The sequence below is a fragment of the Ranitomeya imitator genome, chromosome 10 (genome assembly GCF_032444005.1).
Source record: "Ranitomeya imitator isolate aRanImi1 chromosome 10, aRanImi1.pri, whole genome shotgun sequence".
NCBI classification, from domain to species: domain Eukaryota; kingdom Metazoa; phylum Chordata; class Amphibia; order Anura; family Dendrobatidae; genus Ranitomeya; species Ranitomeya imitator.
The window spans coordinates 20,762,635-21,050,992 of record NC_091291.1 but is presented as its reverse complement, the minus strand read 5'-3'; the positions used below and the strand labels follow the sequence as shown (position 1 = coordinate 21,050,992).

Sequence of the window (288,358 nt, the reverse complement as noted above, 5' to 3'; positions counted from 1 at the left end):
TGTCCTGTATGCACGCTCACCACTAAACCTCCATGGCCTGTATGCACGCTCACCCCTAAACCTCCATGGCCTGTATGCACGCTCACCCCTAAACCTCCATGGCCTGTATGCACGCTCACCACTATACCTCCATGTCCTGTATGCACGCTCACCACTAAACCTCCATGACCTGTATGCACGCTCACCACTAAACCTCCATGACCTGTATGCACACTCACCCCTAAACCTCCATGACCTGTATGCACGCTCACCCATAAACCTCCATGTCCTGAATGCACGCTCACCACTAAACCTCCATGTCCTGAATGCACGCTCACCACTAAACCTCCATGACCTGTATGCACGCTCACCACTAAACCTCCATGTCCTGAATGCACGCTCACCACTAATCCTCCATGTCCTGAATGCACGCTCACCACTAAACCTCCATGACCTGTACGCACACTCACCACTAAACCTCCATGACCTGTATGCACGCTCACCACTAAGCCTCCATGAGCTGTATGCACGCTCACCACTAAACCTCCATGACCTGTATGCACGTTCACCACTAAACCTCCATGACCTGTATGCACGCTCACCACTAAACCTCCATGACCTGTATGCACGCTCACCACTAAACCTCCATGGCCTGTATGCACGCTCACCACTAAACCTCCATGGCCTGTATGCACGCTGACCACTAAACCTCCATGTCCTGTATGCACGCTCACCACTAAACCTCCATGACCTGTATGCACGCTCACCACTAAACCTCCATGTCCTGTATGCACGCTCACCACTAAACCTCCATGGCCTGTATGCACGCTTACCACTAAACCTCCAGGGCCTGTATGCACGCTCACCACTAAACCTCCATGACCTGTATGCACGCTCACCACTAAACCTCCATGACCAGTATGCACGATAACCACTAAACCTCCATGACCTGTATGTACGCTTACCACTAAACCTCCAGGGCCTGTATGCACGCTCACCACTAAACCTCCATGACCTGTATGCACGATCACCACTAAACCTCCATGACCTGTATGCACGCTCACCACTAAACCTCCATGACCTGTATGCACGGTCACCACTAAACCTCCATGACCTGTATGCACGCTCACCCCTAAACCTCCATGGCCTGTATGCACACTCACCACTAAACCTCCATGGCCTGTATGCACGCTCACCCCTAAACCTCCATGGCCTGTATGCACGCTCACCCCTAAACCTCCATGGCCTGTATGCACGCTCACCCCTAAACCTCCATGTCCTGTATGCACGCTCACCACTATACCTCCATGTCCTGTATGCACGCTCACCACTAAACCTCCATGACCTGTATGCACGCTGACCACTAAACCTCCATGACCTGTATGCACACTCACCCCTAAACCTCCATGACCTGTATGCATACTCACCACTATATCTCCATGACCTGTATGCACGCTCACCACTAAACCTCCATGGCCTGTATGCACGCTCACCACTAAACCTCCATGGCCTGTATGCACGCTCACCCATAAACCTCCATGTCCTGAATGCACGCTCACCACTAAACCTCCATGTCCTGAATGCACGCTCACCAATATACCTCCATGACCTGTATGCACGCTCACCACTAAACCTCCATGACCTGTATGCACGCTCACCACTAAACCTCCATGGCCTGTATGCACGCTCACCACTAAACCTCCATGACCTGTATGCACACTCACCACTAAACCTCCATGGCCTGTATGCACGCTCACCACTAAACCTCCATGGCCTGTATGCACGCTCACCACTAAACCTCCATGGCCTCTATGCACGCTCACCACTAAACCTCCATGTCCTGAATGCATGCTCACCACTAAACCTCCATGACCTGTATGCACGCTCACCACTAAGCCTCCATAAGCTGTATGCACGCTCACCACTAAACCTCCATGAACTGTATGCACGTTCACCACTAAACCTCCATGACCTGTATGCACGCTCACCACTAAACCTCCATGGCCTGTATGCACGCTGACCACTAAACCTCCATGTCCTGTATGCACGCTCACCACTAAACCTCCGTGACCTGTATGCACGCTCACCACTAAACCTCCGTGACCTGTATGCACGCTCACCACTAAACCTCCATGGCCTGTATGCACGCTTACCACTAAACCTCCAGGGCCTGTATGCACGCTCACCACTAAACCTCCATGTCCTGTATGTACGCTCACCACTAAACCTCCATGACCTGTATGCACGCTCACCACTAAACCTCCATGACCTGTATGTACGCTCACCTCTAAACCTCCATGGCCTGTATGCACGCTCACCCCTAAACCTCCATGGCCTGTATGCACGCTCACCACTATACCTCCATGTCCTGTATGCACGCTCACCACTAAACCTCCATGACCTGTATACACGCTCACCACTAAACCTCCATGACCTGTATGCACGCTCACCACTAAACCTCCATGACCTGTATGCACGCTCACCCATAAACCTCCATGTCCTGAATGCACGCTCACCACTAAACCTCCATGTCCTGAATGCACGCTCACCACTAAACCTCCATGACCTGTATGCACGCTCACCACTAAACCTCCATGTCCTGAATGCACGCTCACCACTAATCCTCCATGTCCTGAATGCACGCTCACCACTAAACCTCCATGACCTGTACGCACACTCACCACTAAACCTCCATGTCCTGTATGCACACTCACCCCTAAACCTCCATGACCTGTATGCACACTCACCCCGAAACCTCCGTGACCTGTATGCACACTCACCACTAAACCTCCAAGTCCTGTATGCACGCTCACCACTAAACCTCCATGTCCTGTATGCACGCTCACCCCTAAACCTCCATGACCTGTATGCACGCTCACCACTAAACCTCCATGACCTGTATGCACGCTCACAACTAAACCTCCATGACCTGCATGCACACTCACCCCTAAACCTCCGTGACCTGTATGCACACTCACCACTAAACCTCCATGTCCTGTATGCACGCTCACCACTAAACCTCCATGACCTGTATGCACGCTTACCACTAAACCTCCATAACCTGTATGCACGATCACCCCTAAACCTCCATGACCTGTATGCACGCTCACCACTATACCTCCATGACCTGTATGCACACTCACCACTAAACCTCCATGGCCTGTATGCACGCTCACCACTATACCTCCATGTCCTGTATGCACGATCACCACTAAACCTCCATGTCCTGTATGCACGCTCACCACTAAACCTCCATGTCCTGTATGCACGCTCACCACTATACCTCCATGACCTGTATGCACACTCACCACTAAACCTCCATGTCCTGTATGCACGCTCACCACTAAGCCTCCATGACCTGTATGCACGCTTACCACTAAACCTCCATAACCTGTATGCACGATCACCCCTAAACCTCCATGACCTGTATGCACGCTCACCACTAAACCTCCATGGCCTGTATGCACGCTCACCACTATACCTCCATGACCTGTATGCACACTCACCACTAAACCTCCATGACCTGTATGCACACTCACCACTATACCTCCATAACCTGTATGCACGCTCACCACTAAACCTCCATGACCTGTATGCACGCTCACCACTATACCTCCATGTCCTGTATGCACGCTCACCACTATACCTCCATGACCTCTATGCACACTCACCCCTAAACCTCCATGACCTGTATGCACACTCACCACTATACCTCCATGACCTGTATGCACACTCACCCGTAAACCTCCATGTCCTGAATGCACGCTCACCACTAAACCTCCATGGCCTGTATGCACACTCACCACTAAACCTCCATGACCTGTATGCACGCTCACCACTAAACCTCCATGACCTGTATGCACGCTCACCCATAAACCTCCATGTCCTGAATGCACGCTCACCACTAAACCTCCATGGCCTGTATGCACGGTGACCACTAAACCTCCATGTCCTGAATGCACGCTCACCACTAAACCTCCATGTCCTGAATGCACGCTCACCACTAAACCTCCATAACCTGTATGCACGCTCACCACTAAACCTCCATGTCCTGTATGCACGCTCACCACTAAACCTCCATGTCCTGAATGCACGCTCACCACTAAACCTCCATGACCTGTATGCACGCTCACCCATAAACCTCCATGTCCTGAATGCACGCTCACCACTAAACCTCCATGGCCTGTATGCACGCTCACCACTAAACCTCCATGGCCTGTATGCACGCTCACCAGTAAACCTCCATGTGCTGAATGCACGCTCACCACTAAACCTCCATGACCTGTATGCACGCTCACCCCTAAACCTCCATGTCCTGAATGCACGCTCACCACTAAACCTCCATGGCCTGTATGCACACTCACCACTAAACCTCCATGACCTGTATGCACGCTCACCACTAAACCTCCATGACCTATATGCACGCTCACCACATAACCTCCATGGCCTGTATGCACGCTCACCACTAAACCTCCATGGCCTGTATGCACGCTCACCAGTAAACCTCCATGTGCTGAATGCACGCTCACCACTAAACCTCCATGACCTGTATGCACGCTCACCCCTAAACCTCCATGTCCTGAATGCACGCTCACCACTAAACCTCCATGGCCTGTATGCACACTCACCACTAAACCTCCATGACCTGTATGCACGCTCACCAGTAAACCTCCATGTCCTGAATGCACGCTCACCACTAAACCTCCATGACCTGTATGCACGCTCACCCATAAACCTCCATGTCCTGAATGCACGCTCACCACTAAACCTCCATGGCCTGTATGCACATTCACCACTAAACCTCCATGACCTGTATGCACGCTCACCAGTAAACCTCCATGGCCTGTATGCACGCTCACCACTAAACCTCCATGGCCTGTATGCACGCTCACCACTAAACCTCCATGACCTGTATGCACACTCACCACTAAACCTCCATGGCCTGTATGCACGCTCACCACTAAACCTCCATGACCTGTATGCACGCTCACCAGTAAACCTCCATGGCCTGTATGCACGCTCACCACTAAACCTCCATGTCCTGTATGCACGCTCACCAGTAAACCTCCATGGCCTGTATGCACGCTCACCACTAAACCTCCATGTCCTGTATGCACGCTCACCACTAAACTTCCATGACCTGTATGCACGCTCACCACTAAACCTACATGTCCTGTATGCACGCTCACCACTAAACCTCCATGGCCTGTATGCACATTCACCACTAAACCTCCATGACCTGTATGCACGCTCACCACTAAACCTCCATGGCCTGTATGCACACTCACCCCTAAACCTCCATGGCCTGTATGCACGCTCACCACTAAACCTCCATGACCTGTATGCACGCTCACCAGTAAACCTCCATGGCCTGTATGCACGCTCACCACTAAACCTCCATGTCCTGTATGCACGCTCACCACTAAACTTCCATGACCTGTATGCACGCTCACCACTAAACCTACATGTCCTGTATGCACGCTCACCACTAAACCTCCATGGCCTGTATGCACATTCACCACTAAACCTCCATGACCTGTATGCACACTCACCCCTAAACCTCCATGTCCTGTATGCACGCTCACCACTAAACCTCCATGACCTGTATGCACGCTCACCACTAAACCTACATGTCCTGTATGCACGCTCACCACTAAACCTCCATGGCCTGTATGCACGCTCACCAGTAAACCTCCATGGCCTGTATGTACGCTCACCACTAAACCTCCATGACCTGTATGCACGCTCACCACTAAACCTACATGTCCTGTATGCACGCTCACCACTAAACCTCCATGGCCTGTATGCACGCTCACCAGTAAACCTCCATGGCCTGTATGTACGCTCACCACTAAACCTCCATGACCTGTATGCACGCTCACCACTAAACCTCCATGTCCTGTATGCACGCTCACCACTAAACCTCCATGACCTGTATGCACGCTCACCACTAAACCTCCATGGCCTGTATGCACGCTCACCAGTAAACCTCCATGGCCTGTATGTACGCTCACCACTAAACCTCCATGACCTGTATGCACGCTCACCACTAAACCTCCATGTCCTGTATGCACATTCACCACTAAACCTCCATGACCTGTATGCACGCTCACCACTAAATCTCCATGGCCTGTATGCACACTCACCACTAAACCTCCATGGCCTGTATGCACGCTCACCAGTAAACCTCCATGGCCTGTATGCACACTCACCACTAAACCTCCATGGCCTGTATGCACACTCACCACTAAACCTCCATGACCTGTATGCACGCTCACCACTAAACCTCCATGTCCTGTATGCACGCTCACCCCTAAACCTCCATGACCTGTATGCACGCTCACCAGTAAACCTCCATGGCCTGTATGTACGCTCACCACTAAACCTCCATGACCTGTATGCACGCTCACCACTAAACCTCCATGTCCTGTATGCACGCTCACCACTAAACCTCCATGACCTGTATGCACGCTCACCCCCAAACCTCCATGACCTGTATGCACGCTCACCACTAAACCTCCATGGCCTGTATGCACATTCACCACTAAACCTCCATGACCTGTATGCACGCTCACCACTAAACCTCCATGTCCTGTATGCACGCTCACCACTAAACCTCCATGACCTGTATGCACGCTCACCACTAAACCTCCATGGCCTGTATGCACGCTCACCACTAAACCTCCATGACCTGTATGCACGCTCACCACTAAACCTCCATGTCCTGTATGCACGCTCACCACTAAACCTCCATGACCTGTATGCACGCTCACCACTAAACCTCCATGACCTGTATGCACGCTCACCACTAAACCTCCATGGCCTGTATGCACATTCACCACTAAACCTCCATGACCTGTATGCACGCTCACCACTAAACCTCCATGTCCTGTATGCACGCTCACCACTAAACCTCCATGACCTGTATGCACGCTCACCACTAAACCTCCATGGCCTGTATGCACGCTCACCACTAAACCTCCATGACCTGTATGCACGCTCACCACTAAACCTCCATGGCCTGTATGTACGCTCACCACTAAACCTCCATGACCTGTATGCACGCTCACCACTAAACCTCCATGACCTGTATGCACGCTCACCACTAAACCTCCATGACCTGTATGCACGCTCACCCCTAAACCTCCATGTCCTGTATGCACGCTTACCACTAAACCTCCATGACCTGTATGCACACACACCACTAAACCTCCATGACCTGTATGCACGCTCACCACTAAACCTCCATGAACTGTTTGCACGCTCACCACTAAACCTCCAGGGCCTATATGCACGCTCACCACTAAACCTCCAGGGCCTATATGCACACTGACATGCTAGACTTCATTGCTTATCACAAGTCATTTTCATGTGTGTTATACATTGGCTCAGTGACATTTAGACAAGCCTGTGATATACGGGGAGAATATATCATTGAAACTTCCTCTTGTCGGCCACAGGAGCAGCTCTGAAGCACAAACTGCTGCCCTGGTAAGTGGAGTTCTGGGCTGAGTACAGGAACATTAATCACCATCAACTTAATACAATGTTTATTATTTTGAAGGAAATAATGAGTCCTTGTCCTTGGCAATGATTGTAGGCTGCTGGCAGCGCTTGCATTATAGTCTTGGCTATGCTGTGTTGTTTAGCCTGTTTTGTTTCTTTTCCTTTTTTTAGCTGTTTACAAGTGGAAAATACCCAAATAGATGGAGGAAGATGCCACGACTGACACCGTCCGCAGAAGTCCAATGTAATACATAATATACACTGCTCAAAAACATAAAGGGAACACTTATACAACAGAATATAACTCCAAGTAAATCAAACTTCTGTGAAATCAAACTGTCCACTTAGGAAGCAACACTGATTGACAATCAATCTCACATGCTGTTGTGCAAATGGAATAGACAACAGATGGAAATTATTGGCAATTATCAAGTCACCCTCAATAAAGGACCGGTTCTGCAGGTGGGGACCACAGACCACATCTCAGTACTAATGCTTTCTGGCTGATGTTTTGGTCACTTTTGAATGTTGGTTGTGCTTTCACACTCGTGGTAGCATGAGACGGACTCTACAACCCACACAAGTGGCTCAGGTAGTGCAGCTCATCCGGGATGGCACATCAATGCGAGCTGCGGCAAGAAGGTTTGCTGTGTTTGTCAGCGCAGTGTCCAGAGGCTGGAGGCGCTACCAGGAGACAGGCCAGTACACCAGGAGACGTGGAGGGGGCTGTAGGAGGGTAACAACCCAGCAGCAGGACTGCTACCTCAGCTTTTGTGCAAGGAGGAACAGGCGGTGCACTGCCAGAACCCTGCAAAATGACCTCCAGCAGGCCCCAAATGTGCATGTGTCTGCACAAACGGTTAGAAACCGACTGCATGAGGATGGTCTGAGTGCCCGACATCCACAGATGGGGGTTGTGCTCACAGCCCAACACCGTGCAGGACGCTTGGCATTTGCCACAGAACACCGGGATTGGCAAATTCGACACTGGCGCCCTGTGCTCTTCAGAGATGAAAGCAGGTTCACACTGAGCACATGTGACAGACGTGACAGAGTCTGGAGACGCCATGGAGAGCGATCTGCTGCCTGCAACATCCTTCAGCATGACCGGTTTGGCAGTGGGTCAGTAATGGTGTGGGGTGGCATTTCTTTGGAGAGCCGCACAGCCCTCCATGTGCTCGCCAGAGGTAGCCTGACTGCCATTAGGTACCGAGATGAGATCCTCAGACCCCTTGTGATTCCATATGCTGGTGCGGTTGGCCCTGGGTTCCTCCTAATTCAGGACAATGCCAGACCTCATGTGGCTGGAGTGTGTCAGCAGTTCCTGCAAGATGAAGGCATTGAAGCTATGGACTGGCCCGCCCGCTCCCCAGACCTGAATCCGATTGAACACATCTGAGACATCATGTCTCGCTCCATCCACCAACGTCACATTGCACCACAGACTGTCCAGGTCTGGGAGGAGATCACTCAGGAGACCATCCGCCACCTCATCAAGAGCATGCCCCATTATTGTATGGAGGTCATACAGGCACATGGAGGCCACACTCACTACTGAGCATCATATCCTTGTCTTGAGGCATTTCCACTGAAGTTGGATCAGCTTGCAATTTGATTTTCCACTTTGATTTTGAGCGTCATTCCAACTCCAGACCTCCGCGGAATATTGGTTGTGATTTACATTGATAATTTTTAGGTTTTATTGTTATGAACACATTCCACTATGTAATGAATAAAGATTTACAACTGGAATATTTCATTCAGTGATATCTAGGATGTGGGATTGTAGTGTTCCCTTTATTTTTTTTAGCAGTGTGTTATTACATGAATTATCAGATAATACCATGAAATTATTCATTTCTCCATCATTACTATTACTATTGTGCTCAGTGCAATAACAGAGTTTCTGTGCAGCTTATAACATTGTTTATGTGTTGTAATTATTATTGCTACATTTTATTAAATATGATACAGTATTATAGTAGTTATATTCTTGTACATAGCAGCAGTATTATAGTAGTTATATTCTTGTACATAGGAGCAGTATAATAGTAGTTATATTCTTGTACATAGGAGCAGTATTATAGTAGTTATATTCTAGTACATAGGAGCAGTATAATAGTAGTTATATTCTTGTACATAGGAGCAGTATTATAGCGTTATATTCTTGTACATAGGGGCAGTATTATAGTAGTTATATTCTAGTACATAGGAGCAGTATAATAGTAGTTATATTCTTGTACATAGGAGCAGTATTATAGCGTTATATTCTTGTACATAGGAGCAGTATAATAGTAGTTATATTCTTGTACATAGGAGCAGTATTATAGTAGTTATATTCTAGTACATAGGAGCAGTATAATAGTAGTTATATTCTTGTACATAGGAGCAGTATTATAGCGTTATATTCTTGTACATAGGAGCAGTATTATAGTAGTTATATTCTAGTACATAGGAGCAGTATAATAGTAGTTATATTCTTGTACATAGCAGCAGTATTATAGCGTTATATTCTTGTACATAGGGGCAGTATTATAGTAGTTATATTCTTGTACATAGGAGCAGTATTATAGTAGTTATATTACTGTACATAGGAGCAGTATTATAGTAGTTATATTCTTGTACATAGGAGCAGTATTATAGTAGTTATATTACTGTACATAGGAGCAGTATTATAGTAGTTGTATTCTTGTATATAGGGACAGTATTATAGTAGTTATATTCTTGTACATAGGGGCAGTATAATAGTAGTTATATTCTTGTACATAGGAGCAGTATTATAGCAGTAATATTCTTGTACATAGGGGCAGTATTATAGTAGTTATATTCTTGTACATAGGAGCAGTATTATAGTAGTTATATTCTTGTACGTAGGGGCAGTATTATAGCAGTTATATTCTTGTACATAGGGGCAGTATTATAGTAGTTATATTCTTGTACATAGGAGCAGTATTATAGTAGTTATATTCTTGTACATAGGGGGCAGTATTATAGTAGATATATTCTTGTATATAGGAGCAGTATTATAGTAGTTATATTCTTGTACATAGGAGCAGTATTATAGTAGTTATATTCTTGTACATAGGAGCAGTATTATAGTAGTTATATTCTTGTACATAGGGGCAGTATTATAGTAGTTATATTCTTGTACATAGGAGCAGTATTATAGTAGTTATATTCTTGTACATAGGGGCAGTATTATAGTAGTTATATTCTTGTACATAGGAGCAGTATTATAATAGTTATATTCTTATACATAGGGGCAGTATTATAGTAGTTATATTCTTGTACGTAAGAGCAGTATTATAGTAGTTATATTCTTGTACGTAGGGGCAGTATTATAGTAGTTGTATTCTTGTACATAGGGGGCAGTATTATAGTAGTTGTATTCTTGTACATAGGGGGCAGTATTATAGTAGTTGTATTCTTGTACATAGGAGCAGTATTATAGTAGTTGTATTCTTGTACATAGGGGGCAGTATTATAGTAGTTGTATTCTTGTACATAGGAGCAGTATTATAGTAGTTATATTCTTGTACATAGGAGCAGTATTATAGTAGTTATATTCTTGTACATAGGGGCAGTATAATAGTAGTTATATTCTTGTACATAGGTGCAGTATTATAGCAGTTATATTCTTGTATATAGAGGCAGTATTATAGTAGTTATATTCTTGTACATAGGGGCAGTATTATAGTAGTTATATTCTTGTATATAGAGGCAGTATTATAGTAGTTATATTCTTGTACATAGGGGCCGTATTATAGTAGTTATATTCTTGTATATAGAGGCAGTATTATAGTAGTTATATTTCTGTACATAGGGGCAGTATAATAGTAGTTATATTCTTGTACATAGGAGCAGTATTATAGTAGTTATATTCTTGTACATAGGGGCAGTATTATAGTAGTTATATTCTTGTACGTAGGAGCAGTATTATAGTAGTTATATTCTTGTACGTAGGGGCAGTATTATAGTAGTTATATTCTTGTACATAGGAGCAGTATTATAGTAGTTATATTCTTGTACATAGGGGGCAGTATTATAGTAGTTATATTCTTGTATATAGGAGCAGTATTATAGTAGTTATATTCTTGTACATAGGAGCAGTATTATAGTAGTTATATTCTTGTACATAGGAGCAGTATTATAGTAGTTATATTCTTGTACATAGGAGCAGTATTATAGTAGTTATATTCTTGTACATAGGAGCAGTATTATAGTAGTTATATTCTTGTACATAGGGGGCAGTAATATAGTAGTTGTATTCTTGTATACAGGAGCAGTATTATAGTAGTTATATTCTTGTACATAGGAGCAGTATTATAGTAGTTATATTCTTGTACATAGGAGCAGTATTATAGTAGTTATATTCTTGTACATAGGAGCAGTATTATAGTAGTTATATTCTTGTACATAGGAGCAGTATTATAATAGTTATATTCTTGTACATAGGAGCAGTATTATAGTAGTTATAGTCTTGTACATAGGAGCAGTATTATAGTAGTTATATTCTTGTACATAGGAGCAGTATTATAGTAGTTATATTCTTGTACATAGGAGCAGTATTATAATAGTTATATTCTTGTACATAGGAGCAGTATTATAGTAGTTATATTCTTGTACATAGGAGCAGTATTATAGTAGTTATATTCTTGTACATAGGAGCAGTATTATAGTAGTTATATTTTTGTTCATAGGAGCAGTATTATAGTAGTTATATTCTTGTATATAGGGGGCAGTATTATAGTAGATATATTCTTGTACATAGGAGCAGTATTATAGTAGTTATATTCTTCTACATAGGAGCAGTATTATAGTAGTTATATTCTTGTACATAGGAGCAGTATTATAGTAGTTATATTCTTGTACATAGGGGCAGTATAATAGTAGTTATATTCTTGTACATAGGTGCAGTATTATAGCAGTTATATTCTTGTATATAGAGGCAGTATTATAGTAGTTATATTCTTGTACATAGGGGCAGTATTATAGTAGTTATATTCTTGTATATAGAGGCAGTATTATAGTAGTTATATTCTTGTACATAGGGGCCGTATTATAGTAGTTATATTCTTGTATATAGAGGCAGTATTATAGTAGTTATATTTCTGTACATAGGGGCAGTATAATAGTAGTTATATTCTTGTACATAGGAGCAGTATTATAGTAGTTATATTCTTGTACATAGGGGCAGTATTATAGTAGTTATATTCTTGTACGTAGGAGCAGTATTATAGTAGTTATATTCTTGTACGTAGGGGCAGTATTATAGTAGTTATATTCTTGTACATAGGAGCAGTATTATAGTAGTTATATTCTTGTACATAGGGGGCAGTATTATAGTAGTTATATTCTTGTATATAGGAGCAGTATTATAGTAGTTATATTCTTGTACATAGGAGCAGTATTATAGTAGTTATATTCTTGTACATAGGAGCAGTATTATAGTAGGTATATTCTTGTACATAGGGGCAGTATTATAGTAGTTATATTCTTGTACATAGGAGCAGTATTATAGTAGTAATATTCTTGTACATAGGGGCAGTATTATAGTAGTTATATTCTTGTACATAGGAGCAGTATTATAGTAGTTATATTCTTGTACATAGGGGCAGTATTATAGTAGTTATATTCTTGTACGTAAGAGCAGTATTATAGTAGTTATATTCTTGTACATAGGGGCAGTATTATAGTAGTTATATTCTTGTACATAGGAGCAGTATTATAGTAGTTATATTCTTGTACATAGGGGCAGTATTATAGTAGTTATATTCTTGTACATAGGAGCAGTATTATAGTAGTTATATTCTTGTACATAGGGGCAGTATTATAGTAGTTATATTCTTGTACATAGGAGCAGTATTATAGTAGTTATATTCTTGTACATAGGAGCAGTATTATAGTAGTTATATTCTTGTACATAGGGGGCAGTAATATAGTAGTTGTATTCTTGTATACAGGAGCAGTATTATAGTAGTTATATTCTTGTACATAGGAGCAGTATTATAGTAGTTATATTCTTGTACATAGGAGCAGTATTATAGTAGTTATATTCTTGTACATAGGAGCAGTATTATAGTAGTTATATTCTTGTACATAGGGGCAGTATTATAGTAGTTATATTCTTGTACATAGGAGCAGTATTATAATAGTTATATTCTTGTACATAGGAGCAGTATTATAGTAGTTATAGTCTTGTACATAGGAGCAGTATTATAGTAGTTATATTCTTGTACATAGGGGCAGTATTATAGTAGTTATATTCTTGTACATAGGAGAAGTATTATAGTAGTTATATTCTTGTACATAGGAGCAGTATTATAATAGTTATATTCTTGTACATAGGAGCAGTATTATAATAGTTATATTCTTGTACATAGGAGCAGTATTATAGTAGTTATATTCTTGTACATAGGAGCAGTATTATAGTAGTTATATTCTTGTACATAGGAGCAGTATTATAGTAGTTATATTCTTGTACATAGGAGCAGTATTATAGTAGTTATATTCTTGTACATAGGAGCAGTATTATAGTAGTTATAGTCTTGTACATAGGAGCAGTATTATAGTAGTTATATTCTTGTACATAGGAGCAGTATTATAGTAGTTATATTCTTGTATATAGGGGGCAGTATTATAGTAGTTATATTCTTGTACATAGGAGCAGTATTATAGTAGTTATATTCTTGTACAGAGGGGCAGTATTATAGTAGTTATATTCTTGTACATAGGAGCAGTATTATAGTAGTTATATTCTTGTACATAGGAGCAGTATTATAGTAGTTATATTCTTGTACATAGGGGCAGTATTATAGTAGTTATATTCTTGTACATAGGAGCAGTATTATAGTAGTTATATTCTTGTATATAGGGGCAGTTTTATAGTAGTTATATTCTTGTACATAGGGGCAGTATTATAGTAGTTATATTCCTGTACATAGGGGCAGTATTATAGTAGTTATATTCTTGTACATAGGAGCAGTATTATAGTAATTATTTTTCTAAAATGTATTAATATTACCTCGTCATTTATCCTCACTTCTATTAACTTTGCCAATAACTTTCCTCGGCTGACGCCAGGCACACTGCAGACATTACACAATATGCCGGTGTCTGAGCTGCGTTTAATAATTATTTTATATGTGATTATGACCCGTTCGGCAGTAATGAATGCTTCCATGCTTTCCCTTTCCTGTGCTCTGTAATGGTTCCATTATGTAGAATATGTGTTGACAGATTTCATTTAGACTTTATGTTTTTCATTAGATATTAGATGAAGCTTTTTCCTCTTTCTCTTATTGTTACGCCGCAGATAACCTGCAGATAAATAAACAAGTCATGCAATGCGTCCTATTATCTTTAATGATCTTCCATCTGATTCTTATATTTGCATATATCAGCTTAGATAGATATTAATGTAAGTGATTCATGCATACATGTCCCGTTTATTACCATGTCACTAGTGGAAACAAGCACAGAAGAAATCAAGGATGATAAATATTCAGTATTAAACCTACACATGTTTTATCTGTTGCAAAATGTATCAAATGTGGTTTTCTATGGAATGCAAAACGGTAAGATGAGAAATCGAACTTTGCTTGAAGTTCAGCTTTTGTTTGGAACCTGTGAATGTTCTGGGACTTCCCGCTGCGAAGGGGAGAAAGAAAGAACTTCTGTTGCACAATGGAATCTGAGCAAGGCTAAATTATAGGGAAAGGAAAATGGACAAATGCTACGTGGTGGGTCTTCACTTTTCAGCAAAAAAAAGGGAGGATGAAATGTTTTCAAGTATATAACAATCAGTACAAAAGTTTTCATGCGGCAGAAAGTTAAAAGAGTTGATGTAAACAGGAGATACATTTTTAAATGGACATTTTTTTCTGATATGAAATGATTAAATTCTTGATGCACACTGCGACCACTAGGGGGAGCTCACTGCCTTTAGACGTGTACAACCTGTTGGTGTTGTTTTTCTTTTGTTCCTGAACCTTTCCTTTCCTCTTCTCTCTTTGTAAATTATTCCTTTTATCCAAGTAGGTGGGGCAATCAAGCTTTCTCTGTGGACGTATTCTTTGATGACCCCATCCACTTGGCAAACAGGACAATATTTATATACAAGCAGGACAAGTCCATATGTCAGGAACAGAGACGGCACAGTGTAACGGTTTCATTACTGACTATGGCAGAGAGACGCTGTGAGTGACAGCTCAGCCGCCCTATGGGATTGGGAGCGTGTTGGACTGTCATTTTTGTGAATGACAGCCCAGTTGTCCAATCTGATGCTGGGGCATCCTGGGCTGTCAGCATCTCAGCCCTACTGCTCAATCTCGTCTTCCTCGGGCGTCTCCCATTCTCAAATGTTCAGCAAGGTATTTAGCTGATTGCTGTGAGCGGCAGACTGTCAGTTGTAGCTGTGTTTAGTTAGCTGTGTTTCCTCACTTTCGATCTTGTTGCTAGACCTGGGATTTTTTGTGACAATTTGTTTGGATTATCCCTTCTGCTTTTGACGCTCTCTTACTTCAGGTATCTTACCCCGGACTTGGCCTTTGACTATCCGTTTGCTGTCCTCTGTTGTCTTGATGTAGGTAACCTCCAGGTGTTTGACCCTGGACTGTTATCTGACCACCCCTTTGTTTTACCCCTATGCTCGACGAGCCTTCTTGTATCTGTCCCCAGACCTCCTGACTACCCTGAACCATGGCTTGCCCGTGAATAGTGTCACACACAGGAAACTCACAGAAAAAAAAAATCGACCAATTAATGAGATCTGTGGTATTTACACTACATATTTAGGGCAATTGATATTTTTTGTGAATTTCTGGAACTTTATTACTGGTGATCTATCCTTAGTATAAGTCATCATTATTACATCAGTGGATATTCAGAATCTCCACCATTAAGGTCCAGGGTGCGCTGCTAATGGCACAGCTCTACAGACTGCGTAGTGGTCATAAATGGTACTGCAAGCGGTCTTCTATACAAGTTACAGAACCACTCCTCCTCTTTCTCCTCCTCTTCCTCCTCCTCTTTCTCCTCCTCTTCCCACCATCAAAGTTTTGAGCCTCTTAATATATTTTAGTCATCATATTATACGGCACTGTGCACTTACAATTGCTCATTTTGCCTTTCTACCCAGTTATTTATCTGCCGTATGTAGAAACAGGAAGTCTCATGTCCCTGCATTTATCATTCCCCTCTTCAACTCCTGACCCAGCTTCTCCCTCCTCCCCCCTACCAGGGACTTTTGCAATGACTCTTGACTCCTACAAGGAAAATTGACCTCCTGTTTCTACATAGTGCTTAGAAGGATTCAGCTTGTCAGTGTATAATCATGTGATATTATAGAACTAATGGAAAAGAGAAGAATTATCTGGGTAGAAAGGCAAAATGAGCAATTGTATAAACTATGATGATTGCAAAATATTAAGAGGATAAAAACTTTGATGGAGGGAGGAGGAAGACAAGGAGGAGGAGGAAAAAGGAGGAAGAGGAGGAGGAAAAGGAGGAAGAGGAGGAGGAGTGCTTCTTTAATTGCAAAAAGCATAAATACATTAGAGTATATCAGAGAAAGGGCTTGTGCGGACGGCCATATAACTTGGAGGAATGCTATATTAAAAGGATAAAAATTCTGATGGGCGTTCTTTTTTAATGGGCGACAACTTGCAGTACCATTTATGGCCACTACTCTAGGAGCTTTGCCTCCCTTTATATCTGAATAGTCCTTAATGGTCTGCAATGAGCTCCCCAGCTCCCCCTAGTGGTGGTGCAGGAACTAACATTTTTATCGATTTACAGTGTTCCTCTAGTTATAAATATATCTCGAAAGACAAAATCAGACCATTTTTGAGGGTTTTTCGACACTGTAATCCAACTTATTAGAAAAGGGTGCATACCCAAAAACATTCATTTTAATGACTTACTCCCAAGTCCCTTCCTTTTTGTATATTTTTTCCATTACCCAAAAATTCTCGAAAGTGATTATGTAATGTATTTTTCTCCCCAAAAATTATCATATTTGATATTAAAGTTACTTTTAAAGGGACAGTACATGGTTAATTCTATGGCTTATAGTCTGCGGTAAGTAGGAGAATTGTGGGCAGCTGTGATGTTACCATTTATTACATTGCATGGACCTTGGCAGGGCGAGCTGGCAGCGAAAAATCAGATTAGTTTATTTTGGGATGAGACCTGGCAAGAGCACGGCGGCTGCATACAATCACTGCTGCCCATGTAATTGTTTTTATCTGCAGCCCCATGTAAAAATGCACTGTTATATCGCCATCAGTGACCAATGACAAATTTGGATCAGCTACGCCTCTTTGTGCATAAAATACCCAGAGGGAATGGATCTAATCGCAGTAAAAACAAACAGTAAGGCTGATTATAATTACATGGCCGCGCCAACCGTGACGGATTTTGATGGTGGTCCCAGTGGATCAAGTGGAGGATGACATTTTGAGGCGGACACAAGTTTTAGCAGAAAAAAAAAAAAGTTAGAATAACTTTGTAGAAAGTAAATTACTGTTCAACTCCGCCCCCTGCTGGACAGATTAAAAATTGCAGTAACTGAATAGGAAGGAAAAACTTCAGAACTACAAGAGCGTCTTCCAATAGGGCGTGAGGAGGAGGAAGATGCACTTAGGATCCTACCATTCCAATAATATTCGGCCAGGTCAGTAATCTGTGACCGGTCAGGCTCCTGGTCTGATATCAGAACTGTGTCTTCTTCTCCTGCAGCTCCCTCTCCCCTCTCACAGCATACCATATCACACAAACACAGCGGAGAAGATACTGCAGCTGCATCCCCCTCCTCTCCTCAATTTTTTGTTGTTGGGGGGAAATTTATTTCTAGTGACTGAGGAAGTTGCTAAACAAGCTAAGAAAAGAGAAATTACATCCTGCTAGAAGGTGAGGGAAAATTTTATTTTTATTTAATAAACTATGTCGCAATATTCACTTGTAGTACTGTGTTATTTCACTATTTTTATTCTTTATTCATTTGCTACTGTGCTATTTTACTATACTTATTCATTTCTTTACTTATATATTTATTAATTCGGTACTGTTATTTTACTGTTTATTTTTAGCTATGCTTATGATTTTTATTTTACTATTTATTTATATATATTTTTTCTTTATTATTTTGCCTGAGCGGTATTTTATTATTTATTTATATATTAATTTGCACTGTTATTTTACTATTTTTTATTTTTGGCTATGTTATTTATTTATTATTTTTCTATTTATTTATTTATATATTGATTTATTCTTTGGCATTTGTTAGTGTGGTATTTTATTATTTATTCTGTTTATTCATTAATTCATTTATTTATTTATATATTGATTTATTCTTTAGCATTTTGTTAATGTGGTATTTTATTTGCTCATTCATTTAATTATATATTTATTAATTTGGCACTGTCATTTGACTATTTTTTATTTTTAGATATGGTATTTATTTATTTATTATTTTTCTATTTATTTATTTATTTATATATTTATTTATTCTTTAGCATTTGTTAGTGTGGTTTTTTAATTTATTCATTTATTTATTTAATTATTCTTTAGCATTTTGTTAGTGTGGTATTTTATTATTTAACCTGCTTTCATCTGTGAAGAGCACAGGGCGTCAGTGACGAATTTTCCAATCCCGGTGTTCTGTGGCAAATGCCAATCGTCCAGCACGGTGATGGGCTGTGAGCCCAACCCCCATCTGTGGACGTCGGGCCCTCAGACCATCCTCATTGAGTCAGTTTCTAACCGTTTGTGCAGACACATGCACATTTGTGGCCTGCTGGAGGTCATTTTGCAGGGCTCTGGCACTGCTCCTTCTGTTCTTCCTTGCACAAAGGTGGAGATAATGGTCCTGCTGCTGGGTTGTTGCCCTCCTACATCCCCCTCCACATCTCCTGGTGTACTGGCTTGCCTCCTGGTAGCGCCTCCAGCCTCTGGACACTACGCTGACAGACACAGCAAACCTTCTTGCCACAGCTCGCATTGATGTGCCATCCTGGATGAGCTGCACTACCTGAGCCACTTGTGTGGGTTGTAGAGTCCGTCTCATGTTACCACGAGTGTGAAAGCACAACCAACATTCAAGAGTGACCAAAACATCAGCCAGAAAGCATTGGTACTGAGATGTGGTCTGTGGTCCCCACCTGCAGAACCACTCCTTTATTGAGGGTGTCTTGATAATTGCCAATAATTTCCATCTGTTGTCTATTCCATTTGCACAACAGCATGTGAAATTGATTGTTAATCAGTGTTGCTTCCTAAGTGGACAGTTTGATTTCACAGGAGTTTGATTTACTTGGAGTTATATTCTGTTGTTTAAGTGTTCGCTTTATTTTTTTGAGCAGTGTATTATTACATCATGGCAGTGAAAACGCTGTCTATCTTATGGCTGATCAAGACTCTGTGTATTAAAGACAGGTAACCAGATCCAGGATTAGCAGGATATGGAGAGCTGAGGCTCATTTATTCCAATTATACAGATCCCTTCTAGAGCTTAAAGCCGAATCTGAACGTCCTTGTTCCCTTCTTTTCTTAATCCGTGGTATTAGAACCCAGATCAGGTAGATGGACGGTTATTGGCAATACAGCGGGTAACACAATCACCGGTAAGATCTAATATGTGAGAAGGGGACAGGTGCCAGGAGCCGGCGTCCTCCTCCCGCACTTTGGGGCTACCGGTAGAGGTACAGTACATTGTGCTCGCGGCTCGTGTTTTGAGTACACCGCTCACAGGCTTCTCTTTGCTGGCTAAACATATAGAGATAAATATTCTCTTCTTCCATTTATTTTGGGAGATAATTAATTGCTCCCTCCACGGAGGAATGTTTAATTAAAACCAGCTAACAAAAACACATCAAGCAATGTAAACTCTGGACCATGGCGTTACAAAAAAATAGGCTCTGCAGAAATAATGTGATGAAAGCGAATTTAGGGCTCTAATGACAGAGACTGAATAACCGGTGGAGAAAGGTTGAACTTGATGGACATTTACCGTATGTATCTATGTAACAAGTTCAGTCGTCACAGTCTCAATGTTATTGCAGCGCCCCAGAGATCTGGTCGTTGCAGTATGACACTCTGCCACTAAGGGGAGTGATGGTATGTCTGATGGCACTGAAGGAATTCTCCTGACCAGGTATCACCAGCACACATTACACTTCACACTCCGGCCACTAGGGGGAGCAAAAGGCTTTATTTATTGGGCCACTCCTCACACTGGTAAAACTAGGGGTTGGATAGGAAGTTAGTCAGAAGCTGACTGGGTTGGATTCAGGCAACATCCCGTGGCAGGGGGTGTTGCAGGGAGAAGACACAGGGGGGTCCCTGTCAGGCGTGGGAACCTGGCAGGTACCTAGCGACCAGAATAGAACGTTACGGAACCGCGCCTGCACACCCCGCAGCGGTATCCTAAGAAAGAGACACGAAGCGAAGGATATTGTGAGACAGTGAGAAACGAGATCAAGCACAAAGGAGAACCAGTAGGAGTCGTGCCGTGAGACCGAGGCAACATCCTACTGAGGCGTGTAGCCGGTGGCCGGAACACCGAGGGAGTAACTGACTCTACGCCTTACTTCAAACTCTGCAGGACAGTTAATTATAAGTTGGCTGTCTAACCTAAACACCTACGAAGACATAGGGGGCAACAGTGGGAGAGGGGCGTCTCTAGGGTCCCGGAAGACCTCCAGGCCTTCCCGTCATACGGGTGCGTCCTAGCCATAACATACCTGGGGGACGTTGAACTAGAAACATCTGGAACATATTAGAAAGAACGAACGAACGAGAACAGAAGTTGTGAGGACTATTCCGAATGCTCAGCAGGGTAGGACTACAACACACAGGCGCTAGTGGTAGGCAACGATTTCCACCTGCAAAAGGAACTCTGGAAGTGCCCATCGGACCGGCCGGTCTCTGAGAGCCCTGTTAAGCGTGCTCTGGATTGAGGATCCTGAAGTCTTCAGTAAAGAGGTAAAGAGACTGCAACCTTGTGTCCTCGTTATTGACTGCACCTCACACCGTCACCATCCACCTTACTGGGAAGCCCTGGGGACATACTTCACCTGTGGGAAGGTATACCATCCAGCTGCCATTCCATCACCCCAGCGGACCCCACAGCAGCGTCGGTCACCCTGACCGAACACCACAGGTGGAGTCATGAACCGCAGACAGACTGTACCACCTTTATTGGACGCCCCTTAGCAGGGTCGCGGACCGGGTCTAGCCACCGTGACATCCCCAGAACCGAACCAGAGAGGCCCGGTACCGAGAACGCGTGGCCCTGTGTCTGGGGGCGCTCCATTATCACGTCAGGACAAATTAAAAATATTGAAAATCCTCAAATTGCTCTAAAAAGACATTTTGCAACCCGCAGAGGGCTCTTAGGATTGTCGATGATGCAATGCTGTGATTCATATTATAATTTATTTATATAGCACCATTGATTCCATGGTGCTGTACAAGAGAAGGGGTTACATACAAATATCACTTACAGTAAGGAAACTATCAATTATAGACTGATACAGAGGGGTGAGGACCCTGCCCTTGTGGGCTTACATTCTACAGGATTATGGGGAGGAGACAGTAGGTCGAGGGTTGCAGTAGCTCCGATGGTATTGAGGTGGCCGTGTGGTCATTACAGGTTGTAGGCTTTCCTGAAGAGATGGGTTTTCAGGTTTCTTTTGAAGGATCCAAATGTGGTGGATAATCGGACGTGTTGGGACACAGAATTCCAGAGGACGGGGGATATTCGGGAGAAGTCTTGGAGGCGATTGGGTGTGGAGCAAATAAGCGTGGAGGAGAGAAGGAGGTCTTGGGAGGACCAGAGATTACGTAAGGGAAGATATTGAGAGATTAGTTCAGAGATATATGGAGGAGACAGGTTATGGATGGCTTTGTAGGTCAGTGTTAGTAGTTTAAACTGGATACACTGGGAAATTGGGAGCCAGTGAAGGGATTTGCAAAGAGGGGAAGCAGGAGTGTAGCGAGGAGAGAGAATAATTAGTCGGGCAGCAGAGTTAAGGATGGACTGGAGGGGTGCGAGAGTGTTAGAAGGTAGGCCACAGAGGAGGATGTTGCAGTAGTCGAGGCGGGAGATGATGAGGGCATGCACAAGCATTTTGGTAGAGTGAGGGATGAGGAAAGGACGGATTCTGGAGATATTTTTGAGCTGGAGGCGACAGGAGGTGGCGAGAGCTTGGATGTGCGGTTTGAAGGACAGGGCAGAGTCAAGGGTTACTCCGAGGCAGTGGATTTGGGGGACAGGGGACAGTGTGATGTCATTTATTTTGATAGATAAGGTAGGGAAGATATGCGAGATGGAGAAAAGATGATGAGTTCAGATTTGTCCACATTGAGCTTGAGGAAGCGAGAGGAGAAGAAGGAGGATATGGCTGATAGGCACTCTGGGATTCTGGATAGCAGAGAGGTGACGTCTGGGCCAGAGATGTAGATCTGAGTGTCGTCAGCATAGAGGTGGTACTGGAAGCCATAGGACCTTATGAGCTGTCCCAGGCCGAGTGTATAGATTGAGAAGAGTAAGGGTCCTAGGACAGAGCCTTGGGGGACACCAACAGAGAGGGGGCGAGATAAAGAGGTAGTGTGGGAGTAGGAAACGCTAAATGTGCAGTTGATAAGGTATGAGGAGATCCAGGATAGGGCAACGTCTTTGACACCATAGGAAGAGAGGATCTGTAGTAGGAGGCAGTGGTCAACTGTGTCGAAGGCAGAGGACAGGTCTAGAAGGAGAAGTGTAGAGAATTGTCTGTTAACTTTGGCTGTAACTAAGTCGTTAGTAATTTTGGTCAGGGCAGTCTCAGTGGAATGGTGGGGACAGAAGCCAGATTGTAGGTTGTCGAAGAGAGAGTTAGATGCAAAGTGAGAGGAAAGTTCAGCATGGACATGCTGCTCAAGGAGTTTGGAAGCAAATGGGAGCAAAGATATGGGGCGAAAGCTGGACATAGCGCTTGGGTCAAGAGATGGCTTTTTGAGGATAGGTGTGATTTTAGCATGTTTGAAGGCAGAAGGGAAGGTACCAGAAGTTAGTGAAAGGTTGAAGAGATGGGTTAGGGATGGGATTAGTGTGGTGGTGAGGTTGGGGAGGAGGTGGGATGGGCGGGTCAAGCGTACGAGTGGTGAGGTGTGTTTTGGAGAGAAGATGAGCAAGCTCCCCTTCAGTGATTTTGGAAAGGGAAGTTCATATGGTGCAAGGCTGAAGATGGTGCAGAGATGACTATGGTGCCAGGCTGTAGATAGAGCAGTGATATATATGGTGCCAGGCTATAGATGGTACAGTGATGTATGTGGTGCAAGGATATAGATGGTGCAGTGATGTATATGGTGCCAGGCTATAGGTGGTACAGTGATGGATATGGTGCCATGCTGTAGATGGTGAAGTGATGTATGTGGTGCAAGGATATAGATGGTGCAGTGATATATATGGTGCAAGGATATAGATGGTGCAGTGATGTATATGGTGCCAGGCTATAGATGGTAAAGTGATGTATATGGTGCCAGGCTATAGATGGTACAGTGATGGATATGGTGCCAGGCTGTAGATGGTGAAGTGATGTATGTGATGCAAGAATATAGATGGTGCAGTGATATATATGGTGCCAGGCTGTAGATGGTGCCAGGCTGTAGATGGTGCCAGGCTGTAGATGGAGAAGTGATGTATGTGGTGCAAGAATATAGATGATGCAGTGATGTATATGGTGCCAGGCTATAGATGGTACAGTGATGTATATGGTGCCAGGCTGCAGATGGTAAAGTTATGTATATGGTGCCAGGCTATAGATGGCACAGTAATGTATATGGTGCCAGGATGCAGATGGTGCAGTGATGTATGTGGTGACAGGCTGTAGATGGTGCAGTGATGTATATGGTGCCAGGGTGTAGAAGGTAAAGTGATGTATGTGGTGGAAGGATATAGTTGATGCAGTGATGTATATAGTGCCTGACTGTAGATGGTGCAGTGATGTATATGGTGCCATGCTGTAGATGGTGCAGTGATGTATATGGTGCCAGGCTGTAGATGGTACAGTGATGGGAGAAGGGGAGACATTATACCAGAACGGGGGATATCATTCCAGACCGGGGCACATTGTACCAGGAGGGAGGACATTATACCAGGACAGTGGACATTATACCAGGACGGAGGACATTATACCAGGACGGAAAACATTATACCAGGATGGGGAATATTATACCATGACAGAGGACACTATACTAGAACGGGGGGACATTATACTAGGATGGAGGACATTATGCCGGGACGGGGGATATCATACCAAGATGAGGGACAATATACCAGGATGGGGAACATTATACCAGGATGGGAGACATTGTACCAGGAAGGAGGACTTTATAACAAGACGGAGGACATTATACCAGGATGGGGGACATTATACCAGGATGGGGGACATTATACAAGAACAGAGGACATTATACAAGAACGGAGGACATTATACCAGGTTGGGGGACATTATACCAGGATGGAGAATATTATACCGGGACGGAGGACACTATACCAGAATGGGGGATATCATTCCAGAACAGGGGACATTATACCAGGACGGGAGACATTATGCCAGGAAGAAGGACATTATACCAGGATGGGGAACACTATATCAGGACGGAGGCCATTATACCAGGACAGGGGACATTATACCCGATTGGGGACATTTACCAGGCTGGGGGACATTATACCAGGATGGGGGATATTATACCAGGATGGGGGACATTATATCAGAATGGAGGACACTATACCACAATGGGAGACATTATACCAGGACGGAGGACATTGTACCAGTACGGGGGACATTATACCAGGACGAGGTACATTGTATCAGGATGAGGGACATTGTTCCAGGACGGGGGACAATATACCATGATGGGGAATAATATACCTGGACGGAGGACACTATACCAGAATGGGAGACATTATACGAGAATGGGGGATATCATACCAGAACTGGGGACATTATACCAAGATGGGGGACAATGTGCCAAGATGGGGGACATTATACCAGGATGGGGGACATTATACCAGGACAGAGGACATTATACCTGGATGAAGGACATTATACCAGGAAGGGGGACATTATACCAGGATGGAGGACATTATATCAGGACGGGTGACATTGTACCAGGACGGGGGACACTATACCAGGATGGGGGACATTGTATCAAGATGGGGGACATTGTACCACGATGGGGAATAATATACCTGGATGGAGGACACTATACCAGAATGGGAGACATTATTCCAGAACGGGTGATATCATACCAGAACGGGGGACATTATACCAAGATGGGGGACATTATACCAGGATGGAGAATAATATACCAGGACAGAGGACACTATACCAGAATGGGAGACATTATACCAGAATCGGGGATATCATTCCAGAATGGGGGGCATTATTCCAGGATGGAGGACATTATACCAGGATGGGGGACATTATACCAGGACGGAAGACATTATACCAGGACGGTGGACATTATACCATTATGGGGGACATTATACCAGGATGGAGGACATTATACCAGGATGAAGGACATTATACCAGGATGGGGGACATTATACCAGGATGGAGGACATTATACCAGGAAGGAGGACATTATACCAGGATGGAGGACATTATACCAGGACGGAGGACATTATACCAGGACGGGGATATTATACCATGATGGAGGACATTATACCAGGATGGAGGACATTATACCAGGACGGGGAATATCATTCCAGAACGGGGGACATTATTCCAGGATGGAGGACATTATACCAGGATGGGGGACATTATACCAGGATGGGGGACATTATACCAAGATGGGGAATAATATACCAGGACAGAGGACACTATACCAGAGTGGGAGACATTATACCAGAATGGGGGATATCATTCCAGAACGGGGGGCATTATTCCAGGATTGAGGACATTATACCAGGATGGGGGACATTATACCAGGATGGAGGACATTATACCAGGATGGGGGACATTATACCAGGATGGGGACATTATACCAGGATGGAGGACATTATACCAGGACGGAGGACATTATACCAGGACGGAGGACATTATACCAGGACGGAGGACATTATACCAGGACGGGGACATTATACCAGGATGGAGGACATTATACCAGGATGGAGACAATGTTCCAGGATGGGGGACATTATACCAGGATGGGGGACATTATACCAGGATGGGGAATAATATACCAGGACAGAGGACACTACACCAGAATGGGAGACATTGTACCAGAATGGGGGATATCATTCCAGAACGGGGGACATTATACCAGGATGGAAGACATTATACCAGGATGGGGGACATTATACCAGGATGGAAGACATTATACCAGGATGGAGGACATTATACCATTATGGGGGACATTATACCATTATGGGGGACATTATACCAGGATGGGGGACATTATACCATTATGGGGGACATTATACCAGGACGGAAGACATTATACCAGGATGGAGGACATTATACCAGGATGGAGGACATTATACCATTATGGGGGACATTATACCAGGATGGGGGACATTATACCATTATGGGGGACATTATACCAGGATGGGGGACATTATACCATTATGGGGGACATTATACCAGGATGGGGGACATTATACCATTATGGGGGACATTATACCAGGATGGGGGACATTATACCATTATGGGGGACATTATACCAGGATGGGGGACATTATACCATTATGGGGGACATTATACCAGGATGGGGGACATTATACCATTATGGGGGACATTATACCAGGATGGGGGACATTATACCATTATGGGGGACATTATACCAGGACGGGGACATTATACCAGGATGGGGGACATTATACTAGGACGGGTACATTATACCAGGATGGGGGGCATTATTCCAGGACGGGGACATTATACCAGGATGGGGGACATTATACCAGGATGGGGACAATGTTCCAGGATGGCGGACATATATACCAGAATGGGGGATATCATTCCAGAACGGGTGATATCATACCAGAACGGGGGACATTATACCAAGATGGGGGACATTATACCAGGATGGAGAATAATATACCAGGACAGAGGACACTATACCAGAATGGGAGACATTATACCAGAATCGGGGATATCATTCCAGAATGGGGGGCATTATTCCAGGATGGAGGACATTATACCAGGATGGGGGACATTATACCAGGACGGAAGACATTATACCAGGACGGTGGACATTTTACCATTATGGGGGACATTATACCAGGATGGAGGACATTATACCAGGATGAAGGACATTATACCAGGATGGGGGACATTATACCAGGATGGAGGACATTATACCAGGAAGGAGGACATTATACCAGGATGGAGGACATTATACCAGGACGGAGGACATTATACCAGGACGGGGATATTATACCATGATGGAGGACATTATACCAGGATGGAGGACATTATACCAGGACGGGGAATATCATTCCAGAACGGGGGACATTATTCCAGGATGGAGGACATTATACCAGGATGGGGGACATTATACCAGGATGGGGGACATTATACCAAGATGGGGAATAATATACCAGGACAGAGGACACTATACCAGAGTGGGAGACATTATACCAGAATGGGGGATATCATTCCAGAACGGGGGGCATTATTCCAGGATTGAGGACATTATACCAGGATGGGGGACATTATACCAGGATGGAGGACATTATACCAGGATGGGGGACATTATACCAGGATGGGGACATTATACCAGGATGGAGGACATTATACCAGGACGGAGGACATTATACCAGGACGGAGGACATTATACCAGGACGGGGACATTATACCAGGATGGAGGACATTATACCAGGATGGAGACAATGTTCCAGGATGGGGGACATTATACCAGGATGGGGGACATTATACCAGGATGGGGAATAATATACCAGGACAGAGGACACTACACCAGAATGGGAGACATTGTACCAGAATGGGGGATATCATTCCAGAACGGGGGACATTATACCAGGATGGAAGACATTATACCAGGATGGGGGACATTATACCAGGATGGAAGACATTATACCAGGATGGAGGACATTATACCATTATGGGGGACATTATACCATTATGGGGGACATTATACCAGGATGGGGGACATTATACCATTATGGGGGACATTATACCAGGACGGAAGACATTATACCAGGATGGAGGACATTATACCAGGATGGAGGACATTATACCATTATGGGGGACATTATACCAGGATGGGGGACATTATACCATTATGGGGGACATTATACCAGGATGGGGGACATTATACCATTATGGGGGACATTATACCAGGATGGGGGACATTATACCATTATGGGGGACATTATACCAGGATGGGGGACATTATACCATTATGGGGGACATTATACCAGGATGGGGGACATTATACCATTATGGGGGACATTATACCAGGATGGGGGACATTATACCATTATGGGGGACATTATACCAGGATGGGGGACATTATACCATTATGGGGGACATTATACCAGGATGGGGGACATTATACCATTATGGGGGACATTATACCAGGACGGGGACATTATACCAGGATGGGGGACATTATACTAGGACGGGTACATTATACCAGGATGGGGGGCATTATTCCAGGACGGGGACATTATACCAGGATGGGGGACATTATACCAGGATGGGGACAATGTTCCAGGATGGCGGACATATATACCAGAATGGGGGATATCATTCCAGAACGGGGGGCATTATACCAGGATGGGGACATTATACCAGGATGGGGGACATTATACCATTATGGGGGACATTATACCAGGATGGAGGACATTATACCAGGACGGGGACATTATGCAAAGGTGGGAGACATTAACATCAAACTTGAAAGATACAGTAAATGATGAATCCATCTCTGCTTCATCTGTGCAAAGGATGATGATGTCTGTAAATCACAGACTGTGGAATTAATGGCGTTATGTTAATAAGTAAAACCAATAAAGAAACTTCTCCTGTGGATCACAACCACACACAGAGACCAACCATCTGCTCGGAAGTGACCAGAGGGAAATTTACTGAGTTATTTGGGGTTTCTGTTGCAAGCTGAGAATCTGAAGTGTTTATTATCTTTCTTTTTTTTTCTGAAGAAAAGCCCAATTGTAAATGTAATTACGGAAGAAGAAAAAGGGAAATACTCTGCACTTGTCCAGCATTCTTCCCAGCAGGTCATATTGAGTTTCTCCCGATAGATGGACACCGTTGGCTTTAATGCTTGGTCCATTATAATAATTGCAAACCTTTTGCATTGCTATCAGCCCAGGATACATGTCGGCTGTCATGTGGCAGCTGCTGTTAATAGCATTTCTCCCTTGCAATAATCCAAGTATCTATGCTGCCTTCAAAATGATATCTGTCCCAACGTTTTTGTTTCTGCTCAATGGTTGTGGACTGTTCTATGGATGTTTCTAAAGCTTTGTCCATTCATAGTAATGAAGATCATGATGAAATATTCACTTTTCAAGATTGCTTTTATCTTATCTACAGGTAACTTTGACATAGTGGGAATAACCGAGACATGGTTAGATGAAAGCTATGACTGGGCAGTTAACTTACAGGGTTACAGTCTGTTTAGAAAGGATCGTAAAAATCGGAGAGGAGGAGGGGTTTGTCTCTATGTAAAGTCTTGTCTAAAGTCCACTTTAAGGGAGGATATTAGCGAAGGAAATGAGGATGTCGAGTCCATATGGGTCGAAATTCATGGAGGGAAAAATGGTAACAAAATTCTCATTGGGGTCTGTTACAAACCCCCAAATATAACAGAAAGCATGGAAAGTCTACTTCTAAAGCAGATAGATGAAGCTGCAACCCATAATGAGGTCCTGGTTATGGGGGACTTTAACTACCCGGATATTAACTGGGAAACAGAAACCTGTGAAACCCATAAAGGCAACAGGTTTCTGCTAATAACCAAGAAAAATTATCTTTCACAATTGGTGCAGAATCCAACCAGAGGAGCAGCACTTTTAGACCTAATACTATCTAATAGACCTGACAGAATAACAAATCTGCAGGTGGTTGGGCATTTAGGAAATAGCGACCACAATATTGTGCAGTTTCACCTGTCTTTCACTAGGGGGACTTGTCAGGGAGTCACAAAAACATTGAACTTTAGGAAGGCAAAGTTTGAACAGCTTAGAGATGCCCTTAATCTGGTAGACTGGGACAATATCCTCAGAAATAAGAATACAGATAATAAATGGGAAATGTTTAAGAACATCCTAAATAGGCAGTGTAAGCGGTTTATACCTTGTGGGAATAAAAGGACTAGAAATAGGAAAAACCCAATGTGGCTAAACAAAGAAGTAAGACAGGCAATTAACAGTAAAAAGAAAGCATTTGCACTACTAAAGCAGGATGGCACCATTGAAGCTCTAAAAAACTATAGGGAGAAAAATACTTTATCTAAAAAACTAATTAAAGCTGCCAAAAAGGAAACAGAGAAGCACATTGCTAAGGAGAGTAAAACTAATCCCAAACTGTTCTTCAACTATATCAATAGTAAAAGAATAAAAACTGAAAATGTAGGCCCCTTAAAAAATAGTGAGGAAAGAATGGTTGTAGATGACGAGGAAAAAGCTAACATATTAAACACCTTCTTCTCCACGGTATTCACGGTGGAAAATGAAATGCTAGGTGAAATCCCAAGAAACAATGAAAACCCTATATTAAGGGTCACCAATCTAACCGAAGAAGAGGTGCGAAACCGGCTAAATAAGATTAAAATAGATAAATCTCCGGGTCCGGATGGCATACACCCACGAGTACTAAGAGAACTAAGTAATGTAATAGATAAACCATTATTTCTTATTTTTAGGGACTCTATAGCGACAGGGTCTGTTCCGCAGGACTGGCGCATAGCAAATGTGGTGCCAATATTCAAAAAGGGCTCTAAAAGTGAACCTGGAAATTATAGGCCAGTAAGTCTAACCTCTATTGTTGGTAAAATATTTGAAGGGTTTCTGAGGGATGTTATTCTGGATTATCTCAATGAGAATAACTGTTTAACTCCATATCAGCATGGGTTTATGAGAAATCGCTCCTGTCAAACCAATCTAATCAGTTTTTATGAAGAGGTAAGCTATAGACTGGACCACGGTGAGTCATTGGACGTGGTATATCTCGATTTTTCCAAAGCGTTTGATACCGTGCCGCACAAGAGGTTGGTACACAAAATGAGAATGCTTGGTCTGGGGGAAAATGTGTGTAAATGGGTTAGTAACTGGCTTAGTGATAGAAAGCAGAGGGTGGTTATAAATGGTATAGTCTCTAACTGGGTCGCTGTGACCAGTGGGGTACCGCAGGGGTCGGTATTGGGACCTGTTCTCTTCAACATATTCATTAATGATCTGGTAGAAGGTTTACACAGTAAAATATCGATATTTGCAGATGATACAAAACTATGTAAAGCAGTTAATACAAGAGAAGATAGTATTCTGCTACAGATGGATCTGGATAAGTTGGAAACTTGGGCTGAAAGGTGGCAGATGAGGTTTAACAATGATAAATGTAAGGTTATACACATGGGAAGAGGGAATCAATATCACCATTACACACTGAACGGGAAACCACTGGGTAAATCTGACAGGGAGAAGGACTTGGGGATCCTAGTTAATGATAAACTTACCTGGAGCAGCCAGTGCCAGGCAGCAGCTGCCAAGGCAAACAGGATCATGGGGTGCATTAAAAGAGGTCTGGATACACATGATGAGAGCATTATACTGCCTCTGTACAAATCCCTAGTTAGACCGCACATGGAGTACTGTGTCCAGTTTTGGGCACCGGTGCTCAGGAAGGATATAATGGAACTAGAGAGAGTACAAAGGAGGGCAACAAAATTAATAAAGGGGATGGGAGAACTACAATACCCAGATAGATTAGCGAAATTAGGATTATTTAGTCTAGAAAAAAGACGACTGAGGGGCGATCTAATAACCATGTATAAGTATATAAGGGGACAATACAAATATCTCGCTGAGGATCTGTTTATACCAAGGAAGGTGACGGGCACAAGGGGGCATTCTTTGCATCTGGAGGAGAGAAGGTTTTTCCACCAACATAGAAGAGGATTCTTTACTGTTAGGGCAGTGAGAATCTGGAATTGCTTGCCTGAGGAGGTGGTGATGGCGAACTCAGTCGAGGGGTTCAAGAGAGGCCTGGATGTCTTCCTGGAGCAGAACAATATTGTATCATACAATTATTAGGTTCTGTAGAAGGACGTAGATCTGGGTATTTATTATGATGGAATATAGGCTGAACTGGATGGACAAATGTCTTTTTTCGGCCTTACTAACTATGTTACTATGTTACTATGTTAGAAAAATTTATTGTGATATACTGCCATCTTGTGGTGATAGAGAGTATAGCAGATTTAAATTCTATAGTGGAATCTAAAATAAATCGTAAACTGAAGTCCATACATATCTGGATCAATCAATAAATCAATCAACCAATCAAATGACCGTTACTTATGCAATAATATTAATATCCTAATCAGTAGGGTTGAGCGACCTTGACCTTTTTAGAGTCGAGCCGTGTTTCGCGAAACCCGACTATCTTAGAAGTCGAGTCGAGTGAAATCGGCCGATTATCGCGAAAAGTCGGGATCGACCGAAACACGAAACCCAATGCAAGTCAATGGGGGAGCATAGTCGGCAGTGAGTGGGGGCCAGGAAAACACCTACACTGCCCATTTTAATGGCAAAACCATCCATTCATGTTAAAGAAGCTTGTCAATCGTAATTTAGCTTATAATAATTGGAAGGCATTTGAAATTGGGGGTCATTTGGCTAAAGTTGTGGGGGGTAGGGCTGGTTCAAGTAATTAGTGGGCCCAGGAAATCTGGACCACGTCACGGCAGTGGAGCAGGGAGAGGTAAGTATTTCAACTTTGCAAGTGCTGTGAACCTGAGCAAGCAGGGGGGGCCCACTCGTTGGCATTGGCACTGGCACAGGGCCCCTCAAAGTACAGCGGTGTGTTTGCACGGCGGGGGGCGCCTCCCACCGGCAGCAACACTTTTGCGTACTATGAGAGGCCCTGTGCCAGTGACGTCGCCAACTAGTATTCCTCCCCCCACCTGATGAAGGAACCTGCACTTTCATCTGCACCTTCCTCTTTGTCCCCGTGTAAGGTGGTATGGTATGCGGGAAGAGCAACCTGACTTTCAGCAGGGTCACAATGTTGTTGTGTAGCGTGCACGGGGAATGTTGCGTTATGGGTCAATGTACCAGCAGACTCATCTATCACTGGCTGGGCAATGGGCAGGATGAGGAGGAAACACAGATATAGGCCCAAAGAATAAAGTGGGCTAAATGCAGTTCAAAATTGGTAACACAGGACTAATCAGGGGGCATTGCAGTGGAGGACAACTGGAATGAGAGGCTGACACAGAGAGTAGGCCCAAATCAGTAAGTAGTCGACATGCAGTTCAAAATTGGCAACCGTAGTAAACAGGCGGCCCAGCTTTGTTCCGTTTTAATGAGAACAGCAAGGAGTGGCAGACACCGATAGTAGGCCCCAACCCAACTAGTAGGCCAAATGCAGTCTAACATTAACAACTACTTAACAAGAGCCTGAAAATGGAATTTCAGGACAGGAAACCAGGAGAACAGCAAGGAGCGGCAGACACCGATAGTAGGCCCCAAACCAACTAGTACGCCAAATGCAGTTGTTCCATTTAACCACAATTTAATGAGAGCCTGAAGATAGAAGTTCAGGAAAGGCAACCTGGAGAACACCTTGGAGTGGAACACACCATCTCTCTACACCCCATACCCAATTTGTAGGCCTAATGCAGTGTAGTTTCCAACAACTACTAAACGAGAGCCGGAATATCGAAGCAATGGCGAGGAAACCTGGGGAACACCTTGGGGAGGCAGACACCGTTAGTAGGCCCTACCAAAGTTGTACCCCCAATGCAGTTTTAAAATTCCTAGAGGCTGAAAACAAGACTATTGACGCTCAGCTTTTTTCAAAGGAACACAGCTGAATTGAGTGGCGCAGACAGACACAGGTAGTAGGACTTAACCCAAAAATGTGGCTCACTGCAGCTTAAAAAAGTTACAGGGGTACACAAGCTGCAGTGCTCTGGGCAGTGGAGGACAATTTCAATAGTGAACCGCAGACAGACTTTGTACGCCTACTATTAAAAAAAGGATGCTCTATGCAATTAAAAATAGGTTCCAGGGGTACACGGGCAGCAGTGGTGTGGTCAGTGGAGGCCTAGTGGAAGGAGGGACCGCAGACAGGCATCGAAGGCCTAAAATAATAACACATGGCTGTAGGCAATTTTAAATTGGTTCCAGGGGTCCACGGGCAGCAGTGGTGTGGTCAGTGGAGGCCTAGTGGAAGGAGTGACCGCAGACAGGCATCGAAGGCCTAAAATAATAACACATGGCTGTAGGCAATTTTAAATTGGTTCCAGGGATACACGGGCAGCAGTGGTGTGGTCAGTGGGGGCCTAGTGGAAGGAGTGACCGCAGACAGGCATCGAAGGCCTAAAATAATAACACATGGCTGTAGGCAATTTTAAATTGGTTCCAGGGGTACACGGGCAGCAGTGGTGTGGTCAGTGGAGGCCTAGTGGAAGGAGTGACCGCAGACAGGCATCGAAGGCCTAAAATAATAACACATGGCTGTAGGCAATTTTAGATTGGTTCCAGGGGTACACGGGCAGCAGTGGTGTGGTCAGTGGAGGCCTAGTGGAAGGAGTGACCACAGACAGGCATCGAAGGCCTAACATAACAAAAATGTCAATACAATGGTATTGTCAGTGGCAGGCATTGAAGGATGTCAGCGCATAGACTAAACATTGGTGGAGCTGTGAGATAATTTTGCAAGTGGTAGAGCACTGTTTGAGCTGGGGGGGGGGGAACTGTCTTGTGGCCGGCGGTACAGGCCCAGGGCCCCTCATATTACAACGGTGTGTCTGACGTTGGGTGCGCACCACCACCGCCAGAGACACTTTATTGTACTAGGAGGGACCCAGTGGCAGTGCCGTCGACCAAAAGCGGGCACACCCACCTCTTCAGACAAACAGCACTCTCACGGGTGCTGGCGCAAAGTGACGATACCACGGCCCCGTGTGGGGAGTTTGGCCATTTAGTGAGGTGTAAACATGTCGTATGCTGGACAATCAGGTGCAGAAAATTACGAGATTGGAAAAGGCATTCAGAATAGTCCACAGGCAAGAGCTTTTCATAGGAAAGCTAGGTGTCAGCCGGGCAAGGTGGGGCAAAAGATTTCGAAATCCAGTTGTGGTTCATTTTAATGAAGGTTAGATCATCTACATTTTGGGTAGCCAGACGAGTCCTTTTTTCTGTTAGTATTGAACCTGCAGCACTGAATACTCTTTCTGATAGGACACTAGCTGCCGGGCAAGCAAGCTCCTGCAATGCATATTCTGCCAATTCTGGCCAGGTGTCTAATTTTGATGCCCAGTAATCAAATGGGAATGACGGTTGAGGGAGAACATCGATAAGGGATGAAAAATAGTTAGTAACCATACTGGACAAATGTTGTCTCCTGTCACTTTGAATTGATGCTGCAGTACCTGTCCTGTCTGCGGTCATAGAAAAATCACTCCACAACCTGGTCAGAAAACCCCTCTGGCCAACGCCACTTCTGATTTCTGCCCCTCTAACACCTCTGGTCTGCTGGCCCCTGGAGCTCGTGTGAGAACGATCACGGGCGCTGTGTGCAGGGAATGCCAGAAGCAAACGGTCAACAAGAGTTGATTGTTTGGTTGCTAATATTAGTTCCAAGTTCTCATGTGGCATTATAATTTGCAATTTGCCTTTATAGCGAGGATCAAGGAGGCAGGCCAACCAGTAATCGTCATCGTTCATCATTTTAGTTATGCGTGTGTCCCTTTTGAGGATACGTAAGGCATAATCCGCCATGTGGGCCAAAGTTCCAGTTCTCAAATCTGCGGTTGTGCTTGGTTGAGGGGCAGTTTCAGGCAAATCCACGTCACTTGTGTCCCTCCAAAAACCAGAACCCGGCCTTGCCGCGCCACCAATTTTTAGTGGCCCCAGAAAAGCTTCCTCATTAAAAATATAATCATCCCCATCATCCTCCTCGTCCTCCTCCTCCTCTTCGCCCGCTACCTCGTCCTGTACACTGCCCTGGCCAGACAATGGCTGACTGTCATCAAGGCTTTCCTCTTCCTCAGCTGCAGACGCCTGATCATTTATGTGCGTCAAACTTTGCATCAGCAGACGCATTAGGGGGATGCTCATGCTTATTATGGCGTTGTCTGCACTAACCAGCCGTGTGCATTCCTCAAAACACTGAAGGACTTGACACATGTCTTGAATCTTCGACCACTGCACACCTGACAACTCCATGTCTGCCATCCTACTGCCTGCCCGTGTATGTGTATCCTCCCACAAAAACATAACAGCCCGCCTCTGTTCGCACAGTCTCTGAAGCATGTGCAGTGTTGAGTTCCACCTTGTTGCAACGTCTATGATTAGGCGATGCTGGGGAAGGTTCAAAGAACGCTGATAGGTCTGCATACGGCTGGAGTGTACGGGCGAACGGCAGATATGTGAGCAAAGTCCACGCACTTTGAGGAGCAGGTCGGATAACCCCGGATAACTTTTCAGGAAGCACTGCACCACCAGGTTTAAGGTGTGAGCCAGGCAAGGAATGTGTTTCAGTTGGGAAATGGAGATGGCAGCCATGAAATTCCTTCCGTTATCACTCACTACCTTGCCTGCCTCAAGATCTACAGTGCCCAGCCACGACTGCGTTTCTTTCTGCAAGAACTCGGACAGAACTTCCGCGGTGTGTCTGTTGTCGCCCAAACACTTCATAGCCAATACAGCCTGCTGACGTTTGCCAGTAGCTGCCCCATAATGGGAGACCTGGTGTGCAACAGTGGCAGCTGCGGATGGAGTGGTTGTGCGACTGCGGTCTGTGGACGAGCTCTCGCTTCTGCAGGAGGACGAAGAGGAGGAGGAGGGGGTGCGAACGGCTACAGCCAACTGTTGCCTAGACCATGGGCTAGGCAGAACTGTCCCAAACTTGCTGTCCCCTGTGGACCCTGCATCCACAACATTCACCCAGTGTGCCGTGATGGACACGTAACGTCCCTGGCCATGCCTACTGGTCCATGCATCTGTTGTCAGGTGCACCTTTGTGCTCACAGATTGCCTGAGTGCATGGACGATGCGCTCTTTAACATGCTGGAGGAGGGCTGGGATGGCTTTTCTGGAAAAAAAGTGTCGACTGGGTAGCTCGTAGCGTGGTACAGCGTAGTCCATCAGGGCTTTGAAAGCTTCGCTTTCAACTAACCGGTAGGGCATCATCTCTAACGAGATTAGTCTAGCTATGTGTGCGTTCAAACCCTGTGTACGCGGATGCGAGGCTAAGTACTTCCTTTTTCTAACCATAGTCTCATGTAGGGTGAGCTGGACTGGAGAGCTGGAGATCGTGGAACTAGCGAGGGTGCCGGTGGACATGGCAGACTGAGAGACGGTGGGAGATGGTATTGTTGCCGCCGGTGCCCTAGATGCAGTGTTTCCTACTACGAAACTGGTGATTCCCTGACCCTGACTGCTTTGGCCTGGCAAAGAAACCTGCACAGATACTGCAGGTGGTGCGGAAAATGGTGGCCCTACACTGCCGGAAGGGATGTTGCGTTGATGACTAGCTTCATTGGCCGAGGGTGCTACAACCTTAAGGGACGTTTGGTAGTTAGTCCAGGCTTGCAAATGCATGGTGGTTAAATGTCTATGCATGCAACTTGTATTGAGACTTTTCAGATTCTGCCCTCTGCTTAAGGTAGTTGAACATTTTTGACAGATGACTTTGCGCTGATAAATTGGATGTTGTTTAAAAAAAATACCAGACTGCACTCTTTCTAGCATCGGATACCTTTTCAGGCATTGCAGACTGAGCTTTAACCGGATGGCCACGCTGTCCTCCAACAGGTTTTGGCTTTGCCATGCGTTTTGGGCAAGATACGGGCCCGGCAGATGGAACCTGTTGCGATGTTGATGCCTGCTGCGGCCCCATCTCCTCCGCTTCAGAACTGCTGCCGCCTGCACCCTGTTCCCCCAATGGCTGCCAATCGGGGTCAAGAACTGGGTCATCTATTACCTCTTCTTGTAGCTCGTGTGCAACTTCGTCTGTGTCACCGTGTCGGTCGGTGGTATAGCGTTCGTGATGGGGCAACATAGTCTCATCAGGGTCTGATTCTTGATCAGCACCCTGCGAGGGCAATGTTGTGGTCTGAGTCAAAGGACCAGCATAGTAGTCTGGCTGTGGCTGTGCATCAGTGCACTCCATGTCAGATTCAACTTGTAATGGGCATGGACTGTTAACTGCTTCACTTTCTAAGCCAGGGACGGTATGTGTAAAGAGCTCCATGGAGTAACCCGTTGTGTCGCCTGCTGCATTCTTCTCTGTTGTTGTTTTTGCTGAAGAGGACAAGGAAGCGACTTGTCCCTGACCGTGAACATCCACTAACGACGCGCTGCTTTGACATTTACCAGTTTCACGAGAGGAGGCAAAAGAGCTAGAGGCTGAGTCAGCAAGATAAGCCAAAACTTGCTCTTGCTGCTCCGGCTTTAAAAGCGGTTTTCCTACTCCCAGAAAAGGGAGCGTTCGAGGCCTTGTGTAGCCAGACGACGAACCTGGCTCCACAGCTCCAGACTTAGGTGCAATATTTTTTTTCCCACGACCACCTGATGCTCCACCACTACCACTACCCTCATTACCAGCTGACAATGAACGCCCCCGGCCACGACCTCTTCCACCATACTTCCTCATTGTTTTAAAAACGTAACCAAACTAACGTTATTTGTTGCAGTCACACAACTTACACGGTGAGCTATAACTTCAGTATGATTTAGCTACCCCTTTACAGGTTGGTGAGACCACAACGAAAATCAGGCCCAATGTTACACACTCTGTTGTTGGTGGCAACAAATGAGAGAGATGCCCCACACGCAGGACTGTCACTGAAGCACAAATGTAAATATTTATCTCCCACTGATTTGTTTTTTTTTTTTTTTTTCAGGGAGACTTTAGGAAAAAAAAATAATAGAATAAAATGATTTTTTCAGGAAGAATTTAGAAACCAAATAAAATAAAATGATTTTTTCAGGGAGAATTTAGAAAACAAATAAAACAAAAAAAGGCTTTCTATGGCCCACTGAGTGAGAGATGACGCACACAGGAGTCAGGAGTGGCACACAAGCCCAGAGGCCAATATTTTTCTCCCACTGATTGATGTAGTGATTTTTTCAGGTAGATTTTGGAACCCAAATCAAGCTAAAAAAATAAATAGGCTTTCTATGGCCCACTGACTGAGAGATGACACAGACAGGGATGGCACTCTAGCAGAAATGTCAATCTTAATCTCCCACAAAAAAAAAAAAAAAAAAACAGGGAATGTCCTACAATTACTATCTCCCTGCCTGCAGTAATCTCAGCCAGGTATGGCAGGCAGCAATAAGGAGTGGACTGATGCACAAATTAAATAAAAAGTGTGGACAAACAAACAAGATAGCTGTGCAGAAAGGAAGGAACAAGAGGATTTGTGCTTTGAAAAAAGCAGTTGGTTTGCACAGCGGCGTACACACAGCAATGCAGCTATCAGGGAGCCTTCTAGGGCAGCCCAATGAGCTACAGCGCTGAGGAGAAAAAAAAAATGTAGCTTCCACTGTCCCTGCACACCGAGGGTGGTGTTGGGCTGTGGAAATCGCTGCAGCACAAGCGGTTTGGTGGTTAATGGACCCTGCCTAACGCTATCCCTGCTTCTGATGAAGCTGCAGCAACCTCTCCCTAAGCTCAGATCAGCAGCAGTAACATGGCGGTCGGCGGGAACTCCCCTTTATAGCCCCTGTGACGCCGCAGACAGCAAGCCAATCACTGCAATGCCCTTCTCTAAGATGGTGGGGACCAGGACCTATGTCATCACGCTGCCCACACTCTGCGTTTACCTTCATTGGCTGAGAAATGGCGCTTTTCGCGTCATTGAAACGCGACTTTGGCGCGAAAGTCGCGTACCGCATGGCCGACCCCGCACAGGGGTCGGATCGGGTTTCATGAAACCAGACTTTGCCAAAAGTCGGCGACTTTTGAAAATGAACGACCCGTTTCGCTCAACCCTACTAATCAGAGGTTTCCATATTTTCACATTGGTTGGTCTATTTCCTCTGTAAAGTACAACTTGAAAGTATCAACTTGGCAAAACTAGTAGCTTAATGAAGCAGAGTGGACCTTTTTGCCCAGGACATGTTAGGTTAGGTATGTTAGGTGCTGCATCCACAGGGCAAGGACTTTTTTTTCACTTGCTAGGAAGAAATTGTGACTATGATATTGCCACCTAGTGGTGGGTAGAGTGTATTGCTGGAAGGACTACAAAAAGTCAAGTTCATAGGGTAAAAAAAAAAAAAGTGAAAAGTAATAAATGTGACATTAAAAGGGTGAGTATATGGTTTCTTTTCAGGCAGGGTTGTCTTTGTTTTTATTAATGAGAAAAGATTTCAGTTTCGGTTATAGATATGTTGGAGCTTATCTGTCATGGGAAAGGAGCCGTTATGTCACCAATCAGATACGTATGTGTACAGCATGTAATTCTTGGATATGTTCATTGTTTCGTCTCGTCAAAGTGAAATAATGAGAATGTTACACTACAAGAGTGATACGTCATCTTCTTAAAGGGATATTCCAGCCGTTGCAGTGAGGATATCGCTAGACTGCGGCATTTATTACTGATTGGTTCTGAACGCTAAAATAAGGGGATTGGGGTGGAAACTCAGTGAGACGTGTACCCTTAAAATGTGGCAAGTGATCAGTTTTAGCTGTTATTTTTTTCCTACTCCTCTTAATATTGTGGAATTTTTATTTCTTTATGTATTTATTTGTTTATTTTATTTTTAGAATTTCCCATAAAGTTCCTTTTTATTTAGTGTACATTTTAATAGTCTTTATCAATGAAGAGTGTCTCACTGGATCCTCTGGGGCGTGTCTTTAGGCTCCTCTGCATAATTACCCTGTAAACCACGCCCTATTGTAAAGACCTTAAAAAATCACTACTAAATCAAAAGGTCTGTGTCTCAAGAACCATTCTCCTTTATGAGTCACCACCCGGTATCATGTCTTTCCGAAATATGATATTTTTCCAACAGAGGGCGCCATACCAGGGGTCTGCAGCTGACATCCCGACAATCAGCTGATGTTGTTGAGAGGTTAAACTGAACGATCCCTGGTGACCGTCAGGTCCTCATATGGGTGCAATACGAAAAGGGTGGAAGTAGCTAACTTCTCCTCCTATTCGAGTTTTCATACAAAAAAGTAACAAGAATAAAACACAAAGTCTGAAATAAACATATAACAGGTGATTCGTGACCAGGAACATTTATTTGAATACACTAGGTATAGAAGCCTTCAAATAAAATGAAGACATACATTTAAGGCTGAGATGTTTTAGTCATCTGTTTTTTCTGTTAGTACTTGTGGCATTACATATCATGTTGTGTTACCCAAATATCAACACTTCTGCCCTAGCGACAGGACAGGATATGCTTCTTGTTGCAGAGCATCAGATGGTGCATTTACACTGCATGATTATTGTGAACGAACAATCCTAGGAACGCGGCTGATCATAAAGCTCAGTCGTCAGCTGGCTGAAAAATCATTGTTCTCGGCAGCACATTAGCTGACTGCCTGCATGCAAAAGCGATCTATTATTGACGTTCTGTGCACATTGGAAGCTCAGTAGGCTTGTATAAACAGGCGAATAAGTGACAAACATAGATATTGCAGAAAAATAAGATGAAAGATAAGTACATATAGTATAAAAAAAAAAGCTGTCTTTAAACTTTATCGAAAGTTAAACAATTGAAAGTACATATAATGTCAACAGAGAAATGCAATGGAGGACCACATATTGTATTTGCATAGTTATATCCAAGCAGCATAGAATTGCACACATGACAAGCCCCTGATGAAGCAAAGGGTGAAACGTACGTCGGGGCACAAGGACCACATGCCACATTAGTCTGCAAAAATATGTACGTTATTATTTAATGCAATTAATACAATCACCGTGAATAAGACAGTAACTGCACACTATACAAATCACGTGACATTTATATCTATCTAGAAAATGGTATTTTTATTATATACTTTGTGCAATTCTATGTTGTTTGGATTGGCCATCAGTAAAAAAGTAGTGGACATCTTTGTCCATTCACTTCTTCTAATCAGGTGGCAGCCGTTAGGACAGGTGATGAATTATGGCTTTTCGCTTGGCGGGTTCTCCCAACACATAAGATGTTCATTGTCAAATAAATGGCACAATTCTAAAAGTGCACAACATAGCAAGTACAACAATATAGTCCAAAGTTGGAAAATAAAACCATCCTACCTGTCCCAAAGTTTGTTCTGCCTGACTAACATGTATCACCTTGACTTTTCAGTGGAGCATGACCTTGAAAAATGAAAGGTGTCGACCCGTGTGGACACCACTTCCAAAAGAACATGACTAGGTCTAGCATTCAAGCGTTAAAACAATGAATCTTATTTTGTTTAAGTAAAATCCGCTACGTACAATGTAAGAGCACATAAGTGGGCACATAAGTGGGCATCCAACAAATTTTTGATTGACATCACGTTCTTGGTCATAGCATCTAGAAGTCTTATAATGAAGACTTCCTGACTGATACGACAAGGGAAGCTGTGGGCGCCTGCACTAGAAGAAAGTATTATAGTAGGGTCTATATATCCCTGTGTGGCATATTGCCAGAGGTGTCCTCTTAGGAGAACCCATTTAAGAATTTTTTCTTACTTCACTAGTGATAACTTCCATTTCAGTCTCCGTCAGATTTGATCGGAGCTCTGTTTCGGAACCATCTTTCTCCTTGAACGTGTTCTCCAGAAGGAATGGAATGGACTTGAATAAACTTTTCTTGAAGTCCCTTCCGACAAAGACGTAAATCATGGGATTCACACAACTATTAAAGAAGCCGATGCTGTATACGAGATTGCTCACGAACGCATCCACGTCAGGGTCCATTTGAACCTTCATGACTTCTAGGAGAGGCCATATATGAAATGGAAACCATAAGCAGAAAAAGCTAAGTACAATAGTGACAATGACCTTCAATGGTCTGTTTGATTTGGACAGACTTCTGCTTTTACTCAAGCGACATGCAATAAGGCTATAACAGATTACTATGATCGAAAACGGGATAAGGAACATGGAGACGAATCTGACGATTACCATAGTGTGATCCATCATTGTGTAGGTGTCGTCGTCATCCGCATACATGGGGATACAATATAAGGTGTCATTTTCGTAGGCTTGAGCAATGTTGAAGAAGGCAAGATATGGGGAGCTGAGCATGAGACATGTTGACCATATTATTCCCGAGATAGTCATGGCCAACCGGGGAGTCTTGTGGTTTTTTGACCACACGGGGCACATGATGGATGTGCAACGGTCAACACTGATAATCATTAGGAAAGAGGTGCTGACGGACATGTTAAGGAAGAGAACAGTGAAAACGACCTTGCACATGGTGACACCAAAGGGCCAATGTCCTTCCATAATTATCTCAGTCATCTGGAGAGGGAACATAATATCAAATATAAAGTCAGCTATGGCCAAATTGAGAAACCATAAAATGCTGATTGTCTTCTTCATCTTGAATCCAGCAATCCAGATGACCAGGCCGTTCCCGGTCACTCCCAGGATGAAAGTTATGCTGTAAAAAATGAAGTTACAAATGTGGATCAGTCGCAAAATAGTTGGGCTTATTTCTTCTGTATCTTCTTCGTAGACAAACATTGTGACTTCAAGTCCATAAGGAGGAAAAGATGCAGTCTCCATATTTATGATATCCTGCGACCAAATAATAGAAACATAAGAGAACTGTATGACATTTTACTGCTTTCAATTAGTTTTCCAGATTCATCTTCATGGCATTTAGATTAATTATAGAGTATTGAGAAAGGGCTTAGAAAAAAATGATACTTACCTCACCACTCACCAATCCTGATACTGCTGCAGCCACCCAGAATCTGGTCCTCCGATCCATCCAGCCTTTTCTTTCCCCCAATGTACAATATCCTATTTGTGCATTTTCATTTTGCACTTCTCGAATTCCGAAAATGTGTATTCTATATCACAACGAGTGCTTTGGGCGACCACATGGTGACATTGTCACTTCAGAGGCCAATTTGATGTCTACAGCCCTGGGACATCATCATGATCCCCAAAGAGGATGGTACACACCAGGAGAAAGAAGAAGTTGGACAGAATGGAGGAACAGAGGGTGGCCGTGAGCGGAAAGTTGAATCATAGAATGGTAGAGTTGGAAGGGACCTCCTGGGTCATCAGGTCCAACCCCCTGCTCAAAACAGGATTCACTAAATCATGTCTGTCCGGCCTCTGTTTGAAAGCTTCCATGGAAGGAGAACTCACCACCTTTCGTGGCCGCCTGTTCCACTCATGGATCACCTTAACTGTCAAAAAATTTTTTGTAATATCTAATTTGTGTTTCCTCCCATTCAGTTGAGTATCATTTGTTTTCCTTTCTTTTACTCCCAACATTTATTATGTTTTGGGTTCATTTGATTGTTATTGGAACTTCAATAAAAATTTATATTTCCTTGGCAAATTTGAGCAAATTGACTAATTGTAATTTCGGGAAAATTATGACTAAAGATTCTATATTTCTATTTTTACTTTTCTGAATTTTTCATTTTGAATAGTCAAAGTCAATGAAGAAGAAAGAATAACTTTATAAAAAGTGTTATTGACACTAGGATTTCTCTTGTCTCGTTGAAGTCTACTAGACACAACCCAATGGACGTCTATCCTCACCCAGATACCATGAAGATTGCCTCCGTCCATTATTTCTCCTTCATTGACTGGTCATATAGACATCAAAGAGACACAATCATGAAACCTGTTGGCTGAGTAACTGCTAGCAGTACCTGGCTTGTGGACCACTGTGAGCTCATTGCGGCACAATCTTAAAGGGGTTTTCCAGTCTTGAGATACAAGTCTACAGTCACTCAATGTGACTGAAGACTTGTGAATCCCCACATTGCATGCACTGCATGCTGTGAAGATTCTCCAGTGCCGTAAGTGGGCGTTCATGTGAAAGCAAGTATGCGATTTGACTATATCTGTCTACATTCTGACTAGAATGTATCCGGTCTTGCCGAATACACTTGCATTGACCGAGGCCGTGCCTGTCTAATCAGTATGTGACTGCATTTATGCAAATCACAAACTTGTGGTCAATGCCCGCTGCTCCCGTTGGCGGCACTGGAATATCCTCTTATTACACGGTCACGGCTCAATGTAAAGATTATCGAGTGATGGCACCGGGAGCAGTAATTCATGTGACACTTGCATTGAGTGAGGCCATGCCCATCTAGTTGACTTGTGTCCGCATGTATGCAAATCACATACTTGTGGTCATGTGCGCTGCCACCAGAGAATCCTTATAGTGGGCGCAATGTGAGGATTCACAAGTCTGCAGTCACATATAGTGACTACAGAGTTGTAGACTAAGGTCAGACACCCCCTTTAAGAGGTGAGTAGACCCTCACAATCAGTTAGCCAATGGTTCCGACATCCACATTTGTCATGGTTAATAATATATTCCAGAGAGCCTCTTTTTTTCACAAAGAATTTTAAAAACATAAAGTGATCAAAATATCTATATATATAATCGTCTAAGGGGTACTTCCGTCTGTTTGTTTGTTTGTCTGTCATGGAAATCTCGCGTCGCTGATTGGTCACGGCCGGCCGCGACTAATCAGAGGCGGGCACAGTCCGGCTGCGAATTCCTCTTCCCTACTCCCCTCCAGTCAGTGCCCCCATTGTGGTTTAGCAGTTCGTTAAATGGACTGAGTTACACTGTGGCATAACGTGGTGTAACACAGTCCGTTAACGCTGCTATTAACCCTGTGTGACCAACTTTTTACTATTGATGCTGCCTATGCAGCATCAGTAGTAAAAAGATCTAATGTTAAAAATAATTTAAAAAAAATAGAAAATCATTATATTCTCACCTTCCGGCACCTTCTCGTGACGCTCCGGTCCTTAGAATCCATTGCGGCAATGACCGGTGATGATGTAGCGGTCTCACCAGACGCTACATCATCACGTGTTATTGCCAAAATGCATTACTGGGAACAGAGCATCGCCTAAAGGCCTCGGCTGGATCCGGGGGCCGACGGAAGGTGAGTATATAACTATTTTTTTATTTTAATTATTTTTTTTAACAGGGATATGGTGCCCACATTGCTATATACTATGTGGGCTGTGCTATATACTATGTGGCCTGTGTTATATACTGCGTGGCCTGTGTCATATACTATGTGGGCTGTGTTATATACTGCGTGGGCTGTTTTATATACTATGTGGGCTGTGTTAGATACTATGTGGGCTGTGTTATATACTGCGTTGGCTGTGTTAGATACTGCATGGCCTGTCTTATATACTGCGTGGGCTGTGTTATATACTACGTCTCTGTGCTATATACTACGTGGCTGTGCAATATACTACGTGGCTGTGTTATATACTGGGTGGGCTGTTATATACTATGTGGAAGGTGTTATATACTATGTGGCCTGTGTTATATACTATGTGGCGTGTGTTATATATTACGTGAGCTGTGTAATATACTACATGGGTGGTGCTATATACTACATCTCTGTGATATATACTATGTGGCCTGTGTTATATAAAACATGGGCTGTGTTATATGCTATGTGGGCTTTGTTATATACTGTATCGGCTGTGTTATATACTGCATGGCCTGTGTTATATACTGCTTGGGCTTTGTTATATACTGCGTTGCCTGTGTTATATACTGCATGGGCTGTGTTATATACTGTGTGGGCTGGGCTTTGTACTACGGCTCTGTGCTATATACTACATGGGCTGTGTTATATACTGCATGGGCAGTGTTATATACTGCATGGGCTGTGTTATACACTATGTCTCTGTGCTATATACTATGCGGGCTGTGCAATATACTATGTGTCTGTGTTATATACTACTTGTCCTGTGTTATATACTACGTGGCCTGTATTATATACTATGTGGCTGTTATATGCTACGTGGCCTGTGCTATATGCTACGTGGCCTGTGCTATATACTACGTGGGCTGTGTTATATACTGCATGGGCTGTGTTATATATTGTGTGGGCTGTGTTATATACTACGTCTCTGTGCTATATACTATGTGGGCTGTGTAATATACTATGTGGCCGGGCTATATACTACGTGGCTGTGCTATATACTACATGGCTGTGTTATATGCTACGTGTCCTGTGCTATATACTACGTGGCCTGTGTTATATACTGCATGGGCTGTGCTGTATATTGCGTGGGCTGTGTTATATACTATGTCTCTGTGCTATATACTACGTGGGCTGTGCAATATACTATGTGGCTGGGCAATATACTATGTGGCTGTGCTATATACTACGTTGCTGGGTTATATACTACTTTGCCTGTGTTATATACTACGTGGCCTGTGTTATATGCTACTTGGCCTGTGCTATATACTATGTGGCCTGTGTTATATACTATGTAGGCTGTTATATACTGCGTGGGCTGTGCTATATACTACTATACATATTCTAGAATACCCGATGCGTTAGAATCGGGCCATCATCTAGTATTCTGTGTAATTAATGACCTCATACTATATGCTAGAGATGAGCGAACTTATTCGGAAAATGGTCGACGAATCAGAATGTGCCATATTTGTGCCGATTTTATGTTTGGAGATCGTTTCCTAATATATCCGCTCATCTCTATTTCTATGAGCGAATATGTTTGGAAATTCATTGCCGAACATAAATTTGGCACAAAATATGACACATTCGGATTTGTCAACCGTTTTCTGAATAGAGGAAGGAACACACCATTTCGATATCTTCCATTTTATATACCAGAAGAGAAAAGATTATAATCCCCATATCTGAAAAATATTTAGTTGAATTGTGACAAAACGGCTTAAGTTACTTAGAAATAGTAATCCTATATTATCCTTTTTGAAAAAAAAAATACCATTGCTCTAAACTATTACTAATGAGAGAAGAATCATTAACAAGGTTTTTTTTTTTTCAATATCACGTAAGCTAAAGCCCCCATACTCCCCCTAAGGTCCCCTGTTCAATACATATCTGTAATGCAGCCATACACATGAGTAATTAATCCAATGGTCAATTAAGAAAATTGATATCAACCTTAATTACTTCTGAGATCAGTTCAGATGGAATCTACCTGACTACAACCTTGGTGGTGCCTACAACTAAATCGGTAAGTTGCCGAATTCCTCTTCCTTGGGAAAAAAAATTGTTGGGATTATTGGTTCCCATGAAAAAGATTCAACTGGAATATACAGGCGTCCATATTGAAATAATATGTAAATTAACTTTTTTCCCAGAATCAAGAAAATTAATTCTTTAATGGAAAGTATTGGAGGTAGCCACCTTATAAGTCAATGCTAGATTCATTAGCGAGCTTTGCAACGTAACAAATAGTCAACCAAACCATCGATTTCTGGTTTGGATGATATCTTTAGTCATGATGCGATGCTGATGATTGAGTCGGACATTGGCTTACAGGGTAGATTTTCAGAGAAGCTGGTTTTCTTCTTTCTAGAAGAGGTGTATACATAGAAGGAGCCTTTCTGAAAGTGACAAAGACATCAAGATTCATGTTGACTCTACTTCATCTGGAAAGTCTACATACGTACGGCAAATGGACTTGGCATAGAGAGGAACAATTGACCACATGCCCTCCACAAAAAGTTAGATCTCAGGTTAGATAAAAGGCGAAAGCTTAGCTTTTTCTAAGATTTGGTATAATCTATTGTTTGTGCCATCTATTGTCCACAGAACTCCAAAACCAGAGTGAAGTCATCTCGGGGACCCATATTATGCATTTTGTTGCCTACAAACTTGAAGATTCCTTCAAAGTGTCATCTTAAATCTGTGGAGATGCTACTAAACTACAAATCTAATTTCTTAACAGCTGGAGAACCACAGGATGGTGGACCCTACTTTACAAATATCCAAATCTTAGGCATAAAATGAATGAATTTCAATGGAAATGATTTGTTCCTTACCTAAGCGCTTTGGTGCAATCTTCAATTTTGCCTCTCGACGGTCAGTGTCAAGGGAAATATAATATTATCTGCTTTTGTTTCCTTCTATCATTGGCACGAAATCAGATTCGAAACGGCTGTACCCAAACAAGGAAACGATAAGGAATCACACAGCGATCTTCGAAGATATCTTCTTTTTACGATAAGAGTCATTGACTTTGGTGACAGCAGCTCAAGTGAATGAAGCTTAGATCACTTTTTTTTTTATTTTTGGTCAAGTGGAACAAGTCTATGTTTGATCATTGCTTAACCCTCATCTGAGTTATTTGATAAATTGGCAATTTAATAGTTTCACACAATTCAATTACTTAACTCCTGTCTCGAATAATCCGGAAAGTCTCATAATTTTGGACGAGTCTCAATTACGGAACTGCATACTGGTCATCTTAGGAGCAGAAGCGGAAACGGAGCTAAGAAAATGAATTTTATTTGTATCTGTTGTATCTGAAGCAAAAGGAATTCATTTACTTTGTGATTTCACACCTAACATAGCATTTTTGACACTTTTAATAATGTATCAACCAGAGAAGACTCACATGATCTCGGGTGCAGCCTGGTTGTCTTCTCTGTAATGTCTCACAGCTAGCCTGCCATATTGTATAGCACAGCCAATCAGGAAAGACTGTCATAGCCAGTATAAAAGCCAAGACAGGAAATGCAGTAGTATATCAGAACTCACAGTTTAGCTATAGAAACACTTAAATAACTGTTAGTGTGTGACAGCATAGCAGTGAAAAAGATTAGTGTGTGAGAAAAATGAGAATAACACAGGATTAATTTATGTCTAAGTTAGCTATTCCAATTATGGTAGTTATGTGCCGCAAAATAGCCAAGCTAACTGTTGTCCCTAGAGCACCAAATTAGGAAAAAGGGTTGCCTTTCTCAGTACTGTACCCTGACTGCTATGTACTATGATACACTTCAGGTGTTAAAAAGACCAAGGAACTGAAGAGCACTTGAGAAACTTAGATTTACTTCTACTTGAGGAAATATTGTCTATTTCTGTTTAGTTTAGGCACATGACTGTACATACCTAAAGTTCATAGTGTATTACCCAATTATTATGTGTCTGTGGGCCTACCTTATCCTCATATCTGGAGAATATATATATATATATATATATATATATATATATATATATATATATACACTGCTCAAAAAATAAAGGGAGCACTAAAATACCACATCATAGATATCTTTGAATAAAATATTCCAGTCGCAAATTTGTATTCATGGCATGGTGAAATGTGTTCAGAACAATAAAACATAACAATTATCAAGGTAAATCAAAATGAATATCCCATGGAGGTCTTTGAATTGGAATGATACTCAAAATCAAAGTGAAAAAAAAAATTACAGGCTGACCCAACTTCAGTGAAAATGCCTCATGACAAGGAAAAGATGCTCAGTAGTGTGTGTGGCCTCCACGTGCCTGTATCACCTCCCTACTGTACAACGACTGGGCATGCTCCTGATGAGGCGGCGGACGGTCTCCTGAGGGATCTCCTCCCAGACCTGGACTAAAGTATCTGCCAACTCCTGGACAATCTGTGGTGCAATGTGACGTTGGTGGATGGAGCGAGACATGGTGTCCGAGATGTGCTCAATCGGATTCAGGTCTTAGGTCTCGGTACCTAATGGCAGTCAGGCTACCTCTGGTGAGCACATGGAGGGCTGTTCGGCCCTCCAAAGAAATGCCACCCCATACCATTACTGACCCACTGCCAAACCGGTCATGCTGAAGGATGTTGCAGGCAGCAGATCGCTCTCCATGGTGTCTCCATACTCTGTCACATCTGTCACATGTGCTCAGTGTGAACCTGCTTTCATTTGTGAAGAGCACAGGGCACCAGTGGCGAATTTGCCAATCCCGGTGTTCTGTGGCAAATGCCAAGCGTCCTGCACGGTGTTGGGCTGCGAGCACAACCCCCATCTGTGGACGTCGGGCCCTCAGACCATCCTCATGGAGTCGGTTTCTAACCATTTGTACAGACACATGCACATTTGTGGCCTGCTGGAGGTCATTTTGCAGGGCTCTGTCAGTGCTCCTCCTGTTCCTTCTTGCATAAATGCAGAGGTAGCGGTCCTGCTGTTGGGTTGTTGCCCTCCTACGGTCCCCTCCACGTCTCCTGATGTACTGGCCTGTCTCCTGGTAGTGCCTCCAGCCTCTGGACACTATACTGACAGACACAGCAAACCTTCTTGCCACAGCTCGCATTGATGTGCCATCCTGGATGAGCTGCACTATCTGAGCCACTTGTGTGGGTTGTAGAGTCCGTCTCATGTTACCATGAGTGTGAAAGCACAACCAACATTCAAAAGTGACCAAAACATCAGCCAGAAAGCATTGGTACTGAGATGTGGTCTGTGGTCCCCACCTGCAGAACCACTCCTTTATTGAGTGTGTATTGATAATTGCCAATAATTTCCATCTGTTGTCTATTCCATTTGCACAACAGCAGGAGAAATTGATTGTCAATCAGTGTTGCTTCCTAAGTGGACAGTTTGATTTCAAAGAAGTTTGATTTACTTGAGTTAAATTCTGTTGTTTAAGTGTTCCCTTTACTTTTTTGAGATATATATATATATATATATATATATATATATATAGATATATATCTATATCTATCTATATATATATCTATATATATAATTGTCTAAGGGTTTTTCCGTCTGTCTGTCTGTCTGTCCTGGAAATCTGGCGTCTCTGATTGGTCGAGGCCGCCAGGCCTCGACCAATCAGCGACGGGCACAGCATGGCGACGATGATGTCATAAAGGTTGCCTCAACCAATCAGCGACGGGCACAGTCTGCCGCGAATTCGCCTCGACCAATCAGCGACGGGCACAGTATCGACGTAGATGTCATAATGGTTGCCATGGCGACGATGATGTCATAAAGGTTGCCTCGACCAATCAACGACGGGCACAGTCTGCCGCGAATTCTGGAATTATCATTGTCCATATACTACGGGGACATGCATATTCTAGAATACCCGATGCGTTAGAATCGGGCCACAATCTAGTATATATATATATATATATATATATATATATATATATATATATATATATATATATATATATATATATATACAGTACAGACCAAAAGTTTGGACACACCTTCTCATTACATACATAAATATACATACATACATGCATAAATACATAGACACATGCAAACATATATACCGTATTTTTCGGACTATAAGACGCCCCGGACCATAAGACGCACCCCAAATTTGGGGTGAAAATTGCAGAAAAAAAGATTTTTTATAAGATGGGGGTCAGTCTTATTGTCCGAATTTACAGTATCTTACCTGAGGGCTGGCGGTGGCAGAGCAGGGTCACAGGAGGCAAGGTGTCGGCAGAGGTGGGGTGATGCTGGGATGAGGAGGTGCTGGGATGAGAAGGTGCTGGGATCAGGAGGTGCTGGGATCAGGAGGTGCTGGGATTAGGAGGTGCTGGGATCAGGAGGTGCTGGGATGAGAAGGTGCTGGGATCAGGAGGTGCTGGGATCAGGAGGTGCTGGGATTAGGAGGTGCTGGGATCAGGAGGTGCTGGGATGAGAAGGTGCTGGGATGAGGAGGTGCTGGGATGAGGAGGTGCTGGGATGAGGAGGTGCTGGGATCAGAAGGTGCTGGGGTCAGAAGGTGCTGGGGTCAGGAGGTGCTGGGATCAGGAGGTGCTGGGATCAGGAGGTGCTGGAATGAGAAGGTGCTGGGATCAGGAGGTGCTGGGATCAGGAGGTGCAGTGAGAGGTATGGCGTGAGAGGGGTCCCAGGCTTACCGTGCAGGCAATGCAGGCTTACCGTGGCGGCAGAGGTCCGGTGGCAGAGGTGCAGCGGCAGAGGTGCGGTGGCAGAGGTGCAGCGGCAGAGGAGGCGCAGTAAGCGGGGTCCCTTTCCCCGGTATGGTGATGCAGCAGCCCGGTATGCAGCAGAGCCGGGTGAATCCTGTTATCAGTGGGCGCGGCCATCTTCCTAAGGCCGCGCGTGCGCAGATGGAGCGCTCTGCTTCCCGGGGCTTCTGGAAAATGGCCACCGCGATCTCCATCTGCGCACGCGCGGCCTCCCGCGGCCATTTTCCTGAAGCCCCGGGAAGCAGAGCGCTTCATACATTCATACATACTTCCATACATGCATATGTACATATATACATACATGCAAACATACATACATGCATACAGACATAAATCTATATATATATATACAGTACAGACCAAAAGTTTGGACACACCTTCTCATGTAAAGATTTTTCTGTATTTTCATGACTATGAAAATTGTACATTCACACTGAAGGCATCAAAACTATGAATTAACACATGTGGAATTATATACTTAACAAAAAAGTGTGATACAACTGAAAATATGTCTTATATTCTAGGTTCTTCAAAGTAGCCACCTTTTGCTTTGATGACTGCTTTGCACACTCTTTGCACACCCAAAAAATGTTTGCTCTTGCGTTACTGCTACATTCACTATATTTGATATTTTCTTTGTTTTCCTTCCATGACTGAGCAGTAACGCAGCCACTAAATAAAAAGCTTAGAAGAAATTGGTTTTATATATACCCAAATTTATTAGATAGGAGGAAACCAATATGGCTAAATAGAGCTGTAAGGGGCGCAATAAGTGACAAAAAGAAAGCATTTAGAGAATTAAAGGAAGTAGGTAGTGAGGAGGCATTAAATAAATACAGAAAATTAAATAAATTCTGTAAAAAGCAAATCAAGGCAGCAAAGATTGAGACAGAGAGACTCATTGCCAGAGAGAGTAAAAATAATCCTAAAATATTCTTTAACTGCGTAAATAGTAAGAAACTAAAAACTGATAGTGTTGGCCCCCTTAAAAATAGTCTGGGTGAGATGGTGGATGAGGATGAGGAAAAAGCCAATATGCTAAATGACTTTTTTTCATCAGTATTTACACAAGAAAATCCCATGGCAGACAAAATGATTAGTGATAAAAATTCCCCATTAAATGTCACCTGCTTAACCCAGCAGAAAGTGCGGCGGCGTCTAAAAATCACTAAAATTGACAAATCTCCGGGCCCGGATGGGATACACCCTCGAGTACTGCAGGAATTAAGTACAGTCATTGATAGACCATTATTTTTAATCTTTAGAGACTCCATAATAACAGGGTCTGTACCACAGGACTGGCGTACAGCAAATGTGGTGCCAATATTCAAAAAGGGGACAAAAACTGAACTCGGAAATTATAGGCCAGTAAGTCTAACCTCTACTGTGGGTAAAATCCTGGAGGGCATTCTAAGGGATGCTATACTGGAGTATCTGAAGAGGAATAACCTCATGACCCAGTATCAGCACGGGTTTACTAGGGACCATTCATGTCAGACAAATTTGATCAGTTTCTATGAAGAGGTAAGTTCCGGATTGGACCAAGGGAACCCAGTGGACGTAGTGTATATGGACTTTTCAAAAGCTTTTGATACGGTGCCACACAAAAGGTTGATACATAAAATGAGAATAATGGGGATAGGGGAAAATATGTGTAAGTGGGTTGAGAGCTGGCTCAGGGATAGGAAACAAAGGGTGGTTATTAATGGAGCACACTCGGACTGGGTCGCGGTTAGCAGTTGGGTACCACAGGGGTCAGTATTGGGCCCTCTTCTTTTTAACATATTTATTAATGACCTTGTAGGGGGCATTCAGAGCAGAATTTCAATATTTGCAGATGACACTAAACTCTGCAGGGTAATCAATACAGAGGAGGACAATTTTATATTACAGGATGATTTATGTAAACTAGAAGCTTGGGCTGATAAATGGCAAATGAGCTTTAATGGGGATAAATGTACGGTCATGCACTTGGGTAGAAGTAATAAGATGTACAATTATGTGCTTAATTCTGAAACTTTGGGCAAAACCGTCAATGAAAAAGACCTGGGTGTATGGGTGGATGACAAACTCATATTCAGTGGCCAGTGTCAGGCAGCTGCTACAAAGGCAAATAAAATAATGGGATGCATTAAAAGAGGCATAGATGCTCATGAGGAGAACATAATTTTACCTCTATACAAGTCACTAGTTTGACCACACTTAGAATACTGTGCACAGTTCTGGTCTCCGGTGTTTAAGAAAGACATAGCTGAACTGGAGCGGGTGCAGAGAAGAGCGACCAAGGTTATTAGAGGACTGGGGGGTCTGCAATACCAAGATAGGTTATTACACTTGGGGCTATTTAGTTTGGAAAAACGAAGGCTAAGGGGTGATCTTATGTTAATGTATAAATATATGAGGGGACAGTACAAAGACCTTTCTGATGATCTTTTTAATCATAGACCTGAGACAGTGACAAGGGGGCATCCTCTACGTCTGGAGGAAATAAGGTTTAAGCATAATAACAGACGCGGATTCTTTACTGTAAGAGCAGTGAGACTATGGAACTCTCTGCCGTATGATGTTGTAATGAGTGATTCATTACTTAAATTTAAGAGGGGACTGGATGCCTTTCTGGAAAAGCATAATGTTACAGGGTATATACACTAGATTCCTTGATAGGGCGTTGATCCAGGGAACTAGTCTGATTGCCGTATGTGGAGTCGTGAAGGAATTTTTTCCCCAATGTGGAGCTTACTCTTTGCCACATGTTTTTTTTGCCTTCCTATGGATCAACATGTTAGGGCATGTTAGGTTAGGCTATGGGTTGAACTAGTTGGACTTAAAGTCTTCCTTCAACCTTAATAACTATGTTACTTGCGTATTGTGCACCAGTCTTAAGAAAGGAAGAGGTGGCGTAAGGTGCGCTGAATTCACGAGGAGTCACACACTATTTAATGAATTTGGCGCATGTTTCAACTTATATGTGCTGTCGTACATTTCTGGTTTAATTTATACAACCATTGAGACGTTAAGTAGTTTATGAAGGATTCGTCTGTCAAGCATTTTTTTCGACACATGCCATCCTGCCTAAGCTCAACCAAACACCAACAGTTACAACATTTTTGGAAACTTTCAGTTGTACAAAATTTTTGACAATTTCAAGCAGTTTTACAGCAGAATTCTCACAGTCTTATTATTAACAATGCATGCAATAAGATTTTACTGTCATCATCTTATGTATGCATATATCATCTGGCGACATAATTTTCAAGGTCAGAATGATTACGTTGGATTGACGCGAAATGGCGTCATCCTGTTTTGTCTTACCGCATTCCTCTGCTTTCCTGCATACCCTTGTCCATGTCCTGAAGTAAGGAATAAAGGACTTTTTATCTTTTTCATCGATTTGGTGAGTGCGGCTTTTCTTTTATACTAATGCTAGACTCTATTTTCTTTAGGTACTGAGCAAAACTGTGGCGCTTTCCCTCGAGAAACCAGCATGGCCTTTTTCTCTGATGGCAAACAACCATATTAGGACAGGTATCACACTACGATGCTCCATTCCCTTATCAAACCATGGGGGGGAAATATGACGCCAAATACAATACTAGAAGCTAATTATTTTTTTTTACCCAACTTCCAAAAACTCACCAAATAGGTTACTCTTTTTACAAAAGTGAAGAACCAAGGTTCACTGTATTATTAATGGTGGCAGTTCTACTGACCTCACAGTCGAGGTCTAACTTTTCATTAAAAACTTTCTCCAACATGGTCGGTAAGGACTTCAAAAAGTTTTTTTTGAAATCTTGAAAAAAGAAAATGTACAGAATGGGGTTCAGACAACTGCTGAAATAAGCCAGGCAGGAAAATATTTCTGCAAGGAACATGTCTAGTTTTCTGTATTCGTCGCCGATTTTTACTAAAGGCCAAGTGTTATATGGAAACCAGCATATGAAGAAACATACGATGACAGTGGTGGTGACATGAAAAGGCCGTCGAGACTTACAAAATCTTTTGAGTTTTCTCAACCTAAGGAAAATCAGTATACATGAAAGGAGAATAATGGCAAAAGGGAAAGCAAACATGCAGATATTTTTGATGAGGAACATAGCATCTCTTTTCTCTTGCGTGTAAGATCCAAGCACTCTAACATATTTTGGGAAACACTCCGAGACAAAATCAAAGGCATGATTAAACACTATGTAAGGGATACTTATCAGAATACTCAACATCCAAATTAGTAGAGAAATAATGGTGGCCAGCCTAGGAGTCCTATGAAGTTTGGTCCATATTGGGCAAAAGATGGAGACACATCGATCAATGCTGATGACGGTCATAAAGTACACGCTACAGATCATATTTATGAACAAAATGGTAATGCCAGTTTTACACAAGAAATGATCGTAGTAAATTTCATGGTACAAAACCCATTCTGAAATACGCAAAGGTAGAGAGATACATGTGATGAAATCAGCGATGGCCAGGTTGAGGAACCACACAGCGTTGACGGTCTTCTTCCTGAAGCCAATGATCCAGATGACTGAACCATTTCCGATGACCCCCAAAACTAAAGTAATGCTGTACCAAATGATGCACATTTTGGGTATGCGGTAATCGATAGCATCGTCCTGAGAATAGTCACTGTCAGGTTCATAAATGGGCTCAAAATTCTGGACATTCACCCGGAAACTATAATTGGAAATCCTGTAATATAGTTTGTATAAAAAATATAGAAAAAGTAGAAAATATAAGTACAATCCAGCTATTAAATCATAAATTTCAAAAATACATCTATGTTTCAAAATCTAAAATGTAAGACATCATTTCGGCTTTAAATTTGTTTTCTTAACAGACATTTCATAAAGTCTTTTTGGCAGTTATTAATTACCTTGAATCTATTACGTTTTTTTTATCTAAAAGCAGCTTAAAGTGAATCTGTCACTAGGATCAACCCACTGACGTTATCTATATGGGCCTTTTGCTTCATAGGAAGCTGAATGAGGTGATGCCTTGATATCTGCAATATGATATATTATTTCAGAGAAATCCTTGTTTCTCTTCATATGTAAATGAGCTGCTAAGATCTTTGGGCCGGACATAGATCTTCCTGAGAATGTGCCTCCAGAGCTTATTTTACATTAGGAACATTACTAGTGTGAGACATGTAATGACTGACAGTCTGGTCTTCTGCGCTACATGTCTCACACTGGCAACACTCCCTTTCATTTGCAAGAATCTTTGGAGGCCGATTTTCAGGGAGATCTATATATGACCTGTAGATCTTAACAGCTTATTTAAGTATTAAGAAAAGCATGGATTTCACATTTTATTCAACTTTTTATAATCTGCATGTCCATAAAGACTGGCTTAAGAAGATTGATCCTACTAACATATTCCGTTTAACAGCTCTGTTCCCATGTTTACTCATAGAGAACGTTTATGAGTCATGTTCCTTCACCATTCATAGAGAAAGCCTGTGAGTCTTGGCTTCCTCGACCATTGGTAGAGGAAGTGTGTGAGTCCTTCTTCCCATGCCCACTCATGCAAAATCCTTCCACCGTTGCCTACCTCTGACCACTCCGAGAGAAAGTCTGAAAACTTTCATAGAGAACCCATAGAGAAAACCTTTTTCAAGGTTGACTTCTTCCCACCCTACTCCAAATGATTGACAGGTCCCTCCCTTTGTACACACATGAGAGAGACCAATCAATGAATTGGCAGATGGAGTAAGAAGCCAGCTCGCGACCACACTGGACTAGTCACGCCTTTTCCTGTGGTCATTGGCTGGCTTATCGAATTTTGTGTTCTCTGAATTGTTGCAGAATTTCTGGGTAAAACGTTGCTGGCTCCAATATTGCATCGAAGTATGGGCTTGAAGTGTCCCATCTAAATTGTGAGGGTCCCAGTAATGATCAGGCCAATACCTATCCTGTAGATGCTAATGTACTAGGACGGATGTTACATAATAAGAATAAAATTATTACTTGTAGTGGTCATCGTTGTAATAATCATCGTAATCATCGGTGGTGTTTTGTAGCTCCATATTATCTTCTTTCCATCTTTTTCAAATAAATGGCTGTACTTAATAGATAGGGAAGCCTAAAAAAAAAAAAAAAAAACAGGTTAGGTGATCCCTGTCAAATATTTCTTTATGGACTTTCCGAATAATTTATTTTGAACTTACGAGGACATGCCATACCTATGAGCCAGAAGAGATTCAATGCAAAAGATCTGGTAATCTTTGTGTTTACTGGATTAGAAATCAAAGGGTTGACTCAACTACCTAAATAGTTAAATTGCATTGTTCTCTTAACAAAATTTCTCTCCGTTCTCAAGAAAGAAAGGATTTTTAATTTTATAATTTACTTTTTATTTTCAAGCAGTGATGAGCGGATCCATGGATGTCTGGGTGCGGCCGGACATTTTTTAAAAAATCAGAAATGCCCACAGGCTTAAAGCTTGTTGATTGGCTGCCCTGCCCTTCTGGACCCAAATCGTAACATGGACATATAGTAAGAAGTCAGTGCTCGGGATATGGCACCGGATACTAGATGTCCTGTACAAACCCCGAACTTTGCAGTTTTTGTTCGGTCTTCCCTATTTCCAAGGTTTCTGGTCTCTTCTGCAGTCTATTCGAGGAGTCCAGTTTCTTAGACACGGAGCCGATTGCTATATCTTGCAATCACTGCTCAAGAAGATGGTTGGATCATCAAATAAATTTTGTGCAAACTGAATCAGTCTATAGGAGGTTAAAAAAATAGTAAACTACAATGTTCACCTAAACTAGACCCCTCCCATACCAATCCTGCCAGTGCCATTTTTCTCCTTTTCCCCCCAGGTCTTCCAGCTGATGCCACCACTTACTGAACCCTGCACAGCTATGTGGAGCACAACACACATCTTTGGCATTATTATTTTTGGCATTATTGTTATTGCACCCCACACAGTCACGCGGGATGTATGTTTTGCTCCACATAGGGCTTAGTTAATGGCAAATTACTCCAGAAAACCTTGAAAGATTAGGCGTTTGGAAGACAGGTGAGGAGCAGTTGTGACAGGAATGGTTTTTAGAGGGCCAAGGTGAGTATATGGGAATACAAGTCTATTGTTTTTTTTTATTATTCCTTTGTGGCTCTTATAATCCTGAAAATTGGCAGGTGGTTGGCCACAACTTTTCTGGATCAATCCTAATTGAAAATCCCAAAATTTTGATTCAGAAGAATCCAGAATTTTGGGGGACATTTTGTGCAAAAATCAATTACCGTCTATACTCGAGTATAAGCTGACCCGAGTATAAGCCGACCCCCCTAATTTTGCCACAAAAAACTGGGAAAACTTACTGACTCGAGTATAAGCCTAGGGGGTAAGTTTATGATGGCCCCATACGATGCTCCATATTAAAATATGCCCTATATAATCCTGCATAAAGGTTAATAATGGCCCCATAAGATGCTCCATACAGACACTTGCCCCATATAATGCTCCACAAACATTATTAATTATGGCCCCATAAGATGCTCCATAAAGATATTTGCCCCATATAGTGCTGCACAAACGTTAATGCCCCATAAGATGCTCCATACAGACACTTGCCCCATATAATGCTGCACAAACGTTAATTATGGCCCCATAAGATGCTCCATACAGACACTTGCCCCATATAGTGCTGCACAAATGTTGATTATGGCCCCATACAGACACTTGCCCCATATAGTGCTGCACAAACGTTATGGCCCCATAGATTCTCCATACAGACACTTGCACCCATTTTCTGTTGTTGCGATAAAAAAAAAAATCACATACTCGCCTCTCTGTCTCTCAGGCCCCCGGCACTTTCAATATTCACCTGACTCCATTCCATCTTCAGCATCTTCTGCACGTACGTTCAGGCAGAGGGCGCGCACTACCCACGTCACCACGCCCTCTGACCTGAGCGTCACTGCAGAAGACGCTGAAGATGATGGAGTGGCGCCGGAACGAGGAGCAGGTGAATATCGCGCACCGCAGCGCTCCCCTCCCCGTTATACTCACCTGCTCCTGGCGCTGTGCAGTCCCTGCTTCCCCCAGCGCCCGCAGCTTCTCCCTGTACTGAGCGGTCACCGTTACCACTCATTACAGTAATGAATATGCGGCTCCAGCCCTATGGGAGGTGGAGCTGCATATTCATTACTGTAATGAGCAGTACCATGTGACCGCTCAGTACAGGAAGAAGCTACCGGTGCAGGGGAAGCAGGGACTGCACAGCGCCAGGAGCAGGTGAGTATAATTAGACATCCCCCGCTTCCCCTCCTCTGCCGACCCCTGGGTATGACTCAAGTATAAGCCGAGAGGGGGACTTTCAGCCCAAAAAAAAGGGCTGAAAATCTGGGCTTATACTCGAGTATATACGGTAGTTTAGATTGGACTTATATATCTTTAGCCATGGGATTTCAAGTCATGTTTCAGAATAATGTGATTGTAAGCAGGGACTTTTATACAAGATACGGTTCCTAATATTAGAAACGCCTGGAAAATATTGCCCCATGTCACTTCTTCTGGGCCAACTTGTCATTTCTGAGATCTAAATGGACAGTACCTCCATCAAATTCAGTTTAACCCAAATTTCAAATCGATCTAAAGTTTGTACATCAAAGCTGCTCTCTTCCGAAAACAGTGCCCCATCTGTCCACAGGTTGTTTGGGGTATTGCATCTCTGCCTTCTTATCATTGATAACGCCGTGCTGCATTACCAGAAACAATCCATGGACAGAGGTGCTCTACTGGGAAAGAAACGGCCATGTTCCTGGATGACCCCGTTCTTAATTGTCCAACTTAGAAAATGAGTAATCCCTTACCTGCTACTTTTGAAGAGATGGTGTAGAAAGTTCTCTGTCTGTACAGTTGAAGATTTCACTGAGTTACTGAGAATACTTGCTGTATAATATTGGTTTGATGGGAGTGAATCACATGGCAGTGCATCGTTATCTGAGTTGGCGTGACTTATTCTGAGAATAGATGATCAGATACTGAAAGGCGGAAACCCTTGACATACTCAAATAACTTCGATATTCAAAGGGACTAGAAACAAAGTGAAACAAGAAGAAACAAGAACAATAAGAAATGCCAACGCTCTATATATATAGTCTATGGATGTTGTCTGTCAACCACAAAGCATTGGTCACAGGGGCGCTAATGTTATCTCCGCAGTGCCCAATCATGGTGATCAGCCAGTGCATGCCGAGTTGACTTCACCGTGGATGATGCATCACTTTGACGGGCAACATTTGGATGTCGAAGTCATTTGTTGTGGACATTACATTCCACAAACCAGTGGAAAAACACAAGACGAAAGATGTGTAAAGAAGAAGAGTGAAATTGGTCATGTAAAGTTATCTTGGAGACTTTTTGGGATTTCATTACTAGAAAAGGGGCTTTATGCCAATAATGCGCTCCTATTTCTTGGTAAAATGATCACTTCGCTGTCAATGTTTAGCTCCAGTGGTGAGAATAAAAATTAAAAGATTAACTGTTGTTTATTTTTTGTTTTTAATAAATTAATAACACACTTAAAAATAAGAAATGTTGTAATATAGTGTATCAGAGAAATCTCCGTCATTCTCCGACCGGACTGAAAATGTATTCTCAATTCACAGTTAAAATGTGCCTTCAGTGAACACAGACTTTCCTATTATTGAGATATGAGATGACGGTTGGTGATGGAACAGCTTTAGTGCAGATGACCCATAAGGAGTGGTGGACTCCACATGGGTATTCCTTCTCTGAACCCTGCTTATACAGGTACTATACAGATGATCAGGTTTTTAAATACATCAGATAGGGATTATATACATTAGATAGGACTGCTCTATAAGGGTATACCTTGACGATTGGTGAAGCAGCTTAGTATACATTTTTTTTGCAAAAAAACGTATCAACTAAATAGCCTGGTTTTTTTTTAAATCTTTTGACTAGCACTTGCTTACTACTGTGATTTTTTTTATAACAGAATATTTTTGGCCTCATTGTGCTCTTTTGTGTCCTCTATAACACACTAGATGCTACAAACTATGTTAAAGTCAGGTCCCCTGCTATATGACATTTAGCAACAGAAAAAAATGCTGGAAGGTAAATTTAACAGCCACACTGGACACTAGCTAGCTACACTATCTGACTGATATACAACCGCCTAGCTAACCGGCTAATATCTTGCTGCTAACAGTGCCTGCATCAGGAACAGTATCTCTACCCTGTTACAGTGTCAAAATGGCACTAAAGGTGGTTTCACATTTGCGGGGTTTTTTTTTGCGTTTTTGCGGTAAAAAACGCAAAAAAGCATGCGTTTTTTCCCCTATATTTAACATTAAAAACGCATGCATTTTTTGTATGCGTTTTGACGCATTTTTGCAACGCATGCGTTTTTTCTGCATGCGTTGTGTTGCAGAAATGCAACATGTAGTATTTTTAGCGGCGTTTTTTTTTGCCACAAAAAAACGCATGCGTTTTATTGCGGCAAAAAATTGCATTGCTGTCTATGTAAATGCATGTGTTTTTAACCACATGCGTTTGCATGCGTTAAAAACGCATGCGTTTAAAAAAAAAAAACACTGATAAACCACCCCACACCATAAAATTGATAAAGGGATCCTACCCCTAACCCTAACCCTAACCCTACCCCTAACCCTAATCCTACCCCTAACCCTACCCATAATCCCTTTAAGGGTAGGGTTAGAGTCAGGGGTAGGGTTAGGGGTAGGGTTAGGGTTAGGGGTAGGGGTAGGGTTAGGGTTAGGATCCCTTTAGGGTTAGGGGTAGGGTTAGGATTCCTACCCCTAACCCTAATCCTAGCTCTTTCTGTTTATAGTGGGTTTTTTTACTTTATTTTGATGATTGGCAGCTGTCACACATTTATCTGCATGCGTTTAAAAAACGCAAACGCATGAAAAAACGCATGTAAACGCATCAAAACGCCACGTTTTTTTCACCACATGCAAAAATGCATGCGTAAAAAAAAAGCGTTTGCACGCGTTAACATGCGTTTTTTCACCATGCGTTTTTTTAAAAAAACGCATGCATTTTGAAACGCAAGTGTGAAACCAGCCTAAAACAAGATGTCCGCTATTTATATGGAGATGTGACTTCAGCAGCCAATGACACAAGCCGTGGTGTCAGGACATTGTCGATGTTTCCTGCGCCCTGATTGGCTAGCCTCAGAGTGCACACATAAAGTTAAGGAAAAAAAAAACGTTTACAAGAACACTGCGCCTTTGAGCTCTGCAAACCTTTTCCCCTCATCAAACACTTGCACATTGCTCATGATACACAACCATTATCTTTGCAAAAGTGATGAAAATGCTTTTGTGGCAACGCAAATATTTTCCCGCACTTTTTAACCAAATTACCGTTTTTTTCCCGATTTTATACAATTTTGCTCGTGCTTCCGATCATGAATCCGAATGTGCCAGATTAGTGCCGAATTTATGTTTTGCGATCATTTTCCAAACAAATTTGCTCGTCACTAATCTTTAGCTATCATTATTCCCACTTGTTCTGTAATTGGAGGAACATCACTCATCACAACAGAAACCTGGAGAATCTGCTGGATAGTGAATATGACACATGGTAACTGGTGACCAGTGTTGAGCATTCCGATACCGCAAGTATCGGGTATCGGCCGATATTTGCGGTATCGGAATTCCGATACCGAATTCCGATACTTCCCGCGTATCGGATACCGGAATCGGAAGTTCCCAGAATTCAAACTGAACGCAGCAGCCAATGAGGAATGATTGGAAGTGTGGGCACATCCTGTTTAGCATGGTGGGCATGTAAGTACTGGCAAGGTTGTGATTGGCTGCTGAAATGATGTCACTCTGCACTATAAAAAACGCTGCCGCCATTTTGCGCTCACTCTGCTGTGATTTCAGTTAGGGACAGGACGCTGTGTTCTAACTGAGGGCCAGTTGAGCTAGCTAATTGCTTTATTTTCCTTTACAAAGGCTAATTTAGCAAAACGCTGTGTGTTCTTCACTGTTCACCTTGCTCTTGCCTTGCAGCGCTGTTTTAACAGCGTTCTGCAAGGTCTCTGTGTGTGTGTGTGTGTGCAGCTCACTCTGTAGTCTGTGTGCAGCCATATACCCGGTTGTATTCAGCTCAGGGGGGGTTCACACTGCCTCACACAGTTGTCCTTTTTTGCTCATAGTGCAGCCTGCTGCACATTTTTTCTCAAATTTCCTATCAGTGTTTTTCCACCCGTCTCCAGCTAAATTGTGGAAAAACACTACATAGGATAACCTAGAGGGGGGTTTTTGGGCCTTGCAGCGCCGTTTACGGCTGTCTGCACGGTCTCCGTGTGAGCGCAGCTCGCCCTGTAGTCTGTGTGCAGCCATAGCCGGTTGGATTCAGCTCAGGGTTCGTTACTGCCTCATACCTTGAAAAACAATTTCCTTTTTTTCAAATAGTGCAGCCTGTTTAAAATTAAAAAAAAAAAATTCCTATTAGTGTCTTTCCACCCGTCTCCAGCTAAATAGTGGAAAAACACTACATAGGATAACCTAGAGGAGGGTTTTTTGGCCTTGCAGCGCCGTTTACGGCTGTCTGCACGGTCTCCGTGTGATTTAAACTAGCTCTGTAGCCCGATCTGCACAAAAAAAAAAGTAAACTTCACCAAACACAACTTAACACTTGTGTAGGCCACATTTGCAAAATAATAAAGTTTAGTCCACACTTTACAACATTAGTGTTTCTTACACCTGTTAGGAGGAGCATTTCAGGAATAAGCACACTAAGGCCTTAGTACTTTTCTGCTTATCTTTATCTGTCAACCAAGATGAAGAGGGCAGGGAGTAAGGCACGTGGGCGTGGGCGCGGAGCAGGGAGAGGAGCAGGGAGAGGACGTGGTGATTCTGTGCCTGCTGCGGGCGCCGGTGACTCGTCGTCACTCAGTTTCAGCAGGGAACAGTCCTTCATGCGCAGCTTTGTCGGAGAGCGCCGTGCACCGCTGCTGCGTGAAGACCAAATTGAAGCCGTTGTCGGGTGGATGGCAGCTAACGCCTCGGCATCGACTTCAGTTAGTGCCACATCCTCTCAGGCACAGAGCACTGGAGAGCAGCCATCTGTCTCTTCACCACCTGCTAAATTTGCCAGGCAGCCAGAGAGCCCAGGACAGGAGCCGTCTCTACTTCTGTTCTCTGAATCTCTTGGCTTGGAAACAGGGGGCCAGCCAAGCAGCATTGGAGAAATGGAAGAAGAGGCAGTGTGCAGTGATGCCCAACACCTTTTTCTCTCTGACTCTGAAGAGGCAGGTGGGCCAGTGCCTCCGGTGACCACAGCGCAGTACGCATCTGATGATGAAACTCAGGTGCCGCTTTCTGATGTGTACTGTGCTGCCGAGACTACCCAGGAGGAGCAGTTGGTGGCAGAGGGTAGTGGAGATGATGAGGTCCTTGACCCATCGTGGCGTGAGGAACAGGAAGGTGGTGGGAGCAGCTCTGAGGAAGAGCTTCCCCTTACGGGCCAAAGAGGGAGAGGGAGGGGGAAGACTGCGGAGCCTGTAGCCTCCACTTTGGCACCCGTTAGGAGCCTGTCTCTTTCCAAAGCCAAAAAGGGCGCTCCCAAGACTTGCAGTGCCTGGTCCTTTTTTGACACAGTTGCAGATGACATTTGTTTTGTCAAATGCAAGCTGTGTCATCAGAAAGTAAAAAGAGGGAAAAATGTCAGCAACCTCAATACCACAAATATGTGGAAACATGTGCGGACCAGGCACGCGGTGGAGTTACAGAAACACAGTGAAGACGTAGGCCAACCAACAGCGGCAGCTACCACCTCTTCATCTCGTGTTGCCTCTTCCTCCACTGTTGTCCAGAGACCTAGTGTAATTCCACCCACAGCACCACCTTCCCAGTCATCCTCACACTCCCAGTCTACTCTACAGCCATCGGTAGTACAGGCATGGGAGAAAAGGCGGGCATTCTCGGCCAACCACCCCCGAGCACAGGCTCTGAATGCAGGCATTGCCAAACTGTTGTCCCTGGAAATGCTCTCGTTCAGGCTGGTGGAGACTGACAGCTTCCGTGACTTGATGGCATTGGCAGTCCCACAGTACAAGGTGCCCAGCCGCTTTTACTTCAGCAGGCAGGCCCTGCACAGGCATGTTGAGGCAAACATAAAACATGCGCTACTGAACGCCGTCAGTAGCAAGGTCCACCTCACCACCGATGCGTGGACCAGTCAGCATGGACAGGGGCGATATGTTTCCCTCACTGCCCATTGGGTTAATGTTGTTGAGCCAGGTACAGATCGTGCGAGTGGCGCAGGACGTGTCCTGCCCACTCCAAGGATTGCAGGAATCCAGTCTGTGCGCATCGACTCCTCCTCTTACACCAGTTCCTCAGATTCCTCTCTGCAGGATCCGTCACAGTCCACCTCCACATGGACCCGTGAACGTTTACCTGTTACGACTGACATGAGCACAGCCGTGGCCAAACGTCAGCAGGCCGTCTTGAAACTAGTTTCATTGGGGCATCGAAGCCACACAGCGCAGGAGCTCTGGAATGCCATCAAGCAGGAGAGCGATGTGTGGTTACTGCCAGCGAATCTCCAGCCAGGCATGGTAGTGTGTGACAATGGCCGAAATCTGGTGGCAGCTTTGGCCCTTGGCAACCTCACTCACATCCCATGTCTGGCACATGTGCTCAATTTGGTTGTGCAGAGTTTTCTGAGGGACTATCCGGATCTTGATGCCCTGCTGCACAAGGTCCGCCTAGAGTGTGCTCACTTGCGGCGTTCCAGCTTGGCCAGATCCCGCATTGCTGCTCTGCAGCGCCGATTCCGCCTTCCGGAACACCGCATCATATGTGACCTACCTACCCAGTGGAATTCCACGTTACATATGTTGGAGCGGTTGTGTGAGCAGCAGCAAGCAGTTATGGAGTACCAGCTGCATCAGGCGCAAAGAAGTCGCAGTCAGCGCTGATCAGACTTCACAACCACAGAGTGGGCCACTAATGCACTAGTCAGCATGACTGTCCCCCTTATCTGCCTGCTTCAGCAAACTTTGCAAGGGTTAAGGGATGATGTTGTGGAAGAGGTGGAGGATGAGGAGTCACCTTTTCCATCAGCTTCTGGAGAGTCAGCGCCACGTGGTTCCTCACAAAGGGGTACGCAGGGGCCAATTTGTGAGGAGGATGAGGAGGAGTCAATGGAGGAGGAAGAGCTCCGTCCAGAGGAGGGAGCGACACAATTGTCCAGTGGTCAGTGTGTATAGCGAGGGTGGGGTGATGACGAGTGGGCAGAGATCATGTCTCAAGCAGGGGACAGCGTTTCTGGGCCAGTTGGCACTCTGCAGCACATGGTGGATTTCATGCTGCAGTGCCTGAGAAACGACCGCCGCATCGACCACATTCTCAACATGCCTGATTATTGGGTGGTCACCCTCCTCGATCCTCGCTACCGGGACAACGTCCAAAACCTCATCCCTGCGTTGACCCGGGAGTGTAAATTGCGGGAGTACCACGACACACTGGTGAATTCCATCATCTTCTCCTGTCCAACTGAGAGGAGTGCTGCTAGTGCTTTACAAAGCAGCTCAGTGCGTCGAGGCAGTGGGGGAGGCTCTGCCCAAAGAGGGAGCAGAAGCAGTGCCTCTGCCCAAGGCAAGCCCAGTATGGCACAACTCTGGCACACTTTTGTGTGCCCGCCCCAAATGTCTACACCATCACCGGCGGCTCCAGTCAGCAGGAGGCAACGGTTCCGTCAGATGGTGACAGACTACATGGCTTGCCCTCTTACTGTACTCCCTGACGGCTCTTCCCCGTTCAAGTTTTGGGTCTCTAAGCTGGATACATGGCCAGAGCTAAGCCAGTATGCATTGGAGGTGCTGGCTTGCCCTGCGGCTAGTGTCTTATCGGAACGTGTCTTTAGTGCCGCAGGTGGTGTACTAACAGACCGTCGCATGCGACTATCCTCCGATAACGTTGACCGGCTTACTTTCCTGAAAATGAATCAGGCCTGGATCTCGCAGGAATTTGCCACTCCTCTGCCTGATTAAGTAATTGGGTGTCATCCAGGTCTCCTGCTGTGTTCATCTTTCTATCACCTGAACTGCTATTCCTGGGCTCCAACACCGCCAGTTGCGGCTCAGAAGTGCAGGCTGCACAGTAAAAACATACGACCCAGTGTTATTGGGTTTCAGTAACGTCAGCTGATCCCCAGCTGTGTAGCCGGCAATGTGTCCTGCGACCGCCACGATGGCACAACAACCTAAATGTAAGGGAACCTGTCCCCCCCCCCGTCGTTTGTTACTGAAAGAGCCATCTTGTGCAGCAGTAATGCTGCACAAGGAAAAGGTAGCTCTTTTTTTTTAGCTCCTTGCACACGCAGAACTTAACACTTATAAAATGTGTTCACTGATGCCGTTATACTGTCCCGGAGCTGGGACTTTCCTTCGTAATGTGACGCAGCACAGCCGTCATTCCTACCCCCTTGGTGCCATGCGCTGCCTCCTCAGCGTTGTTTTAAGCTGTCACGGAGCCTGCGCTGTTCTGTTATCCCTTGGGCATGCCCTATTTGCGCTGCCTGTCTTCTGACATAATTTGGTGTCAGGCTGGCTGCGCCTGTGCGGCCGCGCTGCCCAAGATCCCGCCTCGCAGTGTCTTCTGATTGAGTCACACTGCGGGCCTGGGATCCATGGGCATGCACAGTGCATATCTTCCCCTCGGGGTCTCGCTCATTTCCCTCCGCCTTCTTTAGACTGTGCGCCGTCAGCTGATCCCTAATAGCATGCCACGGCCGTGACACCGCACAGTCTGAAGAAGAGGGAAGGAGGGGAGTGAGAGTCGAGGATATGCACTATGCATGCCCATGGTTCCAAGGCCCGCAGTGGGATTACGTTAGACGAGACTGCGAGGTGGGATCTGGAGCAGCGTGGAGGCACAGTCACTGACAGCCTGACACCAAATTATGTCAGAAGACAGGCAGCGCTAATTGGGCATGGCCAAGGGATAACAGAACAGCGCAGGCTCCGTGACAGCTTAAAACAACGCTGAGGAGGCAGCGCACGGCACCAAGGGGATAGGAATGACAGCTGTGCTGTGTCCCATTACGAAGGAAATTCGCACCTCCGGGACGGTTTAACGGTATAAGGGGACACATTTTTAGTGTTTACTTCGGTGTTTGCAAGGAGCATAATTAAAAGAACCACCTTTTCCTTTTGCATCCTTAGTGCTGCACAAGATGGCTCTTTCAGCTACAAACGTCTTGGGGGGGGGGGGTTAAAGGTTCCCTTTCAACTTGCTCCAATCAGGCTTCGGCCTACACTCTGTTCCTCTGCTCCTCCTGCCGTCCCTGGGCTCTAACACCGCCAGTTGGTGCCTGGAAGTGCTGTGTGCACAGTCAACAGTCGCTCCTCTGTTATTGGGGTTCAGTAACGTCAGCTGATCCCCAGCTGTGTGTGCGGCAATACCTCCAATCTGCTCCTCCTGCCGTCCCTGGGCTCTAACACCGCCAGTTGGTGCCTGGAAGTGCTGTGTTCACAGTCAACAGTCGCTCCTCTGTTATTGGGGTTCAGTAACGTCAGCTGATCCCCAGCTGTGTATCCGGCAACGTGTCATGCGACCGCCACGCTGGCACAACTAAAATGTAAGGGGACCTGTCCCCCCCCCCTAGGCGTTTGTTACTGAAAGAGCCACCATGTGCAGCACTAATACTGCACAAGGGAAAGGTCGCTCTTGAAATTATGCTCCTTGCAAACGCTGAACTACACACTCATGTAATGTGTCCCCTCACACCGTCCAACCGTCCCGGAGGTGGGACTTTCCTTTGTAATGTGACGCAGCACAGCCGTCATTGCTACCCCCTTGGCACCGTGCGCTGCCTCCTTAGCGTTGTTTGATTCCGTCATGGACCCTGCGCTGTTATGTTATCCCTTGGCCATGCACAGTTTGCGCTGCCCGTCCTCTGACATCATTTGTTGTCGTCCTGGCTGCGCCTGTGCGTCCACGCTGCCCGAAATCACACCTCGCAGTGTCGTCTAATGTGATCCCACAGTGGGCCTGGTATCCATGGCCATGCGCAGTGCATATACTAGCCTCTCACTCCCCTTCTTCACGCTTCTTCAGACTAGGCGGCGTCAGCTGATCCCTAATAGCATGCCACGGCCGTGACGCCGCACAGTCTGAAGAAGCAGGAAGGAGGTGAGTGAGAGGCGATGATATGCACTGCGCATGCCCATGGATCCCTGGCCCGCAGTGGGACTACATTAGATTACACTGCAAGGTTGGATCTCGGGCAGCTTGGACGCACAGGCACTGCCAGCCTGACACCTACATGATGTCAGAAGACGGGCACCGCTAACTGTGCATGGCCAAGGGATAACATTACAGCGCGGGCTCCGTGACAGAACCAAACAACGTTGAGGAGGTGGCGCCCGGCACCAAGGGGGTTGGAATGACGGCTGTGCTGTGTCACATTACAAAGGAAAGTCCCACTTCCGGGATGGTTGGACGGTGTGAGGGGACACATTATATGAGTGTGTACTTCAGCGTTTGCAAGGAGCATAATTTTCGGAGCCACCATTTTCCATGAGCAGTATTACTGCTGTACAAGATGGCTCTTTCAGCAACAAATGCCTGGGGGGGGGGGTTAAAGGTTCCCTTTCAACTTGCTCCACTGCAGGCTTCGGCCTACACTCTGCTCCTCTTTGATTCCCTGGGTTTCAACACTGTCAGTTGCCACCTGGAAGTGTTGTCTACACAGAAAAAACACTAGGTGATGTGTCAGTGGGGTTCAGCACCGCCAGCTGTTCCCCTGCTGTGTAGTCGGCAACGTGTCCAGCACAAGCCACGCTGGCACAACAGAACAAAAGCTGCCACCAGTGCAGGCTTCGGCCTAGACTCTGCTCCTCTCCTCCTCCTGCTGACCCTGGGCTCAAACACCGCTAGTTTTTGCCCGGAAGTGCTAGCTGCACAGAGAAAAACACCAGCCAATGTGTTAGTGGGGTTCAGCACCGCCAGCTGTATCCCTGCTGTGTAGCCGGCAACGTGACCTGCAAACGCCACGCAGGCACATGAACTGAAATTAAAGGGAACCTGGCCCCACCCCCCCAGGTGTTTCTATGTATAACAGCCACCTAGTACAGCAGTACTGCTGCATTTGTACAAGGTGGCTGTTTTTTATCCTTGCCCACGTAGAATTAAACACGTAAAATATGTGTCTCATTACAGACCATTACAATGTCCCTGAGGTGTGACTTTACTTTTTAATGAAACGCACCACCCCCCTTGGTAGCGCTGCCCGTCTTCTGACATCATTGGTTGGCTGCCTGTGCCTGTGCGTCCGCCCTGCCCGACACAACCCCCCTCGTTTCATATATTTTGGCTGCGAAGGTGTGATTGATGGGCATGTGCAGTGCATATGTTCGCCTGTCTTCACTCCCCTCCTTCTGCCTTCTTCAGACTGTGCGGCCTCATGGCCGTGGCAGGCAATAAGGGATCAGCTGAGGCCGCCCAGTCTGAAGCAGGTGTAAGGACATGTGTGAGCGGCGAACATATTTACTGCACAAGGCCACGAATCCCAGCACCGCAGTGTGACTTTATGGAAAGGCACTGTGGGTCTGGGATTTATGGCCATCGTTAACCGCACCGGCCAACATGAAATGAGGTCATAAGACGGCCTGCACTAACAGGGTATTGCCAAGGGATAACACAAGAGCGCAGACTCCTGTACAGCAAAGAACAACGGTAAGGAGTCTGTAAATTTTGACACCTGTGCTGCGTCTTCTTCAAAAGAAAAGTCACGCCTCCACTACTGTTTGACAGTATAATGGGCTAAATAGTGTACGTGTTTTATTCAGCGTGTGCAAGGAGCAAACTAAATAGAGCAACCTTTTACTTGTGCAGCATTAATGCTGCACAAGGTGTGGCTCTTGTACCTTGCAACACCTGAGGGGGGGTTAAAGGTTACCTTTGAAATTGGTTCAACTAGGCTTCGGCCTACACTTTGCTCCTCTCCTCCTCCTGCTGACCCTGGGCTCTAACACCGCTAGTTTTTGCCCTGAAGTGCTAGCTGCACAGAGAAAAACACCAGCCAATGTGTTAGTGGGGTTCAGCACCGCCAGCTGTTCCCCTGCTGTGTAGCCGGCATCGTGTCCAGCACAAGCCACGCTGGCACAACCGACCAAAAGCTGCCACCAGTGGAGGCTTCGGCCTACACTCTGCTCATCTCCTCCTCCTGCTGACCCTGGGCTCTAACACCGCTAGTTTTTGCCCGGAATTGCTAGCTGCACAGAGAAAAACACCAGCCAATGTGTTAGTGGGGTTCAGCACCGCCAGCTGTTCCCCTGCTGTGTAGCTGGCAACGTGTCCTGCAAACGCCACGCAGGCACATGAACTGAAATTGAAGGAAGCCTGCCCCCCACCCCCAGGTGTTTCTATGTAAAACAGCCACCTTGTACAGCAGTACTGCTGCATTTGTACAAGGTGGCAGACTTTTTCTCCTTGCCCACATGGAACTCAACACGTACAAAATGTGTCTCATTGAGACCATTCAACTGTCCCTGAGGTGTGACTTTCCTTTCTAATGATACGCAGCACCACCCTTGGTAGCGCTGCCCGTCTTCTGACATCATTGGTTGGCTGCCTGTGCCTGTGCGTCCGCCCTGCCCAACACAACGCCCCTCGTTGTCTCATATATTTTGGCTGCGAGGGTGTTATTGATGGGCATGTGCAGTGCATATGTTCGCCTGTCTTAACTCATCTCCTTCCGCCTTCTTCAGACTATGCGGCCTCATGGCCGCGGCATGCGATAAGGGATCAGATGAGGCCGCCCAGTCTGAAGCAGGTGTAAGGACATGTGTGAGCGGCAAACATATTTACTGCACAAGGCCACGAATCCCAGCCACGCAGTGTGATTTTTTGAAAACACACTGTGGGTCTGGGATTCATTTCCATCGCTAACCGCAATGGCCGACATGAAATGAGGTCAGAAGACAGGAAGCGCTCACAGCGCATGGCCAAGGGATAACAAGAGCGCAGACTCCTGTACAGCAAATAACAACGCTCAGGAAGCTGCGCCCATACACCAAGGTGTTATTTTCGACACCTGGGCTGCTTTTCTTTGAAAAGACAAGTCACGCCTCCACTACTGTTTTACAGTAGAATGGGCTAAATAGTGTACGTGTTTTATTCAGCGTGTGCAAGGAGAAAAATTAAGAGAGCAACCTTTTACTTGTGCAGCATTAATGCTGCACGAGGTGTGGCTCTTGTACCTTGCAACACCTGAGGGGGGTTAAAGGTTACCTTTGAAATTGGTTCAACTAGGCTTCGGCCTACACTCTGCTCCTCTCCTCCTCCTGCTGACCCTGGGCTCTAACACCGCCAGTTTTTGCCCGGACATGCGAGCTGCACAGAGAAAAACACCAGCCAATGTGTAAGTGGGGTTCAGCACCGCCAGTTGTTCCCCTGCTGTGTAGCCGGCATCGTGTCCAGCACAAGCCACGCTGGCACAACTGATCAAAAGCTGCCACCAGTGCAGGCTTCGGCCTACACTCTACTCCTTTACTCCTCCTGCTGACCCTGGGTTCTAACAACGCTAGTTTTTGCCCGGAATTGCTAGCTGCACAGAGAAAAACACCAGCCAATGTGTCAGTGGGGTTCAGCACCGCCAGCTGTTCCCCAGCTGTGTAGCCGGCAACGTGACCTGCAAACGCCATGCAGGCACATGAACTGAAATTGAAGGGAGCCTGCCCCCCACCCCCAGGTGTTTCTATGTATAACAGCCACCTTGTTCAGCAGTACTGCTGCATTTTTACAAGGTGGCTGACTTTTTCTCCTTGCCCAAGTGGAACTCAACACGTACAAAATGTGTCTCATTGAGACCATTCCACTGTCCCTGAGGTGTGACTTTCCTTTCTAATGATACGCAGCACCCCCCTTGGTAGCGCTTCCCGTCTTTTGACATCATGGTTAGCTGGCTGCGCCTGTGCATCCGCCCTGCGTGAAACAACGCCCCTCGTTGTCTTATTTATTTTGTCAGCGAGGGTGTGGTTTATGGGCACGAGCAGTGCATATGTTCGCCTGTCGTCACTCATCTCCTTCCGCCTTCTTCAGACTGTGCGGCCTCCTGGCCGCGGCATGCGAAAAGGGATCAGCAGAGGCCGCCCAGTCTGAAGCAGGTGTAAGGACGTGTGTGAGCGTCGAAAATATTTACTGCTCAAGGCCACGAATCCCAGCACCGCAGTGTGACTTTATGAAAAGGCAGTGTGGGTCTGGGATTTAAGGCCATCGTTAACCGCAGCGGCCAACATGAAATGAGGTCATAAGACGGGCAGCGCTAACAGGGCATTGCTGTTATAGCCGGCAATCAGGCAACACAGTGTGCAGTAATCAGCGCACATACAGAGATCTGGCAATAACCAAAAACAATAGGACGAGCTCTGAGACGTGGAATCTCTGTAGACTGCAGTACCTGATCTATCCTCACACAACTATAAGCAGCAGTGGATTGCGCCTATCACTACCTATGCAACTCGGCACTGCCTGAGGAGCTGACTAGCCTGAAGATAGAAATACAAGCCTGACTTACCTCAGAGAAATACCCCAAAGGAATAGGCAGCCCCCCACATATAATGACTGTTAGCAAGATGAAAAGACAAACGTAGGAATGAAATAGATTCAGCAAAGTGAGGCCCGATATTCTAGACAGAGCGAGGATAGCAAAGAGAACTATGCAGTCTACAAAAAACCCTAAAACGAAAACCACGCAAAGGGGCAAAAAGACCCACCGTGCCGAACTAACAGCACGGCGGTGGACCCCTTTGCTTCTCAGAGCTTCCAGCAAAAGATAATAGCAAGCTGGACAGAAAAAACAGAAAACAAACTAGAAGCACTTATCTAGCAGAGCAGCAGGCCCAAGGAAAGATGCAGTAGCTCAGATCCAACACTGGAACATTGACAAGGAGCAAGGAAGACAGACTCAGGTGGAGCCAAATAGCAAGGCAGCCAACGAGCTCACCAAAACACCTGAGGGAAGAAGCCCAGAGACTGCAATACCACTTGTGACCACAGAAGTGAATTCAGCCACAGAATTCACAACAGTACCCCCCCCTTGAGGAGGGGTCACCGAACCCTCACCAGAACCCCCAGGCCGACCAGGATGAGCCACATGAAAGGCACGAACAAGATCTGGGGCATGGACATCAGAGGCAAAAACCCTGGAATTATCTTCCTGAGCATAACCCTTCCATTTGACCAGATACTGGAGTTTCCGTCTAGAGACACGAGAATCCAAAATCTTCTCCACAATATACTCCAATTCCCCCTCCACCAAAACAGGGGCAGGAGGCTCCACAGATGGAACCATAGGTGCCACGTATCTCTTCAACAACGACCTATGGAATACATTATGTATGGAAAAGGAGTCTGGGAGGATCAGACGAAAAGACACTGGATTGAGAATCTCAGAAATCCTATACGGACCAATAAAACGAGGTTTAAATTTAGGAGAGGAAACCTTCATAGGAATATGACGAGAAGATAACCAAACCAGATCCCCAACACGAAGTCGGGGTCCCACACGGCGTCTGCGATTAGCGAAAAGCTGAGCCTTCTCCTGGGACAAGGTCAAATTGTCCACTACCTGAGTCCAGATCTGCTGCAACCTGTCCACCACAGAATCCACACCAGGACAGTCCGAAGACTCAACCTGTCCTGAAGAGAAACGAGGATGGAACCCAGAATTGCAGAAAAATGGAGAGACCAAGGTAGCCGAGCTGGCCCGATTATTAAGGGCGAACTCAGCCAACGGCAAAAATGACACCCAATCATCCTGGTCAGCGGAAACAAAACATCTCAGATATGTTTCCAAGGTCTGATTGGTTCGTTCGGTCTGGCCATTAGTCTGAGGATGGAAGGCCGAGGAGAAAGATAGGTCAATGCCCATCCTACCACAAAAGGCTCGCCAGAACCTCGAGACAAACTGGGAACCTCTGTCAGAAACAATATTCTCAGGAATGCCATGTAAACGAACCACATGCTGGAAGAACAAAGGCACCAAATCAGAGGAGGAAGGCAATTTAACCAAGGGCACCAGATGGACCATTTTAGAAAAGCGATCACAGACCACCCAAATGACCGACATTTTTTGAGAAACGGGAAGGTCAGAAATGAAATCCATCGAAATATGTGTCCAAGGCCTCTTCGGGACCGGCAAGGGCAAAAGCAACCCACTGGCACGTGAACAGCAGGGCTTAGCCCTAGCACAAATTCCACAGGACTGCACAAAAGCACGCACATCCCGCGACAGAGATGGCCACCAGAAGGATCTAGCAACCAACTCCCTGGTACCAAAGATTCCTGGATGACCGGCCAGCACCGAACAATGAAGTTCAGAGATAACTTTACTAGTCCACCTATCAGGGACGAACAGTTTCTCGGCCGGACAACGATCAGGTTTATTAGCCTGAAATTTCTGCAACACTCTCCGCAAATCAGGGGAGATGGCAGACACAATGACTCCTTCCTTGAGGATACTCGCCGGCTCAGATAACCCCGGAGAGTCAGGCACAAAACTCCTAGACAGAGCATCCGCCTTCACATTTTTAGAGCCCGGAAGGTATGAAATCACAAAATCAAAACGAGGAAAAAATAACGACCAACGGGCCTGTCTAGGATTCAAGCGCTTGGCAGACTCAAGATAAGTAAGGTTCTTATGATCAGTCAAAACCACCACGCGATGCTTAGCACCCTCAAGCCAATGACGCCACTCCTCGAATGCCCACTTCATGGCCAGCAACTCTCGGTTGCCCACATCATAATTACGCTCAGCAGCAGAAAATTTCCTGGAAAAGAAAGCACATGGTTTGAACACTGAGCAACCAGAACCTCTCTGTGACAAAACCGCCCCTGCACCAATCTCAGAAGCATCAACCTCGACCTGGAACGGAAGAGAAACATCAGGTTGACACAACACAGGGGCACAGCAAAAACGACGCTTCAACTCCTGAAAAGCTTCCACGGCAGCAGAAGACCAATTAACCAAATCAGCACCCTTCTTGGTCAAATCGGTCAATGGTCTGGCAATGCTAGAAAAATTACAGATGAAGCGACGATAAAAATTAGCAAAGCCCAGGAATTTCTGCAGACTTTTTAGAGATGTCGGCTGAGTCCAATCCTGGATGGCCTGAACCTTAACCGGATCCATCTCGATAGTAGAAGGGGAAAAGATGAACCCCAAAAATGAAACCTTCTGCACACCAAAGAGACACTTTGATCCCTTCACGAACAAGGAATTAGCACGCAGTACCTGGAAAACCATTCTGACTTGCTTCACATGAGACTCCCAATCATCTGAGAAGATCAAAATGTCATCCAAGTAAACAATCAAGAATTTATCCAGATACTCACGGAAAATGTCATGCATAAAAGACTGAAAAACAGATGGAGCATTGGCAAGTCCGAACGGCATCACCAAATACTCAAAATGACCCTCGGGCGTATTAAATGCCGTTTTCCATTCATCTCCCTGCCTGATTCTCACCAGATTACACGCACCACGAAGATCAATCTTAGTAAACCAACTAGCCCCCTTAATCCGAGCAAACAAGTCAGAAATCAATGGCAAGGGATACTGAAACTTAACAGTGATCTTATTAAGAAGGCGGTAATCAATACACGGTCTTAGCGAACCATCCTTCTTGGCTACAAAAAAGAACCCTGCTCCCAATGGTGACGACGATGGGCGAATATGTCCCTTCTCCAGGGACTCCTTCACATAACTGCGCATAGCGGTGTGTTCAGGTACGGACAAATTAAATAAACGACCCTTAGGGAATTTACTACCAGGAATCAAATCGATAGCACAATCACAATTCCTATGCGGAGGTAGGGCATCAGACTTGGACTCTTCAAATACATCCTGAAAGTCCGACAAGAACTCTGGGATGTCAGAAGGAATGGATGACGAAATAGACAAAAATGGAACATCACCATGTACTCCCTGACAACCCCAGCTGGTTACCGACATAGAGTTCCAATCCAATACTGGATTATGGGTTTGTAGCCATGGCAACCCCAACACGACCACATCATGCAAATTATGCAGTACCAGAAAGCGAATAACTTCCTGATGTGCAGGAGCAATGCACATGGTCAGCTGGGCCCAGTACTGAGGCTTATTCTTGGCCAAAGGTGTAGCATCAATTCCTCTCAACGGAATAGGACACCGCAAAGGCTCCAAGAAAAATCCACAACGTTTAGCATAATCCAAATCCATCAGATTCAGGGCAGCGCCTGAATCCACAAACGCCATGACAGAATACGATGACAAAGAGCACATTAAGGTAATGGACAAAAGGAATTTGGACTGTACAGTACCAATAACGGCAGAGCTATCGAACCGCCTAGTGCGTTTAGGACAATTAGAAATAGCATGAGTAGAATCACCACAATAGAAACACAGTCTGTTCAGACGTCTGTGTTCTTGCCGTTCTACTTTAGTCATAGTCCTGTCGCACTGCATAGGCTCAGGTTTACTCTCAGACAATACCGCCAGATGGTGCACAGATTTACGCTCGCGCAAGCGACGACCGATCTGAATGGCCAAGGACATAGACTCATTCAAACCAGCAGGCATAGGAAATCCCACCATTACATCCTTAAGAGCTTCAGAGAGACCCTTTCTGAACAAAGCCGCTAGTGCAGATTCATTCCACAGAGTGAGTACTGACCACTTCCTAAATTTCTGACAATATACTTCTACATCATCCTGACTCTGGCATAAAGCCAGCAGATTTTTCTCAGCCTGATCCACTGAATTAGGCTCATCGTAAAGCAATCCCAGCGCCTGGAAAAATGCATCAACATTACTCAATGCAGAATCTCCTGGTGCAAGAGAAAACGCCCAGTCCTGTGGGTCGCCGCGCAAAAAAGAAATAATAATCAAAACCTGTTGAATAGGATTACCAGAAGAATGAGGTTTCAAGGCCAAAAATAGCTTACAATTATTTCTGAAGCTCAGGAACTTAGTTCTGTCACCAAAAAACAAATCAGGAATCGGAATTCTTGGTTCTAGCATCGATTTCTGATCAATAGTATCTTGAATCTTTTGTACATTTACAACAAGATTATCCATTGAGGAGCACAGAGCCTGAATATCCATGTCCACAGCTGTGTCCTGAAGCACTCTAATGTCTAGGGGAAAAAAAAGACTGAAGACAGAGCTAAGAAAAGAAAATGATGTCAGGATTTCTTTTTTCCCTCTATTGGGAATCATTGGGTGGCTCCTTGTACTGTTATAGCCGGCAATCAGGCAACACAGTGTGCAGTAATCAGCGCACATACAGAGATCTGGCAATAACCAAAAACAATAGGACGAGCTCTGAGACGTGGAATCTCTGTAGACTGCAGTACCTGATCTATCCTCACACAACTATAAGCAGCAGTGGATTGCGCCTATCACTACCTATGCAACTCGGCACTGCCTGAGGAGCTGACTAGCCTGAAGAGAGAAATACAAGCCTGACTTACCTCAGAGAAATACCCCAAAGGAATAGGCAGCCCCCCACATATAATGACTGTTAGCAAGATGAAAAGACAAACGTAGGAATGAAATAGATTCAGCAAAGTGAGGCCCGATATTCTAGACAGAGCGAGGATAGCAAAGAGAACTATGCAGTCTACAAAAAACCCTAAAACGAAAACCACGCAAAGGGGCAAAAAGACCCACCGTGCCGAACTAACAGCACGGCGGTGCACCCCTTTGCTTCTCAGAGCTTCCAGCAAAAGATAATTGCAAGCTGGACAGAAAAAACAGAAAACAAACTAGAAGCACTTATCTAGCAGAGCAGCAGGCCACAGGAAAGATGCAGTAGCTCAGATCCAACACTGGAACATTGACAAGGAGCAAGGAAGACAGACTCAGGTGGAGCCAAATAGCAAGGCAGCCAACGAGCTCACCAAAACACCTGAGGGAGGAAGCCCAGAGACTGCAATACCACTTGTGACCACAGGAGTGAATTCAGCCACAGAATTCACAACACATTGCCAAGGGATAACACAAGAGCGCAGACTCCTGTACAGCAAAAAACAACGCTCAGGAAGCAGCGCCTAGCACAAAGGCGTTATTTGGGACACCTATGCTGCGTCTCCTTAAAAATACAAGTCACGCCTCAACTACAGTTTGACTGTAGAATGGGCTAAATTGTGTACGTGTTGCATTCAGCGTGTGCAAGTAGACAAATTAATAGAGCAACCTTTTCTTGTGCAGCATTAATGCTGCACAAGGTGTGGCTCTTGTACTTTGTAACACCTGAGGGGGGGTTAAAGGTTACCTTTGAAATTGGTTCAACTAGGCTTCGGCCTACACTCTGCTCCCCCTGCTTACCCTTTGCTCCAACACCGCTAGTTGGGGCTGTAGGAAGACAATGTTTGATAGGCAAAGCATCCGGGTTCCAGCACCGCCAGCTGGTTCTCGGCAGTGTTCTTGTCACAGGTACTCCCTCGTGCCAAGCCTGGTTTCAGCACCGTCAGCTGTTTCCGGGTTGTGTCAAGTTCACTGAGACGCCTATGCTTGCCCCGTCGTGGTGCGGTCGGGTTAGCCAACTCCAGGGTGCCTCCAGTTTAGGAGCTTCCTATGTGGGCTGCGTGAACTGGTAGTCAAGGCTGGTTCTGTAGTGCCAGTAGGCCCAGCTCCCCCTGTAGGACTGTTGGGGTTTGGTGACTGCGGCTGCCTCGTGGCCTAGCTGTTCTCTCCTCTCCTGTGGGCCTTCGGGTCCACCTCCTGGTTCCAGCACCGTCAGCTGGTTCCGGGCCGAGCCTTTGGCTTAGGTGCCTCCTCCTGGGTATCCGAGTTCCGCCAACGTCAGGTGGTCCTTGGTAGTGCTTTTAAGCGCGGGCACCTACAGCTTAGTAACCGGGTTCCAGCACCGTCAGCTGGTCCTCGGTCGTGCCATTGGCTCTTGCACACTGGGGCAACGCATCTGGGTTCCAGCACCGCCAGCTGGTTCTCGGCAGTGTTCTTGTCACAGGTACTCCCTCGTGCCAAGCCTGGTTTCAGCACCGTCAGCTGTTTCCGGGTTGTGTCAAGTTCACTGAGACGCCTATGCTTGCCCCGTCGTGGTGCGGTCGGGTTAGCCAACTCCAGGGTGCCTCCAGTTTAGGAGCTTCCTATGTGGGCTGCGTGAACTGGTAGTCAAGGCTGGTTCTGTAGTGCCAGTAGGCCCAGCTCCCCCTGTAGGACTGTTGGGGTTCGGTAACTGCGGCTGCCTCGCGGCCTAGCTGTTCTCTCCTCTCCTGTGGGCCTTCGGGTCCACCTCCTGGTTCCAGCACCGTCAGCTGGTTCCAGGCCGAGCCTTTGGCTTAGGTGCCTCTTCCTGGGTATCCGAGTTCCGCCAACGCCAGGCGGTCCTTGGTAGTGCTTTTAAGCGCGGGCACCTACAGCTTAGTAACCGGGTTCCAGCACCGCCAGCTGGTCCTCGGTGCCATTGGCTCTTGCACACTGGGGCAACGCATCTGGGTTCCAGCACCGCCAGCTGGTTCTCGGCAGTGTTCTTGTCACAGGTACTCCCTCGTGCCAAGCCTGGTTTCAGCACCGTCAGCTGTTTCCGGGATGTGTCAAGTTCACTGAGACGCCTATGCTTGCCCCGTCGTGGTGCAGTCGGGTTAGCCAACTCCAAGGTGCCTCCAGTTTAGGAGCTTCCTATGTGGGCTGCGTGAACTGGTAGTCAAGGCTGGTTCTGTAGTGCCAGTAGGCCCAGCTCCCCCTGTAGGACTGTTGGGGTTCGGTAACTGCGGCTGCCTCGCGGCCTAGCTGTTCTCTCCTCTCCTGTGGGCCTTCAGGTCCACCACCTGGTTCCAGCACCGTCAGCTGGTTCTCGGCAGTGTCTTTTGCTCTTGTACCTTCTGCTCCCCATCCTGGTTCCAGTACCGTCAGCTGGTTCCGGGCAGAGCCTTTGGCTTAGGTGCCTCCTTCTGGGTATCCAAGTTCCACCAACGTCAGGTGGTCCTTGGTAGTGCTTTCAGGCACGGGTACCTCCTGCTTAGTAACCGGGTTTCAGTAACGTCAGCTGGTCCTCGGTAGTTCCATTGGCTCTTGGACCTTCGGCTACCCATCCGGGTTCCAGTACCGTCAGCTGGTTCTCGGCAGTGTCTTTTGCTCTTGTACCTTCTGCTCCCCATCCTGGTTCCAGTACCGTCAGCTGGTTCCGGGCAGAGCCTTTGGCTTAGGTGCCTCCTTCTGGGTATCCGAGTTCCGCCAACGTCAGGCGGTCCTTGGTAGTGCTTTTTAGCACGGGTACCTCCTGCTTAGTAACCGGGTTCCAGTAACGTCAGCTGGTCCTCGGTAGTTCCATAGGCTCTTGAACCTTCGGGTAGCCATCCGAGTTCCAGTTCCATCAGCTGGTTCTTGGCATTTTCTCAGCCTTCTTGTACCTTCTGCTACATTTCCAAGTTGAAGACCCTAAAGTCGACGACCCGGAAGACCACCCCGATGACGACGACGACGACCCAGAAGACCACCCCGATGACGACGACGACGGAGACAACGACGGCTGAGACGACGACGGCGGAGATGACGACACTGGAGACGACGACCCTGGAGACGACAACATGGAAGACCGAGAAGCAGAAGAACAAGAGGCTGCAGAACAAAGAGCAGAAGAACATTAAGCATAAGACTTAATATCAGAGCAAAAGATATTATCTAAATTATATGCAGAAGAAGACTAAGCAGTGTATGGGGGTGAGTCCGTTCCTCCTCGTGGTGCCCCTGGATAAAGCCTGATGCTGCAGGCCAAACTGAACGCGGACAAATGTAACTTTTGTGACTGGCAACTTTTATAGATAACAACTACGGGAATGCCTGTCACAAATGAGAATATGATGAAGAAGTAGAATAGGAAGAATAATAACAGTGGAATAAAAAGAATATGTAGAATAGGAAGAATAATAATAGTTGAATAAAATGAATATGAAGAATGTAATAAAAAAAAAAAAAGGTAAAGGATGAAGAAGAAGATGAATAAGGTGAAGAAGAAGTTGATGTCAAAGATGCTGATGATGATGAAGATGAAAGTGTGGGAAAAGAAAAAAAAAAAGAAAAAAAAGAAGGGGAAGGGCGTGGAATAGTGAAACATCAATATCTGACAAAATAAAAAAAAAAATTTACATAGTCAATATCTTTGTCACTCCGAACGTCTTAAAAAAAAACAAAAAACATGCTATTCTATTTGATTGGGATAAACCTCTATGACTTTAATGTCTCCGCCACCTCCCCAAATACATCCGGCATTATTCTTAGTTGTTTTCCTTCATGTAGAATGAACCTACAAGGCAAGAAAGGGTTTATTTTAATTCCGATATTTTGGTCCCATTGACTTGCATTGGGATCGGGTATCGGTATCGGCGATATCCGATATTTTTTGAATATCGGCCGATCCTATCCGATACCGATAGTTTCCGATATCGGAAGGTATCGCTCAACACTACTGGTGAGTGGTGACATAAAAAATATTGTGGTGGTGCAACATTTGGAAAAAGTCAAATATATTGATTGTATAGGTCACCATAGGTAACACTCCGTACAAAATATATTGACTGGATAGGACACCATAGGTCACACTCCGTACATAACTACTTTCTTTAGAACCAGTAAAGGCACATGAAGTGTATGCAAAGCAATCAATATAGTTTATTTCAAATAAATATCCATAAAATCATGTTAATAGTATATAATGGATGCCTTAGAAAATGACTAAAGACCATCAGCAGGATGACACAGTAATTCACATAATAATACCGGTGCGGTGTGCCAATGTTGCTATGTCTCACCCCGACGCGCGTTTCGCCTATTTTTCTTCCAGGGGTGAAAGAAGAATAGGCGAAACGCGCGTCGGGGTGAGACGCAGCAATATTGGCACACCACACAGGTATTATGTGAGTCCATGCACCTTATTTTTGAGAATAGAGTGGCACTATGCACATAGACACTTTATTGAATGGATGGTGATTATTGTAAACAGACTTTCAATGGGTTGAACCATTTAATTTGTATAAATGGCACCTTGAACCACACTAGGCTAGGTTGTTATATTCTGTTTCCTGTAGTTACCAAAATATCACAATACCTGTTATGGTATACATTTTTATGTGAATTAGTGTGTCATCCTGCTGATGGTCTTTAGTCGTTTTGAGGCATCCATTATATACTGTTAACAAGATTTTATGGATATTTGTTTGATATAAACTTTATTGATTGTTATGCATACACTTCATGTGCTCTTATTGGTTCTAAGGAAAGTGCAAAGTTCTCATAGTATATTGCTTCTGTAGTAATAATAATTATTAATATTATTTTTACATTACCGTTATAATAGACTAGATAATAATATATAATAGATAGATAATAAATAGTAGTGATGAGCGAGTATGCTCGTTACTCGAGATTTCCGAACATGCTAGGGTGATCTTCGGTTATTTTGACTTGCTCGGAGATTTAGTTTCTGTTGCCGTAGCTGCATGATTTACAGCTGCTAGACAGCCTGAATACATATGGGGATTGCCTGTTAGGGAATCCCCACATGTGTTCAGGCTGTCTAGCAGCCGTAAATCATGAAGCTGTGGTGACAGTAACTAAATCTCAGAGCAGGTCCAAAATATTCTGCGATCACCCGAGCATGCTCGGAAAACTCAAGTAACGAGCATACTCGCTCATCACTAATAGATAGATAATAGATAGATATATAATAGATAGAGAGATAATAGATAATAGATAGATAGATAGATAGATAGATAGATAGATAGATAGATAGCTATCATTACCTTCATTCTTCTTCAACAGGATTCCTCCTCTGTGGTCAGCGACTGTAGCTGCCGTAGACATATATTCACTTCTCTTCCCCCATTCCATCAGACATTTTTGCTAAGTGCATGCAATTATCAAAATACAGAATACTTGTATTTTATATTACTTAATAATCCATTTTTAAAACCTTCAAATTATAATGATGTCTAAAATATTTATTTGTTTTATATGTAAAAAAAAAACCTTTTCTTGTCTCCTAATTAATGATAAATGCATGCAAGCATTAAAGGGATAGTCAGGGATATTTATCTAATTTGACAGGGCTTGTCATTTGCAAAATAATAATAGTGTGTATTCTGCTCACTGTTAGGATTAGCCCGTTTAATGACAAAATCATGAAGTAACCATTCCATATGTGACATGCCCACAGCCAGGGCTGACACTAGGAATTTCGGGGCCACATACTGGCATCATTTTAGAGGCCCCTTTGAAACTCCACCCAGGCTCCACCTTAACCTGCCTCCACCCCTTGAACCTTCCACAGACCCACCACCCTCTCTTTGAAAAACTTCACTTCTGCACCACATCCTCACAAATCACACATTTACTGTTCCCATCACCACATACATAGCCAGCAGCTTTTTGTTTTGGCCAAAAGATTTTTTAATCTGCCACCACGACTAAGTAGACACTTTTGGCCGGGCCCTACTTTACTGTAACTTACTAAACATTTGTTAAAATATCCAATACAATTTAGGTATATTGTTATTTATTTTTCAATTTTTAAAATGACCAATAATATCACAAGGGTTGTACCACTGCACCATGACCAGACCACATATTACCACCATATTATAGTGATCAAATAATACCACATAAAAGTAACAAAAACCACCACAAAATGACCAGACCACATATTACCACCACATGGTGAACGATAACATCACATACAAGGAACAAATACCATCACACCATGACCTGATCACATATTACAACCACATAGTGACTGAATAATAGCAGATACAAGGAACAAATATTGCCGCTCCATGACCAGATCACATATCACCACCACATAGTAACCGAATAATACCACATACAAGGAACAAATACCGCCACACTGTGAACAGATCACATATTACTCCCACATAGTGACCGAATACTATAATACTGATCATTAATGAAAAAAACACAATACTGATTCCATTATGCACAGGATTTCTGTACTTAGTATACAGTGTCCGTGTGCAGGTAATATAGTGACACTGGTGACATTATACACAGGAGCCCTGCATATACAGTAGTGTCAGTGCACAGGTCATACAGGGATCACCAGTGACATTATACACACGAATGCTGTATATAGTGTACACATAATACAGTGATCACCAGTGACATTATGCACAGGAGCTCTGTATCCAGTATATATTGTTAGGATATAGGTAACACACTGACTCACCGGTGACTTCTCTAGTTGAAGTCTTTCATCTTCGCTTTTCTTCTTCGTCTAGTTGATACCGCCATCACTTCCTCAAGCCAGGACTCGTCTCTGCAGAAAAGAACACAGTTATCTAGAGCACATTCCCCAACTCCTTGAGCAGCACGTCCATGCTTGCATCTAACTCTCTCTTCGACAACCTACAATCTGGTTTCTGCCCCCACTATTCCACTGAGACTGCCCTGACCAAAATTACTAATGACTTACTTAAAGCCAAAGCTAACAGACAATTCTCTATACTCCTCATTCTAGTCCTGTCCTCTGGCTTCGACACAGTTGACCACTGCCTCCTACTACAGATCTTCTCTTCCTTTGGTGACAAAGATCTTGCCCTATCTTGGATCTCCTCATACCTTACCAACTGCACATTAAGCGTTTCCTAATCCCATACTACCTCTTCATCTCGCCCCCTCTTTGTTGGTGTCCCTCAAGGCGGCTCTGTCCTAGGGCCCTTACTATTCTCAATCTATACACTCAGCCTGGGACAACTCATAAGGTCCTATGGCTTTCAGTACCACCTCTATGCCGACGACACTCAGATCTACCTCTCTGGCCCAGATATCACCTCTCTGCTCTCCAAAATCCCAGAGTGTCTATCAGCCATATTCTCCTTCTCCTCTCGCTTCCTCAAGCTCAATGTGAACAAATCTGAACTAATTATCTTTCCTCCATCTCGAATATCTTCCCTACCTGATCTATCTATCTATCAAAATAAATGAAATCACACTTTCCCCTGTTCCGGTATTCCGCTGCCTCAGAGTAACCCTTGACTCTGCCCTGACCTTCAAACCGCACATCCTCCTCTGTGGCCTACCTTCTAACACTCTCGCACCCCTCCAGTCTATCCTTAACTCTGCTGCTCGACTAATTAATCTCTCTACTTGCTACACTCCTGCTTCCCCTCTTTGCACATACCTTCACTGGCTCCCAATTTCCCAGTATATCCAATTTAAACTACTAACACTAACCTACAAAGCCATCCATAACCTTTCTCCTTCGTATATTTCCACACTAATCTCTCAATATCTTCCCTCACATAATCTCCGGTCCTCCCAAGACCTCCTTCTCTCCTCCACGCTTATTTGCTCCTCACCCAATCGCCTCCAAGACTTCTCCCGAATATCCGACATCCTCTGGAATTCAGTTCTCCAACACGTTCGGTTATCCACCACATTTGGATCCTTCAAAACTAACCTGAAAACCCATCTCTTCAAAGAAGCTTACAGCCTGTAAAGAAAACACGGCCACCTCAACACCATTGGAGCTACTGCAACCCCCGACCTACTGTCTCCTTCCCTATAATCCTGTATTCCCTCTGTATTAGTCTTTCATTGTTAGTTTTGTTTACTGTAACTGATATTTTTATTTTGATGTAACCCCTTCTCATGTAAAGCACCATGGAATTAATGGTGCTATGTAAATAAATAATAATAATAATTTTTCCACAACCTGTATACTTGTAAGGACTTGGACTGTACATCTGTTTCTGTCTGCTGTTGCCCTCAGTTCTGTTACTTTTGCCCTTACCTAAGATGGAGTCACTGGCCTCACGGGGGCCATCTTGTTTCCTGTCAGATTTTCCTTGTTCCTGTCTGTGGTGTATATAAGGGAGCTCTGTATATTACTCATTGCTTGAGTATCTTGTTCCTGACTTGTGATCAAGATGGAAGAACTGCTATCTTGCTGGTTTCTTCGTTACTTTGGGATACCCCATCTGTTTCTGGATCTACGTCTCTTCGCCGTAAGACTTGTTTCTCTGGATATGTGCTGCACTCGTCTCTGCTGCTGGACTGCTCCTTGCTAGGAGGCCTGCTCTGGTCTCCAGGTCTCTGACCTGACATACTTGGACTTCCACGGTCTGTACACGTGCTTACTGCCTATTCAGCTCTGTCTGCTACTAACCTGCTGTGTCATAGCTGTTTACCTGCATACCATCATAAATATTCTTGAACTCTTAACCTGTTGTCTCTCGGCTTCTTTTCTGACCCATGATACTGATCTCCACTGCATTTAGCACTACATTTATTACAATACTATGCCAGATGAAGAAAAAAACGGCCGTGTCGCCCTGCACAGTAGCAGGACCTCTCTTCCCCACACTGAAAACAGTATCCTCAAAAATAATAACCTTTAATTAGCCCCTACAGTAAAAATATCCCACATTCTGGACCCCATGTGTCCACCCATTCTGCCTCATGTCTCTCCATATTTCCCCCATTGTCATCCATAATAGTATAATGCAGAACCATAGCGGCATAATGCAGCCCCATAGCATTTTAATGCACCCCCATAATATAATGCACCCCCGTAGTAGTATAATGCAGCCCCATAGTAGTATATTGCACTCACATAGTATAATGCACCCTTATAGCAGTATAATGCAGTCCCATAGCAGTATAATGCAGCTCCATAGCAGTATAATGCACCCCATAATATAATGCACCCCCATAGTATAATGCAGCCTTATAGTATTATAATGTACCACCATAGTATAATGCAGCCCCATAGTATTATAATACAGCTCCATAGTATAATGCACCCCATAGCAGTATAATGCACCCCATAATATAATGCAGACCCTTAATACACTGCTCAAAATATAAAGCGAACACTTAAACAATAGAATATAACTTCAAGTAAATCAAACTTCTGTAAAATCAAACTGTCCACTTAGGAAGCAACACTGATTGACAATCAATTTCACGTGCTGTTGTGCAAATGGAATAGACAACAGATAGAAATTATTGGCAATTATCAAGACACCATCAATAAAGGAGCGGTTCTGCAGGAGGGCACCACAGACCACATCTCAGCACCAATGCTTTCTGGCTGATGTTTTGGTCACTTTTGAATGTTGGTTGTGCTTTCACACTCGTGGTAGCATGAGACGGACTCTACAACCCACACAAGTGGCTCAGGTAGTGCAGCTCATCCAGGATGGCACATCAATGCGAGCTGTGACAAGTAGGTTTGCTGTGTCTGTTAGAGTAGTGTCCAGAGGCTGGAGGCACTGCCAGGAGACAGGCCAGTACACCAGGAGATGTGGAGGGGGCTGTAGGAGGGTAACAACCCCGCAGCAGGAGCGCTACCTCAGCCTTTGTGCAAGGAGGAACAGGAGGAGCACTGCCAGAGCCCTGCAAAATGACCTCGAGCAGGCCACAAATGTGCATGTGTCTGCACAAACGATTAGAAACCGACTCCATGAGGATGGTCTGAGTGCCCGACGTCCACAGATGGGGGTTGTGCTCACAGCCCAACACCGTGCAGGATGCTTGGCACCACACCAGGATTGGCAAATTTGCCACTGGCGCCCTGTGCTCTTCACAGATGAAAGCAGGTTCACACAGAGTCTGGAGGTACCGTGGAGAGCATTCTGCTGCCTGCAACATCCTTCAGCATGACTGGTTTGGCAGTGGGTCAGTAATGGTGTGGGGTGGCATTTCTTTGGAAGGCCACACAGCCCTCCATGTGCTCGCCAGAGGTAGCCTGACTGCCATTAGGTACCGAGATGACATCCTTAGACCCCTTGTGAGACCATATGCTGGTGCGGTTGGCCCTGGGTTCCTCCTAATACAGGACAATGCCAGACCTCATGTGGCTGGAGTGTGTCAGCAGTTCCTGCAAGATGAAGGCATTGAAGCTATGGACTGGCTCGCCCGTTCCCCAGACCTGAATCCGATTGAACACATCTGGGACATCATGTCTCGCTCCATCCACCAATGTCACGTTGCACCACAGACTATCCAGGAGTTGGTGAATGCTTTAGTCCAGGTCTGGGAGGAGATTCCTCAGGAGACCATCCACCGCCTCATCAGGAGCATGTTCAGGCCTTGTAAAGAGGTCATACAGGCACATGGAGGCCACGCACACTACTGAGCATCATTTCCTTTACTTGAGGCATTTCCACTGAATTTGGATCAGCCTACAATTTGATTTTCCACTCTGATTTTGAGCATCATTCCAACTCCAGACCTCCAAGGGATATTAGTTGTGATTTACATTGATCATTTTTATTTTTAACTGTTCTCAACACATTCCACTATATAATGAATAAAGATTTACAGCTGGAATATTTCATTCATTCATTCCTGTAGAATGTAAGCCCGCAAGGGCAGGGTCCTCGCCCCTCTGTATCAGTCCGTCATTGTTAGTTTGTTTACTGTATGTGATATTTGTAACTTGTATGTAACCCCTTCTCATGTACAGCACCATGGAATCAATGGTGCTATATAAATAAATAATAATAATAAATAATAATAATTCAGTGATATCTAGGATGTGGGATTTTAGTGTTCCCTTTATTTTTTTGAGCAGTGTATAATGCACCCCCATGTCGATATAATGCACCCCATACCGCGGCTTTAGAAAAAAAAAAAGTTTCTCCTCACCTGGCTGAGCACCAGTGGTGCCCTCCGGTCAATGCATCTGAGGTGCGCAGCATCGTTCCGGCATATGACAGTGACATCATACGCCGGCAAAGTGCCCGCTGACGTCAGCTGCCAGCCTGTGATTGGCCAGCGGCTGTTAACTGTTGCCGTGCGAGAGCACAGCAACAAATTTTAACTGCCCGACAGGCAGCTGAGTTGGTAGAATCCTGCTGCTGTGGCACGATGAGCAGAACAGAGGAGGCCCATTGCGGGCTCCCTCTGCTCATCGAACCCTATACGCCAATAGTGGCAGCAATGCCCTGTTGGCGGCCCTGCCCACAGCATCCTCTTCCTCTTCGCTTGATGGTTTCAGGCTTCAATATCAACACCATCAAATCAAATCTATTATGTTTTTCTACGAATGCTTTCTATGAATGTTGGTTTCAACTCAACTTCTCATTTAATAGGAATCTGGCAGCAGATTTTTGCTACGAGGACAGTCATGAGGTAGGCGTGAGAGAGAGTGATTAGAAACATAAATCCTACATCCTTCATAAGTACCTGTAGACAGAAGAAGACAGGAATATGGCTCACAGTGAAGACAGCAGACACATATTTTGCATCTTCTTCAGGAGTACACCACCTGACAAGGCTGGAAGACCTCGAAACATGTATAGTATTTAAGAACTGTTACAGTCCAGGGCCCGGTGCTTGGTTATTCATCGTCAAATAATCGAATAAACAATACTTGCTTTGTTTCTACCACTATTGTTGCTATGTTCTGAAGCACTGATGTGAAATCATTTATTACTATATTTGGTATATACATTTTTTTCTATTCTCCCCTTCTTTTTGGTGTATTTTGCTATTAATGCTGCTGGGATAAGACATTGTAATTGTGATCCTTTTTTTTGTTTTGTTTTTCCTGCTTAACTGTAAGAATATCTACTATATAATTGTCTAAGGGGTACTTCCGTCTGTCTGTCTGTCCTTCTGTAACGGTTATTCGTTCGCTGATTGGTCTCGGCAGCTGCCTGTCATGGCTGCCGCGACCAATTAGCGATGCGCACAGTCCGGAAGAAAATGCCCGCTCCTTACTCCCCGCACTCACTGCCCGGCGCCTGCATACACCCCTCCAGTCTGCCCTCACACAGGGTTAATGGCAGCAGTAACGGACCGCGTTATGCCGCGGTGTAATGCAATCTGTTATCGCTGCTATTAACCCTGTGTGACCAAGTTTTTTACTATTGACGCAGCCTATGCAGCGCCAAATAGTAAAAACATCTCATGCTAAAAATAATTTAAAAAATAAAAAATTATTATATACTCACCTACGCCGCCTTTCCCACTCTTCGCAATGCAACCGGCACGTTCCGGTCGCACGAATGGTCTGGCAGAAGGACCTGCCATGACGTCACGGTCATGTGACCGCTACACAGTCATGTGACCGCGACGTCATGACAGGTCCTGCACGACAAGGACCTGCCGTGACGTCACGGTCATGTGACCGCGACACGGTCACGTGACCGCGACGTCATCACACCCTGGGACCCGAAGATGCCGCCTGCACCCCACACAGGCGACAGTGCTACAACGCGCCTGCGGAAGGTGAGTATATGTTTATTTTTTGGATTTTTTAACCTGTGTCATACGTGGATGGGCAATATACTACATAGCTGGACAATATACTACATGGGCTGTGCAATATACTATGTGGCTCTGTGCTGTATACTACGTCACTGGGCAATATACTACGTGACTGGACAATATACTACGTGGGCTGTGCAATATACTACGTGACTGGGCAATACACTACGTGGCTGGGCAATATACTACGTGGCTGCGCAATATACTACGTCGCTGGGCAATATACTACGTGACTGGACAATATACTACGTGGGCTGTGCAATATACTACGTGACTGGGCAATATACTACGTGACTGGGCAATATACTACGTGGCTGGGCAATATACTACGTGGCTGGCAATATACTACGTGGGCTGGGCAATATACTACGTGGGCTGGGCAATATACTACGTGGGCTGGGCAATCTGGGCAATATACTACGTGGCTGGGCAATATACTACGTGACTGGGCAATATACTACGTGGCTGGGCAATATACTACGTGGCTGGGCAATATACTACGTGACTGGGCAATATACTACGTGGCTGGCAATATACTACGTGACTGGGCAATGTACTACGTGACTGGGCAATATACTACGTGACTGGGCAATATACTACGTGACTGGGCAATATACTACGTGACTGGGCAATATACTACGTGACTGGGCAATATACTACGTGGCTGGGCAATATACTACGTGGCTGGACAATATACTACGTGGCTGGACAATATACTACGTGACTGGGCAATATACTACATGACTGGGCAATATACTACGTGGCTGGCAATATACTACATGGCTGGGCAATATACTACGTGGCTGGCAATATACTACATGGCTGGGCAATATACTATGTGACTGGGCAATATACTACGTGGCTGGGCAATATACTACGTGGACATGCATATTCTAGAATACCCGATGCGTTAGAATCGGGCCACCATCTAGTAGATAGATAATAGATAAATGATAGATAATAGACAACAGACATATCATAGATTAATAGACAGATGATAGATAGATAGATGATAGCTAGATAATAGATAATAGAATGATAGTTAATAGACAACAGACATATAATATAATAATAATAATAATTTTTATTTATATAGCGCCAACATATTCCGCAGCGCTTTACAAATTATAGAGGGGACTTGTACAGACAATAGACATTACAGCATAACAGAAATACAGTTCAAAACAGATACCAGGAGGAGTGAGGGCCCTGCTGCTCGCAAGCTTACAAACTATGAGGAAAAGGGGAGACACGAGAGGTGGATGGTAACAATTGCTTTAGTTATTCGGACCAGCTATAGTGTAAGGCTCGGGTGTTCATGTAAAGCTGCATGAACCAGTTACCTGCCTAAGTATGTAGCAGTACAGACACAGAGGGCTAATACTGCATAAAGTGTATGAGAACATGATGCGAGGAACCTTTTTTTTTTTTTATTATAAATAGGCCACACAGGGATCGTTAGGTTAATGCATTGAGGCGGTAGGCCAGTCTGAACAAATGAGTTTTTAGGGCACGCTTAAAACTGTGGGGATTGGGGATTAATCGTATTAACCTAGGTAGTGCATTCCAAAGAATCGGCGCAGCACGTGTAAAGTCTTGGAGACGGGAGTGGGAGGTTCTGATTATAGAGGATGCTAACCTGAGGTCATTAGCGGAGCGGAGGGCACGGGTAGGGTGGTAGACTGAGACCAGGGAGGAGATGTAGGGTGGTGCTGAGCCATGGAGTGCTTTGTGGATGAGGGTAGTAGTTTTGTACTGGATTCTGGAGTGGATGGGTAGCCAGTGTAATGACTGGCACAGGGTAGAGGCATCGGTGTAACGGTTGGTGAGGAATATGATCCTGGCTGCAGCATTCAGGACAGATTGGAGCGGGGAGAGTTTTGCAAGAGGGAGACCGATTAGTAGAGAGTTACAATAGTCCAGACGAGAATGAATAAGTGAAACAGTAAGAGTTTTTGCAGAGTCGAAAGTAAGAAAAGGGCGAACATATCATAGATAGATAGATAGATAGATAAAAGAAAAAATGGAACAGCATAGATGAATTCAGGGTGCAGGACCCTCCAAACAAACATCCATGAGTTTGGAAAGGCTCATTTATTGGAGTGCTGCCTTTTTTTTTTTTTTTAAAGATAGATAGATAAAAGACACATAGATCGCTATCATTACCTTCATTCTTCTTCACCAGGATTCCTTCTCTGTGGTCAGCGACTGCAGCTGCCGTAGACATATATTCACTTCTCTTCCCCCATTCCATCAGACACTTTTGCTAAGTGCATGCAATTATCAAAATACAGAATACTTGTATTTTATATTTAATAATTCATTTTTAAAACCTCCAAATTATCTTGATGTCTAAAATATTTATTTGTTTTATAAAAAAACAAACCTTTTCTTGACTCTTGTAATTAAGAAATAATCCATGCAAGCAGGTACGGACTGGGGATGAAATTCAGTCCTGGCATTTGAGATCACACAGGCCCATGTTGTCCCCGTCCCCAATAACTAGATGGGATATATTACTAATATTACCCTGGATGGAGGAAAGGAAGAATTACTACAAGACCAATATTTCTAATTATACCCACGGCATGCTGAGGTTAGTGACGGAGTGACCGGCTTTGTGCTCCGTCACAACTGTGAACAGTACGGGTGTCTTGAGAACATTGATTCTGTTAACAAAGTAGCAGACAAGGCAGCCCATGACCAGACCGGCCCTTCTGGCATTTTCCAGAATTGCCAAATGGCCAGTCCGGCCCTGCATGCAAGTCAGGGATATTTATATAATTTGGCAGGGCTTGCAATTTACAAAATAAGAATCGTGTGTATTGTGCTCACTGTTAGGATTAGCCGGTTTCTGAACACAATCATAAAGTAACCATTCCATAGCATACAGCTAGTCATCCGCTGACAGCGTCCTCTTCCTCTTCTCTTAATGGTTTCAGGCTTTAATATCAACACCATCAAAACTTATGTTTTCTTACAAATACTTTCTACGAACGTTGGTCTCACCTCTTCAACTCAACTTCTCATTTAAAGGGAATCTGTCCGCAGGTTTTTGCTATGAGAACAGCATAAGGTAGGGGTGAGAGAGATTAGAAACATAAGTCCTACACCCTTCATAAGTACCTGTAGATACAACAATGCAGGAATATGGCTGACAGTGAAAACACCATAGACACGTTTCGCTTCTTCTTCAGGAGGTCACCCCCTGATAAGGCTGCAAGACAGCGAAACATGTTTAGTATTTTAGAACTGCTACAGTCCAGCAAGAAAAAACAGCACCACTGTTGCACCTGGAGCCAAAAAGTGAATACGTGTGGAGAAAATTAATAATACCACCCTTGGGATCTGGGGTGCCCACCAAATGAAAGAAACAAGGTGGCACTCACCATCCCATATATCCTTGATTCTACTTCTAGGTTAGTGAAGTTTTCATAAAATCAGTTTTATCAACAGAATATTATCACTAGAGGACTAGTAAACCTTGTACGTAGTCCGACCACACCCCCATCACTAATTGGCACTGTATGTACAGAAAGCAGCCAATCAATGGTGTGGGCAAGGTTATACAGAGTTTGATCGATCTCTGTAACAGTTAAAACAGTTATTTTATCAAAACTGCAGAAAGCAGCAGAGTAAGTTTTACATCACTGGAATCACAGTTTCTTCCCCTTCATCATGCTGCTCTCAAACGGGGTAGTAAAAACGCGGTGACAAATTCCCTTTAAATAATTTTATGGAAAATGGGGGATGATTTACATGTAACCTTTTCCTAAAATTAGCTAGGTTTTACACATATTTTTGGTTTCCTTGGGTGTATAAAACTTAACTCACTTCAGACCCTCAGAAATAAAATAATCTGTTCATAGCCCTTTGAAATGTTCTATTTGCAAAAAATTCAGACAAAGTCAAAATCCAATTTCTAGTGCCAGAAGCCTATGTATTGTGAGTTCCTGGGCATGGATATCTAATTATATACTTATCTTGTAAGGTCTTGACATCCTGTTCCGTCCAAATGTGTCCAGAACCCAGAATTCCAGGCAGCGGAAGTTCACCGACCTCCATATTGGGACACCCAAGTGATGGGTGTCTCAATATGGAAACTGCTGGTGGTACCAGCCTCTTGTACGGTACTACCAGCGGAACACCGTCCACCACACATACACTGTATACGCCGTACGCACCACACACACACAAACACACTGTATATGCCGTACACACCACACACACCGTATACGCCGTACGCAGCCTCTTGCGCGGTACCACCAGCAGAACACAGTCACGAACACGCTGCAGCTGGGATAAGCCGAAAGATTCACTGACCGCCGCCATCTTTGTACAAGAGGAGCGCATGCGCAGTTTTAATGTGACCACCGCTATCTGTCTGCACAAAGATGGCGGCGGTCTGATTTACTCAGGCACAGTGAATCATTCGTCTGATCCCAGCAGCAGATGCACAACGTGTCTACAGGCAGAGGAAGCCGGTTACATTAAGGCTATGCGCACACGTTGCAAATTTTTTGCTTTTTTTCACGCTATAAAAACGTGATAAAAACACATTTTAAAAAATGCATACATATGCATCCCATCATTTAGAATGCATTCTGCAATTAGTGTGCATTTTTCTGCAAAAAAAAAAAAAAAAACGCATTGCAGTAAAAACTGCAGCTTGTTCATTAATTTTGCGATTTTTTTGCAGATTTCCCACTATATTATTGCATTGGGAAATCTCCGGAAAAAACGCAAAAAATCCACAAAAAAAAGCAAGAAAAACGCGTGCGGAATTCTTGCAGAAAAGGTCACGTTTTGCTCAGGAAATTTCTGCAAGAAAACCTGACGTGTGCACATAGCCTAAAGGGGTTTTCCGACGAATGAAAGTTCATGTTAAAAATTGTCTGTGTCTGACCATGTATGGAGCATGCTGCATCTCCTGGGCAGGGGAGGATGCAAAAGACAAAGCTGACATTACAGAGGATTCATTTTGTGATGTAAAATATTTCCCTGACTGCTTTTAAACAATATTTTACATCACAAAATGTATCCTCTCTCTGTGATCTCCTGCTGTAATGTCAGTATTGTCTTTTGCTTCCTCCCCTGCCCAGGAGCTGTGGTATGTTCTGTACACGGTTGGTCAGACACAGACAATTTTTAACATAGGAAAGAGGACACACAGGGGGGAGACAGCTCAAACGAGAGAACACGTGAGGGAATAAGACAGCACAGTGGTGGAGAGAGAGCAGACAAGGGGAAGAAAACATGGGGTAGACAGGTGAAAGAAGAGAGCACAGACGGGAGAAGTCAGCACATGGGGAAAGAGAGAGTAGATAGGTGAGTGAGCACATAAGGGGACAGATTCTCAATTCGCAAAGCCTGCCCCCATCGTGACATTACCGCCCTTCCGATGCGATAGCATCCGGCCTCCATCTAGTATTAATTATATTTGACTTTCGTTGGAAGGATCATCCAAGTAAACCAGAATGTGATTTTGAAACCACCTTTGTTTCTAGCTTAAACTTTTTTTAAATTGAAATAATTAAGAAAATTCTTCATTGTATTTGCAATATGTTTTATTACATTTATGTACATTAATATTGTGAAACTGAAGTTACACACAAAGTTCACAAAGTTTACATTTTGAAAAGATTTTTAAAATTTACATACTGAAATTGTACAAACTTAAAATACATAATGAAAACAGGCACTAAAATAGACTGAATTATCGTATTTTTTTAAAATGAAAAGTAAAGCGGTTTCTACTGTATCTTTTAGAAAAGATCATTACTAAATATAAATGGACGGTAATATATTGTCTCACATAGATCGATAGATAGATAGATAGATAGATAGATAGATAGATAGATAGATAGATAGATAGATAATAAATGATAGATAATAGATTAATAAAAACCTCTCATGGTGCTAGTGGGTATCTCACTGAGGTCACCGCAGTTCAGCCCTGCTGGGAAGGCAGCCTCAGTGACTGGAGGTAACATCTATGAGGTCACCGCTAGACACTGAGGCTGCGCTCACAGCTGTTCATTCACCAATGGTTCTCAGCCTGGAGGATCAAATCTTGCCATTGTCCAGGTTCAAAATGAATTATCCCCCTGGGACAAAATGATGGACAGGTATGGTATATTGTTGTTTTTTCATTTTTGGTTTATTACAGGAGAACAAGGGCTTCGGTGGAATTCAGTAATTATGGTTTACTTGAGATTATTAAAGAGGTCAGTGTCATTCTTACAATTAAAGATCTTATTTTTGGCATTTGTTTTCTTACAATGTGACTATGGGGTTAGTAATGGAGAGGTGTCTTATTGACACCTCTCCATTACTAACCTCAGGGCTTGATGTCACCTGACGGTGACATAAACCCTCCTTCAACTATCACCCCACTTGCCGCCGCTACCGGGCGAAAGGGAAGAGCAGGGCAAAGCACCAGAATTGGTTGGCAGTTGCGTGCTGCTATTTATAGGCTGGGGGGGTCAATATCCATGGCCCCTTGCCAGCCTGGGAATATCAGTCCCCCAGTCGCCTGCTTTAGCAAGGTTGGCTGTCAAAAATGGGGGGTCCCATGCTTTTTAAAAATTATTTAATTGACAGCGCGATGAACACCGAGTGAGCCCCCGGAAGAAGCCCACGCGAAACGCGCGTTGGGGCTGCTGTGGAGCGCACACTGACAGATACTATCATGGGTGAGTTGCAGCATCCTGTTTAGGGGTCCTCTCAATAGTTGTTTTTCACTTGGCCCCATAGAGGATTTATTATCAACTTCCGATATGTGGATAGGGTGGCCAGGGTATTCTCACTAGTTCCCAGCTCTATTTTTGTGGCTTACATTGATTATAAGGGACACTTGTGAATCTGGATTATATCCCTGCCAGGTATGCTCACTTACCCGGTCTGTTACCTCAGTTTTGTTGCTCCTTCCCCTCATGAGTTATTGTCTTTCACCTTTCATGTTTGTTGTACATTGTTTTAAATATTGAATATATTTATAAAATATTTATATTGGATAAATAATGAGTAGGACATTTACTCCCTTGTGGTCTCGTGTAGGATTTATGCTTTTCTGGAGTGTCCTGTGTTATCGATCAGTAGTCTATCATTGTGGCAGTTTGCCCTCTGGAGATATTTCTGTATATTTCAGTGGTTTCCCTTTCTATAGTGTGTACCTTGTAATAATATATCAAGATAAGACTCCTTATGAATGCATTGTGCTATGTCAAATGCAGAACTAATACATCTAACAAACGCACAAGAGATAAATTCTAAGAAAATAGATAAAGCTTATTGAAGACCGCAGCTCAAAAAAAACTTTTTACATGTTAAGTAATTAACAGTGGAGTCTGATAATGGTAAATAGATGGCTTTGCAGTTTTAAAGCAATGAGATGACTCTGAAGACCTTGACTCAGTCTACACAGCAAAGATTGAAAGTGAGCTGTAGAAAACTGGAAATAGTGATTTATGTGTGATCTCTTTACTAATTTAGACAAAAATTTGAATTACAAGAATCATAATCAAAGAAAAAAGTTATTAACTTCAAAATATACTGCTAATGCAGACCTAGTTTAAAATACATGTCAGATTATAATGTATCAAATAATTCTAAAAATGTGGGTTAAACATTTTCCAAAAATTTAAGAGGAATATATATATATTAAACCTTTGTAGATTGAGTATCCTCAACACCCTCTTGCTCACTAGAATGGTTAGCATGTTCATTTAGAGCTCTTCGAATTCTGGAGGGGATGGATCTCAAAAAACCTTGTTGAAAATCTTGGCCTACAAAAACATAAATGATTGGATTGATGCAACTGTTGAAGCAAGCCAGGTTGGTAATGATAATATTTATTGTAAAGTACTCAGTGTCTCGTCCATCATATGGGGATGCTAGTGGCCAGGTGTAATATGGAGACCAGCAGATAAAGAAACACAAGATAACAGCGATGATGATCCTGTAGGACCTCCGAGACCTCTGGGATCTCTTACTTTTTCTGAGTCTCAAGAATATGGTAACATAACTGGTGAAGATGATGAGAAATGGGATCACAAATATTATTACTAATCTAATCAGTCTAATGATGTATGTAATCTTTTTGAATGTATCCGCCTTAGTTGAATGCAATTGACACCATTCAGATATATCGCAAAAATAAAATCTAAATAGGTAAAACACTAAACCGGTCAACAGGAAACTCAAGGAACAAATGATCGCTACAGTGATTCTCACCAGTTTTCTAGTCTTATGAACTTTTACCCAAATTGGCCAAATGACTGATGCACAGCGGTCAATGCTCATGGCCATCAGGAGAAGAACACTGGCGTTCACGTTTAGATTGAACTGAATAATGTTCACTGAACAAAAAGCCAATTTTGATTTCATGCCAAGATGAATCCATTCTGTAATTCGCAGAGGAAGAAATGCACAGCACAGGAAATCAGCAATGGCCAGGTTGAGGAACCACACTGCATTGATTGTCCTCTTACTCCGGAATCCTGTAATCCAGATGACTGTTATGTTTGCTAATGACAGGTGTTATGAAGGCAATCCAGAAACACAGTGTGCTTAGCGATCAGAGCGCACACAGTGATCTGACAAATACCCAAAAATACAAGAACGAGCTCTGAGACGTGGAAACTCTGTAGACTGCACACCTGATCCTATCCTAAACACAACTAAAAGCGGCTGTGGATTGCGCCTAACAACTACCTAGACAACTCGGCACAGCCTAAGAAACTAGCTAGCCTGAAGATAGAAAAATAGGCCTGACTTGCCCCAGAGAAATTCCCCAAAGGAAAAGGCAGCCCCCCACATATAATGACTGTGAGTAAGATGAAAAGACAAAACGTAGGGATGAAATAGATTCAGCAAAGTGGGGCCCGATATTCTAGGACAGAGCGAGGACAGTAAAGCGAACTTTGCAGTCTACAAAAAACCCTAAAGCAGAACCACGCAAAGGGGGCAAAAAAAACCCACCGTGCCGAACTAACGGCACGGCGGTACACCCTTTGCGTCTCAGAGCTTCCAGCAAAACAAAAGACAAGCTGGACAGAAAAAAAGCAACAAAAAAGCAAAAAGCACTTAGCTATACAGAGCAGCAGGTCATAGGAACAATCAGGAGAAGCTCAGATCCAACACTGAAACATTGACAAGGAGCAAGGATAGCAGCATCAGGCGGAGTTAAGTAATGAAGCAGTTAACGAGCTCACCAGAACACCTGAGGGAGGAAGCTCAGAAGCTGCAGTACCACTTGTGACCACAGGAGTGAATTCAGCCACAGAATTCACAACAGTACCCCCCCCTTGAGGAGGGGTCACCGAACCCTCACCAGAGCCCCCAGGCCGACCAGGATGAGCCGCATGAAAGGCACGAACAAGATCGGAAGCATGAACATCAGAGGCAAAAACCCAGGAATTATCTTCCTGAGCATAACCCTTCCATTTAACCAGATACTGGAGTTTCCGTCTAGAAACACGAGAATCCAAAATCTTCTCCACAATATACTCCAATTCCCCCTCCACCAAAACCGGGGCAGGAGGCTCAACAGATGGAACCATAGGTGCCACGTATCTCCGCAACAACGACCTATGGAATACATTATGTATGGAAAAGGAGTCTGGGAGGGTCAAACGAAAAGACACAGGATTGAGAACCTCAGAAATCCTATACGGACCAATAAAACGAGGTTTAAATTTAGGAGAGGAAACCTTCATAGGAATATGACAAGAAGATAACCAAACCAGATCCCCAACACGAAGTCGGGGACCCACACGGCGTCTGCGATTAGCGAAAAGTTGAGCTTTCTCCTGGGACAAGATCAAATTGTCCACTACCTGAGTCCAAATCTGCTGCAACCTATCCACCACAGAATCCACACCAGGACAGTCCGAAGACTCAACCTGTCCTGAAGAGAAATGAGGATGGAACCCAGAATTGCAAAAAAATGGAGAAACCAAGGTAGCCGAGCTGGCCCGATTATTAAGGGCGAACTCAGCCAACGGCAAAAAGGACACCCAATCATCCTGGTCTGCAGAAACAAAACATCTCAGATATGTTTCCAAGGTCTGATTGGTTCGTTCGGTCTGGCCATTAGTCTGAGGATGGAAAGCCGAGGAAAAGGATAGGTCAATGCCCATCCTACCACAAAAGGCTCGCCAAAACCTTGAAACAAACTGGGAACCTCTGTCAGAAACAATATTCTCAGGAATGCCATGTAACCGAACCACATGCTGAAAGAACAAAGGTACCAAATCAGAGGAGGAAGGCAATTTAGCCAAGGGCACCAGATGGACCATTTTAGAAAAGCGATCACAGACCACCCAAATGACTGACATCTTTTGAGAAACGGGAAGGTCAGAAATGAAATCCATCGAAATATGTGTCCAAGGCCTCTTTGGGACCGGCAAGGGCAAAAGCAACCCACTGGCACGAGAACAGCAGGGCTTAGCCCTAGCACAAATCCCACAGGACTGCACAAAAGTACGTACATCCCGTGACAGAGATGGCCACCAGAAGGATCTAGCCACTAACTCTCTGGTACCAAAGATTCCAGGATGACCAGCCAACACCGAACAATGAAGTTCAGAGATAAGTTTATTAGTCCACCTATCAGGGACGAACAGTTTCTCTGCTGGACAACGATCAGGATTATTCGCCTGAAATTTTTGCAGCACCCGCCGCAAATCAGGGGAGATGGCAGACACAATGACTCCTTCCTTGAGGATACCCGCTGGCTCAGATAAACCCGGAGAGTCGGGCACAAAACTCCTAGACAGAGCATCCGCCTTCACATTTTTAGAGCCCGGAAGGTACGAAATCACAAAGTCAAAGCGGGCAAAAAATAACGACCAACGGGCCTGTCTAGGATTCAAGCGCTTGGCAGACTCGAGATAAGTCAAGTTCTTATGATCAGTCAATACCACCACGCGATGCTTAGCTCCTTCAAGCCAATGACGCCACTCCTCGAATGCCCACTTCATGGCCAGCAACTCTCGATTGCCCACATCATAATTACGCTCAGCGGGCAAAAACTTCCTGGAAAAGAAAGCACATGGTTTCATCACTGAGCAATCAGAACCTCTCTGTGACAAAACCGCCCCTGCTCCAATCTCAGAAGCATCAACCTCGACCTGGAACGGAAGAGAAACATCTGGCTGACACAACACAGGGGCAGAACAAAAACGACGCTTCAACTCCTGAAAAGCTTCCACAGCAGCAGAAGACCAATTAACCAAATCAGCACCCTTCTTGGTCAAATCGGTCAATGGTTTGGCAATGCTAGAAAAATTACAGATGAAGCGACGATAAAAATTAGCAAAGCCCAGGAACTTTTGCAGACTTTTCAGAGATGTCGGCTGAATCCAATCCTGGATGGCTTGGACCTTAACTGGATCCATCTCGATAGTAGAAGGGGTAAAGATGAACCCCAAAAATGAAACTTTCTGCACACCGAAGAGACACTTTGATCCCTTCACAAACAAAGAGTTAGCACGCAGGACCTGAAAAACCATTCTGACCTGCTTCACATGAGACTCCCAATCATCTGAGAAGATCAAAATGTCATCCAAGTAAACAATCAGGAATTTATCCAGATACTCACGGAAGATGTCATGCATAAAAGACTGAAACACAGATGGAGCATTGGCAAGTCCGAACGGCATCACTAGATACTCAAAATGACCCTCGGGCGTATTGAATGCAGTTTTCCATTCATCTCCTTGCCTGATTCTCACCAGATTATACGCACCACGAAGATCTCTCTTAGTGAACCAACTAGCCCCCTTAATCCGAGCAAACAAGTCAGATAACAATGGCAAGGGATACTGAAATTTAACAGTGATCTTATTAAGAAGGCGGTAATCAATACACGGTCTCAGCGAACCATCCTTCTTGGCTACAAAGAAGAACCCTGCTCCCAGTGGTGATGACGATGGGCGAATATGTCCCTTCTCCAGGGATTCCTTCACATAACTGCACATAGCGGCGTGTTCGGGCACGGATAAATTAAATAATCGACCTTTAGGGAATTTACTACCAGGAATCAAATTGATAGCACAATCACAATCCCTATGCGGAGGTAGAGCATCGGACTTGGGCTCTTCAAATACATCCTGATAATCAGACAAGAACTCTGGGACCTCAGAAGGGGTGGATGACGAAATCGACAAAAATGGAACATCACCATGTACCCCCTGACAACCCCAGCTGGATACCGACATGGAATTCCAATCCAATACTGGATTATGGGTTTGTAGCCATGGCAACCCCAACACGACCACATCATGCAGATTATGCAACACCAGAAAGCGAATAACTTCCTGATGTGCAGGAGCCATGCACATGGTCAGCTGGGCCCAGTATTGAGGTTTATTCTTGGCCAAAGGTGTAGCATCAATTCCTCTCAATGGAATAGGACACCGCAAAGGCTCCAAGAAAAACCCACAACGTTTAGCATAATCCAAATCCATCAGATTCAGGGCAGCGCCCGAATCCACAAACGCCATGACAGAAAACGACGACAAAGAGCATATCAAGGTAATGGACAGAAGGAATTTGGACTGTACAGTACCAATGACGGCAGACCTAGCGGACCGCTTAGTGCGCTTAGGACAATCAGAAATAGCATGAGTGGAATCACCACAGTAGAAACACAGACCATTCAGACGTCTGTATTCCTGCCGTTCAACTCTAGTCATAGTCCTATCGCACTGCATAGGCTCAGGTTTAACCTCAGGCAGTACCGCCAAATGGTGCACAGATTTACGCTCGCGCAAGCGTCGACCGATCTGAATGGCCAAAGACAAAGACTCATTCAAACCAGCAGGCATAGGAAATCCCACCATGACATCCTTAAGAGCCTCAGAGAGACCCTTTCTGAACAAAGCTGCCAGCGCACATTCATTCCACTGAGTGAGTACTGACCATTTCCTAAATTTCTGACAATATACTTCTATATCATCCTGACCCTGGCACAAAGCCAGCAAATTTTTCTCAGCCTGATCCACTGAATTAGGCTCATCGTACAGCAATCCGAGCGCCAGGAAAAACGAATCGACACTACTCAATGCAGGGTCTCCTGGCGCAAGAGAAAATGCCCAGTCTTGAGGATCGCCGCGCAACAAAGAAATAATAATCAAAACCTGTTGAATAGGATTACCAGAAGAATGAGGTTTCAAGGCCAGAAATAGCTTACAATTATTTTTGAAACTTAGAAACTTAGTTCTATCTCCAAAAAACAAATCAGGAATAGGAATTCTTGGTACTAACATAGATTTCTGATCAATGGTATCTTGAATTTTTTGTACATTTATAACGAGATTATCCATTGAAGAGCACAGACCCTGAATATCCATGTCCACACCTGTGTCCAGAATCACCCAAATGTCTAGGGGAGAAAAAAAAAAAAAGTGAACACAGCAGAAAAAAAAAAAAAAAATGATGTCAGAACTTTTTCTTTCCCTCTATTGAGAATCATTAGTTAGGCTCCTTGTACTGTTATGTTTGCTAATGACAGGTGTTATGAAGGCAATCCAGAAACACAGTGTGCTTAGCGATCAGAGCGCACACAGTGATCTGACAAATACCCAAAAATACAAGAACGAGCTCTGAGACGTGGAAACTCTGTAGACTGCACACCTGATCCTATCCTAAACACAACTAAAAGCGGCTGTAGATTGCGCCTAACAACTACCTAGGCAACTCGGCACAGCCTAAGAAACTAGCTAGCCTGAAGATAGAAAAATAGGCCTGACTTGCCCCAGAGAAATTCCCCAAAGGAAAAGGCAGCCCCCCACATATAATGACTGTGAGTAAGATGAAAAGACAAAACGTAGGAATGAAATAGATTCAGCAAAGTGGGGCCCGATATTCTAGGACAGAGCGAGGACAGTAAAGCGAACTTTGCAGTCTACAAAAAACCCTAAAGCAGAACCACGCAAAGGGGGCAAAAAAACCCCACCGTGCCGAACTAACGGCACGGCGGTACACCCTTTGCGTCTCAGAGCTTCCAGCAAAACAAAAGACAAGCTGGACAGAAAAAAAGCAACAAAAAAGCAAAAAGCACTTAGCTATACAGAGCAGCAGGTCACAGGAACAATCAGGAGAAGCTCAGATCCAACACTGAAACATTGACAAGGAGCAAGGATAGCAGCATCAGGCGGAGTTAAGTAATGAAGCAGTTAACGAGCTCACCAGAACACCTGAGGGAGGAAGCTCAGAAGCTGCAGTACCACTTGTGACCACAGGAGTGAATTCAGCCACAGAATTCACAACAGATGACCAATCCATTGCCAATTGTCCCAAGAACAAAAATGGCGCAGTATAAAGTAATTGACGTCTTCTTTGAAATACTTGCAGAATAAGGATTATATCTTAAGTATTTTGTTCTGTTATGTTTGAAATATGACCTTAGAAGACGAGATAAGGTAGATGTTAGGTTCACGAAAAATGTATAGCTTCATACTTAAAACATCTGCTCCGTATACATGAGCAAACTATGAAGGCAAAAGATCAAGAAACAACGTAAGACCATAATGTGGTACTAGTGAACTGCTTTATATTTCCCCATCTCAAAACAAAAGGTCCCAGATCTTTTGACTTTCTTTTTTACATATAGTACTTTAGCCTTTTTTTGCAATTCAAATCAAGAGGTGAAACCTTGTACAGTTTGACAATATGAATCGAATAGGGTAATGGGGGGCAACCTTCAATTCATTTGACCTAACAGCCATGAGTCTTGAGTAGTGATGAGCGAGTATACTCGTTGCTCGGGTTTTCCCGAGCACACTTGGGTGATCCCCAAGTATTTCTGACTGCTCGGAGATTTAGTTTTCATTGCCGTAGCTGCATGATTTATGGCTGCTAGCCAGCCTGAGTACATGTGGGAATTCCCTAGCAACCAGGCAACCCCCACATGTACTCAGCCTGGCTGGCAGCCGTAAATAATGCAGCTGAGTCAACAAAAACAAAATCACTGAGCAGTCAAAAACACTCGGAGACCACCCGAGCAACGAGTATACTCGCTCATCACTAGTCTTGAGTCATCTGTAATATATCATACTTCGAAAGCCTTTTAACACTCGATCCTATTAAAGATGATCTTTTACAAACTTTTACATGTTGTACTGAACACACAATGTAATAATGGCTGCAGAGCGGAATAAAACAATTTTTGTAAAATAAGATGGCAGAGTCTGATTTGTTCTACTCCTGCATTAATTAGAAGCTCTTCACCTTTATATCAAATGGTGCAAGTTTCTTTTAGCAGTGCAGGTGTTAATTTAAAAGCAGATGTTAAAAGCATTCTTGCATTAACGCTCTCACGTGTGCACTGTTAGCCACTCCCATCTCCTACATAATGTGGGCCGTGGCTAGCACTCATGGTCAGTAGTGTCAACTCTGTTTTGGGTATCCTGGGACCAGGGGTTCTCTCCCTGCCCCTAATGCTATGGGTGCCCTAGCTCTCTCTGTTCCCTGGATTACTTCTGATGGTGAAGATGCCTGGCCACATACCTTGCCTTAGCTCCTGAATATACTATCAGTCTACACCCTTTCTCCACCCAGGGAAGAAGGGAGTAGTAGTGTACCGTAATACACTAACCAGATTAACAAGGTAGTGCGAACAAGGGTAGCAAAAAATACCAAAGATACAAATATCTACACACATACAACAGAGGAATGCACCAGGGAGTGGAAGATGGGGTTAAACCAAAGTAGGAGAAGAAAGAATTATCACACACTCAAAACCTTGCAACAGTCCCAGATAAATCTAGCAACTGCCTTCTCCAATAACCACCACCAACAACCTCCAGCCATGCAGCATAAGCTAGCTCTGACAATGAGTGCTAGCCAGGGCCAAGATTATATAGTAGATGGGAGTGGCTAACAGTGCACAGCTGAGAGCCTTAATGCAGGAAAACTCCCAGGAGCTCTCAACTAAGATTAACCCCTGCACTGCTAAAAGAAACTTGTACCATTTAATAGGAAGGTAAAGCGCTTCTAATCAGTGCAGGAGAAGGAGAAATCAGACACTGAGGTCTTCTCGCTCCTCTCTGTCTCAGTAAATCCCGTGATTTTTTTTATTCTGCTTTGCAGCTGCTATTGCATTCTGTGCCCAGTTCAAAATGAAAAGTTTGGTGATAAGTCCTCTTTAAATGCTTACATTTTTTTTTTCATTAGATGAAAAAATAAAACAGACTTAATAAAAATGTAAGCTTCACATACATATATTGATCATTAATATTCTTATTTATGGCATTAAACATGTGCAGGAATTATGGATTTTAATCATATTTGTTTTTTGCGTCTATTTGGCATCTGAAGAAAAAAAAGCATTGCGCAATTTCTGTTAAGCAGGCATATTAGTGTTGGTCTAATTAGGCTTCGTTCACAGGTTCAGTATTTGGTCAGTATTTTACATCAGTATTTGTAAGCAAAAACCAGGAGTGGAACAATTAGAGGAAAAGTCTAATACAAACATATGCACCACTTCTGCATTTATCACGTCTTCTGGTTTTGGCTTACAAATACTGACGTAAAATACTGACCAAATACTGATGTAAAATAATATTGACAGTGTGAACATGGTTTGGAGAGGATCAGGAGCTGACGAGCTGGTCACATATGTTTCCTATACTTCTGATGTATAAAAGCTGTCCTCTTCAAATTACGTATTAAACAATTCAATGATATGAAACAATTTAATGATGACGAGTGAAATACTAATTGTTAGAAATTTTCGAACTTTTTGAAACTCAAATTGATCAGGTTTGGTAAAAAAAATTTCCAAAAATTTTATTGGCGGCCAATTTATTTGCAACAAATCTCAAGTAGTCCAATTGCCTTGGAATGGTCTGGAGAACATTTTTTCCATCCCCAAATATTATTTTCAATCTGAGTTATTGATAACGTAGCACTGGAGGAGATGGAAAGAGTGAAATTCCAAATCTCCATCTCTTTCCAACTGATGCAATTAAATGGTCTTCGACGCTGAGCTGTGCACTCCGACTTCTATCCCTACATCGGAAAAGCATATGATGGTGCCGCTTGGTCAGCCACCATTTTTTATACCGGCTATGATTGTCCCTCATGATTGGCGGCACTAGGCCATGTAATGGGATAGCTGTTGGGCATCATGGAAAAGCCTGCATGACCAAGACTGTCGAAATTAGTTCTATTTGTGACTCTTTAGTAGAGCATGAAATGGTACCGGTCATTATTTTGTCGTAGTCATTATTTTGTCGTAAATAATTCCACATATGTCCTAACCAGTATCCTGGGCACTTCACGATACTATACACAACTAATCCCACATCATTTCATGTGAGAAGCAAGAAGAGATCCCATATAAATTAAAACCAATGTTTATTAATATTAGTTAAAATAACAAAATAAAAAAGCAAAATTAACCGTAGGGGACACTATCATACAAGGCTATTCATAAACAATCAATACTAAATAGCAGCTTAACTACACAGGTGGATACCCACCCCGATACAGCAGGTTGATTCAACAATAAATTGTAATATAACACGATAAACCAATGGGTGGTCTGCCAATACAGGACCTCCTAATGCATATACTGCCTCAGACAAGATAATAATTATTCCCAGCACAATGGCCTTATATCGTAGCAGTACTACTAACCGAGATACCTAGGACCAGCACCACCTATCGGCAGTGAAACAGCGTGAATACCCACATAGTATCAAACAAAGAATGTATTTTACCTTGTAATAATGGCGTCCCCTCACCCCGACGCGCGTTTCGCCTCCTGCTTCTTCCGGGGGCGTCTGTAATGGTACCGGTCATTATTTTGTCATAGTCATTATTTTGCCGTAGTCAAGTTGAATGAATTGAACCGCAAACTGTATTAATTTGTGGGGACCTGGGACCTGTACGTTTCAAGAAATTCAACTCACAATGTATTTGCAGTGGATTAACCCAATCAAGTCAAAAAAATTGTCATTGTTCTTCAGTAATAAACTAAAGTCAAGAACACGAATGAGCCCTCTTAACGCCAAGTAATGTATTTGAATCTGTCTGTTATCAATCATCATAAGTGTATGTTCAGACAAGACAACGCTTTTTTGCTGAGTGTTTAGTGGATTTGGTCATCTCGGCTGCTCCTTGTAAGGACCTTTTTCTAAAACAGATCTAAGAGACTCCACAAAATTGAGGCAAATATTATAAAGACGAAATAGATATAAATTGAGCATAACCCTATTTTTCACTACAGAAACCAAAAAAATTAGGAATGTAAACTTACTGGTTGATGTAATCCAGAGTTAGAAATGGTCAAGTTAAAATCAGCAGTGTCCATTCTGACGTTTTACCTAGAAGCTAAATAAAAAATAAATTAATTGAAAAATAAATAAATAAGTAAATAAATTATAAAAAAGCAGATTATTAGGTCGATCCGAGGCGAAAGCAAAGGCTCAGCATATCTAAAAAAATTATATAAAACTCCAGCAACAAGGATAAAAAAATTAAATGCTTTATTCAATCATAATCACTAACACTTACATGCATGTGGTAATAAGTAGAGATGAGCGAGCCTGAACTAAAAAGTTTGGGGTTCATACAGAGTTCTGGTGCAAAACTTTGAACATGTCGACTTCTCCTGGAAGTTGTTTTTAAAGTTCGGAGCTTCGGTGGCAGTCCGGTCCAGAGAGAGATATTTTTCCAGTTCCAAAGTTCAAGTCCCCATTGTTTTCAATGGGGTTCTGGTTATGGTTCAAGTTCGGGAACAGTTATGGTGCCCAAAACCGTACTTTGGGCTAAAGTTCGGGTCCGGTACCAGAACCCAAACTTCCATGGCTCCACTCTTCTCTAGTAATAAGCAGATTCTCTGGTATGTTCATCCTTAGTCATAGCTACGACTGGACACACCCAATATGTCCAGTCCATCTGGCTATGGTCACTGGTATTGTGCAATTTTCACACTGGTCCAGTATTCATCGCTGGATGAGAACATGCTGCAATGCAATACCAATAAAACCAATGCATCCAATAAGACATCTGATGTACGAAATGACTATTGGTCAGTTCTTAATTCAATTAACCCCTTGGCATTTCCATTTCACAGTGAAGGGAGAAACAATGGATTACCTGATAAATGGAAATAAGGCTTAAAGGAAGAGGTTTGTGTCTCAACTACATGATGTACAGTATTAGAACCAAACAACCCAGTCGCATGTTACATATCAGACCCTACACCTAATGTTGGTGCAATAAATCTCAGGTGAAAAAAAAATAAAAAATCAGGAGCATGCGGAGCATAGAAGGTTTAAATAGAGATTTTTAGTTAACAAATTTCTTTTGGATAAACAGTTTATTAAAAGTGTACGAAAAAGACAAACAAATAGCCATGAGTACAAAGAAGCGAGATCCTACAGCACGAAACGCGCGTGTGAAGTCTCAACAATCAGTGATGGTTTGGGGAGCCATGTCATCTGCTGGTGTAGGTCCACTGGGTTTTATCAAGACCAAAGTCAGCGCAGCCGTCTACCAGGAAATTTTAGAACACTTCATGCTTCCCTCTGCTGACAAGCTTTTTGGGGATGGAAATGTCATTCTCCAGCAGGACTTGGCCCCTGTCCACACTGCCAAATGTACCAATACCTGGTGTAAAAACAACAGTATCACTGGGCTTGATTGCCCAGCAAACTCGCCTGACCTTAACCCCATAGAGAATCTATGGAGTATTGTCAAGAGAAAGATGAGAGACACCAGACCCAACAATGCAGACGAGCTGAAGGCTGCTATCAAAGCAACCTGGGCTTCCATAACCCCTCAGCAGCGCCACAGGCTGATCGCCTCCATGCCACGCCGCATTGATGCAGTAATTGATGCAAAAGGAGCCGCAACCAAGTATTGAGGGCATTTACTGAATATACATTTCAGTAGGCCAACATTTCGGATTTTAAAATCATTTTTCAAGCTGGTGTTATAAAGTATTCTAATTTACTGAGATAATGACTTTTGAGTTCTCATTGGCTGTAAGCCATAATCATCAACATTAACAGAAATAAACACTTGAAATAGATCACTCTGTAATGACTATATAATATATGGGTTTTAATTTTTGTATTGAAGAACTGAAATAAATTAACTTATTCTAATTTTGTGAGAAGCCCCTGTATATAAAGATATATAGATAATAGATAGATATATAATAGATAGTTACCTTCCTTTCATCTCCACCAGGATCCCTTCTCCTTGGTCAGTGAGTGCAGCATGTCTTTTGTCTATCACCTGCTGTATATATATTCACTTATCTGCCTAACTCCATTACACAATTACGCTAAGTGCAACCAATTACCAAAATGCTGAATTGCTCTTTATATAAAATTTAGTTGTTCTTGTAACATCTTTCTCATTATATCTAATTACTCCTGATAATGTTTTTTTTTTTCATTCATAAATTATACATATTTAAAAGCAGCATTTTTCTTAACTTCTATGCAACTTTTTAAAGGGGTTTTGTCGTTATCAGAACACCCACGTATCATGTCATAGTTTATTATAAGAAAAAAAAGATCATATATTTGCGAAATGTAATAAGATCGCCCCTAAACCTTCGTTTTCCAAAGCGACTCGCCCCATGTTTTATAACCAGTCTTTGTTCTGCAGTCACTCATTCCCTTGATAACCTTGGTTGCTCTTCTCTGCACCTGCTCCATTTCAGGCAGGTCCTTTTCATACACCGAAGACCAAAACTGTACACAGTGTCTAAGTGTGGCTGCACTACTGATTTTTTTAGAGGCATATACACTGCTCAAAAAAATAAAGGGAACACTAAAATACCACATCCTAGATATCACTGAATGAAATATTCCAGTTGCAGATTTGTATTCATTGCATAGTGGAACGTGTTCAGAACAATACAACATAACAATTATCAATGTAAATCAAAATGAATTTCCCATGGAGGTCTGGAATTGGAATGATGCTCAAAATCAAAGTGGAAAATGAAGTGGCAGGCTGATACAACTTCAGTGAAAATATGTCAAGATAAGGATATGATGCTCAGCAGTGTGTGTGGCCTCCATGTGCCTGTATGATATGATCTCCCTACAAAGCCTGGGCATGCTCCTGATGAGGCAGGTCCCCTCCCAGACATGGAATAAAGCATCCGCCAACTCCTGGACAGTCTGTGGTGCAATGTGACGTTGGTGGATGGTGCGAGACATGATGTCCCAGATGTGCTCAATCAGATTCAGTTCTGGGGAACGGGCGGCCAGTCCAAAGCTTCAATGCCTTCATCTTACAGGAACTGCTGACACACTCCAGCCACATGAGGTCTTTCATTGTCCTGCATTAGGAGGAACCCAGGGCCAACCACATCATATGGTCTCACAAAGGGTCTGAGGATCTCATCTCGGTACCTAATGGCAGTCAGGCTACCTCTGGCGAGCACATGGAGGGCTGTGCGGCCCGCCAAAGAAATGCCACCCCACACCATTACTGACCCACTGCCAAACCGGTCATGCTGAAGGATGCTGCAGGCAGCAGATCGCTCTCCTTGGTATCTCCAGACTCTGTCACCTGTGCTAAGTTTGAACCTGCTTTCATCTGTGAAGACCACAGGGCACCAGTACCGAATTTGCCAATCCTGGTTCTCTGTGGCAAATGCCAAGCATCCTGCAGGGTGTTAGGCTGTGAGCACAACCCCCATCTGTGAACTTCGGGCCACTCAGACCATCCTCATGGAGTAGTTTTCTAACCATTTGTGCAGTCACATGCACATTTATGGCCTGCTGGAGGTCTTTTTGCAGGACTTTGGCAGTGCTCCTCATGTTCCACCTTGCACAAAGGCGGAGGTAGCAGTCCTGCTGCTGGGTTGTTGCCCTCCTACAGCCCCCTCCACATCTCCTGGTGTACTGGCCTGACTCCTGGTAGCGCCTCCAGCCTCTGGACACTACACTGACAGACACAGCAAACCTTCTTGCCACCGCTCTCATTGATGTGCCATCCTGGATGAGCTGCACTATCTGAGCCACTTGTGTGGGTTGTAGAGTCCGTCTCATGCTACCACGAGCGTGAAAGCGCAACCAACATTCAAAAGTGAAATGTGGTCTGTGGTCCCCACCTGCAGAACCACTCCTTTATTGAGGGTGTCTTGATAATTGCCAATAATTTCCATCTGTTGTCTATTCCATTTGCACAACAGCATGTGAAATTGATTGTCAATCAGTGCTGCTTCCTAAGTGGACAGTTTGATTTCACAGAAGTTTGATTTACCCTGAGTTAGATTCTGTTTAAGCGTTCCCTTCATTTTATTGAGCAGTGAACTTGTGTAATGTCAAAAGCATAATGTATGCCTTTATTAATACCTTAACGACCAGGGGTATTTTTGGTTTTGCATTTTCATTTTTTGCTCCTCTTCTTCCCAAAGCCATAACTTTTTATTTTTTTGGTCAATATGGCCATGTGAGTGCTTCTTTTTTGCAGGACATGATGTACTATTGAAAGATACCATTGGTTTTAACATATTCTGTACTGGAAAACCGGAAAAAAATTCCAAATGCGGTGCAATTGCAAAAAAAAGTGCAATCCTACACTTTGTTTGGCTTTTTTAGTAGGTTCACTAAATGATAAAACTGTGATTCTCCAGGTCATTACGAGTTCTTAGACACCAAACATGTCTAGGTTCTTTTTTTTATCCAAGTGGTGAAAAAAATTCTGAACTGTTAGAAAAAAAAAAAAAATGGTGCCATTTTACGATAGTCGTAGCATCTCCATTTTTCGTCATCTGGGGTTGGGTGAGGGCTTATTTTTTGCGCGCTGAGCTGACATTTTTAATTATGCCATTTTGGTGCAGATATACTCTTTTGATCGTTATTGCATTTTAATGCCATGTCGCAGCGACCCAAAAAATATAATTCTGTAGTTTTTACTTTTTCCCCCTCGCTACTCCATTCAGTGATCAGGTTAATAATTGTTATTGATAGATCAGGTGATTCTCAATGCAGCGTTCTCAAATATGTGTATGTTTGATTTTTTTCATGGTTTTATTTTGAATGAGGCAAAAGAGGGGTGTTTTGTACTTTTATTTTTTAATTTGTAATTTTTTTTTCTTACTTTTGGCATGCCTAAATAGTCTCCATGGAAGGCTAGAAGCTGCTAGAATCTGATCGGCTCTGCTACATAAAGGCGATGATCAGATCGCCGTCATGTAGTAGAATTACTCACTTGCTAGGAGCGCCGACCACTGGGTGGCGCTCACATTAAGCCAGCACTGAACCAGAGAGTTCTCCAGGAGACCTCCGGTTGTTATTCCAAACACACCAGTGACCCGCGATCACATGACAGGGATCACCGGTGTGCATATTTCCTGCACGATTTCTGGAAGCGCTGGTTAAATGCCGCTGTCAGTTTGACAGCGTCATTTAACTGGTTAATAGCCGTGGGTGGATCGCGATTCCACCGGCAGCAATTGCGGGTGTACGTCAGCTGTTCAAAACAGCTGACATGTCCAAGGAAAGATGTGAGGTCACCGCTGGAGCCCACATGTAGGGGAGGGAGTGCGACATCGGTGTAAATGTTGGAAAGGGGTTAATATATAATACGAGCAGAAAAATTTCATATAAACACATTCATTGGAAAGCAGAACGTTCATATGCACCCTTACGAAATGGTTAAACCCATGAACCCATAGATGCAGAAAAAACATGCTTAATATGAAGACAGTAAAAGGCTAAAGAACCCCATTCACAACACCACGTCAGTATTTAAGGGACAACAGTTGGTACAAAATGCAAAAAAGCAGATGTAAAATTCCTATTTAGAGCCATTTTTGCCAGTAGAAAATTTGTGGAGGAGCAGACCCCATGCGTATCACTAGCTACATCTGTGACTTCTTCAGGGGGTAATGTCCTGCACAGTGGTCCTTATCAGTGGTAACGCTACCGCCAGTAAGACAGTGAGAGCACTGCAGGGTCAAACTGTCAGATATCAGCATGACCCCGCAGGTGTGACCGTCACCTGTGATAATGTTACCGCTGGTACTGTCAGTGAGAGCATTGCAGGATCATGCTGTCAGATGTCAACGTGACCCCACAGTTGTGACTGACCCGCAGGCATGTGCCTCAAAAAAACCTCACCTAACACCAAATCCCCGATGACCTCTTTTCCTAGAAATAATGTAAAACAAACCAACATATATTCACCTGTCCACCGTAGTCCAAGTAATCCAAGTGTCACACCAAGATCTCATGTGTAGAACAGTCACATCGAAGATATGACGGCTGTAACTGTCCGCCAGCGATACACTGCGGTAGCGCTTAACTCCTGTCGGAGTATCACTGAGCTGCCATGAGTTCACCAGCGTTCATCAGCTCCGGTGCTCTCACTTACGGCACTGCTGCATGAGAACTTTCCCATGCAGCAGTGGTGCCATAAGGGAGATCACCGAGGCTGATCAGCTGATGAACTCTGGGTGAACTCAAGGCAGCTCAGTGATACACTGACAGGAAGTAATCGCTCCTGCAGTGTATCACCCGCTGTCTTTGAGAGCAGTCACACCACTGATGTGACTGCTCTCGAAGTGATCAAGATCATCATGGGTCATTATGGATTATCTTCTCGGTGGATGGGTGAGAAATATTGTGGTTTCTTTTATTTTTCTTGCAGGAGATGTTGGCATCAGTGGATTAGACGTTCGGTAAATACAGTTAGGGCCAGAAATATTTGGACAGTGACACAATTTTCGCGAGTTGGGCTCTGCATGCCACCACATTGGATTTGAAATGAAACCTCTACAACAGAATTCAAGTGCAGATTGTAACGTTTAATTTGAAGGGTTGAACAAAAATATCTGATAGAAAATGTAGGAATTGTACACATTTCTTTACAAACACTCCACATTTTAGGAGGTCAAAAGTAATTGGACAAATAAACATAACCCAAACAAAATATTTTTATTTTCAATATTTTGTTGCAAATCCTTTGGAGGCAATCACTGCCTTAAGTCTGGAACCCATGGACATCACCAAACGCTGGGTTTCCTCCTTCTTAATGCTTTGCCAGGCCTTTACAGCCGTAGCCTTCAGGTCTTGCTTGTTTGTGGGTCTTTCCGTCTTAAGTCTGGATTTGAGCAAGTGAAATGCATGCTCAATTGGGTTTAGATCTGGAGATTGACTTGGCCATTGCAGAATGTTCCACTTTTTGGCACTCATGAACTCCTGGGTAGCTTTGGCTGTATGCTTGGGGTCATTGTCCATCTGTACTATGAAGCGCCGTCCAATCAACTTTGCAGCATTTGGCTGAATCTGGGCTGAAAGTATATCCCGGTACACTTCAGAATTCATCCGGCTACTCTTGTCGGCTCTTATGTCATCAATAAACACAAGTGACCCAGTGCCATTGAAAGCCATGCATGCCCATGCCATCACGTTGCCTCCACCATGTTTTACAGAGGATGTGGTGTGCCTTGGATCATGTGCCGTTCCCTTTCTTCTCCAAACTTTTTTCTTCCCATCATTCTGGTACAGGTTGATCTTTGTCTCATCTGTCCATAGAATACTTTTCCAGAACTGAGCTGGCTTCTTGAGGTGTTTTTCTACAAATTTAACTCTGGCCTGTCTATTTTTGGTATTGATGAATGGTTTGCATCTAGATGTGAACCCTTTGTATTTACTGTCATGGAGTCTTCTCTTTACTGTTGACTTAGAGACAGATACACCTACTTCACTGAGAGTGTTCTGGACTTCAGTTGATGTTGTGAACGGGTTCTTCTTCACCAAATTAAGTATGCGGCGATCATCCACCATTGTTGTCATCCGTGGACGCCCAGGTCTTTTTGAGTTCCCAAGCTCACCAGTCAATTCCTTTTTTCTCAGAATGTACCCAACTGTTGATTTTGCTACTCCAAGCATGTCTGCTATCTCTCTGATGGATTTTTTCTTTTTTTTCAGCCTCAGGATGTTCTGCGTCACCTCAATTGAGAGTTCCTTTGACCGCATGTTGTCTGCTCACAGCAACAGCTTCCAAATGCAAAACCACACACCTGGAATCCACCCCTGACCTTTTAACTACTTCATTGATTACAGGTTAACGAGGGAGACGCCTTCAGAGTTAATTGCAGCCCTTAGAGTCCATTGTCCAATTACTTTTGGTCCCTTGAAAAAGAGGACGCTATGCATTACAGAGCTATGATTCCTAAACCCTTTCTCCGATTTGGATGTGGAAACTATCATATTGCAGCTGGGAGTGTGCACTTTCAGCCCATATCTAATATATGATTGCCTAGAATACTACTTCCTGCAATTTGTGCCAACTTCCGTGGCTTTGTCCGGAGCTAATGTCCGGAGCTAATGTCCGGAGCTAATGTCCGGAGCTAAGTGACGTCAACAGTGTCCAGTGTCTGATTGGTTGCCGCCTGTTGCGAGCGACCAATCAGAAACGTGCCGTACTGTGACACACTCCGCCCGCCATTTTGGTGTGATTTTTGAATTTTTACCTCACAGCAAGTTTCTACTGCGTGGAGGCGGGCCCAGTGACATTGCTCTTCAAGCTCCTGCCGAATTTCGTCAAAAAATGATAATACCATTTACCAAAACTATATATATTTAGTTGTGAAGTGGTTCAGTGACATTTTCACACCAATTTTGAACTTTTGTTTGGTGTTTTCTCCATATACTGCCTATTATTTTTGTTCTTTCTTACTATTATTTATTAATTGTATTATTCTTACATTTGAATAAATAAAGTATATATGGATTCTAGACTCCCGATTCTTTAGAATCGGGCTGCCATCTAGTTATATATATATAATTGTATTTCTGAACATGTTTTTGTAAACAGCTAAAATAACAAAACTTGTGTCACTGTCCAAATATTTCTGGCCCTAACTGTATGGTTCAATTAAGATTATTAAAAGGAGTCTCATTATTTCAAATAAAGCACTTTATTCTGGGTGTCTGTTTTTATACAATATCAATATATCAATATCAGATAGATGAAGCTGCAACCCATAATGAGGTCCTGGTTATGGGGGACTTTAACTACCCGGATATTAACTGGGAAACAGAAACCTGTGAAACCCATAAAGGCAACAGGTTTCTGCTAATAACCAAGAAAAATTATCTTTCACAATTGGTGCAGAATCCAACCAGAGGAGCAGCACTTTTAGACCTAATACTATCTAATAGACCTGACAGAATAACAAATCTGCAGGTGGTTGGGCATCTAGGAAATAGCGACCACAATATTGTGCAGTTTCACCTGTCTTTCACTAGGGGGACTTGTCAGGGAGTCACAAAAACACTGAACTTTAGGAAGGCAAAGTTTGAACAGCTTAGAGATGCCCTTAATCTGGTAGACTGGGACAATATCCTCAGAAATGAGAATACAGATAATAAATGGGAAATGTTTAAGAACATCCTAAATAGGCAGTGTAAGCGGTTTATACCTTGTGGGAATAAAAGGACTAGAAATAGGAAAAACCCAATGTGGCTAAACAAAGAAGTAAGACAGGCAATTAACAGTAAAAAGAAAGCATTTGCACTACTAAAGCAGGATGGCACCATTGAAGCTCTAAAAAACTATAGGGAGAAAAATACTTTATCTAAAAAACTAATTAAAGCTGCCAAAAAGGAAACAGAGAAGCACATTGCTAAGGAGAGTAAAACTAATCCCAAACTGTTCTTCAACTATATCAATAGTAAAAGAATAAAAACTGAAAATGTAGGCCCCTTAAAAAATAGTGAGGAAAGAATGGTTGTAGATGACGAGGAAAAAGCTAACATATTAAACACCTTCTTCTCCACGGTATTCACGGTGGAAAATGAAATGCTAGGTGAAATCCCAAGAAACAATGAAAACCCTATATTAAGGGTCACCAATCTAACCCAAGAAGAGGTGCGAAACCGGCTAAATAAGATTAAAATAGATAAATCTCCGGGTCCGGATGGCATACACCCACGAGTACTAAGAGAACTAAGTAATGTAATAGATAAACCATTATTTCTTATTTTTAGTGACTCTATAGCGACAGGGTCTGTTCCGCAGGACTGGCGCATAGCAAATGTGGTGCCAATATTCAAAAAGGGCTCTAAAAGTGAACCTGGAAATTATAGGCCAGTAAGTCTAACCTCTATTGTTGGTAAAATATTTGAAGGGTTTCTGAGGGATGTTATTCTGGATTATCTCAATGAGAATAACTGTTTAACTCCATATCAGCATGGGTTTATGAGAAATCGCTCCTGTCAAACCAATCTAATCAGTTTTTATGAAGAGGTAAGCTATAGACTGGACCACGGTGAGTCATTGGACGTGGTATATCTCGATTTTTCCAAAGCGTTTGATACCGTGCCGCACAAGAGGTTGGTACACAAAATGAGAATGCTTGGTCTGGGGGAAAATGTGTGTAAATGGGTTAGTAACTGGCTTAGTGATAGAAAGCAGAGGGTGGTTATAAATGGTATAGTCTCTAACTGGGTCGCTGTGACCAGTGGGGACCGCAGGGGTCAGTATTGGGACCTGTTCTCTTCAACATATTCATTAATGATCTGGTAGAAGGTTTACACAGTAAAATATCGATATTTGCAGATGATACAAAACTATGTAAAGCAGTTAATACAAGAGAAGATAGTATTCTGCTACAGATGGATCTGGATAAGTTGGAAACTTGGGCTGAAAGGTGGCAGATGAGGTTTAACAATGATAAATGTAAGGTTATACACATGGGAAGAGGGAATCAATATCACCATTACACACTGAACGGGAAACCACTGGGTAAATCTGACAGGGAGAAGGACTTGGGGATCCTAGTTAATGATAAACTTACCTGGAGCAGCCAGTGCCAGGCAGCAGCTGCCAAGGCAAACAGGATCATGGGGTGCATTAAAAGAGGTCTGGATACACATGATGAGAGCATTATACTGCCTCTGTACAAATCCCTAGTTAGACCGCACATGGAGTACTGTGTCCAGTTTTGGGCACCGGTGCTCAGGAAGGATATAATGGAACTAGAGAGAGTACAAAGGAGGGCAACAAAATTAATAAAGGGGATGGGAGAACTACAATACCCAGATAGATTAGCGAAATTAGGATTATTTAGTCTAGAAAAAAGACGACTGAGGGGCGATCTAATAACCATGTATAAGTATATAAGGGGACAATACAAATATCTCGCTGAGGATCTGTTTATACCAAGGAAGGTGACGGGCACAAGGGGGCATTCTTTGCGTCTGGAGGAGAGAAGGTTTTTCCACCAACATAGAAGAGGATTCTTTACTGTTAGGGCAGTGAGAATCTGGAATTGCTTGCCTGAGGAGGTGGTGATGGCGAACTCAGTCGAGGGGTTCAAGAGAGGCCTGGATGTCCTCCTGGAGCAGAACAATATTGTATCATACAATTATTAGGTTCTGTAGAAGGACGTAGATCTGGGTATTTATTATGATGGAATATAGGCTGAACTGGATGGACAAATGTCTTTTTTCGGCCTTACTAACTGTTACTATGTTACTATGTAATATAGGGTTAGTAATGGATAGGTGTCCTATAGACGCCTGTCTATTACTAACCTGTGGGCTTGATGTCACCTGACAATACAAAGGTTTCAACACCACAAATATGAACCCCACTTGCCACCGCTACAGGGCAAGTGGGAGGCACCAGATTTGGTGCATCTTATAGATCCACCTTTTCTCGGATGGCTGAGAGCTCATTTTTTTGTCTGGGAGGGGCCAATTTCCAGGCCCCTTCCCAGGTTATTAAATCAGCCCGCTGCTGTCTGCCTAATCTTTGCTAGTTAGATTTTATTAGGTGGACCCTATGTCAATTTTTTTCTAAGGTCCCCCTGTAAACTAGCCAATAAAGTCTAAGTAAACCACTGTGAGCTGATATTAATAACCTAGGAACCTTTATGGCTATTGTCTCCTTTCCAGAATATTAACTTCAGCCTTCAGCTGTCCCTCTGCTGGTTATTAAAATTATGCCGGAACCCACACAATTTTCTCTTCATTTTTTTCCTTAAAATTAACAGTTGCTGTCTGGTTACAGCCTGTGTTCGTTCTGTTAACAGTCCTACATAGGCTGATGACAATGTGTGTGTTTGGGTTTACTTATCAGCTTAGTAAGAGGGTGTCAGGCTAAAGGTACCTTCACACTGAGCGACTTTAGAACGATAACGATAGCGATCCGTGACGTTGCAGCGTCCTGGATAGCGATATCGTTGTGTTTGACACGCAGCAGCGATCTGGATCCTGCGGTGACATCGCTGGTCGGAGCAGAAAGGCCAGAACTTTATTTCGTCACTGGATCACCCGCTAACATTGCTGAATCGGCGTGTGTGACGCCGATCCAGCGATGTCTGCACTGGTAACCAGGGTAAACATTGGGTTACTAAGCGCAGTGCCTAGTAACCCGATGGTTACCATTGTAAATGTAAAACAAAACACTACATACTTACATTCCGGTGTCTGTCGCATCCCTCGCAGTCAGCTTCCCGCACTGACTGAGCACCGGCTGTAAAGTACAGCGGTGACGTCACCGCTGTGCTCTGCTTTACGGCCGGCGCTCACAGTCAGTGCGGGAAGCTGACAGAGGGATGCGACAGACACCGGAAGGTAAGTATGTAGTTTTTTTTTTTTTTTTTTTTTTTAAGGTAACCAGGGTAAATATCGGTTTACTAGGCGTGGCCCTGCACTTAGTAACCCGATGTTTACCCTGGTTACCCGGGGACCTCGGCATCGTCGGTCGCTGGAGAGCGGTCTGTGTGACAGCTCTCCAGCGACCACACAGCGACCCTGCAGTGATCGGCATCGTTGTCTATATCGCTGCAGTGTCGCTTAATGTGACGGTACCTTAACTCCTTTTCATTACTAAGCTAGGTAATTGACGCTTAGCTCTAAGTGTCAATGACAGATGCTGACCCATAGCCCTACTACTGCATCAGCATGTACAAAGTAGTGTTGAACCCAAAAATTACATCATAAATCTTTTTAAAATATCTTTATTAAAAAAGGTAAAAAAAAAGCATTCATTCCTGAACAAAAACCACCTACAAAAACGCACGGTTTATCTCTAGCGTTTTTTCCTGCCAAAAGATGCAGAAACCTTGCAGAAATTTCTTTAAGCAAATACTCAACGTGCGCACATAGCCTTACACAAAAACAATGTGGGAGTCTTGCATTTTTGGAGATGTTCCCAGGTACACTATATATAATTATCATAATAATCAGAGTTCAAGATTCATCTCCAGATCTTTATTACAATAAAAAAACACTAAAAAAATTAAAAATAAGAATAAGGATAATTTTCTCTATACAATTTGCAGTCCCTATATTCTGTAGCCATCAGCATCTACATCCAATGCAGTGGGTCGTTGGTGGGGTTGTTAAAATAATAGAGGTATCCATAGCGAAGACCAGGTCCTAAAACAGTAGTAGAGACCTGAAAATACCAGAACAGAGAAGATAAATTTAAGAAAATGTAATTATCCTCTGCTCAAGTGTCAAAGTCATTATCCCAAACTCCAAGTGTCAGTCTTATTGTCCTATACCATCCCAAACTTCAGTTTCAGTTTTATTGTTTTATACCCCAAATGTCAGTCAATATTAAGGATTTCTTACCTAATCTGGTCCTGCATTAGTCTGCATTTGCTCCACTGGAGGATGGGGAGCTTCATCAATACCACTATCCCCATTTTCACTGATTGCTGGAGATGATGGTGATAAGCTCCTTGTGTCTTCCATGTCTTCAGGAACCTGTATAGTGCAGTCAATCATACGGGAAGAGGAAGGTTCTTGTAGATCCTCTTCTGTTCTTCTAGAAACATCTTCACCTTGAGGGGATCTCAGATCGAAGTTTGCCACAGTGTAGGGGGAATTCTCTTCCCCCAACCTATCCAAAGATTAATCAGTAAGAAATTATTATCAGTCATGGGAATAATTGGCACCAAATCTACTGAATATTACATACAGAGCGACTATACACTTGCAAGATACTTCAAAGGGATCAATCCACAATTCCTTGGGCAGGGCAAAGTCTTGAAATCTTATACGAGTAAGAGCACAAGCCTCTAGAATGCTGTCATCTCTTTATTGACCGTTTACTCTGATACACCTAAAAGACAAAAATGAGACATTAGTTGAGATGCCATCAGGATTTGGGGGAGAAAACCCAAGACATGGACCCTCTGTCGCGGCTTCAGAGCCTCCGAGGACGAGGGGAACAGATGAAGCCACCCCCTGTACAGGAAGTGTTTGGAACACGCCCAAGGAGGATGGAACTGTAACTGCCGGAGCCAAAAGAAGTGACTAAGGGCTAGGCCAAAGGAGAAGAGAGGATGAGGTAAAGACAGGGCCACCGAGGTGGCAGAGACAGCAGAGACACAGGGCAGATAGGAACGGCAGAGACAAGACTGGCTGGAATGGCAGAGACACAGGCCTGGCAGGGACGGCTGTGAAACAGGACTGGAAGGAACGGCAGAGAACACAGGGCAGGCAGGAATGGCAAAGAACACAGGGCTGTCAGGAATGTCAGTGACATTCCAAAAGAAAGAACCTGGCACTCAACTTAATGCTTGTGAGATTTTAATCATAGTAGCCAACTACTACGATTAAAATCTCACAAGCATTAAGTTGAGTGCCAGGTTCTTTCTTTTAGTGTCACATGGTGTGGGAACCTACCTGGGCACCACTAGTAGTAGTGCACACGGCTTTATCTTTGAAGTGACACATTCCAGGCAGGAATGGTAGTGACACAAGCCAGGCAGGAATGGCAGAGACACAGGGCTGGCAGGAATGGTAGGAAACATGGAGCTGAAAAGAATGGCAGAGACAATAAGAATGGAACAAGGCAGAGTCACAGCGAAGGAAACAGACAGGGAGCCAGAGAACCTAAAGAAGCGCCAGCAAGAAAGCCAGCGACACCAATCGATAAAAAGGCGTCTTACCTGAGTAGACGCAGTGAAGAAATTCCCGATGGGCGCTGCCAATTTGGGGGTGGAGCCACCGGGTCACAAACTTTCAGAAGCCCCAGCGGTGAAAACAGCACATCTGCGCATGTGCGGACCGCTGAAGCGACGAACGCCAGTGAACCTGGACGGAGGAGAGCGAGGAGCAGCGTCGGGATCGTGGCGGCCGGAGAGGTAAGTATTAGGCGGCCTGACAGTACCCCTCTTACGCCCCTTCCCTTTAATACTGGAAAGGAACCTCCTTAAGATAAGAGGAGCATTGATATTCTCGGGGGGTTCCCAAGATCTCTCCTCAGGACCAAAACCTTTCCAATCAATTAAATAAAATGTCCTTGCCCCAACAGATTTTCGGGCGAGAAAATCCTTATCTTCTAAAAAACCATCAGAAGTACTGGGTTGGGGAAAGTGAGACGGAGCAGAATGAAAATGATTAAAAATTGCAGGTTTGAGGAGTGACACATGAAAGCATTGGGAATGTGCAACAAAGCAGGTAACTTCAACTTGCAGGCTACATCATTGATACGGCTAGAAATCTTAAAGGGACCGATGTAACGTGGACCTAACTTTTGAAAGGGAATCTTCAGCCTGATTTAGCGTGAGGATAGCCAGACTTTATTGCCAGGAGGATACGGAGGAGCATCTAAACGCTTCTTGTCAGTGTACTTTTTCATTCTGCTACTAGCCTTCTCAAGCTCCCCTTTAGTCTCCTGCCAAATTTTAGAAAATTCCAAGGATAAGGAATCCGCCGCTGGTACACCCGAGGTGGGGGACTACAGGGAGAGGAATGCTGGGATGTTGCCCAAAAACTACGAAAAAAAGGAGGAGATTTAGACAAGGATTCACTAGAGTGATTATTGTAGGTGAATTCTGCCCATGGAAGAAGAGAAACCAAGTCATTTTAGTGAGCATTGGTGAAATGCCGAAGGTAACACATGAGAACTTCATTTACACGCTCCACTTGACCGTTGGACTGAGGATGATATGCGGAGGAGAAATCCAGCGATACATTCATTAATCCACAAAGGGCTCTCCAGAAAAGTAAACTGGACTCCTCGGTCGGACACAATATGCTGAGGAAATCCGTGATGTCAAAAGACTTTATGTAAAAAGATCTTTACCAAGTCAGGAACGGAAGGCAAACCAGGCAAGGAGATGAAGTGGGCCATCTTGGAAAATCTATCCACAACCACCAAAATAACGGTGCAATTTGAGGAGCGCGGTAAATCAGTGACAAAGTTCATTGCAATATGACTCCAAGAAACAGAAGGCACAGGAAGTGGATGCAGGAATACCGAAGGTAACTGCTGAGGAACTTTGTTTCTGGCACAAGAAGAACAGGAAGCGATAAAATCCAGGACATCTTGGCGAAGTGATGGCCACCAATAATGGCGAGAAATCTGGGAAAGGGTCTTCATACCCCCAACTTGTCCATCAAACCGGGAGGAACGCAAGACTTTCATCTTGTCATGATTTGACACGAAGGTCTTTCCCGGAGGAGGAGTGATCACGTTCAAGGGAGTTACGGAAATGATCTTAGCAGGATCAGCAATATGCTCAGGTCTCTCCTCTTCATCCAGTGGTTGAAGAGACCTAGATAAAAACATCAAGGCCGATGCTCTATTACCAGGTCAAAAATGCAGCTCGAAGTCAAAACGTCCAAAGAACAAGGACCATCTGGCTTGCCGAGGATTCAGCCTTTGGGCGGACTGAACGTAGGCCAGATTTTTGTGATCCGTAAAAATGATGAAAGGATGAACAGCCCCTTCAAGAAGGTACCGCCATTCCTCCAAGGCCAATTTATTGGCCAACAGTTCCTTGTCTCTAATGGAATAATTACGTTCAGAAGGAGAGGATGCTTTAGAGAAAAAAACCACAGGAGACTAAACGACCAGAGTTAGACCTCTGTAAAAGAACGGCTCCAGCTCCAATATAGGATGCATCTACTTCAAGAATAAATGGTCTATTGGTTTCCGGTCGATGAAGCACTGGAGCTGTAGCAAATTCTTGTTTCAAGGTCTGGAAGGCAACCTCAGCCTCCGGATGCCAGTGATTAGGGTCGACCCCCTTAAGAACAAGAGCTGAAATTGGTCTAGTCAAAGAGGAAAAATGAGGGATAAATTGCCTATAATAATTGGCAAAGCCAAGAAATTGCTGGATAGCCTTCACTCCTAGAGGACATGGCCAATTTAAAATGGCAGACACCTCAGGATTCATCTTCAGGCCATCCTTAGAGACAACATAACCCAGGAAGGGTACAGAAAACTGTTCAAAGACACATTTCTCAATCTTTGAGAAGAGAGGATTCTCTCTTAAACGTAGTAAGACTCGACGAACGTCTCGTGGGTGAGTAGATAAATCTGGAGAGAAGACGAGGATGTGACAAGGCAGGCAGGAACGGCAGAAACACAAGGCAGGCAGGAACGGCAGAGAACATGGAGCTGGAAAGAATGGCAGAGACAATAAGACTGAAACAAGGCAGAGTCACAGCGAAGAAAACAGAGACAGGGAGCCAGAGAACCTAAAGAAGCGCCAGCAAGTAAGCCAGCGACACCAATAGATACAAAGGCGTCTTACCTGAATAGACGCAGGGAACAAATACCCGATGGGCGCTGTCATATTTGGGTGGAGCCACCGTGTCACAAACTCCCAGAAGCCCCAGCGGTGAAAGCAGCGCATCTGCCCATGTGCAGCCTGCTGAAGAGACGAGCGCCAGTGAACCCGGACGAAGGAGAGCCAGGAGCAGCGTTGAAATCGCGCCGGCCGGAGAGGTAAGCATTAGGCGGCGTGACAGATGCCATTTGTACAACATCAGAAACGTCTCGAGCGTCGGCAAGACCAATATGGAAATTATCTAGAAATACCAATGGACATAATTGGTGATGACACCAATTACTTACCTGTAGGCTTGACCTTTGAGAGGGTTCTCTGGATACCAATTTTTGCCAAATTTTCCCCAAATATGTCAATTATGGTGGAATCCAATTTTTGGATTCTGTTGGCCACAGTTTTGACATACTCCATTCCGGCCAATAGTTTCTGCCTAATCGCAACGGGGATAACATTCACTGCAGCCATTTTATCTGAGAAGAAAAAAAAACAGAAATATTTCCTTTATAGACATGATGTGTAAAATGCACCATTTTTTTCAACACTCCTGATCGATAGAAGTATTAGAGGTAGAACTGCAGCCATAATACATTTAAAAGGGCAAGTACAACAACAATAGCAGAAGATTACAAAACACCCTCCAACCACCTTATTGATGCGGAGATCTAATAGCTGAAGTTGGCCATTTTAATTTTATTGTGTATCCGTGACAGTAGTAAATTTGGTGATTTCATTGGTGAAACCATAGTAGCCAAGTGTCCACATAAAATGAAGAGGGGAAGCAGACGGAGTGCCAATGCAGCCATGAGGGTCTCCAGTAGCCCCTCTACCTGCAGTCTCCACTGAAATTCAGCCACAATCTTTATTACATAAGACATTTTAGCAATATAAAACAATACAATTGCTTTGCAGTATATTGAATAAGTGTTCAAACAATAACATTACAGTTTTAATAAAATATACAATTTTGTTTCATAACAAGAAATGTTTTAAACAATGTAGAAAAGTAAAAAAATAAAAAACAACATAGCAGCACTCCCTTTACCTATTCACAAAGACATTGAAAAAAAAAATTGGTATGTCCATGTACACAAAAGTCTGATTCTGCAAAGTGTAACATTATTTAACCCATAAGGTAAATGGACTCTTCTTGTTGTAATGTTAATTTTTTTAATTTCAAGCACTAACTAAAACAAACCTTTTCTCTTGGTGATGTCCAGAAACCAGTCCGGTTTTGTTGCCCTGGCTTGGGCTAAAGTTCCCTCTATTATTATTTAATTGATATTATAGAATTATTCATGAGACAACAGACTCCATAGATGTCCCAACTATCTTGAGCCTTGTTAACCCATTATGTGGAATCTGTAGCCAGAGAATCTTCCACCACTGCCAACAAATCCACATAAAAAGAGCAGAGCATAAACATGGGAACTACCCAACACACCGGGCACTTTGTATGTAAATGACAGGGAGCTTTCACCTGAAAAACCATCATATGAAAGTGCGATAGATACAAAGATCTGTGCATTAAGGAAATGCAGGAGAAGTTGTGGAAGTGAAGATGCAAAGATCTGCAAAGTGAGAGTATACAAGGAAGGAGTGTGACCGTCTAGGTATAAAGATGTGCTGGATATGTATGTAGGATATATACAAGAAAATGATAAAAATAAAAAAAACAAACACAAGATTATGGAATATACCAACAAGAAACATACAAATTTGTACATAGAATATATACTGTCCAACAGCAAAACCCATTAAGGTCCCCATTCTGAAATGGATCACCAACCAGGTCACACATCTAGAGAGCAGTTACCGCCCCTGGAAATTACAGGGATACTTTGCTCCTACTAAAGCCACTCATTATACCTGGATTAAGCGACCTTAGACTAAGACCCGGGAGGGTCGAAACGTCCGATTGTTGTGTCGCATCTACACATTGTACCAAGTCACCTTGGTTTTGATCCGATGTATATGACTGATTCTAATTTCTACGTGTATTTGAATAAATTAGCATTTCAAAATCTATAGTTTCTGTATGAGATATTCCACTTAGGGAGTGCGGTAGATTTATCATATTCTCTTGGGGAGATATTCACTAATACAAAAAGTAAAGTAGTCACCCGTCTGAGCTGAGCTTGTCCAGTAAATGCCAAAAAAAAAAATCCCCTATTAACTAATTACTAAATATTGAGACAATTATGCTTCGCTGAAAATAAATGAATGCACATAGTGCCCAAGACTGTATGAGAGAAGAACCCTGGACCAAGTTGTCCTCAATTCAGAGGGATGGTGAGATGTCAAACCATGGCAGCGATGATTGTAGCACTAAAGAAAACAATATTAATCCTGTGATCTGGTGTCCACAAAAAAAAAAAAAAAAATGGTGAAAGGTTAGTAAACCAAATAAACAGCCATACGTAAAGGTAAGCTTCATCAGGGATCAGTAGTGACTAGTGAGGAGCAAGTGTGCTTACGCGGGTTTCTCCGAGCATGCTCTGGTGGTCTCCGAGGATTTTGGCGTGCTTGGAGATTTAGTTTATGCATAATTTGCAGCTTCTAGACAACCTGAACACATGCAGGGATTACCTATTTGTTAGGCAATCCCAACATGTATTCAAGCTGTCTAGCAGCCACAAATCATGCAGCTGCGGTCCGCAAACTTTCAGAGCACGCCGAAATACAGGAGACCACCTGAGCATGCTCGGAGTAACCCGAGTAACGAGTATACACTCTCATCACTAGAAGTGACTACATGTAGATGCTCCACACATAAATCCCCTATTAACGCTAAATATTAAGGCAAATAATTACATTTCGCTGAAAATAAATGAATGCACGTAACGATGACCAAGACTATCGTAAATGATGCGAGATATAAATGAGAAGAAGCCTCAACCACGTTGTCCTCAGTCCAGAGGGATGGTCAGATGTCAAACCATGGCAGCGATGAAACAATATTACACCTGTGGCCTGACATCCACGAAAAAAAAATGGTGTAAGGTTAATAAACCAAATAAACAGCCATACATAAAGGTAAGAGAGGAAACGCTTCATCAGTGATCGGTGGTGATTCTACACATAGATGTTCCAGACAAATACCTCATATGATCGCCAGGGTGCAGACAGCTGAACGGTCACATTATCAAGTCCTGTTCAACAGGCACGCACATGAACCGACACCCTTTATATCTTCAGAAAGGTGAAGATTAGGCTTGGAACACAAGCTGGATATGTTCAGGTCATTAACGATCTTAAAAAATTAACCCCTTAGTCTACGTTCACACTGAGTACGTGGTCAGAATTTTACATCAGTATTTGTAACCACAACCAGGAGTGGTTGAAAAATGCAAAAATAGTGACGTGTTTAAAAAAAATATATAAAAAAAAAAAAAATTCCAAATCACTCTCCTATTCCAACAATAAAAATAAGAAATAAAAATAAAAATACATCACTGGACTGGACGCATCCAGAAAAGTGCGATCTATCAAAATAAAATAATAATAATTAACCAGATTGGTAAACTCTATAAACAAAACAAAAATCAAAACTCCAAAATGGAGGGTTTTTTGCTCTCTGAAAAACCACAAAAAAAAGCTGTAAGAAGCGATCAAAAAGTTAATTCCAAAATGGTATAAAAAACGATATCTCGCAGCACAAAAAATAAGCCATTACCCAACTGGATTGACTAAAAATCAAATTGTTATGATTCGAGAAACGGCAACAATATATATATGTTTTTTTTTAAAATTAAGATTTTTTTTCACCACTAAAATTTAATAAATATTGGACAAGTTTGCTATTGATAAAATCGTACTGGTGAGGAGAATCATAGTACTGAGTCATTTTTATCACACAATGCAGGCTATAAAAGCGATTCCCAAAAACAATATCACGCTCAGAAATGCCCGATCTATCAAAATATAAAAATAATTAATTGGTAAACGTAAGGAGAAAAAAAAAAATCAGAATGACAAAATTATGTTTTTTTGGTTGACACAACATCACAGTAACATGCAATAACAGACAATGAAAGCATCATATCCACCGAAAATTGGTGGCAATAAAAACATCAGCTTGACGCACAAAAATAACGCCTCACCAAGCCCCCGAGCCAATTTATGTATTTGTCACAAATTTGGGATTTTTTTCACAATTTACATAAATAACCTATACATGTTTAGTATCTACGAACTCGTATTGAATTGGAGAATCAGCACGGCGGGTCAGTTTAAGCATTTAGCGAACGTGATAAAATTCTAATGAAACGTGCGTTGGGGCAGTGGGGATACTACCACAAACAGCGCTTCACACATGTAAGTATTATCAGTCCCCAGGGTAACCCCTTCATGATGAGGCCAATTTCCATTTTTGCATTTTTGTTTTGTCCTAACCTTTTTCCTAGAGCCATAACTTATTGTTCTCTCCACATAGACATATGAAGACTTGTTTTTTGAGGAGCGAGTTATACCAAACATACAATTTTTTCTTTACTATTTTATGACATTTATTTATAACATTGCAGGTAATTATGACGTTTTGATCGCTTGTTACAACATTTTTTGTGGAACTGTAATATAGAAAAAAACAATTTAGGTGTTCTTGTTTTCTTTTGCTTATGGTGAAAACTGATTGGGTTAATTGTTTTTATATTTTAACCCCTTTCCGACATCGAGAATAGTACTATGCCTTTGATGTGGGCTCTAGCGGTGAGCCCACATCTTTTCCTGGCACATGTCAGCTGTTTTAAACAGCTGACATGTGCCCAAAACAGTCGTGGGTGGTATCGCGATCCACGCTCGGCTATTAACTCGTTAAATGCCACTGTCAGTCTGACAGCGGCATTTAACATTTTCTTCTGGCAATCATGCCAGAAATCCGCCCATTGATGACCCCCGTCACATGATCGCGGGTCACCAATTGTTTGGCATGACAACCAGAGGTCTCCTGCAGACCTCTATGGTTGTCACTGCCGGATTGCTATAAGAGCCGCCAGTGGTCGGCGCTCATAACAAGTGAGCATTTCTGCTGCACACAGGTGATCTGATAATCGCCTGTATATAGCAGAGCTGATAGGGTGATGGCAGCTTCTAGTCTCCTATGGAGACTATTGAAGTATGCAAAGAGTGAAAAGTTTTTAAAAATATAAAAATGTTGCCCTATTCAAAACAAAACAATAAAAAAACCAAACATACATATTTGGTATCGACGCATTCAGAATTGCCCGATTTATCAATAAAAAAAAAATTAGCACGATTGGTAAACGGCGTAGCGATAAAAAAGTCAAAATACTAAAATTACTTTTTTTTGGTCGTTGTGACATTGCATTGAAATGCAGTAAAGGGCGATCGAAAGATCGTATCTGCACCAAAATGGTTTTATTAAAAACGTCAGCTTGGCATGCAAAACATAAGACCTCACCCAACCCCAGATCATGCAAAATTGTAGACGCTAGTATCTTCAAATAGCGCAATTTTTTTTTTTTTTTTTTTGAGAAAGTTTGAAATTTTTTTTTTTTTTTCACCATTTACACAAAAAAGAATCTAGACATGTTTGGTGTCTATGAACTCGTAATGACCTGGGGAATCATAATGGCAGGTCAGTTTTGGCTGTAAGTGAACAAACAGAAAAATCAAAATCGAAAACCACTGTGAGATTGCACTTTTTTTTGCAACTTCACCACACTTGGAACAACTTGTCCTGCAAAAAACAAGCCCTCACGTGGCCATTTTGAAAAAAAAAATTATGGCTCTGGGAAGAAGGGGACCAAAAAAATAAAACTGCAAAACCAAAAATACCTTTGGTAATTAAGGGGTTAAAGCATCAGACTTTTGTGAATGTAGTAATACTATATACACTGCTCAAAAAAATAAAGGGATCACTTAAACAACAGAATATAACTCCAAGTAATTCAAACTTCTGTGAGATCAAACTGTCCACTTAGGAAGCAACACTGATTGACAATCAATTTCACATACTGTTGTGCAAATGGAATAGACAACAGATGGAAATTATTGGCAATTATCAAGACCCCCTCAATAAAGGACCGGTTCTGCAGGTGGGGACCATAGACCACATCTCAATACCAATGCTTTCTGGCTGATGTTTTGGTCACTCTTGAATGTTGGTTGAGCTTTCACACTCGTGGTAGCATGAGACGGACTCTACAAATCACACAAGTGGCTCAGTTATTGCAGCTCATTCAGGATGGCACATCAGTGCGAGCTGTGGCAAGAAGGTGTTTGCTGTGTCTGTCAGTGTAATGTCGAGAGGCTGGAGGTGCTACCAAGAGACAAGCCAGTACACCGGGAGACGTGGAGGGGGCCGTAGGAGGGCAACAACCCAGCAGCAGGACCGCTACCTCAGCCTTTGTGCAAACAGCAACAGATGGAGCACTGCCAGAGCCCTGCAAAATTACCTCCAGCAGGCCACAAATGTGCATGTGTCTGCACAAATGGTTAAAAACCGATTCCATGAGGATGGTCTGAGTGCCCGACGTCCAAAGATGGAGGTTCTGCTCACAGCCCAACACTGTGCAGGACGCTTGGCATTTGCCGCAGAACACCAGGATTGGCAAATTCACCACTGGCGCCCTGTGCTCTTCACAGATGAAAGCAGGTTCACATTGAGCACATGTGACAGATGTGACAGTCTGGAGATGCCGAGGAGAGCGATCTGCTTCCTGCAACATCCTTCAGCATGACCGGTTTGACAGTGGGTCAGTAATGTTGTGGGGTGGCATTTCTTTAGAGGGCCGCACAGCCCTCCATGTGCTCACCAGAGGTAGCCTGACTGCCAATAAATCCCGAGATGAGATCTTCAGACCCCTTGTGAGACCATATGCTGGTGCGGTTGGCCCTGGGTTCCTCCTAATGCAGGACAATGCCAGACCTCATGTGGCTGCAGTGTGTCAGCAGTTCCTGCAAGATGAAGGCATTGAAGGTATAGACTTGCCCGCCCATTCTCCAGACCTGAATCCGATTGAACACATCTGGGACATCATGTCTCGCACCATCCAGCAATGTCACGTTGCCCCACAGACTGTCCAGGAGTTGGTGGATGCTTTAGTCCAGGTCTGGGAGGAGATCCCTCAGGAGACCATCCGCCGACACATCAGGAGCATGCCCAGGCGTTGTAGGGAGGCCATACAGGCACATGGAGGCCACACACACTACTGAGCATCACTTTCTTGTCTTGAGGCATTTCCACTGAAGTTGGATCAGCCTGTAACTTCATTTCCACCATGATTTTGAGCATCATTTTAACTCCAGACCTCCGTGGGATATTAGTTGTGATTTATTTTGATGATTTTTAGATTTTATTGTTCTCAACACATTCCACTATGTAATGAATAGAGATTTACAACTGGAATATTTCTTTCAGTGATATCTAGGATGTGGGATTTTAGTGTTCGCTTTATTTTTTTTGAGCAGTGTATATATTTATTTAATACCATAAATGGCGGGAAAGGAGGGTGATTTGAACTTTTAGATTTTTATTTTTTTCATATTTTGTAAAACATTTTCTTTTCCTTTTCACTGTTGGTGAACATGAAAAAAGCCCTCATAAATAACTATTAATAATCCATTAAAATAGGGATATACCCAGAGACACAAACATTAATGAAAAGCATTAAGCTACTTACTGGTAGCGGCATTTTTCGGAGGCCCATGACAGCACTACGAGAGAGGGGATCCGCCCTTCAGGAACAGGAAACCTACAGATACAAAAGGGCGGTACCTCTCCCCATGCATCAGTTGTATATTAGAGCCTGAGAGGACTACCGCGGTTAGTAGCACACAAACATACATTATATACAGTTTATGTCCAAAAATAATCAATCATAATGAACTATATACCACACGTGAGATCTATCTATCTCATTATATACATTATGGGAAGTGCAACCCCCACGTGAAATAGGGAGGGAATTAAGGGTGCTGTCATGGGCCTCCGAAAAATGCCGCTACCAGTAAGTAGCTTAATGCTTTATTCGGACTCCCATGACAGCACTACGAGAGAATTACAGAGATGTAAACTACCTTAGGGAGGGACTATAGCCTGTAGCACCCTTAACCCGAAGGTGAGATCAGAAGAGAACCCCAAGTCCAACCTATAGTGCTTGAAAAAGGTGGAAGGGGATGACCACGTAGCTGCCTTACATATCTGGTCGATGGAAACTCCAGATCTCTCAGCCCAGGATGCAGCCATGGCCCGAGTGGAATGTGCCCTCAGATTCTGCGGAGCTGGACCTCCACCTGCAGTATAAGCCAGAGAGATAGCCTCCCTAATCCACTTCGCTAGCGTGTACTTCGACACTCTAAGACCTTTCCTGGGACCTTGGAAAGATAGAAACAACGCCTCCTCTCTCTTCCAAGCATCAGTGACTGATATATATTCTAAGAGACATCTCCTAACATCTAACGTATGGAGTAACTCCTCTTTGGAATTAGAAGGATTAGGGAGAAATGATGGTAGAACTATCTCCTGAGATCTATGAAATTCTGAGGCCACTTTTGGTAAGTAAGCTGGATCTGGTCTGAGGACTACTCTGTCCTGTAGAAACTCTGTATAGGGGGACAGCCTAGAAAGAGCCTGTATGTCTCCTACCCTACGAGCAGATGTAATTGCCACCAAAAATGCTGTTTTGAGGGATAGTAATTTAAGTGAGGCTGAATGTAAAGGCTCAAACGGTTCTTTAGTCAAGGCTGAGAGGACTAGGTTAAGATCCCAAGGCATTGACCTATTCCTGTGTATAGGTCTGGATCTACTAGCTGCTTTGATGAACCTTGATACCCAATAATTACCAGCAATGTTGCAAGAAAATAAGGCCCCTAGGGCTGAGACTTGTACTTTTAGCGTACTCGTGGATAGATTTAGCTCTAGCCCTCTCTGCAGGAATTCTAGAATCTGGTTAATTGGTAAACCCTCTTCGATATTAAAATTTGAAGAGGCCAGAAACTTCCTCCAAGTTCTAGAGTAGATCTTAGTTGTTATGAGTTTTCTACTCTTCATAAGGGTATCAATGAGATTTGGAGAAAATCCTCTGTTTTTTAACAGTGACCTTTCAAAGACCAAGCCGTCAAATGTAGACCCTTCACTTGTGGATGGTTGATCGGACCTTGATGAAGTAGGTCCGGGATGTCTGGCAGTACCCAGGGGTCTTCCACCGACATGGTCCTGAGCCAGGAGAACCAAGCCCTTCGGGGCCAGAACGGAGCGATCAGTATGATTCTCGCTTGATCCTCCCTTATCTTTCTGACCACCAGAGGCAACAGGTTTAGCGGGGGAAACGCATAAGCCAACCGGAAATCCCATCTGATCAGGAAGGCATCCACTACCAGCGGATATTCCCTGGGATTCAAGGAACAGAATTTTTTCGTTTTTCTGTTGTCCTTGTTGGCAAATAGGTCCACCTCTGGATGACCCCACCTGCGGACAATCTGGTTGAAGATTTTTGTGTTCAGAGACCACTCTCCTTGTCTTAAGGTGTTTCGACTTAGAAAGTCCGCCTTTATATTTTCCTTCCCTTTTATATGTACTGCGGATAAAGATAGAAAATGGTTTTCCGCTATCTGGAGCAGGCGGTCCGCTATTTCCATCAGGGACTCGGAGCGTGTTCCACCTTGGTGATTCACGTAGGCCACTGCCACCTGATTGTCGGAGAGGATTTTGACATGGTGACCCTGTAGATACACGAGGAGTTCCTTAATTGATAATTCAATCGCCAACAACTCCTTTTGATTAGAAGAGGCTGATGTTTGGGGGTCCCATAGACCCTGGACTACCACGTCACCCATGTGTGCCCCCCACCCTGTGGGGCTGGCGTCCGTCGTAACTACCCGAGTCACTTGAGTCACCCAGGGAACTCCTGCTGACAGATTGTCTTCCCTTAGCCACCATCTAAGAGATGTCAGAACCTCTGGACTCAATGTCATCTGACCCTGCAAGGAACCCTGTAAGACTGTCATAATTCAGTACGTCAAACTGTAAAGGTCTGGAGTGGAACTGGGCCCAACGGACGGCGGGAATACAGGAAGTTAGGGAACCTAACAAGGACATAGCATGTCTAAGAGTCATGGTTGGTTCTTTAATTGCTTTTAATACCTGTTGTTGGATATGGCGCAGTTTATCAGTTGGAAGACAGCATTGTTGAGACTCGGAATCTAACAGCAGACCTAGGAATCTCTGGTTTTTTTAGGGGTTGTAATCGGGATTTTTCATAATTCACGATCCAGCCCAGATTCTCTAGCTTAGATATAGCTGTTTTTACCTGAGCAAGGCAATGGTCTGCTGAGTTCCCAACTATCAGGAAATCATCCAGATAAGGGATTATGAGGATATCAGATTCACGTAAATGCGCCATGACCTCCGCAACTACTTTAGTGAATACTCGGGGAGACGTTGAGAGGCCGAAGGGAAGGGCTCTAAATTGAAAATGTCGAACAATACCCCCCATAGACACCGCCACACGTAGAAACCTCTGAAAGTTTTCATGGATAGGAACATGATAATACGCATCTTTTAAGTCCACAACTACCATGAAGCAGTGTTTGAACAACATTTTAATTGCAGAGCTGATTGACTCCATTTTAAATGTGGCTTTAACCAGGTATTCATTCAGGGATTTAAGGTTAATAATAGTCCTAAATGATCTGTCTGGTTTCTGGATCAGAAAAAGGGGAGAGTAGAATCCACTCCCTCTTTCTGACTCTGGAACTTCAATCAGCACGTTTTTGAGGCATAAACTCACAACTTCCGCCTCCAAAGCCGTCTGTTCAATAGTGGAGGAACGTAAGGGGGTTAACATAAATTTATCCCGAGGCCAGTGAATAAATTCTAATTTCAGACCTTCTGAAATAATACCTCGGACCCAGTCACTATTTGAGATGTTAGACCATGCGGAAGAGAAGGCTGACAATCTCCCTCCCACAGGGATCGCTAGTCATTGGTCCGGTTTCTTACGTTCTTTTGAGGAACGGCGGAACATGTAACCCGTACCTCTCCTGCGTCTATCCTCCCATCTAAAATTCTCTCTAGCGGGTGAGGATGCGCGCTTCCTTCCGCGACCAAATCTCCTCCTGTTGAATGGACGCCGATAAGAAGATGATGACAAACTCGGGAATTTTTTCTTGTCATCTCCAGCCTTTTCAAGCAGGTCATCCAAGGTTGGTCCGAAGAGGTATTCCCCTTTGCATGGGATAGCGCATAATTTGGACCTTGATTGAATGTCACCCGACCAACATTTCAACCACAGGGCTCTACGAGCCGCGTTGGAGAGTCCTGCTGCTCTGGCCGCCATCCTGACCGAATCGACCGACGCGTCCGACAGGAAAGCCGCAGCATCTTGAATCACCGGAAGCGCACTTAGAATGGAACTTCTGGAAGCACCTTCCTTAAGCTGGGATTCCAACTGTTCCAGCCAGACCATTAGGGATCTGGCTGTACAAGTCGCAGCCACCGCTGGCCTCAACGATCCGGCTGCCATCTCCCAGGTACCTTTAAGGAAGGTATCCGCCTTCCTGTCAAGGGGGTCTTTAAGGGATCCCATATCTTCGAAAGGTAATGCGGCCTTTTTTGATGCCTTTGCTACCGCAGCATCTAATTTAGGGGCCTTGTCCCAGGAATCCACAGTCGTATCCTCAAAGGGATATCTGCGTTTTAAGGCTGGTGGTAATGAGCCTTTCTTCTCCGGTTTCTTCCATTCCCGGAGAATCAGGTCTTGAATTTTATCATTCACTGGGAAGGACCTACGCTTCTTGTGTTCCAAACCACTGAACATTAGTTGATGACGGGAAAGCGGAGTCTTAGGTTCTTCTAGGCCCATCGTACCTCTGACCGACTTAACTAATTTATCTACCCGGTCCAGAGGCAGACAGAATCGGCCAGATTCCTCTTCTGATGACGAGGAAGAGAGATTTGAGCCATAGGAACCTTCATCCTTATCTTCCTCTGATGAATCAGAGATCACCGAGGTTCTCTGTTTTGAACTCCCCGCCTGGGACATAGACCGCAGGGATTCCCTTACTTCTGTACGGATCATCTCTCGCAGATTAGCCGTAGAAGCAGATTCTTCCGCTACCTAGGGGAGGACAATAAGGGTGATACCATCTATCTAGCCTGATGTCACTCAACCCCTCCACTCCTGTAGACCTCACCGTCTGTTGTATACAGGAGGCGCATAATTTTTTAATATAAGAATCTGGTAACGGGACTTCACACAGGGCACACTCCTTATGTTTCGACTTTGCACTTTTCTTTCCCTAAAATGACAAAGTATAAGGGGCCCGCGTCACTGAGTGAGCATTCACGTAGATCTCTTACCAGTGTACGCCATAAAAGGTACCGGAACACGAGGGGGTTCTTTGCCAGTCGATGCTCTGGATCCCTGCTTGGACGAGCTTTTACGACTGGACTGGTCACTTCTGGCATGCTCCTTCTCCGTGGGCTTTTGTCGCACGTCCTCCGGCAACTGAAGCTGCCGCTCACCATCACTCTCCATGATGTGGATGTGACCAAAGGCAGAGCTCTATTCCCAGCTCCTGCTTAAATCCCCCTCAGATCCGGTCAGCAAGCTGCCTGGCGCCACTCCTATTGGTTCCGGCTGATGAGACTACATCTGGGGGGTCAGCGCAGTGTGTGAGGAGACCGGCGTTCAGGATCGATGGGCGCCGCCATCTTGGATGAACTGCGCATGCGCAGTCACCCAGAGACCGGAAACGCCTGCTGACTCCGCCCCCTCGACGTCACTGCACCGGAAACGCTCCAGCTAACGCTGAGAGCGATGCAGGACGCCGAAGAGCACGCAGCAGCGTTCCGGATAGCGTTCCCCTCCTGGCACCGCTACATCACCACCGTGCTGCACCACCACATGGACCGAAGGAGCGATATACTTACCGGCGCCGGCGCTAACGGAGATCAGGAATCCTCTGGACTCTGCTCCCTGCTGTCTATATCACTGACGTGCAGTCCAGCCAGGACCACCGTGATGTCTTCCAGGAGCTTCCGCACCGGTTGAGGTAGGAGACCCCCCCGCTACCTGATTCGACCGGCCGGCCTGGGATCCATTCTACGAGATTCATCTGTAGGATCCTGCCCCTCCAGGAACAGGAAACCAACTGATGCATGGGGAGAGGTACCGCCCTTTTGTATCTGTAGGTTTCCTGTTCCTGAAGGGCGGATCCCCTCTCTCGTAGTGCTGTCATGGGAGTCCGAATAAATATAGAAAATACTGATAACACCCTAGTGATGTACCTAATCTATATCATTGCCTATCAGCGGAGGTTGGCAACCTACTTCCTATACCAGTGGCGCCCCCGCTCCTCGGCGGCTGTCCCTAGTGTATCTATTCCACGATAGGTACAAAGAAAAAAGGTAAATAAAACAGATGAATAGATAGGTACTAACATTCCCATACCACAGAAAATAGGTGTCCTCCTCCCACCTCTTACATATCAACCTTGTGGGAATCTTATAGTTTGAGATGTTCCCAGGTCCATTGCTTATAAAATTTAAAATATAATCACAGAGTTGCAGATTCATCTCCAGCTCTTTATTGCATGGAAAAGATTTACATTTTTTACAAAAAAATAAATTAAAAAGTGCAAATATATTTTTTGAATACATTTTACAGTCTCTGCATTCTGTATCCACCAGCTTCTGTCAGGATCTAAAACCACGGCCGATGATTCGAGGTGGGGTCGTTAAAAAGACGAACCCTCCATGCTGGATACCAGAGCGGAGCCCATGTTCTAAAAAGAACAGGAGAGGCCTGAAAATACAAGGAGACAGAGGGTTAATTCAAGAAAATTGTAATTATCTTGCGCCTAAGTGTGAAAGTAATTATCCCAAACTCCATGTCTAATCATGTACCCTTAGTGTGTCGATGTCCTAAAACCAAAGTATCATTGAATGTTAAGGATTTCTTACTTGATCTGGACCTGTGTTCCTCTGTATTTGCTCCACCGGAGGACTGGGATCTTCATCAATTCCACTATCATCATCTTCACTGAATGTTGGAGATGATGATGATGATAAGGTCCATGCTTCTCCAATGTCCTCAGGGACTTGTATGGCGCAGTCAACCATAGACGAAGAGGAAGGTTGTTCTTGATCCTCTTCTGGTCCTATGGAAACATCTTCACCTCGAGGGGCTCTTTGATCGAAGCTGGCCACAGTGTAGGGGGAATTTTCTTCCCCTAACCTATCCAAAGATGAATCAATAAGAAATCATTATTAGTCATGGGAATTATTGGCACCAAATCTACTGAATATCACATACAGTGCGACTACTCACCGGCAAGATACCTCAAAGGGATCAATCCACAACGTGAATTCCTTGGGCAGGGCAAGGTCTCGAAATCCTATATGTGTAAGGGCACAAGCCTCTAGAATGCTGTCATCTCGGTATTGAGTGTTGACTCTGATACATCTAAAAGACAAAAATGAGACATTAGAGATGAGATGCCATTAGTACAACATCGGAAACTTCTCGAGTGTCTGCAAGACCAATATGGAAATGATCTAGAAATGTACCTATAGGCTTGTCCTTTGATTGGGTTCTCCGGATACCAGTGGCCAGTGAATCTCCTACACAGAACTGTGGTCAAGTTTTCCCCAAATGTTTTATATGTGGTGGAATCCAATATTTGGAATCTGTTGCCCACAGTTTTCACATGGTCCACTCCAGCCAACAGTTCTGGTCTCATGGACACTGGAATGAAATTATTTGCAGCCATTTTATCTGAGAAGAAAAAAGAGAAAAGTTACTTTTATAGATTTGTGTAAAATATCCGTATTTTTCATGTTCCTAAAAGGTGGAGGTGTCCGACATAGAACTGGAATAAAACTGTTATTCAATAGATTAAAAAAGAAATCAGATATTCAGATATAATTTCTGTAAAGATACAAGAGATAAAAGTTAAAAAGTAAGAAACATGACTGTTGTAAGAAAAAGACAAAAACCTAAAAAATTAAAAGATTATAAAATTGCATTTCTACATCGCCAGGTCACCACAACTGGAATTTTTTCCCATATTTCTGTATATGGTTTGGTAAATTGAATGAGGCTCTAAAAATAAAACAATTCAGCCCATATAAAAAAAAACAAAAAAAAAAACAATAACCCGTACTGCAAAAATCGAAAGGGCAAAACTGAAATCTGACCTTAACGGGAAGGGTTATAATAAAAATGTAAAAAAGAAGGCAAAAGACTACAAGGGGCATAAAAAATAGTGGGAGGCCGACCCTGGACTTGTATCAAAGGCTTCAACTTCTCTATTCTAATATGATTATAAAAGCGATAAAGTTGTAGAAAAAGTGCAAAAATGAAGAGTGAAGGAAGAATCTGAGTGGAAGAGAGTTTACAAGAGTTATTAGAGGTGAGGGGCGTCTGACTCCATGAGCCTCATATAGAAAAAGGGTCTCAGGAAAAACCATTGATGCCCCCAGCAACCGATCTACTCCTGTAACACAATACACCGGTAGGATCAGTTCTCGGGGCCGTCCGTCCAGGAGACATTTCTATATCTGAGGCATTTACAGAACTATTGTTCATATGGTCACTGGGCACTTACCTCACAGGTGATGGAGGAGAAGGAGCTGAGGGAAAGCAGAAGAGTCCAGAAGGGTCTTCACCGGAGAGTGTGTGAGGGCAGAGAGGAGGCCCTGCTTTATACCAGGGTAGACTGGGAGGGGTCACCTGGTTCCCACCATTGTCTCCAACATTACAGGGGTCAGGGGTGGGAATCTGATTACAGAGCACAAGGAATTAGTTACCAAACATCAGAGAAGAAATAATATATATATATATCTTCCTTGTTATTCAATCTATAGTATTATTTTATCAAAATTTCAATAGTTTATTGTATTTCTATTTGCCTATGTAACTGACTGTAATATATCTCATATTCATCATTCTATGGGGCTTCATAGAAGTTTTCTATATTTTTTTAATATTTGACAACTTATCTATATGTTAATATAATTATATCATGTTTATCTTCATCAGATTACAAAGATGATTATCCATCTATTTCCTATTAATCTATCTACAGTATAATCTATGATTTTATCTATTTTCTATCTATTAACTATTTCCATCTATTTATCCATCATCTATCGATTATTCTATCACCGATCAATTATCTATTTATTATCCATGTATCGTGTATTTTCTACCGAGTATCTATGTATTATCCATCTATTTATCTATCTATTATCCATTTGTTTGTTTATTGTCAGGTAATAAAAAAAAAATCCAAAGGTACTTTCTAATTTATTGCGGTGATCCGTTAATGTAGCATATATGTTTCCTGCTCTCTATGATGTGTTTGCTCCGGCTGTGGAGACCATTACAGTCACATTCTCCGTCCCCTCTGCTCTCACGTATCTTACTATTAGTATATATGATGTGCACTGTATGACGGTGTGCTTGGGACCATATAGCGATATTCTTCTGTTTCCGCCATCCTGTGTGATCTCCGTATATATTGTGTGACTGTCTATACACTAGGTAAATATAGACAGATCTAGTAGAGGGGTATATAGTATTTGTGGCTTCTGCTTCATGTCCATTATTATCTGTGGACTCCTCCTGTGGTCACATTCAGGGTCACTGCTGTAGGAAGGATTATCTGTGAATACAGTGTGATGTCGGTTCTGTAATCCTGGATCCCGTTGGGTCTCTTTGGACCCAGTAGGTTATAAGTGTCAGTATCTGTGTTCTATTCCTCTGTGGAATATCAGACGGTCACCACTTGTTCGCTCTTATTTTATCTATATGTAAATTATACAGTTTTATGATAGATAGAATTCACTGAATAGACAGAATTTTGCCCATTTTGCCCCTGTGGACTCTTCATGTTGTAATGTGAATTATTTTTAATTTCAAGCACTAACTAAAACAAACCTTTGGATCTCCAGAAACCAGTCCGGTATTGTTGCCCTGGCTTGGGCTGAAGGTCCCTCTATTATTATTTAATTGATGTTATAGAATTATTCATGAGACAACAGACTCCATAGATGTCCCAACTATCTTGAGCCTTGTTAACCCATTATGTGGAATCTGTAGCCAGAGAATCTCCCACCACTGCCAACAAATCCGCATAAAAAGAGAGGAGCATAAACATGGGAACTACCCAACACACCGGGCACTTTGTATGTAAATGACAGGGAGCTTTCACCTGAAAAACCATCATATGAAAGTGTGATAGATACAAAGATCTGTGCAGTAAGGAAATGCAGGAGAAGTTGTGGAAGTGAAGATGCAAAGATCTGGAAAGTGAGAGTATACAAGGAAGGAGTGTGACCGTCTAGGTATAAAGATGTGCTGGATAAGCATGTGTGATATATACAAGAAAATGATTAAAAAAGACACTAACACAAGATTATGGAATATACCAACAAGTAACATATGAATTTGTACATAGAATATATACTGTCCAACAGCAAAAATGAAACACCCCAAAAGAAACGTTGGAGATTTTTGGAAATTGCAAAAAAAGTGCAATCCCACACTTGTCCTTTTGGATTTTTTTTTACCATGTTCACTGAATGCTAAAACTGACCTGCCGCTCTGATTCTCTAGGTCATTATGAGTTCACAGACACCAAACATGTCAATTTTTTTTTTTTATTTAAGTGGTGAAAAAAATTCCAAAGTTTGTAAAAAAACAATTACTATTTTCCGAGACCCATGACGTCTCCATTTTTTGGGATATGGGGCTGGGTGAGGGCTTATATTTTGCATGGCGATCGATAATTTTTATTTATGCCATTTTGGTGTGTATACAATCTTTTTATTACCAGTTATTGCATATTATTGCAATGTTGAGGTGACCAAAAAAATTGGGATGAAACCTCCAAGGGATCCATTCACTAATGAGGGAGCAGAGTTGCTCTGGACTCCTTCTGGCTTCTGCTTGGCAGTGCCCAAATATTCAGAGGAGCGCAGAACTGTGGTTGGCTGCATTTTTATGCGCGCCTAAAATGACACAGTCAGATCATAGGCTAGATGGCAGCCATAATGCCAGTTGGGGGTTCTGTCTGAATCACATATTTCAGAGATCTACATGGAAATCCTGAAGTCAGAGCTCAGCCCAGGATAAATGTGAGCTGAGCCTTAGGGCCCCTTTCCACTTGCGAGGAGAACGGACGAGTGCAATCTGATAAAAAAAAAAAAAAAGATATTGGATTGCACTCAGACCAATGTTGTTCAATAGGTGACATTCCATTTGCGATTTTTTTCTCAGCCGAAATCGGAGTGAGAAAAAAAATCGCAGCATGCTGCGTATTGCTGCGATTCTCGGTCGAGACTCGCCAATGCAACTCAATGGGTGCGAGAAAAAAAACGCACAGCACTTGCACCATGCGAGTGCTGTCCAATTTTTACGTACCGGTGTCCTTTGAAAAGCCGGCAATTCAGCGCAGAGTACAGTAAAATCACACCGTCAGGTTAGATTAGAGTAGATATATACACATAGAAAAGATATATATATATATATATATCATACAGCGCTAGATAGCTTTAAAACCGGTATTTCAATTGCCGGCTTTTGCTATCTCCTTCCTAAACCCGACATGACATGACACCTGGTTTACATACAGTAAACCATCTCATATCCCCATTTTTTTGCATATTCCACACTACTAATGTTAGTAGTGTGTATGTGCAAAATTTGGGTGCTCTACCTATTAAATTAAAGGTTTTAATGGCAGAAAAAATTGGCGTGGGCTCCCGCGCAATTTTCTCTGCCAGAATGGTAAAGCCAGTGACTGAGGGCAGATATTAATAGCCTGGAGAGGGTCCACAGTTATTGCCCCCCCCCCCTTGGCTAAAAACATTTGCCCCAGCCACCCCAGAAAAGGCACATCTGGAAGATGTATATAATTTTCAGTAGATTTTATTCACTGTGTGACTGTTCACCAGCAGGAAACATCGAAGGGTCAATCCACCAGGTGAATTCCTTGGGTAGCGCCAGGTCACGGTATGTTAGATCACAAGCCTCTAAAATACCCTCATCTTTGTTTTGCCCGTTTACTCGGATACACCTAAAAGGCAAAAATCAGCCATTAGAGATGACACGCTAATAGTCAACATAAGGACATTCCGGAGTGTGGGCTGGATTCGGTGAATATATGATGTGTTTTATTTTAACTAAAACTTCTGGTGTGACTGTGGGTGCATCATAAAGTATGGGGGCCCCTCATCCAATGGATAGGGTGAACCTCATACACTAGTGGAATCAAAGTATGAGAACCGTCATAGTGGGTAGAAGGTCATCCTATGTTGTAGGGACTACGATAAAGGCCATCATGTAGTGTGGGGACTACTGAGGGGTCAGTCATACAATCTGGGGGCTATTATGAGGCCCCTCATACAACATATGGGGCTAGTATATAGAGCGAATATACTTTGCTGTAGAGAGCTGTGGGCCCTCCATACTGTTAATAGGGAAGCTGTACATGAGGGGAGGGGGACATTATTAAAATGTAAAATGGGCACACAAACTTCTATATTATAGGGTCACTTAACAGAATTGTGACCATCAAAGGTGCACATGATGATTTTTAGGGCACTAATATTTTCTAGCGTACAATTTTACCATCTTAAGGGCACAGAGGAGACATTTTACATTGTAAGAGGCACAGTACAATGTGGAAAAGTGAGAGGAGTGCTGTTTTTGTACCACAGAGTAAGTGAAGTAATAGGGACACATACAGAATCAGCGGCTTAGTGTTCGGGTATCAGCAGGATGAGGAGGTTCTGGAGGAGGTTGGGAATAGATGGTGATGGGGCTGGAATTGTGAAAAGTGAAATGTGTCTTTGTTGTAATCTCTGCAGATGAGTCCTGGCTGCCACACGGATCTGGTCCAGATAGAAGAGTAAATGACTGGCAGAAAGAACGTCATCTGGAAGTCAATATCTAGAACTGTTCTGTAGCCTCATATGTTCAGCAGGACTGGTATCTACCTCTAAGGCCGGAGTCACACTACAGCAAGATACGGCCGAGTCTCGCAGGTTAAAACCAATCTCTGGCACCGGCACTCCGGAGCGGAGCGTGCGGCCGCACAGCAATACATGGAGGTGCACGCTCCGCTCCGGAGTGCCGGTGCCAGAGCTTGGTTTTAACCTGCGAGACTCGGCCGTATCTCACTGTAGTGTGACTCCGGCCTAAAGGCGGTAATATCAGCGTTCGGCTTGGTATAAAAATGCATTTTCAGTAACACCATGGTCACCTGGCGAGGTTTCTCTATACCCACAATTAGGGTGCACCACCATAGCTGTAGTCAGGGTTACCTGGAAGAGACCCCTCAGATGTTTCACCTTCCCCCTGAGCTGAACCCCTAGTTACACCTTCGGCTACTTTCACACTAGCGTTAACTGCAATACGTCGCAATGCGTCGTTTATGGGAAAAGACGCATCCTGCAAAGTTGTTTGCAGGATGCGTTTTTGCCCCATAGATTAACATTAGCGATGCATTGCCACACGTCGCAACCGTCGTGCGACAGTTGCACAGTGTTGTGGCGGACCGTCGGGAGCAAAAAACGCTACATGTAACGTTTTTTGCTGCCGACGGACCGCTTTTTCCGACCGCGCATGCGCGGCCGGAACTCCTCCCCCACCTCACAATGGGGCAGCGGATGCTATGAAAATCTGCATCCGTTGCACCCGTTGTGCGGCGCAAACAACGCTAGCGTCGGTAACCTCGGCCCGACGTGCCGAACCCGACGCTAGTGTGAAAGTAGCCTTAGGGAGACAGTATTCCATTTCAATAGACCTTTTGTACACTTTATTTTCACTGGATGAATTATCACAGAAGACAAAAGTCATAAAACACAAAAGCCCCGGCTTTGGCCAATCGCCAACTAAACAGAATCAGTCTCTATTTGATTAGACAAGACGGAGTAAATCCCACCCAAGTCCATAAAGAAAAAAAAATAGTTATAGAAAGCATACGACAGGTTAGGAGTGGTGTCCTCTTGGAGCGATATTCACCAATGTGTCTGTACAAAAAGTAACGTAGTCACCGGTCTGAGCTGAGCACGTCCAGGAAACGCCAAAAATAATAAATCCCCTATTAACACACTAAATATTAAAGCGAATAAAAAAAAAATAAAATATGAAAAAATAAAAATGAAAATAAATGAATGCATGTAACAATGTCCAGGACTGTATCATAAATGATGTGAGATATAAGAGAGAAGAAGCCCGAGCCACGTTGTCCTCAGTCCAGAGGGATGGTCAGATGTCAAATAAACCATGAAACAATATTACACCTGTGGCCTGGCGAATACACACACAAAAATGGTGAAAGGTTAATAAACCAAATAAACAGCCATACCTAATGGTAAGAGAGGAAAAGCTTCATCAGTGATTGGCAGTGACTCTACACATAGATGTTCCAGACATAAATACCTCATATGATCGCCAGGGTGCAGACAGCTGAACGGTCACATTAGTAAGTCCAGCTCAACAGGCACGCACATGAACCGACACCCCTTTATAGCTTCAGAAAGGTGAAGATTAGGCTTGGAGCACAAGCTGGATATGTTCAAGTCATTAACGTTCTTAAAAAATTAACCCCTTAGTCTACGTTCACACTATGAGTATGTGGTCAGAATTTAACATCAGCATTTGTAACCACAACCAGGAGTGGTTGAAAAATGCAAAAATAATGACGTGTTTCTGTTATAGTTTTTCTCTAATTTTTCCTCTTCTGACAAAAAATACATTTAACAGTAAAGGCAAAAAACACAACTCTGAGATTGTTTTTTTGGGAAACGCTTTTATAACCTGCAGTGTGCGGTAAAAATGACTCAGTACTAGGATTCTCTTCGTCAGTACGATTTAGTCAATAGCAAACTTGTCCAATATTTTTAAAACTTTAATAGTGAAAAAAAAAATCAGATTTTTTTCTTAAATATATATATTTGATTGTGTCGCCGTTTCTCGAGCCTCGTAACGTTTTGATTTTTAGTCAATGCGGCAGGGTAAGGGTTATTTTTTGTGCTGCGAGATGTCGTTTTTTTATACCATTTTGGAATTAACTTGGCATTTTGATCGCTTCTTACAACTTTTTTGTGGTTTTGCAGAGAGCAAAAAAAACTATTTTGGAGTTTTGAATTTTGTTCTGTTTGCAGTGTTTACCAATCTGGGTAATTATTATTATATTTTGATAGATCGCACTTTTCTGGATGCGTCTATTTCACTGACGTATTTTTTTTTTATTTTCTTACTTTCATTTTTATTGTTGGAATAGTAGAGTGATATGAAATGTTTTTTTAGATATTTTCTAAAACTTTTTTCACAATTTTATCCCACTTGGATCATTTTCCAGTTTTTTCAGTACACCATGTGGTAAATGGTGTCACTCAAAAGTACAACTTGTCTCACCAAAAAAAGAAGTCGCCATGGTTCCATGTGGACAGAAAAATAGCAAAAATGTTGTGACTCTTGGAAGACGTAGACAAAAAACTGAAAATGATAAAATGAAAATTTGCTGTGTCGGTAAGGGGGGAAATAACCTCTGTGATAGCATCCGAGGATGTAAATGTGGGGATTTATGCCCGGGTTCATAATGCAGACTAAATAAATCTGGATATTTTGAAAATCATCATTTCCATAATTCCAGAACTTTTTTTTTTTGGTGTTACAATGTCGAGGTTTGACCAACACTTCCTATCGGAATGGAGCAAATGTGAACAGGTGCAAACTGCTGGGACCAAAGAATACAGCAACTCAATGGGTCGGATTCATCAAGACTGGCGGTGTTCATGCCCGTCTTGATGGAGGGGTGTGCTGGACTCAGAAGCTTCCGTTTCATGAAGAGGTGCACAGCTCTTCTTGAATCTGCAGTGTCTGACAAATGGCGAGCACCTTCATGAGTTCTGCCAAAATTTTCACTCTAGTAAAGGACTGCAAAAGGTGGCTACTTTGAAGAACCTAGAATATAAGACATAATTTCAGTTGTTTCACACTTTTTTGTTAAGTATATAATTCCACATGTGTTAATTCATAGTTTTGATGCCTTCAGTGTGAATGAACAATTTTCATAGTCCTGAAAATACAAAAAAATCTTTAAATGAGAAGGTGTGTCCAAACTTTTGGTCTGTACAATATAAATATAAATATATATATATATATATATATATACATATATATACACACATATACATACATACACTGCTCAAAAAAATAAAGTGAACACTTAAACAACAGAATATAAACTCCAAGTAAATCAAACTTCTGTGAAATCAAACTGTCCATTTAGGAAGCGACACTGATTGACAATCAATTTCACATGCTGGAATAGACAACATATGGAAATTATTGTCAATTATACTCAATAAAGGAGAGGTTCTGCCTGTGAGGACCACAGACCACATCTCAGTACCAATGCTTTCTGGCTGATGTTTTGGTCACTTGAATGTTGGTTGTGCTTTCACACTCATGGTAGCATGAGACGGACTCTACAACCCACACAAGTGGCTCAGGTAGTGAAGCTCATCCAGGATGGCACATCAATGCGAGCTGGGGCAAGAAGGTTTGCCGTGTCTGTCAGCGTAGTGATGAGAGGCTGGAAGTGCTACCAGGAGTTAGGCCAGTACACCAGGAGATGTGGAGGAGGCCGTAGGAGGGCAACCACCCAGCAGCAGGACCGCTACCTCAGCCTTTGTGCAAGCAGCAACAGATGAAGCACTGCCAGAGCCCTGCACAATGACCTCCAGCAGGCCACAAATGTGCATATGTCTGCACAAATGGTTAGAAATCGACTCCATGAGGATGGTCTGAGTGCCCGACGTCCAAAGATGGGGTTAGTGCTCACAGCCCAACACCGTGCAGGACGCTTGGCATTTGCCTCAGAACACCAGGATTGGCAAATTCGCCACTGGCACCCTGTGCTCTTCACAGATGAAAGCAGGTTCACACTGAGCACATGTGACAGACGTGACAGAATCTGGAGACGTCATGGAGAGCGATCTGCTGCCTGCAACATCCTTCAGCATGACCGGTTTGGCAGTGGGTCAGTAATGGTGTGGGGTGGCATTTCTTGAAGGGCTGCACAGCCCTCCATGTGCTCACCAGAGGTAGCCTGACTGCCATTAGGTACAGAGAAGAGATCCTCAGGCCCCTTGTGAGACCATATGCTGGTGCGGTTGGCCCTGGGTTCCTCCTTATGTGGGACAATGCCAGACCTCAAGGGACTGGACTGTGTCAGCAGTTCCTGCAAGATGAAGGCATTGAAGATATGGACAGGCCCGCCCGTTGCCCAGAACTGAATCCCGTTGAATACATCTGGGACATCAAATCTCGCACCATCCACCAACGTCACCATGCACCACAAGGCCAGGACTTAGCAGATGCTTTAGTCCAGGTCTGAGAAGAGATCCCTCAGGATACCATCCGCCGCCTCATCAAGAGCATGCCCAGGCGTTGTATAGAGATCAGGTACGTGGAGGCCACATACACTACTGAGCATCATATCCTTGTCTTGAGACATTTACACTAAAGTTGGATCAGCCTGTAACTTCATTTTCCACCATGATTTTGAGCATCATTCCAACTCCAGACCTCGGTGGGATATTAGTTGCGATTTATTTTGATCATTTTTAGATTTTATTGTTCTCAACACATTCCACTATGTAATGAATAGAGATTTACAACTGGAATATTTCTTTGTGATATCTAGGATGTGGGATTTTAGTGTTCGCTTTATTTTTTTGAGCAGTGTATATATTTATTTAATACCTTAAATGGTGGGAAAGGAGGGTGATTTGAACTTTTATATTTTTATTTTTTTCATATTTTGTAAAACATTTTCTTTTCCTTTTCACTGTTGGTGAACATGAAAAAAAGCCCAAAAAATCCCTTTAATAATAACCCATTAAAATAGGGATATACCCAACAGAGACACAAACATTAAAGAAAATATAGGAAATACTAACAACACCCTAGTGATGTACCTAATCTATATCATTGCCTATCAGCGGAGGTTGGTACCCTACTTCCTATACCAGTGGCGCCCCCGCTCCTCGGCGGCTGTCCCTAGTGTATCTATTCCACGATAGGTACAAAGAAAAAAGGTAAATAAAACAGATGAATAGATAGGTACTAACATTCCCATACCACAGAAAATAGGTGTCCTCCTCCCACCTCTTACATATCAACCTTGTGGGAATCTTATAGTTTGAGATGTTCCCAGGTCCATTGCTTATAAAATTTAAAATATAATCACAGAGTTGCAGATTCATCTCCAGCTCTTTATTGCATGGAAAAGATTTACATTTTTACAAAAAATAAATTTAAAAAAGTGCAAATATATTTTTTTAATACATTTTACAGTCTCTGCATTCTGCATCCACCAGCTTCTGTCAGGATCTAAAACCACGGCCGATGATTCGAGGTGGGGTCGTTAAAAAGACGAACCCTCCATGCTGGATACCAGAGCGGAGCCCATGTTCTAAAAAGAACAGGAGAGGCCTGAAAATACAAGGAGACAGAGGGTTAATTCAAGAAAATTGTAATTATCCTGCGCCTAAGTGCCAAAGTAATTATCCCAAACTCCATGTTTTATCATCATGTACCTTTACTGTGTTGATGTCCTAAAACCCAAGTATCATTGAATGTTAAGGATTTCTTACTTGATCTGGTCCTGTGTTCCTCTGTATTTGCTCCACCGGAGGACTGGGATCTTCATCAATTCCACTATCATCATCTTCACTGAATGTTGGAGATGATGATGATGATGATGATGATGATAAGGTCCATGCTTCTCCAATGTCCTCAGGGACTTGTATGGCGAAGTCAACCATAGACGAAGAGGAAGGTTGTTCTTGATCCTCTTCTATGGAAACCTCTTCACCTCGAGGGGCTCTTGGATCGAAGCTGGCCACAGTGTAGGGGGAATTTTCTTCCCCTAACCTATCCAAAGATGAATCAATAAGAAATCATTATTAGTCATGGGAATTATTGGCACCAAATCTACTGAATATCATATACAGTGCGACTACTCACCGGCAAGATACCTCAAAGGGATCAATCCACAAGGTAAATTCCTTGGGCAGGGCAAGGTCTCGAAATCCTATATGTGTAAGGGCACAAGCCTCTAGAATGCTGTCATCTCGGTATTGAGTGTTGACTCTGATACATCTAAAAGACAAAAATGAGACATTAGAGATGAGATGCCGTTAGTACAACATTGGAAACTTCGAGTGTCTGCAAGACCAATATGGAAATGATCTAGAAACGTACCTATAGGCTTGTCCTTTGATTGGGTTCTCCGGATACCAGTGCCCAGTGAATCTCCTACACAGAACTGTGGCCAAGGTTTCCCCAAATGTTTTATATGTGGTGGAATCCAATATTTCTAATCTGTTGCCCACAGATTTCACATAGTCCACTCCGGCCAACAGTTCTGGTCTCATGGACACTGGAATTAAATTATTTGCAGCCATTTTATCTGAGAATAAAAAAAGAGAAAAGTTACTTTTATAGATTTGTGTAAAATATCCGTATTTTTCATATTCTTAAAAGGTGGAGGTGTCAGACATAGAACTGGAATAAAACTGTTATTCAATAGATTAAATAAGAAATCAGACAAACAGATTTAATTTCTATAAAGACACAAGAAATAAAAGTTAAAAAGTAAGAAACATGACTGTTGTAAGAAAAAAACGAAAACCTAAAAAATATATAAAATTGCATTTCTACATCGCCAGGTCACCACAACTGGATTTTTTTCCCATTTTTCTGTATATTGTTTGGTAAATTGAATGGTGCTCTAAAATAAAACAATTCAGCCCATATAAAAAAAAACAATAACCCGTACTGCAAAAATCAAAAGGGCAAAACTGAAAATTGAACTTAACAGGAAGGGTTATAATAAAAATGTAAAAAAGAAGTCAAAAGGCTACAAGGGGCATAAAAAATAGTGGGAGGCCGACCCTGGACTTGTATCAAAGGCTTCAAGTTCTTTATTCTAATATGATTATAAAAGAGATAAAGTTGTAGAAAAAGTGCAAAAATGAAGAGTGAAGGAAGAATCTGAGTGGAAGAGAGTTTACAAGAGTTATTAGAGGTGAGGGGCGTCTGACTCCATGAGCCTCATATAGAAAAAGGGTCTCAGGAAAAACCATTGATGCCCCCAGCAACCGATCTACTCCTGTAACACAATACACCGGTGAGATCAGTTCTCGGGGCCGTCCGTCCAGGAGACATTTCTATATCTGAGGCATTTACAGAACTATTGTCCATATGGTCACTGGGCACTTACCTCACAGGTGATGGAGGAGAAGGAGCTGAGGGAAAGCAGAAGAGTCCAGAAGGGTCTTCACCGGAGAGTGTGTGAGGGCAGAGAGGAGGCCCTGCTTTATACCAGGGTAGACTGGGAGGGGTCACCTGGTTCCCACCATTGTCTCCAACATTACAGGGGTCAGGGGTGGGAATCTGATTACAGAGCACAAGGAATTAGTTACCAAACATCAGAGAAGAAAAGGAACAAAACAATCACTTCCCTCCGCCAAATTTTTTTTATCTATATATGATATATATTTATACATATCTCGTATCTACCTCTTTATTTAATCTATAGTATTATGTAATTCATATTTCAATAGTTTATTGTATTTCTATTTGCCTGTAACTGACTGTAATATATCTCATATTCATCATTCTATGTCGCTTCAAAAATGTTTTAAAATATCTTTTAATATTTTCCAACTTATCTATATGTTAATGTATTTATATCATATTTATCTTTATCAGCTTACAAAGATGATTATCTATCTATTATCTATTATCTATCTCTATCTATCTATCCATCTATCTATCTATCTATTATCTGTGTATTATCTATCTATCATCTATCTATTATCTATCTATCTATTATCTATCTATTATCTATCTATCTATCTATTATCTATCTATCTATCATCTATCTATTATCTATCTATCTATCTATCTATCTATCTATCTATCATCTATCTATCTATTATCTATCTATCTATTATCTATCTATCTATTATCTATCTATTATCTATCTATCTATTATCTATCTATTATCTATCTATCATCTATCTATTATCTATCTATTATCTATCTATCTATTATCTATCTATCTATCTATCTATCTATCTATCTATTATCTATCTATTTATCTATTATCTATCTATCTATTATCTATCTATCTATTATCTATCTATCTATCTATCTATCTAGCCATCTATTATCTATCTATCTATCTATCTATCTATCTATCTATCTATCTATCTATCTATCTATCTATTATCTATCTATCTATTATCTATCTATTATCTATCTATCTATCTATTATCTATCTATCTATCTATTATCTATCTATTATCTATCTATCTATCTATTATCTATCTATTATCTATCTATCTATCTATCTATCTATTTTCTATCTATCATCTATCTATTATTTATGGCTTGAGAAAGGCAGAGAAATCTGCCAAAACTTTGCTGTTAATGGATCAGTAAAGCCATGGTTTTTTTACTTTTATTTTTTGGAGTTCTGCCAGTTTTTTTTATCATTTTCAATTTTGTAGATTTGGACGTTACCTTAACAGGTCTTATTGCACCCGACTTCTTTTGGTAGTTCTGCCAAATTTTCTTTAATTATCTATTATCTATTGATCTACCTAACTATTATCTATCTATTATCTATCTATTTTCTATTTATTTTATGTTCATATATTACCTATTATCTATTTATCTATTTTCTATGTATTATCTATCTATTATCTATATATTATCTGTGTGTTATCCATGTATCTATTATATATCTTTCGATTATCTATTATCTATTTTCTGTTATCTATTATTTTTTAACTACTATCTATCATCTATCTCATATCTATCTGCCTATTAGCTATATATATATACATTATCTATCTATTATCTATCTATTATCTGTCTATCTATCATCTATTTGTCTATCTTTTATCTATTTGTTTATCTGCTTATATCAGGTAGTAATAAAAACTAAAATACTTTCTAATTTACACACAATAGACTCTACTGAGGTCTCACCCCTCCTTGTAATCCCATTACTTGCTGGTCCAGACTCATTATCATCTCCATAGGGGATGATGGCAGAGAATCTCCCACCACTGCCAACAGCTCAGCATGAAAACATGGGGTCCCACCAAGACCACTGTGCACCGGGCTCTTCATATGTAGATGGCATTCACCCGAAGAACAATCACATGGAAAGTGTGATAGATACAGAGATGTGTAAGGAGAATGGCGCAATATTGTCACCACTGCTCCTGCACAAAGACTTGCAAAGTGACAGTATACAAGGAGGAGTGCGACCGTCTAGGTATAAAATGTGCTGGATATGGATGTAGTGTATAAAAATCACATTATGGAATATATTCTATGTATCAACAAGTATCATGTGAATTTTCACAAAAATAAAATGTCCAACAGTGAAAAGGCAACACCCCCAAAAGAAAAGTTGTGGATTTTTCTAAATGACAAGACGGAGACATGTTACTTATCTGCAAATGATGGAAAAATAATAAACAACATGTTCAAAACTTCTCTATTTATTCTATACAGAATATCAGTGACGAGTGCAGAAACCCGGCACTTGCAGCCTCTTCTTCTATGAATGGGGCCATTAATGATCTGAATGTTCTTCTCCGAACGCTCTTGGGCAAATCTTTAAGATCTATTACTGACAGCTCTTGTGAAATTGCCGACCAATGGGAGACAAGTCCGGAGACACTGCAGCCATGGCAGCACGTTTAGGCCACGCGTGATGCTCACAGTAACATGTGGCCTTGCGTTATGGTAGAAAAAGGCTTCTTGAACACTTTGGAGAAATGGTCATAGCACTTGATCCATCAATTACACAATCTTACGCTGACCTGATGGTTTATTTTGAATAACGACCAACCACACATTATCCCGCCCTGATCCATCATCCTGAGAGTGGGACCAGTGAGGAGAGATAAATTCACATCAATAGTATCTTGCCTGTAGGAGAATGTTCCCTGCTCAATCTCACTTTTAATAATTGAACATGTGTGGAGACAGAGGCCGAACTAAAGAAGATCTGTCACCATATTGTACAATGCTAGAGATGACCAAATGTGTTGCAGTGGATTTGGACTCTACTGGAATTATACTAACGTCGGCCTTCACCAAAATGCAGATTCTTTAGTAATTATCTTCTGTGCAGATTCAGCAAATTGGCGGCACCAGGATGTAAATTTTCTTAACCGTAAAGGTGAATATCAAAATAAAAAAATAAAAGAATATCCATGGAAAATACGCCCGTTTCGAAAAAAAACAAATCTTGCCTGAGTCGGAGATTTCTAGACAAGAATATTTTAGACATTTCGGTGATGTTATACTTATTAAGAAAATTCATGTAAGTAAGAATGTTTAATTCTATCTTAGTTCTTACATTAAAATAAGCATTCTGTAAGTCATGTGACACCGAGAATATTTCAGGTGATCCAAATTCGTCACAAAATTATTGGCAAAATACAAACACAGTAAAATCACAGTAAGAGGCGCTGTCGTTAAAGTTGATTTTTTTCCAATTTTTTTTAATAAACTCTGTGATTATCATAAAATGTTTATTCTCAGAGGAATTGTCTAATAATATTACTGCTCCAGAATTCCAGGCCAAAAGTTATCTCCTCTTTATTTTGTTTCACATATGTGTATACTGCGAGAATATAAAAAAGTTGTAAAAGTCAAGAACGTTTCTAAATTGACAAATTTGAAAATGTTCGGAAAAGCTGGTCCAGTCTCGAAAGTGATTTTTAAAAGTAGTGAAAATATTGGTGTAAATTTCTGAGGACTTGATCTCCTTTATTTAAAGTATGGAAAAGAAAAACTTGGAAAAAAGTAAAAGCGAAAGACTCACTTACAGATCAGATATAAAACAAGATGGGGCTGCCTTTCTTGCCCTCTCGACCATTAGTTTTATTTGCCATTTCCTATTAATCAGGATGGGCACCGATCTGTTATGGTCCAAGTCCTGACCACCACTGTACAAGGTGAGATAATCGGTAAGATGCTGTAGCTCAGTGTTCCCCAATTCCGATCCTCAAGAGCCACCAAAAGGTCGTGTTTTTAGGATTTCCTTAGTATGGCCCAGGTGATGGAATTGTTGCCTGTCTAGATTGTGGAGTTCTCACCTGGGCATTACTAAGGAAATCCTGAAAACATGACCCGTTGGTGGCTCTTGAGGACCGAACTTGGGGAACACTCCATAGCTGTTGTGCATAATGAGAAATCCCATGTGGCCATAGAAAAAAAAAATAGCTTGTTCTTTGATGCTTCGGCAGTGTGGAAAATGGGACGGGAAAAGTTGGCCTTTTTCTATTTTATTTTATTTTGTAAACAGTGAATCTAATCTTAAAGTGTTTGGCAAACTGCAAATTTGAGGAAATTTTACTCAAACTTGATCCTCTACAGATCGATCCGTTCATCTCTAATCACCACAATTGTAAAGACTTGCAGAATCATACGGCCAAGGCAGTTTTATTCCTCAGTGAATGACGTACAAGGCCCCCAAAAACAGTCGGAATTGCAATTTTTGGGCGTTTTTTAAAAAAAATCAGTCTCTTATTAGTTTGTGTGTAAAGGAACATAAAATGTTATTGCTCCAAGAATAAGGCGAGAAAGAAAAGAGAGTGGAAAAAATAAAAAATGGACAAGTCTGCAAGGGCTAAGAGCTTTCAGATACAGTAGATAACACGAATATATTTTACACATCGGTTGAGCAAGTATTTCATATATTATTTTGTTGCCTGTCTGGAATATTAGGATGGTCACCTAAGGCTCTTTCGAGTCTGGAGGGGATGGATCTGAAGAAACCTTGTTGGAAATCTCGTACCATGAAAGCATAAATGATTGGATTGATGCAACTATTGAGGTAAGCCAGCATGGTAATAATAGTGTGTACAATATTGACTAGAAGGCTATATTCATAATATCTAGATATTAGTGGCCACATGTAATATGGAAACCAGCAGACGAAGAAACACAATATAACAGCAGTGATGATCCTGGAGGATCTCTGAGATCTTTGTGATCTCTTACTTTTTCTAAGTTTGTAGAAAATGGTGACATAAGTGGTGATGATGATCACAAAAGGGATGGAAAACATAATAACTAATCTGATCAGCTGAATGTTCAGATATATCTCAGGGTTGTAAGGATGTGCATAATAATAATTTACGCACCATTCTCCTACATCACCTACATGGTATCTATATACGTTATATACTAAACCTGATAATATTAAGCTCAAGACCCAAATGATGGCTGCAATGATTCTCACCAGTTTAGAAGTTCTGTGAACTTTAGCCCATAATGGCCACATGACGGAGACCCAGCGGTCAATACTCATGGCCGTCAGGAGGAGAACACTGGCGCTCATGTTTACAGTAAACAGAAACATGTTCAATATGCAATATGCAAAATCTAAGTCATATGAGAAAACTGCAGCCCACTCAGCAATTCGCAGAGGAAGAGAGGCACAGCACAGGAAGTCCGCGATGGCCAGGTTGAGGAACCACACGGCACTGATTGTGTTCTTCATCCTGAATCCAGCAATCCAGATGACTAATCCATTACCGATGATCCCGAGAGCAAAAACAATACTGTATAATGTAATTGCAATTGTCTGTAAAACGTACACATGATAATGAAGCTCCTTTAAGTATTCGTCCAATGACCTGAGAAGACAGGGTAAGGTAGACATGGGAAATTAAGAATTTGTAGTTCCTTAAAGGGAATCTGTCACCCCAAAATTCGCCTATAAGCTAAGGCCACCGGCATCAGGGGCTTATCTACAGTATTCTGTAATGCTGTAGATAAGCCCACGATGTAACCTGAAAGAGTAGAAAAACAAGTTAGATTATACTCATGCAGGGACAGTCCCGATGCAGTCCGATGGGCGTCATGGTCTGGGTCCAGCTCCCATCTTCATACGATGATGTCCTCTTTTCTTCCTGCCACGGCTCCTGTGCAGGTGTACTTTATCTACCCTGTTGAGGGCAGAGCAAAGTACTGCAGTATGCAGGTGCCGGGAAAAGGTCAGAGAGGCCCGGCGCCTGCGCACTGCAGTACTTTGCTCTGCCCTCAACAGGGCACATAAAGTACACCTGAGCAGGAGCCAGGGCAAGAAGCAAAGAAGAGGACATCATCCTATGAAGATTGGAGGCGCCAGACCCGGACCGTGATGCCCATCGGACCGGACCGCATCGAGACCGCCCCTGGGTGACTATAATCTAACTTGTTTTTCTTCTCTTTCAGGTTACATCGGGGGCTTATCTACAGCATTACAGAATGATGTAGATAAGCACCTGATGCCGGTGGCCTTAGCTTATAGGCGAATTTTGGGGTGACAGATTCCCTTTAAATGTCTACCTAGTTTACAGGGGCTAACATCCACGTGTGGTCACACTATGGAGCTATAAGTTATACCACCATATACCTCACATTCTAGAACAGGACACATTGATCATTTTGGCTTTATTTGCCCCGAAAGACCCTAGGAACCTTAGGGTGTTACCGCACCCTTCTAGTGTCCAAGCTACACCCTACCAATTCCAAGTGATGGCCGAACACAAGCTGTTGCCACCAGAACTGCAGTAATGTGAATAAGCTCATAGAAAGGTATTGTACTTGTATATGTGGCTCGGCCCAGTAGTGTTTTTTTTTAAAATTATTTTAGGATATCCTTTTCCTTTTGAAAACTTTAGTTTATTTCATGGACTTCAGGCTATGATGAGCAATTATGCTACGGGGGATTATTTAGAAATTTTTGTTTTTTTTCAAGGGGTTTTTTATTGGTAGAAATATAGGTCAAGCTCACCATAGTAGACAGCCTTAGGTGTTTGGAGCATAGGAAATGTTGTATCAAGGGGTAGAGCAATCACAAAACAGGAGAAAATCCAGCTCAACCAACTTGAGAACAAACTTCTTTCTTTATTCACTAAAAGTGCTCAGTGGAGGATAAAAAAGAATCAGCGATCTAAGTTACATGAAATGCGACATCGACGCGTTTCAGGTGACTGCGCACCATTAATCATGATGAAGAAAGAAGTTTGGTCTCAAGTTCGTTGAGCTCATTTTTCTTCTGTTTTTTATTGGTGCCAAGGGCAGCATTACTATGAACAGAACCCTGTTTATGGGGTGAAACTGCTGTTCATATGAGCTTATAACCAGAAACACAAAACTTATACTTAGAGATATGTCCAACTTCCGCCAAATTTAAAGTACTCTAACTTCTTTTAAGAGAACCTGTCAGTTGATTCATGTGACACAAACAGCGGGCAGCATAAATCATAGCCTGGCTTTATGATGGAAGCTAAGTATAATGTTTCTTTAAAACTCCCTGGCATTTCAGAGAAAGTATAGTTACAAGATTAGAGGCAGAGACAAGACTAGTCCGGTGCTTACCCCGGTCGTATTTTCCCAGTGCAGCTCACTTACAGGACTTTCCCATTGGTTTTAGTTAGAGTTGAACAAATGTTTAAAAATTCGCTTCCGATTACAATAGGCAGCAAATATTGTTTTTGCTGTATTTGCCGAACACAGCCGAACATCATTGGAGTCAATGGGAGTAGAAATGATCGAATATGTTCGGAATCGATCATCAAAGATAAATTCGGTACAGATAGCATACCAATATGGCAAATTCAGATTTGGCGTCCGATTCTGAACATATTCACTCAACTCTAGTTTTAACCAGACAAGTCCTGGAAAAGAGAACATCTAAAGCACCTTAGTAAGGACTAGTGATGAGCGAGTGTGCTCGTTACTCGAGTTTTCCGAGCATGCTTGGCTGTTCTCCGAGAATCTTGGGTGTGCACGTAGATTATGTTTGTGTCCCAAAGCTGCATGATTTGCGGCTGTTAGACAACCTGAACACATGCGGGGATTGCCTGTTTGTTAGGGAATCCCCACATGTATTCAGGTTGTCTAGCAGCAGCAAAACATGCAGCTGCGGGGACTCAAACATAATCTATGAGCACGCCCAAGATACTCGGAGGACACCTGAGCATACTCAGAAAACTCGAGTAACGAGCACACTCGCTCATCACTAGTAAGGACATATCCAGATGTGACAGACTATTTGGCTGTGGATCTTGCAGATCTGGGCATGTCTGCTGGTCTCTATAGAATCTTTAACTAAAATAAATACCAATAAATATAAAATACCCGGTGCGTTGTGGCTCTGTTTTCTTTATAAATTAATGAATGCAGTGAGAAAGTCTCTGTCCGGCTCTGGTCAAATCTATGTTATTATACAGGAGCCACAATGCAGAGCCGAACGCTCTGCACCACGGACACCACTGACACCTGATGGGCCACTGATATGTTGTGAGGCTTGATGAAATAAAGAATTAGGAATTTAAACTTACCAGCCATAATTCAGAGTTATATTAGATGTTGTCAGATTATCATCCTCATTGTCCATTGTGAGTATTCACCTACAAACTAAATAAATAATAATTAAATTAATAACATTTTTATTGGTAATAACACACCAGACTTTTATGTAACTATAGTTTCTGTACAGAAGCCATGTCATTTTATTAAAAAAATTATCTCAACCATTTTTTATTTTCCAGACTCCTCTCTTATCAACAGTAATGTGTGTAGAGAGAGTATTATAAATCTTACCAGTCTCCGCCTTTTGCTGGTTCCATCCTTCCTAGTCTTGTTCTGAGTCTTAAGTAGTAGTGACACTGAAAAAGTGGCCTCTAGATCACACAGGAGACGCCGAGTGAGTCGGCAGGTCATAACTGATTACAGTAGACTGGAGCAGCGCTGGAAACGGCAGAAGATTGTAAATTGGTAAATATTGTAATACAGTCTCTATACACATTACTGATCACTCACACTATATAGTTCTGGGTAACTTACTGTATCCAGAAAAATTGGTGCTGGCTAGGGTTGAGCGAGTATGCTCGTTACTCGAGATGTCCGAGCATGCTCGGGTGTTCTCCGAGTATTTTGGGCATGCTCGGAGATTTAGTTTGTGTCGACGCAACTGCATGGTTTACGGCTGCTAGACAGCCTGAATACATGTGGGGATTTCCTAACAAGCAGACAATTCCCACATGTATTCAGGCTGTCTAGCAGCCACAAATCAGGCTGTGTTAACACAAACTAAAGGTACCGTCACACATAACGATTTCTTTAACGATATCGTTGCTTTTTGTGACGTAACTGACTGTGAGCACCGGCTGTAAAGCACAGCGGTGACGTCACCGCTGTGCTCTGCTTTACGGCCGGCCCTCACAGTCAGTGCGGGAAGCTGATGGCAGGGGACTTGACAGACACCGGAATGTGAGTACTGTTTTTTTTTTTTTAATTTACAATGGTAACCAGGGTAAACATCGGGTTACTAAGCGTGGCCCTGCGCTTAGTAACCCGATGTTTACCCTGGTTACCTGAGGACTTCGGCATCGTTGGTCGCTGGAGAGCTGTCCGTGTGACAGCTCTCCAGCGACCACACAACGACTTACCAATGATCACGGCCAGGTCGTATCGCTGGTCGTGATCGTTGGTAAATCGTTAAGTGTAACGGTACCTTAAATCTCCGAGCACGCTGAAATACTTGGAGAACACCCGAGCATACTCGGAAAACCCGAGTAACGAGCATACTCGCTCATCACTATTGCTGGTCAAAGTATGTATAATGTATAAAATAGTTATCTAATATATAATTGCCTAGAATACTACTTCCTGCAATTTGTGCCAACTTCCGTGGCTTTGTCCGGAGCTAATGTCCGGAGCTAATGTCCGGAGCTAATGTCCGGAGCTAATGTCCGGAGATTAATTGCCTAGAATACTACTTCCTGCAATTTGTGCCAACTTCCGTGGCTTTGTCCGGAGCTAATGTCTGGAGCTAATGTCTGGAGCTAATGTGCGGAGATAATGTCCGGAGCTAATGTCCGGAGCTAATGTCCGGAGCTAATGTCCGGAGATAAGTGACGTCAACAGTGTCCAGTGTCTGATTGGTTGCCGCCTGCTGCGAGCGACCAATCAGAAACGTGCCGTACTGTGACACACTCCGCCCGCCATTTTGGTGTGATTTTTGAATTTTTACCTCACAGCAAGTTTCTACTGCGTGGAGGCGGGCCCAGTGACGTTGCTCTTCAAGCTCCTGCCGAATTTCATCAAAAAAATGATAATACCATTTACCAAAACTATATATATTTAGTTGTGAAGTGGTTCAGTGACATTTTCACACCAATTTTGAACTTTTGTTTGGTGTTTTCTCCATATACTGCCTATTATTTTTGTTCTTTCTTACTATTATTTATTAATTGTATTATTCTTACATTTGAATAAATAAAGTATATATGGATTCTAGACTCCCGATTCTTTAGAATCGGGCTGCCATCTAGTATTTTATAATTTCATATGGCAGTGTAGGGACAATTTGCCATAAATATATCTCCAAGGACAGTTGGATCTCACCGCTGATAAGAACATCATTATCTGTTTTGAATGACTTATTACAGTTATATCATCATTATCGCTCATCATAAAAGACATAACACCCAAACCCATCGGGTCAATAACATTTTGGAGATGCCTTAAGTAAAATCCGTCAGCACAATCCTTTCCCCAAACCATTTATATGGTCAGGTTCCTCTCCGAAAATAATGAAAAGACTATATACCCCGTGAGTGAGGGTATGGGCGAGGGGGGGATGATTCTTACCGATAACTTATAAAAAAAATCCCATAAGAAGGGAATTGCTGGCATAATATATTGCTGCTCTGTAAAAAACATAGTAAAATAATAAACAGTCATGAGCGCAAGTGCTCGTTATTTGAGTTTGCCTATGGTGCTCGAGTACGCACCGAGTATCACGTGTTCCCGAGTGACATGTTCGCATCCTCATGGCCTCATATGGCTGCTTTACAGCCACAAAACATGCTGGGATTGCCTGATGCACACAGACAATCCCTCATGTTTTGTGGATTTCTATCATGTGATGCATTGGAAAGCAGGAAAACATTTCAAGCGTCACGTTTTGATCCCATCAGCTTTGATAAAGATCACTGATGTGTTCGAAATGCACCGTTTGTTGATGCCTGCTGTTCTACTTTTCCCGGAGCACTTTATATGCTTTTTTTAACAAGATTCCAATTAAGAATATATAGAATTTTTATCAAAGGAACATTATCCCTTTTTTTCCCATTGATTATGTCTAACCAGGACCGGGTTCCGAGCACCTTCTTTCAATTTTGGTCAGCTGGCTTTTTCGATTTGTTTTCACCAGTTAAGGATGCACAAGAATAGTAACTGGCGCATGAGAGCTGTTGGGATTTTGGTTTTGGTTTGTACTGGAACCCAAGGGGGAGTTGAGCAAAACTCCTAAAATTTGTATCCAGTTGAATTGGCTCAATCCAGGGGGGAAGGGATTCGATTTGCATTGAATACATTTGGTGTGAATCAAATTTGCCTGTAAGTGGGTTAAGAAAAATTGATAAAATATTCTCACCTCTCCTACGTCCTTCTAATATCTGTAATTCCTGAAATTCTAATACTTAAAGAGGTTGATCACGATAAGAAAAAATTACTCTCTTCCTAAAACAGTGCCCCATCTGTCCACAGGTTTGTTTGTTGTGTTGCACCTCTGCCCTGTCAACATTGATAACGCTGTGCTACATGGACAACCCATGGACAGATGTGCTCTATCGGGAAGGAAACAGCCATGTTTACGGACAATCCCTTTCATAATCCAAATTTTAAGAAGAGTGATATCTTACCTGTTACTTCTGAAGAGATGGTGTAGAGTGTTCTCCGTCTCCTCCACGGCTGAGAATATTTGCAGTATAATATTGGTTGCTCGGTTATAAGTCTCTGATCGGAGTGTGTCACATGGCGGTGCATCGTTATCTGAGTTGGCATGACATTGTGTGATTAGATTATCAGATACTGAAGCGGTTTTAGCCCTTGATATAATAAAACTAGATTGTGGCCCGATTCTAACGCATCGGGTATTCTAGAATATGCATGTCCCCGTAGTATATGGACAATGATGATTCCAGAATTCACGGCAGACTGTGCCCGTCGCTGATTGGTCAAGGCCTGGCGGCCTCGACCAATCAGAGAGGCGGGATTTCCAGGACAGACAGACAGACAGACAGATAGAAAGACAGACTGACGGAAAAACCCTTAGACAATTATATATATAGATAAAAGCAAAACTTAAAGGGAATGGAGACAAAGTGAAACAAGAACAAGGAACGCCATCCTTCCATTGATAGTCAGTTTGTCCATGACCTATGTCAACCACCAACCACCTGGTTACAGAGGGACCTAATGTTACCTCCAGAGCAGCACAAGACAAAACACACAGGTTTTGGAAACAAGTGCAGAATCAGTTGTGCAAAGTATTTTAGAGACTTTTTGGCAATTCAAAATTAGAAAAGGAAGGAGCGTATTGCACTTTACGACCTGCTCCTATTCGTTGACATGCACACTTTGTAGGGAAGACGAATGCAGTCACATGTCTGCTTTTTATAAAATAAAAAGAAAAAGAAATATTGTGGCTGCCATTTTGTTAGGAATAACCATTACATCATCGATGTCGTCCGCTCTTATTTATAGTAAAAAAAAATTCTCAAAAAGATGCAACATTGCATGGAATAATAGCAACGTAAAAACTTATCCTGCTACTTTTCTTTTGGTCTGTTGGTTCCAATAGCCTTTTTATGGGCCATGATGTATGGCCTACCACTGCTGTTTCACACCAGAAGACTTCATCCACCACAAATTTATGCTATGGAACTAGTACCCACAGACCACTACAACAAAAACAATATAAAATCAATAAAGTTTATTGAAAATTATTCTAAAAAGTACATATCATACCATGTGAGGATCTCAAAGAGAATCCATCAATGCTCCATATAAAACAGTGGTAGCATATCAAGCCATATCACTTAGCATTGAAGCATAATATAATCAATACTAGTCCCATATGAGGCTCCCAGAAACACCCTTTAAGGTTGCCTTTAATATAATATTACCCGGATGATGAGAACTCAACATAGAGAACATTTTAAAGGTTGTAAAAGTAGATCAATGCTTACCCATTCTGTGTACCACTGCAAGGATCGCCCCTTGCAAATATTGCAAATACGGCAATCGTAATCCGAGCCGGATACTGAAAAATTCACGCATCTCTACTAAGAACGTTATACATCTATGGAGATATGCTTGAATACAATTCACAGTGCAAAATATGATGTAACAAGTTTTGTTACGGCAGGGAAGTGGGCAAAAAATGTAGGTTGGGCACATGCCAGACAACAGGCAGATAGTTGCTAACTACCTGCCGGTTGTGATCAGTGCCGATCTCTGCCGGCGCAAAGCAGTAATAGACCGCTGCTGCCGTCGACTCTGTGGCTTCCGCCAATGTCATGTCTACAGAGCATCATCTTCTTGTTTTTTATTACAATACTTTGGTGGCATTATAGTGCCTAATAGAAGACAATCATAAAAATTCAATTTTATTAATTCTTAAGGCTTTTACAGTATGGGTCAGTATGTTTTAGATTTAATTATTTACAGACACGATAGGAAATATGGTAATTAAAAAAAAAAAAGAATTTTGATTTTATTGAGGGAAAAGTGTGGCTAATTCAAAATTTTTAAAAACTTTTTTTTTCCTTTAATTTTTAGCCCCTTTGGTGGACTTGAACCTGTGATTATCTTATCACTTAATAATGTGAAAATGCCACCTGTAGCTTCAGAGTATTCTCCAAGTGGGCAATGGGGGCATTCAATGGGCACACGACTGCCATTGCAATCTACCTGCACCCCACAGCATGTTTCATTTTAGAAAGCAGTTAAAGTCTGATTTATGAATAAATAAAAATGTTTAACCTGTAAAGTAAAAGACAAAAAATAAAAAAATAAATGCAAATGGCAATATTCCAATTTTTGGGTCACTACACGTCCCATAAATAATGTGATAAAAAAATGATCAAAACGTTTTATGTGCCCCAAAAATAGTACCATTATAAATTTCAGACTGGAATTAAAAAAAAATTAGTTCCTCTTTAGACTATGTTCACACGTTGCATTTTTGCTGTGTTTTTTTCAAAAAGGCAAAAAGACACTGCTTACAAAAAGTAAGTTTTACTGTGTTTTATTGCTGCGTTTTTGTTGTCTCTTGTGTATGTTGGTAAAAGTTTACTGGCCCCAAAAATACATGATTTGACTTTACGTTTTTGCAGCAAAAACTGATACTTGCCTTTTTCGTTGCATTTTTGCACTTACCCATTGTTTCCTATGGATCAAAAAATGCTCCAATAAAGTGCTACAGTTTGCAAAAATGCATCAACTTTGGAAAAAAAAAATGTGTGGGCAAGAGATTTCTGAAATCTCATACACTTTGCTGTTATTGTAAAAGACAACTTAAAATTTGCATTAAAAAAGCTACAAAAACGCAACGTAAGAACGTAACCTTAAGCAGAAAAAGGGATGGGTCTACAAAAATTAGAACAGAATTCAAACTTACAAGAAGTTATTAAAAAAAACAATAGAATGACTAAACATAAAAAATTAAAAAATAACAGGAAAATTTGGCACTCACCAAACTGTGCTGAAAAATCTTTTATTGAGAAAAAATGTAATTCTATTAGAAAGAATAACACGGTCACTGTTACCGTTCCCCTTGGGAATCCCACAGTTGATAAATATGATTTTTCACCACGGTTTGGTGAGCGCCGTATTTCTGCTTTACTGTTAATTCCTAACCCCTCGCAACATTTCTGTCAAATTGAGGGGAGAGCGAAAACCCTGTTGACCATAAGGGCTAAGATTTACTCAGTGACTTTCGAAGTAGAAAACGACTTTACTGTACAAACTGTGTTCCATTGGGTATTGTTGATCTGTGATGGCCCCGGTACCAACCACATCTGTCCAAGCTATACAAATCAGCTAGATGTCACAGCTCCAGGGCGTTACGGTAAGGTCCACATGTCCACGTTAAAATACATTATCCAACTCTCTGATGCTTAAGTAGTGTGGGAAATGGGGCTAAACAAGTTTCTTTTTTTGTGATTCGCTAATAGTATTTCAAATTCACGTGAAAACTTGAGTTTCAGACAATTGGATTCACATTCGATCCTCCGCAGATCAATCCGCTCATCTCTACTTGCCATAATTGCAATGACCAGGGAGATCATGCTTGGTTGTTGAGATCAGTTTTACTCCTCAAAGAATGAATGAGAAATATGGTGGAATCGCATTTTTATTTTCACCATTCGCCTCTACTTTTCCACCCATTCTTCAGCACATTAGATGGTAAAATGAAGAGCGTCTTTCAAACATAAAACTCTTCGTGCAAAAATCACTCAACGGGCTGTGTTGATGGAAAATTAAAATGTTCTGGCTCGGAATGAGAGTAAAAAGGAACGAAAGCAAAAAATAAATAAATAAAATCAAGTCTCCAAGGAGTTAAGAGGTTTCACATACAATAGATAACAGGAATATATTACAGAGAAGTAGAGCGAGTATTTCCGGTATCTTCTCGTTCTCGGCACAGGTCATTGGGATGGTCACCGAAGGCTCTTTCTAGTCGTGAGGGAATGGATCTGAAGAAACCTTGTTGGATATCCGGTACCATAAATACATAAATGATTGGATTGATGCAACTGTTAAGACAAGCCAGAATTATAGCAACAGTGTGTACTATATAATATTGAAAGTCATGCAGTTTATCCCGGGCTGTTAATGGCCAGATGTAATATGGAAACCAGCAGATGAAGAAACACAATATAACAGCGGTGATGATCCTGGAGGATCTCTGAGATCTCTTACCTTTTCTAAGTTTGCAGAAAATGGTGACATAACTGGTGAAGATGATGAGAAAAGGGAACACAAACATTATGACTAATCTGATCAACTGAATTGGCTGATAAAGCTGAAAGCTATAATGATTTATAAACAATGGAAAAAAACACCATTCATCGATACCACCTACATACATTCCATACACGTAAAACACTAAACAAGCCACAATTAAGCTCAGACCCCAAATGATGGCTGCACTGATTCTCACCAGTTTACAAGTTCTGTGAACTTTGGCCCAAAATGGCCACATGACGGAGACCCAGCGGTCAATACTCATGGCCGTCAGGAGAAGAACGCTGGCGCTCATGTTTAGATTAAACAGAAACATGTTCAAAACGCAATATGCAAAACTTATGGAAAATATATCCCAGTTAGCAATTCTCAAAGGCAGAGTCGCGCAGCACAGGAAGTCCGCGATGGCCAGGTTCAGGAACCACACGGCACTGATTGTCTTCTTCATCCTGAATCCGGCAATCCAGATGACTAATCCATTACCGATAATCCCGAGAGCAAAAACAATACTGTATAAGGTCATAACCGTCTTCTGTGTAATTTTATTATACAGATTGTAATAATCATCATCAGGAGACCTGAGAAGACAAGATAGGGTATACGTTCTATAAATGAGGGATTTGTTTCATATATTTCCACCATGTCTGGAGGGAGTACATGGCTGACATAAAAGTTGGATCACACTGTAGTACTAGAGATCACACCATAATATCTCTCCATTTGAGAACAGGAGGTCATTGAACTCTATTGTCGTTTTGACTTTATTTGCCCTGAAAAACCCTAGGAACCTTTTGAAATTCCTGTAAGAAAAGGTGGGTATTGTAATAAGACTAATCTGCAATACATATGACCATTAGTGTTGAGCATTCCGATACTACAAATATCGGGTATCGGACGATATTCGCTGTATCGGAATTCTGATACCGAGTTCCGATATTTTTGCGATATCGGAAATCGGAATCGGAAGTTCCTATAGTGCAATTATGGACTATAATGGAGTGTGGGCGGTGCGTGGGTGGTGCATGGGTGGTACATGGGCGGAGACTGCTTGTGTGTGTGTGCAGGCGGTGTCTGTGCGGGCGGTGTCTGTGCATGACCGAGGGACTCTGTGCGTGTGTGTCGGGGCTCTGTGCTTGTGTGGCGGGGCTCTGTGCGGGCTGCGGGGCTCTCTGCGGGCTGCCGTGGCTCTGTGCGGGCTGCCGTGGCTCTGTGCGGGCTGCCGTGGCTCTGTGCGGGCTGCCGTGCCTCTGTGTGGGCTGCCGTGCCTCTGTGCGGGCTGTCGTGCCTTTGTGCGTGTGTGCTGGGGCTCTCTGCGTGTGTGCAGGCATCGTCCGATGGGACTACAAGTCCCATTGGACAATGCCTGCTACACTGACAGTGATTGACACATTAGCCAATGATGGGACAGTCCCATCATCCGTCTAATGTGTTGAATGAAAAAAAAAAACTCCATACATACTACATACATACTACATATATACATACTACATACATACTACATACAAATTACATACATACTATATACATACTACATACATACTACATACATACTACATACATACTACATACATACTACGTACATACTGCATACAACATACATACTACATACATACTACATACATACATTGTTATGATCAGGCTGCCTTGGAACAACATGAAAAGACCTTCGCTGGAGTAGTGGTAACTATACAGGCCGCTAACCCTGAACTTATCACAGACACTAGAAGTAGCCGTGAGGTGTACCTATCAGACCTAGACACCTCGACACAGCCGGAGGACTAAATTTCCCTAAAGATGGAAAATAGGAAAACTGACTTGCCTCAGAGTAGACCCCCAAAGTATAGGCAGCCCCCCACAAATAATGACGGTGAGTAGGAGAGGAAAAGACACACGCAGGCAGAAAACAGATTTAGCAAAGGAGGCCACTTCTACCTAGATAGGAAAGTATAGTACAGGATACTGAGCGGTCAGCACAAAATCTACAAAATATCCACCGCAGAAAAATACAAAAACTCCATCACCTAACTAAAGGTGTGGAGAGTATATCTGCAACTCCAGCAAATCCAACCAGACTGAAAAAACAACAGGACAGTCGAAGCTGGAACAAAATAGAAACTATGAACAGCACTGAAAAATAGACACACAGCCTGTGAGCCTAAGAAAAAGAATAAGACACTTATCTTTAGCTGAAATGGCAGCAGGCAGGAGAGACCAGGCAGAGAACCATTACTGGCAATAGAACATTGACAACTGGCAGGGACTAATAAGTCCTGCAAAGCTAAATACCCCAGTCAGCTCTGCAATTAGCAGATACACCTGTCCAATCCTGCAGTCCAGGCACAACTGCATTACCATCTACAACCACCGGATGGAGCCCAAAAGCAGAATTCACAACACATACATACTATATACATACTACATACATACATACTACATACATACTACATACATACATACTACACACATACTACGTACATAATGCATACAACATACATAATACATACATACTACATACATACTACTTACATACATACTGCATACATACTGCATACATACATACATACTACATACTACATGCATACTACATACATGCTACATACATACACACAAGGTTCAGTCCGTGGGCCCCTGCTCTTCTCCATTTACACCTTTGGCCTGGGACAGCTCATAGAATCTCATGGCTTTCAGTATCACCTCTATGCTGATGACACACAGATCTACATCTCTGGACCAGATATCACCTCCCTACTAACCAGAATCCCTCAGTGACTGTCCACTATTTCATCCTTCTTCTCCGCTAGATTTCTAAAATTTAACATGGACAAAACAGAATTCATCATCTTTCCCCCATCTCACGCGACCCCCCGAACTAACCTATCCATTACAGTAAATGGCTGCCCACTCTCCCCAGTCCCACAAGCTCGCTGCCTCCGGGTAATCCTTGATGCTGATCTCTCCTTCAAACCACATATCCAAGCCCTTTCCACTTCCTGCTGACTTCAACTCAAAAATATTTCACAAATCCGTACATTCCTCAACCAAGAATCTGCAAAAACCCTAGTCCATGCCCTCATTATCTCTCGCCTTGACTACTGCAACCTCCTGCTCTGTGGCCTCCCCTCTAACACTCTCGCACCCCTCCAATCTATTCTAAACTCTGCTGCCCGACTAATCCACCTGTCCCCCCGCTATTCCCCGGCCTCTCCCCTCTGTCAATCCCTTCACTGGTTCCCCATTGCCTAGAGACTCCACTACAAAACCCTAACCATAACATACAAAGCCATCCACAACCTGTCTCCTCCATACATCTGTGACCTTGTCTCCCGGTACTTACCTACATGCAACTTCCGATCCTCACAAGATCTGCTTCTCTACTCCCCTCTTATCGCCTCTTCCCACAATCGTATACAAGATTTCTCTCACGTATCACCCCTACTCTGGAACCTTCTACCACAACACATCAGACTCTCGCCTACCATCGAAACCTTCAAAAAGAACCTGAAGACCCACCTCTTCCGACAAGCCTACAACTTGCAGTAACCACCGATCGACCAAACCACTGCATGACCAGCTCTACCCTCACCTACTGTATTCTCACCCATCCCTTGTAGATTGTGAGCCCTCGCGGGCAGGGTCCTCTCTCCTCCTGTATCAGTTATGAATTGTATTGTTCAAGATTATTGTACTTGTTTTTATTATGTATACCCCTCCTTACATGTAAAGCGCCATGGAACAAATGGCGCTATAACAATAAATAGTAATAATACTACATACATACATACTACATACATACATACATACATACTACATACATACTACATACATACATACATACTACATACATACTACATACATACTACATACAGTACATTCATACATTACATACATGACATACATATAGACATACAGTACATTAAACATAGATTACATACTCACCATTACTTGTCATTTTGATCCCCGAAGCCAGTGTCATCTGTAAAAAATAAGAAAAAAACAAACAACCAATATACTCCCTGTCCGCAGAAATCCACGAGGGTCCCACGACGATCTCCCGTGGAGAACAGCAGCATCAGATAATGCAACCGCTCTCCAGGGGCCCCAGAAACACAATGATGGGAGGAAGGTATTCCTCCGCCACTGTAAAAAAAAAGTCCCTAGTCTGACTTATGGCATGGTATTTCTAGCCGGGGGGGCCAATATCCATGGCCCCTCTCTAGGCTATGAATATCAGCCTGCAGCTGTCTGCGCAGCGTTTCTGGCTATAAAATATAGGGGGACCCCACGTCATTTTTTTTTCGGTCCCCTTATTTTAATAGCCAGTAAAGGCTACGCAGACAACTGCGGGCTGATATTCATTGCAGGCTACAAATATTAGCCCCCGGCGGTCGGCTTTCCCCCTCTGGCACAGAAAATTGTGCGGGAGCCCACACTGTTTTTTTCTTGTTTTTTTAAATTCAACGCTCATTAAGGCCTCTTGTACACTTGCGTTGGTACGGGTCCGTCGCTATGCGTCTGGCCGACGTTCTGACGCATGTTATGAAATTTGTGCACGACTTGGGCAGCGGATGCAGTTTTTAAATGCATCTGCTGCCATTCTGAAGTCCGAAGAGGAGAGGGCGGAGTTTCGGCCACGCATGCGCGGTAGAAAATGGCGGACGCGACGGACAAAAAAGTTCACTTCAATGTTTTTTCGTGCCAATGATCCGCCAAAACACGACGGATCCGTTGCACGACGGACGTGACGTGTGACCATCCATCACGATCCGTCGCTAATACAAGTTTAAAGGTAACAAACGCTTCCTGCGAGCACATTTGCAGGATCCATTTTTTCCCAAAACGACAGATTGCGACGGATTGCTAAAAATGCAATTGTGAAAGTAACCTTAGAAACATCGGCCTTTCTATTATATATCTATGGATATATCTATCTACAGATATATTTATAAATAGATATATCTAAAGATGCATAGATGTATCTATCCATATATCTAGCTGCTTTCACACATCAGGTTTTTGCAGTCAGGCACAATCCGGCGAGTTTTGGAAAAAACGGATCCTTTTTTTCTGCCGGATCTGTTTTTTTCCACCGGATCCGGTTTTTTCCACCGGATCGTTCTTATCCGCCGGATCTGTTTTTTTCCGCCGGATCCAGGTTTTTTTTCCGCCGGATCCGTTTTTTTTCCGCCGGATCCGTTTTTTTTCCACCGGATCCGTTTTTTACGCCGGATCTGATTTTTTCCGACAGATATGTTTTTTCTCATAGAGTTGTATTAGCACCGGATTGCGCCTGATGGCCACACGTTTCATCTGTTTTTTTCCACTGGATCTGGTTTTTTTCCGCCGGATCTGTTATTTTCCGCCGGATCCGTTTTTTCTCATAGAGTGGTATTAGCGCCGGATGGCGCCTGATGGCCACACGTTTCATCCGTTTTTTTCCGCCGGTTCCGTTTTTTTTCCACCGGATCCGTTTTTCCACCAGATCCATTTTTTAACCGCCAGATCTGTTCTTTTCCGCCGGATCAGTTTTTTTCTGCCGGATCCGTTTTTTTTCACCGGATCTGTTTTCCCCCCAGATCCGTTTTTTTTCGCCGGCACCGTTTTTTCCCTCAGATCTGTTTTTTTCTCATAGAGTTGCATTAGCACCGGATTGCGCCTGATGGCCACAAGTTTTGTCCGTTTTTTGCAATAAAGCTGTTTCCGCCGGACGGAAAACACATACAGAGGAATGGTTTTTCTGTCCGGCGAAAAAACGCACAGCGACGGATCAAGCAAAAAACGGATGAAACTGAGATGTGAAATGATGAATCCGGCCTCTGAATCCGTTTTTTCATGCATGCTTCCATTCAAATCATGCACATTTTCCATTTATTTATTTATTTCCAAAAACTGCATCAAAACCGCGCAAAAAATGGAACGAAAACTGCATCAAAAACTGCATCAAAACTGCATCAAAAATAGCATCAAAAACTGCAACAAAAACTGCATAAAAAACCGCACCAAACACCAGCATCAAAACCTGCACCAAAAACTACATGTCGTGTTTTGGCGGACCATTGGCACGAAAAAACGTTCAAGTGAATGTTTTTTTGTCCGTCGTGTCCGCCATTTTCTACCGCGCATGCGCGGCTGAAACTCTGCCCCCTCCTCCTCAGACTTTAGAATGGGCAGCGGATGCGTTGAAAAACTCATCCGCTGCCCACGTCGTGCACAAATTTCACAACGTGCGTCGGTATGTCGGCCCGATGCATAGCGGCGGACCCGTACCGACGCAAGTGTGAAAGCCTTTATGAGTGTTGAATTTAAAAAAACAACAAGAAAACGGAAAAAAACGGTGTGGGCTCCCGCGCAATTTTCTGCGCCAGAGGGGGAAAGCCGACGGTCGGGGGCCAATATTTGTAGCCTGCTATGAATATCAGCCCGCAGCTGTCTGCATAGCCTTTACTGGCTATTAAAATATGACGTGGGGTCCCCCTATGTTGGCTGATATTCATAGCCTAGAGAGGGGCCATGGATATTGGCGCCCCCCCCCCCCCCGGCTACAAATACCAGTCCGCAGCCGCCCCAGAAATGGCGCATCTGTAAGATGTGCCAATTCCAGCACTTAGCCCCTCTCTTCCCACTCCCGTGTAGCGGTGGGATATGGGGTAATAAGGGGTTAATGTCACCTTGCTATTGTAAAGTGACATTAAGCCGGGTTAATAACGGAGAGGCGTCAATAAGACACCTATCCATTATTGATCGAATAGTAATAAAGGGTTAATAAAACACGCACACATTACAAAAAAGTATTTTAATATTCTTCATTTAACGATACTTACCGTACTTCAGCGCCTGCAAAAATGTAAAATAATAAACCGTATGCTACCTGTCCGCCGTAGTCCAATTAATAATGAGTGTCCCACGACGATCTCCCCTATAGAACAGTGACATCGGGTGATGTCACTGCTCTATAGGACCCTCAGTGACACACTGACAGGAGACAATGTCCACCAGCAGCAGGCATTTTGCCACTCATTTTAGTGCTTAACTAATTGGCAACTCTGTATCTGTAGTTGTTGGCACAACAACCGATGGATGAAAACCGAGCAGTACTGAGTGGCCAAACTGTGGTACTAGGCCCAAAAGGATTTACTGGGTTAGATGCAGAAAAAATTTAGATACACAGGCGGTGTAGTTAGCTTCACAGGCGGGCTACTCCGCTGACGTGCAGACACTGCTCCTAGGCACAAAACTATTTACTGGGTTAGATGCAGTAAAAATTTAGATACACAGGCGGGGTAGCTAGCTTTACAGGCGGGCTACTCAGATGACTACCAGACAATGACCACGCGGGCCCCCCGAGGAAGCCGAGGGCGAAACGCGCGTTGGGGCGTGTTTTATTATCTATGGAGACGGAGAAGGGTAAGACTGTTACATGTGGAGGAGTTTAGCTGCATATATGGGGACGATAGGTCACTAGATCATGGGAGTTTTTTCCTGATACTTATATGCAGCATTAATAGAAGTCTGTAATGCCCTGAGGGATATTGAGCACTGGCACCTTAGATCCCAATAAGTATTTACAGGGACTGACTAGCACCCTCCTTTGGATTTATTTCCTTCATCCCTCCTTTGTGATGTGATAGTGGGTGTTGTGGTGCACCCTTTCCTTGTATTCAGATATCTCTGTATTTATATCTTTATTGTTTGTACTATAGTGTTTTCTTTTTAAAACATTTGAAATAAAATGATGCTTTTATGGATTAATCTGCGGTAGTATACTTCAATTTTCTGTGGTTGTTTAGCCCAAAAGGATTGGCTGAGCTAGATTACATCAAATGCTGTGACAAACACTTGCACAGCACTGGCACAGACCTGCCTGGCAAACAGTGCTATGAACTGCTGTAACCTACCCTGAAAAAGGCTGATATTACAACTAGTCCCGAATCCCTAAACCTATCTCTCTGAAAATTCACTCCAAAAAAACACTCTTAGGCCGGGATCACACATAGCGAGATACGGCCGAGTCTCGCAGGTTAAAACCAAGCTCTAGAATCGGCACTCTGTAGTGGAGCGTGCGGCCGCACAGCAATACATGGAGCCGCACGCTCCGCTCCGGAGTGCCGATGCCAGAGCTTGGTTTTAACCTGCGAGACTCGGCCGTATCTCGCTGTAGTGTGACTCCGGCCTTAGACTGTATAGCGCTCACAGCAGCAGCGGTGCCATCAAACACTAAGCTGCAGCAGTGAGAAAATGGTGGCGACTTGGCAAATGGCTGGTTCTTATAGGGCAAGGACATGTGACATACCCAGCCAATGACACATGCCCTTGCTTGTGTGCATCACATGCACATTTCTGTGTGTGTGCTCACTGCTGATAGGCTGAGAGACTGCACTGCCCCACTGTAAATGCGGGAAAGAAAAAAAAATGGGGATCGGCATAATTTCAGCACAGATCTATCCCCCGCCCACTATACACTGAAACAGTCTATTAACAATGATAAACAGTTTTAATGTGCAAATCAAGTAAGGCTTTTGGTGAACGAACAGTTATCGAACAGGAACTCGAACAGACGAATTTTAAGCAAATTGTTCGAGTTCGTCGAACGACTCGAACACCGCCCAAAGCAGCTCGAATTTGAAATAGGCGAACAGTTCAACTCGAAAACCGCTCATCTCTAGTAACATCTCTCTGATTTAAAGTCATAAGTAGGGTTGAGCGACTTTTGCTTTTTTAGGGTCGGGTCGGGTTTCACGAAACCCGACTTTCTCAAAAGTCGGGCCGAGTGAAATCGGCCGATCCTATTAAAAAGTCGGGGTCGGACGAAACACGAAACCCAATGCAGTGCAATGGGATACTAATGGTTCCCAGCGTCTGAAGGAGAGGAAACTCTCCTTCAGGCACTGGGATCCATATTTATGTGTAAAATAAAGAATAAAAATAAAAAATAGGGATATACTCACCCTCGGACGCGCCCTGGTACTAAACGGCAGCCTTCCTTCCTAAGAATGAGCGCGTGAAGGACCTTCGATGACATCGCGGCTTGTGATTGGTCGCGTGACCGCTCATGTGAACGCTCACGCGACCAATCACAAGCCGCGACGTCATTGAAGGTCCTTCACGCGCTCATTCTTAGGAATGGAAGCTGCCGGTTACAGCGGTTAGTACCAGGGCGCGTCCGAGGGTGAGTATATCCCTATTTTTTATTTTTATTCTTTATTTTACACATAAATATGGATTCCGATAACGCAAATATCGGCCGATATCCGATACTTGCGGTATCGGAATGAAACGCGACTTTTGCGCGAAGATCGCCGACCTCATGGCCGACCCCACACAGGGATCGGGTCGGGCTTCATGAAACCCGACTTTGCCAAAGGTCGGCGACTTCTGAAAATGGCCGACCCGTTTCGCTCAACCCTAGTCATAAGAATTCAAAGATTGAAAATTTCAACAATTTTTCTAAATTTCGCTTTTTTCCACAAATATACGCAAGTCAAATCAATGAAATTTTACCACTATCATGAAGTGATAACAAAAAACGGTGTCAGAATCAGTGGGACCCATTGAAGCATTCCAGAGTTATTACATCATAAAGTGACAGTGGTCAGAATTGTCAAATTTGGGCTGGCCATTAACGTGCAAATAGTCTTGGGTCATAAAAAGGTTAATGCACTTTTTGTTCAGTGGTGTGCTGAAAATTCATAATTTTTTGCCCTTTTTTAATGTATTTTATTCAAGATGTTTACAAAAGGTGTTAACTAGTCTGACAGTCTGTAAGAAATAAAAAAAATTGTGCCATTTTCTGATACCTGTAATGTCTCAATTTTTCGGGATCTGGGGCTGGATGAGTGTTCTTTTTTTGCTGACATTTTTATTTATACCATTTTGAGCTAGGTATGATGGTTTGATAGCTTGTTATTACAATTTATTGCAATATTGCGGTGACCAAAATACGTAGTTTTGTTGTTTTAATTTTTTTTTCTCTTTACGCCATTTACCAATCTGATAAATTCTTCTTATATTTTGATAGATCGGGTATTTCTGGATGCGGCGATACCAGAAGGCAAAAGGGGGGTGATTTGGGGATTTGAACTTATGTTTCTTTATTTATTTTTATATTTGTAAAAATATAATTTTTTAATTTTTCCAAGCTTCAATAGTTTCCATAGGAGACATGAAGCTGCGTTTATCTAGTCGCCAGTGATGCACATATCATTGCTTCAGTCCTGCTATGTGTAGCAGAAATGCTCATCTGCTATCAACGTGAGAAAATTCTCACGGTGAACTGTGGGGACATCATTGAGCTCAGCGCAAGCTCCTTGATAATTTTCTCATGGTGAACTGAGGGGATCTCAGAGTTCTTGGAGTTGAGGAACCTGCTAACATTAGCTCATTGTCTCCTGGTCTTCAATCTGAACGGTCGTATCATGCCACCATTCATTTTGAAGACCACAAATCGCACAGATGGATTATGACATGGGACAGTATGGGTTATCTTCACTTTGGACAGGTGAGAGATATAGTTTATTATTTTTAAATTTTTACGGGGGACATTGGCTTCAATGGATTAGGTGTAAAGGTGAGTATAAGTGTGTGTGTGTTTTTTTTTTTAGTAAATGTGTAAAACAGGGTGTTGAGTTTTATTTAAAAAAAAAAAAGATTTTATTCTTTATGTGTGTTTATTTCGAAACTTACTATGAAGTTAGCAATGGGCCTAATAAAATATTATCAGTAAACCCCTGACAGGCTGCAATCCACAGCACAGCCACAACCTATTTTTTTGTTCCACCTACCTGGAAATTTACCTGGTGCTCTAGCGGTGCCATCACTTTGTTGCTCTGTTTGGGGTATTAAGTACTTGTCATGCAATGATGACACGCTGCAATCTACATGTGCACATGACCTTTACAGCCAATCAGGGACCTCAGAAGCCTCGTGCCTGAATGTAGACAGCACTACTGAGGCCACTGATTGGCTGCAGCGGTCATGTGCACATGTACAGTACAGCTCATCATCACTGCAGGACAAGTTGATAACACCTTAACAGGAGAAGCAAAATAATGGTACTAGAACAATTGAGTTAACTTTTTGATGAAATTCTAATTTTGTGAGAGCTCTCAATTTCGTGAGAGCAAAAGCACGATTACAGACAGGTATATTTTTTTTGTTCAAAACTATCCCGAGATAGTCCGAGAACGTAAAGTTACAAGATCATAGTCAGATACAAGACTAGTCTGGTGCTGCCCCGGATGGATTTTCTCTGTGCAACTGCAGGTGATTGACAGGTCTCTGCCGCTTTTATTTTGACCAGACAACCCTTAAAAAGAGAACATCTAAAGAACTTTAGTAAGGAAGGACATATCCAGATGTGTCAGACTTGTTTTTCTGTGTGTTCTGTTCATATCTGCTGTATTTTATAGGATCTTTAGCTTGAAAAAAAAATCCTGCCCTGTGCCATTGTATGTTCCTAATAAATAAATGCATTGACGCCTGACGGAGGACACTGACTAGTTTGATGGGTTTTCAAAATTTTGGTGTGAGTAATCATGCTACAGGTAAAGATGATTTATCCCCATGAATATTGATGTAATTGGGGTTGGAGGATCAGATATTGATGTGTATGAAGTCTGCACTGATGTCTCATGAGAAATAAAGAAATAGGAAAATAAACCTACCGGTTATTGTAGTTCAGAGTTGTATTAGATAAAGTCAGATTATCATCCTCAGTGTCCATTCTGGGGATTCACCTACAAAAAAATAACGTAATAGTACAACAGAATATTACCGTATATACTCGAGTATAAGCCGACCCGAGTATAAGCCGACCCCCCTAATTTTGCCACAAAAAACTGGGAAAACTTATTGGCTCGAGTATAAGCCTAGGGTGGAAAATGCAGCAGCTACTGGTAAATGTCAAAAGTAAAAATAGATGCTCCATACCGTGCCATATAGTGCTCTGCACCGTTCATTATGGCCCCATAGCTGTGCCATATAGAGCTCTGCACCGTTCATTATGGCCCCATAGCTGTGCCATATAGTGCTCTGCACCGTTCATTATGGCCCCATAGCTGTGCCATATAGTGCTCTGCACCGATCATTATTGCCCCATATCTGTGCCATATAGTGCTCTGCACCGTTCATTATTGCCCCATATATGCTCCTTATAAAGCTGTGCACCGTTCATTATTGCCCCATATATGCTCCTTATAAAGCTGTGCACCGTTCATTCTTGCCCCATATATGCTCCTTATAAAGCTGTGCACCGTTCATTATGGCCCCATAGCTGTGCCATATAGTGCTCTGCACCGTTCATTATTGCCCCATAGCTGTGCCATATAGTGCTCTGCACTGTTCATTATTGCCCAATAGCTGTGCCATATAGTGCTCTGCACAGTTCATTATTGCCCCATAGCTGTGCCATATAGTGCTCTGCACAGTTCATTATTGCCCCATAGCTGTGCCATATAGTGCTCTGCACCGTTCATTATTGCCCCATATCTGTGCCGTATAGTGCTCTGCACCGTTCATTATTGCCCCATATATGCTCCTTATAAAGCTGTGCACCGTTCATTCTTGCCCCATATATGCTCCTTATAAAGCTCTGCCATTGCTGTTGCTGCTGCAATAATAAAAAAAAAAAAAAGCCATACTCACCTCTCTTGATTGCAGCTCCCGGCGTCTCGTTCCGGCGTCCGGTCCCGGCGTCTCTCCGCACTGACTGATCAGGCAGAGGGCGGCGCGCACACTATATGCGTCATCGCGCCCTCTGACCTGCACAGTCAGAGCGCAGAGACGCCGGGAAGACAGAGCGGCGCCAGGAAGATGGAGCGGCGCCCGGCGTGTGGAACGCGGACAGGTGAATATAAAATACTCACCTAGTCCTGGCGCTCCTGACGCTGCCCCTGCCTGTCACACTGTCTCCGGGTGCCGCAGCTCTTCCTGTCAGCGGTCACTGGCACCGCTCAGAGGAATGAATATGTGGCCCCACCCCTATGGGAGTGGAGTCCATATTCATTTCTCTAATGAGCGGTCCCACGTGACCGCTGACAGGAAGAGCTGCGGCACCCGGAGACAGTGTGACAGGCAGGGGCAGCGTCAGGAGCGCCAGGACTAGGTGAGTATGCCTCAGCGCCCTCTCCCCCTCACCCGCCGACCCTGCCGCCCACTATGACTCTAGTATAAGCTGAGAGGGGCACTTTCAGCCCAAAAATTTGGGCTGAAAATCTCGGCTTATACTCGAGTATATACGGTATGTAATCATTGTGTCGCTTTATTAATCGACCAGTCCAGCATTTTTGTTTTTATGTCTATTGTTCCCTTTGTTAGCAATCAATAATGTGTGTATAGAAAGCTATTTTAGCTCTTACCATAAGTGATGGGCGAACCCAAACACTAAAGTTTGGGGTCCATAACAAAAACCCAATGTTTGGGCACAGACGTCAAACACAGACTTCTCCAAGAAGTCTGTGTTACTGATCGGGTTAAGCATCCCGAATATCAGCTGTTTCCCATGATGTCATCTGTGTCACAGCATGTGAGCCAGCAGCTCTGACAGACGTCGCCTGGGGAGAATTCTACTCTCATCACAATATACCCGCTGTTATTGATGGCAGTATTAATCAGCCGGCACCTGTGCTATAAATAGATAAATAAAAAAATATAACGTGGGGTCTCTTGTATTTTTGATAACCAGTACAAGCAAAACAGACAGCAGTGGGCTGCAGTTCCCAGCTGTCCGCTTTATCGTGGTTGGTTATCAGGAATACAGGTGTCCACACATTTTTTTAAAATTTTTTAAATAAATAGTTTTAAAAAAACAGCATAAGGTCTTCCCCATTTTTGACAACCAGCCAAACTAAAGCAAATAGCTCGGGCTGGTATTCTCAGATTGAGAAGAGGCCATGGATATTGGATCCCCAGCCTAAAAATAGCAGCCCGCAGCTGCCCCAGAAAACGCGCATCCATCAGATGCACGAATTCTGGTGCTTTGCCCAGCTCTTTGCACATACCCTGATGTGGTGGCAAGTGGGGTAATAGGTTTGGGGGTTGACGTCAGCCTTGTTATTTGCAATCAAGTCCAGGGATTTGTAATGCAGAGGCATCTATAAGACAACCCCATTTCTAATCCCACAGTAAGTTTGTGAAAAAAAATCACCCAGAATAAAGTACTATAATTGAAATAATGACACTGACATTTTTCTTTGAAATACAAATAAAAAGTCATTATACTCACCTTTATGACTAATCCATTGAAGCCCATGTCACCTGTAAAAGACAAAAAAAAACATACCTCACCTATCTAATGATAATCCATACATGTCCCATGACAATCCAGGTGATTTGGAAAGCACTCCATGGTTACCTCACTTATGGCATCACTGGCTGCTTGAGAAAATAATATTATGTAAAAGGGGAGAACTAATTCTCTCTAAAATATAGCTATTAAAGAAGGGACTTACTTGCACCTTTTATTGAGGTCTAATATTAATCATTAATGTCGATTTTAACTGCTAACAATTAATATCTACTTAGTGATTCCTTAATGTTATCTGCTCCTTATGTTATTGTCACTATGTGACACGACCCAACGGGGGGGCGGTCAACGGACAGCACAACAAACATACAATGGGATGGAAAAGGGGGAGGAAGGCCCTCTCAAGAGGGAAAATGAAGGAATGGTCACCTCCTGCTCAAACCTAAGCCTGACCCTGCTCTCCCCTAACACCCTAAGTGGGTCCTTCCCCCCACCGACGTCAGGAACCTCATCCCTCACTGTCACCTCACACTGCCCTTGCTAGTGCACTGGCTGGCAAGGGGCATCAGCCTTACCAATGCAGATGGTACCACACTGGGGATAGTGACAAACACAAAAGGGACAAGGAGTAAATAATAATAATAAACTCAGCACTTAGCTTCCATACACCACTGCCAAGCTCCACACCACAGAAAGCACAGCAACAGGACTCCAAACACCAGAATTGGCTGCCACCTGCAAGGCTGGTCTCCGTAGAGAAACTCTATCACCAACAGTCAGCTGATGCACCAGTTCATCTGAGTTCCGGAGATATCCATGCGTAACCCAGGTCTGCACCAGTCTAGGAAGTAAGTGAACGAATCTGTCCTTGATAACCCGCTTAACCATCTGGGCTGGAGTGGAGGATTTTGCTGCAACCATTTTGTACAAGATGCAGTAAGTCAAACATTTGGGATAGAGGCGGTCTGCCACCATAATATGCCCAGTGGAACCCTTTGTGCCCTGACCGACATAATCACATTCGCGAGTGTCAAAATTTCAGTTTTTAATTTGACATACTCCTGAGCATCCTGTAATGCCAGATTATAATAAGCATTTTGGAGTTCGCCAGTTAGATAGGGGGCTCTGCTACTCACTCAAACACAGTCAGAAATGCTTCCACATCATCACCTGGGGTTATTTTTTGCATCGCTCATCTTAAAGCCTTCTGGACGTATTTCTTGTCATCTGGACTTGGGGGAGGTTCTGCCGGCCTTCCACAAACCGCCTCTGCGAGCAACTTCATCTGCTACTGGTGCTGCTTTTGCAGTTGTTGTATAAGATGGTCTCTTGTTGCGCCATCTGTTGCTGCTGTAATTGCGCTGATTCTGTTGGTGCTTTTGCTGCTCCGCTTGTACCAGATGTTTAAGCAGGTCCTCCATTTTGCCTGATGCCGTACGCTGGCTTGTAGCCTCCTTCACAAGGTTGTACCCCTTGTAACCGTCACACGTGTTTTCTGAGAGCGCTTCCTGCACTTCTAACACCACCTGTGGTAATTTGACTCACTTGGCTGTACATGGAGGTAGACACGGGAACACTGTCTCTTTAATAATTTTCTTTGGTTTATTATAGGCCGCATAAACCAAGGTGTACTAAAACAAACACAGCCCTCTGGGCAAAAAAGTAAAAAAAAAAAAATGGTACAACAAAGCACAGTACTTCTGAGGACTGTTAGTAGAACACACATGGTTTAGTCTGGTTCCAGCACAACCAATTCTCAGGAGTGTTTCTTCTCCAGACACTGAACATCTACTGCCTCTGTAAGCCAGCTAATTAAGCCCCAGACCACACTTTGGGGTCGAGATAAGGTAGACATCCCCCACCCGCTCTTCTGGATGTCCACATAAAGCTCAGCACATTATACAAATTAGCTGTTAGCCCCTCACTGCACTTAGAGTGCTAGAGGAAAATCTCTGGGATTTATATCACTGATGCCATTAAACGTAGTGAATCATATCTCCCCTCCAGCACTTTCCCAGTCAGGCTGGTTTCACATTTGCGTTTTTGTCTGCTGCGTTTTTTTTCAAAAAAACGCATGCGTTTTTTTCCCCTATATTTAACATTGAAAACGCATGCGTTTTTTTGTGTATGCGTTTGGTCGCGTTTTGCAACGCATGTGTTTTTTTACTGCATGCTTTTTTTTTCTAAAATGCTACTTGTAGTATTTTTAGAAGCGTTTTTTGGACCAAAAAAAAACGCATGCGTTTTCATGCGTTTTTTTTTGTGTCAAAAAATGCATTGGAGTCAATGGGGACGCATGTGTTTTTTGGTGCATGCGTTTTTTGCGTTAAAAAACGCATGCGTTTTTTTATTAAAAACACTGAAAACACACTAATATGCCACCACCCAACGTAAAGGTGATAAAGGGATCCTAACCCTACCCCTAACCCTAACCCTAACCCTACCCCTAACCCTAACCCTAAGGGATCCTAACCCTACCCCTAACCCTAACCCTACCCCTACCCCTAACCCTAAGGGATCCTAACCCTACCCCTAACCCTAACCCTACCCCTAACCCTAACCCTACCCCTAACCCTAACCCTAAGGGATCCTAACCATACCCCTAACCCTACCCCTAACCCTAACCCTAACCCCTTTATGGTTAGGGGTAGGGTTAGGGTTAGGGTTAGGGGTAGGGTTAGGATCCCTTAGGGTTAGGGGTAGGGTTAGGGTTAGGGGTAGGGTTAGGGTTAGGATCTCTTTAGGGTTAGGGTTATGATCCCTACCCCTAACCCTACCCCTACTCCTAACCCTAACTATTTCTGTTTATAGTGGGTTTTTTACTTTTTTTAATGATTGGCAGCTGTCACACATTTCTCAGCATGCGTTTAAAAAACGCAAACGCATGAAAAAACGCATGTAAACGCGGTAAAACGCTGCGTTTTTTACACCACATGCAAAAACGCATGCGTCAAAAAAACGCAGCGTTTGCATGCGTTTACATGCGTTTTTTCGCGTTTTTTACCGCAAAAACGCACCCAAAAAAACGCAAATGTGAAACCAGCCTCACTCTGTCACAATACATATTATATATATATATATATATATATATATATATACTGTACTGTATATATGTATATGTATACAGTGTGTGCATTTTTGGGCACTTCCCTTCTACAATTATTACTAAATATGTGTACAGATTAGAATTAGCCAATAATTTGGCTGCGGTTTTTTTCAGTAAAATTTGTCATTTTCGGCCTTTTACCTTTAGAAAGTTGACAAGACCAAGGCGTGCAAGCCTCCTTCTAGGCAACTTTTTGCAATTTTGAAGAGCCTGGCATGAACATTTGCATAAAATATTTTCTCATCAACAATTTGTACCAATTTATTTGTCCCAATCTAGCAAAATTAAATGACAGATTACCTCTGGGTGTGTTTCTTAATCTTCAATAAAAAATACACCAATTTTGTATTCTGGAAGACAAAATATCTTCTAATTTTGCAGAAAGTTTGTTTAGCTGGAAGAGGCAGATAATTATGGGAAGCCTGTTAAGGAGGGCGGAACTCACTAATTAAATTATAATAATGAAGTGCGTTCGCCACCCGGGATTCACTGTGCAGAGATGGTACACTGCAGCTAAGAAGACAATGGCGAGACTTGCAGCTAGCGTAACAGGCTCGCACTGAGTTACCGTCACTCAGTGGAGTAGCACGAGGCTGTGCCAATCGTACACAGCAACGGAAAAGGAACTGCTATGAAACCGTGTTTATCGGCACATGGCCGCAGAGAGAATATGGCGCTAAACACGTACCCTGTTAGCGTCACAGGAGTACGCAAGCCCCACCGGGGCATGGGAACCGGTAGTGGACTCCAAGCACTCACAGAACTCCTCACCGGAGGTGCCGGAATTCTAAAGGCACTGGGACCTGCCCTGAATTCAACCACACAAGCTCCTCTCCGGAGAAGCCGGAATTCTAAAGGCACTGAGCCTGCCCTGAGCACATACAACTGAGTCCACATTACCGTTAGGTTCCTCAAACACATCAAACATAAATGAACTTAGTGCACCGACTAGCGCGCCAAAGATCCTATTATAGTTTCTGTCAGTCTGACAGGACCTTGCTCACTGGCCAATCTGGAGCCAGACCAGGACCTGAACATGGGACAGGTGACCACGAACGAGAAGTCAACCCAACAGCATGCTCAGTAGATTGAAACCTGGACTTAGTCTCAGGAGTGACTGCACGCCGCTGAGTATTGCGAGTTGCTATAGCTGAACCTGGAGAGACAGCAGTAACCAAGCGTACACCCTATGTAAAGTCTTGTCTAAAGTTCACTTTAAGGGAGGATATTAGCGAAGGAAATGAGGATGTCGAGTCCATATGGGTCGAAATTCATGGAGGGAAAAATGGTAACAAAATTCTCATTGGGGTCTGTTACAAACCCCCAAATATAACAGAAACCATGGAAAGTCTACTTCTAAAGCAGATAGATGAAGCTGCAACCCATAATGAGGTCCTGGTTATGGGGGACTTTAACTACCCGGATATTAACTGGGAAACAGAAACCTGTGAAACCCATAAAGGCAACAGGTTTCTGCTAATAACCAAGAAAAATTATCTTTCACAATTGGTGCAGAATCCAACCAGAGGAGCAGCACTTTTAGACCTAATACTATCGAATAGACCTGACAGAATAACAAATCTGCAGGTGGTCGGGCATCTAGGAAATAGCGACCACAATATTGTGCAGTTTCACCTGTCTTTCACTAGGGGGACTTGTCAGGGAGTCACAAAAACATTGAACTTTAGGAAGGCAAAGTTTGACCAGCTTAGAGATGCCCTTAATCTGGTAGACTGGGACAATATCCTCAGAAATAAGAATACAGATAATAAATGGGAAATGTTTAAGAACATCCTAAATAGGCAGTGTAAGCGGTTTATACCTTGTGGGAATAAAAGGACTAGAAATAGGAAAAACCCAATGTGGCTAAACAAAGAAGTAAGACAGGCAATTAACAGTAAAAAGAAAGCATTTGCACTACTAAAGCAGGATGGCACCATTGAAGCTCTAAAAAACTATAGGGAGAAAAATACTTTATCTAAAAAACTAATTAAAGCTGCCAAAAAGGAAACAGAGAAGCACATTGCTAAGGAGTGTAAAACTAATCCCAAACTGTTCTTCAACTATATCAATAGTAAAAGAATAAAAACTGAAAATGTAGGCCCCTTAAAAAATAGTGAGGAAAGAATGGTCGTAGATGACGAGGAAAAAGCTAACATATTAAACACCTTCTTCTCCACGGTATTCACGGTGGAAAATGAAATGCTAGGTGAAATCCCAAGAAACAATGAAAACCCTATATTAAGGGTCACCAATCTAACCCAAGAAGAGGTGCGAAACCGGCTAAATAAGATTAAAATAGATAAATCTCCGGGTCCGGATGGCATACACCCACGAGTACTAAGAGAACTAAGTAATTTAATAGATAAACCATTATTTCTTATTTTTAGGGACTCTATAGCGACAGGGTCTGTTCCGCAGGATTGGCGCATAGCAAATGTGGTGCTAATATTCAAAAAGGGCTCTAAAAGTGAACCTGGAAATTATAGGCCAGTAAGTCTAACCTCTATTGTTGGTAAAATATTTGAAGGGTTTCTGAGGGATGTTATTCTGGATTATCTCAATGAGAATAACTGTTTAACTCCATATCAGCATGGGTTTATGAGAAATCGCTCCTGTCAAACCAATCTAATCAGTTTTTATGAAGAGGTAAGCTATAGGCTGGACCACGGTGAGTCATTGGACGTGGTATATCTCGATTTTTCCAAAGCGTTTGATACCGTGCCGCACAAGAGGTTGGTACACAAAATGAGAATGCTTGGTCTGGGGGAAAATGTGTGTAAATGGGTTAGTAACTGGCTTAGTGATAGAAAGCAGAGGGTGGTTATAAATGGTATAGTCTCTAACTGGGTCGCTGTGACCAGTGGGGACCGCAGGGGTCAGTATTGGGACCTGTTCTCTTCAACATATTCATTAATGATCTGGTAGAAGGTTTACACAGTAAAATATCGATATTTGCAGATGATACAAAACTATGTAAAGCAGTTAATACAAGAGAAGATAGTATTCTGCTACAGATGGATCTGGATAAGTTGGAAACTTGGGCTGAAAGGTGGCAGATGAGGTTTAACAATGATAAATGTAAGGTTATACACATGGGAAGAAGGGATCAATGTCACCATTACACACTGAATGGGAAACCACTGGGTAAATCTGACAGGGAGAAGGACTTGGGGATCCTAGTTAATGATAAACTTACCTGGAGCAGCCAGTGCCAGGCAGCAGCTGCCAAGGCAAACAGGATCATGGGGTGCATTAAAAGAGGTCTGGATACACATGATGAGAGCATTATACTGCCTCTGTACAAATCCCTAGTTAGACCGCACATGGAGTACTGTGTCCAGTTTTGGGCACCGGTGCTCAGGAAGGATATAATGGAACTAGAGAGAGTACAAAGGAGGGCAACAAAATTAATAAAGGGGATGGGAGAACTACAATATCCAGATAGATTAGCGAAATTAGGATTATTTAGTCTAGAAAAAAGACGACTGAGGGGCGATCTAATAACCATGTATAAGTATATAAGGGGACAATACAAATATCTCGCTGAGGATCTGTTTATACCAAGGAAGGTGACGGGCACAAGGGGGCATTCTTTGCGTCTGGAGGAGAGAAGGTTTTTCCACCAACATAGAAGAGGATTCTTTACTGTTAGGGCAGTGAGAATCTGGAATTGCTTGCCTGAGGAGGTGGTGATGGCGAACTCAGTCGAGGGGTTCAAGAGAGGCCTGGATGTCTTCCTGGAGCAGAACAATATTGTATCATACAATTATTAGGTTCTGTAGAAGGACGTAGATCTGGGGATTTATTATGATGGAATATAGGCTGAACTGGATGGACAAATGTCTTTTTTCGGCCTTACTAACTATGTTACTATGTATGTTACTATGTTACCCTGGATCTGAGCTAGATGCTGAGACTGATGTCTTTGCTCAGCAGCATTCACTGTGGTTGAGGCTGAATGGGGGACCACGGGAGAAGACATGGCTTGGGATTCTTCATGTCCAAAGAAAGAATCACTGTGCTTTACAAAGCCATTGGAGCATGTTTGATTGATGTTAATTGGTTAAAAAAAATATATGTATTTTTTCTCTTCTAGGCCCTGCTAATATCTTTACTTCCTGAAATTCTAACAAATTAAAGGGATTGTTTACCATAAGAAAAACAAATTTGCTGTCTTCATAAAGCATTGCCTCATTTGTCCACCGATTGCGGTATTGCTGCTCTGCCTTGTTGAACAAAAAAACTATGGGAGAGAAGATCGCACATAGGGTTTTATCAATTTAAGAATCTGTTATTCAGAAAACTGCTCACCTGGTGCCCCTTTGGTAGAGCATATAAATATCAGCTGCCGCAGATCCATGGTTCAAGGATTTACCATATAAAGGATTTTTGTGGATATTGTCCGCGCTGCTGAAAAATTTGTAAGTCCGGACGTATTGATGAAAAGGAATGGTGGTTTCATTCAACACGTTTCGAAGCCTGTATGTTAGGCGCCGGGATTCTCCTACTGCACAAGGTGGATCTCAAGCCTTGTCTCCCTCTGCGGTCTCCCATTCTTCTTCGACCGCAATGGAGCCTGCTCAGCAGAGACATCGATCTCAGCGTCTGGCTCAGACTCGTGCTGTTCGTCTATACAGCTATAGTAACTAGCAATAGGCAGCAGCGAGCAGACGTTCCTGGGTCTAAGTCCAGAAATCACTCCACTGAGCATGATCGTGAGGCGACCTCTCATTTGTGGTTGTCCGTCAGCTGCTCAGGTCCTGTACTGGCTCAAGATTGGCCTGTGAGCAAGGTCCTGTCTGATTGGCACAATCTATAAAAGGATCTTTGGAGCGCCCGTCGGTGCACTAAGATCATTTATGTTACTTGCATGTGTGGAACACTATGGTACAGTAGTGTGGAATTGTTTGCGTGTGCTCAGGGCGGGCATATAGCCTTTAGAATTCCAGCACCTCTGTAGAAGAGTTCGTGTGAGTGCATACACTGTGACTGTGTCCACTACCTGTTCCCTTGCCCCCGAGAGGGTAGCACTCACCTGTGAAGTAACAGGGGATTTCACATAGCGCCATTTCCACTAGCGTGGCATCTAGATGCGCCTTACTGTTTCTACCCCTCTTTGAAGCTAACAGAGCTGGGTAATTACTTTCTGTTTCACACAGTGTGACATTTAACCCCGCACGCTTCCACCATTGTTCATTAGCTGCGGTTTTACATCTTCACATGGTGGACACCGGGATGCGATCGCATTTATATTTAGTGCGATCCGCCAACTCTAACACTGTATATGACTTCTTCCTCAGTAAATACCTGTTCGGGTTGGCGGAACGCACCAAACAAAATATAATAGAAAGGTGAGTTTGCAACCCGGGGTCCACCGTGCAGAGATGGAAACTGCTGCTAAGCAATGGCGGACACTATATGGTGGTATAGCACCAAATACACGTGGGTTAAATGTCACCCGGTGTGAACAGCGGTGAAATCTGGTGCTCGACAGAGTCACAGCACACTAAATACAATAATGCTGTTCCCTGTTAGCTATCACAGGGCACAGCAGATTTGGAGCGAGTGCGGTCGCTAACTCAGCCCCTAGGACGTGGGGGTTAGAGTCTGAGTAGACCCACTATGCGCACGACATCGCACTGGCGATGCCACAATTCGGTGCTGTCTCTACAGATTCGGTGCGAGTGCAGTCACTAACTCAGCCCCTAGGACACGGGGGTAGAGTTTGACTGGACCCACTGTGTGCACGGCGTCACACTGGCAATGCCACAACTCGGTGCTGTCACTAACTCAAATCACACTATTCACATACACAACCAGAGGGTAGGGGATCATTAGGAGCTTGCACTGGAGACATCCACACATACACCCACATCACATGTTTTGACTATACAAGTGCACGGCCTTGAGATCCTTTCATAGATGCCAGTCTGCAAGAACTTTGCTAGTGAGCCGATCCGGACTCACTTGAGAGCCTGAGCAGGTGACCTCCGACCACCAATGAGTGATTGCCTCACGGGCATGCTCAGAATGGCAAAAGCTGGACTTAGTCCCAGGAACGTCTGCTCGCCCCTGTCTAATGCTGGCTGCTATAGCAGAACCTGTAGAGGGAGCAGTAACCAGATGCACAGCTCGAGTCTGAGCAAGGAGCTGGGGCTGACATCTCTGCTGAGTAGGATCTTCTGTGGCTGAGATTGAAAGGGAGACCGAAGAAGACATGGCTTGGGATTCCTCCTGTGCAGCGGGAGAATCCTGACGCCTAACAATGCCACACACATATCATTTTATGTGTGTGGTATTTCCTGAGGAAGAAGTCATATACAGACTTTGAAACACGTTGACTAAAAGCACCATTCCCTTTCATCAATATGTCTGGATTTCCATTTGTTCAGCAGCGCCAACAATATCCACAAAAATCCTTGATATGAGCTCTGCCTTGTTAACATTGATAACTCTGTGCTACACTACCAGACTCAACCCATGGACAGATGCGCTGTATCTGGAAGGAATCCCTATAATAACCCAAATTAGTATGAGTGATCTCTTACCTACTCCTTCTGAAGAGAAGATGTAGAACGTGCTCCTCAATGGCTGAAGTCCTCACAGTGTTACTGAGAATATTTGTAGTATAATATTGGTTGCTTCGTTATGAGTCTCTGGTGGGAGTGTTTCACATGGCGGTACATCGTTATCTGAGTTAACGTGACTTATTGTGAGATTAGATGATCAGATACTGAAACTGCTGAAGCCTTAATGTGATGGAATAACTGCAAATTTTAGAGGGAATGGAGACAAAGTAAAACAAGGAACGTCATTGTTCTATCGATAGTCAGTCCATGACCTCTGTCAACCACCAACCGTTGGTTACAGGGGGCCTAATGTTACCTCCTCAGTGTCCAATCATCATGGTCAGCCACTGACTGCTGGGAAGGCATCACCATGGATGACGCATCACTTTGACGGCAACATTTGGATGTTTGGATGAGGACATTTGTTGTGGACATTACATCACACACACCAGGGGGACAGCAGAAAGCAAAAAGAAGTGGAAAGAAAAAAGAAAGTAATCGGTTGTTCAAAGTATTTTGGAGATTTTTGAAGAATTCAATATTGGTAAGAGAAGGAGAATAATGCATTATATTCCGATAATACTACCACTTAGTACAGTGCAGATTTATAACACACAGGGCGAAAGTAGGTGAGACTCCAGTAAAGGAACTTACGTGAAGTCTACAATGTCCACACTCTGAGAACTTCTATGATTTGTGATGATGATATATATTTGCAGGAAAACAGCCATGGATATTTTTGACGACAGTGAGTTGTGGTTTACAGTTTCTGCCCAGACTGGTCATCAACTTCGCCCAAGCTAAGTAAAGTCAATGCTACAAAGGTAAATAGTAAAAACATTATAAGAATAAATATACCCACATAATTTGTTGTGTAGAATCTCGTGCTCAAGCACAAATTAGCAACAGCCAAGTATAGAACACTAAGTTGCATGCAAGCAAAACTAGTATAGATAAGTGTTTACAGGAAGAACACCGCAGGAAACAAATATATAAATATTGTGGTAGGTCGGCTCACTCAGCTGCACATGGAGGCAGACACAGGAACACTGCAGAGTTATTGCATTAGTGGGAATCAGCCCACTCAGGGTTAGCAAAGACACAGTTCAGGCATGAACAATGGCACAAACCACTTATCCGTAGTGTTTCTCTCCAGCCACTAACACCCACTTGCCTTCGGAAGCCAATCACTTAAGCCCCTGACCATGTGACTCCTCCCTCATGTGATTGATCACATGACTGTCAGCACAAGGCGGTGCCGTCTCTGCAGGTGGAGATAAGGTGGACACCCTCCCACCCACTCTATGGATGTCCAGATAAAAGCCAGCCCATAATTCAAATGAGCTTAACCCGCACAGCACTTCAGTGTGCTGGAGGAAAAACTATGGGTTTTATATCACTGACACTATTAGGCGTAGTGAAACATATCTCCTCTCCAGCACTTTACCAGTGACTTTGTCACAATGTATATCATATACACCTCACGGCCAAATAATGTTAATGATACAAATTCATTGACATGTTATATTAATTAAGAAGGGATCAAATACTTGAGAGATGACAAAACACCACAATGTGTGTCCAAAAATGCTTAGAAAGTCCTGACAAAGATCTTGCGATTTAAGTATGGAATTTAATCCCTCTAATATAGAGTTGGTCATATTGAACATGCTTACTAATGACACAATCAGCTAAATCTCCTGTGGCTGCATGTTTTGTTTATATATATATATACTAGCTGAAGAGCCCGGCGTTGCCTGGGCATAGTAAATATCTGTGGTTAGTTATAGCACCTCACTTCTCTTATTTTCCCATCACACCTCTCATTTTCCCAATCACATCTTTCATTTTCCCCCTCACATCTCTCATTTTCTCCCTCACACCTCTCATTTTCTCCCTCACTCCTCTCATTCCCCCCTAACACTTGTCATTTTGACCTCACATCTGTCATTTTCCGATCACTCCACTATTTTCCCTCGCTCCTCTCATTTTGCACTCACACCTTTTCATTTTCACCTCACACCCCTCATTTTCACCTCAGTATATACATGTTTGCATCTCCCTTATATATAGTATACACCTGTATGCCATCTCCTGTATATAGTATATACCTGTATGTCATCTCCCCTGTATATAGTATATACCTGCTGTGTGTCATCTCCCCTGAATATAGTATATACCTGTATGTCATCTTCTATATATAGTATATACCTGTATGTCATCTCCTTCTATATATAGTATATACCTGTATGTCATCTCCTGCTGTATATAGTATATATCTGTGTCATCTCCTCCTGTATATAGTATATACCTGTATGTCATCTTCTATATATAGCATATACCTGTATGTCATCTCCTCCTGTACATAGGCCGAAAAAATACATTTGTCCATCCAGTTCAGCCTATATTCCATCATAATAAATCCCCAGATCTACGTCCTTCTACAGAACCTAATTGTATGATACCATATTGTTCTGCTCCAGGAAGACATCCAGGCCTCTCTTGAACCCCTCAACTGAGTTCGCCATCACCACCTCCTCAGGCAAGCAATTCCAGATTCTCACTGCCCTAACAGTAAAGAATCCTCTTCTATGTTGGTGGAAAAACCTTCTCTCCTCCAGACGCAAAGAATGCCCCCTTGTGCCCATCACCTTCCTTGGTATAAACAGATCCTCAGCAAGATATTTGTATTGTCCCCTTATATACTTATACATGGTTATTAGATCGCCCCTCAGTCGTCTTTTTTCTAGACTAAATAATCCTAATTTCGCTAATCTATCTGGGTATTGTAGTTCTCCCATCCCCTTTATTAATTTTGTTGCCCTCCTTTGTACTCTCTCTAGTTCCATTATATCCTTCCTGAGCACCGGTGCCCAAAACTGGACACAGTACTCCATGTGCGGTCTAACTAGGGATTTGTACAGAGGCAGTATAATGCTCTCATCATGTGTATCCAGACCTCTTTTAATGCACCCCATGATCCTGTTTGCCTTGGCAGCTGCTGCCTGGCACTGGCTGCTCCAGGTAAGTTTATCATTAACTAGGATCCCCAAGTCCTTCTCCCTGTCAGATTTACCCAGTGGTTTCCCATTCAGTGTGTAATGGTGACATTGATTCCTTCTTCCCATGTGTATAACCTTACATTTAGGTTAGACTTACTGGCCTATAATTTCCAGGTTCACTTTTAGAGCCCTTTTTGAATATTGGCACCACGTTTGCTATGCGCCAGTCCTGCGGAACAGACCCTGTCGCTATAGAGTCCCTAAAAATAAGAAATAATGGTTTATCTATTACATTACTTAGTTCTCTTAGTACTCGTGGGTGTATGCCATCCGGACCCGGAGATTTATCTATTTTAATCTTATTTAGCCGGTTTCGCACCTCTTCTTGGGTTAGATTGGTGACCCTTAATATAGGGTTTTCATTGTTTCTTGGGATTTCACCTAGCATTTCATTTTCCACCGTGAATACCGTGGAGAAGAAGGTGTTTAATATGTTAGCTTTTTCCTCGTCATCTACAACCATTCTTTCCTCACTATTTTTTAAGGGGCCTACATTTTCAGTTTTTATTCTTTTACTATTGATATAGTTGAAGAACAGTTTGGGATTAGTTTTACTCTCCTTAGCAATGTGCTTCTCTGTTTCCTTTTTGGCAGCTTTAATTAGTTTTTTAGATAAAGTATTTTTCTCCCTATAGTTTTTTAGAGCTTCAATGGTGCCATCCTGCTTTCGTAGTGCAAATGCTTTCTTTTTACCGTTAATTGCCTGTCTTACTTCTTTGTTTAGCCACATTGGGTTTTTCCTATTTCTAGTCCTTTTATTCCCACAAGGTATAAACCGCTTACACTGCCTATTTAGGATGTTCTTAAACATTTCCCATTTATTATCTGTATTCTTATTTCTGAGGATATTGTCCCAGTCTACCAGATTAAGGGCATCTCTAAGCTGGTCAAACTTTGCCTTCCTAAAGTTCAGTGTTTTTGTGACTCCCTGACAAGTCCCCCTAGTGAAAAACAGGTGAAACTGTACAATATTGTGGTCGCTATTTCCTAGATGCCCAACCACCTGCAGATTTGTTATTCTGTCAGGTCTATTAGATAGTATTAGGTCTAAAAGTGCTGCTCCTCTGGTTGGATTCTGCACCAATTGTGAAAGATAATTTTTCTTGGTTATTAGCAGAAACCTGTTGCCTTTATGGGTTTCACAGGTTTCTGTTTCCCAGTTAATATCCGGGTAGTTAAAGTCCCCCATAACCAGGACCTCATTATGGGTTGCAGCTTCATCTATCTGCTTTAGAAGTAGACTTTCCATGGTTTCTGTTATATTTGGGGGTTTGTAACAGACCCCAATGAGAATTTTGTTACCATTTTTCCCTCCATGAATTTCGACCCATATGGACTCAACATCCTCATTTCCTTCGCTAATATCCTCCCTTAAAGTGGACTTTAGACAAGACTTTACATAGAGACAAACCCCTCCTCCTCTCCGATTTTTACGATCCTTTCTAAACAGACTGTAACCCTGTAAGTTAACTGCCCAGTCATAGCTTTCATCTAACCATGTCTCGGTTATTCCCACTATGTCAAAGTTACCTGTAGATATTTCTGCTTCTAGTTCTTCCATCTTGTTTGTCAGGCTTCTGGCGTTTGTGAGCATGCAGTTTAGAGGATTTTGTTTTGTTCCAATCTCCTCGCTGTGGATTGTTTTAGAAATGTTCTTACCTCCCATCTGAGTATGTTTTCCTGGATCTTCTTTGTTCAAGTCTAATGTTTTTCTTCCCGTCCCCTCTTCTTCTAGTTTAACGCCCTCCTGATGAGTGTAGCGAGTCTTCTGGCGAATGTGTGTTTCCCAGGTTTGTTGAGGTGTAGTCCGTCTCTGGCGAGGAGTCCATCGTACAAGTAATTCACACCGTGGTCCAGGAATCCGAATCCTTGTTGTCTGCACCATCGTCTTAGCCAGTTGTTTGCATCAAGGATCCTGTTCCATCTCCTGGTGCCATGCCCGTCTACTGGAAGGATAGAAGAAAAAACTACCTGTGCATCCAGTTCCTTTACTTCTCCTGTATATAGTATATACCTGTGTGTCATCTCCTCCTGTATATAGTTTATACCTGTATGTCATCTCCTTCTGTATACAGTATGTACCTGTATGTTATCTCCTCCTCTATATAGTAATTGACCTGTGTGTCATCTCTCCTGTATATAGTATATATCTGTGTGTCATCTCCTCCTGTATATAGTATATACCTGTGTGTCATCTCCTCCTGTATATAGTATATACGTGTGTCATCTCCTCCTGTATATAGTATATACCTGTGTGTCATCTCCTCCTGTATATAGTATATACCTGTGTGTCATCTCCTCCTGTATTAGACCTCGTTCACACGTTATTTGGTCAGTATTTTTACCTCAGTATTTGTAAGCTAAATTGGCAGCCTGATAAATCCCCAGCCAACAGGAAGCCCTCCCCCTGGCAGTATATATTAGCTCACACATACACATAATAGACAGGTCATGTGACTGACAGCTGCCGTATTTCCTATATGGTACATTTGTTGCTCTTGTAGTTTGTCTGCTTATTAATCAGATTTTTATTTTTGAAGGATAATACCAGACTTGTGTGTGTTTTAGGGCGAGTTTCATGTGTCAAGTTGTGTGTGTTGAGTTGTGTGTGGCGACATGCATGTAGCGACTTTTGTGAGATGAGTTTTGTGTTGCAACATGCGTGTAGCAACTTTTTGTTTGTCGAGTTGCATGTGACAGGTTTGTGTAGCAAGTTGTGTGCAGCAAGTTTTGCGCATGGCGAGTTTTGCGCGTGGTGAGTTTTATGTCTGGTGCCTTTTGAGTATGTGCAAGTTTTGTGTGAGGCAACTTTTGCATGTGTTGCAAATTTTGTGCATGTGGCAATTTTTCCGCGTGTGCAAGTTTTGCGTGTGGCGAGTTTTCCATGAGGTGAGTTTTGCACTTGTGGCGAGTTTTGCGTGAGCCTAGTTTTTGCATGTGGTGAGTTTTGCGCGTGGCGAGTTTTGAGCGGCGACTTTTGTGTTTCGACTTTTATGTGGCGAGGTTGGTGTATGTGTGGTGAAATGTGTGCTGAGGATGGTATATGTGTTCAAGCACGTGGTAGTGTGTGGCGCATTTTGTGTGTGTGTTCATATCCCCATGTGTGGTGAGTATCTCATGTCAGGGCCCCACCTTAGCAACTGATCAGTATATACTCTTTGGTGCCATCGCTCTCATTCTTTAAGTCCCCCTTGTTCACATCTGGCAGCTGTCAATTTGCCTCCAACACTTTTCCTTTCACTTTTTCCCCATTATGTAGATAGGGGCAAAATTGTTTGGTGAATTGGAAAGCGCGGGGTTAAAATTTCACCTCACCTACGTAGCCTATGATGCTCTCAGGGTCCAGACGTGTGACTATGCAAAATTTTGTTTCTGTAGCTGCGACGCCTCCAACACTTTTCCTTTCACTTTTTTCCCCATTATGTAGATAGGGGCAAAATTGTTTAGTGAATTGGAAAGCGCGGGGTTAAAATTTCACCTCACAACGTAGCCTATGACGCTCTCAGGGTCCTGACGTGTGACTGTTCAAAATTTTGTTGCTGTAGCTGCAACGCCTCCAACACTTTTCCTTTCACTTTTTTCCCCATTATGTAGATAGGGGCAAAATTGTTTGGGGAATTGGAACGCGCGGGGTTAAAATTTCGCCTTACAAAATAGCCTATGACGCTCTCGGGGTCCAGACGTGTGACCGTGCAAAATTTTGTGGCTGTAGCTGCGACGGTGCAGATGCCAATCCCGGACATACACACATACACACACACACACACACACACACACATACATACACACATTCAACTTTATATAGTAGATTTTTTTTCTTTCTATACATATGTATGTTGCTTGTGCACGAAGTCCAGCATAAAAACTATGTGAGATGCATTATATTTAATGTTTTATAGTTGAATCTTGATAAAATTGGAATTATGCTATAATATTTATTAATTCGATGGCATTGTCAAGTATCATTATTTGGGTAGCACTGTGCTCCTCCTGTTTCTCCTTGCACAAAGGTGGAGGTAGCAGTCCTGCTGCGGGGTTGTTGCCCTCCTATGGCCCCCTCCATGTCTCGTGGTGTACTGGCCTGTCTCCTGGTAGCACCTCCAGCCTCTGGACACTACGCTGACAGTTCGCATTGATGTGCCATCCTGGATGAGCTGCACTACCTGAGCCACTTGTGTGGGTTGTAGAGTCCGTCTCATGCTACCACAAGTGTGAAAGCACAACCAACATTCAAATGTGACCAAAAAATCAGCCAGAAAGCATTGGCACTGAGATGTGGTCTGTTGTCCCCACCTGCAGAACTACTCCTTTATTGAGGGTGTCTTGATAATTGCCAATAATTTCCATCTGCTGTCTATTCCATTTGCAGAACAGCATGTGAAATTGATTGTCAATCAGTGTTGTTCCTAAGTGGACAGTTTGATTTCACAGATGTTTGATTTACTTGGAGTTAGATTCTGTTGTTTAAGTGTTTCCTTTATTTTTTGTAGCAGTGTATATATATATATATATATATATATATATATATATATAGTTAGGGCTAGCGGAACACACCGAGTATAGATAGATAGCTACAAGGTGCGTTCGCAGCCCGGGGTCTACCGTGCAGAGATACCTGCTGCAAAGTAACGGCGGATAAACTCTGAGCTCACACGTGGGTTAAGCTTCACCCCATGTGAACTGGAAGCTCTGTTCCAGAAACTCTGTTGACTCACGGAGTCGCGCTATACACAAAACTATTACCCTAACTACGGGTTGTGCTTGTTCTGGAACTCTTCTGTGCTAACCGCACACATGGAGGAACCAGATGCTAAGCTAAGGCTAATTGCCCCACTGACACTAGCTGCCTGCCTGAGTGTACAGTCCCAAAGCTAACAGCCTCACGCCACATCTGTAAAGAGTGGTATAGTATCCACTGGCATAAGCCAAACACATTTATTACTAGCACATGGCCGTGCGGCCATGCAAACCTTTTATAGTTGCAGCTCTTCAGGACCTTCTTGGTGGACCAATAGGAGCTGCAACAGGGCCTGAGCTTGTGACCCCTGACCTCCAATGAGAGGTCCTCTCATGGGCATGCTCAGTGCGTGAAAAGCAGGACTTAGTCCCAGAAAAGCCTGCTCACCGCTGACCAGTCCTGGCTACAAAGGGAGAGCCTGGAAAGGCAGCAGTAACAGTATCAGGCTGAGCCAGACGCTAGAACCGACATCTCCACTGAGCAGGTTCCACTGCAGCTGGAGGAGAATGGGAGACCCCAGCAGACATGGTTCGATATTCTCCCTGTGCAGCGGTGGGAACTCGACACCTAATATATATATATATATATAAAGTGGGTACAGAAAATATTCAGACCCCTTTAAATTTTTCTGTTTCATTGCAGCCATTTGGTATATTCAAAAAAGTTCATTTTTTTCTCATTAATGTACACTCTGCACAAGAACTTGACTGAAAAAAACAGAAATTTAGAAATTTTTGCAAATTTATTAAAAAAGAAAAACTGAAATATCACGTGGTCAAAAGTACTCAAACCCTTTGCTTGAGGCCACTCCTTTGTTATTTTAGCTGTGTGCTTAGGGTCATTGTCTTGTTGGAAGGTGAACCTTCGGCCAAGTCTGAGGTCCAGAGCACTCTGAAGAGGTTTTCATCCAGGATATCTCTGTACTTGGCCGCATTCATGTTCCCTTCAATGGAAACCAGTCGTCCTGTCCCTGCAGCTGAAAAACACCCCCATAGCATGATGCCGCCACCACCATGTTTCACTGTTGGGATTGTATTGGGCAGGTGATGACCAGTGCCTGGTTTTCTCCACACATACTGCTTAGAATTATCACCAAAAAGGTCTATCTTCGTCTCATCAGACCAGAGAATCTGATTTCTCATAGTCTGGAAGTCCTTCATGTGTTTTTTTAGCAAACTCTATGCAGGCTTTCATATGTCTTGCACTGAGAAGAGGCTTTCATCCGGTTACTCTGCCATAAAGGCCCAACTGGTGGAGGGCTGCAGTGATAGTTGACTTTGTGGAACTTTCTCCCATCTCCCTACTGCATCTCTGGAGCTCGGCCACAGTGATCTTGAAATTTTTCTTTACCTCTCTCACCAAGGCTCTTCTCCCACGATTGCTCAGTTTGGCTGGACGGTCAGGTCTTCGAAAGACTTCTGGTGGTCCCAAACATCTTCCATTTAAGGATTATGGAGGCCACTGTGCTTTTAGGAACCTTGAGTACTGCAGAAATTCTGTAGTAACCTTGGCCAGATCTGTGCCTTGCCACAATTCTGTCTCTGAGCTCCTTGGCCGGTTCCTTTGGCCTCATGATTCTCATTTGGTCTGACATGCACTGTGAGCTGTGAGGTCTTATATAGACAGGTGTGCGCCTTTCCAAATCAAGTCCTATTAGTTTAATTACACCCAGTTGGTCTCCAATGAAGGAGTAGAACCATCTCAAGGAGGATCACAAGGAAATGGACAGCATGTGACTCAAATATGAGTGACTGAGCAAAGGGGCTGAATACTTATGACCCTGTGATATTTCAGTTTTTCTTTTTTATTAAATTTACAAAAATTTCTACATTTCTGTTTTTTTCAGTCAAGATGGGGTGCAGAGTGGACATTAATGAGAAAAAATGAACTTTTTTAATTTACCAAATGGCTGTAATGAAACAAAGAGCGAAAGCGCAGAAGCGCAGCAGAACTCCTTTGTGGAATCCTGATGTAGGTTTTGTTTTTGTGTCGACAGCACGACTGTCTGATATGAGCCGTAAAATGGAACCTCTTCTTCTTGTGTATTTCTGTGGGTCAACACTAGGAGGCGCTGGTTGTTTGTTTTTCTATGGTAACTCTGGAATTAACATTTAATTTATTCTTACGGCTTTTACAGTATAGGGTCAATATATTATATATTTACAGACACAGTAATGGAAAATATGGTTATTTAAAAAAATATATAACTTTGAGATTATTGGATTAGCAGAGTGGGTGATTCAAATCTTTACATATTTTTAAAACTTTTTTTTACTCTATTTGTAGGTTGTTTGGGGACTAGAACCTGTGATCATCTGATAGTTTGTTCTTTACACGGCAATGCCACCTGTGACTTCCCAGATTACCATCATAAAAGCCATTGGGGGCCTTCAGCAGGACCACGGCTGCCATAGCAATATATTGTTCTAATTTTGAAAGAAGTCCAATTTATGATTATATAAAATCAATTATATATAAAAAGGGACCAAAACATTATATCTACCCCAAGATGGTAGCATTAAAAATTGCAGATTGGAATGCAAAAATAATTGCCTTTTACCATGAAAAAAATGAAAAAGTTATGGGTCATAAAAAAAAGCACAATCCAAATTTGCCTTTTAACAAAGTTCAGAATTTTTTAAGCCATTAAAACAGTAAAATTACTAAACATATCAAAAATAGAAAAACAGAGTTAAATACTCACCAAACTGTGCTGAAAAATCTTTTATTTAGAAAAATTGCAATTCCATTGGTGAGAGTAACACGGTCACTGATGCTGTGTCCAAGTAAATCACACTTTTCATAAATAATAGAAGCTTTTCACCACAGTTTGGTGAGTTCCACATTTTACTCATATTTTCTATTTTTCATATGTGGTTATATTATATACTGCGCACCAAATTCTTAACCCCTGTCGTTATGAAAATAAAGTGAGAGGAGAGAGGATTTTGCTGACATTAGGAGCTGACACTCTACAGGAGAGAGAGGACCCCACTGACCATAACAGCTTACACTCTACAGGAGAGAGAGGACCCCACTGACCATAAGAGCTTACACTCTACAGGAGAGAGAGGACCCCACTGACCATAAGAGCTTACACTCTACAGGAGATAGAGAGAGAGAGGACCTCACTGACCATAAGAGCTTACACTCTACAGGAGAGAGAGAGGACCCCACTGATCATAAGAGCTTACACTCTACAGGAGAGAGAGAGGACCCCACTGATCATAAGAGCTTACACTCTACAGGAGAGAGAGAGGACCCCACTGACCATAAGAGCTTACACTCTAAAGGAGAGAGAAGACCCCACTGACCATAAGAGCTTACACTCTGCAGGAGAGAGAGAGGACCTCGCTGACCATAAGAGCTTACACTCTACAGGAGAGAGAGGACCCCACTGACCATAACAGCTTACACTCTACAGGAGAGAGAGAGGACCCCACTGACCATAACAGCTTACACTCTACAGGAGAGAGAGGACCCCACTGACCATAAGAGCTTACACTCTACAGGAGAGAGAGGACCCCACTGACCATAACAGCTTACACTCTACAGGAGAGAGAGAGGACCCCACTGACCATAACAGCTTACACTCTACAGGAGAGAGAGGACCCCACTGACCATAAGAGCTTACCCTCTACAGGAGAGAGAGAGGACCACACTGATCATAAGAGCTTACACTCTACAGGAGAGAGAGGACCCCACTGACCATAAGAGCTTACACTCTACAGGAGAGAGAAGACCCCACTGACCATAAGAGCTGACACTCTACAGGAGAGAGAGGACCCCACTGACCATAACAGCTTACACTCTACAGGAGAGAGAGAGGACCCCACTGACCATAAGAGCTTACACTCTACAGGAGAGAGAGGACCTCACTGACCATAAGAGCTTACACTCTACAGGAGAGAGAGAGGACCCCACTGACCATAAGAGCTTACACTCTACAGGAGAGAGAGGACCCCACTGACCATAAGAGCTTACACTCTACAGGAGAGAGAGAGGACCCCACTGACCATAAGAGCTTACACTCTACTGGAGAAAGACAGGACTCCGCTTACCATAAGAGGTTACACTCTACTGGAGAGAGAGGACACCACTGACCATAAACGTTTACATTCTACAGGAAAAAATGCTTTCCCAGTGACTCTGAAAGTGGGAAAACGACCCTACTGTACAAGCTGTGATCTGCTGGGAACCACTGTTCTGTGATGGCCTCACTAATGACCATTATTGTTCAAGATGTGATATTCTGCTAGATGTCATAACTGCAAGGCATTATGAGAAGATCCGCACAGCCACGCTAAAATACATTATCCAAATCTCTGAGGCTTCATTAGTGTGAGTAATGGTAACAGGCCAAGTTTTTTTTTTTTCGCAAATTGCAAATCAAATTTCAAAATATTCGAATCCAGGTGAAACTGTAAATTTTAGGAAATTTAAATAAAACTTGATCCACCGCAAAGCTATCCGCTCATGTCTAAACACAATGTTTGTAGTGTAGACATTTGGAATTATGCTGCCTGGTCAATTTGATTCCTTAATAAATGAAAAATATGATTTAATTGTAATATATTTTTTTCACCTTTCCAGTTAAGATTTTTTTCCATCCCTTTTTCAGTACATTATATGGTGAAATGAAGGATGTATTTCAAAACTACAACTCATCTAGTGTAAAAAAAACAATCTCTCATTAGGCTGAGTTGATGGGAGAATAAAATGTTTTGGTTCTTGGAATGAGAGGAGGAAGCAAAGCAGGTAAAAAAAAAATAATAATGGTCAAGTCTTCGAAGGGTAAGAGGTTTCACAAACAGTAGATAACAAGAATATATATTACACTTCCGTAATGCGAGTATTTCCTACATCTTCTCGTTCTCGGCACAGGTCATTAGGAGGTTCCGCTAAGGCTTTTTCTAGTCTAGAGGGGATGGATCTGAAGAAACATTGTTGGAAAGCCTGTCCCATAAATACATATATTATTGGATTCATGCAACTGTTAAGATAAGCAAGGCTGGTAATGATAGTGTATAATATAAGGATTAAAATATAATCTACATAATACCAGGGTATTAGTGGACAGATGTAATATGGAAACCAGCAGATGAAGAAACACAATATGACAGCGGTGATGGTCCTGGAGGATCTCTGAGATCTCTGAGATCTCATACCTTTTCTAAGTTTGTAGAAAATGGAAACATAAGTGGTGAAGATGATAAGAAAAGGGATCACAAACATTATAACAAATCTGATCAGATGAATGGGCTGATTTAACTCTCTGTTGTAAAGAAATATAATATCACCCAATAAACAAGTTACAACTAAGCTCAGTCCCCAAATAATCGCTGCTGTGATTCTCACCAGTTTACGAGTTCTGTGAACTTTGGCCCAAAATGGCCACATGACGGAGACCCAGCGGTCAATACTCATGGCCGTCAGGAGAAGAACGCTGGCGCTCATGTTTACAGTAAACAGAAACATGTTCACTATGAAATATCCAGTTTCACTGTCATATGAGAAATATGTTGCCCACTCAGCAATTCTTAGAGGCAGAGAGGCACAGCACAGGAAGTCCGCGATGGCCAGGTTGAGGAACCACACGGCACTGATTGTCTTCTTCATCCTGAATCCGGCAATCCAGATGACTAATCCATTACCGATAATCCCGAGAATAAAAACAATACTGTATAATGTAATTGACATCTTCTGAATATTATCCAAAACATTATTTATCTCCGAGTATTCATCAGATGACCTGAGAAGACAGGATAGGGAAGACACTAGGAAAATTGCACATTTAGAATTTCATTAAATTACTGTCTTGTATAAAGGAGGCACATAGAGAACGGGGGCTGACTTAAATATTGGCACACATTGTGGGGATAGAGGTCACACCATCATATTCTTCATATTGTAGAACAGGAAGTCACATGTCTCATTATTTCCCTTGGTTTTATTTGCCCAGAAAAACCTTCGGAACCTTTTGCAATTTCTTATGAACAAATATGGGAAGTTATAAGATTAATCTGCAATACATATGACTGTATATCCATGAGCCTAGAGTGATAAATAAGAGCTCGTACCTACAGATATCTCAATTCTGAACTTTCCACAAACTTTAAAGATTCCAGAATATAAATGTAATAAACTATAGCACCAGGCCAGCAAATCCCTGACAGACTACTGAAGCCACTGATTGGCTGTTTCAGTCATGTGCACATGTGCGGAACAGCGCGTCATCACTGCAGGACATATTCATAAGACCTTGACGGGAGCAACAAAGTGTTGGCACAGGAGCAGAAGGGAATTACCAGGTAGGTATGAATTTATACAGTGCTAATGTTTTTTTTATTTAAGTATTTTATGACTCTTTCCTATAGAAAACTTTAGGTTATTCCACATGCAAATTGTCTCTTCAGACTAGAACTCTAGCGCCACCTATTGGAAGTAGCAATCCTAAAAGTCAATATCAACCCTTTATCGAGCCTTAGGATAAAAGCCAAACCAGAACCTCAATGTCACGTCCATGTTTGGATCTGTGGCAGATCTGGTTTCCTTCAGATTAAAACCTTTTTTCCTTTCAGGTCATCTGGGGTTAATGCAGTTTTTTCCCAGTGGCCGCTGGTGTAATTGCATTGCAGCTTGTTCTACTGTAGTGGGTGGTGACCACTCCCACCTCCTTTAAAAGGTCACCTGGTTCATCAGCTGACTGTTGGTTATACAGGTCCTTTGGATACCAACCTTGCTGGTATAGGAGCTTGCTGAGTGCTGTTGTTCTACAGCTGAATACTTATTCCTGGTGCCTTACTCTGCTGTGCGGTGCATTGCAGCAGAGAAAGCTAAATGTGGTGTTATTGTTTCTTTGTCCCTTTGTTGTTTCTAACTTTCCCATTGTTGTATTAGTGCAGCGGTGGGACCAGTGCTCCCACCTGCCAGTTCCCTACATAGGGATTAGAGCAGGGCAAGTGAGGGACTAGGTATCCTGGTCGGCGACGGGTTGAAAGAACCCGTATAGGGACGGTAGCAAGATCAGGGCACAGCCTCAAGTGAGTGCAGGAGGTGCCCATTCCCCGTTCCCTACCGACAGGGCCCACCATTGTTAAAGTGTCCCCGGTGTACCCTTGTGTGTTTCGCCGTTTTGTGACCGACCACCTGCCAGGTGGTGTCACACCAGGACAGTCACATCGTGACACTCAATTTGTAGACACTGTGTTTCGGGGTAATGCCACTAGTCAGTGCAAAGTGTGAGATCTGGTTTGGCTGAGTGAGAGGTTTCTGATTGGGATTATTCCATGAACTTCAGTTGATAAATTGCTTTTATCTTAAGAGGGATATTTAATTTTTTAAGGGATTTTAAATCTGTTATTATGGCAGCAATACTATGAATACAGCCCAGTACATAGGGTGAAATTGCGATTTATATGACTTTATGTCCAGAGCTCAGAGCTGAACTGATATCTCAAGAGAAATAAAGTATTTGGAATATAAGCTTACCAGTAGATGTTGTCCAGAGTTGTAGTAGAGGTGGTCAGATTATCATCAGCAGTGTCCATTCTGATGATTTACCTACAAGAAAAATAAAATAATAATAATACAGCAGACTTTATTACAACACACCAAACAAATAACAGCCTTTTCAGGCACCAGGTGAAAATGCAAAGTAAATAGTCCATACAGTATTGCGGGTTTGCCTGCTTGGATTCATGTTCAGCTCTTGAATTCTTAGCAAACATAAGCAACACTGGAGGTCTGCCCACTTCCATACACAAACATCTAGTGAGACAACTGGTCTCCTTTTTATCTGCCCTGCCATGCCCAGGGGTGGGGATATCTGAGCAGCCAGTCCCACCCATCTCTCTGACTGCTCGTAAACCCTGCCCAGGACATGCCCTATTAATTCTCTCATCACTATATGTGCCGGAGTCTGCTTTTCTGAGCTTATATCACTGAGGCTACCAGCCTAGATGACACAGGACCTGTCTTGCAGCCATATTACATACCTCTGCCAAAGCAGGAGGCTTGGCAAATTCTGCCATCAAACAGTGGACCTTTGATAGTGTCAGAATCGCCAAGCAGTTTATCGGGCCTATGCGCCACATGAAAGCTAAAATCCTGAAGTGTTAGAAACCACCCTGTAACTCAAGCATTGTTCTCCTTCTTCTCCAGCATTCACCTCAGCAGGGCATGGCCTGACACTAGTCTGAATTTCCTTCCCAAGTTGCAGTACCATAATGTGTCCAACGCCTACTTGATGGTCAAACAGTCCTTCTCCACTATGGAGTAGTTCTTCTATCAAGATGACTGCTTTTGACTTAGAGAAATTATGGGGTGCTCTTTCAGGCCTACCCAGGCCTACATCTGACACATCCGCCTGAACCACATACTCCTTGGAGAAGTCTAGTGCTACCAACACTGGTTGTTTAAACAGGGCTACATTTAGTTCCTGGAAGGCCGTCTCAGCCTCTGTAAAGCACTTAAGAAGGGACAAAAAAATGGTCATAGGAGCACATGCGAGACGGTGAGTTGATATAAAATTTTCATTTATTAGTTTCCACAACGCGTTTCAACTGAATACCTCCGTCTTATCAACTGCCACCTGAGGAAGATGGAGGTATTCCTTTGAAACATGTTGTAGAAGCTAATAAATGAAGATTTTATATCAACTCACTGTCTCGCACGCGCTCCTATGACCTTTTTTTGTCCCTTCTTGTTTGATCCTCTTGCAAGGCATCCGGCTGGAGCTGCAGCTTATATTCCATTTTAACCACCCCTAACACCAACTTGGCACTCCTGTGAAGCCGTTCATCATTTTCTTTTTCTCTGTAAAGCACTTAGCCATAGTCGATTTCATCCCTTTAAGGGGGGATGGCTATTATGATGAAGTTAGGGACAAACCTCCAGTAATTGCCCATGATACCCAGAAATGCTCTGACTTGCATCTTTGAAAGAGGCTGTGGACAATTCTGGATTGCATACATTTTATTTATTGGGGGTTATATTTCACCTCTTCCTATAACATAGCCTAAATATTTGGCTTCCTCCATCCCCATGGCACATTTATTTTGGTTTACGGTAAACCTCACCTTACTTAGAGCATCAAGTGTCACCAGAACTTTGCTCAGATGGCTTCCCCAATCCTGCCTGAAGATCATGATTTCATCAAAGTAGGCTTCCTGTGAGGAACTAGGATCCAGTCCATGGCTCTCTGGAATGTGGACAGAGCTCCTTGCAACCCAAATGGCATCCTTGTGTACTGGAAACATCTGTCTGGTGTTGAGAAGGCTGTCTTCTCCTATGCTTCTTGAGACACAGTAATTTGCAAATACAGTTTTGTGAGATCAAGGATGGTAATGTAGTGGGCCAGCCCTAGCTTTTAAATCAATTCATCGATGTATCAAACTTAGAGACCTTATTCAGTTTCCTATGATTATCGCATTCTCCTCCTGATTTTAGTACTAAGGCTTTGGGGCTGTACTGGCCACTCTTGGACTCTTCAATGACTCCCAGGCTCAGCATCTGCTTCACCTATTTTGAGATCACATCTTGGCGGGCTTCTGGAATCCGGTACGGCTTCAAGTTCATCCAAACATGAAGGTCCATGAGAGCCTCATGCTCTATGATCTGGGTACCACCCAGTAGTTCTGAGAACATGTCTCTATTTCGATGTAGCAACTATCAGTATTGCTGCTTTTGGGCACGTGACAGCAACTCTTCCACCTTGAAAGGTTTCATGTTGGCTTCAGACTTAGCCACCAAACAGAGATTCCAAGGGTTCCTTATCTTGCCACAGCTTAATCAGGTTGATGTGGTACACGTAGTAGAGCTTCCTTCTCCCTGGTTGGTGACATGTATAAACCAGTGAAAATGTTGATCCAGATCAATATCTCTTCCTGTTGTTCAACTTGTAAATTCAAAGAGCTAAATTGACAGTAGTCTACTTACAACTTAAAATTGTAATATGTAAAGTGATTGCTCACAATTCTAAAAATAAACTGCTCTCTTCCAGAAACAGTGCCCCATCTGTCCGCAGGTCGTTTGTGGTATGGCACCTATGTCCTGTTATCATTAATAACACTGTGCTACACTATCAGATACAACCTTGGGTTTCTGGACAATCCCTTTAATTGTCCAAATAAGAAGAGTTATATCTTACCTGCTACTTCTGAAGAGATGATGTAGAATGTTCTTCGTCTCCTCCACGGCTGAAGTTGTCACACAGTTACTGAGAATACTTGCAGTAAAATTTTGGTTGCTCGGTTATAAGTCTCTGATGTGAGTGTATCACATGGCGTTACATCGTTATCTGAGGTATCGAGACTTACTGTATTGTGAGATTAGATGATCAGATACTGAAATGTTTAAAGCCTTAATGTGATGTAATAACGGAAAGATTTAAAGGGAAAGGACTCAAAATGAAAAAAGAAGATGCAAGAACAAGGAATGCCACCGCTCTTTCGATAGTCTACCATGACATCTGTCATACACCAACCATTGGTTACAGAGGGGTCCAATATTATCTGCACAGTGCCCAATCATGGCAGTCAACCACTGCCTCCTTGGTTGACAACACCACAGATGACGCATTATTTTCAAGGACAGCATTTGGATGTTGAGTCTTTTGCTCTGGACATTACATCACACGAACCAGTGGAACAGCAGAAGACAAAAGACACCAGATGTGGAGAGAAAAGAATAGTAATCGGTCGTGCAAAGTATTTTTTTAAGTTTTTTTAGGATTTCAATATTGGAAAATGAAGGAGCATATTGCATTTTATTCTGATGACCTGCTCCTGTTCATTGACACTCACGACTTTGTAACGAAGATGACTTCAGTTATGTATCAGCTTTTTTAACTTCTCTTTTGCACTTGTAAACACAATTCTGCTCTTCACAAGAAGGAACTACCAGTAATCTGTAAGAAAAAAGCTCACTTTAAAAAACAGCAGTGGCAACTGCAATGAGCCTCAGTATTGATATGGTATCAGGCTTGGACTGGCCCATGGGAGAACAGAAAAATCCTTTGGTGGGCCACCACCCTTTTTTATGAGCAGTGCTTGGCACCACATTCTTGAATCTCTACGTACAAAGGAAGAATCATATTCATTTAACAATCTACCCATTTGATTATGAAATAAATTTCTGATTGAGGATAATGTCACATTTGCATGTAGCTGAAAAGTTGGTTACTGGTGGGACCTTGGCATCCTAGTCCGACACTGTATTTCATGTATAGTATGTACAGTTAGGGCCAGAAATATTTGGACAGTGACACAAGTTTTGTTATTTTAGCTGTTTACAAAAACATGTTCAGAAATAAAATTATATATGTAATATGGGCTGAAAGTGCACACTCCCAGCTGCAATGTGATAGTTTCCACATCCAAATCGGAGAAAGGGTTTAGGAATCATAGCTCTGTAATGCATAGCGTCCTCTTTTTCAAGGGACCAAAAGTAATTGGACAATGGACTCTAAGGGCTGCAATTAACTCTGAAGGCGTCTCCCTCGTTAACCTGTAATCAATGAAGTAGTTAAAAGGTCAGGGGTGGATTCCAGGTGTGTGGTTTTGCATTTGGAAGCTGTTGCTGTGAGCAGACAACATGCGGTCAAAGGAACTCTCAATTGAGGTGAAGCAGAACATCCTGAGGCTGAAAAAAAAGAAAAAATCCATCAGAGAGATAGCAGACATGCTTGGAGTAGCAAAATCAACAGTTGGGTACATTCTGAGAAAAAAGGAATTGACTGGTGAGCTTGGGAACTCAAAAAGGCCTGGGCGTCCACGGATGACAACAGTGGTGGATGATCGCCGCATACTTAATTTGGTGAAGAAGAACCCGTTCACAACATCAACTGAAGTCCAGAACACTCTCAGTGAAGTAGGTGTATCTGTCTCTAAGTCAACAGTAAAGAGAAGACTCCATGACAGTAAATACAAAGGGTTCACATCTAGATGCAAACCATTCATCAATACCAAAAATAGACAGGCCAGAGTTAAATTTGCAGAAAAACGCCTCAAGAAGCCAGCTCAGTTCTGGAAAAGTATTCTATGGACAGATGAGACAAAGATCAACCTGTACCAGAATGATGGGAAGAAAAAAGTTTGGAGATGAAAGGGAACGGCACATGATCCAAGGCACACCACATCCTCTGTAAAATATGGTGGAGGCAACGTGATGGCATGGGCATGCATGGCTTTCAATGGCACTGGGTCACTTGTGTTTATTGATGACATAAGAGCAGACAAGAGTAGCCGGATGAATTCTGAAGTGTACCGGGATATACTTTCAGCCCAGATTCAGCCAAATGCTGCAAAGTTGATTGGACGGCGCTTCATAGTACAGATGGACAATGACCCCAAGCATACAGCCAAAGCTACCCAGGAGTTCATGAGTGCCAAAAAGTGGAACATTCTGCAATGGCCAAGTCAATCTCCAGATCTAAACCCAATTGAGCATGCATTTCACTTGCTCAAATCCAGACTTAAGACGGAAAGACCCACAAACAAGCAAGACCTGAAGGCTGCGGCTGTAAAGGCCTGGCAAAGCATTAAGAAGGAGGAAACCCAGCGTTTGGTGATGTCCATGGGTTCCAGACTTAAGGCAGTGATTGCCTCCAAAGGATTTGCAACAAAATATTGAAAATAAAAATATTTTGTTTGGGTTATGTTTATTTGTCCAATTATTTTTGACCTCCTAAAATGTGGAGTGTTTGTAAAGAAATGTGTACAATTCCTACATTTTCTATCAGATATTTTTGTTCAACCCTTCAAATTAAACGTTACAATCTGCACTTGAATTCCGTTGTAGAGGTTTCATTTCAAATCCAATGTGGTGGCATGCAGAGCCCAACTCGCGAAAATAGTGTCACTGTCCAAATATTTCTGGCCCTAACTGTATGTGTTTCACAATAAGCAATTTTATCAGGTACACAAAAAGTCAATCCTCTGTGACACACACGGATCATTTAGGTTTAATTTATTTAATTTATGGACTTTTAGCGATATTGGGAGCCTGTGACACCATGACCACAATGATCAATGACTGTCAGCGCTGTCTCTCTTTCATTCTCCCTCCATCTCTAGGCATTACATACCTGTTGTCTGAACATTCTGATATCAATGGGTTTGGAAAATGGCGTTAAGCTTTGTCACTCTGTGGCTTTCTCAAAGAGAACACAGGATTGATCGGCCACACTAAAAAAATTGGGGCTAAAGCAGTATTTTAGAAGTAAATTTAAAATGTTTATTTTTTTTTTATTCAACTTTGCATTAATTCATGTGAAGCAGTTGAGGGGTTAAAAAAAGTGTTGAAATATTTGAGGGGCGCAGTTGTAAAATGCTATCACTTTTGGGGAGTTTCCAATATTTAGGCTTCTCAAAGTCCATTTAAATCTAAAAATGTCCCTAAATTGTAAATGTCTTGAAAAAAAAAAAAGAAATTGCTGCAAAATTTTTAACCCTCTATTACTGTCCTAACAAAATAAAATTAAATTTGAAAAAACTATGCAGATATAAAGCAGACATAGGTTAAATCCTATTTATTATTTTGCCAAGCAATCGGTTTAATGATTTCAAAATTGAAAGTTTGAAAATTGTACATTTTGTTAAAATTTTCATCAAAATTCTGATAGTTGTACAAATAAATGCAAATCATATCTACCTTAATTTACCACTGACGCAATGTGTCGCAAAAAAATTTCTCAAAATCACTGGGATATGTTGGCGCGTTCCAGAGTTATCTTCACATGAAGTGACACTTGTCAGATTTCAAAAATTCGGTAATGGTCTTTAAGGTCAAAATTGGCTCCTTTACCAAGGATTTTAAGAGCTTTGCCATTTCTACTCCAAACACTAAACAGTAGTATCCAAACAGGAAGAAAATAGCAGCACCACACAAGTCTTCCAGTAAAAAAAACCCTTTGTCCTTTATTTTAACAACGTGCTGTGGACATGGTTACAGAGGGCTGGATAATTGCAAGACGAACTGGTTAGGTTAATGGACTATGGCCGTTTCGCGTGGCTGGACCCATTGAAGCATATACCAAGCGAAACGGCCGTAGTCCATTAACCTAACCAGTTCGTCTTGCAATTATCCTGCCCTCTGTAACCATGTCCACAGCACGTTGTTAAAATAAAGGACAAAGGGTTTTTTTTACTGGAAGACTTGTGTGGTGCTGCTATTTTCTTCCTGTTTGGATTTTCACTCATGTTTTTTCAAGCAAGCGTGCCTTATTCCAGTGGATTACCATTTGGTGGGGTCGTCGACTCAGCTCATCCTACTGGACTCTGCTAAGACTGCTCAAACAGTGAGTACTCACCTGTTTCTTAGTGCCATTCAGCTTTTTTCTTGTTTATTATGGACTAAACAGTAGCATGATAAGGTCCTTGAGGTGAAAAGTAGAGTAAACAAAAGACTGAGAATGATCTATTACCACAGTCCATCGACCTGTTTATAAGCCCACACAATATCCCCAAAAATAATTTTTCAAGTCTCGAGTGTCATATGCAAATCAGCACAGTCTGGTTAACTTAGTGTCAGTTGACTGAAGTCTGTGCCTCCTCCATTGTCAGAATCACTTTCCCACAGCCTTGATTGGAGTGTGTGACGCAGCCTATGTCATCCTCAAGTTCTCACGAATTTTGCCACTTCACCTACTTCACTTCCTGCCAATCGGCACAGGTGCGTTACAGAACTTTGGACCTGGAAAGTGAAGAAGAAAGTGCACCTGCTAAGACCTGAACTTCAGCCTTGCGTCTGCAAGATTCGTAAGGATTTATGGATGATGCATCATCTTCTTCAATCAAGGCAGGAGGAAGGTGATTGTGCTCATAGAGAAGGTGCAGCCTTCAGACCACTGACGTCCTACAGACCGAAACATGCTCATTAACATATGGATCAAGACACTTATGAAAAGTATTTTTGGAAATATGCAGTAGGGTCTTGTAGGGACAAGCGAAACGGGTCGGCCATTTTCAGAAGTCGCCGACTTTTGGCAAAGTCGGGTTTCATGAAACCCGACCCCTGTGTGGGGTCGGCCATGAAGTCGGCGATCTTCTGAATCTGGAATCGGAATTCCGATACCGATTCCCGATATGTTTAAGATATCGGGAATTGGTATCGGAATTCAGATTTAAGTGTAAAATAAAGAATAAAAATAAAAAATATTGCTATACTCACCCTCGGACGCGCCCTGGTTGTAACCCGCAGCCTTCCTTCCTAAGAATCAGCGCTTGAAGGACCTTTCGATGACGTCACGGCTTCTGATTGGTCACGTGACGCCCATGTGACCGCTCACGCGACCAATCACAAGCCGCGACAACCAGGGCGCGTCCGAGGGTGAGTATAGCAATATTTTTTATTTTTATTCTTTATTTTACACATTAATATGGATCGCAGGGCCTGAAGGAGAGTTTCCTCTCCTTCTGACCCTGGGAACCATTAGAAACCCAATGCACTGCATTGGGTTTTGTGTTTCGGCCGACCCCGACCCCGACCCCGACTTTTCTATAGGATCGGCCGATTTCACTCGACCCGACTTTTGAAAAAGTCGGGTTTCGTGAAATCCGACCCGATTCTATAAAAACAAAAGTCGCTCAACCCTAGGGTCTTGTATACAAATTTGGTAATAGGCCAATTAAAGTTGGTGGGTTTAATTTATATTGCAAAAAGCTGATGAAAATATCCCTTTAAACACCACCGGGAACAAGTGTTCATCCCTCACTATTGCCCGAACATGAGCTCCTCTGGCAGGTGTCGGAGTAGGATTTATTCAGACCTATCGTTTCCTGCTCTTATCTGTGTCTTTATCCGGTTTATTGTTAATCACTCACCTATTTTCTCTCAGCTTTCTTTTAGTCATTGATTCGCAGATCGGATAAAATGTATATTAAATCTTTAAATAAATGAATGACTAAATAGATTATCACATAGAAAAATATAATAAACAAGTTTATATATTGCGACAGGGTCACTGACACAGTGTATGAGGGGAGATATGTGTCACTGCGCATAATGGCATCAGTGATGTGAAACCAGGAGATGTTTCCTCCAGCACACTACGTGTTGAGAGGGTTAAACTAAAGTTGCTTACATGGGCTGCTTTTAGTTGGGTGGGCGGGTGCAAACCATATCTTTACTTGCGTGTGTACTGACAGGACCTGGGATGATGTCACGATCATGTGATCATCACATGGTTTAGGTTAAGCAGGTGGACATGAGAGTTTGTGTTTGGTGTGAACTCCCACTTGGCTCCAGGAGGAGCTGAGGACTTTTTGGGTTACCTACAGATGAAACCTGCAGGGAAAGAACTCTTTTGAACCTTATATTTGTTTTGTTTTGCCAATAGGCCGGAATGGTCATGTTTGCTTTCTTCAACGCTGCTATGGTTTATGTTGTCCTTTAGTAAACCAGCCAGCGATTTACCTCAAGAGGCGTTCCTGAGTCTACCTTTCCAAGCAGCCAAGTGAATCAACCCCTCACAATATTAATGAATTAAGAAATGTTTGTTCCCCTCTCCGATTCCTTCTTAACTCGATCTTCCAATGCTACAGGTCTTTTTTGCTCTTGTTAACTCAACAAAAACTGTGCTCCTCTGAGAACCACTGATCTGTGGTGTCCCAGATATTGATGACCTCTTTAGGATTTACTGTATGTCATAGCTGTAGCACTTTATAGGGAGACCCGCACGGCCATAAATAACAACATTGATCCACTCTCTGATGCTCAAGCACTGTGGGAAATGGCGCCAGGCAAGGTTATGGTTTTTTTTTTCCGCTAATTACAGATTGAATCTCAAAATTTTGGAATTTGTGTGAAATCTCAAATTTCGAGACAATTGACTCAGGCTAATTTGTGCCCAGATCTATCTATTTATTTCGAACCACCATAATTTTAATGATGGGGGAATCATGCTGCCAGGTTATGTTTAGTCCTTGATATAAAAATAAATATGGTGGAATTCCAACTTCTTTTAAACATTTCACTTCACTTGGGATTCTTTTTGCCAATTTTTTAGCATTTCATATGGTAAAATGAAGGGTGTCTTTCCGAACTACAACTCATTCAGAAAAATTTTAATCTCACGTTAGGCTACGTGATAGGAGAATAAAAAGAAAGTGAAAAAAATTAAAAATGGCCGTGTCTCCAAGAGGTTAAGAGGTCTCAAATACAATAGATGACAAGAATATATATTACACATCTGTAGTGTAAGTGTATCCAGTATCTTCTCGCTCTTGGCAGAGGTCAATAGGAGGTTCCCTTAAGGTTTTTTCTAGTCTGGAGGGGATGGATCTGAAGAAACCTTGTTGGACATCCTGTCCCATAAATACATAAATTATTGGGTTCATGCAACTGTTAAGAAAAGCCAGAGTAACAATAATAACGTGTACAATATAGAATAGAGGGTGATTTAGATAATACCAGTCACTGGGTATTAGCAGCCAGATGTAATATGGAAACCAGCAGATGAAGAAACACAATATAACAGCGGTGATGATCCTGGAGGATCTCTGAGATCTTTGGGATCTCTTACTTTTTCTAAGTTTGTAGAAAATGGTAACATAAGTGGTGAAGATGATGAGAAAAGGGATCACACACATTATAACAAATCTGATCAGCTGAATGGTCTGATTTAACACTTGGCTATATAGACCTGTGACAAAGCCAAGTGGACACCATTCAAATAGGTCACCTAAATAGTATCTAAAGAAGTAAAATACTAAACCAGCTACAACTAAGCTCAGTCCCCAAATGATGGCTGCAGTGATTCTCACCAGTTTACAAGTTCTATGAACTTTGGCCCAAAATGGCCACATGACGGAGACCCAGCGGTCAATGCTCATGGCCGTCAGAAGAAGAACACTGGCAATCATGTTTAGATTAAACTGAAACATGTTGAATATGCATTGTGCCTGATTTGGAGGATGTGTCCGGGCAACAGACTGCTGATGAATTCTCAGAGGGATAGACGCACAGCACAGGAAGTCCGCGATGGCCAGGTTGAGGAACCACACGGCACTGATTGTCTTCTTCATCCTGAATCCGGCAATCCAGATGACTAATCCATTACCGATAATCCCGAGAGCAAATGCAATGCTTAATAAAGTAAATGAGATCTTCTGCAGAATGTTTCCGTAATATTGTAACTCGTCATATTCATAAGAGGACCTGAGAAGACAAGATAGGATAAATGTTATTGAAACGAAGAACATATAGTTTCATAACTGTCATAATTGTTTACAGAGGGGTACATGGAGGACGGGCCTGACCTCAAAGTGTGCCACATAATCTTATTTCTCCCCATTCTAGAACACGAGGTCACAGGACTCATTATTCCTTTAGAATTTCTTTGACCGGAAAACCCTAAGAACCTTTTACAATTCCGGTGAAAAAGTGTACAATACATATGAATGTACATCCATTAGTCCAGAGAGGGATATAAGAGCTCGAACCTATAGATATCTCCATTTTTCACAAGGTTCTACAATATCAATGTAATAGAATATTGCAACAGGCCAGCAAATCCCTGACAGGCTGCAATAGACATCACAACCTCTGTGCGACCACATGAGAAGACACATAGCACAGACATCTCCCTGATGAGAACTGGCAGTTCTTCTCACCTCACTCCTGCTCTTTGTCATTGCTCTCCACTACCTAACAGATTAAGAACAGGGATGGAAAAATTACCCTACGGTAATCTCATGAAAGCATGTAAGAAGCATGGCTTTTAATCATTTACCAAATACCAATATTCCCAAAAATATATGGGTGCATTATATGTCAATTGGGTGATTGTATGAGTGGACTCTGTAGTAACCTGGTTTTAGACAAAGTGGGTTCTGGGGCAAAAGTGGGGTCCCAAATAATAATATTTTGCATCACCCAGAACCATTTGGGAACAATTTACATAAGCTGAGCTCAGGCCATTAAATGAGCATGATCAATAATATTGAAGTCATTTGATGCTTGTTTCTTGGCATATTGGTTGAGGAGCAATGATGGAGACGCGATGATTACTAATAGATCAATCAGTCCCCTTTCCATATCATGTTATCAGCAGCACACCTGCAAATTTCACTAGGTGATGTGCTGCCCGAGTGTAAAGATATTTGTTCTGGCATAAACAATCCAATCAACTGATGGATAGGCAGCATTGTGCTTGTTTAGTATAATGTGCCCCATAGACCTCCAAATAGTATAATGCACCTCATAGACCTCCACATAGCATAATGCACCCCATAGTGTGCCAAATTGTATAATGCACTCCCCCATAGTCCTCCATATACTATAAAGCAACTTCCATAGTCCTCCATATAGTATAACCCACTCCACAAGTCCTCCATATACTATAATACACGCCATAGTCTTCCATATACAGTAGTATAATGCATCCTATAGTCCTCAATATAGAATAATGTGCACCCCATAGTCCTGCATATAGAGTAAAGGACATCCGATAGTCCTACCCATAGTATAATGTGCCTCATAGTCCTCCATGTAGTATAATGTGCCCCAAAGTCCTCCATATAATATAATGCACCAAAAAATACTCGGAGGACCCCCGAGCGTGCTTGACAAATCTCGAGTAACGAGTAGATTCGCTCATCACTAATAGTGTCCTGTTATGTGGAGCGCCGTCCATTATTACACAGTGTCATCTCTTGTCATCTACAGCACCGTCCCTTACATTGAGTATTCTCACTATTTTTGTTATTCACAGCGTCTTCTCTTTATTGCATGGTGTCCTCTCCTGTAAAATGACTGCTGAAGGAGTAGCATCTGACCAGAAGACCAGTCCATCAGCTGCATCAATCACAAAAGAAGCTTTCCCATGCTCCATCAGCCATCATTTCAGTTTATATCTAACAGGAGTGGATGATATGTAATAAAGAACAGCGAGGTATAAATAACAAAAATAATGACGGTGTAAGGGACGGTGCTGTACATAACAAGAGGGAACTATATGATAAGGGACGGTGCTATACATAAAGAGAGAGCTCTGTGTAATAAGGGCAGCAATATATATGAGAGGAGACTGTAAACAAATATGTATATCTGTAGCTTGGTCGCGATGAAAGGAGGGGGGCCCAGATACATTTCTTGCACAGGGGCCCTAAGCTGTCTGTGTCCGCCCCTGCTGATATGTGATTGCTACGCTCTGCCTCCAGAGGTTATTTTACTTGAATAGCAAATTTGGAAATAAAGGCATCTTACGGAACACATCAATTAAATCATCGTTTTTTGCTCTCGGTATTAATTGTTGTGGATCTTTCCTATAATTGTACCCAACATTTGAATTCTAGAAAATCATATTTAGTTGCCTTGTGCAAATCCAGCCCAATTTTATCCCAACCAATGCAGATTGTTTGCATTTTCACAATTATTTCTGCATTTTGAAGAGGTGGAAACATTTGCAGCAAACGACTTCAAATACACCACTTAGAACTTGAAGTGTTTTAGATATTTCCCTATTCATTTTTGAGTCCGAAAGGCTGAAATAATGATAATGATGAAATGATGATAATATTTTGACATTTATTTATAGAGTCCTCAGTATGTGCACTCAGAGACTTGTGCACACTACAGACCTTGTTGTCCATTTTTAGTGCCGTACACACGATTATAAAGTTATGCTGCAATGTTAATAATATTATCATGTGTTTAAACACTTTTCTACTCTAGATTTTGAATATAAAGTAATCCTTAACATATGTTTGTTATTGTGTTATATTAACATTCTAACGTGTCTTTATTTAGAAACCAGATGCATCTTATTGAGTTTTTATTTAGTTATATTAGCATCTGCAAAGATTTTCTCCCATCTTCCAATCATATACTGATAGGGAATTTACAGTTAGGTCCATATATATTTGGACAGAGACAATATTTTTCTAATTTTGGTTATAGACATTACCACAATGAATTTTAAACAAAACAATTCAGATGCAGTTGAAGTTCAGACTTTCAGCTTTCATTTGAGGGTATCCACATTAAAATTGGATGAAGGGTTTAGGAGTTTCAGCTCCTTAACATGTGCCACCCTGTTTTTAAAGGGACCAAAAGTAATTGGACAATTGACTCCAAGTGTATTTCATGGACAGGTGTGGGCAATCCCTTCGTTATGTCATTCTTGATTAAGCAGATAAAAGGCCTGGAGTTGATTTGAGGTGTGGTGCTTGCATTTGGAAGGTTTTGCTGTGAAGTAAACATGCGGTAAAGGAGCTCTCCATGCAGGTGAAACGAGCCATCCTAAAGCTGCAAAAACAGAAAAAACCCATCCGAGAAATTGCTACAATATTAGGAGTGGCAAAATCTACAGCTTGGTACATCCTGAGAAAGAAAGAAAGCACTGGTGAACTCATCAATGCAAAAAGACCTGGGCGCCCACAGAAGACAACAGTGGTGGATGATCGCAGAATAATCTCCATGGTGAAGAGAAACCCCTTCACAACAGCCAACCAAGTGACCAACACTCTCCAGGAGGTCGGCGTATCAATATCCAAATCTACCATAAAGAGAAGACTGCATGAAAGTAAATACAGAGGGTTCACTGCACGGTGCAGCCACTCACAAGAATCAAGAAGAAAAAGGCTAGACTGGACTTTACAAAAAACATCTAAAAAAGCCGCACAGTTCTGGAAGAACATTCTATGGACAGATGAAACCAAGATCAACCTCTACCAGAATGATGGAAAGACAAAAGTATGGCGAAGGCGCGGTACAGCTCACGATCCAAAGCATACCACATCATCTGTAAAACACGGCGGAGGCAGTGTGATGGCTTGGGCATGCATGGCTGCCAGTGGCACTGGGTCACTAGTGATTATTGATGATGTGACACAGGACAGAAGCAGCCGAATGAATTCTGAGGTATTCAGAGCCGCCATACTGTGTGCTCAGATCCAGCCAAATGCAGCCAAACTGATTGGTCGTCGTTTCATACTACAGATGGACAATGACCCAAAACATAAAGCCAAAGCAACCCAGGAGTTTATTAAAGCAAAGAAGTGGAAAATTCTAGAATGGCCAAGTCAGTCACCTGATCTCAACCCAATTGAGCAGCATTTCACTTGTTAAAGACTAAACTTCAGACGGAAAGGCCCACAAACAAACAGCAACTGAAAACCACCGCAGTGAAGGCCTGGAAGAGCATCAAAAAGGAGGAAACACAGTGTCTGGTGATGTCCATGAGTTCAAGACTTCAGGCAGTCATTGTCAACAAAGGGTTTTCATCCAAGTACTAAAACTGAACATTTTATTTAAAATTATTGAATCTGTCCAATTACTTTTGGTCCCTTTAAAAACAGGGTGGCACATGTTAAGGAGCTGAAACTCCTAAACCCTTCATCCAATTTTAATGTGGATACCCTCAAATGAAAGCTGAAAGTCTGAACTTCAACTGCATCTGAATTGTTTTGTTTCAAATTCATTGTGGTAATGTCTATTACCAAAATTAGAAAAATGTTGTCTCTGTCCAAATATATATGGACCTAACTGTATGTTGTGAGCCCCAACTCAATGAATGGTGCTGAACTGCATTGCTGAGTGCTGACTATTGCTCACGGACGCTTTATCCTTGAAAATACTATTGATGTAGCCATTTTACAAAATTTGGTGCCGGAAGTAATTTTATTAGGAGATTCATGAAAAGTGCTTCTGCAAGTAAGCAGATAAACAGTATGGTCTGCTTTTCTGGGAACATCATTATTGCTCTGTCTTTCTAGATTTAACTTCTCCTCACAGAGGACATTTCATTACTTTAGTATGCCGAACTGGCCAAATTATGGATTAGCAGCTGCAGATTTTGAAAAAATGTACGGTAGTTTATTTTTATTTTTTGTTTCTCCTCTCTGTAGCATGGATGTTAGCTTTCAAAGAGTAGATTTTAACTCATGCTTTGACAAAGGGGACGTTAGCAGAGATTTATCTTTTTTCCCCATCAAGATGTTGTTGACCAATCAGAAGTATGCAGCAACATACAGGAGAAAAATAGAACGCACCCATCGAGAAAGTCTGTTACGTGTTACGGAACCACTCAGCACCCAGAATATGTTGTGCAGTTATATGTATGTATAAGAGGTTCCATGTGAGATGCATGTCCCTTATGCATCAGCCCACAGGCTGTGCCCCTGGGCAGAGGGGACACGATATTCCCCTTTTGTCCGCCCCCACCTTTGTAATTCCCACAGTAAATATCGTCATGCTCCGGCCACCTGCGGCTATTGTAATGTATGTCTGGCCTGCCGCTTTTCTATTGGCCTGCCCTCTGTATCTGTGTGATATATTCTGTGTCCTGTGAGTAAAGTGTGGTCAGACTGGAAATACGTGGAGAAGCAGTGATCTTTTATATGCGCCCATGTAACCAAGCAATTCCAGCCAGCGTCCTTCATTCAGACTCAAGCCAAAGCAGAGTGGACATCCTGAAACATGGGGTGGTACTGAACGAGGTACCCCAGCTTGGTAGACCGCGTTACAAAGTCATAACACACTGTTTCTACGTGAGACTTGTAATGACATACAGCTCTACTCTGCTCAATGATGTCACTGCTGTCAACTACAGGGTATAGTACAGCAGAGACATGTGTAATTACAACCACCTCTAGAAGCTTTCATTTCACTGCCATCAATGTGATTTTAAGGGGATGGGTGTCATAACAAGAGATGAAAGCTGCAGGAGGTGTTTGTAATGGCACTAAGCTCTGCTGTACTTTATACAGTAGCTGCCAGCAGTGAGATCATTGAAGAGACCAGAGCTGTGTATCATTGCATATCTTACATAGCAAATATACATTCTGAGCTTCTCTGGAGGCATAATTTTTTGGCAGTGTATACTTCTTCTCCTGCATGACATTGACCAATCATAAGCAGGCGGAGTTACGCAGGGAAAGTCATACAGGGTTAGAAGTCCACACCCCCAAAAGAAAAATATCAGATGAACTATGACATAAATGATAAATTGATTTTTACAAGCTAATATCTCTGTAATTCAGTTCTTCAGCCATTATTCTTAAATGTTGCCAGTTTAACATGCTCAAACCGGTGAAAGGACCTCTTTTCTGAAAAGAGTTATACAAATTCTTGAAACTGATAATATATTTTATTAATTGTTATGCATTGAAAAAAATGTTAATTTTTAATAACGTTTACAAAAGCAAATATGTAGGTAGTCATATTAAATAAGCTATATTAGCCCCCAACTAAACACATAGCATGCGTGCAAAGGCAACTTAAAGCTAATGAAAGCCATATCTTGCTTGTAATGTTAAATTTGGGAATTGTAGAGAAATGCAGCCCTGGTGTTGTAATTGCAAGTGCAGGGAGCAGAGACTGCACTTGCAGCTTTCTTGCCTTATTACCTATTTTCCCCCTACCACCAGTTGACAAGTATCTGTCCTATCAGTGGTCTGCCTCTCCTGCCTGAGATTCTGATCAGATGCCATCGTTGTCCAATGTTGTCTCATTAAGAGAGGGCAGAACAACAGTCCAGCTCACAAAGACATCATCAAGTGCTTAAAGAGCAATCGCCGTCCCCTCTGGTGAGACAACGCTTGGAAATGATGGTATCGGCACAGAATCCTGGGTAGGGAAGGTCAGTCACTGAGAGAAGAGTGAACTGTCTGTCAGATACCGGAGGAAGGCAGTGGGCGGGGAAATAAGTAGAGAGGAAGAGGAGCGGGATGAGCACTGTCTATCCCCTACACAAACTAAATTCTATGAGCAAGATATGGATTTAATAAGCATGAAAGGGCCTTTACACACCCTTTAGTTGGTGCTCTAACACCCTGATTGTTCCCTTTAAACACAGGTCTACTACATCTTACAAACTCAACTCAGATTGTCTAACTATAAGAATAATGCAGAACTTACAAAATGGCAATTATCTACTTCCAGAGATAAGTGGATGGATTTGTGAGACTCCGTTCCATCATCCAGGTCAGTGGTACCTCTTGGCTTGAAGGCAGTCCCATGAATCTCTTTCCTTCCTTCGTCCACGTTGACGCTTTTGACTATCCAGAGCCGGCGTAGGATCATCTGTGCATTATGTGGCACAGATGAGGTTGTGACCGCACTGACAAATCAAATACCAGGCAAGGGACGCCAAAAGGTAAGAAATTTGTGGTGCCCCTGTATAGATGCAAAGTACCACTGACCTGGACACTGGAGTCCCGAGCATTGATCAGCTCATCTCTTAACTTACTTCAAATTGATGGAACCATGATGGCATACAGTAAAAATGAGAACACTTCACTGTCCTTGTCCACTACACTTAATGAGATAACTCTGTTATCTTTTCCCAAGTCTCTACAGCAAAACTGGTAGATAAGCCTTAAAAAAGGTATACGGTATATAGAGTTATATAAACGCATGGTCAAAATTGTTGGTACCTCTCGTTTAATGACAGAAAAATCGACAATGGTCACAGAAATAACTTGAATCAAACAAAAGTAATAATAAATAAAAGATCTATGAAAATGAACAAATGAAAGTCAGACATTGCCTTTCAACCATGATTCCACAGAATTAAAAAAAAAATAAAACTCATGAAATAGGCCTGGACAGAAATGATGGTACACCTGAAAATTATGTGACAAAAGGGACATGTTAAATCGCGGTGTGTCCACTAACTAGCATCACAGGTGTGTACAATCCTGGAATCAGTGCGTGGCCGGTATATAGGGCTACAGATACTCACTATGCTGTGTGGTGACATGGTGTGTATCACACTCAACATGGACCAGAGGAAGCGAAGGAAAGAGTTCTCTCAGGAGATTAGAAAGAAAATTATAGACAAACATGTCAAAGGTAAACGTTGTAAGACCATCTCCAATCAGCTTCATGTTCCTGTGACTACAGTTGCACATATTATTCAGAAATTTAAGATCTATGGGACTGTAGCCGACCTCCCTGGACGTGGCCGCTGGAGGAACATTGATGACAAATCAGAGAGATAATACGAATGATAACAAAAGAGCCCAGAAAAACTTCTAAACAGATTAAAGGTGAACTTCAAGCTCAAGGAACATCAGTGTCAGATCGCAACATTCGTCGTATGAGCCAAAGTGGACTTCATGAGAGATGACCAAGGAGGACACCATTGTTGAAAAAAAATTATTAAAAAAACAGACTGGAATTTGCCAAACTACATGGTGACAAGCCACAAAGCTTCTGGGAGAATGTCCTATGGACAAATGAGACAAAAATGGATCTTTTTGGCAAGGCACATCAGCTCTATGTTCACAGATGGAGATATGAAGCATAGCAAGAAAAGAACACTGTCCCTACTGTGAAACATGGAGGAGGCTCTGTTATGTTCTGGTGCTGCTTTGCTGCATCTGGCACAAGGTGTACAATGAAATCTCAAGACTATCACAGGATTCTCGAGAGAAATGTGCTGCCCAGTGTCAGAAAGCTTGGTCTCCGTCGCAAATCATGGGTCTTGCAACAGGATAATGACCCAAAACACACAGCTAAAAACACCCAAGAATGGCTAAGAGGAAAACACTGGACTATTTTTAAGTGGCTTTCTATGAGCCCTGACCTAAATCCTACTGAACATCTTTGGAAAGAGCTGAAACCTGCCGTCTGGAAAAGGCAACCTTCAAAAACGAGACAACTGGAGCAGTTTGCTCTTGAGTAGGTGACAAAATACCTGTCGAGAGGTGCAGCAGTCTCATTTACAGTTACAGGAATAGTTAGATTGCAGTGATTGCCTCAAAACGTTGTGCATTAAAATATTAAGTTAAGGGTACCAACAGTTCTGTCCAGGCCTATTTCATGAGCTTTAATTTTATTTTTAATTCTGTGGATGCATGGTTAAAAAGCAATGCCTGACTTTCTTTTGTTAATTATCATAGATTTTTTTTAGTTATTATTGCTTTTGTCAGATTCAAGTAATTTCTGTGACCATTGTGGATTTTTCTGTCATTAAACGAGGGGTACCAACAATTTTAACCACTTGCATATTTTCAAACAAAGAATACGATACATTCTTTTAAAACATAGAAAACTAAGTTTTGAACTTGTGTGATGTGAAAAGGTTCAAAAATCCTCTTGGTTTTCGCATGGGTCATTAGGGCGTTCGTTTAAAGCGTTTTCGAGTCTGGAGCGGATGGATCTGAAGAAGTTTTGTTTAAAACCTTGACCCATAAAAACATAAATGATTGGATTAATGCAACTGTTAAGGCAAGCCAGAGTGGCAACAATAGTAGTTACGGTAAAGAATTGAATGCCAGATTCATAATACAGAGGTGTTAGTGGCCAGATGTAATAAGGAAACCAACAGATGAAGAAACACAAGATAACAGCTGTGATGATCCTGGAGGTCCTCTGAGATCTCTGGGATCTTTTACATTTTTTTACTTTGAAAAAGATGGTGACATAACAGATCAGGATGATGAGAAAAGGGACCAGAAACATTATAAAGAATCTGATCATATGAATGGTGTGTTGTGTATCAATATAAGATAAATCATCACCTTGGATGTCAGTTAGACACCACTCATATACATCAAGGTTATAAACTTTATAGCAGTAAAACATGAAACCAGTCAAGACCAAACTCAATACCCAAATGACTCCCACAGTGATTCTAGCTTTTTTACAAGTCCTATGAACTTTTGCCCAAATTGGCCACATGACGGAGACCCAGCGGTCAATACTCATGGCCGTCAAGAGAAGAACACTGGCGCTCATGTTTAGAGTAAACAGAATCATGCTGAATATGCAAAAAAGTGTTGGTAGCTGTGAAAAAAAGTAGTAAACCCAGTCTACAATTCTCAGAGGAATAGACGCACAGCACAGGAAGTCCGCGATGGCCAGGTTGAGGAACCACACGGCACTGATTGTCTTCTTCATCCTGAATCCGGCAATCCAGATGACTAATCCATTACCGATAATCCCAAGAATAAAAATGATGGAGTAGAAAGTAATTGACATCTTCTGCAAAATATGCTCACAACCGAGGCAGAAATTTGAGTCATAATCTGACCTTGTAAATCGAGATAAGGAAGAAGTTAGGATAATGAAATATTAATATTTTATTATTTCATATATTGAGGATAGGGAGAAAAAAACACATTGCTAAAGTGAGGTCACGATGTGATGTTAGGTCAGCATATTCCACCATTCCATAACCGAAGAACTAAGTGCTCATTACACTGTAACTCTGTTCTGAATTTTTTGACTAGTTATGCGAAATTTTTCATATTTTTGCAATTTTCATGATGAGACTTGACCCTTCAGGTTTTTTAGACAAAGATTGAATGTCACAAACATTTAAAAGGGTTATCTAGAGAAAACATTGTTGCACTTATCCACAGGGTAGATGATAATTTACTGATCAATGAGGGCCAGACTGCTGAGACCTACACCGATGGGCAACACTATGAATTTTTAGCCACAATGGATCACTTTTGTCCCTGCTACAAAATGGAGTATCAGAATATATGACTGTCCGCCGCACAATTGTCGTAAGAAGCTTAGCAGCACTTATCAACCCAACAAAAAATGGACAGAACATCAGTCAAGAATTTGCCCTGCCACTCCATTATAACGGGAATCAAAGTTCTACATTTTGCTGATCAGTGCGGGATCCACCAGTTGGTCTCCCACCAACAAACAATTTATCACCTATCCTGTGGGTAGGAGCAAACTTGTTTTCACCTGACAATCCCATGAAGTGAAGATTCTGCCGCAAAATATAAATTCTGCACGTGAAAAAAATAGCATCGCCTGAAGTTTTGGGTAAAGACTTGGATGTAAAAGTGAATAAAGTCTACATTGATTTTCCTTAGAGTAATATAACATGAGGAAGATAAACCTACAGGTTATCGTAATCCAGAAGTGTATCAAATAAACTCAGGTTGAATTCGGTGGCATCCATTGTACCTGAAAGAAACATAAATAAAAATAATGGTTATAAAATAATAAAATAAGAAATTGTCGTTTTATTAAACACATCTAGTTTCATTGTACAAAATGTGTGTATTCTATTATCTAGTTATTTCTTTTATTTAAGATTCAGATAGAGCCATTAGTTATGAGCGAATGTGCTTGGTTAAGGCGCTATTCGAGCATGCTCTTGTGCTAACCGAAAGTCTCGGCCTGCTTGAAAAAAATAAAAAATGTCTTTGCGTCCCCGCGGCTACGTGTCTCGCAGCAGTTCGACAGCCACAACACATGCAGGGATTGACTAACAATCAGGAGGTCCCTGCATGTGTTGTGGCTGTCGAACAGCCGCGAGACATACAGCCACGGGGACTCCAATATATTTTTCAAGTATGCCAAAGTGGGCTTCTTTTGTCCGGTATGGCTTTTTCTTCTGTACTGTGCAGTGTCTGTGTCTGCCTCCAGCTCCTGGCGTGTTCAGTTCTGAATAGGCACCGACTGGCCATGACGGTGTGCATAACCCAACATCGAGATGGCATGGAACCTAGACAGCGCCAAAGATGGTAAGTGCTGGAGTAATACTGTATATAACATTTGTCGGAAGACGAGGCCTACTAGACCAAACAAGACCACCTGATTGGAGCGTGACAGGTGAGTTTAATGTACGGTATGTATAATTTTTTTTTCATTTCATTCCACCTATGTTTATCTGGGCAGATAATAGTTATATAAATATATGACAAACTAATATACAATACAGATTTGAAAAGCAGTGCTCTGAAGTGTCGAATGTATTTAGGTTTCTCCAAATATGACCCGCTTGGGTTGAATAGACGTTACCCTTAAATCATGAATGCACTGGAGTGATATAAGGAAGCAAATAATCACATATGACTACATGAATGAAAAACTGTTGAAAAATGAAGATAAAAATCTTATCAAATTGGTAGCAAACATATTATAAAAAGGAGGAGAACTCAATAGATTCACTAAGACGATTAGGAACCATGGTGCCTAGAATTGTTATCCATTTATGTCCCTTTTGTATATATATAGTGGGTGAAGTAATTCTTGAACAAGCCACCAATATTCTAAGTAAGTACATTTCTAAAGGTGCTATTGACATGAAATTCTCACCAGATGTTGTGGACAACCCATCCAATTCATACAGGCAAAGAAGTAAAACCATAGATGTACATAAATTAAGAATTAAGACAAATGACAGGAGAAAAGTATTGAACAAGATTACTGAAAAGTATTTAATACTTCATGCAAAAGCCTTAGTTGGTGAAGACATCTTCAAGATGTCTCCTGGATGGAGAAACTAGTTGCAGGCATTGCCCAGGTATGACCTTGGCATATTCTTCCACACAAGTAGCAGGATTGCTTTCTAACTACTGATAGATTTCAGCTGGCTTCATGACTTTCCATGGCTTTTATCACCTCTATTTCTTTATGTTTTCAATAATATGTGTTCAATAATATTTCCATTTAATGTCTCATTATTGCACATAACTTAATTTATGGACAACTATGGTTTGATTTCTTTGGCTGTGTGGGTTGGATGGGTTGTTACTGACATTTGGTATTTTATGTCAATTATACCTTTAGAAATGTGTTTGCTTAGAAAATTGTGTTTAATTAGATTTTACTAAGAATTGTATTTAATTAGAAAATGTAACATATATATATTATACAGTGACTTGCAAAATTTTTATTTACTTAGAATTTGCTTAGAATTGTATTTAATATATATATAGTATACAGTGACATGCAAATGTGTTCACTCTTCTTGGCTTTTTACCTATTTTGTTACATTACAACCTGTGTTTAACGTTTTTAGTAATCCAATTTGTGTGTGATGTGTCGGCACTAAATAGTCTAAGTTAGTGAAGTGAGAAGAAAATAGGCTTACATTAAATTTAAAGGATCAAACAACTAAATATTGGCATAGGCATATGCATTTTCCCAATTTACAATGAAGCCACTAAAAATTTCTGGTGCAAGCAATTATCTTCATATGTCACATGCTAAGTGAAAAGAAGTCCCCCTGTGTGCAGTCTAAGTCACGATATGTCAGAGTATACACAACTTTTCTCAAAGGCCACAGAGGCTGCAACACCATTAAACAGGAGGCAACACTAACCAAACATCACGATGAATACCGAGGAGATCTCTAAACAAGTTGGGACAAAGTTGTTGAGACGTACAAGTAAGGGTTGGGTTATAAATAAATATCCCAATCTCTGATGAGCCCCGGAACACTACCAAATCCATTATCATCAAACGGAAAGAACATGGTACCACAACAAACCTGCCAAGAGAGGGCCGCCCTCCAAAACTCTCAACCTGGGCAAGGTGGACATTAATCAGAGAGGCAGCACGAGACCAAAGGTAATCCTGAAGGAGCTGCAGAGTTCTACGGCAGAGACTAGAGTATCTGTCTATACGACCACAACAACTTGTACTCTCCATAGAGGTGGTGTTCATGGAAGAGTGGGCAGAAAAAAAGCTTTTACTTGAACACAAAACTTGTAAGGCTCGTTTTGAGTTTGCCAAAAGACATGCGGGAGACTCCCCACATGTATGGAGGAAGGTGCTGTAGTCAGATGAGACCAAAACTTTTTTGCCACCAAGGTTAATACTATGTCTGGTGCCAAACTAAATCAGCTCATCATTCCATCACTCCAAAAACGCTGTGAAACATAGTGGTGGCAGCATCATGCTGTGGGGATATTTTTCGGCAGCAAGGAAAGGGAAAATGGAAAGATGGGTAGTGCAAAATACAGGGATATTCTTGAGCAAAACCTGTTTCAGCCTGTGAATGTTTTGAGGTTGGGACGGAGGTTCACCTTCCAACAACACAATGATTCAAAACATACTCCTAGAGCAACATTCGAGTGGTTTAAGGGGAGATGTCAAAATGTTTTGAAGTGGTGGAGCCAAAGCTGAGACCTTAATCCAATTGAGAATCTGCGGTCAGACTTCAAGATTATTGTTCACCGGTAGAAACCATCTAGCTGGAGCAATTTTACGTTGAGGAATGGTCCAAAATTCTAGTGTCAAGATGTCGAAAGCTCATAGACACTTTTGGAGAAACATCAACAGAATCTTCAGAAATATATTTACTTAGATAATTGGTAGCGTGTTTAATATTGATTTCACTATATTATTATATATATATATATACAATTTTTTAAATTTAATGTATAACTATAGAAATTCACCAATGTCTTACCTTTAAATTTCTTCTACGTACATGAAAAAGAAGATTTTGTATTCAATCTTTTGCTTCCTCTACGATGGTCTGCTTCAGAAGAACAGGAAATTATTGCAACATGCTTGTTCCGTCTTATTGCTTTCATGGGCATGTATTCTGGGAGATTACGAAGTGGAACATGATTCATTGGATGATTAGATGTATAATCAGTAAAAAATATAAGAAATGTCAGTTTAAAAACAGACATGTCTGACATTTCAATGTAAAACATATACATAATTCTAAAAAAGTAAAGTAGAAAACTAATTGTCATAAGCGATTTCAATTTAGGTTTATGGGAAAGCCAATGTAATGAATGGCAACAATTTTAATCTCTTCATTTAATAAAAATTTATTCTTAACTCGAAAGAATTCTGCCTAGTTCCGTCCACTTTGTGTCTCATTTCTGTGTAGCTTGCTGTCTGTTGTTCGGTCTAATCCATCTCTCTATCAGCAAAGATGGAATACAGACATGGGAATTATAAAATACACAAACACACTGGCGCGCCTTGATCGAAGCTCATACTATCAGGAATACCTCAGATTACTAGGGGACCAGATCACCTATAACAAGCTCACCCATGACCCAACTTCAAATTTTACTAAACAACTTAACAGTCTAGCCATAAAAGGCAAGTCCATGGGTATTCTCAACAAGAAAGAGCTCTATTATATACTAAACAAAACCCCTAGCACGGCAGTATTTTATCATATCCCAAAAATATACAAGAACACCTTATACCCTCCAGGAAGACCCTTTATATCCGGCATCAATTGCTTAACTGCGAATCTATCTAGGTATGTTGACACGCACCTTCAAAAATGTATGACACCATTACCAGCCTACTTAAAAGATGCTACTCATACTCTGGAATCATTTCAGTGGAACCAAAATTGTCTCCTCGGTACATTAGATATTAAATCACTTTATACTGTCATCGATCATCAAAAAGGTTGTGAACCAGCCAACTTCTTCCTCCATGAACTGGGTATTTATGAGGATAATCAAATTCGCTTCATTATCGAATTCATTCTGACTCATAATTATTTTCTATATGTACGCCAATGCTTTTTACAGACATGGGGTATGGCAATGGGGATGTGTTTTGCACCCAGCTACGCCAATCTATACATAGGTAAAAGGGAAGCCTCTCACATCTACTCCACTGGCCAACTATACTCAATTTATGTGTAGTTTTTTGTGATTTATTGTAGTCTTCAAATAAACGTTTCGGCCACAATGCACGGCCTTCTTCAGTAACAATTAATTCAGAGGAGGATGAGAGCGTAGGTGAATGCAGTTAAACAGCATTGGCACATAGGCAGTAATAACTGCGTAAGGCAAAATTTCCAAAATGGAGTGTCCGCTAGTCTTCGGTGGATGTCGCGTCCCTGCCAGACACGCCGGCGCACTGTCCCTTCTGGGCCTCCAATATTTACCAGACATTTTGGACATTTTGCCTGACGCAGTTATTACTGCTTATGTGCCGATGCTGTTTAACCTTTGCTCACCTACGCTCTCATCCTCCTCTGAATTAATTTTTACTGAAGAAGGCCGTGCATTGTGGCCGAAACGTTTATTTGATGACTACGATAAATCACAAAAAACTACACATAAGTTGAGTGCCTAAGTCTACTTTTCTCACAATGTCAAAAATGTCCCAAGGGAAAAACTCGTTCGCAAGGTGGTACCTAATAATGACCCACCTAGCTTGCAAAAACAAATGACTCATCTTGACAGTGACATGGGCAGTCACTTTCTCTTACCTGGCACCTTGCCACTGCAGGACCTTTTTTGACTAATGGGCAGGATTAGTTTTTTCATACTTCCCAAATCTTTATATAAACTCCCCTGATGTATCCCCATTATTGGCGAAGAAACGCGTAGGGAGTATTTAGCCCCATATCATTGGAGGTACCACTATAGGGTCAACTTGGGGCCTGTCCTTGTTAGGACAGGAGCAATACTGGGGCACGACAGGAGTCTAGGAAATCATTACATACCACTTATGTCTCTCTCTCCATATATAGTCCCCTTTTTCTTTGTGTGTGTGGACCCGTTTCTCTGCGAGGTACTTCCGGAAGGAGGCCGGGATCTTTTGTCCATCAACAGTGGTGAGACCAAACCATTTTTTAATGAGCACTGTTTTGCACGAGCACTTTATTTGGCTTGTTTGTTATATTAGTCCTTTTAATAGTTGATTAAAAGTTATGTTTTAATATTTCGGGACCCCTCCAAGCTATATTTGTTAGTTAACCCCTGAGGGTACTTTGAATGGTGGTGAGAACCTCACACCATAGCTGATATCACACCTGAAGAAGAAAGCAATGATGCTGAGAATGGAATGATATACTGAAAGTAGTAAACTGCAGGATGAAATCTAGGATTAAAAATGGAAGCTGAAGAGAACAAAAGATTAGACTGAATTAGCGGAATGTAAGTATATGTAAGAAAAGAGTGAAGAGTGATAAACAATGTGATCGCTGAGCACAGGAAAAATCTGCCAGTGTCAGAGACCATCGCATTGGAGAAGCATGGACCACGTCGGGAGGGTGAGTATAACGGGGGACGGTGATCCATGCGATATTCACCTGTCCCCGTTCCACCGCCACACGCCACTCCATCTTCCGCGTCCTCTGGCTGTGACGTTCTTGTCAGAGGGCGCGATGACATGTTCAGTGTGTGCGCCGCCCTCTGCCTGACCAGCATGGTGGTGGAACAGGGACATGTGAATATCGCAAGTGCCGGGGTCCCCGCCTGCTCAGGACGAGAGGTGGGTATGTCTTTTTTTTAATCACAGCAGCAGCACATGGGGCAAATGTTTCTATGGAGCATCCTATGGGGCCATAATCAACCTTTATGCAGCATTGAATGGGGCATAATATTCTATGGAGCATCTTATGGGGCCATAGTCAACCTTCATGCAGCATTATATGGGGCAAATGTTTCTATGGAGCATGTTATGGGGCCATAATCAACCTTTTGTGCAGCATTATATGGGGCATATTTTTAGTGGAGCATCTTATGGGGCCATAATCAACTATTATGTAGCATTGTATGGGGCATAATATTCTATGGAGCATTTTATGGGGCCATAATCAACCTTTATGCAGCATTATATGGGGCACATTTTCTATGGAGCATCTTATGGGGCCATAATCAACCTTTATGCAGCATTAAATGGGGCACATTTTTAGTGGAGCATCTTATGGGGCCATAATCAACTATTATGTAGCATTGTATGGGGCATAATATTCTATGGAGCATTTTATGGGGCCATAATCAACCTTTATGCAGCATTATATGGGGCACATTTTCTTTGGAGCATCTTATGGGGCCATAATCAACCTTTATGCAGCATTGCATGGGGCAAATGGGTCTATGGAGCATCTTATGGGGCCATTATTAACCTTTATGCAGGATTATATGGGGCATATTTTTGTATGAAGCATCTTATGGGGCCATCATAAACTTTATGGAGCATTATATGGGACTCCTGATTCAATATGGATATTCAAAAACACTTAACCTACTGATGTCTCAATTAGGTTTACTTTTATTGGTATCTATTTTTACTTTTGAAATTTACCGGTAGCTGCTGCAGGCTTATACTCGAGTCATTAAAGAAGTTGTCCACTGCAATAATTTTTTTTTTCATAAATCTTGCTATTATGTGCCACTGAAAGCATCCACTGTGTTTATTGTAGCAATATTACCCTTTATCCTGCTGTAGCAGTACATCATCTTTGCAGGATCCAGCTCTCATGGGGTTAATCGACAACTGACAACTTCCTTTCTCCTAAGCTATTGTGCCATGATTCCATGATGCATTGCACTGGCCACTAAGCCCTAACCTACCACACCCCCTCCAAAACACACCCAAACCCCTCCCTCCTCTCCCTCCTCTCTCTTCAAGATTTGTGGTGTCATTTCTTGTCCAACCTCCTCTTTTACATTTGTCCAACCCACACTCCATTACACACAGATAGATGGATAGATAGATAGATATGTATCTATATATCCATGTCTATTTCCATAGATATGTCCATATCCATGTTTCTAAACCCCTTCACCCCTGGAGCATTTTTTGTTTTTCGCTCCCCTTTCCAGAGCCATCATTTTTCCATCAATATGACGATGTGAGGGCTTATCTTTTGCGGGACAAGTTGTACTTTTGAACGACACCATTGGTTTTAGCATGTCGTGTAACAGAAAATGTGAAAAAAAGTCAAAGTGCGTTGAAATTGCAAAAAAAGTGCTATCCCATACTTGTTTTTTGCTTGGCTTTTTTGCTAGGTTCACTAAATGCTAAGGCTGTGTGCACACGTTGCAGATTTGATTGCAGATCCACAGGGTTTTTTGCTGCAGTGTCTATGGGAGCCGCAGACTTGTTGTGCACATGCTGTGGAAAAAGCCGCACCGAAATGCAGGGTTTTTTTTCCGCAGCATGTCACTTCTTTTGTGCCGAACTGCAGCGTTTCTGCACCCTTAGACTTTCATTGAGTCCACAGTTTTGCTGCGGATGTGGGTCCGAGAAATGCTGCAGTTCGGGAGGAGGGAAGTGTGTGGGCGGTGACTGTGTGCGTGTATGTGTGTGAGCGGGGTCTGCGGGCTGTTCGGATGTGTGCGGGACTGTTCAGGTGTGTACTGGACTGTTCGGATGTGTGCAGCGCTGTGCGGGACTGTTCGGGTGTGTGCGGGACTGTTCAGGTGTGTGCGGGACTGTTCGGGTGTGTGCGGGACTGTTCGGGTGTGTGCGGGACTGTTCGGGTGTGTGCAGGGCTGTGCAGGGGGTCTTTTGGGGTGTGTGTGCAGGCATCATCCGATGGGACTACAAGTGCGCAGCATCCAATCTGCAGCTAATTCAGATGTAATCGGGACAGTGGACATGCACCCTACACTATCCATACATCTATCAATAGATATATCTATCCAGAAATATCAATAGATATATGAATAGATAGATGTATGCATCTATAGATGTATCTATATGTAGCTCTGTCTATCCATTTCATCTATCATCTACCTGTGTGTAATTGAGTGTGGGTTGGACAAATGTAAAAGAGGAGGTTGGACAATAATGACATCACAAATCTCTTTTTTTTGTTCAATAATACATCTTTATTTAGCTTTCAAAAATGCATACAAAACTGCACAAAAACCGAGCAAAAAATGCACCAAAAACGCATCAAAACTGCAACAAAAACTGCAGCAAAACTGCTTTAAATATTGCATCAAAACCACACCAAAAACTGCATCAAAACCACACCAAGAACTGCATCAAAAACTGCATCAAAACCGCACCAAAAACTGCATCAAAACTGCACCAAAAACTGCATCAAAACTGCACCAAGAACTGCATCAAAACCGCACCAAAAACTGCATCAAAACTGCACCAAAAACTGCATCAAAACCGCACCAACAACTGCATCAAAACTTCACCAAAAACTGCATTAAAAAAGCATAAAAAACCTGAATCAAAACCACGCAAAAAACCGCACCAAATACTGCAGCAAAACATGAATCAAAACCGCGCCAAAAATGCACCAAAAACTGCACCAAGAACTGCATCAAAACCGCACAAAAAAACGTGAAAAAAAGCATAAAAACGCAGCTGCGTTTTCTGCAAGGAGATGCAGATTTTGTGCAGAAAATTCTGCACCCAATTCTCCAACGTGTGCACACAGCATAAAACTGACCTGCCGTTATGATTCTCCAGGTCATTATGAGTTCATAGACACCAAATATGTCTAGGTTATTTTTTATCTAAGTGGTGAAAAAAAATTCCAAACTTTGCTAAAAAGAAATAAAATAATTGCGCCATTTTCCGATACCCGTAGCGTCTATATTTTCTGAGATATTGGGTCAGGTGAGGGCTAATTTTTTGCGTGCCGAGCTGACGTTTTTAATTATACCACTTTTGTGCAGATACGATCTTTTGATCGCCCATTATTGCATTTTAATGCAATGTCGTGGCGACCAAAAAAACATAATTTTGGCTTTTGATTTTTTTTTCTCGCTACGCTGTTTAGCAATCATGTAAATTTTTTTGTTGTATTGAAAACAGCTGACATGTTGCGACTTTGAAGTGGGCTCACCGCCGGAGCCCACCTCAAAGCGGGGGATACTGCCAGCTGACGTACTGTTCCATCTGCTGGCAGAAAGGGGTTAATCAACAATATGTTTCAGTTTTAAAAAAAATGAAAAAAAAATGACGTGGGCTCCCGCGCAATTTTCTGCGCCAGAGGGGGAAAGCCGACGGCCGGGGGCCAATATTTGTAGCCTGGGAAGGGGGTAATACCCATGGCCCCTCCCAGGCTATGAATATCAGCCCGCAGCTGTCTGCATAGCCTTTACTGGCTGTTAAAATAGGGGGACCCCCCAAAAAATGACGTGGGGTACCCCTATATTTTATAGCCAGAAAGGCTACCCAGACAGCTGCGGGCTGATATTCATAGCCTAGAGAGGGGCCATGGATATTGCCCCCCCCCCTGGCTACAAATAACAGTCCGCAGCCGCCCCAGAAATAGCGCATCTGTGAGATGCGCCAATTCCGGCACTTAGCCCCTCTCTTCCCACTCCCGTGTAGTGGTGGGATATGGGGTATTAAGGGGTTAATGTCACCTTGCTATTGTAAGGTGACATTAAGCCGGGTTAATAATGGAGAGGCGTCAATAAGACGCCTATCCATTATTAATCTTACAGTAGTGAAAGAGGTACAAAAAAGACACAGTCAGAAAAAAGTATTTTATTATTCTTAATTTCACCATACTTACCAGACTTCAGCGCCTGCAAAAAACGTAAAATATTAAACCATATACTACTTGTCCGCCGTAGTCCAATTAATAACGAGTATCCCACGACGATCTCCCCTATAGAACAGTTCCATCAGGTGATGTCACTGCTCTATAGGACCCTCAGTGACACACTGACAGGAAACAATGGCTCCTGCAGTGCATCACTGAGAGGTTACCTTAGTTCAGAGTCTCACTTTATGGCATTTGCTGCGTGGGAACTTTTTCACACAGCAATTCCAAAAGTGAGACTAGGGACAATTTTCTCACAGGGGCGTAGGAATACATTGTGGGTAATGCATTGTGGAAGGATACCTGCCATCATTGTGTTCCTGGAGCCCCTGGAGAGTGGTCGCATCAGCTGATGCTGCTGCTCTCCACGGGAGATCGTCGTGGGACACTCATTTTAATTGGATTTCTGCAGATCAGGGAGTATAGTGTTTGTTTATTATTTTAATATTTTTTACAGGTGACACTGGCTTGGGGGAACAAAGTGACAAGTGATGGTATGTACTCTATGTTATATGTACTGTACGTCTATATGTATGCACTGTATGTATGTGGCATGTCGCATGATGTCACATGTCGCTTGTTGCCTGCTGCATGTCGTCGCATGCTGCATCTCGCATGTTGCATGCCGCATGTTGTCACATGTTGTCACATGTCACATGCTGCATGTCGCATGTAGCATGTCACATGTCGCATGATGCTGCATGTCGTCGCATGCTGCATGGCACATGTTGTCACATGTCGCATGGTGCATGTCACCGTATGTCGCATGGTGCATGTTGTATGCTGCATGTCGTTGCATGCTGCATGTTGTCAACTGTCGCATGTTGTCACATGTCGCATGCTGCATGTCGCATGGTGCATGTCGTCACATGGTGCATGTCGTCACATGTCATCACATGGTGCATGTCTCATGGTGCATGTCGCATGTTGTGACATGTTGCATGCTGCATGTTGTCGCATGCTGCATGTTGCATGTTGTTGTGTGCTGCATGTCGTCGCATGTTGCATGTCGCATGCTGCAAGTAACCGCATGCTGCATTTCGTCGCATACTGCATGTAGCATGTTGTAGCATGTTGCATGTCGTCACCTGCTGCATGTAGTCACATGCTGATTGTTGCATTTTGCATGTTGTCACATGTTGCATGTTGACCCCCGGAAGAAGCTCTGGGCGAAACGCGCGTCGGGGCGCACGGGAGAGAAGGGTCCTGCTCTATCACGGTACTATCTTCATTTCACTTTAGGTTATATCATATTGTAGCTGAATACACTTTATAGGAGCTGTTAGTAGGAGTGGATCTGTTACCTTGAATTTCATATACGGACAGGGCTATTTGTGCTGGCACTTGGGAGAACCATCCCTGTTCTCCCCCCTGTATTTCTGTATTCTGGTAATATCTATGGATGGATATATTATTGTATGCTGGAGCATATTATAGACCTCTTACTGTATTTCTCAGCTGCTCTGTTTAGTTTACTATGTGGTAATATCTATGATGTATTATTGTAATGTGATAGTGGGTAGGCCCGTATATCTTTCTCAGGACACTTTGTTATAATATATCAGGTCTTGTTGTTTGTCTTTTTATGTGGATTTAATAAAGATATTCAATTTTTATTTATATGGTTCTCTTCATGCGGTCAATAGGATCTAAATCCGCTTCTTGGTTGGTATGTTGCCACATGTAGCATGCTGCATGTCGCATGGTGCATGTCATCACAGGTCATCGCATGCTGAATGTCGCATGCTGCATGTATCATGCTGCATGTCGCAACATGTTGTATGTTGCATGCTGCATGTCGTTGCATGTCGCATGGTGCATATCATCGCATGTTGCATGCTGCATATTGTCACATGTCGCATGTTGTTGCATGTTGCATGTCTCATGTTGCATGTCGTCACATGTTGCATGCTCCATGTCGCATGTTGTCACGTTGCATGTCGCATGGTGCATGTTCTGTATGTGTGTTCTATGTTTGTTGTATGTACTGTATATGTGTGTGTGTTTTTGTTTTTTTTACATTCAACACATTAGCCGAATGATGGGACTACTACTGTCCCATCATTGGCTAATGTGTCACTCACTGTCACTTTAGCAGGCAGAGGCCGATGGGACTTTTAGTCCCATCGGACGATGCCTGCACACAGAGACACACACACCAATGACCCCCCGCAAAGCCCAGCAGACCCCCCACCCGCACACTCCAGCACCTTTGGCAGATTCATCGCACAGACCCCCACCCCGCAGCCGCACCGGCCACCACCACCGCACCGGCCTCTGCCGCCACCGCAATGGCCGCACATCTCGGCACATGAGTGCGGCCGGCCAGCAGACCCCAGAACAGCCCTGCCCACCCCCAGCACAGCCCCATAGGCAACCCACAGCCCAGTCACTCTTGAGTGACTGCTGTCTGTGGAGGCTGGTCACGCCTCTTGCTGACTTCACGTCAATTTCCAGAGTCTGGAAATTAACGTGACGTCGGCGGAAATTAGCGATGGCTGCAGCCTGGGGATCACGTGACCCGGACTCAGCCGCCACCATAGCGCCGTTCAACGGCAAAAACGGCAACAGAAGGTATTTATAAAATTCATTAGGGGCTCCAGGGGGATACATTGGGGGATTAACTGAAAGTAGTGGACAACCCCTTTAAGTTTTTCCAGTTTTTTTTTGGCAAAATTAGGGGGGTCGGCTTATACTTGGGTCAGCTTATACTCGGGTATATACGGTATGTCAGCATCCTCAAGGATGTTCTCCCTGTGTTTGCTCTGATTTTCTCCCATCTTCCAAACATATACTGATAGGAATTTACGTTGTGAGCTCCAACTCAATGAATGGGGCTGAACTGCATTGCTGAGTGCTGACCATTGCTCACAGACACTTTATCCATGAAAATACTATTGATTTAGTCATTTTGCTAAATTTGGTGCTGGAAGTAATTTTATTAGGCGATTTAATGACAAGTAGTGTTGAGCGATACCTTCCGATATCGGAAAGTATCGGTATCGGTTTGGATCGGCCGATATTCAAAAAATATCGGATATCGCCGATACCGATACCCGATCCCAATGCAAGTCAATGGGACCAAAATATCGGAATTAAAATAAACCCTTTCTTTCCTTGTAGGTTCATTCTACCTGAAGGAAAACAACTAAGAATAATGTAGGATGTATGGGGGAGGTGGCGGAGACATTAAAGGCAATGAGGATTAGTCCAATCAAATAGAATAGCATGTTTTTTTTTTTTTTTAAAGAAGTTCGGATTGAAAAAGATATTGAGTATGTAAATTTTTTTTATTTTGTCAGATATTGATGTTTCACTATTCCACGCCCTTCCCCTTCTTTTTTTTCTTTTTTTTTTTTTTCTTTTCCCACACTTTCATCTTCATCATCATCAGCATCCTTGACATCAACTTCTTCACCTTATTCATCTTCTTCTTCATCTTCTACCTATTTTTTTTTTTATTACATTCTTCATATTCATTTTCTTCAACTATTATTATTCTTCCTATTCTACATATTCTTTTTATTCCACTGTTATTATTCTTCCTATTCTACTTCTTCATCATATTCTCATTTGTGACAGGCATTCCCGTAGTTGTTATCTATAAAAGTTGGAAGATTACACCTTCCGTTCTGCCAGTCACAAAAGTTACATTTGTCCGCGTTCAGTTTGGCCTGCAGCATCAGGCTTTATCCAGGGGCACCACGAGGAGGAACGGACTCACCCCCATACACTGCTTAGTCTTCTTCTGCATATAATTTAGATAATATCTTTTGCTCTGATATTAAGTCTTATGCTTAATGTTCTTCTGCTCTTTGTTCTGCAGCCTCTTGTTCTTCTGCTTCTCGGTCTTCCATGTTGTCGTCTCCAGGGTCTTCGTCTCCAGTGTCGTCATCTCCGCCGTCGTCGTCTCAGCCGTCGTCGTCTCCGCCGTCGTCGTCGTCGTCGTCATCGGGGTGGTCTTCCGGGTCGTCGTCATCGGGGTGGTCTTCCGGGTTGTCGACGTTAGGGTCTTCAACTTGGAAATGTAGCAGAAGGTACAAGAAGGCTGAGAAAATGCCAAGAACCAGCTGATGGAACTGGAACTCGGATGGCTACCCGAAGGTTCAAGAGCCTATGGAACTACCGAGGACCAGCTGACGTTACTGGAACCCGGTTACTAAGCAGGAGGTACCCGTGCTAAAAAGCACTACCAAGGACCGCCTGACGTTGGCGGAACTCGGATACCCAGAAGGAGGCACCTAAGCCAAAGGCTCTGCCCGGAACCAGATGACGTTACTGGAACCAGGATGGGGAGCAGAAGGTACAAGAGCAAAAGACACTGCCGAGAACCAGCTGACGGTACTGGAACCCGGATGGGTAGCCGAATGTCCAAGAGCCAATGGAACTACCAAGGACCAGCTGACGTTACTGGAACCCGGTTACTAAGCAGGAGGTACCCGTGCCTGAAAGCACTACCAAGGACCACCTGACATTGGTGGAACTTGGATACCCAGAAGGAGGCACCTAAGCCAAAGGCTCTGCCCGGAACCAGCTGACGGTACTGGAACCAGGATGGGGAGCAGAAGGTACAAGAGCAAAAGACACTGCCGAGAACCAGCTGACGGTGCTGGAACCAGGTGGTGGACCCCAAGGCCCACAGGAGAGGAGAGAACAGCTAGGCCGCGAGGCAGCCGCAGTTACCGAACCCCAACAGTCCTACAGGGGGAGCTGGGCCTACTGGCACTACAGAACCAGCCTTGACTACCAGTTCACGCAGCCCACATAGGAAGCTCCTAAACTGGAGGCACCCTGGAGTTGGCTAACTCGACCGCCCCACGACGGGGCAAGCATAGGCGTCTCAGTGAAGTTGACACAACCCGGAAACAGCTGACGGTGCTGAAACCAGGCTTGGCACGAGGGAGTACCTGTGACAAGAACACTGCCGAGAACCAGCTGGCGGTGCTGGAACCCGGATGCGTTGCCCCAGTGTGCAAGAGCCAATGGCACGACCGAGGACCAGCTGACGGTGCTGGAACCCGGTTACTAAGCTGTAGGTGCCCGCGCTTAAAAGCACTACCAAGGACCGCCTGGCGTTGGCGGAACTCGGATACCCAGGAGGAGGCACCTAAGCCAAAGGCTCGGCCCGGAACCAGCTGACGGTGCTGGAACCAGGTGGTGGACCCCAAGGCCCACAGGAGAGGAGAGAACAGCTAGGCCGCGAGGCAGCCGCAGTTACCGAACCCCAACAGTCCTACAGGGGGAGCTGGGCCTACTGGCACTACAGAACCAGCCTTGACTACCAGTTCACGCAGCCCACATAGGAAGCTCCTAAACTGGAGGCACCCTGGAGTTGGCTAACTCGACCGCCCCACGACGGGGCAAGCATAGGCGTCTCAGTGAAGTTGACACAACCCGGAAACAGCTGACGGTGCTGAAACCAGGCTTGGCACGAGGGAGTACCTGTGACAAGAACACTGCCGAGAACCAGCTGGCGGTGCTGGAACCCGGATGCGTTGCCCCAGTGTGCAAGAGCCAATGGCACGACCGAGGACCAGCTGACGGTGCTGGAACCCGGTTACTAAGCTGTAGGTGCCCGCGCTTAAAAGCACTACCAAGGACCGCCTGGCGTTGGCGGAACTCGGATACCCAGGAGGAGGCACCTTAGCCAAAGGCTCGGCCCGGAACCAGCTGACGGTGCTGGAACCAGGTGGTGGACCCCAAGGCCCACAGGAGAGGAGAGAACAGCTAGGCCGCGAGGCAGCCGCAGTTACCGAACCCCAACAGTCCTACAGGGGGAGCTGGGCCTACTGGCACTACAGAACCAGCCTTGACTACCAGTTCACGCAGCCCACATAGGAAGCTCCTAAACTGGAGGCACCCTGGAGTTGGCTAACTCGACCGCCCCACGACGGGGCAAGCATAGGCGTCTCAGTGAAGTTGACACAACCCGGAAACAGCTGACGGTGCTGAAACCAGGCTTGGCACGAGGGAGTACCTGTGACAAGAACACTGCCGAGAACCAGCTGGCGGTGCTGGAACCCGGATGCGTTGCCCCAGTGTGCAAGAGCCAATGGCACGACCGAGGACCAGCTGACGGTGCTGGAACCCGGTTACTAAGCTGTAGGTGCCCGCGCTTAAAAGCACTACCAAGGACCGCCTGGCGTTGGCGGAACTCGGATACCCAGGAGGAGGCACCTAAGCCAAAGGCTCGGCCCGGAACCAGCTGACGGTGCTGGAACCAGGTGGTGGACCCCAAGGCCCACAGGAGAGGAGAGAACAGCTAGGCCGCGAGGCAGCCGCAGTTACCGAACCCCAACAGTCCTACAGGGGGAGCTGGGCCTACTGGCACTACAGAACCAGCCTTGACTACCAGTTCACGCAGCCCACATAGGAAGCTCCTAAACTGGAGGCACCCTGGAGTTGGCTAACTCGACCGCCCCACGACGGGGCAAGCATAGGCGTCTCAGTGAAGTTGACACAACCCGGAAACAGCTGACGGTGCTGAAACCAGGCTTGGCACGAGGGAGTACCTGTGACAAGAACACTGCCGAGAACCAGCTGGCGGTGCTGGAACCCGGATGCGTTGCCCCAGTGTGCAAGAGCCAATGGCACGACCGAGGACCAGCTGACGGTGCTGGAACCCGGTTACTAAGCTGTAGGTGCCCGCGCTTAAAAGCACTACCAAGGACCGCCTGGCGTTGGCGGAACTCGGATACCCAGGAGGAGGCACCTTAGCCAAAGGCTCGGCCCGGAACCAGCTGACGGTGCTGGAACCAGGTGGTGGACCCCAAGGCCCACAGGAGAGGAGAGAACAGCTAGGCCGCGAGGCAGCCGCAGTTACCGAACCCCAACAGTCCTACAGGGGGAGCTGGGCCTACTGGCACTACAGAACCAGCCTTGACTACCAGTTCACGCAGCCCACATAGGAAGCTCCTAAACTGGAGGCACCCTGGAGTTGGCTAACTCGACCGCCCCACGACGGGGCAAGCATAGGCGTCTCAGTGAAGTTGACACAACCCGGAAACAGCTGACGGTGCTGAAACCAGGCTTGGCACGAGGGAGTACCTGTGACAAGAACACTGCCGAGAACCAGCTGGCGGTGCTGGAACCCGGATGCGTTGCCCCAGTGTGCAAGAGCCAATGGCACGACCGAGGACCAGCTGACGGTGCTGGAACCCGGTTACTAAGCTGTAGGTGCCCGCGCTTAAAAGCACTACCAAGGACCGCCTGGCGTTGGCGGAACTCGGATACCCAGGAGGAGGCACCTAAGCCAAAGGCTCGGCCCGGAACCAGCTGACGGTGCTGGAACCAGGTGGTGGACCCCAAGGCCCACAGGAGAGGAGAGAACAGCTAGGCCGCGAGGCAGCCGCAGTTACCGAACCCCAACAGTCCTACAGGGGGAGCTGGGCCTACTGGCACTACAGAACCAGCCTTGACTACCAGTTCACGCAGCCCACATAGGAAGCTCCTAAACTGGAGGCACCCTGGAGTTGGCTAACTCGACCGCCCCACGACGGGGCAAGCATAGGCGTCTCAGTGAAGTTGACACAACCCGGAAACAGCTGACGGTGCTGAAACCAGGCTTGGCACGAGGGAGTACCTGTGACAAGAACACTGCCGAGAACCAGCTGGCGGTGCTGGAACCCGGATGCGTTGCCCCAGTGTGCAAGAGCCAATGGCACGACCGAGGACCAGCTGACGGTGCTGGAACCCGGTTACTAAGCTGTAGGTGCCCGCGCTTAAAAGCACTACCAAGGACCGCCTGGCGTTGGCGGAACTCGGATACCCAGGAGGAGGCACCTAAGCCAAAGGCTCGGCCCGGAACCAGCTGACGGTGCTGGAACCAGGTGGTGGACCCCAAGGCCCACAGGAGAGGAGAGAACAGCTAGGCCGCGAGGCAGCCGCAGTTACCGAACCCCAACAGTCCTACAGGGGGAGCTGGGCCTACTGGCACTACAGAACCAGCCTTGACTACCAGTTCACGCAGCCCACATAGGAAGCTCCTAAACTGGAGGCACCCTGGAGTTGGCTAACTCGACCGCCCCACGACGGGGCAAGCATAGGCGTCTCAGTGAAGTTGACACAACCCGGAAACAGCTGACGGTGCTGAAACCAGGCTTGACACGAGGGAGTACCTGTGACAAGAACACTGCCGAGAACCAGCTGGCGGTGCTGGAACCCGGATGCGTTGCCCCAGTGTGCAAGAGCCAATGGCACGACCGAGGACCAGCTGACGGTGCTGGAACCCGGTTACTAAGCTGTAGGTGCCCGCGCTTAAAAGCACTACCAAGGACCGCCTGGCGTTGGCGGAACTCGGATACCCAGGAGGAGGCACCTAAGCCAAAGGCTCGGCCCGGAACCAGCTGACGGTGCTGGAACCAGGTGGTGGACCCCAAGGCCCACAGGAGAGGAGAGAACAGCTAGGCCGCGAGGCAGCCGCAGTTACCGAACCCCAACAGTCCTACAGGGGGAGCTGGGCCTACTGGCACTACAGAACCAGCCTTGACTACCAGTTCACGCAGCCCACATAGGAAGCTCCTAAACTGGAGGCACCCTGGAGTTGGCTAACTCGACCGCCCCACGACGGGGCAAGCATAGGCGTCTCAGTGAAGTTGACACAACCCGGAAACAGCTGACGGTGCTGAAACCAGGCTTGGCACGAGGGAGTACCTGTGACAAGAACACTGCCGAGAACCAGCTGGCGGTGCTGGAACCCGGATGCGTTGCCCCAGTGTGCAAGAGCCAATGGCACGACCGAGGACCAGCTGACGGTGCTGGAACCCGGTTACTAAGCTGTAGGTGCCCGCGCTTAAAAGCACTACCAAGGACCGCCTGGCGTTGGCGGAACTCGGATACCCAGGAGGAGGCACCTAAGCCAAAGGCTCGGCCCGGAACCAGCTGACGGTGCTGGAACCAGGTGGTGGACCCCAAGGCCCACAGGAGAGGAGAGAACAGCTAGGCCGCGAGGCAGCCGCAGTTACCGAACCCCAACAGTCCTACAGGGGGAGCTGGGCCTACTGGCACTACAGAACCAGCCTTGACTACCAGTTCACGCAGCCCACATAGGAAGCTCCTAAACTGGAGGCACCCTGGAGTTGGCTAACTCGACCGCCCCACGACGGGGCAAGCATAGGCGTCTCAGTGAAGTTGACACAACCCGGAAACAGCTGACGGTGCTGAAACCAGGCTTGGCACGAGGGAGTACCTGTGACAAGAACACTGCCGAGAACCAGCTGGCGGTGCTGGAACCCGGATGCGTTGCCTTGCCTATTAAAGATTGTCTTCCTAGAGCCCCAACTAGCGGTGTTGGAGCAAAGGGTAAGCAGGGGGAGATGAGTGTAGGCCGAAGCCTGCACTGGAGGCAGCTTTGTGTCTGCGTTGCGTTTGCAGGACACTTTGCCGGCTACACACTGGGGGAACAGCTGGCGTTGCTGAACCCCACTAACACAATGGCGTGTGTTTTTATCTGTGCAGCTAGCACTTGCGGGCAAAAACTTGCGATGTTAGAGCCCGTGTTGAAGCAGGAGGAGGAGGAGAGGAGCAGAGTGTAGGCCGAAGCCTAGTTGAACCAATTTCAAAGGAAACCTTTAACCCCCCCCTCAGGTGTTACAAAGTACAAGAGACACACCTTGTGCAGTATTAATGCTGCACAAGTGAAAGGTTGCTCTATTAATTTGTCTACTTGCACATGCTGAATGAAAGACATACACAATTTACCCCATTCTACAGTCAAACTGTAGTGGATGCGTGACTTGGTTTTTTGATGAGACGCAGCACAGGTGTCCAAAATAACGCCTTGGTGCTTGGCGCAGCTTCCTGAGCATTGTTATTTGCTGTACAGGAGTCTGCGCTCTTGTGTTATCCCTTGGCAATGCCCTGTTAGCGCTGCCCATCTTATGACCTCATTTCATGTTGGCCGGTGCGGTTAACGATGGCCATAAATCCCAGACCCTCAGTGTCTTTTCATAAAGCCACACTGCGGTGCTGGGATTCGTGGCCTTGAGCAGTAAATATTTTGGCCGCTCACACACGTCCTTACACCTGCTTCAGACTGGGCGGCCTCTGCTGATCCCTTCTCGCATGCCGCGGCCATGAGGCTGCACAGTCTGAAGAAGGCGGAAGGAGATGAGTTAAGACAGGCGAAGATATGCACTGCTCGTGCCCATCAATCACACCCTCGCAGTCAAAATAATTAAGACAACGAGGAGCATTTTATTCAGGCAGGGCGGACGAACAGGCGCAAGTAGCCAACCAATGATGTCAGAAGACGGGAAGCGCTACCAAGGGGGGTGCTGCGTATCATTAGAAAGGAAAGTCACACCTCAGGGACAGTGGAATGGTCTCAAAGAGACACATTTTGTACGTGTTGAGTTCCACGTGGGCAAGGAGAAAACGTCAGCCACCTTGTACAAATGCAGCAGTACTGCTGTACAAGGTGGCTGTTATACATAGAAACACCTGGGGGTGGGGGGCAGGCTCCCTTCAATTTCAGTTCATGTGCCTGCGTGGCGTTTGCAGGTCACGTTGCAAGCTGCACAGCAGGGGAACAGCTGGCGGTGCTGAACCCCACTAACACATTGGCTGGTGTTTTTCTCTGTGCAGCTAGCATGTCCGGGCAGAAACTGGCGTTGTTTGAGCCCAGGGTCAGCAGGAGGAGGAGAGGAGCAAAGTGTAGGCCGAAGCCTGCACTGGTGGCAGCTTTTGTTCTGTTGTGCCAGCGTGGCTTGTGCTGGACACGTTGCCGACTACACAGCAGGGGAACAGCTGGCGGTGCTGAACCCCACTAACACATTGGCTGGTGTTTTTCTCTGTGCAGCTAGCATTTCCGGGCAAAAACTAGCGGTGTTTGAGCCCAGGGTCAGCAGGAGGAGTAGAGGAGCAGAGTGTTGGCCAAAGCCTAGTTGAACCAATTTCAAAGGTTACCTTTAACCCCCCCCTCAGGTGTTGCAAGGTACAAGAGCCACACCTTGAACAGCATTATTGATGCACAAGTCAAAGGTTGCTCTATTTAATTTTGCTCCTTGCACACGCTGAATTAAACACGTGCACTATTTAGCCCATTATACTGTCAAACAGTAGTGGAGGCGTGACTACTATTCTTTTTAAGGAGACGCAGCACAGGTGTACAAATTTACACCTAGGTGCTGTGCGCAGATTCCTTACCGTTGTTATTTGCAGTACAGGAAACTGCGCTCTTGTGTTATCCCTTGGCAATACCCTGTTAGTGCAGGCCGTCTCATGACCTCATTTCATGTTGGCCGGTGCGGTTAACGATGGCCATAAATCCCAGACCCACAGTGGCTTTTCCTAAAGTCACACTGTGGTGCTGGGATTCGTGGCCTTGTGCAGTAAATATGTTCGCCGCTCACACATGTCCTTACACCTGCTTCAGACTGGGCGGCCTCAGCTGATCCCTTATCGCATGCCGCGGCCATGAGGCCGCACAGTCAGAAGAAGGCGGAAGGAGGGGAGTGAAAACAGGGGAACATATGCACTGCTCGTGCCCATCAATCACACCCTCGCAGTCAAAATATATGAGACAACGGGGGGCGTTGTGTCGGGCAGGGGGGACGCACAGGCACAGCCAGCCAACCAATGATGTCAGGAGACGGGCAGCGCTAACAATGGGGGTGCTGCGTGTCATTAAAAAGGAAAGTCACACCTCAGGGACATTGTAATGGTCTGTAATGAGACACATTTTGTACTTGTTGAGTTCCACGTGTGCAAGGAGAAAAAGTCAGCCACCTTGTACAAATGCAGCAGTACTGCTGTACAAGGTGGCTGTTATACATAGAAACACCTGGGGGGGTGGGGGGCAGGCTCCCTTCAATTTCAGTTCATGTGCCTGCGTGGCGTTTGCAGGTCACGTTGCAAGCTACACAGCAGGGGAACAGCTGGCGTTGCTGAACCCCACTGACACATTGACTGGTGTTTTTCTCTGTGCAGATTGCATGTCCGGGCAAAAACTAGCGGTGTTAGAGCCCAGGGTCAGCAGGAGGAGGAGGAGAGGAGCAAAGTGTAGGCCGAAGCCTGCACTGGTGGCAGCTTTTGGTCGGTTGTGCCAGCGTGGCTTGTGCTGGACACGATGCCGGCTACACAGCGGGGGAACAGCTGGCGGTGCTGAACCCCACTAACACATTGGCTGGTGTTTTTCTCTGTGCAGCTAGCATGTCCGGGCAGAAACTGGCGTTGTTTGAGCCCAGGGTCAGCAGGAGGAGGAGAGGAGCAAAGTGTAGGCCGAAGCCTGCACTGGTGGCAGCTTTTGTTCTGTTGTGCCAGCGTGGCTTGTGCTGGACACGTTGCCGACTACACAGCAGGGGAACAGCTGGCGGTGCTGAACCCCACTAACACATTGGCTGGTGTTTTTCTCTGTGCAGCTAGCATTTCCGGGCAAAAACTAGCGGTGTTTGAGCCCAGGGTCAGCAGGAGGAGTAGAGGAGCAGAGTGTAGGCCGAAGCCTAGTTGAACCAATTTCAAAGGTTACCTTTAACCCCCCCCTCAGGTGTTGCAAGGTACAAGAGCCACACCTTGTGCAGCATTAATGCTGCACAAGTAAAAGGTTGCTCTATTTGTTTTGCTCCTTGCACACGCTGACTAAAACACGTACACTATTTAGCCCATTATACTGTCAAACAGTTGTGGAGGCGTGACTTGTCTTTTTAACGAGACGCAGCACAGGTGTCAAAATTTGCACCTAGGTACTGGGCGCAGATTCCTGAGCGTTGTTATTTGCTGTACAGGAGTCTGCGCTATTGTGATCCCTTGGCCATGCGCTGTGAGCGCTTCCTGTCTTCTGACCTCATTTCATGTCGGCCGTTGCGGTTAGCGATGGACATGAATCCCAGACCCACAGTGTGTTTTTAAAAAATCACACTGCGGTGCTGGGATTCGTGCCCTGGTGCACTAAATATGTTTGCCGCTCACACATGTCCTTACACCTGCTTCAGACTGGGCGGCCTCATCTGATCCCTTATCGCCTGCCGCGGCCATGAGGACACCCAGTCTGAAGAAGGCGGAAGGAGATGAGTGAACACAGGCAAACATATGCACTGCACATGCCCATCAATCACACCCTCGCTGTCCAAAAAAATAAGACACCGAGGGCCGTTGTTTCGAGCAGGGGAGATGCACAGGCGCAGCCAGCTAACCAATGATGTCAAAAGACGGGCAGCGCTAACAAGGGTGGTGCTGCGTGTCATTACAAAGGAAAGTCACACCTCAGGGACATTGTAATGGTCTCTAATGAGACACATTTTGTACGTGTTGAGTTCCACGTGGGCAAGGAGAAAAAGTCAGCCACCTCGTACAAATGCAGCAGTACTGCTGTACAAGGTGGCTGATATACATAGAAACACCTGTGGGTGGGGGGCAGGCTCCCTTCAATTTCAGTTCATGTGCCTGCGTGGCGTTTGCAGGTCACGTTGCAAGCTACACAGCAGGGGAACAGCTGGCGTTGCTGAACCCCACTGACACATTGACTGGTGTTTTTCTCTGTGCAGATTGCATGTCCGGGCAAAAACTAGCGGTGTTAGAGCCCAGGGTCAGCAGGAGGGGGAGGAGAGGAGCAAAGTGTAGGCCGAAGCCTGCACTGGTGGCAGCTTTTGGTCGGTTGTGCCAGCGTGGCTTGTGCTGGACACGATGCCGGCTACACAGCGGGGGAACAGTAGGCGGTGCTGAACCCCACTAACACATTGGCTGGTGTTTTTCTCTGTGCAGCTAGCATTTCCGGGCAAAAACTAGCGGTGTTTGAGCCCAGGGTCAGCAGGAGGAGTAGAGGAGCAGAGTGTAGGCCGAAGCCTAGTTGAACCAATTTCAAAGGTTACCTTTAACCCCCCCTCAGGTGTTGCAAGGTACAAGAGCCACACCTTGTGCAGCATTAATGCTGCACAAGTAAAAGGTTGCTCTATTTGTTTTGCTCCTTGCACACGCTGACTAAAACACGTACACTATTTAGCCCATTATACTGTCAAACAGTTGTGGAGGCGTGACTTGTCTTTTTAACGAGACGCAGCACAGGTGTCCAAATTTGCACCTAGGTACTGGGCGCAGATTCCTGAGCGTTGTTATTTGCTGTACAGGAGTCTGCGCTATTGTGATCCCTTGGCCATGCGCTGTGAGCGCTTCCTGTCTTCTGACCTCATTTCATGTCGGCCGTTGCGGTTAGCGATGGACATGAATCCCAGACCCACAGTGTGTTTTTAAAAAATCACACTGCGGTGCTGGGATTCGTGCCCTGGTGCACTAAATATGTTTGCCGCTCACACATGTCCTTACACCTGCTTCAGACTGGGCGGCCTCATCTGATCCCTTATCGCCAGCCGCGGCCATGAGGACACCCAGTCTGAAGAAGGCGGAAGGAGATGAGTGAACACAGGCAAACATATGCACTGCACATGCCCATCAATCACACCCTCGCTGTCCAAAAAAATAAGACACCGAGGGCCGTTGTTTCGAGCAGGGGAGATGCACAGGCGCAGCCAGCTAACCAATGATGTCAAAAGACGGGCAGCGCTAACAAGGGTGGTGCTGCGTGTCATTACAAAGGAAAGTCACACCTCAGGGACATTGTAATGGTCTCTAATGAGACACATTTTGTACGTGTTGAGTTCCACGTGGGCAAGGAGAAAAAGTCAGCCACCTCGTACAAATGCAGCAGTACTGCTGTACAAGGTGGCTGATATACATAGAAACACCTGTGGGTGGGGGGCAGGCTCCCTTCAATTTCAGTTCATGTGCCTGCGTGGCGTTTGCAGGTCACGTTGCAAGCTACACAGCAGGGGAACAGCTGGCGTTGCTGAACCCCACTGACACATTGACTGGTGTTTTTCTCTGTGCAGATTGCATGTCCGGGCAAAAACTAGCGGTGTTAGAGCCCAGGGTCAGCAGGAGGAGGAGGAGAGGAGCAAAGTGTAGGCCGAAGCCTGCACTGGTGGCAGCTTTTGGTCGGTTGTGCCAGCGTGGCTTGTGCTGGACACGATGCCGGCTACACAGCGGGGGAACAGCAGGCGGTGCTGAACCCCACTAACACATTGGCTGGTGTTTTTCTCTGTGCAGCTAGCATGTCCGGGCAGAAACTGGCGTTGTTTGAGCCCAGGGTCAGCAGGAGGAGGAGAGGAGCAAAGTGTAGGCCGAAGCCTGCACTGGTGGCAGCTTTTGTTCTGTTGTGCCAGCGTGGCTTGTGCTGGACACGTTGCCGACTACACAGCAGGGGAACAGCTGGCGGTGCTGAACCCCACTAACACATTGGCTGGTGTTTTTCTCTGTGCAGCTAGCATTTCCGGGCAAAAACTAGCGGTGTTTGAGCCCAGGGTCAGCAGGAGGAGTAGAGGAGCAGAGTGTAGGCCGAAGCCTAGTTGAACCAATTTCAAAGGTTACCTTTAACCCCCCCCTCAGGTGTTGCAAGGTACAAGAGCCACACCTTGTGCAGCATTAATGCTGCACAAGTAAAAGGTTGCTCTATTTGTTTTGCTCCTTGCACACGCTGACTAAAACACGTACACTATTTAGCCCATTATACTGTCAAACAGTTGTGGAGGCGTGACTTGTCTTTTTAACGAGACGCAGCACAGGTGTCAAAATTTGCACCTAGGTACTGGGCGCAGATTCCTGAGCGTTGTTATTTGCTGTACAGGAGTCTGCGCTATTGTGATCCCTTGGCCATGCGCTGTGAGCGCTTCCTGTCTTCTGACCTCATTTCATGTCGGCCGTTGCGGTTAGCGATGGACATGAATCCCAGACCCACAGTGTGTTTTCAAAAAATCACACTGCGTGGCTGGGATTCGTGGCCTTGTGCAGTAAATAGGTTTGCCGCTTACACATGTCCTTACACCTGCTCCAGACTGGGCGGCCTCAGCTGATCCCTTATCGCCTACCACGGCCAGGAGGCCGCACAGTCTGAAGAAGGCGGAAGGAGATGAGTTAAGACAGGCGAACATATGCACTGCTCGTGCCCATAAACCACACCCTCGCTGACAAAATAAATATGACAACGAGGGGCGTTGTTTCTAGCAGGGCGGATGCACAGGCGCAGCCAGCTAACCATGATGACAAAAGACGGGAAACGCTACCAAGGGGGGTGCTGCGTATCATTACAAAGGAAAGTCACACCTCAGGGACAGTGGAATGGTCTCAATGAGACACATTTTGTACGTGTTGAGTTCCACGTGGGCAAGGAGAAAAAGTCAGCCACCTTGTACAAATGCAGCAGTACTGCTGTACTAGGTGGCTGTTATACATAGAAACACCTGGGGGGGTGGGGCCAGGTTCCCTTTTAATTTCAGTTCCTGTGCCTGCATGGCGTTTGCAGGTCACGTTGCCGGCTACACAGCAGGGGAACAGCTGGCGTTGCTGAACCCCACTAACACATTGGCTGGTGTTTTTCTCTGTGCAGCTAGCACTTCCGGGCAAAAACTAGCGGTGTTTGAGCCCAGGGTCAGCAGGAGGAGGAGAGGAGCAGAGTGTAGGCCGAAGCCTGCACTGGTGGCAGCTTTTGTTCTGTTGTGCCAGCGTGGCTTGTGCTGGACACGTTGCCGACTACACAGCAGGGGAACAGCTGGCGGTGCTGAACCCCACTGACACATCACCTAGTGTTTTTTTCTGTGTAGACAACACTTCCAGGTGGCAACTGACAGTGTTGAAACCCAGGGAATCAAAGAGGAGCAGAGTGTAGGCCGAAGCCTGCAGTGGAGCAAGTTGAAAGGGAACCTTTAACCCCCCCCCCAGGCATTTGTTGCTGAAAGAGCCATCTTGTACAGCAGTAATACTGCACATGGAAAATGGTGGCTCCGAAAATTATGCTCCTTGCAAACGCTGAAGTACACACTCATATAATGTGTCCCCTCACACCGTCAAACCATCCCGGAAGTGGGACTTTCCTTTGTAATGTGACACAGCACAGCCGTCATTCCAACCCCCTTGGTGCCGGGCACCACCTCCTCAACGTTGTTTGGTTCTGTCACGGAGCCCGCACTGTAATGTTATCCCTTGGCCATGCACAGTTAGCGGTGCCCGTCTTCTGACATCATGTAGGTGTCAGGCTGGCAGTGCCTGTGCGTCCAAGCTGCCCGAGATCCAACCTTGCAGTGTCATCTAATGTAGTCCCACTGCGGGCCAGGGATCCATGGGCATGCGCAGTGCATATCATCGCCTCTCACTCACCTCCTTCCTGCTTCTTCAGACTGTGCGGCGTCACGGCCGTGGCATGCTATTAGGGATCAGCTGACGCCGCCTAGTCTGAAGAAGCGTGAAGAAGGGGAGTGAGAGGCTAGTATATGCACTGCGCATGGCCATGGATACCAGGCCCACTGTGGGATCACATTAGACGACACTGCGAGGTGTGATTTCGGGCAGCGTGGACGCACAGGCGCAGCCAGGACGACAACAAATGATGTCAGAGGACGGGCAGCGCAAACTGTGCATGGCCAAGGGATAACATAACAGCGCAGGGTCCATGACGGAATCAAACAACGCTAAGGAGGCAGCGCACGGTGCCAAGGGGGTAGCAATGACGGCTGTGCTGCGTCACATTACAAAGGAAAGTCCCACCTCCGGGACGGTTGGACGGTGTGAGGGGACACATTACATGAGTGTGTAGTTCAGCGTTTGCAAGGAGCATAATTTCAAGAGCGACCTTTCCCTTGTGCATTATTAGTGCTGCACATGGTGGCTCTTTCAGTAACAAACGCCTAGGGGGGGGGGGGGACAGGTCCCCTTACATTTTAGTTGTGCCAGCGTGGCGGTCGCATGACACGTTGCCGGATACACAGCTGGGGATCAGCTGACGTTACTGAACCCCAATAACAGAGGAGCGACTGTTGACTGTGCACACAGCACTTCCAGGCACCAACCGGCGGTGTTAGAGCCCAGGGACAGCAGGAGGAGCAGATTGGAGGTATTGCCGCACACACAGCTGGGGATCAGCTGACGTTACTGAACCCCAATAACAGAGGAGCGACTGTTGACTGTGCACACAGCACTTCCAGGCACCAACTGGCGGTGTTAGAGCCCAGGGACAGCAGGAGGAGCAGATTGGAGGTATTGCCGCACACACAGCTGGGGATCAGCTGACGTTACTGAACCCCAATAACAGAGGAGCGACTGTTGACTGTGCACACAGCACTTCCAGGCACCAACTGGCGGTGTTAGAGCCCAGGGACAGCAGGAGGAGCAGATTGGAGGTATTGCCGCACACACAGCTGGGGATCAGCTGACGTTACTGAACCCCAATAACAGAGGAGCGACTGTTGACTGTGCACACAGCACTTCCAGGCACCAACTGGCGGTGTTAGAGCCCAGGGACAGCAGGAGGAGCAGATTGGAGGTATTGCCGCACACACAGCTGGGGATCAGCTGACGTTACTGAACCCCAATAACAGAGGAGCGACTGTTGACTGTGCACACAGCACTTCCAGGCACCAACTGGCGGTGTTAGAGCCCAGGGACAGCAGGAGGAGCAGAGGAACAGAGTGTAGGCCGAAGCCTGATTGGAGCAAGTTGAAAGGAAACCTTTAACCCCCCCCCCCAAGACGTTTGTAGCTGAAAGAGCCATGTTGTGCAGCACTAAGGATGCAAAAGGAAAAGGTTGCTCTTTTAATTATGCTCCTTGCAAACACCGAAGTAAACACTAAAAATGTGTCCCTTTATACCGTTAAACCGTTCCGGAGGTGCGAATTTCCTTCGTAATGGGACACAGCACAGCTGTCATTCCTATCCCCTTGATGCCGTGCGCTGCCTCCTCAGCGTTGTTTTAAGCTGCCACGGAGCCTGCGCTGTTCTGTTAGCCCTTGGCCATGCCCAATTAGCGCTGCCTGTCTTCTGACATAATTTGGTGTCAGGCTGTCAGTGCCTGTGCGTCCACGCTGCTCCAGATCCCACCTCGCAGTCTCATCTAACGTAATCCCACTGCGGGCCTTGGAACCATGGGCATGCACAGTGCATAACCTCGACTCTCACTCCCCTCCTTCCCTCTTCTTCAGACTGTGCGGTGTCACGGCCGTGGCATGCTAGGGATCAGCTGACGGCGCACAGTCTAAAGAAGGCGGAGGGAAATGAGCGAGAGCCCGAGGGGAAGATATGCACTGCGCATGCCCATGGATCCCAGGCCCGCAGTGTGACTCAATCAGAAGACACTGCGAGGCGGGATCTCGGGCACCGCGGCCGCACAGGCGCAGCCAGCCTGACACCAAATTATGTCAGAAGACAGGCAGCGCAAATAGGGCATGCCCAAGGGATAACAGAACAGCGCAGGCTCCGTGACAGCTTAAAACAACGCTGAGGAGGCAGCGCATGGCACCAAGGGGGTAGGAATGACGGCTGTGCTGCGTCACATTACGAAGGAAAGTCCCAGCTCCGGGACGGTATAACGGTATCAGTGAACACATTTTATAAGTGTTAAGTTCTGCGTGTGCAAAGAGCTAAAAAAAAAGAGCTACCTTTTCCTTGTGCAGCATTACTGCTGCACAAGATGGCTCTTTCAGTAACAAACGACGGGGGGGGGGGGGGGGACAGGTTCCCTTACATTTAGGTTGTTGTGCCAGCGTGGCGGTCGCAGGACACATTGCCGGCTACACAGCTGGGGATCAGCTGACGTTACTGAAACCCAATAACACTGGGTCGTATGTTTTTACTGTGCAGCCTGCACTTCTGAGCCGCAACTGGCGGTGTTGGAGCCCAGGAATAGCAGTTCAGGTGGTAGAAAGATGAACACAGCAGGAGACCTGGATGACACCCAATTACTTAATCAGGCAGAGGAGTGGCAAATTCCTGCGAGATCCAGGCCTGGTTCATTTTCAGGAAAGTAAGCCGGTCAACGTTATCGGAGGATAGTCGCATGCGACGGTCTGTTAGTACACCACCTGCGGCACTAAAGACACGTTCCGATAAGACACTAGCCGCAGGGCAAGCCAGCACCTCCAATGCATACTGGCTTAGCTCTGGCCATGTATCCAGCTTAGAGACCCAAAACTTGAACGGGGAAGAGCCGTCTGGGAGTACAGTAAGAGGGCAAGCCATGTAGTCTGTCACCATCTGACGGAACCGTTGCCTCCTGCTGACTGGAGCCGCCGGTGATGGTGTAGACATTTGGGGCGGGCACACAAAAGTGTGCCAGAGTTGTGCCATACTGGGCTTGCCTTGGGCAGAGGCACTGCTTCTGCTCCCTCTTTGGGCAGAGCCTCCCCCACTGCCTCGACGCACTGAGCTGCTTTGTAAAGCACTAGCAGCACTCCTCTCAGTTGGACAGGAGAAGATGATGGAATTCACCAGTGTGTCGTGGTACTCCCGCAATTTACGCTCCCGGGTCAACGCAGGGATGAGGTTTTGGACGTTGTCCCGGTAGCGAGGATCGAGGAGGGTGAACACCCAATAATCAGGCATGTTGAGAATGTGGTCGATGCGGCGGTCGTTTCTCAGGCACTGCAGCATGAAATCCACCATGTGCTGCAGAGTGCCAACCGGCCCAGAAACGCTGTCCCCTGCTTGAGACATGATCTCTGCCCGCTCGTCATCACCCCACCCTCGCTGTACACACTGACCACTGGACAATTGTGTCGCTCCCTCCTCTGGACGGAGCTCTTCCTCCTCCATTGACTCCTCCTCATCCTCCTCACAAATTGGCCCCTGCGTACCCCTTTGTGAGGAACCACGTGGCACTGACTCTCCGGAAGCTGATGGAAAAGGTGACTCCTCATCCTCCACCTCTTCCACCACATCATCCCTTAACCCTTGCAAAGTTTGCTGAAGCAGGCAGATAAGGGGGACAGTCATGCTGACTAGTGCATCATCTGCACTTGCCATCCGCGTGGAATAATCAAAAGGACGCAAAACCTGGCAGACGTCCTTCATAGTGGCCCACTCTGTGGTTGTGAAGTCTGATCGGCGCTGACTGCGACTTCTTTGCGCCTGATGCAGCTGGTACTCCATAACTGCTTGCTGCTGCTCACACAACCGCTCCAACATATGTAACGTGGAATTCCACCGGGTAGGTAGGTCACATATGATGCGGTGTTCCGGAAGGCGGAATCGGCGCTGCAGAGCAGCAATGCGGGATCTGGCCAAGCTGGAACGCCGCAAGTGAGCACACTCTAGGCGGACCTTGTGCAGCAGGGCATCAAGATCCGGATAGTCCCTCAGAAAACTCTGCACAACCAAATTGAGCACATGTGCCAGACATGGGATGTGAGTGAGGTTGCCAAGGGCCAAAGCTGCCACCAGATTTCGGCCATTGTCACACACTACCATGCCTGGCTGGAGATTCGCTGGCAGTAACCACACATCGCTCTCCTGCTTTATGGCATTCCAGAGCTCCTGCGCTGTGTGGCTTCGATGCCCCAATGAAACTAGTTTCAAGACGGCCTGCTGACGTTTGGCCACGGCTGTGCTCATGTCGGTCATAGGTAAACGTTCACGGGTCCATGTGGGGGTGGACTGTGACGGATCCTGCAGAGAGGAATCAGAGGAACTGGTGTAAGAGGAGGAGTCGATGCGTACAGACTGGATTCCTGCAATCCTTGGAGTGGGCAGGACACGTCCTGCGCCACTCGCACGATCTGTACCTGGCTCAACAACATTAACCCAATGGGCAGTGAGGGAAACATATCGCCCCTGTCCATGCTGACTGGTCCACGCATCGGTGGTGAGGTGGACCTTGCTACTGACGGCGTTCAGTAGCGCATGTTTTATGTTTGCCTCAACATGCCTGTGCAGGGCAGGGACAGCCTGCCTGCTGAAGTAAAAGCGGCTGGGCACCTTGTACTGTGGGACTGCCAATGCCATCAAGTCACGGAAGCTGTCAGTCTCCACCAGCCTGAACGAGAGCATTTCCAGGGACAACAGTTTGGCAATGCCTGCATTCAGAGCCTGTGCTCGGGGGTGGTTGGCCGAGAATGCCCGCCTTTTCTCCCATGCCTGTACTACCGATGGCTGTAGAGTAGACTGGGAGTGTGAGGATGACTGGGAAGGTGGTGCTGTGGGTGGAATTACACAAGGTCTCTGGGAGGAAGCCAAACCAGCTGTGCGTGAGCTGGAGGAAGAGGCAACACGAGCTGAAGAGGTGGTAGCTGCCGCTGTTGGTTGGCCTACATCTTCAGTGTGTTTCTGTAACTCCACCGCGTGCCTGGTCCGCACATGTTTCCACATATTTGTGGTATTGAGGTTGCTGACATTTTTCCCTCTTTTTACTTTATGATGACACAGCTTGCATTTGACAAAACAAATGTCATCTGCAACTGTGTCAAAAAAGGACCAGGCACTGCAAGTCTTGGGAGCGCCCTTTTTGGCTTTGGAAAGAGACAGGCTCCTAACGGGTGCCAAAGTGGAGGCTACAGGCTCCGCAGTCTTCCCCCTCCCTCTCCCTCTTTGGCCCGTAAGAGGAAGCTCTTCCTCTGAGCTGCTCCCACCACCTTCCTGTTCCTCACGCCACGATGGGTCAAGGACCTCATCATCTCCACTACCCTCTGCCACCAACTGCTCCTCCTGGGTAGTCTCAGCAGCACAGTACGCACGAGAAAGCGGCACCTGAGTTTCATCATCAGATGCGTACTGCGCTGTGGTCACCGGAGGCACTGGCCCACCTGCCTCTTCAGAGTCAGAGAGAAAAAGGTGTTGGGCATCACTGCACACTGCCTCTTCTTCCATTTCTCCAATGCTGCTTGGCTGGCCCCCTGTTTCCAAGCCAAGAGATTCAGAGAACAGAAGTAGAGACGGCTCCTGTCCTGGGCTCTCTGACTGCCTGGCCAATTTGGCAGGTGGTGAAGAGACAGATGGCTGCTCTCCAGTGCTCTGTGCCTGAGAGGATGTGGCACTAACTGAAGTCGATGCCGAGGCGTTAGCTGCCATCCACCCGACAACGGCTTCAATTTGGTCTTCACGCAGCAGCGGTGCACGGCGCTCTCCGACAAAGCTGCGCATGAAGGACTGTTCCCTGCTGAAACTGAGTGACGACGAGTCACCGGCGCCCGCAGCAGGCACAGAATCACCACGTCCTCTCCCTGCTCCTCTCCCTGCTCCGCGCCCACGCCCACGTGCCTTACTCCCTGCCCTCTTCATCTTGGTTGACAGATAAAGATAAGCAGAAAAGTACTAAGGCCTTAGTGTGCTTATTCCTGTAATGCTCCTCCTAACAGGTGTAAGAAACACTAATGTTGTAAATTGTGGACTAAACTTTATTATTTTTCAAATGTGGCCTACACAAGTGTAAGTTGTGTTTGGTGAACTTAACCTTTTTTTTGGTGCAGATCGGGCTACAGAGCTAGTTTAAATCACACGGAGACCGTGCAGACAGCCGTAAACGGCGCTGCAAGGCCAAGAAACCCTCCTCTAGGTTATCCTATATAGTGTTTTTCCACTATTTAGCTGGATACAAGTGGAAAGACACTAATAGGAATTTTTTTTTTCAAATTTTAAACTGGCTGCACTATTTGAAAAAAAGGAAATTGTTTTTCAAGGTATGAGGCAGTAACGCACCCTGAGCTGAATCCAACCGGCTATGGCTGCACACAGACTACAGGGCGAGCTGGGCTCACACGGAGACCGTGCAGACAGCCGTAAACGGCGCTGCAAGGCCAAAAAACCCTCCTCTAGGTTATCCTATATAGTGTTTTTCCACTATTTAGCTGGATACGAGTGGAAAGACACTAATAGGAATTTTTTTTTTCAAATTTTAAACAGGCTGCACTATTTGAAAAAAAGGAAAATTTTTCTCAAGGTATGAGCCAGTAACGAACCCTGAGCTGAATCCAACCGGCTATGGCTGCACACAGACTACAGGGCGAGCTGGGCTCACACGGAGACCGTGCAGACAGCCGTAAACGGCGCTGCAAGGCCAAAAAACCCTCCTCTAGGTTATCCTATATAGTGTTTTTCCACTATTTAGCTGGATACGAGTGGAAAGACACTAATAGGAATTTTTTTTTTCAAATTTTAAACAGGCTGCACTATTTGAAAAAAAGGAAAATTTTTCTCAAGGTATGAGCCAGTAACGAACCCTGAGCTGAATCCAACCGGCTATGGCTGCACACAGACTACAGGGCGAGCTGGGCTCACACGGAGACCGTGCAGACAGCCGTAAACGGCGCTGCAAGGCCAAAAAACCCTCCTCTAGGTTATCCTATATAGTGTTTTTCCACTATTTAGCTGGATACGAGTGGAAAGACACTAATAGGAATTTTTTTTTTCAAATTTTAAACAGGCTGCACTATTTGAAAAAAAGGAAAATTTTTCTCAAGGTATGAGCCAGTAACGAACCCTGAGCTGAATCCAACCGGCTATGGCTGCACACAGACTACAGGGCGAGCTGGGCTCACACGGAGACCGTGCAGACAGCCGTAAACGGCGCTGCAAGGCCCAAAAACCCCCCTCTAGGTTATCCTATGTAGTGTTTTTCCACAATAGAGCTGGAGACTGGTGGAAAAACACTAATAGGAAATTTGAGAAAAAATGTGCAGCAGGCTGCACTAAGAGCAAAAAAGAACAACTGTGTGAGGCAGTGTGAACCCCCCCTGAGCTGAATACAACCGGGTATATGGCTGCACACAGACTACAGAGTGAGCTGCACACACACACACACACACAGAGACCTTGCAGAACGCTGTTAAAACAGCGCTGCAAGGCAAGAGCAAGGTGAACAGTGAAGAACACACAGCGTTTTGCTAAATTAGCCTTTGGAAAGGAAAATAAAGCAATTAGCTAGCTCGACTGGCCCTCAGTTAGAACACAGCATCCTGTCCCTAACTGAAATCACAGCAGAGTGAGCGCAAAATGGCGGCAGCGCTTTTTTATAGTGCAGAGTGACATCATTTCAGCAGCCAATCCCAGCCTTGCCAGTACTTACATGCCCACCATGCTAAACAGGATGTGCCCACACTTTCATTCATTCCTCATTGGCTGCTGCGTTCAATTTGAATTCTGGGAACTTCCGATTCCGGTATCCGATACGCGGGAAGTATCGGAATTCAGTATCGGAATTCCGATACCGCAAATATCGGCCGATACCCGATACTTGCGGTATCGGAATGCTCAACACTAATGACAAGTGCTTCTGCAAGTAAGCAGATAAACAGTATGGTCTGCATTTCTGGAAACATAATTCTCTTTCTTTCTAGATTGAACTTCTCCTCACAGAGGACCTTTCATTGGTTTTGTATGCTGACCTGGCCAAATTGTGGACTAGCAGCTGCAGATTTTGAAAAAATGTAGTTTATTTTTAGTTTTTCTCCTCTCTGTAGCATAGATATTAGCTGTGAAAGGTTAGATTTTAATTCATGCTATGACAGTGGGGACATTAGCAGAGATTCATCTTTTTTCCGCCCTTCATGATGTTGTTGACCAATCATAAGCTTACAGCAACATACAGGAGAAAAAAAGAACACGCCCACAGAGAAAGTCATAACACACTGTTTCTACGTGAGACATGTAATGACAAACAGTCCTGCTCTGCTCAATGATGTCACTGCTGTCAACTACTGGGTATAGTACAGCAGAGATATATGTAATTACAACCACCACCAAGTCATACAGGGTAAGAAGTCCACACCCCCAAAAGAAAAATATCAGTTGAACTATGACATAAATTATAAATGGACTTTTTTACAAGCTAATATCTCTGTAATTCATTTCTTCAGCTATTATTCACAAATGTGGCCAGTTTAACATTCTCAAACCGGTGAAAGGTCCTCTTTTCTGAAAAGAGTTTTACAAATTCTTCAAACTTATAGTATATTTTATTAATTGCTAAGCATTTAAAAAAAATATTAATTTTAATAATGTTTACAAAAGCAAATATGTAGGTAGTACTATTAAAAAAACTGTTAAAAAATAGAAAGTAAAACTTTAAAAAATTAAAACGTTTTACAAGAAAATGAATTTGTCATTTGAAATCGGTCATCGGAATATTAGCCTCCCCAACTAAACACACAGTATGTGTGCAAAGGCAATTTAAAGCTCATTAATTCCATATCTTGCTTGTAATGTTTAATTTGGAAATTGTAGATAAATGCAGCCCTGATGTTGTAATTTCAATTTAAGGGAGCAGAGACTTCACTTCCAGCTCTCCTGCCTTATTAACTATTTCCCCACCACCACCAATTGGCAAGTATCTGTCCTATCAGTGGTCTGCCTCTCCTGCCTGAGATTCTGATCAGATGCCATCGTTGCCCAATGTTGCCTCATTAAGAGAGGGCAGAACAACAGTCCAGCTCACAAAGGCATCATCAGGTATTGAGTGGGAAGATAATGCTTGGAAATGATGTTATCGCCACATAATCCTGGGTAGGGAAGGTCGGTCACTGAGAGAAGAGTAAACTGTCTGTCAGATACCGGGAGGAAGGCAGTGGGTGGGGAAATAAGGAGAGAGGAGGAGGAGCGGGATGAGCACTGTCTATCCCCTACACAAACTAAATTCTACAAGCAAGATATGGATTTGATAAGCATTACAGGGTCTTTACACACCCTTTAGTTGGTGATCTAACACCCTGATTGTTCCCTTTAAACACAGGTCTGCTACATCTTACAAACTAAACAAAGATCGTTTGACTGTAAGAATAATGCAGCCCTTAAAAAATGGCAACTATCTACTTCTAGAGATGAGTGGATGGATTCATGAGACTCCGGTCCATCCTCCAGGTCAGTGGTACCTGTTGGCTTGAATTGAGTGCCATGAATCTCTCTCCTTCCTGCGTCCATGTTGAAGCCTTTGACTAGCCAGAGCCGGCGTAGGATCATCTGTTCATTATGTCGCACAGATGAGGTTGTGACAACACTGGCAAATCAAATGCCACGCAAGGGATGCCAAAAGGTAAGAAAATTGTGGTGCTCCTTGTAGTGTACTGGTAGCAGTGAAGAGGCAGTGACCCACAAAGTTCAAACATAAAAGGTTCCAAACCACAAAAATGCATATATCTTCAGTGCATATAACTTCAGTTTTCAATTGACACCAGTTCATAACAGCATCCTTTAGATTGCAGTCACTACACATGCCAGTCCTCCTGTGACTAGTTCCATGGATGTCCTGCACCGATGTATCACAGTATCTACTTACAGCCATACACAGACCTTGACATCCTCCTGTCTGTAGCTTTGACACATGCAAGTCCTTCTACAGGGCACAGTCTACCTCCAGTTCACCTCTGGGCACAAGACCTGTCCACATCTGTGACCAGTCATTGTGGACAGCAGCACCACTGTGTATGCTGTGGGTTGCCGGGCCTCACTCTGGCCCTGACACACCTGAGACTCCTCAGCCTCAACTCTCTATACTACAGGACCTTTAACAATTGTAATCACCTGCGACTGTAAAGCCCCCTCATGGCCTCACTACGCCCTTGTGCATGTCATGGGGAGAACAAACACCCCCCCTAGCTGTAACAGGGGTCACTGCCTCACACCCTGTATAGCTGCTAAGTACCACTGACCTGGACACTGGAGTCTCGAGAATTGACCAGCTCATTTCTTAGCTTACTTCATATTGATGAAACCATGATGGGCTACAACAATAATGAGAAGACTTCACTGTCCCTATCCACTACGCTTAATCAGATAACTGTTATCCTTTCCCATGTCTCTACAGCAAAACTAGTAGATAAGCCTTAAAAAGGTATATGGTATATAGTTACATATTTTCAAACAAAGAATATGATTTCCAGCTTTTCATAATGCAATCAAATTTAATTTTAACATTAAATGATACATTCTTTTAAAACATGGAAAACTAAGTTAGGAACTTGTGTGATGTGAATAGGTTCAACAATCCTCTTGGTTTTCGCATGGGTCATTAGGGCGTTCGTTTAAAGCGCTTTCGAGTCTGGAGGGAATGGATCTGAAAAAGGTTTGTTTAAAACCTTGACCCATAAAAACATAAATGATTGGATTAATGCAACTTTTAAGACAAGCCAGGTTGATAACAATAGTGGTTACGGTAAAGAATTGAATGTCAGATTCATAAAACAGACGTGTTATTGGACAGATGTAATAAGGAAGCCAACAGATGAAGAAACACAAGATAACAGCTGTGATGATCCTGGAGGATCCCTGAGATCTCTGGGATCTTTTACATTTTTTAACTTTGAAAAAGATGGTGACATAACAGATCAGGATGATGAGAAATGGGATCAGAAACATTATAAAGATTCTGATCATATGAATGGTGTGTTGTGTATCAATATAAGATTCATCATCATTTTGGACATAAGTTAGACACCACTCATATAACTCAAGATTATAAACTTTATAGCAGTAAAAAATGAAACCAGTAAAGACCAAACTCAATACCCAAATGACTCCCACTGTGATTCTAGCTTTTTTACAAGTTCTATGAACTTTTGCCCAAATTGGCCACATGACAGAGACCCAGCGGTCAATACTCATGGCCGTCAAGAGAAGAACACTGGCGCTCATGTTTAGAGTAAACAGAATCATGCTGAATATGCAAAAAAGTATTGGTAGCTCTGAAAAAAAGTAGTAAACCCAGTCTACAATTCTCAGAGGAATAGACGCACAGCACAGGAAGTCCGCGATGGCCAGGTTGAGGAACCACACGGCACTGATTGTCTTCTTCATCCTGAATCCGGTAATCCAGATGACTAATCCATTACCGATAATCCCGAGAGCAAAAATGATGGAATAGAAAGTAATTGACATCTTCTGCAAAATATGCTCACAAATGAGGCAGTAAGTTGAGTCATAATCTGACCTTGTAAATCGAGATAAGGAAGAAGTTAGGATAATGAAATATTAATATTTTATTAGTTAACATATTGAGGATAGGGAGAAAAAAACACATTGCTAAAGTGAGGTCACGATGTGATGTTAGGTCACTACAGCATATTCCACCATTCCATAACCGAAGAACTAAGTGCTCATTATACTCTAACTCTGTTCTGAATTTTTTGACTAGTTATATGAAATTTTCCATATCTTTGCAATTTTCATGATGAGCCTTGACCCTTTCAGGCTTTTTAGACAAAGATTGACTATCATAAACATTTAAAAGGGTTATCTAGAGAAAACATGGTTGCACTTAACAACAGGGTAGATGATAATTTGCTGATCAGTGAGGGCCAGACTGCTGAGACCTACACCGATAGGCAAAACTGTGCATTTTTAGCCACAATGGATCACTTTTGTCCCTGTTACAAAATGGAGTATCAGAACAAATGACTGTCCGCCGCACGATTGTCGTAAGAAGCTTAAAAGCACTTATGAACAGAACATCAGTCAAGAATTTGCACTGCAACTCCATTATAGCGAGAATAAAAGTTCTACAATTTGCTGATCAGTGCGGGATCCACCAGTTGGTCTCCCACCGACAAACAATTTATCACCTATCCTGTGGGTAGGAGCAAACTTGTTTTCACCTGACAATCCAATTAAGTGAAAATTCTGCAACAAAATATAAATTATGCATGTAAAAAAAAATAGCATCGCCTGCAGTTTTGGGCAAAGACTCAGATGTAAAAATGAATAAAGTCTACACTGATTTTCCTTAGAGTAATATAACATGAGGAAGATAAACCTACGGGTCATCGTAATCCAGAAGTGTATCAAGTAAACTCAAGTTGAATTTGGTGGTATCCATTGTACCTGAAAGAAAGATACATACAAATAATAGTTATTAAAGAGAAATCATAAAAAGTAAATAAGAAATTTTCTTTTATTAAAAACACATCTAGTTTCATTGTACAAAATGTGTGTATTCTATTACCTAGTTATTTCTCTTATTTATGATTCAGAGGTAGCTATTAGTGATGAGTGCTTGGTTAAGGCGCTATTCGAGCATGCTCTTGTGCTAACCGAATGTCTTCGGAGTGCTTGAAAAATTAAAAATATGTTTGAGTCCCCGCGGCTGCATGTCTCACGGCTGTGCGACAGCCACAACACATGCAGGGATTGACTTACAAACAGGAGGTCTCTGCATGTGTTGTGGCTGTCGCAAGATATACAGCCGCGGGGACTCGAATATATTTTTTGAGCACACCGAAGTGGTCTTCTTTTGTCCGGTATGGCTTTTTCTTCTGTACTGTGCAGTGTCTGTGTCTGCCTCCAGCTCTTGGCATGTTCCGTTCTGAATATGCACCGAGTGGCCGTGATGGTGTGCATCACTCAACATCAAGATGACATGGAACCTAGACAGCGCCAAAGATGGTAAGTGCTGGAGTAATACTGTATATAACACTTGACGGAAGAAGAGGCCTTCTACACCAAAGAAGACCACCTGATTGGAGCGTGACAGGTGAGTTCAAGATATTTATCATTTTTTTAAATTTCATTCTACCTATTATCTGTTCAGATAATAGTTATATAAATAGATGGCAAACTAATAAACAATACAGATTGGAAAATAAAAGCTCTGAAGTGTCGACTGTATTTAGGTTTCCCCAAATATGACCTGCTTGGGTTGAAAAGACGTTACCCTTAAATCATGAACGCACTGGAGTGATATTAGGAAAGTAAATAAATACCCACATATGACTACACGAATGAAAAACTGTTGAAAAATGAAGATTAAAATCTTATCAAATTGGTAGCAGAGATGTTATAAAAAGGAAGAGAACCCAATAGATTCATTAAGACCATTAGGAACCACGATGCCTAGAATTGTTATCCATTTATGTCCCTTTTGTATATATATAGCAGGTGAAGTAAGTATTGAATAAGTCACCAATTTTCTAAGTACATTTCTAAAGGTGCTATTGACTGGAAATTCTCACCAAATGTTGTGAACAACCCATCCAATCAACAAAGGCAAAGAATTAAAACCATACATGTACTTAAATTAAGATATGTGTATTAATGACAAATGACACAGGAGAAAAGTATTGAACAAGATGACTGAAATGTATTTAATACTTCATACAAAAGCCTTAGGTGGTGAAGACATCTTCAAGATGTCTACTGTATGGAGAAACTAGTTGCAGGCATTGCTCATGTATGACTTTGGCATATTCTTCCACACAAACAATCTTTAATTTCTGAAGGTTCCATGGACTCCTTCTATGACCTCTGAGCTTTAGATCCTTCCATACATTTTCTCTTAGATTCAGGTTCGGTGATCGGCTCAGCCATTCTAGCAGTTTTATTTTCTTTCTCTGAAACCAATTGCGTATTTCCTTGGCTGTGTGTTTGGGATAATTGTCTTTCTGAAATATCCACCCTCATTTCTTCTTCATCATCCTGGTTTATGGCAGCAGATTGTTATCAAAAATGTTTAGGAACATTTGTTCCTTCCTTCCTTTAATTACATGAAGTGTGCCAGTTCCGTATGCTGAAAAACTGTCCCACACCATGATGTTCCCACCTCATAACTTCACTGTTGGAATGGTTTTGTTGGGGTGATATGCAGTGACCTCTAAAAATGGTGTGCATTATCGCATCCAAAAAGGTCAATATTGTTCTTTTTACCCGACTATATAATTTCAGTAATTCACAGTCTTGTGTAAGTGTTTTTGAGCAAACTATAAAATAGCTTGAACGTGCATTTTGGTCAGTAGTGTAGTATTGTGTGGTGAGCAAGCATACAGGCCTTGGAAGTTGAGTGCGTAATGTTTTCTTTTAAATAATGGCACCTGCTGATTCCAGGTCTTCCTTTAGCTCTCCACCGGTGGTCCTTGGCTCTTAGACAACTCTTCTGTTAATTATTTTCTCTTCTCTGTCTGAAATCTTGCGTGGAGCACCAGGTCATAGCTGGTTTATGGTGAAAAGATCTTACTTCCTCTTCCAGTTTATGGCCCCAACAGAGCACCCTGGAACTTTCAGTAGTTTAGAAAATAATCTGTTAATGCCGTATGCTTTGCAACAATAAGGTTGCAAAGGTCTTAAGACAGCTCATTGGTTTAACGCATCATGAGATTTTTCTTGTGTGACACCTTTGTAATAAGACACATTTTTAAAGGCAATCAGTTGAAGCAGCTGATATTATTTTTTGGTAAGTAGCAGGATTGCTTTCTAACTACTGATAGATGTCAGCTGGTGTCATGACTTTCCATGGCTTTTAGCACCTCTGTTTCTTTATGTGTTCAACAATATGTGTTCAATAATATTTCCATTTAATTTCTCATTATTACACATAACTTATTTTATGGACATCTATGGTTTGATTTCTTTGGCTGTGTGGGTTGGATGGGTTGTTACTGACATTCAGCAATTCATGTCAGTTACACCTTTAGAAATATGTTTGCTTAGAAAATTGTGTTTAATTAGATTTTACTAAGAATTGTATTTAATTAGAAAATGTAACATATATATATTATACAGTGACTTGCAAAATTATTCACTCCTCTTGGCTTTTTACCTATGTTGTTACATTACAACCTGTGTTTAATTTTTTTAGTAATCCAAATTGTGTGAGCACTAAATAGTCTAAGTTAGTGAAGTGAGAAAAAGTAGGCTTACATTAAATTTAAGGGATGCATATGTATTTGCCCCATTTACAACGAAGCCACTAAAAATTTCTGCTGCAAGCAATTACCTTCATATGTCACATGCTAAGTGAAAAGAAGTCCCCTGTGTGCAATCTAAGTCATGGCATGTCAGAGCGTACACACCTTTTCTCCAAGGCCACAGAGGCTGTAACACCATTAAACAGGAGGCAACACTAACCAAACTAATGAAAAAGAAAAAAGAGACATACACAACACCAGGGATCACCAAAAAAGGATAATAGATAATAATATCGTAATAAATTTTATTAAAGTCAAACAAGACACTCCAAACAATTAAAAACATTTAAAAACCAGAACGGAAAATGTCCCAAATAGGGAATACCCCCCAAGACCCAAAAGGCTTTATACCAGGAAATGTATACATATAAGGAATAGCATGTAAGTTCGCATCACAATAGATAATATAAATGGACATATACAATATATAGCTGTTCAGGGCCCGGAACTGTAATGTTTGCTCTATAGGCGTATAAACACTATGGCCATAGTGAATAAAAATTGGAGCTCCCAAAGAAACATGAAAAAATCATATATACCAGATGTTGATCCGACTAAAAGGCATATATGGCCCAGACATGAAATGCACCAATAAAACACAGATGTAGGTACGAAGGGCAGTATCACAAGACTGATTAGTCTAATACTTTTATATATATATTATATAAAAGTATTAGACTAATTATATAAAAGTATTAGACTAATCAGTCTTTTGATCCTGCCCTTCGTACCTACATCTGTGTTTTATTGGTGCATTTCATGTCTGGGCCATATATGCCCTTGAGTCGGATCAACATCTGGTATATATGATTTTTTCATGTTTTTTTGGGAGCTCCAATTTTTATTCACTATGGCCATAGTGTTTATACGCCTATAGAGCAAACATTACAGTTCCGGGCCCTGAACAGCTATATATTGTATATGTCCATTTATATTATCTATTGTGCTGCGAACTTACATGCTATTCCTTATATGTATACATTTCCTGGTATAAAGCCTTTTGGGTCTTGGGGGGTATTCCCTATTTGGGATATGTACCGTTCTGGTTTTTAAATGTTTTTAATTGTTTGGAGTGTCTTGTTTGACTTTAATAAAATTTATTACGATATTATTATCTATTATCCTTTTTTGGTGATCCCTGGTGTTGTGTATGTCTCTTTTTTCTTTTTCATTACTCTGGCTTGACATACTCCAAGTGAATCCCAGTTTGTGGCAGTACGATGGTGCCCTCCACCCCCCTTGTCTTCCAACACTAACCAAACATCACAATGAATACCAAAGAGATCTCTAAACAAGTTGGGACAAAGTTGTTGAGACACACAAGTAAGGGTGGGGTTATAAAGAAATATCCCAATCTCTGATGATCCCCAGAGCACTATCAAATCCATTATCATCAAATGGAAAGAACATGGTACCACAACAAACCTGCCAAGAGAGGGCCACCCTGCAAAACTCTCAAACCGGGCAAGGTGGACATTAATCAGAGAGGCAGCACGAGACCAAAGGTAATCCTGAAGGAGCTGCAGAGTTCTCAAGCAGAGACTAGAGTATCTTTCCATACAACCATAATATCTTGTACACTTCATAGAGATGGTGGTCATGGAAGAGTGGGCAGGAAAAGCCTTTACGTAAGCACAAAAATTCTAAGGCTCATTGTGAGTTTGCCAAAAGACATGCGGGAGACTCCCCACATGTATAGAGGAAGGCACTGTGGTCAGATAAGACCAAAATTGAACTTTTCGGCCAACAAGGTAAACACTATGTCTGGTGCCAAACTAAATCATCTCATCACTCCATCCCTCCAAGAACTCTGTGAAACATAGTGGTGGCAGCATCATGCTGTGGGGATATTTTTCAGCAGCAAGGAAAGGGAAAATGGTCCAAGTCAATGGAAAGATTGATGGTGCAAAATTCAGGGATATTCTTGAGCAAAATCTGTTCCAGCCTTCCAGTGTCTTGAGGTTGGGATGGAGGTTCACCTTCCAACAACACAATGACCCAAAACATACTGCTAGAGCAACATTCGAGTGGTTTAAAGTGAGATGTGAAAATGCAGTGGTCCAGTCAAAGCTGAGACCTTAATCCAATTGAGAATCTGCGGTCAGACTTCAAGATTATTGTTCACCGGTAGAAACCATCTAGCTGGAGCAATTTTACGTTAAGGAATGGCCCAAAATTCTAGTGTCAGGATGTGGAAAGCTCATAGACACTTTTGGAGAAACATCAACAGCACCTTCAGAAATATTTTGACTTAGAAAATTTCTAGCGTATTTAATATTGATTTCACTATATTATTATATATAGAAATTTTTTTCTATTTAAGTTATAAATATAGATATTCTTCAATGTCTTACCTTTTAATTTCTCATACTTACACGAAAAAGAAGATTTTGCATTCACTCTTTTGCTTCCTCTCCGATAGTCTGCTGCAGAAGGACAGGAAATTATTGCAACATGCTTGTTCCGTCTTATTGCTTTCATGTGCATGTATTCTGGGAGATTATGAAGTAGAACATGATTCATTGGATGATTAGATGTATATTCAGTTAAAATGTAAGAAATGTCAGTTTAAAAACAGACATGTCTGACATTTCAATGTAAAACATACACATAATTCTAAAAAAGTAAAGTAGAAAACGAATCGTCATAAGCGATTTCAATTTAAGTCTATGGGAAAGCCAATGTAATAAATGGCAACAATTTTAATCTCTTCATTTAATAAAAATGAAGTCTTAACTCGAAAGAATTCTGCCTAGTTCCGTCCACTTTGTGTCTCATTTCTGTGTAGATTGCTGTCTGTTGTTTGTTCTAATCCATCTCTCTATCAGTAAATATGGTTTCTTTAAAGTGGGGACAGTTTTCTGAATTTCTCTGCAGATTTCCAATGGATGGTTTAAAAAATGATTGATTGATCATTGATTGATTTTGGCAGAGCATCTTTGCATGCAATGATCATCCATTAATAATCAGAAGAGTAACATCTCAGCTGTGAGACAGACACTACATGGGATCATACCTTTTCAGTGTTAAGAACTAAGAAAGTATGGGGCAGGACTAAAAAGTGAAAGAAGTACAAAAATCTTCTATCACAGATTATGATGATGATTATTGCATTGCTCCTGTCACACAGTTGTAATGTAGATGATAATGGTTCAGCCACCTCACAGTAAACTTATTAATGTATCAGCATACTTAGAAAAACATAAAGAGGAGAATAATAATATTTCCCCGAAGAAGAAAACAATGATGCTGAGAATGGAATGATATACTGAAAGTGATAAACTGCAGGATGAAATCTAGGACTAAAAATGGAAGCTGAATAGAACAAAATATTAGGTTGAATTAGCGGGATGTAAGTATATGTAAGAAAAGTGCGGGGAGTGATAAACAATCGAGTGGGGGTTTGAGCATGGAATGCTATATCTCCCAGGGAAGTTAGGAACTGGAAAAAGTTTGTTAGTTTAAGATCATTATTATTATTATTTATTGCTATAGCGCCATTTATTCCATGGCGCTTTACATGTGAGGACGGGTATACATAGAAAAAACAAGTACAATAATCTTAAACAATACAAGTCATAACTGGTACAGGAGGAGAGAGGACCCTGCCCGCGAGGGCTCACAATCTACAAGGGATGGGTGAGGATACAGTAGGCGAGGATAGAGATGGTCATGCAGCGGTTTGGTCGATCGGTGGTTACTGCAGGTTGTAGGCTTGTCGGAAGAGGTGGGTCTTCAGGTTCTTTTTGAAGGTTTCGATGGTAGGCAAGAGTCTGATGTGTTGTGGTAGAGGGTTCCAGAGTAGGGGTGATACGCGAGAGATGGACTGCAATCAAGAGAAGAAGAGAAAAAAGAGAGATGGAGAATTGGAAAAGAGAGAAAGAGAAGAAAAAGGGAGATGGAGAGAGAAAAGAGAATGAGCAAAAGATTGAGAGAGAAGTAAAAGAAAGCATCCCCCAAGTTAATGGAGGAACATAGAGAAAGTGCATACTCGTATTTATTATGCTTTGCTTATTTCGCGCCTATTTCCCAGGGCTTTACAGACATCATCACCACTGTCTCCACTGGGGCTCACAACCTAAATTCCCTATCAGCATGTCTGTGAAGTGTGGGCAGAAACGAGAGAATCCAGACGAGACCCACCCAAAAATGGGAATAAGGTATAAACTTCTTGTAGATGTTGTCCTTGAACCCAGAATCCCACACTGCACAGCAGCAGTGCTAACCACTAGAGATGGGCGAATTTGAACAATAAAGTTCAAGGTCCATACCAAACACCTTGTGTTACCAGGAAGTCTGTGTTACTGTTCTGGTGCTGCACCCCAAACATCATGTTGGTCTCATGATGTCATTTGCATGACAGGCAAGAAACACCAGCGGCTCTGATCAGCGGTAAGATCAATACCGCCGGTCAGAGAGCTGCGGTTCCCACGCTGTCAGATGACAGCATGAGCCAGCAGGTGGGATCGGCAGTAAAAAGATTACTTCCAGTCACACACGTCGGCTGATGAGAGAGTGCTACTCCCATCAGCCTACGCCTGTCGTAGCTGATAACAGCAACAGCAGGCGCCGCTCATGGGAGTATTCATCAGCCAGCACCTGTGCTAAAGATAACTAAATTAATTTAAACAATGATGTGTTTTTTTAAAACCAGGGCAGGAAAAACTAGCCGTTGTATGCTGCAATCCCCAGCTGTCAGCTTTATCATGGCTAGTTGTTAAGAAATAATTAAATAAACACTTCACTGTGAATTTTCTCACAGTGCTTGCAATGATCTCCTTGAGGTCACCACATTTCACCTGGGGTTAGCAATGGAGGTGTCTTATAGATGGCTCTCCATTAATAGCCCCTGAGCTTGAGATCACCTGACAATACAAAGGTTACGTCAACCCCACAAATATTACCCCACTTGCCACTGCCACAATTATGAAAATTATTGGTGACCTCCAAACTTTTTTTTTTCATTTTTTTATTTATTAGCAAGAACAGTAATGTCACATCATAGTAAATGTTTATAATGCTTTAAAAGCGCCAGTGCCGGACTGATGAACGCATGAGAGTCTGGCACTTGGTGCTCCAACATTCAACAGTCCGGCACTGAAGCTCTTATGAGACCTGATGGCCTGAACTCAGGTGATGGGGAAAGCAGAAAAATCCAGCTCACAGATGAAATATGAAAAAGGTACATGAAGAAAAGATTAAAATTGTGTGTTCACAAAAAAGAGAATACAGGCATCTTTTGATGCATTTCGAGCAACATGCACTCTTTACAAAAAAACCCTGTTTGGGAGAGAAGAACAGACAAACGCGGCGCCCTAAGTGCGTAAACACAATATTATAGTCTTTAAAGGGTGCACAATTTTATGCACTCACCTGATAAAAGACTAAAATGGCTTTAGATCGTGTATCCTCCAAATTCCCTCTGAGATACTTTTCAATATACAGGGCTTGCAGCTTGCCTCGGGTGGATCCAAGTGAGAGAGCCAGAGTAAGGCTCACACAGGATGAGTAGTTCAAGAAAAGCACATCCAGCCCATGAATGGCAGCGCTTCCCAGGACTCACATTCAAAGATGATATTTCATATTTTTTTATTTCATAACTTAAAATAGAAGAGATACAACGCGTTTCGGATACAGTATATATCCTTCTTCAGGTATCATAAAAACACAGTACAAATCCTACTAGTATAAAATTCAATTACACTTATATATAGTATCACACCTTTTATCCCAGTCTCAGAAACTTGATTTGGGGTGTGGACCAAGTTCAGGAAAACACCCACTGATTGATACAGCCTTGTTAACATTGATGCAAGAAAGAGAGAGAAAAAAAAAATAATAAAAATAAATAAAAAAATAAAAAAATATATCAAAGGGAAAAAAAAAAACACAAGAGGAAAAAAAAAATCACAAGAAAAAAAAAAAAAAAATCCTCTAAACTCTCTCTATGATATCATTCAATCCATTTGGAAATAATGTTCCCAAACGATATATCCAAAACGTTTCTTTCCTGTTTAAAAGAGCATTCCTGTTTGCACCTCCAGAGGGTATCTGCTCCACTGGAGTTACTTTTATGTTAAAAATTTTATGTTTAAGTAGTAGATGCCTTGAGAGACTATGTTTTAAAAAGCCATTTTTTGCTCTATTTCTGTGGCCATTAATGCGGGACCGCAGTGTCTGTCCAGTGCGTCCCACATACTGCAAACCACAACTGCATGTGATGACATATACAACATGATCACTACTACAGGTGAGTCTTTGTGAGATTTCAAAGACATCACCAGTATTATTGCATTTAATAGTTTTAGCCCCATGATCTAGGATCCCACAGGTGCAACATTTTTTGGAGTTACATTTAAAAACTCCGGTGCCTTGAAGAACTCCACATAAAGTTTGATCCTTATTTTTATAAATGTTTTTTCTTTTTGGATCCAACTGTTTTTTTAATTTACTGGGGGCCACCAAATTTTTCAAAGTTTTCCCCCTTCTATATGTAATCCCTGGTTTATCAGGGAGATGTTTTCCCAAGACAGGGTCATGCTTCAAGATGTACCAATATTTAGAAAGCACAGTTCTTATGATTTTATTGCCCCTATTGAATGTTGTCACAAAATTCAATTTCCAGCGATCATCACTTCTTTCCTTACCAGTAGTCAAAGTGTCCCCCTTCCTGGTTTTTCCTTTTAAACATTCCTCCTGTGTTTTTATTTTGTTGTCCCTATATGCACCATTTATCAAATTTTTCGGGTATCTTTTTTCTTTAAATTTTCTTTTTAAAATTTTAGACTGAGCTACATAATCAGATTCTCTCGTACAATTCTTTCTGATGCGATAAAATTGGCTGTGGGGTATATTAACCTTCCACTTCTTGTAATGTGCACTATTGAAATCTAAAAAGCCATTTGAATCCACTTTTTTGAAGTGGGATTTCGTGATGATTTTTTTACCACTATGGCTGATCTCTAAATCAAGAAATACCATTTTTTCTTTATTAATTTGTGATGTGAAGGTGATCCCCCAGGTGTTATTATTGAGCTCCTTTATGAATTGTGCCGCTTCCTCCTCTGTCCCCTTCCATATGATAATCAGATCATCTATGAAGCGCTTATAAAGCCTTATTTTGTCATAGAAAACAGGCTTAGAAAGTGACGATGAGGACTCGAATCGCCCCATGAATAAGTTTGCGAAACTTGGCGCGACCCGAGTCCCCATCGCGGTGCCGAGCAACTGTAAGTACAGTACGCCTTCAAAAATGAACACATTGTGTTCAAGAATGAATTTCAGACCCTTTAGCAGAAAATCTCTTTGTTCGGGGAGCATCTCTGTCTTTGCTAAATAAAAACCCACTGCATTTACCCCCATTTCGTGATCTATGTTGGAATATAATGAATTAACATCCAATGAGATAAAGGAATAATTATCTTCCCATTCAATATCCCTCAGCTCCTCGATTAATTGTGTGGAATCTCTCAAATATGAAGGAAGAGACTTTACTAGATCTTGTAGAAACAGGTCAATATAATGAGAAAGATGACAAGTTAAAGACCCTATTCCTGATATAATTGGTCTACCAGGTGGTTTTTCACAGTTCTTATGCACTTTTGGTAGATGATAAAATAACGCCATGGTTGGTGCAGGATTTGATAAAAACTTTTTTTCTGTTTTATTGAGAATGTTCCTCTCGTAGGCTTCCTTAATCATATGGTGATAGTCCCGAACAAAGGATGTGTAGGATCTTCTTTCAGAATTTTGTAATATCTCATATCAGACAATATGTTCAAAGCTTCCTCAATATAGTCAGATCTGTTTTGCACAACTACTCCCCCTCCTTTATCAGCTTGCCTTATTACTATATCTGTATTTTGTCTCAAATCCTCCAATGCCATTTTCTCTCTTTTAGAGATATTGTTCTCCTTTTTTATCTTGTTTTTTCCAGTTCCATGCTTTTGGATTTTATGTTTATTATTATTATTTTCCCATTTCCTAAATTCTTCAGATACTAATGAAAAAAAGGTATCTATATTTGGTCCTCGGTGTTGATGAGGATTAAATAGAGATTTTGGGTGTACCTCCTTATGGATATATTCCCTTTCTTTATTTGTCTCTATTGGGATCAGTATTTTTGGGGGATCCCCAATGTCCCCATTTTTTTCGTTCAACAAGAAATGCCTTTTAAGAGTGAGTTTACGAGTGTACGCATTTAAATCGAGAAAAAGATCGAATGCATTCATATCTTGAGCAGGGCAGAAATTTAGTCCCCTACTTAAAATTTCCATTTCTGAGGAGGATAAAATATGGGACGATAAATTAAATATTTTAACCAGAGGCGGATTTAGTTGTTTATAAGTTTCAGGGTTCCTTGTTTTTTTACATATTCTCAGATATCTATTAGATCCCTTTCCTCTTTTTCCTCTTGCTCTACTTTTCTTTTTTTGGATCTTGATATTACAGTTGGTGCGAAGTAATTTGTAATATGATTCTTTTGTATTGGACTGAAAATTTGAGCTGTTTGTGAAGAACTGATTAGTGGTGGTAAAATTATTTCTGAAACACTTGGACGTGTGGGACCTATCTCTAAAAAAGAGATGGTGGATACTACTGAAGATGGTGATGGAGTGGGCGCTTGTAATACTGTGGTGAATGTAGATGGGGATTCTGTATGATCATGGATAGTTAGTTCATTTATATCAAATTCAACATTGGAAATTTCCAACCTGTGGGAAGCAGTAGGAATTTCCAATGGGGGAAGTCCAGGATTAGGGAGAGGTCATGTTGGAGCATTTTTTCATTATAATGATCCTGGGCTCTAATGGAATGTTTTTTTCAATGGGTGGAGGTTACTGATACTATATATAAGTGTAATTGAATTTTATACTAGTAGGATTTGTACTGTGTTTTTATGATACCTGAAGAAGGATATATACTGTATCCGAAACGCGTTGTATCTCTTCTATTTTAAGTTATGAAATAAAAAAATATGAAATATCATCTTTGAATGTGAGTCCTGGGAAACGCTGCCATTCATGGGCTGGATGTGCTTTTCTTGAACTACTCATCCTGTGTGAGCCTTACTCTGGCTCTCTCACTTGGATCCACCCGAGGCAAGCTGCAAGCCCTGTATATTGAAAAGTATCTCAGAGGGAATTTGGAGGATACACGATCTAAAGCCATTTTAGTCTTTTATCAGGTGAGTGCATAAAATTGTGCACCCTTTAAAGACTATAATATTGTGTTTACGCACTTAGGGCGCCGCGATTTGTCTGTTCTTCTCTCCCAAACAGGGTTTTTTTGTATATTGTTACCGAAAGGAGTTCTTCCTAATCGGTTGAAGATCGACACCCCAGACAGCAAAGGGGAGCGAGCAGCCTAGAGTGAAAATGGAGTATTATAACAACAGAATTGAGAGGAGAAAGGAGCTTTTATCATCCATTAAGAATATGACTAATACAAGGTTGGATAATTCTTGTACTGAACCTGTGATTGATATTGAGACAAAAAGGACCATCACTGGTCTTTTTTTGGACTTTGAAAAACATATGAAGATGGAAATAAGACATCAGATTGATGCAGAATTTCTAGGTATTTGTATTCATCAAAAAATTGTTCCAAATGGTTTGAAGATACATTTTAATAGTACTTTTTCAGATGACAGTAATTTTACCAATAATTGGAATAATATTTTAAATGATTGTTCTTATAGTCTTATGAGTTTGTTAGTGGAAAAGCGCTCTGAGCTAGCCAGTAAAGCCACAATGATTTGTGAAAAGAAATTACTTGAACTTGAAAAGTTTAAAAGTTTACATTTTTTTTAATTTGGTGAATGATGACATTACCAGGAAACTCAAAGTATTTGAAAATGATCTAGTAGATGTAAAAATAAACAAATTTCGTAGGGATACTGTTAAAACTAAACCAATGTCAAAGGAACCAATCAGGAATAAAAACCTGATAGGTATCAATGAACCAACAAAGAAAAAACCTAGTAATTTAAGAACAGAAGTCCTGGTCCCACAGGAATTAGGTTTAAAACAAACAAGGACTATAATCAATTCAAATATAAAAAATATACATGATATTGAAACAACTATATCTCAAATTAAATTAGCTCTAAATACGTCTACCCCCGAGAACATTCACACCATATTGAATAAAAATGCAAAAAAGAAAAAACCTCCACCCATTGAAAAAAACATTCCATTAGAGCCCAGGATCATTATAATGAAAAATGCTCCAACATTACCTCTCCGTAATCCTGGACTTCCCCCATTGGAAATTCCTACTGCTTCCCACAGGTTGGAAATTTCCAATGTTGAATTTGATATAAATGAACTAACTATCCATGATCATACAGAATCCCCATCTACATTCACCACAGTATTACAAGCGCCCACTCCATCACCATCTTCAGTAGTATCCAACATCTCTTTTTTAGAGATAGGTCCCACACGTCCAAGTGTTTCAGAAATAATTTTACCACCACTAATCAGTTCTTCACAAACAGCTCAAATTTTCAGTCCAATACAAAAGAATCATATTACAAATTACTTCGCACCAACTGTAATATCAAGATCCAAAAAAAGAAAAGTAGAGCAAGAGGAAAAAGAGTAAAGGGATCTAATAGAAATCTGAGAATATGTAAAAAAACAAGGAACCCTGAAACTTATAAACAACTAAATCCGCCTCTGGTTAAAATATTTAATTTATCGTCCCATATTTTATCCTCCTCAGAAATGGAAATTTTAAGTAGGGGACTAAATTTCTGCCCTGCTCAAGATATGAATGCATTCGATCATTTTCTCGATTTAAATGCGTACACTCGTAAACTCACTCTTAAAAGGCATTTCTTGTTGAACGAAAAAAATGGGGACATTGGGGATCCCCCAAAAATACTGATCCCAATAGAGACAAATAAAGAAAGGGAATATATCCATAAGGAGGTACACCCAAAATCTCTATTTAATCCTCATCAACACCGAGGACCAAATATAGATACCTTTTTTTCATTAGTATCTGAAGAATTTAGGAAATGGGAAAATAATAATAATAAACATAAAATCCAAAAGCATGGAACTGGAAAAAACAAGATAAAAAAGGAGAACAATATCTCTAAAAGAGAGAAAATGGCATTGGAGGATTTGAGACAAAATACAGATATAGTAATAAGGCAAGCTGATAAAGGAGGGGGAGTAGTTGTGCAAAACAGATCTGACTATATTGAGGAAGCTTTGAACATATTGTCTGATATGAGATATTACAAAATTCTGAAAGAAGATCCTACACAATCCTTTGTTCGGGACTATCACCATATGATTAAGGAAGCCTACGAGAGGAACATTCTCAATAAAACAGAAAAAAGGTTTTTATCAAATCCTGCACCAACCATGGCGTTATTTTATCATCTACCAAAAGTGCATAAGAACTGTGAAAAACCACCTGGTAGACCAATTATATCAGGAATAGGGTCTTTAACTTGTCATCTTTCTCATTATATTGACCTGTTTCTACAAGATCTAGTAAAGTCTCTTCCTTCATATTTGAGAGATTCCACACAATTAATCGAGGAGCTGAGGGATATTGAATGGGAAGATAATTATTCCTTTATCTCATTGGATGTTAATTCATTATATTCCAACATAGATCACGAAATGGGGGTAAATGCAGTGGGTTTTTATTTAGCAGAGACAGAGATGCTCCCCGAACAAAGAGATTTTCTGTTAAAGGGTCTGAAATTCATTCTTGAACACAATGTGTTCATTTTTGAAGGCGTACTGTACTTACAGTTGCTCGGCACCGCGATGGGGACTCGGGTCGCGCCAAGTTTCGCAAACTTATTCATGGGGCGATTCGAGTCCTCATCGTCACTTTCTAAGCCTGTTTTCTATGACAAAATAAGGCTTTATAAGCGCTTCATAGATGATCTGATTATCATATGGAAGGGGACAGAGGAGGAAGCGGCACAATTCATAAAGGAGCTCAATAATAACACCTGGGGGATTACCTTCACATCACAAATTAATAAAGAAAAAATGGTATTTCTTGATTTAGAGATCAGCCATAGTGGTAAAAAAATCATCACGAAATCCCACTTCAAAAAAGTGGATTCAAATGGCTTTTTAGATTTCAATAGTGCACATTACAAGAAGTGGAAGGTTAATATACCCCACAGCCAATTTTATCGCATCAGAAAGAATTGTACGAGAGAATCTGATTATGTAGCTCAGTCTAAAATTTTAAAAAGAAAATTTAAAGAAAAAAGATACCCGAAAAATTTGATAAATGGTGCATATAGGGACAACAAAATAAAAACACAGGAAGAATGTTTAAAAGGAAAAACCAGGAAGGGGGACACTTTGACTACTGGTAAGGAAAAAAGTGATGATCGCTGGAAATTGAATTTTGTGACAACATTCAATAGGGGCAATAAAATCATAAGAACTGTGCTTTCTAAATATTGGTACATCTTGAAGCGTGACCCTGTCTTGGGAAAACATCTCCCTGATAAACCAGGGATTACATATAGAAGGGGGAAAACTTTGAAAAATTTGGTGGCCCCCAGTAAATTAAAAAAACAGTTGGATCCAAAAAGAAAAAACATTTATAAAAATAAGGATCAAACTTTATGTGGAGTTCTTCAAGGCACCGGAGTTTTTAAATGTAACTCCAAAAAATGTTGCACCTGTGGGATCCTAGATCATGGGGCTAAAACTATTAAATGCAATAATACTGGTGATGTCTTTGAAATCTCACAAAGACTCACCTGTAGTAGTGATCATGTTGTATATGTCATCACATGCAGTTGTGGTTTGCAGTATGTGGGACGCACTGTACAGACACTGCGGTCCCGCATTAATGGCCACAGAAATAGAGCAAAAAATGGCTTTTTAAAACATAGTCTCTCAAGGCATCTACTACTTAAACATAATAAAATTTTTAACATAAAAGTAACTCCAGTGGAGCAGATACCCTCTGGAGTTGCAAACAGGTATGCTCTTTTAAACAGGAAA

The 288,358-nt window shown here is 43.4% G+C and overlaps 7 protein-coding genes and 1 long non-coding RNA gene across 17 annotated transcripts; all 8 read right to left on the bottom strand.

Moving 5' to 3' along the window:
• Positions 1–41,923: 41,923 nt before the first annotated feature.
• LOC138651171 (chemerin-like receptor 1) lies at positions 41,924–49,819 on the bottom strand. Its single transcript, XM_069741194.1, has 2 exons — positions 49,688–49,819; positions 41,924–44,427 (listed from the first exon to the last, which is right to left on the bottom strand). The coding sequence occupies exon 2, from the start codon at positions 44,413–44,415 to the stop codon at positions 43,354–43,356; it is 1,062 nt and encodes a 353-aa protein (XP_069597295.1). The 5' UTR covers positions 44,416–44,427; positions 49,688–49,819; the 3' UTR covers positions 41,924–43,353.
• A 6,200-nt stretch (positions 49,820–56,019) lies between these two features.
• On the bottom strand, positions 56,020–62,498 carry LOC138652131 (C3a anaphylatoxin chemotactic receptor-like). Its single transcript, XM_069742899.1, has 3 exons — positions 62,407–62,498; positions 59,557–59,671; positions 56,020–58,276 (listed from the first exon to the last, which is right to left on the bottom strand). The coding sequence occupies exons 2-3, from the start codon at positions 59,613–59,615 to the stop codon at positions 57,241–57,243; spliced, it is 1,095 nt and encodes a 364-aa protein (XP_069599000.1). The 5' UTR covers positions 59,616–59,671; positions 62,407–62,498; the 3' UTR covers positions 56,020–57,240.
• A 74,513-nt stretch (positions 62,499–137,011) lies between these two features.
• LOC138650877 (uncharacterized) lies at positions 137,012–139,507 on the bottom strand. The gene is made up of 2 exons (XM_069740729.1): positions 139,492–139,507; positions 137,012–139,311 (listed from the first exon to the last, which is right to left on the bottom strand). The coding sequence occupies exon 2, from the start codon at positions 138,700–138,702 to the stop codon at positions 137,428–137,430; it is 1,275 nt and encodes a 424-aa protein (XP_069596830.1). The 5' UTR covers positions 138,703–139,311; positions 139,492–139,507; the 3' UTR covers positions 137,012–137,427.
• A 4,209-nt stretch (positions 139,508–143,716) lies between these two features.
• On the bottom strand, positions 143,717–145,116 carry LOC138651359 (uncharacterized). The gene is made up of 3 exons (XR_011315474.1): positions 144,960–145,116; positions 143,920–144,127; positions 143,717–143,815 (listed from the first exon to the last, which is right to left on the bottom strand). It is a non-coding gene; the product is annotated as an uncharacterized lncRNA (long non-coding RNA).
• A 9,517-nt stretch (positions 145,117–154,633) lies between these two features.
• On the bottom strand, positions 154,634–168,360 carry LOC138650920 (formyl peptide receptor 2-like). 5 transcript variants are annotated; one of them, XM_069740799.1, is made up of 8 exons: positions 168,175–168,360; positions 165,068–165,214; positions 164,806–164,881; positions 156,660–156,832; positions 155,639–155,846; positions 155,402–155,536; positions 155,029–155,308; positions 154,634–154,867 (listed from the first exon to the last, which is right to left on the bottom strand). In XM_069740799.1, the coding sequence occupies exons 5-8, from the start codon at positions 155,839–155,841 to the stop codon at positions 154,766–154,768; spliced, it is 720 nt and encodes a 239-aa protein (XP_069596900.1). In that variant the 5' UTR covers positions 155,842–155,846; positions 156,660–156,832; positions 164,806–164,881; positions 165,068–165,214; positions 168,175–168,360; the 3' UTR covers positions 154,634–154,765. The 5 variants fall into 5 exon arrangements, with proteins under 5 accessions (XP_069596900.1, XP_069596901.1, XP_069596902.1 ...); XM_069740800.1 differs by lacking the exon at positions 165,068–165,214; XM_069740801.1 differs by lacking the exons at positions 165,068–165,214; positions 168,175–168,360 and adding an exon at positions 162,073–162,111 and having other exon boundaries at positions 164,806–164,856.
• Positions 168,361–168,690: 330 nt separating this feature from the next.
• On the bottom strand, positions 168,691–196,232 carry LOC138650919 (C3a anaphylatoxin chemotactic receptor-like). The gene is made up of 3 exons (XM_069740796.1): positions 196,179–196,232; positions 183,943–184,014; positions 168,691–172,863 (listed from the first exon to the last, which is right to left on the bottom strand). Exons 2-3 carry the CDS (start codon positions 183,999–184,001, stop codon positions 171,915–171,917), a joined length of 1,008 nt encoding a protein of 335 aa, XP_069596897.1. The 5' UTR covers positions 184,002–184,014; positions 196,179–196,232; the 3' UTR covers positions 168,691–171,914.
• Positions 196,233–208,616: 12,384 nt separating this feature from the next.
• Positions 208,617–214,259, bottom strand: LOC138651316 (C3a anaphylatoxin chemotactic receptor-like). Its single transcript, XM_069741409.1, has 3 exons — positions 214,150–214,259; positions 211,491–211,562; positions 208,617–209,751 (listed from the first exon to the last, which is right to left on the bottom strand). Exons 2-3 carry the CDS (start codon positions 211,547–211,549, stop codon positions 208,833–208,835), a joined length of 978 nt encoding a protein of 325 aa, XP_069597510.1. The 5' UTR covers positions 211,550–211,562; positions 214,150–214,259; the 3' UTR covers positions 208,617–208,832.
• A 5,084-nt stretch (positions 214,260–219,343) lies between these two features.
• On the bottom strand, positions 219,344–277,780 carry LOC138652001 (chemerin-like receptor 1). 6 transcript variants are annotated; one of them, XM_069742673.1, is made up of 5 exons: positions 277,730–277,778; positions 272,436–272,499; positions 236,119–236,256; positions 232,817–232,880; positions 219,344–222,158 (listed from the first exon to the last, which is right to left on the bottom strand). In XM_069742673.1, exons 4-5 carry the CDS (start codon positions 232,873–232,875, stop codon positions 221,183–221,185), a joined length of 1,035 nt encoding a protein of 344 aa, XP_069598774.1. In that variant the 5' UTR covers positions 232,876–232,880; positions 236,119–236,256; positions 272,436–272,499; positions 277,730–277,778; the 3' UTR covers positions 219,344–221,182. The 6 variants fall into 6 exon arrangements, with proteins under 6 accessions (XP_069598774.1, XP_069598776.1, XP_069598777.1 ...); XM_069742675.1 differs by lacking the exon at positions 219,344–222,158 and adding an exon at positions 228,069–231,981; XM_069742676.1 differs by lacking the exons at positions 219,344–222,158; positions 236,119–236,256; positions 272,436–272,499 and adding an exon at positions 228,069–231,981 and having other exon boundaries at positions 277,730–277,780.
• Positions 277,781–288,358: the final 10,578 nt, after the last annotated feature.

Bases quoted from the DNA above. Each gene is read 5' to 3' on its own strand.
- LOC138651316 (XM_069741409.1), bottom strand. From the start codon at position 211,549: ATGGACACTGCTGATGATAATCTGACCACCTCTACTACAACTCTGGAC. The intron at 209,752-211,490 runs GTAAGCTTATAT...CTGTCTTCTCAG, and splicing joins ACTCTGGACAACATCTACTG to GTCATCTGATGAATACTCGG.
- LOC138650920 (XM_069740797.1), bottom strand. From the start codon at position 164,861: ATGGACAATGAGGATGATAATCTGACAACATCTAATATAACTCTGAAT. The intron at 162,112-164,805 runs GTAAGTTTAAAT...CTGTCTTCTCAG, and splicing joins ATAACTCTGAATTATGGCTG to GTCATTGGACGAATACTTAA.
- LOC138650919 (XM_069740796.1), bottom strand. From the start codon at position 184,001: ATGGACACTGAGGATGATAATCTGACTTTATCTAATACAACTCTGAAC. The intron at 172,864-183,942 runs GTAGGTTTATTT...TTGTCTTCTCAG, and splicing joins ACTCTGAACTACAATAACCG to GTCTCCTGATGATGATTATT.
- LOC138650877 (XM_069740729.1), bottom strand. From the start codon at position 138,702: ATGGGATTTCCGGTTGGCTTATGCGTTTCCCCCGCTAAACCTGTTGCC.
- LOC138652131 (XM_069742899.1), bottom strand. From the start codon at position 59,615: ATGGAGCTACAAAACACCACCGATGATTACGATGATTATTACAACGAT. The intron at 58,277-59,556 runs GTAATAATTTTA...ACTATATTACAG, and splicing joins TACAACGATGACCACTACAA to GATTTCCAATTATAGTTTCC.
- LOC138651171 (XM_069741194.1), bottom strand. From the start codon at position 44,415: ATGGAGACTGCATCTTTTCCTCCTTATGGACTTGAAGTCACAATGTTT.
- LOC138652001 (XM_069742673.1), bottom strand. From the start codon at position 232,875: ATGGATGCCACCGAATTCAACCTGAGTTTATTTGATACACTTCTGGAT. The intron at 222,159-232,816 runs GTAGGTTTATCT...TTGTCTTCTCAG, and splicing joins CTTCTGGATTACGATAACCT to GTCCTCTTATGAATATGACG.